This window comes from Leuciscus leuciscus (genome assembly GCF_965113295.1).
Source record: "Leuciscus leuciscus genome assembly, chromosome: 9".
Classification (NCBI taxonomy): domain Eukaryota; kingdom Metazoa; phylum Chordata; class Actinopteri; order Cypriniformes; family Leuciscidae; genus Leuciscus; species Leuciscus leuciscus.
Genome location: NC_138733.1, coordinates 6,072,480 through 6,329,051, shown reverse-complemented (window position 1 = coordinate 6,329,051; position 256,572 = coordinate 6,072,480). Strand labels below are relative to the sequence as shown.

Here is a 256,572-nt window from a genome sequence, read left to right as displayed (position 1 = left end):
GTTGGGCCAGAAAACACGTCGGTCATTAAAACGGACAAAAACGCTGAGTCATTTACACAGAGTAGGCCCCGTCAGACATTGAACATTTTAGATTAAGGGACATTCTACCAGAAACGTACATTTCCACTTTAAAAAATCTTGGGAAAAAATATATATTTTTCTTAAATCTGAACGTTGAGACATATGGAGGACATGTTAAACTATGAGAAACACATATCATCCCATCTCAGCATGTTTTTATGATTAAATAAAATACATTTTTATACGCATTTCACCCCTAAAATGTCAGGCCCTGTCACAGACAAATTTGTATATGTTAGAATGGTTTCCTAATGAATTTCTTTGATACAGATAGCATTTTCTTATTGATCACATGTCCCTGATTGTATCTAACATGGTTTTATAATTCCTTTAAGAAATATAAGTAACTTTTCGGTCAACTGTAGTACACAAAATCACAGAATACCCGCAGGCACTCATATAGTTGTAAAATAACTACCTTTACATAGGAGATTTTTATAAAAACATAGTAGTGGATATATACCCCCACCTTCATCTACACAGTTAAAGAGATTAATTAATTAATATTTCCTCAAATAGTACACTTTTATCATAATTTCCTGTGTGACAGGACTGACCATGGCGTGACAGGACTGACGGTACTGTGACAGGACTGACTTTATGGATTTTGATGATGCAGAAAAAGTTATGTTTTGTGTTCTTTATTTAAGTTTTGATTGGCATTTCTTTTTTAAATTATTATTATAATTTTAATGTTAAAGTAATATTAGACTATGGTAAAATTCAGCCAAGGACATACATAATATTGCCAAAAGTATTGGGACAGCCCTCCAAATAATTGAATTTAGGTGTTTAAATCACTTCCATGGCCACAGTTGTATAAAAATCAAGCACCTTGGCCTTCATTTTACTATTGCATGCGTTAAATACATAACATATGCAATAAATGTAATAAAAAAGAACAATAACATTAATTTGTAAGGCCGTGTCACACAGGAATGTGACAGGGCCTGATGTGACAGGGCCTGACGGTTGGCCATTGTAAACTGCCATTACTCAGCCTGCTAGCATGCTAGCATAAAAACTGTTAACATGCAAGCAAGGAATTTCAATAACCTTTTTAGACATGTTTTGGATTTAAAACATTTTCATTATTTTCTGGAATGTTTAACCGTGACAGGGCCTGACCCTTTAGCTCGTCTTCCTAAAAAAAAACATACAAAAACAAGCTTAAAATCATACAATTCAATGAAACAATTCAGCCTTAATCAATGTAAGCTTCACCTGGGTCAAATGATGTCACTTCCTCTGAGTGATTCCCTTAAAGGTGTATTTCACACATTTTATGTCGAGTTTTATGTAAACGTGACAGGACTGACCAAAACATGGGGACAGTTGTAAAATAGAATTTATTTGTAGAATTTATATATAATTTTATGTTTTTGATCAGTTGATGTGAATGATAACAGCTTAAACTTGTTATTGATGAGTTTTTTTTTTTTAAATAACAGTTTGTAGCATAACAAAACTATGAAAGCTGTAGCTCCAATTTGGCTGAGGACAAGGGCATGGACATGATTTGTAATTTTCAAAAGTGTTTTTAATAAAGAAAAAAATATCTGAGAACCTAATGAATGACATATTCCTTTACAGAACAACTCACAGAAATCAACTATGAGCCAGTTTTAGAAATTTTTGGATGAAATACTTTTTTATTCACTGTAACAATTCAAGGACAGATAATGTACGTTTCTGGTAGAATGTCCCTTAAAGTCGCACCGGTCACTGACACGGAGATAATTAACAACTGTGTTGTTACAACGTCAATGTTAAACATCAGAGTTGAAAGAAATGTATTAATTTTGGTCATTTTACGCAAAGTTAGTTAACACCTATAGGTTGTCGGAGAAAAGCTTTTTCTTGTCCATAATGCAAAAAAAAATTTAAATTAAAATTAAAATAAAAAAACCAAACAAACAAAAACATAAATAAAACAAGTTAAAGAATAAACACAAACCTTTCCATTTCTTTGATCACTTTTGTTCTTCCCTTTTTTCCTCTTGCTCCCTGCCAAACGCACGCACCAGTTTCACTGACAATTCGACGATCTCTGCAAAGGTGCGCGTCTTTTTTTATTTTCAAAATAAAAGTCCCGATATCAGAATGCAAAGCTTCAAACGAAAAAGTTAAAGGAATTGTTTGATCTGTTCACTTTCAATTGTAATTCTTTTCTTTCTTTTTTTTTTTTTTTTTTTAAATAAACATTGCTTAACATGAACTGATCATGAACTCCGCTTATACAGAATGTATTAATATTTGTTATTGTTAATTACAACAATTACTAATAATTTATTAGTAAAATATTGTTAAAAAAAATACACAAACCTTTCCAATCTTTTTACTCTCGTTTTTCTTCCGCCTTCACTTCCCTATTCACTGCCCAAAGGACCCCCAACCACCACCACCCACCTCCCAACACACACACAAACACACAAGCACAAAAAAGTCCCAGTTTCAGAATGCTACTCGCTAAAGCTAAAGGACAAATTGTTATATTTCTTTAGTTTACACACAACCCTAACCATAACAAACCATAACTATTTACAAATATTCAAAAAAATATATATATATTATATATGCGCGCGTGCGTGTGTATAAAAATATAACAAAAATAAGCTGTTTGGCGCAAACTCAAATTCTAATAAAAAATCCTATTAAAAAAGAAAAATATACTTTACGAAGAGGAAAAACACGCGCTTACGAGAAAAAAAATATACAAAGAACATTCTCACTGCTCTGCCATCAGGCGCTGCCTTTTTCTCTTAAACGAAACAAAGGTTCGGACAGAGACGGAGATTTCAGCGCAGCGCTTTACATAGCTGTTGTAGGCGGCGGAGTGGCTCAGGTCAGGGCTGAGGTCAATGAGGCCGACCTCCAGATTTGTCCACCTGCTGTTTGTGCTCGCCGGAACCGAGGTGGGTTCTATCCTCTCCACGAGCTGCTCCTCGACCTGTTCCTCTTCCTCCTGCACATCCAGGGGTTCCACTCTCTCCTCATGGGGAGGCGGACGGGCGGGTGTGCTGGGCACGTCTCGTGGCACAAACAGCTTATATGGTATGCTCTCATGAAACCTCCATACAGCGGGGTTCTGGATCAGTAGCAGCCGTGATAGGATGTGCAGATCCTGAAGGTGACGCTGGGACACCGGCATGGAGCGCTCGAGCTCTGCCATCTTACCAAAGGTGACAAAATCTTCATTTTGGATGAGCCCAATGCAGCTCAGGAAGTTCAGCGAGGTGATCGCCCTGTCCTTTGGCATCCCCTTTGGAAGACGCTCCACGCAGCGCTCCAGCCAGGGCATCCCGTGCTCGCGGTACCGCACAAGGTTGCGAGAGTACGACAGCCCGAGCTCATCTATCCTTGCGCAGATGTCTCCGAGGTAGGAGGCCGCGCGTCCGGCGGCCGACGGTATGTGTGCCGGCTGGTGGAGCTCCACGTAGTCTTTGTTATTCCACTTGGCCTTGAGGTGACGTTTTTCGTCCCAGTATTTTATATGCGGAAAGTACTTGTATGGGGCGAGGCCAAGGCCGAGGCAGTGGGCCGGGTCGTACCCCATCGCGGTCACCATTTGCACCGCGTGGCCGAACGTGAGGGGGTACCCGAAGGCTCTCCTGTCCGTCACCTCACGGGCGAACTCTGAGACCGACCGGCAGTCGACCAGCCGGCCGAAAGGAAGGGCCGGGCCTTTGAGGGACTGGCCGGGCAGGGGGGCGTCCCGCTGGTACAGGTCGCACAGGAGGATCCTCGCCATCTGCTCCCCGACGATCTGATGGCCCGCCGCCAGGCTGTCGGTCAGTGGGAACAGGCGGAGGACTCTGGCCTTCTGGACCTCGTCCTTGGTCCAGGTCTCCAAAGGGGGAGGAGACTCCCCGACGCTGGCGCTGCCTATGGGCCCGAGGCAGAGGAAGCCCCTCATCCTGGTGAGACTGTTCGGGCTGGTGGCGCTCACTCCTAGGGCCGGGCTGAACTGTCGCGTGGAGCGGCACAGCGGCCGGCCGAAGAATAGCTCCGAAGAATAGCGCCAGCTGTTCTCGTAGCCCCCCATGCCCCGTGCATGGTCCAGTAGGCCGTGGAGGGACCCGCTCAGGTAGCTGGCTACCGCGTGCACCACGTGCTGGAGGCCGACGCCGTCTTGCTGTCGGAAAGGCACAAGCATCGGCACCGTCTCCAGCAGGCGGTCGAGCATAGGCTCTGCGAAGAAATCGGAGGCCGGCATGACCTGGTAAGAACAATAATAATAATAATAATAAGCGTTATTTATAGCATCGTTGTAGCATCTCAATGCTTCACAGAATAGGAACAAGATACAAAATACAATTATACATGCAATGCGTTAATGAAAGTAGACAAAAATAAAATGCCTAATAAAACCATACTATCAACAGTATCGTATCTTTAACGGCATCAACAAATAAGCTTTAACCCTCAAGCCGTACTCACATTACAGCCCTTAATTCCGTGTTTGTGGACAAATGTGGGCAAAAAAAAGGGTCTCACGTGTGATCCAATTTTTATTTTATTTTTTTATAAAATGTTATATCACTATCTTCAATAATATAAAAAACTATCAATTTATGTTTGTTTTTTTGATGTTGTTTTTTTATTTCTTATTTTTGTGTTATTTATGAATTTATTTACCTCTAAAAGTACAACATTTTATATGTAAATTCTGCTTATTTTTATGTTAGTTTTAATATTTATTTAACTTGATTTAAAAATAAAATTAAAATCAACCCAGTAAGTTCAGAGAGCTAAAAGCTAAAGATGAAGTGACTTGAAGTGGCGGCACCTGGTGTCTAATGTTGGTATAAAATTAACAAAAAACAATAATATCAATAACCACTAGATGGCTGTAGTACTGAATGGCTGCATATAGGCTAAACTCTATGAACCACTGTATAAAACGAATTTGAGCTCTTAATTTTTTTACTTTATCACTAGTTAAAATTGTAATAAAAAAATTTAAAAAAATTATATATATATATATATATATATCTGTGTTAGGTGAGACTATACAAATATGCCAAAATATGCTTAGATAAATATGACCATGCTATATAAGAAAAAGACAAAGTATTAAATCATTTATTTCAAACCAAAAAAAACTCAAATTTCAATAACTCAAAATAATTGGTACCAAACGGGTAAGAATATACATAACAATAACCATGACTAGGTTTTTACACGATCAATAATTTAGGTAGCATATGCAGCAGAAACATTATGTTTAGAAGTATCAACAAACCTTGCAGTAGCACTTAGATCTGACTTTGAAGTGTGCCTGTGTGTGCCTGTGTGTGTGTGTGTGTGTGTGTGTGTGTGTGTGTGTGTGTGTGTGTGTGTGTGTGTGTGTGTGTGTGTGTGTGTGTGTGTGTGTGTGTGTGTGTGTGTGTGTGTGTGTGTGTGTGTGTGTGTGTGTGTGTGTGTGCAATTTAGTCTGTAAACCTAAGTATTTTCTGATTCAATCTCCGGAGCAGAAGGTGGCGGTAATGCTGGATGCCAACCGCCGTAAAATAGCAACAAGTCGAAGAAGAAGAAGTTCCCCATATAGAGAGGTTTCGTTTTGCCCTGGTGAACATCTCTGAGCGTTTCTGCCTGTGTTTTTGTCTTCCCGTGGATTACTCTTGGACTGTTTATTCTCTTCGTGATTATTTGCTGCCTGTCCTGGACTGTGTTCTATTGTGGACTGATTTATGTAAGTTTGCTGCCTGACCTTATGCCTGTTTTCGCATTACGAGCTGCTTTGTCTCTACTGTTGTGTTTGCTGGTGATTGACCCTGATTGTACGACCAAGATTACAATAAAGCTGCAAATGGATCCTTACTTTGCTGAAGCCTCTTACAATTAAGTGAAGTATTGAGTTTATATTATGGAAGTGGGCAAGTGCCATTAAACCGGGATAAGGTTATGCGTTTTTCTGCCAACAGTTTGATGTATTTGTGGATTTTTATTAACGCGCGTAAAAAATTGTAAAAAAAAAAAAAGAATCTCCACATCATTTTGGTGGATTGAGTCTGTGGAAATGCCGTTTAAATGGGTTTAGCTTTCATTTTGATGTTAATGTATGTTTATAGCCATATGTGTGACCTGTGTATTAGATGAATTGCAGTCACTGTTAGGGAGGACGGTAATTAACATGTCTTTTCTCATGCATCCTTCAGCTGAAAGACAGTGAATCTGAAGACGTGTGTGTGTGTGTGTGTGTGTGTGTGTTGATTGTCTGTCCTCTGTCAATAAACTGCAGATGTGGTGCATTTGTGTTGCTGGGTGAAATCTGCTATTTATTTACAAGACATTTTTTGACAACATTCACTGGTGTGTATTTTTGATTTGTATTAATGTTCAAAGACGAAACATTTAGCCTATACGCTGATTTCACGCAGCCGTTATTTTGAAATCGAAAGCGAGACTCCGGTCGGAAGAAAACCGGAAGTGTCGCCTTTAATCACAGGAGAGTCGTGAATGAACGCAGTGCTAAAGAAAGTGAAAAGAACGTGTGAGTAAATGAGGGAGAAAAGAAAGTTAAAGGAAAGTTGATAGATGGAAGTCGTAAGAAGATTGAAGGTTAAAAGAAGGTTGAAAGATTTAAGTCTTAAGGGAATCCTTTGAAGGAAAGATCTATAATAATATTTTTTTTTTTTTTTTTTTTAAGTACTGTATTTTATATTATTTTATTTTTCTAAACTGTTTTAATTATTCTTATTTCTTTTCATTATTTTAATTTCTTCTATGTAAAGCACTTTTAATTGCCATTGTGTATGAAATGTGCTATATAAATAAACTTGCCTTGCCTTGCCAATGCGATGGCGTATTGTTTGTAATGATGTTGTGTCAATTCTAAAACTGTATACATTTCTTTCATACTTTAGACTATATACAGTGAAATTCATTTATAAATAAAAACAATTTTTATATATATAATTCAGAAAGTAAAAAAAAGAAAAAAAAGAAGCAGGAATGAACTATATACACATCCTTTATTGGATATTAACATCCAATAGTGTAAATCGCGGCAGCAGCTTCAGGTTGGTAGTCCAAGGCATTGTTGTTTATCTTTACTTCCGGGGTTCTTCCCACCAGCCTCACTTTCGATTTCAAAATGGCGGCTGTGTGAAATCAGTGTATTATCTAAATGTTATTATGTTAAATTCTATAGTTACCTTTTACACACAACATCATTTTTAACGTTAAAAATAATGATGGATGATTTTATTTTATTTTTTTAATTATTTGATACCAATCATAAGAGCTGTGAAATATTAGCAAATAATCTAGGAATATAAATGCACTTATATCATAATCTTGACAGCAGTTGTCGTTCACATTTTGACCATTAACAAGAGGATTACAAAATTAACCTTTGGTACATCAAAAATATAATATTTGATAAACAGATCTCACTTGTTTTCTGTTATTAAATCAGGGTTCACTTAAAAATTCGCATTTATCCTCCTTGAACTCATTCTAACAACTTAATATTTTAATGTTTCAGACCAGATGGAGGTGAAAGAGCAAAGACAAGAACTGAAGTTAAAAGTGATGATGCTGTAGTTTGTTTCAGCCTGTTGACACCAATAAAATGATTTAATGTGCCAATTTACAGAAGATCTCAGACATCACCATAATGAATGAGCTGAAAACAGGGAACTTTTGGAGACAAAGAGGCTTTTCAGCAGCAGTTTAACATGATGACTCTGTACTTTTTAAATGCAGATTGGATTAAAACACAGTGATCACAGTTCACACCTGCAGTGAAGCCCCTCCCACAACAATTCACCAATAAATACTGGGAATATTCCCATCATCCTACAAGAGAAGGACAAACTCCAGGAGTAGCAGCTGAAATCTGTGTGACTGTTAAAGATGGAGTTTATTAAAGAGGAGATTGAAGACATGAGTGATCCAGAACCATCCAGAATAAAACACGAAGATACTGAGGAACAAATAGGTTGGTGTCCATTCTTGATTCTTCATTGTTGACTGCTTTGGTAGAAGTGAAATAATAAACAGTATATGGTTGATAAATTATAGAGAAATACATCCAAATGATCATAACCTTGTATATAGCAGTTGTCAAATTATGTTTTATTAACAAAGTTCGGGAGGAGCAGGTTCAGATAATTAACCAAATTATGCACAGCTGGAGATTAATCAGTAATCAACTCAATGACAGAGTATAAATTCACAGCAGACCTATCTCTGTTCATTGAAAGTTTGTCAGCATCCCTCCTCCACCCCATCTCCTCACTTCCAGTTCCATCTACACTTACCACCTGGGGGGAGTACTCTGGGTTCGGGCCTAACTCCGAGCTCGGAGCCCTCCCCCCGGACAGCACGCCAAATACGCATAAACTTATTGTACTAATTATATGTAGATGTGAACTCGTGAAACATATTTTTATTACATTAACAAGTGAATGACAGAACAAAAAGTGAAAGATCTGGGGCCTCATTTATAAACGTTGCGTACGCACAAAAGAAGGCGTACGCCGCTCTCTACGCAATAATTGGTATTTATAAAAAGCAAACTTGACGGGAAAATGTGCGGTCCTTCACGCAAGCTCTGACCCAGGCGTACGCACAAAAACGGGTGAAATGAGAAATGGTGACACCGTCGGCAGAGGGAAGAAACACGTGAAAGTGTGGACCGTTGTGTAAAAGAAATGGCAATACTGCCTCTCATAAATAACATGAAGACTTCACAAAGCAAGTCTTAAAATTAACAGCCTACACGAACACCCGTTTGATCGATCTGCAGTGTAAAACAAACAAAATCAAACGAAGATTACAACAGAAATGCAAATTAACACATATTTGCAAAAAGAAAAGTGAAATATGTTCTGCAATAACATTGGCATGTAATGAGTTAAGAGGGGTCCCCTTTCCCCCACTCGTGGCAGACACACTCTGGCGATGGAGCGCTAGATTCTTTTTTGCATCGACTTTGATGTCTGACCATTTCTTTTTTATTTCGGCCACGGTCGAGGTTGTGAGGCTGCAGCATTAACGGCGTCTGCAACCTTTTGCCACTCAAGTGCCTTTTTGGCATTAGTAATGTCCACACTGTGCCATCCAAACAACATTTTACTCCTCTTTTCCACCTCGCCAACGATAATTTCTACTTCACATTGAGTGAAGTTACGTTTCTTGGTTTTCCTCTCTGTGTTTGCCATGATTTCGCAATCGATGAATATTAACTTGTGGGCGTTTCACGGACTATTTATGGGCAACTATGGGCGTGACATGAAGCCGCAAAAGCTGCGCTACATTTAGAATTGATTGTGATTTATAAAGGGAAAACTGTGTAGGATGTGCGTGCGCACGTTTTTATAAATCCGAATATTTCTCTGCGTACGCACGTCCTATGTTTCATCCGTACGCCACTTCTGACGCAAATCCTACGCAAAGTATTATAAATGAGGCCCCTGATCTCTGTTGCTTTCTGCTATTAAATAAGGCTTCACTTGAACTGATTCTAACTGTATTTCTGTGTATTTTAGACCAGGTGAGAGTGAAAGAGCAAAGACAAGAACTGAATGAAGTGAAGGAGGAACATCGTAACTTTACAATTCAAAGAACAAAAGCAAAAAATACACACACCTGCACTCAGTGTGGAAAGAGCTTCACAGAGAATGGAAACCTTAAGAGACACATGAGAATTCACTCTGGAGAGAAACCGTATACATGCACTCAGTGTGGAAAGAGTTTCAGTCATAAAGGAACCCTTTACAAACACATGAGAATTCACACTGGAGAGAAACCGTATACATGCACTCAGTGTGGAAAGAGTTTTTCTCGTTCATCATCTCTCAAGTATCATCTGCGTATTCACTCTGGAGAAAAACCATTAAACTGTGATCAGTGTGGTAAATGTTTTATTTCATCATCAAATCTAAAAGATCACCTGATAGTTCATTCAGATGAGAGGCCTTATGTGTGTTCTCTCTGTGGAAAGAGTTTTTCAAGGTCGGACAGTTTTAAACAGCACAAGAAAACACACAATGAAGTGAGAGATTATATGTGCTCTGACTGTGGGAAGAGTTTTACTGCAGCTCAGCATCTGAAACAGCACCAAAGGATTCATACTGGAGAAAAACCTTACAAGTGCTCATATTGTGACAAGAGTTTCTCTCAGTCTGGATCTCTGAAATCACACGAGCGAATTCACACTGGAGAAAAGCCGTACGACTGTACTCAGTGTGGAAAGAGTTTCACCTATTCAAAGTATCTAGGGACTCATATTAAAAAGCATTGTTCTGTGTCACAGTGAGCAAATGTTTTGTTAGATTCACATAAAGTAAATGTGTAGTTAGTTAACTTATAAACTGGTTTTGCTGTAAAATGCCACAAGATTTGTGTTTTGTATGTTGGAGAACAAGAAAGAAAATAATTTTGATGGAACGCTTACTAAAGAAATCCCAAAATTTAAAGAAACCGGAAAGAAATGTAGAAAACAACAACAATCAATTATTAGTTAATATATGAAACAATTCTCTGAATTTGATAAGGTTTTTTTTTTTTTTTTAGTTACATAAAGCCTGTTATTTCATAAACAGATGTATATACAATAAAGTACATCTGTACAATAACAACAAATAAAATGACCATTACACTGACAATGTGTGATTTTGTGAGTAAAAGGTTTCTACAGATCCAATAATTAAAATAAACTGAGATTCAATCAAATGTATAGTGAAATAGTTTTTTGAAAGTTGTTTTTGAGTTGTAACTTTCTGACTTGTCATTTAGCTGTCATTGTCTCTAGTAAAACAGCCATATCACCCTGTAGCCCAAGACTGGTTGCCCACTGAAGCTAACGCCGCCTTCACACTGGCAGTTGAAATCAGCTCTGATACGGCTTCGAAACGACCAGAAGTCATTCATTTCCTATGGAGGTTCGCATGCGAATGGGTCCGAACAAGTGCGGTGCGGAAAAAATCTTGTCAGTTGGTCATCCGGATGCGTTAAAAAAATGGAACTCTTGCGAAAGGCTACGGACGGTTCCTATCCGACAATTCCAGCGGAAGTTAGCGTTGCCATGGTACTGATAAACAAACCTGAATTCTTACCTTTTAATAAAATAAATAATGATTTTATAACGATAAGTTGTCATGTCATTTTTTTTTTCATGATTTTCTAACGTTATTAGGGCAGTTAATACAATTATATTGTACATTCTGACACTGACAAAATCAACCGTTCTAATCTCTCCGCCATTTTTGTTCTACTCGCTTCCGAAGCTTTTCAACGGTGTAGTACGACGTCCACTGTCCGCGTGTTGCGTATTACGGAGCTGATTTCAACTGCCAGTGTGAAGGCGGTGTAAGCAGGACTGATCCTGGTTAGTAGCTAGATATAAGACTCCTGGGTGTGAGTGAGGCCAGCAGGGGGCGCTCACCCTGTGGTCTGTGTGGGTCCTAACGCCCCAGTAGAGTGATGGGGACACTATACTGTAACAAGCACTGTCCTTCAGATGTGACGTTAAACTAGGGCTGCACAATTAATCGAATTTCTAATCGCGATTATGATTATGGATGCCACGATTACGTAATCGTTCAAAGCCGCGATTACAAAAAAAAAAAAAAAAAAAAATCCACTCTGCGTGCATTTAGAGCATGTTATGAGAGGCGAATCACAACTAATTCAGAAAACCCAACACAATAGGAACTACCAGGCAGTGACGTACGTTGAAATAAAAAGTCTTTGACCTCAGAAAAACGGACGTTCCTGTCATGTCAGCCGTTATAGGGTAGCGCACACTCTTCAATTCCACGCGCAAATGCGGAGGCGCGCGCTGTGTATAAAGTGCAAAGGAAACTACGAGCATGCAACGTTGTTACGTTGTAAATTAGTAAGTCACGAATTAAAAGTAAAATACCAATAAGTCACGTTACTGGTACGTTGTGTGTTAGCTGAGAAGGATTTGCATGCAGGTATGATTTCATTCTATTCACCAGGAGCAGTTTCCATGTTTCATTAATAGTTCTTGTTAATATTGTGTGTTCACCATGGTAACTGTCGTTTCAATATTAACCCCAAAATGCCCCTTTATTTTCACTTTGTGTTATTTTTTATATTTTTAAATGACTGTGGTGGCTCATACCAACATTGTATTAACAAAAGCTAGTTTGGGACTGCTATTTAGCTTTAGCATAGGCCTAATGTTTATTTTTTTAGTAGTCTTTACTATTAGTCATATTCTTACAATTTATTTGTATGTTAAGTAAAGGGGGACAGTGTGTGTGTTCACAATTTTTAAGTAAACATGTATAATTATATATATATATATATATAAATATTCAATTTAAATTGTGATAATCGTAATTAATAATCGCAATTACAATTTCAAGGGAATAATCCGCAATTATGATTTTTGTCATAATCGTGCAGCCCTACGTTAAACCAAGGTCTTGACTCTTTGTGGTCATTAAAAAATCCCATGGCACTTCTCGTAAAGAGTAGGGGGTGTAACCTGTAGGGGTGTAACCATTCCACCCATTGGCCCTTGCCAATCATGGCCTCCTAATAATCCCCATCCACTGAATTGGCTCTATCACTCTCTCTCCTCTCCACCTATAGCTGGTGTGTGGTGAGCGCATTGGCGCCGCTGTACTGTGCCTGCCGTCGCATCATCCAAGTGGTGCTGCACACTGGTGGTGGATGAGGAGAGATCCCCTGATATGACTGTAAAGTGCTTTGGGTGTACAGTAGTACATTTGAAAGTGTTATATAAAAATAAATAAAAACAACAAAAACGTCCTGTGACCTGTTGCACAAAGCCGGTTTAATTTGCTAACAGGTAAAGTTTGAGATTAGTTTGCAAACTCTGACTTTTTCGGGCACAAGAAAGTGGATTGGTTTTTAGTTGTGATCATCATCATGGTAACTTACGCTACACGGCTAACCTGTCCTCCGGAGCAGGTTTTATTCTGGGTTAGAAATTGCAGACCAAAACTGGACCAATCAGTGCAGTGACATGTATCTGATACAATAAAGCCACTCCCCCTGTATCTCTCACTCCAAATCAAAGCAGTTTATAGTGTGAAACAAACTTTAGAGACCAAATTGTCCATCTTTTGCTGATATATATATATATATATATATATATATATATATATATATATATATATATATATATATATGAATTATAATTACTTTTGATTCATGTAATATATTCATATATTATAGCCTATTAATTGACAAGTAAAATTAAACTTTGCTTTTAAATTAATATAAATGTGGAGACCTGGACAAATGTTTGGGTTTCTAAATGTATAACTATCGTTTTCTTTTTAAATTAGAAGTGAATTTCATTATTTGTATTTGGGTCTGAAATGATACAGACATACGCAAACCAAGTGTTGATGGATTTTTTTTTTTTTCATGTTCCTATATGAGACATGTTTATAGAAGGGTTTTTCAAATGTGTGTGTAAATATTCCTGTGTTTATTTTCTCAAGAGAAAGGCTGCTTCCAAATCTTCAGTTCTCATTCTCCTGGATCTGTCTGCTGCCTTCGACGCTGTGAATCATCAGATCCTTCCGCCCACCATTTCATCAATGGGCATCACAGGTACTCCTCTCCAATAGTTTGAGTCCTATCTCACAGGTAGATCCTTCAGGGTCGCATGGAGACGCGAGGTATCCAAAGCACATCAACTGACCACAGGGGTTCCTCAGGGTTCAGTTCTTGGACCCCTCCTCTTCTCCATCTACACCACATCACTGGGACACATCATACAGGCACATGGTTTATCTTACCATTGCTATGCTGATGACACACAGCTCTTCCTCTCATTTCAACCAGATGATCCCACAGTAGCTGCACGGATCTCAAGCTGTCTGGCGGACATCTCAGCATGGATGAAGGAACATCACCTGCAGCCAAGGCCGCCTTAATGCACGGGCTTACCTGGGCTGAAGCCCAGGGGCCTCCCAAGTTCAGGGGCCTCCCATGTTCAGGTTTATGATGAGCTGAAAAGGTCATATTGTTTTAACTTGTCAGATTTTGTCGCTGTATGTCGCTAGTCGCTTGTGGACGTTGGTAGTGCTGTCGCTCTAATGTTATTGTTATGGTGCGTTCACACCAAACGCGAAAAGAGCGTCTGGCGCGAGTGATTTCAATGTTAAGTCTATGCAAAGACGCGTTTATGCGCGTCTAGAGGTCCCGCGGCGCGAATGAGGCGTTACGGTTCGTGTCCGCTCAGTGCCGCTAACGTCTCCGCTTTGGAGTGTCTGTTGCGAGTGTGTTTAATCGACGTTTTTTTCAACACACTGATGTATAATCATCAGCGATGCACGCGATTACATTTAGAAATAGACAAGCTTTGTTTCCAAATGTACCAAGCAATGATCCTTTCAATTTTATAAACTTTTATAAACCCAGCCAATATAATCACAATGAACACATCCAAAATAAAATCTTTAACATGTAGGCTATATAACAACTGCAAAGCGTCTAATTTGTAAACAAAATGATTTACGCACTAAATCCAGAATAAACTCACTGAGACTGTCGATAGTTTCTTTTCCGTGCATCATTTTATTATATCCATGTTTGTGGTTAGTTACTGTCAAATCATATAAAACAGTGAAATCGCCCTCGAACTCTTCTGTCTCTCCTGCACTCGAGACGGTGACGGGAGCTGAGCTCCACTGAAAGGCTTCTTTCCTATTGGTTGTCGCTCGCGAAAATCGCTTCTCATTTGCATAAAGTTGAAATTTAGTTGCTGTGTGTGGTTGTTAAATAAAGTGTCTTGTGTTTATGTGCTCAGTGATATGTTAATAACAATATTAAAATTAAAAACAATATATAAAAATTAAAAAAACTCACTGTTGTAGGTCTCGAAAGAAACTAATGCATTATGTGATGTAGATTACCTATTACACTTTTTTTAAAATGAGACTATTAATCGAGGGGATGGGGGGCCTACAAAACCTCTCAGCCCCGGGGCCTAACATTAGGTTAAGGCGGCTCTGCCTGCAGCTCAACCTGGCAAAGACTGAGCTTCTCGTCCTCCCTGCCAATCCATCTCTACAGCACGACTTCACTATCCAGCTAGATTCATCATCAATCACCCAATCAAGGTCGGTCAAAAATCTTAGAGTAATATTTGATGACCAGCTGACCTTCACAGACCAAATTACAAAGACAGCTCGATCATGCAGGTTTGCACTGCACAACATCAGGAAGATCAGGCCTTTCCTAACTGAGCATGCAACACAACTTCTCGTCCAGGCCCTGGTCATATCTAGGCTCGACAACTGCAATGCTCTTCTGGCTGGACTTCCATCATGTACAACTATGGGTGCATTTCCAGAGGGAGGCTGTGCCCCGGAGCCCAGAGAGGGGCGTGCAGGGGGACTGGCGCCGGTGAGCGGGGCTGAACCGGCGCTACACTTTCCAGCGCAGGAGGAGAGGAGAATTTCATCCCAGGAGGACTTACTACTGTGCGTGTGCCCTGTTCCAGTGGCAGGATTGTCCAGCCTTGACAGTGGAACATTGTCCAGCACCATGGAGATGCAAGCGCAGAAGGATTTGGGAAATCATTGTTATCCATATCGGAATGAAGGACAGATGCCTGATACATCTTTAAAAACAGTGAGTAAACATGAATCTTACCAGTTTTTTTCCACTGTGAACCATGCGAAAATTTTATGGGACAGCAAAAGTAAACCTAAGGGCATTTTTGGAGCGCATTTGAACATTAGGAGCCTGTTGCCAAAGCATGATGAGGTTAAATCACTGTTAATGGACTCAAATTTACACTTTTTAGGCCTGAGTGAAACATGGCTTCATAGGGGGATTCAAACTGGTTTAATCGATATCCCAGGTTATAAATGTTATAGAAATGACAGGAAAACTGGAAGAGGAGGAGGAGTGGCACTTTATTTAAGAGATTACATGACATGCACTGAAGTCACTTTTGATCATGAATTAAATATTGAATATATTTGTGTTGAAATCTCATTATCATCAAGTATGCATTTTAAAATTGTGGTTTTATATAATCCTCCCTCTTTTAAAGATGTATTTTATGATGAGTTGAGTAAATTGATGAAATTGGTGGCCCATAAGTCCGAAGTTATTGTACTAGGTGATTTTAATATAGATTGGTCTAATTCTGGTAAAAGGAACAAACTCAAAACCTTAATGACTAAATTTGATTTCACCCAAATAATTAAGGGTGCCACAAGGATCTCAAAATCCTCTAGGACACAAACAGACCTAATTTTTTCGAACAAGGATGATCGGATTTTGAAATCATATCATTTTCTAACTGGTTTGTCTGACCATAACATGATTCTCGTTGCCCGAAAATTATAAAACAAACGTCTGCTAAATATAAACAAAACACAGTCAAATATCCTGACCATTCTAAAGCGTGATTTTCCTGCTGTCGATAATGAATTAAATGCTCTTGACTGGAGCACAACTAAAATGATGTGCATAGTTGCTGTAAAGAGGTAATGAACAAGGTTGAAGGGATCATTTCTAAATTTCTTAAAAAGCAAAAGCATTTGAAAAAGAGAACACTACCCTGGATTAATAAGGAGTCTAAGAAACTAAAAGTCTAAGAAATCGAGTCACAAAAAATATAAGAAAAGCAAAAGCGGAGTATTACATTACAACAATAACAGAAGCCAAGGGAAGCCCTCTCATAATGTGGAAGCAAATAAATGATATTGTGAAACCGTCAGGCAAATCAAAGACCATCCATGAGTTTAGAAATGGAGGTAGGCAGATTAGGGACAGTACACAAATAGCTCTGGAATTTAAAACGTTTTTTGTTTCATCAGTGGAAGAACTGGTGCAACATGTTAATGCAGAACAGCAACTAAATTTCACTAAACATCAATCAATAAACCAATACTCTTCATTCTCACTTCAGCAGACCAATGAAGTAAAAGTGCTTGAAGCAATAAATTCAGTTAACAACAGCTATAGTAAGGATCTTTTTCACATAAACACAGTCTTTTTGAAACGAAATAAAAACATTTTTGTAAAGCAGGACACACTTGATCAATTTGTCTATTCAGAGCGGACAATTCCCCACACCTTGGAAACAGGCAAAAGTTATGCCATTATTTAAGTCAGGAACACCTGACCAGGCATGCAATTATCGGCCCATAAGTATCTTACCTGTATTCTCAAAGGTGTTAGAAAAAATTGTGTATGGTCAGCTTATGGCTTTTATACAATCAAATAATATTTTACACCCATTACAATTTGGCTTCCGTCCTCAATACTCCACCGAAACGGCAAACTGTTTCTTTGTGGAACAACTCAAACTTGCAATAGTATGGCGTTATTTTTATGTCAAAAGTTATGAGCGTGTAAGACATGCTCACGAGCACATTATGTTATTTCACACGCGCAAAAATGAACCTTCAGCTGGCATGATAAAAGTACTCGCGCACAAATTCAACAACCGAGAGGTGTACAGGTAGCTGCAAGCGAGCGTCTCATAGGTTAACTCTGCTTGTACAGTGGAATCCTGCTCGCGCGCAGCGGGCTTCTGCTCGCGGAGTGCTGTTTTGCTCGCGCAGTGGATTTCTGCTCGCTCAGCTGATTTCTGCTCCCTCGAGTCTACATGACTTTTGACAATTTGGGGGCGGAAACCAAGGAGGGCACTGACCCTCTTATGATTGGTCACTTTCATCGTAATCACACCCACAGGGACATCCTTGTACCTTGATTGACAGCTCTCATTACACGAAGCACGGAGTTGGGTTAAGTTACCACCGAAGAAGAGTGGGAATGAATTAGAATGAGTTTTCTAATATAAATAAAATGTCTCTGCACGTATAAAATGATGCGCAGATCATAGTTAAATCAATTACCATCGATGTATATATTTGCGAACGATGAAGCCTACGTTTTGTTAAGTAAGTTAACATTAACGTTACATATTTTTGAGCAACAAGTAACGTAACTAGCTAACGTTAGCCTATTCGTTCTGTAGCTAACGCCTTAGCCAACACTTGTGATGCTGATCGCCCGACACTCATTTTTAAAACTTTTAATCTTTAAAAACTGCATCTTAGACAACTAACGTTAGGCTAACTGAATCATAACATAATTGTTTTCACATGTAAAAGTGCTATTCTTATTGACGCTGATTTAATGCATTTGATTTTGCAGGCTAACATCCAATGCAGTAAAATACTGTTTTGAATGTTGGGTAACTTAGCCACATGTTCACATTGTCCCTTATTGTATTTTTGTGTGGATCCAGCTCATCTTGCCGTTTATAGATGTAAGAGAAAATGGCGGACGCAAAAGAGGAGGTGAACTATTTTCTAAAATGTTTATTACGTTAAAGTAGTTCATTTGTGGTGGTGTTTGTTTCAGTTACATTTCTTTATTTCTCCCCTTTCCTCTAGGACGATTTGCGCAATATGGCCGCACCTCAATTTGGTGGCCAGGCTGAGAGCTACATTGAATAATCCAACACCAAACGGTATGTATCATGAGTAACTATCTTTACTAGGTTGTGTTGCCATCTCTAGACAACATGTGTGGTTTGATTACATTATGTTGCTTTCCCTGTATACATATAACAATATATAAATACTGTTTGTGGAACAACTTATTGCATTCATCATGGAAGTGTTGCTGTCATCATCATACAGCTCACCTATTCATTTAGCCTATAACACAACAGAAGTTACATGATGTCAGTGAATTAATTATGTTGAATGAACAATGAAGTTCAGGGACAGTGCAATGCACAGTCAAGCTCAGGCAGGACACATCCCAGGAACCACAAGAGCACAATGCGGTGCGTGGACCTGCACAGGCACCTTCAGGGACTGCAGTTCAAAAGAATATGGCCAGGTTTGGATGTTGTTCAAAGGATGCATCTCAGCTGTTTTAACAACAGCCCTCTTCAGTTCCTCACACAGTTGTTTGACTGCTGATTCAAATTAATTTGAATTTCATCTACTCCTCTTTCTACAGGTGTTTCCCTGGACTATTTAAAGATAAGCAGAAGTGTAGGCCTCCTTCGCGATTGTCTAAAAAAAGGTCAGGCACCAAAACAACGGCAATCCAATTCTTTCTTCTGGACAGCCCAACAGAGAGAACCCCCAAACCATCTGATGAGCTAATGCTTTTACAAGCTGGGTTAGGAAGAAGGACTGTAAATGTTCCAGAGGATGCTTGCCATAATGCGGTATGTGGTATGACACTTAATGAAGTAAGAACTGAAATTTGCACAAAATATTATTGACCTATACTAAAACAGCATATCCAGTGAAAACAGTAGCCCCAATCTTAGCCACCAAAACCATATCATTTATTTTTGGAATGCTGCCAATAACTCTAATGAACAGATTTGTCTTGAGCTCATTGATTTGATAAATATTTGCTAATCTTACTCACACACTTTAAATTCATAGATTACACACATTCTTTCTGAGACGTATCCGAAGATGTCAGAACTGGAGGGTGCCTGGATGCTGCACAAAGCCATGGGTAAAAAGCAAGAGATTGAAGTTGACTTTTTTTCTCCAAGCAAAGGAAATTTATTGAATCTTTTTGTTTGTTATAAAGTTGTCATGTTTGAAAAGTATGATCCTTCCAACAAGGGGCAGAAAATAAATATTTGTTTAATATTTGAACTTAAACAGGAGGATCAGGTCAACGGAAACTCAACTTGTTGACACCTGAAGAGGAAGGATACACAGGGGCCAGCCTTGTGAAGAGCTGGGGAGGCAAGGGCTGTCTCTACATTATGCCCATCCAGAACACACTGGACATTTCTCCCCTACCCTTCACAGCTCTGGAGTTCCAGGCCATGCCGAAAGCCCGGTGTGTGTCATGCCAGGAGTATGTGCCTCTGCAGCTCCTCGGTCTCCATGTCAAGACATGTATCCAGTCTAAAGTCAAGGTTGAGGTATGGCTTGCTGATTTGAAACTATAACATTGATGTTCTTTCTCCTTATTTGATATACAGGTTGGTCATTGTGTCATTTCTTAAATTTCACAGCACCTATTGGATGGTGGGACCATTTTAAAAGTGTCCCTGTCAGCTTAACCCAAAATTGCTTCTGGCACTGTTGTTTATAGCTATTGTTTTTTTGTAAGTCATCAAGTCTTGATATTTAATTTTATAGACCCACTGTGATGATGACATTATCAACTTGGATGACATTATCAACTTGGATGACGAAGTGGTAAGCTATCAATACAAATGAAGAGATCATACATAGCATTTCATATTATTGAGCCATACATTTATGATTTTATTTCAAATATATCTGATGTGAATGACCCAGAAATGTTTTACAGGCAAATGGTGATGTGCAGCCATCACATTTGGAGAGTAAGGTGAGCAAATTGCTTCTGTTTCTTCTTAAGATTTAGGTTTTAAGAATTAACTAGTGAAATGTTTTACATGATCTGTTCTCATCAAAGAGCATGTTTACATCTGACCTCTGAAAGAGTACATCTGCATTTTTAATGGATATTTAACACTGTTATTTTTTATTTTCATAGGTTACTTGTCCATTGTGCAGTCAACTATTTACAAAAGACGACATCTATGTGCATGCAAGTGTCTGTGGGGACTGGGAGAGGTAAAAGCTTTTCTAAGTTTCTCCTTAGTATCTTACAAAGTTTGATGCATTTTGTATCCACTTGCTTAAAATGCTTAATCCCACTGTAGAGTCCCCTGACATCCTGATGTCACTTGAAAAGAAAGTTGACACATCCCGGTCATTCAACATCAATGTGACAAGAGAGGACCTGTTTCAAAGGGGGCTGAAACAGTGGGCCAGGCAAAAACAGGCCTCCCCAAAGAATCTCCTCAGGGTCTCCTTCATTGGAGAAAATGGAATAGACCAAGGCGCTCTTCGTAAAGAGTTCCTTACCGGAATGTGTGCCCCACCAAGGTCAACACACATGATGAAAAGCACATTTAAGAGATTATCAATGTGAATAATATCTTATACATATCTAATACATTTGACAAAAGCAGCTCTTTGTTCTTTACAGAAATGGTGTGTGGAATTGAAGCACGTTTTTTTGAAGGAGATGGGGAAAGGGGCAAAAACCCTAAATACAGTATCTGTGACTACCAGGACAACAGTTTCAAGTATGTGCCACAGTCTGTCATATAAAATATATGACTTTGTATTGTTTAATTAGGTAGTAAAAGTCCACTGCCATTTTGTTCAAAATAGCTTTTGTCTTTGTCACAAAAGGACGTGTGGGGAGATTTTTGCCACAAGTTTGGTGCAGGGCGGTCCTGCACCAAACTTCCTTACAAGATGGTGCTACCATTTCTTGTGCCATGGGGAGATGGACAAGGATGTTGGTGTACTCAAAGTCACTGATCAGGATATTAAAAATCTGATGACAGAGGTATTTAAACAGTGTAATTCATACATTTTTCCAAGTCAGGCATATAAAGTTATCAGACAATGTTTGTCTCTTTTTGCAAATATCAAGGTTGTGTCTCTACTTTCAGGTGGAAAATGCAGAAGGTGGAGAAAGGCTGATAGACTTATCAGATGCGATTGTGGCATGTGGCTACACTGGGCCAATAAATGTTGACCAAAAAAAGGCCATCACAGAGTAAGTTAACATAAACATAACACATAAATATTTGTCACAAAATGCTTTAGTGTTAACAATTTAACTTTATTTTAAGGTGTCCTTGTTACAGTGTAATTATATATTTAAGTACAGAGTAATATTAAGTAACTACATGTACTTACTATAGGAATAGGGTAGGATTAGGATTTGGTTGAGGGTTAGTTGCATGTAATTATGCATCATTTACTGTTATTACTACGGTAAGTACATGTAACGTATGTAACAAGGACACCGTAAAATAAAGTGTTACCTTATTTTCTTACTGTTTATTAGTGCCATCGCTTTGCATGCACTGGTGAGGCTGATCCCGATCTTGAGCCAGCTGCGTGAGGGATTGAGGCTCTACGGATTAGATGAGGTGTTAGCACAGCACACCCAGATGTGCCAGCAGCTCTTTGTCCCCGGCCATTTACAGGAAGTCAGTAACGTTGTGAATGAACAATTATTTTATTAGAACAGCCACTGTTAGAGACACTGATGACTTGCTCTTATGGCATATTCTGCATTTTTACTTTAAGCTGCCTTCAAATGTGTGTTCAAAGAGCTAAACGCTACAGGCCAAAACATAAAATGAATCTTTAATTTAAATCTGCAATCCTTACTGTTATACCGTGTTTAAGCATTTGATTTGCTTCCTTATTTTAGGTGAATGTAGACTTCCTTCTGCTTGCGCTATCTCCTGATTTCAGTGAGGAAGGGTCTGTGAGACGCCAGCGAGAGATGCGGATCATACATTTTCTGCAGGATTTCTTGCAAAAGTTGGAAGACAGAGGTAACACACTGCTTAGCACCTTTGGTAACACTTTACAATAAGGGTGCACTAATAAGCATTAATTCATGCTTAACTAATGCACAGATAATACTGAATTAATGTATTACTAATGATTATCTAAGCTATTCATTAATGATTGCCTCATTAGCAACTAATGAAGAGTCTGTCTGGTTAATATATTAGTTAATTTATCAATTGTTATTAATTAAATATGTAATTGTGGATTAATTCCATAATCACTTATTTTATTAACTAATAGTGTTCATTAATTTGTTAATTACCACAATGAGCCTAATATGCATTAATACATTATTAATTACAACATTAGTAGTGTGTCAATTACTACAATTACTAGATGATGAGTTAATAATGATGTGCCTCAATAAGTAAAGTCACAACATAATGATTGTTAGCTAATGATTAATTAATCATTAATTACCATCACTAGAGTTTATAAAAGCTGTTTATTAAACACTGGTTTCCAAAAACATTGTAGTAATTGACACACTACTAATTCTGTAATTAATAATGTATTAATGCATATTAGTTTACCTGTATTATCTGGAAGTTGAAATATAAGGCTTTGGCTCATTGTGGTAATTAACAAATTAATTAACACTATTAGTTAATAAAATAAGGTATTATGGAATTAATACACACTTACACATTTAATTAATAACAATTCATATATGAACTAATATATTAACCAGACAGACTCTTCATTAGTTGCTAATGAGGCAATCATTAGTGAATAGCTTAGATAATCATTAGTAATACATTAATTCAGTATTATCTGTGCATTAGTTAAGCATGAATTAATGCTTATTAGTGCACCCTTATTGTAAAGTGTTACCGCACCTTTTTCTATAATCCTTGTCCATCACTCTTACCATACTATCATACACTTGTTTTCCACCGGTTTCATTTTATTCTATTTTTATTAGTTACTCCCTCTTTAGGTTTATATTCGTATGTGTATTCTGTCAAACCCACGCTATGTATATGACGAATGCATTTGTACTAGTGGTGGGCCGTTATCGGCGTTAACGTGCTGCGTTAACGCGAGACTCTTATCGCGCGATAAAAAAAATATCGCCGTTAATCTATTCTCCAAGTTGGGTTGGGAGATGGCTCTATACTACACAAGCTATGATGACGCAATCTACCCGCGGCCGCGAGGTAAACCCGGCTGCAACGCATATTCGTCGTCATCTTAAGTAAACACGGCTGAAAGTGAAAGCTGGTGAAAAAGATCGGTGCAACATCCATTATTTGGACTTGGTTCGGGTTTAAGCCGTCCGACGAGCAGCAGCAAACTATATACAGAGTGTGTGGGGTAACAGTTCGGTAAGTTAACACACGACTAATCCGTTCTACCACCTCAAATTCAAAACGAAACATGATATCACTGAATACCAGCGCGCGCGTATTATTCCCATTCCAATATATCTTAGTGGTGTAGCACATAATCTCGATTTTAAGAATCGTTGTTGTGTTTCTTTTTAACTGAAAAGACATCAGTTAGACAATATTCTAATTTTAAATTTGGGGTTTCATAAGCTCCAAGCCATAATAAACATTAGACCTACTTAAGTCTCTGCAGCTAGTGTACTTAAATTTTATTTATCTGCAAAATTATGTTGTATACTTACAGTTTTGCACAATATATGTTCTCAAAACTACATACACCCTTTAAACAAAAATACATTTAGCAGTTGTTTAGCATGGGTCTGTGTAATCTGTTCTGAAATGGTTTTATTATAATATACTGTATATCGTTATCGCAAGAGGCTGCAATGTATATCACGATATAGATTTTAGGCCATATCGCCCATCCCTAATTGATAGCCTATAGTAGTTGATAATAACATAGGCTTACCTAATGTTGCCTACGGACGGTAACAGTACAGTAATAACCTTTTACAGTCTATGAGTAGAACAGCTTTCTCAAGCAGTTTGTGATGCATTTTGGAAACAGGAGATGAGCCCCTGGTCTAATGCGCCGCCTGGCTTGAGAAACCCGTTCTCAAAGACTTACTTTTATAGTCATTATTTGGGTAGCACACATATTCTGAATGCCTTCGGCAGAATTCAAATGAGCCATTTTAATCTAGATTAATCTAGATTAATTTCAAAATTAATCTAGATTAATCTAGATTAAAAAAAATTATCTATGCCCACCTCTAATTTGTACTAACAGAAATGTTGAAAATTACTTATTTGTATTTGTCTCTGAGAAGAAGCAGACAGCCAAGAAGAGGGCAGCCCTGAAGGTCAAAGTCACGTGGCAGCTGTGCACGGAACAAATGGTGGGGGGAAGCGCCTGTCAGTCCGGAGCTTCCTTCAGTGGGTCACAGGTCAGGCACATGTTCCACTGATCGAATCCAAGAGAGAGGCATTCAAGATAACTGTTAATTTTGATCATGACTGCGACTCCCGCTATGGGGCACATAGCCTTTGTTACCCCATTGTCAATGCTTGTGCTGTTGCCATTACATTTCCTACACGCCACTTAGCAACCTCCCAAGAGTTTGAAAACAACCTAACCGAGGCAATCTGTGGTGGTTACGAGTTCAGCAGACACTAAAGTAGCATTTTAAGGTCCTTGTTACTTGTTTTAGTTACTTGGTAACTTTGTTACCCTTTTTGTGCTTTGTTTCTATTTTCTACTGCGTACAAACAAGTGTACAACAAATGTGCTGCTCCTTTAAGAAAGCAGGTAGAAGAATTAGGCCTACTACACCATGCTGTTTGTCTCTTTAGACTTGCCGTAGTTCTCAATGCATGCAACAACCCTGAAGCACAGCTGAGCACTTTTCATCATCTTTTACACGTTTTGTCTTCATAACTCTGAAGAACTTATGTCTGTAAGTGATGGTTAAAGTTGCATTTTCATGACAACCTTAAGTAAAGACCGTTTGAATTACGTTTTTGTGTGAAAAGTGTTAAAAACGGTAAAGATGCTAATCGCGTTAGCCTGTCTATGGCGTTTTCCATGTTAAGTTAGCATTCATGCTAATCGCTATATAACCATGTGTGGTTAATGGGTAAATTTAGTGTGTTACTGTATTTTGTGCTTTTCAAAGTAGTATTTAATCCTGTGTTAATAAGAATTTAACCTATTCAAGTTTATTAATATGTACATTTGTATTTCTGTATTGCAGTTTCACAGTGCTTCTGATAAAACATCCTAAACGTCCTACTACTTCCTGGGTGTTTATTGAAGAACCTGTTAGCTGTCTGCCAAGCTAGAAGTCCTACCCAAATTTTAGTAAGGGCAGAACAGTGAAAAGACACTAATTCGACGGGTTACATCTGGAATGTGTTGCCACGTGGAAATGCACAGCAATCTTCAATAAAGCTGCCTTCACTATGGAAGATCTCGAGATACGATCCCAATGCTCTAACACTTCACGTAGCAGCCGGTCTTCTTCAGCAAGTGTTATAGCAGCCAGAGCACGTGCGAAGGCAGAGGCTGCTCGCACTCAAGCATCATTTGCTCAAAAAGAAGCAGACATGCTAAAAGCACAAGCATATATCGAGGAAGAACAACAGAAAGCTGCAGCTGTGGCTGCTAGGAAGAAAGCAGAGCTTGAAGCAAACCTCCACACTCTGCGACTAGAGAGTGCTGCTGCAGCTGCCAATGCTGAAGCTGAAGTTTTAGAGGCAGCTGCTGAGAACGAAGCAGGGGATCCTGATCGCATAAGCTTAAAGAGTGAATGCGTTGAGCAGAGTTTTGCAACGAATCCAAAATCTGATCACTCTCACCATGACTCGCAACCCCAAGAACCGGTGCCAACACCAACACGCCAGCTAGCAATGGAAGTTGGTGAGCCAGTTAAAAGATGCACGGAGAAGGGTACCACGCAGTCAAATGAAATCAGCGTCCACGAGTTTCAGGAATTACCCGCTCAATACACATTCATTCAAGAACAAGCTCCTTCGAGTTGCCACCATCAAAGTCCATATAAGTCCGCTCTGTACGACTTTGAGCGTCCATATCATTCATCTCCACTACGAGGAAGTTCTAGCCACAGAGATCACACACACATGGCTACACTATCAGGCAACCATGACCAACCTTCTCAGCCTTATTCAACATTTGCTTCCAGAGAGCCCGAGTCTGGTTCAGCAGCTATGTCAGACTTAGCCAAGTATTTGGTACGCCGCGAAATGGTGAGCTCAGGGCTACTAAAGTACGACGACCAACCAGAGAACTATAGGGCCTGGAAGGCATCCTTCTACAGCTCTATAGAGAGCCTACACCTAGCACCAAGAGAGGAGTTAGATCTCCTTTGCAAATGGCTGGGACCAAAATCTTCCGAGCAGGCAAGGAGGATAAGAGCGGTTCATATCCATGATGCAGCAGCGGGTGTGAATATGGTGTGGCAAAGGCTGGAGGACTGCTTTGGATCGCCAGAAGCCATAGAAAATGCTCTCTTCAGGAAAATAGAGGATTTTCCAAAAATCAGCAACAGAGACAATCAAAAGCTGAGAGAATTTGGAGACATTCTTTTGGAGATAGAGGCTGCCAGAGCAGATGGCTTCTTAACTGGGCTCAGTTACTTGGATACATCTCGTGGCATCACTCCAATTGTTCAGAAACTGCCATACTCCCTGCATGACAAGTGGGTCTCTCTAGCATCTCGTTACAAAGAAGCCTACAGAGCTCCATACCCACCATTCTCTATATTTGCAAAGTTTGTCTGTGACCAAGCCAAGATTCTGAACGACCCGAGTTTCGCATTACTTACTGGTCCAAGCATGAACAAAACTGAAAGACCCTTTAAACAAAACTTAAAAACACCTGTTTCTGTCAGGAGGACGGACGTCTCAGTAGACACTGACAACTATCAAGACAACTCGGGAGAAAAAGCACCGATCGACCTAGACAAGCAGTGTCCCCTACACCTCAAACCACATCCCCTGAGGAAGTGCCGTGGTTTCCGAAGCAAACCTTTGGATGAGAGAAAAACCTACCTTAGGGACAAGAACATCTGTTACAGGTGTTGTGCTTCATCCAGTCACCTAGCCAAGAACTGCGACAAAAACATTCAATGCAGAGAGTGCAATAGTGATAGTCACCCAACAGCACTTCATCCGGGACCAGCTCCGTGGACTTCTGGAGCCCCTGTAATGGCGAAAGATCAAGGCGGGGAGCAAAGGGAAGGAGCCTCTTTAGCTATCACATCCAAATGCACAGACATATGTGGGACTGCTTCCAGGTCAAGGTCATGTGCAAAAATCTGTCTTGTCAGTGTTTACCCAGTAGGCCATAGAGAAAGAGCCGTGAGAACCTACGCTGTTGTCGACGAACAGAGTAACAGATCTTTGGCAAGAAGTGAGTTTTTTGAGCTCTTTGACATCAAGGAAGGTTCAGCTTCATACACATTGAAGACATGCTCAGGAGTCATTGATACCATAGGGCGACGAGCTAACAACTTCGTCATGGAGTCTTTAGATGGTAAGACTCAGATCCCACTCCCATCTCTGATCGAATGTGATATGTTGCCGGATGATAGGTCAGAAATTCCCACGCCAGAGATCGCCAAACACTATTCTCATCTCAAAAGCGTTGTGGGCAAGATCCCTCCACTCGATCCCACAGCAGCCATCCTTATCCTACTCGGACGTGATGTACCAAGAGTGCATAAAGTCCGAGAGCAGTGCAACGGACCTCACAACGCACCCTATGCCCAACGTCTCGATCTGGGCTGGGTTATCATAGGAGAAGTGTGTTTGGGGTCAGCTCACAAACCAGACTCCATCAGTGTCTACAAGACTAACATACTGAGTAACGGCCGTCCATCTCTTTTTGATCCTTGTCCAAGTAAGCTTCACATCAAAGAGAAGGTGGATGTTCAAGTACTTCAACCCGGAGTTGCACATCTCGCAGATGTTGACAACCTGTTTAGTGAAACGGATTGTCTTGGTAAAGGAGTCTTCCAGCAAACGGCCCGGGATGACAAGCCTGCTATGTCTGTGGAAGATAAGATCTTTCTGGAAATCATGGACAAAAAGATGTTTATGGACGACTCAAACAGTTGGGTGGCTCCATTGCCTTTCAGAGAACCAAGGCGCAAACTTCCCAACAATAGAGTACAAGCAGAAAACCGTTTCAAGACACTACGCCGTAGGATGGAAAGAAGTCAGGAAATGAGAGAACACATGCTTGCATTCATGCAGAGAATCTTTGAATCAGGACATGCAGAACCAGCTCCCCTGCTCCCCCGAGACCAAGAACGCTGGTATTTGCCAATTTTTGGGGTTTACCATCCACGCAAGCCAGGTCAGATTCGAGCTGTATTCGACTCCAGTGCTAAGCATGATGGTATTTCCCTGAATGACATCCTTTTGAGCGGCCCTGATTTAAACAACTCGCTCCTTGGGGTACTTACTCGCTTCCGTAAAGAACCGGTTGCTGTAGTAGCAGACATAGAGCAGATGTTCTACTGCTTCAGGGTCTGCGAGGAGCATCGTGATTTCCTGCGGTTCCTCTGGTTTCAGAACAACGACCCTGCCAGAGAGGTTGCAGAGTACCGCATGACTGTCCATGTATTTGGAAATAGCCCCTCTCCAGCCGTTGCCATATATGGTTTAAGAAGAGCTGCTCTACAAGAGGAAGACGAATATGGCCTGGAGGCAAAACAGTTTGTCTTGAGAGATTTTTACGTGGATGACGGTTTGGCCTCATTTCCTACCAGTGACCTCGCCATTCATGTACTAAAAAAGACTAAAGAAATGTTAGCAGTTTCAAACATCCAACTACACAAAATAGCATCCAATCACAAGGCTGTGATGGAGGCATTCCCACCCGAAGAACGGGCTAAAGAGCTAAAGGGTTTAGCACTGGGGGTAGACCCTCTACCTGTGCAGAGAAGCTTAGGGCTCAACTGGAACCTTCAGAGTGACAGCTTCACTTTCTTCGTCTCCAGAGAAGAGAAACCATTTACGCGCAGGGGTGTTCTCTCAACAGTCAACAGTCTGTTCGACCCACTTGGTTTTGTGGCTCCAATAACAATACAAGGGAAGTCACTTGTCAGAGAACTTTCATCAGAGTATTGTGAATGGGATGCTCCATTGCCTGCCGAAAAAAAGACAAGGTGGAAGACCTGGAAAGATTCGCTCATTGCACTCGAGCAGCTTCAGATTCCACGGTCATACTTACCTGTTTCTTTGGTCTCTACACTATCCAGGGAACTATATGTCTTTTCTGATGCCTCTACCACAGCTATCTCTGCAGTAGCTTACATCAGAACAGTTGACAATCAGGGAAACATTCAGGTTGGATTCTGCATGGGGAAGTCCAAATTGGCTCCAAAACAGTGCCACACTGTACCACGTCTGGAGCTTTGTGCAGCCGTACTCGCGGTAGAGCTTGCAGACACGTTGGACATGAAGGTGCACACAGTTAAGTTCTACACAGATAGTAGAGTAGTGCTTGGTTATATATACAACACTAACAGAAGGTTTTACGTATATGTTGCCAACAGAGTAGCTCGCATCCGAAAGTCAACACGCTCCGATCAATGGCATTTTATCAACACAGGACACAATCCTGCAGATCACAGCAACAGAAAATGACTTTACTTCCAACTAGGCACCTACCCATGTTTAACGGTGAACCTCTGAACTTCAGACCATTTATGCAGGCATTTGAACACTGTATTGAGAAAAACACCAGCAATAGCCAAGACAGACTGTATTACCTTGAACAATACACCTCTGGCCAACCTAAGGAGCTGGTCAGAAGTTGCCTTCATATGGATGCAGATAGAGGGTATGCAGAGGCAAAACGGTTATTGGAACTTCATTTTGGAGATGAATTTAAAATTACTAATGCTTATATGGATAAAGCCTTAAATTGGAATAATATCCCATCAGACAATGGAGAAGCTCTGTACAGTTATGCTCTTTTCCTCCGTGGATGCTGTAATGTAATGCGTACCTTAAGGTACATGGATGAGCTGAACCTTCCATTAAACCTGAGGCTTCTAATCTCCAAGGTACCTTACAAAGTGAAAGAAAAATGGAGATCACATGCTTTTGACATCAGGGAACGAACAGGAGCAAGAGCCACATTTGACGATCTTGTCCTCTTCCTGGAAAGGCAGGCCAGGATTTTACAAGACCCAGTTTTTGGTAACCTCCAAGACAGCTCCTCAAACAGAAGGTCATCAAAAACAGCCGCTAACAGTAGCAAGCCAATGAGTTCCATGCAGAAGAGCAGAGGGAGCAGTTTCACCACAACAGTAGCAGTTGCGCCAAAGAACAACACAGAGAGCACAATGCAAGTATCCAATGTGCCCAAAAACAGTTCATAAAAACTCTGTCCTGCCTGTAATGGTGAGCATGAGATTGTGTCATGTCAAGAGCTGATGAAGAAGTCTCACAACGCACGAGTTGAGCTGCTAAAGACTAAAGGTGTCTGCTTTGGTTGTCTTGCTAAAGGACACATGAGTTTGACTTGCAAAAATAGACAAACCTGTTCAATTTGTTCAAAATTACATCCCACTATCTTGCATATACCTCAAAATGTAACGAAAGAGCAGAGTAATGCAGGTCCTTCAGACAAAAAGGCAGTGAGCAGCGGGTTGGTTTCACTGAAAACAGAAGCACTTGATTGCAGTGATAAACATTGTACACTTGCAATAATACCAGTTCAAGTCAAAATGAGTAATTCAAATCATGTAATTCAGACATACGCTTTCCTTGACCCAGGGAGTTCCGCAACCTTTTGCACAGAACAACTTAGGAGGAACTTGAATGCTAATGGGAAACATCAACAAATACTTCTGCGCACTATGGGGCAAAAGAAATCTGTTAACAGCCTGGTAGTCAAGGGTCTGGAAGTATGTAGCTTGGAAGGAAAGGAATTCATAAAATTGCCTGAAGTTTACACTCAGCTGGAAATTCCTGTCAACAGGGAACATATCCCCAGACGAGAAGATATTCGAAAATGGCCTTATCTTCAAGATGTTGATATTCCCAACATTAATGCTGGGATTGACCTTCTGATTGGGATTAATGCGCCCAAATTGATGGAACCTTGGAGAATTATCAATAGCCAGGGTAATGGACCCTTTGCTGTTAAAACACTGCTAGGTTGGGTGGTGAATGGACTTCTCCATACTGAGGATGCATGCATCAACAAGCAAGGTCAGAAATATGTTCATGCACATCGGATTTCTGTTGATAACCTGAGTGAACTTTTGATTCAGCAATACAATCATGATTTCCCAGAAAAAAGTTTTGAGGAAAAGAAGCAAATGTCGGTGGAAGACCACAAATTCATGCAGATAATGGACAGCTCTGTTGAAATAATGGATGGACATTATCAATTGCCTTTGCCATTCAAGAAGGATAATCCTATGATGCCAAACAACCGTCACATGGCAGAGCAACGAGCATTGTCTTTAAAAAGAAAGTTTCAAAAGAATAGTGACTTTCATAATGAGTATAAGGCATTTATGGAAAAGGTCCTATCATGCAGACATGCTGAACTTGTACCCCAAGACCAGTTGATGCAGGAAAATGGAAAAGTGTGGTATATTCCACACCATGGTGTGTTTCACCCAAAGAAGGGGAGCTTGCGTGTGGTATTTGACTGCTCTGCAGCTTATCAGGGTGCCTCACTGAACACTGAACTCATTCAAGGACCCAATCTTACAAACAGCTTAATTGGGGTCTTAGTCCGTTTTCGTCTTGACAACATTGCTATCATGGCTGATGTGGAGAAAATGTACTATCAAGTAAAGGTCCCATCTCATCATGTGAACTTCTTGCGCTTCCTTTGGTGGCCAAATGGGGACGTCAGTCAGCCACTGAAAGAGTACAGGATGATCGTTCATCTTTTTGGTGCAACATCATCAGCTAGCTGTGCAAGTTATGCTTTAAGGAGGACAGCTGAGGATAACAAGGGGTACTTCTCAGCTGATGCAACTAGCACAGTCAAGAACAACTTCTATGTAGATGATTTGTTGAAGGCGGTGGACACAGAGGGCCATGCCATTGGACTTTGTAAAGAGCTGAAATTACTCTGTGCAACTGGAGGCTTTAAGTTGACCAAATGGATTAGTAACAACAGAGCTGTATTGGCCTCCATTCCAGAGCCTGAGAGGGCCAAGGACATAAAGAATCTTGACCTTGACATAGAAGATTTGCCAGTTGAAAGAGCTCTCGGTGTGCAATGGTGTGTTAAGGAAGACACTTTCACATTCCAGGTGACCATAAAGGAGCGTCCATGCACCAGACGTGGGATTCTGTCCATGGTCAGTTCTATATATGACCCACTTGGATTCCTTGCACCTCTCACCTTTCCGGCAAAACACATCTTGCAAGAGTTATGCAAGCAGAACATTGGATGGGATGAAGAATTGCCAGAGGTTCACGCTCAAGCTTGGAAGCAATGGTGGCAAGATCTTCCAAGAGTGAGAGAGTTCAAGGTCAACCGATGCCTTGTACCAAACAACTTTGGAGATGTCAAAACGGCACAGATGCACCACTTCTGTGACGCGAGTGACCTGGGGTATGGAACAGTTACCTATCTTAGGCTGACTAGCAGCAACAAGGTCCACGTCACCTTTATAATGGGAAAGGCCCGAGTTGCTCCCTTAAAACTGATGACCACACCACGAATGGAGCTCACTGCTGCAGTTTTGGCCGTACGAATGGACAAGATGCTATCTGAGGAGTTGCATATGGAATTGGAAAAGTCTCTGTTTTGGACAGATAGCATGACTGTTCTAAGGTACATCCGGAATGAAAGCAGAAGATTCCTAACCTTTGTGGCAAACCGTGTTAATGTCATCAGAAGTGAGTCAGATGTCTCCCAATGGAAGTATATAGGCACAAAACTCAATCCCGCTGATTATGCCTCCCGAGGACTACATGTCAACACATTCTTGAAAAGAACAACATGGATCAGTGGCCCAGACTTTCTGAAGGAATCATCTCATTGCTGGCCAGAGCTTCCATCTGAACCTATTCTCTCTCAAGATGACCCTGAATTAAGAAAAGGAGTTGTCACTGTCAATGTTGCTGTGAAGGAAAACTGTGACGCCACTACTTACCTCATGAATTATTTTTCAACTTGGATGAGGCTCAAGAAAGCTGTGGCATGGTTTCTGAGGTTCAAGTCTGTTCTGTTGAAATTATTTAAGAATGGCAAGAAAGATCTAAACAGACATATCATGACCACAAGAAAAGGAAAACATGAAAAGACAGGTCCATATGTTCTGTCAATCAGTGATCTAGAGGATGCTGAGGTTGCAATCTTGCAGTTTTGCCAAAGGCAGGGATTCCCACAAGAAATAGCCTGTTTGCAGAAAGGCATGCAAAATGTAAACAGAAACAGCTCCATCTACAGGTTAGATCCTCTTCTGGCCAATGGCATCTTAAGGGTTGGTGGGCGTCTGAGTAAAATGGCAATGCCCACTGAGCGGAAACACCCTGCTATTCTCCCTAAGGACCATCACGTTTCCAAACTGTTACTTCAGCACATCCATCAAGAAGTTGGACACAGTGGAAGAAATTTCATGCTCTCCAAACTCAGACAAAGATATTGGATTCCTTGCGCCAACACTCTGGCCAGAAAGGTAGTTTTTGAATGCACCAGGTGCAGAAGAGTCAAGTTGAGTGCAGGTGAACAGAAAATGGCAGACTTGCCAGTTGACAGGTTGACCCCTGACCTTCCGCCCTTCACGCATGTAGGGGTTGATTATTTTGGGCCATTAGAGGTAAAACGAGGCCGCAGCATTGTAAAACGGTACGGCGTGATTTTCACATGTCTTACCAGCCGTGCTATACACTTGGAGGTTGCACATTCACTTGATACTGACTCTTGCATTCATGCATTCAGACGTTTCATTGCCAGAAGAGGACCAGTGTCTGAGTTGCGGTCAGATAATGGAACAAACTTTGTTGCAACTGAAAAGGAACTAAAAGAGTCCTTGAAATCTTGGAACATGCAACAAATTGAAAAAAGTCTGCTCCAAAAGGGAGTGAAATGGACATTTAACCCTCCCCATGGTGCCCATTATGGAGGGATATGGGAGAGGTTGATTCGCATGATCAAAACGACGGTACGGTCAGTCACCAGCCAACAGTATCTGGATGATGAAGGCCTTCAGACAGTAATGTGTGAGGTTGAGGCCATTCTCAATAGCCGTCCACTCACGACTGTTTCTGATAACCCAAATGACTTGGAGCCGTTAACACCTAATCATATACTGCAGCTTAAGGTGCAGCCTGTTCTACCTCCAGGTTTGTTCGTGAAAGAAGATCTTTACACCAGACATCGTTGGAGACAGATCCAGTACATTGCCGACTTATTTTGGAAACGCTGGGTCCGAGAATACCTCCCTCTTCTGCAAACACGGCAAAAATGGTCTCGTGTCAGACGCAACTTCTGTCCAGGAGACGTCGTGCTAGTAGCTGATAGCACAGCGCCAAGAGGATCATGGATGCTGGCTAGAGTCACTGAAGCCTTCCCTGACTCTAAAGGCTTGGTCCGCAGTGTACGGCTTCAAACCAAAACAAGCCAGCTTGAAAGACCTATCAGTAAGATCTGTTTGCTAGTAGAAGGCCAGCAATCTAAAGCTGAGTGAGACCTGAATGAACTTGCGCACGAGCACACACTGTCATACAGATACATACACTGAATCTTTGCACTCATTTATTCTTGTAAATAATGCATAATGAGTTTAAGGGAATAATATATGGCTCCTTGGAAAATTACATTTAGTTAGTTATAGCTTGCTTCCTGCAATAGCTATAAGGGGCCGGCTATGTAGGAGCCATTTTGAGTTTAATCTAAATTGTTGTGCTATTGGAGCACTAGTATATTTTGTTAGATTTAGGGTCCTTTATTTTATAGGGACTTTTAGTTTGACGGTCGGTGAGAATGTTTGTAGATAAAGATGGCCGCCTCTCACATTTCTAAAATAAAAGAAAGAACAAGGAAGCTGTTGGAATGTATTAAGCATACAGTTCTTTACATCGCTATTGAAACTCTATTGAATCTTTATTGGATCTCTATTGAATATTTGGACATTATTTTTTGATATTAAGTTGTGCCTTTTTTAACCACCATTTTTCAACCACTTACCAATCATTTGTTGGATTACTGGAGTCCATACTTTGTCTGCTACTACCAACCTACTTACCTGCCTGCTGCCTGCTTTGCTCTACTTACCTGCCCTGTTTACCTATCTGCTGGAATCCCGTCTCATCCACCTCAAAAAGGTACAATTTAAGTTTCACTGTGTTGGATAGCTTGTCAAAGAAGCTAAGCAATACGTCCCAGCTAAGAGTGGTCCGCCACTACACTTGCCGTAGTTCTCAATGCATGCAACAACCCTGAAGCACAGCTGAGCACTTTTCATCATCTTTTACACGTTTTGTCTTCATAACTCTGAAGAACTTATGTCTGTAAGTGATGGTTAAAGTTGCATTTTCATGACAACCTTAAGTAAAGACCGTTTGAATTACGTTTTTGTGTGAAAAGTGTTAAAAACGGTAAAGATGCTAATCGCGTTAGCCTGTCTATGGCGTTTTCCATGTTAAGTTAGCATTCATGCTAATCGCTATATAACCATGTGTGGTTAATGGGTAAATTTAGTGTGTTACTGTATTTTGTGCTTTTCAAAGTAGTATTTAATCCTGTGTTAATAAGAATTTAACCTATTCAAGTTTATTAATATGTACATTTGTATTTCTGTATTGCAGTTTCACAGTGCTTCTGATAAAACATCCTAAACGTCCTACTACTTCCTGGGTGTTTATTGAAGAACCTGTTAGCTGTCTGCCAAGCTAGAAGTCCTACCCAAATTTTAGTAAGGGCAGAACAACAAAGTTGTTCTATTGTTAAAAAGAATAAATCTAAAGATTTAACTGTGGTTGTTGTATATTTTATTTACATCACTTTCTGATCACAAAAACAAACATTAAACACCTGACAAAGCCTGAAGCACATATTCATGACATAGGAGGTAAAGGTCTCTAGTGTCAGTGTCTCCATTTTCTTCCACCAGCACCTGAAGCTCTACTAGCTGCTGTTCATTCAGTGGACACTCAAATTCAGGGACTACTATCACACCATCCACATCTTCTCCATAGTCAGCTGCAACATCCCAGTCAATGTCCGGCTCTTCAATATCCTGACAGTCGAACAAGACAGAAAAATACCGCTATCATTAGTCATCCCATGTTTACAGCATCTAATGTAATCTGTTCATCCCAATTGTTTGGCTTTTCAACATTAGCTGAAGATAAACATTTAGGGTTTTTATAACTATGCAACAAATTGATTTGATCGGGAGCTTAAATATTCGTATTGGTGTTAAACAGTACAAGTGTACCTAATGAAGAGGTTACTGAGTGCGTTTAACACACCTTAATGACTCTTACTACCATGCGGCACCCTATATAATAACTTTTTCTCCCACGTCAACAGGGTAGTATTTCAGCCATCTGAATGCAACATTCAATTATTTGGTGTACATCATAGCAAATTTGCTTACACAGAAGGCCAACACATGAAAAGACCCAATGAAATGAAATCTTACCTTCCTGGAGTAGCCGTCCACTGCACCAAAAAGTACAATGTTGTACCTGATGGGAACAAAATAAAGACCTACATTACCAGTTTCAACCTGGATTTTTATTGTAGAAATGTCATGGCAACATACTTATGCTTTGAGATCTATCAGTGTCTGCATCATTATATTTAACAAAATAAATAAATAATGAATAATCTGTACTGTACAGTACTGACCTGATAAGTTTGTGGTTAGTGTCGACATGCCACAGTGAAAGGGGCCCCCTGACAGAGTAAGTTCTTCGCACAATGCAGCCCAGTCCAGTCAGTCTAGAAAGAATCCTAGCGAGTCCACTCGATGCATTGATGCAGTAACTCTCCTCCACTGGACGTGGATTCCCATGGACTTTAGCCTCCCTTTGACCATCCGATAGCCTGCTGTGGGCATTTCATTTTTGATGCGTTGGACTGCATTATCAAGCTCCTGGTCAGTAGCATTGCTGTAGTTCTGTCTGGCAGAGAGACCAAACTCCCTCATCCGTCTGTTGACTGTACTGGCTGAAACGCACAGTAACTTTGCGATGCAGTCCACAGACAGATTTATCTCCAAAAGCTCAACAAGTCTCTCCTTCTCTAAATTGTACCTGGGACGCCCCATCTCTCCAGCTACAGTTTCAACAGTACTGCTGGTAACTTCAGCATTTTCAATGTGGTCCATGACCAGATGGAGGAAATCTCTTAAGGCCTGTACAATATCTGGGGGGACATTTACATGCCTTGACAGTGCTTCCCAGAGGTACAGCTCCTGCCGACATGCAAACTGTAAGAAGTCCAAGTCAAGAGGCGTTCTTGAAAGCGCGGACTCTAATTTAATGATCAACCTGGAAGTAATCTCACGTCTGACTATGTCCTGTTGAAGTGGAAAACAACATGAAATTAACACTGTACAATATCTGGGGGGACATTTACATGCCTTGACAGTGCTTCCCACACTGTAAAAAAGGATTTGAGGCTTTTGCTACCTCAACTAATTTTCATAAGTCAGTTCAACTAAAATGTTGAGTGTACTTAAGATATCAAGTTTCCTTGTGCCCAACTACTCCGTTTAATCAGAGTAGTTCAGGCAACATAGATTTCTTAGTTGTATGAGCGGCCCCTGCATGAATACGTAGGGAAACCCCACAGAGCGCCCCCCTACAACGCGTGCGACCTACGAGAAACTTCCATTTTGGATGGATCAAGAGTTCCTGAGGTAAGCTTGAACTTCTATCTTACTTGTTTTTATAAAAACACTTGTTAAATTAAGTGATTTATGAGCGTCAGCTGGTCCATTCAGAAAAAAAACCTCTGTGCCGTTGTCATGACAGTGCTATACAGAACAACGTTCCTCAGGACTTTTAGCTCAAAAATGTGCAGACTTGGAGAAATATTGATATATTCTCATAGATTCACATCATATTTCTATAGACAGGAATAATATTTATTGAATTTATACCCAAATGCGTCGATGTAATCATTATGAGCGCTTCTTACTGAGATGTGCTGTGTTTTCAATTCATACCAATAGCCTGAGGGCGCTATATGCACAAAAATACTCCATATATGGAACATGAAGAAGAGCCATAATCATGTGACCTTCAAGGACGTCACTGATAGCTGCTACACACAAAGCTAACACAGAGATCGCTGTAATATGCAGATACAGACGTTTTGAAAACAATAAACATAATTGCAATGATATGTGATTTGCCTGTGTTCTTCAAGCAATGCCAGGTATTTTTATAATATATTATATTTATAATGTATTGCTAATCGATATAGACTTTATCATTGTACATAATTCTATAAATATATTTTCTGTCTGATTTTTTTTTTATCTGAAGCCAAATTAGATCACAGAAGATTATTTAAAACACTCCACTTGCGTTATAAAGTACGTTTGTAGCACAAACATGGTTTTAATCTCATAAATGGTCGTGTATTGATGGTGTGCTAAGCTAACATGCTAGCTAGGCCCAAAATAAAGTAATTTGACATGATCTTGAAAAACATTTAACTAAATACAGAGTTTTAGACTTATCATTTTCAGATTTTAAATATAACATGGTCACACATATGGCTTTAGCTGCAGTGCATTTCTAGATTGCTCCAGGGCCCACTTCAATTTTATTTTCATGAATATGTTTAATAAAAACAAATTTCTAATAACTTTACAAAACTTTGAAGCTATTTAAAAAATGTTTTTTCATTATGACAATAATTAATTCTACATTTACAATAAACTACCAGGTGTCAGCTTTCAAATGAGATCATACTTGTGCTTTTAGTGCAAAGGGTTCATGAACTGTATCTGTTTCAGTTTGGGTATGTCATTTCTGGGGATTTTTCAAAAGTGGCGTTGCAGCTTAACAGGTTAACATGTCTTTTCTTATACATCATTCAGCTGAAAGACAGTGAATCTGAAGTTATGTGTGTTTATGTCTGTCCTCTGTCAATAAACTGCAGATGTGGTTAATTTAGGTGAAATCTGCTATATATTTAAAAGACAAATTTTTTGACAGCATTCACTGGTGTGTAATTTGATTTGTATAATGAAAGTTCAATGACAAAACATTTAGCCTATTATCTGAATAACCATGATTCTCTTGTTTAATTCTGTAGTTACCTTTTACACAAACATCCTTTACAATGTAAAAAAAAAAAAAAAAAAAAGGCTGATTTTATGATTTGTTTCAATTAGTTTAAATGCATGATAATCACTGACTGTTTTTTATTAGTTTATATATTGTTAGATACCAATCATAAGAGCTGTGAAAAATAAGCAAATAATCTAGGAATATATGGCATAAATGCACTTAGATCATAATCATGTACCGCAGTTACCTTTAACATTTTGACTATTAACCAGACGATGACAAAACTAACCTTTAGTATCATACATCACAAATCTGATATTTGATAGACAGATCTCACTCGTTTTATATTATCCAATCAGGGTTCACTTGAAAATTCACATTTATCCTCCTTGATAAGAACTGAAGTGAAATTTCAAATGTGAAGATTCTGTAGTTTGTTTTCAGCCTGTTGACACCAATAAAACGATTTAATGTGCCAATTTACAGAAGATCTCAGACATCACCATAATGAATGAGCTGAAAACAGGGAACTTTTGGTTTTTCAGTAGCAGTTTAACATGATGGCCCTGTACTTTTTAAATGCAGATTGGATAAAAACACAGTGATCACAGTTCACACCTGCAGTGAAGCCCCTCCCACAACAATTCACCAATAAATACTGGGAATATTCCCATCATCCTACAAGAGAAGGACAAACTCCAGGAGTAGCAGCTGAAATCTGTGTGACTGTTAAAGATGGAGTTTATTAAAGAGGAGATTGAAGACATGAGGGATCCAGAACCATCCAGAATAAAACATGAAGATACCGAGGAACAAACAGGTTGGTGTCCATTCTTGATTCTTCATTGTTGACTGTTGAGAAACATTAAGGTATTAAAGCTTCAGTTCAACAGATCTAGTTAATGGGAATAATGAGCATTATAATTATATTAACAGAGAAAATGCAACTCTACGATCATACATTTATTATAATCTGACGTCTGTTTGATTGTATTAACAAGGGAATGACAAAACTAACCTTTGGCACATTAAAGATCTTGTAAAAATCCCTGATCTCTTGTTTTCTGCTATTAAATCAGGGTTCAGTGAATTTCATTTATCCCCCTTCAACTGATTCTTACTACTTACTGTTTATTTTATTTTTTTAGATCAGGTGAAAGTGAAAGAGCAAAGACACAAACTATATGAAGTTGAGGAGGAACATTGCAACTTCGAAACTCAAAAGAGTTTCTCATTGATGGAAAATTGTAAACTGCAACAAAAAACACATAATGAAGTGAGAGATCATGAGTGTTTTGACTGTGGGAAGAGATTCACTAGAGCTGACTGTCTGATACGGCACCAAAGAATTCATACTGGAGAAAAACCTTACAAGTGCTCATATTGTGACCAGAGTTTCACTCAGCCTGGACCACTGAAAATACACGAGCGAGTTCATACTGGAGAGAAGCCGTATCACTGTACTCAGTGTGGGAAGAGTTTCAAAAGTAAAACTGAACTCAGTTATCATCTGCGCGTTCACACTGGAGAAAATCCATATAACTGTGATCTGTGTGGTAAAGATTATAAATTATTATCACATCTAAAAAGACACCAGATAATGCACACAAACGAGAGGCCTTATGCATGTTCATTTTGTGGAGAGACTTTTTCACGGCTGGAACATTGTAAACGGCACCAGAAAACACACACCAGTGAGAAAGATCATGTGTGTTTGGACTGTGGGAAGAGATTCACTAGAGCTGACCATCTGAAACAGCACCAAAGAATTCATACTGGAGAAAAACCTTACAAGTGCTCATCATGTGACAAGAGTTTCACTGAGTCTGCAACCCTGAGATCACACGAGCGAGTTCATACTGGAGAGATGCTGTACTACTGTACTGAGTGTGAGAAGAGTTTTAGTAATTCAAGAAGTCTTCTCACTCACATGAGGAAATATCATAAGTGGTCACAATGAGCAACATTTCATTTTCATGTCAAAAAACTAAAGTCAAGTAAATGGTGTGAGATGAACCAAAATATGGTGTTGCTCCCACAAGCACAATGTCATCCAGTTTAACTTTGTGAATTTGGTGAAATGCTTAGAAAAGAGTGGTGTTTGAAGCTTCAGAATAGTTTTTTACAGTATTAATAATTATTTGTATCTTTCCTACTTGCTAAAAATGGCAAAATCTGCTTGAATAAGACATATTCATGTAATTTACTTATTTACTAATGTGTATTGTGTTGATTGTAAAGAGTCGGTGACTGTAGTTAGAAAATAATAGACGCTGTAAAATTTTAAACAATTAAAAAACTGAAAAATAATGTTGATTGTTTTCCTGATTTAGAAATGGATTCATTTTAAATGCCATTAAAGCTGCTGCAGTTGCAAGTGTGTACAAAGATAAAGGATTTACAAGACAGACATGACAACATTCACTGGTGTGTAATTTGATTTGTATCATGAAAGTTCAATGACAAAACATCCAAATCACCAGATTCTCTTGTTTGATTATATATTTAATTTACACACACATATAAAAACACAAATATTATGGCTGACATATTTGTTCAAGAATTATTTCAATTAGTTTAAATGCATGAGGATCACTGGCTGTTTGGCTTAATATATTTTTAGATGCCAATCATAAGAGCTGTGAAAAATAAGCAAATAATCTAGGGAAATATGACAAATACACTTAGATCATAATCTTGTACAGCAGTTATCTTTAACGTTTTGACTGTATTGAATGACAGAACTAACATTTGGCTTGTCACAAATCAGATATTTAATAACCAGATACATGATCTCTTGTTTTCTGTTATTAAATCAGGGTTGAATTTTCACATTTATCCTCCTTAAACTGATTCTAACCACTTAATGTTTATTTCAAACCCGATGGATCAAATGTGATGATGCTGTAGTAATTGTTTCAGCCTGTTGACACCAATAAAATGATTTAATGTGCCAATTTACAGAAGATCTCAGACATCCCCATAATGAATGAGCTGAAAACCGGGAACTCTTGAAGACAAAGAGGTTTTCAGCAGCAGTTTAAAGGACAAGTTCGGTATTTTACACTTAAAGCCCTGTTTACAGATCGTATCTGATGAAATAGAACGGTTAAGATTAAAATTTGGACACATGCTCCTGTCCCGAGAATTGTCCCCCCCCCCCCCCCCCCCCCCCCCCGAATGAATTCACGTAGTGTAACAGCGCAGCGCAAGATTCACACCTGCAGTGAAGCCCCTCCCACAACAATTCACCAATAAATACTGGGAATATTCCCATCATCCTACAAGAGAAGGACAAACTCCAGGAGTAGCAGCTGAAATCTGTGTGACTGTTAAAGATGGAGTTTATTAAAGAGGAGATTGAAGACATGAGTGATCCAGAACCATCCAGAGTAAAACATGAAGATACTGAGGAACAAATAGGTTGGTGTCCATTCTTGATTCTTCATTGTTGACTGTTGAGAAACATTAAGGTATTAAAGCTTCAGTTCAACAGATAATTCTAATAACAGAGAAAATGCAACTCTGCGATCATAAATTTATTATAATCTGACGTCTGTTTGATTGTATTAACAAGGGAGTGACAAAACTAACCTTTGGCACATTAAAGATCTGGGCCCGTATTCATAAAGAATCTTAATGCAAAGAGTAGCTCCTAGTGACAAAATTCTAAGAAAATTCTTAGAAATGTGGCCGTTTACTCTTAAAATTAAAGAAAAAATCCTAGTAAAGAAAAGAGTGATTCAGAAAGCATCTTAACCCTTAAAAGAGGTCTTAAGGTCAAAATTGTTAGGAGCACGGACGAGGGACTTTTAAGAGGCTTAAGAGTTTCTTTAGCAGAGGAGAAAATGGCAGAAAGACGAAGAGGGAGAAGAAATGTGTTGCAGACAATGAATAACAGTGAGTTAATAAGATACTATAGATTAGATCGTGCAGGGATCATGTTTGTGACTGATCTTATTAGAGACACGCTAACATCTCCGATACAGCGCATATGCCATAGCGCCAGAAATGAAAGTAATCACTACATTATACGATATTTGGCAACTGGGAAAATTCCATGTTTGATACATTAAAACCAACATTCAAACCACCACTTAAATAGACATGCCAGCAATCAGTGTAATTGGAAGAGTGGAACAATTTTTATCATTCTAAGCCAAGCAAATACCTTATAGGAAATTAACAGCATGGTAAATAAAAATAAAAAGGATTTATATACACATATATAATGTGTGTGTGTGAGTGTGTGTGTGTGTGTGTGTGTGTGTGTGTGTGTGTGTGTGTGTGTGTGTGTGTGTGTGTGAAAACGGTCAAATAGGAAAAATTACGTATGTAATTTCAAAGTGAAGGCTTAGAATAGACCCTATACTTAAAATCACTTTTTTTTTTCCCTTCTTGGACAACCAACCAATCACAGTCGTCAAAAGATTGTGTCATACATAGCAACGGGGTCAACCCCGCCTCCTTACTAAGATGAAAGTTTTTGTCTTTTCCTTACTCAGAGTTGCTCTCAGATCGGTCCCGAATCGCTTTTAAGCTAAGACTCCTATGTAAAAGTTTTTAAGCTAAATTAAGAGTTTTCTGAGAGGATTCTTAGAATCTTTATGAATACGGGCCCCTGGGCCCGTATTCATAAAGAATCTTAATGCAAAGAGTAGCTCCTAGTGACAAAATTCTAAGAAATTTCCTAGAAATGTGGGCGTTTACTCTTAAAATGAAAGAAAAAAATCCTAGTAAAGAAAAAAGTAATTCAGAAAGCATCTTAACCCTTAAAAGAGGTCTTAAGGTCAAAATTGTTAGGAGCACGGACGAGGACTTTTAAGAGGCTTAAGAGTTTCTTTAGCAGAGGAGAAAATGGCAGAAAGACGAAGAGGGAGAAGAAATGTGTTGCTGACAATGTATAACAGTGAGTTAATAAGACACTATAGATTAGATCGTGCAGGGATCATGTTTGTGAATGATCTTATTAGAGACACGCTAACATCTCCGACACAGCACAGAAATGCCATAGCGCCAGAAATGAAAATAATCACTACATTACGATATTTGGCAACTGGGAAAATTCCATGTTTGATACATTAAAACCAACATTCAAACCACCACTTAAATAGACATGCCAGCAATCAGTGTAATTGGAAAGAGTGGAACAATTTGTATCATTCTAAGCCAATCAAATACCTTATAGGAAATTAACAGCATGGTAAATAAAAAAAAAAGGATTTATATACACATAATATAATGTGTGTGTGTGTGTGTGTGAGAATGGTCAAATAGGAAAAATTACGCATGTAATTTCAAAGTGAAGGCTTAGAATGGAACCTATTAATGGGTTTCATCAGGTCCCTTTCCACAGGTGTATAAAATCAAGCACCAAAGCTGTGTCCCAATGTGAAGACTGCATCCTTCGAAGGACTGAAGACTTCAAGGATGCAGCCTATGCGTCCTCCGAAGGACACACCATGTAGCCTTCATGGGATTTCCTAATTGCGCAACCAGGTGTTTCTGATCACCGCTCCTCAACGGTGCGAGAGGACAGCTGCCATCCTGATAATTCATTTGATATAGTCTAATTGAGTAAACAGCTATAGAGCCAGAATTGGCTATTGTCATTTTTATGTTTTATATTTTACTGGAGGACATGGTGAGGATGTTTCAGCCCCGGCGCTGCCGGAACATGTATTTTCGGTTTAGCCCGGTTTGAATATAAAACCTAATGAATATAAAAAAGTCCAGTATTTCTCGCGCTCGTCATCGGCAGCTGTCACCGGTCCGAGCGCTTCAGATGCGTCCTTTGATATGGGACGCAGCTGTAGTTAGCAACAATTTGTTAATTTAGTGACAACAGACCTACATTTTGTTACTTTAATTTTCGGAACTGCATATTTCATTAAATATTCACGTACAAATGTGAAGTAACCTACTGAAGTACCTTTTCTCCCTCACATATGATTTTACATTAAACTACACAAAAGTATATAATGTAACAACCTTGAAAATATTCAGAAGTAAAATGCAGTAGTAGCATAATATAAATACAAAACTATAATAAAAACCCTGACAAGGAGTTTTTTCCCCTGCAGAAAACATACCTCTAGTTTTACTCTTGATACTAAAAACTTGTTATTAAAAGTACTTTTTTCAGAAATTACTCTTTAAAAAAAAAAAAAAAAAAAACCCTCAGTGACATGGCAGCCATTGATTGAGTCAGCCCTGCAAACGTACTCGGTTACTAACGTAACCTCGGTTCTCTCTAGAAGAGGGAACGAGTACTGCGTAATATATCTTACGCTAGGGGAAAATCCTTTTCCGCGAGATATTGAAGCCAAAAATTATCCTTAATTTTTAATAATGCAAAACGCGTTGCGGCAGCATGCAGACATAGGCGAGACAGCTCCCGCGCCTATTGGCTGCTCTGCGGCAACTGCAGCAGCCTATCGAGCGAGGCCTGGCGTGACGCCAGACCCAATCAGGGTGCTTCGCGCCCGCTGCGTCACGTCCCGCCGAAACGGGCGTGGTCTAGGCCTATAAATACTATAAATACAAGGCCTTTCAAAGTCTTGAAAGACAGATGTTTCAGATCAATTGACTGTAAAGGCTCGAATGGTGCACCTTTCATGGCTTCCAGAACCGTAGAAAGGTCCCATACGGGGACTGAGGGGGGTCTGGGAGGATTCAGTCTCTTAGCTCCTCTGAGGAAGCGGATGACCAACTCGTTCCTTCCTATTGACTGACCAAGCGTTGTTCCTGAGAACGCTGCTATAGCCGCCACATAAACTTTGAGCGTGGAAGGGGCCCTGCCCTTATCCAACAGCTCTTGTAGGAAGGAAAGCACCTCCGTCACTCCACAGTCTGTGGGTGACACGCCACGGGCTGTGCACCAGCCCGAAAACACTGACCATTTCGAGGAGTAGAGCCGTCTCGTAGACGGAGCTCTAGCCTGCGTGATCGTGTTTAATACTCCTTTAGGGAGTCCAACATGTACCCGTTGATGGCCCAGACATGAAGGGACCACAATTCAGGGTGAGGATGCCAGATCGAGCCGTGGGCCTGAGAGAGGAGGTCTCTCCTCACTGGTACTGGCCACGGGACAGTGCTTGCTAACTGCATCACGACTGGGAACCAAGGTTGGTTTTCCCAGAACGGTGCCACCAGCAGTACTGAGCATCCTTCTTCCCTGATCCGTTCTATCACCTGAGGCAGGAGAGAGACGGGGGGAAAAGCATAAAGCGGGCGGCGGGGCCACACATGAGCCAGCGCGTTCCTGCTCTTGGAGAAAAATTCCGGACAGTGAGCGTTTTCTTGAGACGCGAACAGGTCTACTTCCGCTCTGCCGAATTTCTTCCACAGCAGTTGGACTGTCTGTGGGTGTAAAGACCATTCGCCTGCCGGAACATTGTTCCTGGACAGTCTGTCTGGTCCAATATTCAGGATCCCAGGCACGTGCGCTGCTCTGAGCGAGCGCAGGTTGCGCTGAGCCCATACCAGGAGGCGTTCTGCTAGCCTGTACAGGTTCCTGGACCTGAGGCCGCCCTGGCGATTTATGTAGGACACCACAGACACGTTGTCCGAGCGGACCAGGACGTGGCGTCCTTTTATTTGGGGACAAAAAACGCGTCAGCGCGTTGTCTACTGCCAGCATTTCGAGGCAGTTTATGTGCAGGAGCCTCTCCCGTTCCGACCACTGGCCGAAGAACGGTCTGCCCTCGAGCAGCGCTCCCCATCCCGAGGTGGACGCGTCCGTGGACACCACTTTCACCCTCGAGGAAGTCCCCAGGCTTACACCTGACTGGTACCAGTCGTTTGCTCTCCAAGGTTTCAGAGCTGTGACGCACTTCTGATTGACCTTGAGGCGAATCAAACCGGATGCCCACGCTTGGCGTGGGACTCGCGCTTTCAGCCAAAAATTGCAGCCGGCGCATGCGGAGCAGGCCCAGCTGGAGTACTGATGATGCTGCGGCCATGAGACCCAGCATCTTCTGAAATCTCTTGAGCGGGACAGACGCGCCGCAGCGGAACGAGTTCGCTGTGCGTTGAATGTCGACCGTGCGCTGTGGCATTAGTCGCGCTATCATGGACAGCGAGTCCAACTCTGTGCCCAGGAAAGATATCTTCTGACTGGGTGACAGAGAGCTCTTCGCCCAATTGACACTGAGACCCAAATTCTCGAGGTGATCGAGTAAAACGGTCGTGTGTTCTATGAGCACTGAGCGCGATTGCGCTAGAATCAGCCAATCGTCCAAATAGTTCAGTACTCGCACGCCTCTCATTCTGAGGAGTGCGAGCGCCGCATCCATGCACTTCGTAAATGTACAGGGTGCCATGGATAAGCCGAACGGCAGGACTGTGTACTGATATGCCTGGCCCTCGAAGGCGAATCTCAAATATCGCCTGTGACGTGACGCTATCTGTATTTGAAAATACGCGTCTTTCAGATCTATTGACACAAACCAATCTCCTTGGCGAACCTGCGCGAGGATTTGTCTGGTCGTGAGCATCCTGAACCGTCGCTTCACAAGCACTCTGTTCAGTTGCCTTAGATCTAGTATGGGTCTGAGACCCCCGTCTTTTTTCGGTACCAGGAAGTATCTGCTGTATAGCCCTCCTTCGCTCTGAACTTGAGAGAGAGGCTCTATGGCCCCTTTGTTCAATAGTTTCACCACTTCGGCTCGAAGTAAATGTGCTACTTCTGTTTTACCGTGGTCTCGACGCGCGCCGTATAGAGGCGAGGGCGTCGGCGAAACTGCAGCGAATAGCCTCTTTTTATAATGTTTAGCACCCACTTCGAAACCCCAGGCAGCTTTGCCCATGCATCTGCATGAATAGCTAGGGGTTGAATACGAAGCGTGCTCCGTTCGCTCAGCGATGGAGAGGCTTCGGTGTGCTGTAACACAAGCGTCGCGCTCGTGACATTTGAGGCAGGGGCGCGCTGATAACAGCGGGCAGATTACCCACGCTCGACTCCTCTGCGGCGGTCAACCGAGAGGGGGAGGGCTGGGCGAGTCCCGTAGGAACTGTCATGCCTGTGCGTGGATGTGGGCGCGGGATAGCGGGCACATTTACCACACCGAAAGCATTGATCGCTTGAGTGAAGCGAATGCACGTTGGTTTCGTTTTTACAGAAAACGTGAGACATGCATAACGTAGTGTTTGTGGGCACTGGGTAGTGGGCACATTTACCACGTTTGATGCGCAATCGATCTGAGTCGATTTATGTGCGCGAGCCCTGTGTGACGGGCTGTGCTTGTGTGTAGAGATGGGCACTGGGCAGTGGGCATTCTTTCTACACATAAAACACCATCGGCCGTGGCCGGGACACCAGAAAATTCACACTTATGGGATTTATCTGGGTAGCCGTAAAAGCGGCGTTTGTGTGCAGGCAAGCGTGCTGTGTCGCCGACTTGTTTACTGCAGAATACACTGGAACAGTCACATTTACTGGAACTGAACGAGCGAGAAGTTGCCATAGAAACAGAGAGCGTCAACATGCTGGCGTTTATTGCAGGCCTGCGTGCATTACAACAGGCTCGTTCACTGCAATACTGACATTTCCAGTCGCCTGAATTTCAGAGGGGAATGAGAAATGTATAGGAGATGGAGGTCGGTCCGTCCGCAGCGGGACCAGAAAACTCTCTTTTCTCCTTACGCCAGTGACGCACGGAACACCATAGAAACGGTTTTTGGGTGCAGGCGAGCGGGTTGTACAACGCGCTCGTTGGCTGCAAAATGCGCATCTGCAGTCGCCTTTCAGGGAACTGACAGAGCGAAGCATTGGCGGCATAAATTTAACTGCCGCTAGACCGGGATTCGAACACCGGTCTCTCGTGAGGAAAACCTATGATTCCGCCACTGAGCCACAGGGGGGAACACAAAGGCTTTCGGATGCACGAGCATATAAGAGCGTCAACATGTTTTCTTCGGCGTTTGCTTGCAGGCGCGCTTGTATTAAAACAAGCTCGTTTGCTGCAATATTGATATTTCCAGTCGCATGATCAGGGAACTGGGAAATATAGTCTCGGAGAAGGATGCCAGGTGAGTCCTCAGAGTCACCATAGGCAGTAACTAGCTCGCAGTGAGGGCAGTCGCCGTCAGCGAGCGCGAGAGCTGCGTGATCCTCAGGAAAAAGTCTTCAAAAAGACGCCCAGCTCTTTTAGTGCAATGAGAGTGTGTGTCGCGGCGGCGAGCACACACACACACATAAACACAGTAGCAGAGAAAGGATATAACGCCGGAAAGCGCAGCAGGAAGGCAAGGAAGGCGGCGCGGCCAGCGACTTCGGTGACTCGTCCCGCTGAAGGTGCTCTCTCTCAGACGGCGCGGCTTCTTCTCCAGCTCCAGCGATGCGTGTGCTTCGCTTGAAGGATGAAAAATCAGATAATAGCTGCCTGCGAGCGGTATTTATAGGCCTAGACCACGCCCGTTTCGGCGGGACGTGACGCAGCGGGCGCGAAGCACCCTGATTGGGTCTGGCGTCACGCCAGGCCTCGCTCGATAGGCTGCTGCAGTTGCCGCAGAGCAGCCAATAGGCGCGCGAGCTGTCTCGCCTATGTCTGCATGCTGCCGCAACGCGTTTTGCATTATTAAAAATTAAGGATAATTTTTGGCTTCAATATCTCGCGGAAAAGGATTTTCCCCTAGCGTAAGATATCTTACGCAGTACGAGAGACCTCTCGTAAGAGAACCTGTTGGTAGACAACTTAGTGGATAGTGGAAATATGCACTCAAACACTCTGGAGAGCGTCCCAGATGATGTCCCACCAGCAGAGAGGCCTTACCAGGGGCAGCCCATTCCAGTCCAGCAGCTCCAGGGTCTCCCTGCTCAGCTCAAGTCTACATCATTTTTTTCTTATTTTATATACTGTAAATGTTTGTTGATTTTGATATGTTTAACGTATGTTGTTAATAGTTGGAAAAAGTACTTTAATGTAGCCCATGGAACAAATGATTTTCATTTACCAATAAAAAAATAAAATAAAAAAAAGGTATACAAGAGTTTGTTTCATGTAGAAATTATGACTGTCAAAAAAATAAACAATGTCCAGAACAATTCATTCTCTTTTATTTACACATTTAAAGTTGCATAAAAATAATGTACAGGTTTTTTCTTTCCTTTTAAAAAATAAAAGTGAAAAAAGTTAAACAAGAATATGTAGAAAAAAATAATAATATATTTTTCAATCATTTTCTCAAGAAGAGAAAACAGCCTGTCCATCCTCTCCCTACTCTCCTCGCCTCTGCCTTCGTGCTGGTGCTGCTGGTGCTGGCTCCTCCTCACCGTGTGCCCTGAGGACAAACCAGGGCCAAGTTTCAGCAGTGGGTTTCCCACTCACACCCTCACCTGTCCCAGGACACTTGCAATCCTAAGGGCAGAGCAAATTAACCATGGCTTGTTAACAACAACAGCACAATGCATTTCAGCAAAGACGTGTGTATTAACTTTCTTACTTTGTATTTTTTTTTTCTCCTGAATTGCTCTAAAAAAGCTTAACACATGGGTGCAATCTAAGTGCATTGTTAACACTGCAAAATATGACACATCAAGACATGCATACAAAAAAATACTTAAGAAATCATATTTCTATATACTCAAATTTGGTTAAAACCACATAGCTTTCATGACAGCACTACAAAAACACATAGAAATGAAGCCTTATCAACTGCTTTTCTTATTGTTGTGGGCTTTATAGGGTGAGTGATATTTCTTATAATACACAAGTGAGATAGACTAGTGCAAATATTACAAACAGGTCGTTAAACTAATATTAGCACAAGTTTTGCCTCAAACTACCTGACAAATGAAGCCACGCAATGATGACGAAGGAGTTAAACAAGACGTATTTGAAGGAAGGAAGGAAGGAAGGAAGGAAGGAAGGAAGGAAGGAAGGAAGGAAGGAAGGAAGGAAGGAAGGAAGGAAGGAAGGAAGGAAGGAAGGAAGGAAGGAAGGAAGGAAGGAAGGAAGGAAGGACGGACGGGTCTAACGACAGTACTCAGAAGTGGTGTGATATTTACAAGGACTCCGTGACACATACTAAAACAGACAGGGTTATATACACAGGGAAATGACAATGCTAATGGGGAACAGGCTGAGTGCAATGATCAGTGATGGACAGCTGAGTGCAATGGAAAGACAAGGATCATGGGGGATGTAGTTCAAGAGTGTGATGGACACCGTGGGGAAGGAGGACATCTAGTGGTGACCCAAGGAACATAAACCAGACACTGTGACATTACATTACTTTAAATGAGTCCACCCCACAAGATTACTGTTATAAACATGAGCCTCGTCTGAAACGCAAAGGGGGAGGTGTTGCTGTAATTTATAGTAATATTTTCAAAACCACTAAGAAATCAAATTTTAAATATAATTATTTTGAAGTGTTAGTACTTAATGTAAAAATATATAGTATAAATGATAAATCACGCTTGAGATTTGTGCTGGCTACTGTATACAGGCCACCAGGGCACCATAAAGATTTTATCAAAGAATTTGCGGACTTTCTATCAGAATTAATATTGACTGCAGATAAAGTATAATTGTTGGTGATTTTAATATACACATCGATAATGAAAAATATGCATTGGGATTGGCATTTAAAGACATTCTTAACTCTATTGGAGTTAGACAACATGTGTCAGGACCCACTCATTGTCGTAATCATACTCTAGATCTAATATTATCACATGGAATGGATGTTGATGCCGTTGAAATTCTGCAGCAGAGCGATGACATCTCAGATCATTATCTAGTCTCGTGTAAACTTCATTTAGCCAAGGCTGCAAAGCCGACTCCGTGTTTCAAATATGTTAGACCTATCTAGACTTCTGCCACTAAAGATTGCTTTAACAATAATCTTCCTGATCAGTTTCATCATCTCAGCATCCCAGATAGCTTAGAAGAACTCGATATTGCAACAGAAACTTTTAACTCTCTCTTTTCCAGCACTTTAGACACAGTTGCTCCGTTGCGCTTAAAGAAGATTAAAGAAAATAGTCCAACGCCGTGGTACAATGAACACACTCGGCCCTTAAGAGAGCAGCCAGAAAAATGGAGCGCAACTGGAAGAAAACAAAACTAGAGGTATTTCGCATTTCATGGAAGGAGAGCTCGATTACTTACAGAGAGGCTTTAAAAAGCTGCTAGATCTGCTTATTTTTCAAACCTATTAGAAGAAAATAAACATAATCCTAGGTATTTATTTGAAACGGTGGCTTCAAGCACCAAAGTTTCAAAGCAACACAGCAGTAATGACTTTATGAACTTCTTCACTTATAAGATTGATAATATCAGGGAGAAAATTATAAAAATGCAACCGTCTACTACAGTATCGCATCAGGCAGTGCATTGTAGTCTCCCTGAGGGAAAATTTGATTCGTTCGTTGTTATAGAAGAGGAAGAATTGACTAAACTCGTTAAATCATCTAAATCTACAACATGTATGTTAGACCCTATACCGACTAAGTTACTGAAAGAAATACTTCCAGAGGTCATAGATCCTCTTCTTAATATCATTAATTCATCTTTGTCTCTACTCTCTAGGATACGTACCAAAAACCTTTAAGCTGGCTGTGATAAAACCGCTTGTTAAAAAAACGCAACTTGATCCTAGAATTAGTCAATTACAGGCCGATCTCGAATCTACCTTTTCTGTCAAAGATATTAGAAAAAGCAGTGTCTTCACAACTGTGTTCCTTTCTTTTTTTTTTTTTATCAACATTTTTTTATTTTAATTTTCATACACAACATAATACAATAAAAAAAAAAAAAAAAATTATAATAAAAAAAAAAAAAACATAGATAAATAAATGAATAAAATAATAAAATAAAGTAAATAAATAAAAATGAAACAACAGACACATACTCAACATCTCAATGTCCCATCATAAGGAGGGAGAAAGGGGAGGACAGAGAAAAAAGAAAAGGAAAGGAAAAGTAGTCACTCCTCCATACAGTCACGTATTCCAAAGAGAAAGCACTGCCAAGCATCCATGGTAGAAGGCTTGGCCCCATTGATTCGTGCTGTTGTATATTCACAAGACACTATTTGCAGGAGGCTACGGATCCAATATGTTTTCCCACACATATGTGGTGTAAACCAGTTTTGTATTATGGTCTTTTTAGCAGCTGTAAAACCAGCAAACAACATTTTTTTTTGCATCAAACTTATACAAAGACCAGAATCATCATTAAGAAGACATAAACATGGGTTAACTGACCAATCAATTTGCAGTAAGGATGATAAAACCAGGTTTACATGTGTCCATAGACTGAAAGTGATAGGACATTCCCAAAACATATGCAGAAAGGTACCTGATGATGTAGTATTACATATATGGCAGTTGAAATTCGATTGTAGCTTCATTTTGAATCTTTTGTAAGGAGTTATGTATGCTCTATGAATGACTTTGAAGTGAATAAGACGATGAGCCAGATTTTTAGATGTTAAACTGAGATTAGACCACACCCTCTCCCAGTCGACAGATAAATTAAAGTCAGATAATTCCTTGTTCCAAATAGTTTTAGCAGAAAGAGGTTTTATAGTGTAATCAAGAATCTTATTATGGGAAGCAGATGGCCGACCAGCAGATGGTGCAATCCAGTCCCGTATAGGATGAGAGGAAACAGGAGAGGACCAAGGAACGCCATATGCTTTGAGAGCAGAACGTAGTTGAAGAAAGACAAAATATGCAGATGCTGGTAGACAAAATTTGGTTCTTAATATCTGAAATGAACATAGGCCCTGGTTATCATAAATATCACCACATGTGTTTACACCCAAAGAAGACCAAGAAGGTTGGACAAAAGGGCGATTTCCGCACATAAAATTAAAGTTGTGCCATAAAGGTGTACTATTACAAAATTTGAAGGGTCCTCCTATCCGACGTTCGACCGTTTTCCAGATTTTAATAGAATTGGCCACAACCGGACCAAATTTATAATTATCCCCCTTTTTTCCTGTACCAGTAAATAAAATATCTTGTAGTCTATTTGGTTTAACCTTGTCAGCTTCAATCACTCTCCAAGAAACTGTAGATTGAGGATCAACCCAAGTATGAAGAGCCCTAAGCTGGAACGACCAATAATACAGTTCAAAATCTGGTACAGCCAGTCCTCCTGCGCTATTAGGATGTTGTAATGTGGTAAGTTTAATTCTGGGGCATTTATCATTCCAGACAAATTTAGTAATTATGGAGTTAATATCCTTAAAGTAACCTGGAGGGTAGAAAGCGGTAGCATAGAAAAAAAAAATTTAAATCGAGGTAACAAATTCATATTAACAGTGGAGATTCTTCCTTGGAGGGAAACGTTAAGATTCTTCCATCTTTGAATGTCATTCTTGACCTTAACTAAAATATTATTAAAATTGTCACTGGCAATCTTATGAATGTTTTTAAATATGGTAATGCCCAAATAAGTGAAAGATTCCTTAATAGGGATAAATGAGGGAAGAGAAGAATTAACTTTAACATTGTTAATTGGCATTAATGCAGATTTGCTCCAATTTATTTTATATCCTGATAGATTACTAAAATTATCAAATTCCTTAATTATACTAGAGACTGAGACATCAAAGTGGTCTAAGTATAGAATAATATCATCAGCGTATAACGAGATACTATGATTATGATCATGAATCTTAATCGATACTTCAGACTTCCTGATGGCTTGTGCTAAGGGTTCAAGAGAGAGACAAAACAATAAGGGGGAAAGTGGACAGCCCTGCCTCGTTCCCCGCTGTAAAGGGAATGGGGGGGAAATAATATTACCAGTTATGACTGATGCTGCAGGTGAGCGGTATAATGTCTTAATCATAGAAATAAAGTATTCACCGAAGCCGAAACATTGCAAGACTGTCCACATATAGTTCCATTCTAGCCTGTCAAAGGCTTTTTCTGCATCAAGTGAAAAGACCGCACAAGGGGTTGGGTGGGAGTCCGCAAAGTCAAGAATATGAAGGAGTCGACGCATATTATCAGATGCATTGCGCCCCTTGATGAAACCAGTTTGGTCCTCCTTGATCAGACTATGAATTACCTTCTCCATACGAGAAGCAATAACTTTAGCATACATTTTTAGATCACATGGGATAAGCGAAATCGGTCTGTAGCTGGAACAATCTAACGGATCTTTCCCTTTTTTAAGAAGCAATGAAATAAGTGAAGTTTTTTGATCTCTATGGAATACCCCATGTTCAATTGCGAAATTAAACGAATTAAGCATAAGTGTCCCTACCAAATCCCAAATTTCTAAATATAATTCCGGGGGGAGACCATCTAGGCCCGGCGATTTGCCCTTTTGAAGGCTTTTTAGAGAGACATAGAGTTCCTCCAAACTTAATGGGGCCTCCAAAGATTCTTTATCCAACTGTGAGACCCGAGGCAGTTCCAATTTATCTAAATATTGCTTACAAATTGGTTCATCAAAATCTGTTTCGGCTTTATACAGATTTGTGTAGAAACCTTTAAAAATATCATTAATTGCCACAGGGTTCGTGGTGACCTGATCATCCGATGATTTTATTGCGCTAATATATGCCTTAGACTCGCATTCTTTCAACCTAAGGGCCAATAAATGACTGGGTCTCTCTGATTCAAAATAATATTTTTGTCTAGTCCTGTGTAAAATAAATTCCGCCTTTGATTTTGAAAGCAAATCATATTCTTCTTTTAAAGAGGACAACTGTGCAGCCTGTAGCTCTGTAAAATGTTGTTTTTGTAGATTTTGTAATGATTGGATTTTATTTTCTAATTGTGTAAACTGGCGGGTTTTCACTTTGGCAAGAGTAGAAGAGAAAGATATACAGAAACCTCGTATGGCACACTTAGTCGCCTCCCACAGTTTCTGAGGATCCACATCAGAGGACATATTGATTTCAAGAAACTCCTTAATATGGTCTTTTAAAGAAGTAATGAAAGTCTGATTACTTAATAATGATACGTTAAAGCGCCATCTAGGGGACTTAGCTCTAACATCGGAAAGAGGAACACTGCACAACACAGCAGAATGATCAGATAATAAAATTGGTAATATAGAGATGGAGGAGTCAGACGAAATTAAAGATGGGCTGAGAAATATGTAGTCTATCCTAGAAAAAGTCTTGTGTCTATTAGAAAAAAAAGTGAAATCCTTAGATTTAATATTCTGAATTCTCCAAAGATCGATTACGTTAAGCTCATTGATAAATTTATTCAGTAATTTAGAAGATAGATTGGCTGTTGTATCAGATTGAGATTTATCTAAAGCAGGATTTATGACAGCATTAAAATCCCCACCCACCACTAAAGGGCAGTCAATCTGCTCAAGCAAAGTTTTGGAAATCTGTGACAGGAATGCACTGTCTGTCTCATTCGGACCATAAATAGAGACCAAAGCTACCCTATTATTATATATTTTGCATCGGATAAAAACAAATCTACCTTTCTCATCATTACCAAGGTGTTCAATTGTTAAATTTAACTTCCGGTTTACAAGGATAAGCACCCCTTTAGTTTTATTTTGAGCGCAGGAAAAAGCTGCCAGTTTGAAATACTTATTCTGGAAACGTGCCACGTCAGATTGCTTTAAATGTGTCTCTTGAATTAAGGCACAGGAAATAGATTTACGATGTAAATATTCTAGTACACGAGTTCGTTTAACAGCAGAGTTTAAACCATTCACATTAAGTGATAAAATATTTAAAGTATGCATTGAATATATAGCGTGTAAACGTTGATGTATATTATAGATGCCAAACCTCCTAGACGAGAAATCCCTTTAGAAATACGGTAAAATAAACAAAAGTATAAATGTCTGTTGTAAAAAGTAAAAACAACAACATAAAAACATGAACAACCGACAACCTTGAACAAGGAACAACTCAGACAGCACATTACCGAGAACATAGGTCTGACTAAGCAACATAAAATAGTGATGGTTCGTGACCGATCCACTCCAACGCGGGACATGTCTCCCAAAAAGCTCGTACTGCCAAAACACATTTTTTTATTAAACCAACTCTCCATTAGCCCCCTCCAAAAGAGAAAAAAGAGGAGTCAGTCTTGCCAGCAACGAGATCGTTGTACCGGATATAAAGAAACAATATCTCAGTAGTAGAGAGGAGAGAATATCAGTGAGAATACCAGCTTTTGTTGGTTTATACAGCGTCCATGTCCATTCTGCCCTCATCCACTCCTAAGCAGCTGGGACCATGTTCATCCCGGCCATCAAGCTCCTCCCTGCTGGGACAGGGAGCTAATGAAATCCTCCGCTTTCTGAGGGGCATCGAAGCTTTTCTGTTCCCCTTTGTGCCGTAGTTTAATTACGGCCGGATATATGAGGAAGGGTTGGAGGCCAAGCGCTGTCATCTTCTTCAAAACCGGACCAAATGCCTTTCTCCTGATCACTGTGGCTGGACTAAAGTCGGGAAAAAATAGCAGTGTGACGTTGTTTTGTGAGCATTTCACCGGATAAGCCTGCCGAGCACCCTTCAGGATATCTGATCTGTCATGCCATCTCAGTACACTGAAGATGAGAGTGCGCGGCCGATCGGAGCCCCTCCCTCCGTCATATACGCGGTGTGCCCGGTCAATCTCAATGTCACGGCCCTTCAGGGAAGGAATCCACTTGGGGATATTAACTCTAAGGAAACCAGCCGCGTCGGATCCCTCAGCCCCCTCTGGCAGCCCCACCAATCGTACGTTGTTCCTCCTGCACCTGTCCTCCATATCCGTCACCTTCTCTGTGAGTCGCTCAGTCTGATTTCTTAAGCCCGTGACTGTCCTTCTATCCTCACGTGCAGCTGCTTGAACAGAGTCAACGCGGTCACGTGTCTGCTTCGCCGCGGTATCTATGGCCTCAAACTCCTCTCTTAGCTCTTTAACAGACTTGTTGGTCGCTTGTATGTCTTCACGCAGTTCGCGTAACGCTGGAATCAAAACAGAGTCCATCGCGTCTCTTACTGCCGAATTCACAACCGAATTCAACGTGTTTTGCTGCTCTTTAAATGCTAGTTCGATGCGGCTAGCAATAGCATCGTCGAGGTCTTCTCTGGGGATGGCGGAATCTCTGAATTTTTTCTTAATTGGCGATTGCTGAATCTCTCTTTTCCGATCCCCTTTGTCTGCCTTAGCACTCATGACGGGTCCAATGCAGAGTGGTTCAAATTTTACTTACAGGATCATACAAAATATGGCAAAGTGAGCAGAGCGAAAGACTAAACCTGCATCGCCGTCGAAGGGTCACGTGATCCCCCCTGTGTTCCTTTCTTGAAAGAAATGATATCTGCGAAGATTTCCAGTCAGGATTTAGACCGTACCATAGTACTGAGACAGCTCTCATTAGAGTCACAAATGATTTGCTCTTATCATCCGATTGTGCTTGTGTCTCTCTATTAGTGTTACTCGATCTTAGTGCTGCATTTGACACTATCGACCACAACACTCTTTTAAATAGACTCGAAAATTATGTTGGCATTAGTGGAATTGCACTAGCATGGTTTAAATCATACTTATCTGACCGTTATCAGTTTGTAGCAGTAAATTAAGAGATGTCTCATCGATCACAAGTTCAGTATGGCGTACCACAAGGCTCAGTACTAGGACCGCTGCTGTTCACTCTGTACATGCTACCATTAGGAGATATCATTAGGAAACATGGCATTAGCTTTCACTAATATGCCGACGATACTCAGCTGTATATTTCTTCAAAACCTAACAAAACTTACCAATTCACAAAATTAACGGAATGCATAGCTGATATAAAAAATTGGATGACTCGTAATTTCCTACTACTTAATTCTGAAAAAACAGAGATTCTAATTATTGGACAAAAAACGTCCTCACGTAATAACCTAGAATACTGTCTAACACTTGATGGCTGCTCTGTCGAGTCTTCGTCGTCGGTTAGGAACCTGGGTGTGCTCTTTGAGACCAATCTTTCATTTGAAAGGCACGTGTCTAGTATCTGTAAAACTGCATTTTTCCATCTTAAAAATATATCTAAATTACGCCATATGCTCTCACTGACAAATGTGGAACAATTAGTTCATGCGTTCATGACCTCAAGGCTAGATTATTGTAATACTCTACTGGGTGGTTGCCCTGCACGCTTAATAAACAAACTACAGCTGGTCCAAAACGCAGCAGCTCGAGTTCTTACCAGAACCAGGAAGTATGACCATATTAGCCCGGTTCTAGCAAAACTGCACTGGCTGCCTATTAAACATTGCATCAATTAAAATATTGCTGATCACTTACAAAGCACTAAATGGTTTAGCTCCGCAGAACTTGAGCGAGCTCTTAACGCATTATAGTCCTTCACGTCTATTGCGATCTCAAAATTCCGGCCAGTTGATAATACCTAGAATATCAAAATCGACTGCTGGCGGTAGATCCTTCTCCTATTTAGCACAAAAACTTTGGAACAATCTTCCTAACATTGTCCGGGAAGCAGACACACTCTGTCAGTTCAAAGCTAGACTAAAGACACATCTCTTTGACCTAGCATTCACATAATACATTATAGACTTCTATAATTCAATGTTAGGCTGCATAGATTAGGTCAGCTGGAACTGGGAACACTTCCCATAAATCCTGATGTACTCGTTACATCATAAGAAGAATGGCATCTACGCTAATTTTAGTGTCTTTGTTTATCCCGAGGTTTTCCCGCAGCCTGCCGGATCCAGGCCGTATCCAGATCTGATGAAGGACCTTCGCCTGGACCCGATCCAACGCAGTGTTCGCGTATAAAGTCTATGTAGAGAGAATGGTGTCGTCTTAGCAGCCCCAAATTTAATAACAAATGATCGTTGCGACAGAAGCGAATCAATCAAAACTAACTTTAGCTGTAAAATAACTTTATTAAAGAACCGCTGTAAAGCCAAAACAATCTCTGTTACCTTAAATTATATGTTTATCTCTGTAAAGCTGCTTTGAAACAATCTACATTGTTAAAAGCGCTATATAAATGAAGATGACTTGACTTGACTTGACTGTATTGAATGACAGAACTAACCTTTGGCTCGTCAAAAATCGGATATTTAATAAACAGATACCTGATCTCTTGTTTTCTGTTATTAAATCAGGGTTGAATTTTCACATTTATCCTCCTTAACCCTCTGAGGTGAGTAACCCCAGAGTGCAGTCTGGACGATGGGGCGGGGCGACACTTTTAGGCAGGGCGACACATGTCGCTCCGCCCACACCCGATTTTATTGGTTTAATACAGCAATCTTATTGGCGTAGACGCTTGAGGCATGAGCATGCACATTCCTTTATGTACGAGTCTATGGTAGGAGTTTATGAATGATCTACGACAACGACGCTGTTTGGCCTTACTACAGAAATATTAAGTGATGATAACCATGGGAATTTCCGATTTCAGTAGCCTAATGATCAATTGGATAATATTTTGCTGAATTTACGAATCAAGTTAGATGAAGTTACTGTCAAAATGTATTCGTATAGCGCTCAATTCACATCGTCTCAAAGCAGCTTTACAAAAAATCATATTGTAAGCTTTAGGCTAATATTGAGCAGTTTTAGGGCTAGGCAATATCACGAAATATGTTGCTGATAAATTACTGTTTGAGATTTAGCCTAGATAGCCTACTCTTATATTTATTAATTTACCCTGCAGATAAGTCAGTGCCACTTTTAGTGAGCAATGATCATGACAGCATGAAATTACTGGCATAGCACAGGCTATCAATGGAGAGATAATTTCTATAGGCTGATATAGACAATATTTTTCCGCATGTCATGCAGGGCTCTGGAATTTCAAATCATTCGTAAATGCTTCTTCGTTTTTCCATTAGGATCAGTGAATAAACACAAACTCGGGATTTTACACAAAGGATGATAATTCACTGTATTTCAGTAAAACATCAGATAAATCCGAAAGTGTGTTTTATTTTTTTTAAAGCAAAACCACAGTGACAAATAAGACAATAATAGGCTAGCCTACCAAATAGTATACAAGCCCAGATCGATATAATAAATCTGTTTTAGTAAATACATATTTATTTATTTATTTTCACATTTCAGCACTACACGGTTTTAATTCTATTGTAGCCAACGCACAAAACCCAATGGCCTGATGTCACAGTAACAGATAGTCGAAGTAGCCTACGGTTGACACTTATAGAAAACATGAATCTTTAAAACTATAACATAGGGATTTAGCCTACAGAACCAACAGGCCCTCATTTTATTAACAAAGAAACGTGAGTTTGCCATTAAACATTTTATTTGCACTTTGCACGCATTGGACAACATCTCGTTAAAAAAATGACAACAAAAAACGGTCGTGCTTTAAAAATTAAAATCAGCTGCTTTTACATTCTTACAGTGAATTATCATCCTTTGCGTAAAATCCCGAGTTTGTAAAACATCTCCTTGAAGTAGGCTAGGCCTGCGTTCGTTTTTAAACAATAACTTCATCCATTCTGTTTCTTAAGTACAATAAAACATTAGCCAATAGATCTTAACTAAAATTACCATGGTAAATCGACAAGATAGACACATAGCCTACGATTAAAGTTAGCATTTAATATTTCTTTAATACGGCCAAATCATTCATAAAATCGTACTTAAAGGAATGCGCATGCTCAGACCTGAATCGTCTACACCAATAAGATTGCGGTATTATAAACCAATTAAATTGGGTGTGGGCGGAGCGACACGTGTCGCCCCGCCTAAAAGTGTCGCCCCGCCCCATCGTCCAGACTGCACTCTGGGGTACTACTCTGAGGTCGGCAAACGCGCCCCCGGGTTTTGCTGGATTTTCTTCACATTGTAGTACAATAAACTTAAATTACTCCGTCATTTATGGTTATACAGAAAAAAGAAATATAAAAAAAGAATCTGTGATATTTCTACTTTTGTATGTGTCCACTTACAATCAAATCAAAACATTGTGCTTTTGTAAAATAAAGAAAATAAACAGGGTGTGCGTTCTGCCTCTCCGTCGCGGTGAACTTTTTTTTTCTTGAGCACGTCTATAAACTGAAACAAAACTCAGCGAATACTTGTCACACATTTATGAGCCATACACCTTTATACACATTTAAGTGTGTACTTTTAAATGATCAGATTCAAACTGAAAACAAATATTCTCTGTTTAAGTAATTTGTATAAAACCAACAGGATGTCCAGTATCTCAAACGCTTGCTAATTACTTTTAATTCGACCACGCCCACTCGAGCAAAAGTGATTCACATGCAAATCTCCACATGCAACGCGAATGCCCTCGTTACCTCAAACAAAACACCAAAACACTTCACAAGTCTCTGCTTTTCGTCGAGTTTGGAAGACACGCTGTGAGCTTACATTGGATTTACATCAGAAGAAGAAGAACGCGATTTGAAGACAAGAAAGATTTAAGGTAAGAAATTCTTACTTATTAGTTTATGGTGTTGTTGCATAAACTTCACATTGCAGTTGAACTGTTGCTAGATATATGGTGAATATTATACTATTTAGACCTGTGTTTACTGTTAAATACTGTTTGTGGATATCTGCTCAAACATAGATATGTATAACCATAATGTTTAATATTTTGGAGCGCAATCGCGTTTGAATGTATCATATTTTGGAGCGCGATCGCCGTTTGAATGCATCATATTTTGGAGCGCGCGCGATCGCGTTTGAATGTATCATATTTTGGAGCGCGCTGTGGGTTTGAATGTATCATATTTTGGAGCGGGATCGCGTTTGAATGTATCATATTTTGGAGCGCGCTGTGGGTTTGAATGTATCATATTTTGGAGCGGGATCGCGTTTGAATGTATCATATTTTGGAGCGCGCTGTGGGTTTGAATGTATCATATTTTGGAGCGCGATCGCGTTTGAAATGAAAAATGCACCAAACATTAGGCTTTATGTTTTTTACTATTATCTCATTTCATATCATCATAACGAATGGAAACATTTGAAGTAACATAAGATAATCAATATATTTTTCTCTAGCATTGTTACTGAAATCTTTTGGAAGATTTATAGGCTACTATAGGTTATTGTTATAATTATTTTATGCAGTACTGCACATAGCAAGGCACAACAAACATGGTGTTCATTATGTTACATTATATTGTTGGAAACATTTGTGTGTGTGTGTGTGTGTGTGTATTCTGTGAATTTTAAAAAGCAATTTTTACCACAAAAATCTAAAATGTATTCCCAAAATCGTGCAGGCCTAGTTTCTCTTGATACCAGTATGTAGGGCTGTAGCTATCGATTATTTTAGTAATCGAGTATTCTACGGATTATTCCATCGATTAATCGAGTAATCGGATAAAGAATTGTGGTAATAAAAATAGATCCAAGTGAACAACAGCCTTTAAAATTACTTAAAGACAAATAGGTAACACTTTACAATATGGTTCATTAGTTACTAAGAATGAACAATATTTATTTCTACAGCATTTATTAATCTTAGTTCATGTTAATTTCAACATTTACTAATACATTATTAAAATTAAAGGTTGTATTTGTTAACATTAATGTAGTGAACTAACATGAACAAACAATGAACAGCTGTATTTGTATGAACAAATGTTAGCTATTGTTCATTGTTAGTTCATGTTGATTAATACATTAATGTTAACTAATGAGCCTTATTGTAGTGTTACCCAAATAATAAGCAATAATTATTGGTTCAAATAAAGTATGAAAAAAGTAATCAGATGGGTTTTATTGAACAACGCTGTTAAAATACACCATGTAAAATATATGATAACTAATAAACATAACATTTAATTCAAATGTCAACTTAATCTTTCATATTTGGTCACTTCTGTACGATAGAAATGCAACAGCTGCCGTCATTTCTTGAAAAGAACATGTGCACGTCAAAACATGCAAGCAGTGCAAGGGTTAAACTTTTATTTTGTAATCGCGATGAACAACAATTCGCACATGAGAATATATGCGATTGCGAATATATTTCTGAATATATTCAGAAACATACTTATGTATTCTCCTGTGTTGGCGAAGATTTATAAATGAGCTGCGTTACTAATCTTGTGAAACGGCGCAGACTGCGTGCAGATGAACGTTAAGCCACACAAACTCACAGCACGCAAAGATGGAGTTTGAGAAACCCGAGACGCTCCACGCATATAAATGATGATGACAGTTACTATGAAACACGCGTCCGGGGTTTTGCGTTCCCAAATGCACATTATTGGAAACTTAAACAAACAGAACATGCTGAGACTGAGTATGTGTGGAGCAGCGTTTACTGTGAACAGAGCTGAGGTACTTTTAACACAATCTGCACGCATGTAAATAATTAAACCGTCATGCTTCTCTGTGGGAGAAAAAAAACAGTGCATATATTTATTTAACTTAATCTTATCCTTTGTGATTTCACGATATCATGATGTAAACAGTTAAATATCGCGTAGCCTTAGAAAACTGTGTAATAATGCGGTTCATGTACTCTCGTCTGTGGAATGCGCCACTTCCGGTATTTTGCCGGTTACTCGACACGGGTAAATTGCAATCGAGGATTTTTTTAAATCGAGTACTCGACTTTAATCGAGGAATCGTTACAGCCCTACCAGTATGTTCACTTTTTTTCTTTTCTTTCAGGGACCAGATGCAACTGAGTCCTGCTGACTTCAACATTCACATGAGTCTCTGTACATGAACATGGTAAAGTGAAAATCAAACACCTTGGAAATGAAAGGTATGTACAATGTTTTTAGGAATGGCACAAAGGTCTCTGTCTTTGGATCATTGTTTTCAATGTGCTCTTTTGTCATTTGTTGTGTATTTTTGGATTATGTTGTGTTGTAAATAAATCCAAACAATCTAAAAGCCATTCTTTTTTAAATCTCCTCATTCTTTGTGCAAGGTTGCTCTGAATGACAGGGCCTGATCGCTCCTAATAGGGCCATTAGGGAGGGTCTTTGTCTTTCTCAGGTGTTGAAGGCTTACATATTCATGAGAATATGCATATGGCTTTCTCACACAAAACACGTCTTAGAAATTTTAAATCAATATATTGTCTTATCTGAATGAGCAGTCAGGGTGATTTTCACATAGTTTTGGAGCAAATATTCTAGGCTACGTGATACAATTTTCAAAAGTCTTGTGAAGAAATAATCAGTATGGGTTTCATGGCCTTATTTCAGTGATGATTTTTTTTTTGGTATTTTCACAAACCACGCATAAATGTAATTATCTCAAAACTACAAACTTTTACATACATGCTGCTGATATATTATTGTAGCAGAGTTTGTGCTAAATACAGTGTAATCAGACTTTAGCCATGAAAATGTCACAAGTAACATAAATAAGCACAAATGTCAGAGCATGTCAGAACACCCCCAGGGCCAGAAAACAGCTCAGACCTCAGAGGGTTAAACTGATTCTAACCACTTAATGTTTATTTCAAACCCGATGGATCAAAGGAGATGATGCTGTAGTTTGTTTCAGTCTGTTGACACCAATAAAACGAGCTTAATGTGCCAATTTACAGAAGATCTCAGACATCACCATAATGAATGAGCTGAAAACGGGGAACTTTTGGAGAGGAAGAGCTGCTCAGTTTAACATGATGGCCCTGTACTTTTTAAATGCAGATTGGATAAAAACACAGTGATCACAGTTCACACCTGCAGTGAAGCCCCTCCCACAACAATTCACAAATAAATACTGGGAATATTCCCATCATCCTACAAGAGAAGGACAAACTCCAGGAGTAGCAGCTGAAATCTGTGTGACTGTTAAAGATGGAGTTTATTAAAGAGGAGATTGAAGACATGAGTGATCCAGAACCATCCAGAATAAAACATGAAGATACTGAGGAACAAATAGGTTAGTGTCCATTATTGATTCTTCATTGTTGACACATCCAAATTATCATAACCTTGTATATAGCATAATGTATATAATATATTAAAAAGTGAATGACAGACCAGTGAAAGATCTGATCTCTTTTGCTTTCTGATATTAAATAAGGGTTCACTTGAACTGATTCTAACTGTATTTCTGTGTATTTTAGACCAGGTGAGAGTGAAAGAGCAAAGACAAGAACTGAATGAAGTGGAGGAGGAACATCGTAACTTTACAATTCAGAGAACAAAAGCCAAAAAGACGCACACCTGCACTCAGTGTGGAAAGAGTTTCACAGAGAAAGGAACCCTTAAAATACACATGAGAATTCACACTGGAGAGAAACCGTATACATGCACTCAGTGTGGAAAGAGTTTAAGAGATGCATCAGGTCTCAAGTATCATCTGCGTGTTCATTCTGGAGAAAGACCATTTAACTGTGATCAGTGTGGTAAAGATTTTACTTCATCATCAAATCTAAAACAACACCTGAAAGTTCATTCAGATGAGAGGCCTTATGTGTGTTCTCTCTGTGGAAAGAGTTTTTCAAGGCTGGACAGTTTTAAACAGCACCAGAAAACACACAATGAAGTGAGAGATTATATGTGCTTTGACTGTGGGAAGAGCTTTACTAGAGCTGAATATCTGAAACGGCACCAAAGAATTCATACTGGAGAAAAACCTTACAAGTGCTCATATTGTGACAAGAGTTTCACTCGGTCTGGATCTCTGAAATCACACGAGCGAGTTCATACTGGAGAGAAGCCGTACGACTGTACTCAGTGTGGGAAGAGTTTCACCCAATCACATAATCTAGTGAATCATATTAGAAAGCATTGTTCTGTGTCACAGTGAGCAAATGTTTTGTTGGATTCACATAAAGTAAATGTGTAGTTTCTTAACTAATAAACTAGTGTTGCTGTAAAATGCCACAATATTTGTGTTTTATATGTTGAGCCCCTTTCACACAGCGCTTTGAACCCGGGAAATTGCCGGCAAATTGCCAGAGCGCCTTCTGTGTGAACGCAAACACGACCCGGGATTTATGCCGGGATCGATGCCGGGTCGGGACCTAGTAACATTGCCGTGTTCAGTCCCGGAACGCGCGCTGTGTGAACAAAAGCCGTAATAATGCCGTGTCGTAGTGATGACGCTGAAGCGCGGGATCGTTCGCCAGCTGTGAAACGGTACGTAAAGCGCAATTTTATGATCGAATCAGAGAAACAAATGCACAAGCGTGGTTTCTCTCGAGAGAGAGATCGCAGCTCATAAGCAAACTTAAGACGCTGCTGAGATTACAAGTCACATCGATGTCACGTGTCTTTACGGCATTTTTACGGGTTGTGTGTGAACGCACTCTCTGATTCCGGAAAATCACTGGCAGTGTGAATGAACCAAAATCAAACGAACCCGGGTCAAATCCCGGGTCACTTTATCCGTGTATTTTCCGGAATCTCTGTGTGAAAGGGGCTTTGGAGAACAAGAAAGAAAATTATTTTGATGGAAAACTTACACAAAGAAATCCCAAAATTAAAAGAAACCAGAAAGACATGTAGAAAAACAACAACAACCAGTTATTAGTTATATGAAACAATTCCCTGAATTTGATCAGGGTTTTTTTTCCCCTTTTGTTTGTTTAGTTACATAAAGCCTGTTATTACATAAACAGATGTATATACAATAACGCACATCTGTACAATAACAACAAATAAAATTACCATTTCAATGACAATGTGTGATTTTGTGAGTAAAAGGTTTCTACAGATCCAATAATTAAAATAAACTGAGATTCAATCCAACATATAGTGAAATAGTTTTGTGAAAGTTGTTTTTTTGAGTTGTAACTTTCTGACTTGTCATTTAGCTGTCATTGTCTCTAGTAAAACACCCATATCAGCCTGTAGCCCAAGACTGGTTGCCCACTGAAGCTAAGCAGGGCTGAGCCTGGTTAGTACCTAGATATGAGACTCCTGGGAAAACCAGGTTGCTGCTGGAAGAGGTGTGAGTGAGGCCAGCAGGGGGCGCTCACCCTGTGGTCTGTGTGGGTCCTATAACGCCCCAGTAGAGTGATGGAGACACTATACTGTAACAAGCACTGTCCTTCAGATGAGACGTTAATCCGAGGTCTTGACTCTTTGTGGTCATTAAAAAATCCCATGGCACTTCTCGTAAAGAGTAGGGGTGTAACCTGTAGGGGTGTAACCATTCCACCCATTGGCCCTTGCCAATCATGGCCTCCTAATAATCCCCTATACTGTATAGCTGGTGTGTGGTGAGCGCATTGGCGCCGCTGTACTATGCCTGCCGTCGCATCATCCAAGTGTTGCTGCACACTGGTGGTGGATGAGGAGAGATCCCCTGATATGACTGTAAAGTGCTTTGGGTGTACAGTTGTACATTTGACAGTGTTATATAAAAATAAATCAAAACAACAACAACAAAAACGTCCTGTGGCCTGTTGCACAAAGCCGGCTTCAGTTGCTAACAGGTAAAGTTCGAGATTAGTTTGAGCAAACTGGCTTTTTAGGGCTCAAGAAAGTGGATTGGTTTTAGTTGTGTTCATCATCATCATAACTTACGCTACACGGCTAACCTGTCCTCCGGAGCAGGTTTTATTCTGGGTTAGAAATGCAGACCAAAACTGGACCAATCAGTGCAGTGACATGTATCTGATACAATAAAGCCACTCCCCCTGTATCTCTCACTCCAAATCAAAGCAGTTTATAGTGTGAAACAAACTTAGAGCAAATTGTCCATCTTTAATATATATATATATATATATATATAGCAGCAAAAGATGGACAATTTGCTCAAAAGTAATTATAATTCATATATATATGAATTATAATTACTTTTGATTCATGTAATATACTCATATATTATAGCCTATTAATTGAAAAGTAAAATATAAATGTGGAGACCTGGACAAATGTTTGGGTTTCTGAATGTATAACTGTCGTTTTCGAAGTGAATTTCATTATTTGTATTTGGGTCTGAAATGATACACACATCACACAAACGCAAAATGCGAGCGGGGAGTGGTAGCCAGTGCAGAGAGATGAACAGAGGAGTGACGTGGGCACTTTTGGGCTCATTGAAGACAAGACGAGCTGCAGCATTCTGAATCATTTGTAGAGGTTCAGTTGCACATGATGCACACTTGAAACTAGCTGCTAGGAGGCAATACTTAAGTGCAATTAAACTGCAATAATTTTCACACGCTGCTGTTAAAATCGAAACGTGTCTGAATAAAATTAAATTAAAAAGGTAAAAATGAAAAATAAGCAGAGAATCGAAGATAGGCTTACCTTGAGTCAAATAGAACACTGAATAACGGGAGAACTGGGTATTTCAGAAGAAACTACTTGCGCGCTCTTGCCGTCTCCACCAACTGACCGCTTGTCCAAGAATTATTATTGTCCAAGAATTATAATTGTTCAAGAATTATTTCAATTAGTTTAAATGCATGGGGATCACTGGCTGTTTGGCTTAGTTAAAGGTGCTCTATGCGATGTTGGGTGACGTCACTTCTTGTTGATGCTCAAAGTATTGTCAAACAAAACGGAGGCTAGATTGACCCTCCCTTCTCCTCATCCCGTCCCCCCACATCCCCACCCCCACCGCCAGGAGGATTATTATACCGGTAGCCACATGAATGCACTGCGCTATCTTTGAACATATCTCCGGCGAACGGCTTCTTCACGCAAAAGAAAAACTCTTCATGAAGTGCAGTGAAATTCAGCGACCTATGTGGCGTTTCCTGATGGATCGAGCGAGGTTGTTCGTTAAACTTCATTTTATACGTGCAATTCACACAAGCTCTAAGCGCATGCAAGACTGCTGCGAGTAGTCAAACTTTATTAATGAAACAGAAAATCAGAGGGAATCATTTCTTTAATGTTCTTTAATTTATTTATTTATTTATTTTTACCGGTTGGCCGGTCACACGGCTTTCATAGTTTTCAGTTACGTGACTGGTGCGGTGACCTGGAGTGTTTAATTTTTTTATTTAGTTTTATTCATATTCATATTTTGATTTTGAATTAGTTTTATTTTTAAACTTTCAGATTCAACCCATGTTCTGAAGCAGTGAAAAATAGAGGACACTGACAACGCGCTGACAGACAGGACCGAGCAGATAATATTTAATATGAAACAAAGTTATGATCTAATAAATAATAATGATGATAATAAAAACATTGTTATGATCTATGCTTTGGACAATGTTTTTTAATGTTATATTTTAATGTTCTATGTTTACTGTTTGTTTTTAAGTTTTTTTGGATTGTCTTATGTATGGATTGCTGAATCTCCTGTCTGCACAACAAATTTACCCTTGGGTACTAATAAAGACACCTTGGGCCCTATTTTAATGATCTGAAACGCAAGTGTCAAGCGCAAAGCGCAAGTAACTTTGTGGGCGGATCTCCGGCGCTGTTGCTATTATACCGGCGGGATAAATGCTTCTTGCGCCCGGCGCAAATCTAAAAGGGGTTGGTCTGAAGTAGCTTCATTATTCACAGGTGTGGTTTGGGCGTAACGTGAAATAAACCAATCAGAGCAACATCTCACATTCTCTTTAAGAGCAGACACACTTGTTCTAAAGCGGATTCCTATTATAATGGCGGATTTGCCAGACGCGCGCCTGGAGCGGTTCACAGTCGAGGAGACCGACGTTCTCGTCAGGGACATTGGGGATGGAGAAACCCACCCAAATTAACTTCGGTTAAACAGGCGTATGATAATTTGGGTAAATGTGTAAGTTAGATGTATGCTTTTATAATAAATTGTCTATCTATCTATCTATCTATCTATCTATCTATCTATCTATCTGTCTATCTGTCTGTCTATCTATCTATCTATCTATCGTAATAATGTATGATTTGCAAAAATGAAAACTGCTGCTTCTGTGTAGATGAGAGAATCAAAGTGCGCATTGTGCACACGCTACATTGATTATGGCCAAGCATGCGCCCTTAAAATAGCATATGAATAACATGCGCAACGCGCCACTGACTTTAAACTATTTTTTCCTGGTTAGTGGCGCAATTGTTTTCTAAACCTGCAAAATAGCATGAAGGAACGTTTGCGCCGGAACACGCCTCCTCTCTTTGCGCTGAACCGCCCCCGGGAGCGCAAGTGTATTTCTTAGTTAACCGACGTGCGTCTGTGGAGGGAAAAGTCCGCTTTGCGCGGGTGCAAAATAGGAATGATACATGCGTCGGTGTACAAAGTCAATTGCGCTGGGTGCAAGATAGGGCCCCTTGACCTTGACTTGACGTCCACTGCACTAGCCAGTGGAATAAGTCAGAGCAATTTTTCGTCTCTGTTATGGGGACAGTAACGGGGGCGGCCGCCACCAAGCAGACCATATCACATTGGGTCAGGGATGCTATTGCTTTTGCCTATGAGGCGCGCGGTCAAGTTCCGCCAACGGGTCTAAGGGCTCACTCCACCAGGGGGGTCGCCTCCTCTACTGCTCTGGCAAGGGCTGCCCCCCTGCAATTTGTTTGTGATGCGACAGGCTGGTCCTCTCCGCACACATTCATAAGATTTTATAGTTTGGATGTTCATGCCACTCCGGTCTCACATGTTCTCGAGCTAATCTCAAGCTAATGTCTAGGGCCTTCTTGCGTTCTTGTGAGCACACCTACACAACCGTAAGGGGTCCAGACACTTTCAAGCATGGCGTATTTTAGGTATTTTTTTTCCCAATGCGCTAAGCAGTGCAGCATCTCATTCCGCTTTTTCAGGGAACAGGGTTACAATCAAGTAGCCCGGATCGTTTTCTGTTATTAAATCAGGGTTCACTTGAAAATTCAAATTTATCCTCCTTGATAAGAACTGAAGTGAAATTTCAAATATGAAAATTCTGTAATTTGTTTTCAGCCTGTTGACACCAATATAACAATTTAATGTGCCAATTTAATGAAGATCTCAGACATCACCATAATGAATGAGCTGAAAACAGGGAACATTTGGAGACAAAGAGGTTTTTCAGCAGCAGTTTAACATGATGGCCCTGTACTTTTTAAATGCAGATTGGATAAAAACACAGTGATCACAGTTCACACCTGCAGTGAAGCCCCTCCCACAACAATTCACCAATAAATACTGGGAATATTCCCATCATCCTACAAGAGAAGGACAAACTCCAGGAGTAGCAGCTGAAATCTGTGTGACTGTTAAAGATGGAGTTTATTAAAGAGGAGATTGAAGACATGAGTGATCCAGAACCATCCAGAATAAAACATGAAGATACTGAGGAACAAATAGGTTAGTGTCCTTTCTTGATTCTTCATATTAAAGCTTCAGTTCAACAGATCTAGTTAATGGGAATTATGAGCATTATAATTATATTAACAGAGAAAATGCAACTCTACGATCATACATTTATTATAATCTGACGTCTGTTTGATTGTATTAACAAGGGAATGACAAAACTAACCTTTGGCACATTAAAGATCTGATACTTGATACTTGTAAAAATCCCTGATCTCTTGTTTTCTGCAATTAAATCAGGGTTCAGTTGAATTTTCACATTTATCCCCCTTCAACTGAATCTAATATGTTTATTTTAGACCAGATGGAGGTGGAGCAAAGACACAAACTATATGAAGTTGAGGAGGAACATTGCAATATCAAAACTCAAAAGAGTTTTTCATTGACGGAAAATTGTAAACAGCAACAAAAAACACATAATGAGGTGAGAGATCATGTGTGTTGTGACTGTGGGAAGACCTTTACTACATCTGGAAATCTGAATGTGCACCAGAGGATTCATACTGGAGAAAAACCTTACAAGTGCTCATATTGTGACAAGAGTTTCACTGAGTCTAGAAACCTGAAATCACACAAGCGAGTTCATACTGGAGAGAAGCCGTACGACTGTAATCAGTGTGAGAAGAGTTTCAAAAGTAAAACTGAACTCACTAATCATCTGCGTGTTCACACTGGAGAAAAGCCATATAACTGTGATCACTGTGGTAAAGATTTTAAATTATTATCACATCTAAAAAGACACCAGATAATGCACACAAAAGAGAGCCCTTGTGCATGTTCATTTTGTGGAGAGATTTTTTCACGGCTACAACATTGTAAACGGCACCAGAAAACACACACCGGTGAGAAAGATCATGTGTGTTTGGACTGTGGGAAGAGCTTTACTAGAGCTGACCATCTGAGACAGCACCAAATAATTCATACTGGAGAAAAACTTTACAAGTGCTCATCATGTGACAAGAGTTTCACTCAGTCTGGATCTCTGAAAGCACACGAGCGAGTTCATACTAGAGAGATGCTGTACTACTGTACTGAGTGTGAGAAGAGTTTTAGACATTCAAGAAGCCTTCTCAGGCACATGAGGAATTATCATAAGTGGTCACAATGAGCAACATTTCATTTTCATGTCAAATAAATAAAGTCAAGTAAATGGTGTGAGATGAACAAAATATGGTGTTGCTCCCAAAAGCACAATGTCATCTAGTTTAACTTTGTGAATTTGGTGAAATGCTTAGAAAAGAGTGGTGTTTGAAGCTTCAGAATAGTTTTTTACAGTATTAATAATTATTTGTATCTTTCCTACTTGCTAAAAATGGCAAAATCTGCTTGAATAAGACATATTCATGTAATTTACTTATTTACTAATGTTTACTATATTGTGTGGATTGTAAAGAGTCGGTGACTGTAGTTAGAAAATAATAGACGCTGTAAAATGTTAAACAATTAAAAAAACGGAAAAAAGTTGATTGTTTTCTTGATTTAGAAATGGATTCATTTTAAATGCCATTAAAGCTGCTGCAGTTGCAAGAGTTTACAAAGATAAAGGATTTACAAGACAGACATGACAACATTCACTGGTGTGTAATTTGATTTGTATCATGAAAGTTCAATGACAAAACATCCAAATCACCAGATTCTCTTGTTTGATTATATATTTAACTTACACACAACTTTTATTTAAATATAAAAACACAAATTTTATGGCTGACATATTTGTTCAAGAATTATTTCAATTAGTTTAAATGCATGATGATCACTGGCTGTTTGGCTTAGTTAAAGGCAGGGCTGGACTGGGGCAAAAAATCGGCCCGGGCATTTTGGCCCAGACTGGCCCACTATATGATCATAAACACCACCCATCTTTGCACGCCCTTAATTATATGCATACCAACTCCTATTCCTTAAAACCACAAATGCCATGTAATAAGTGAGTATAGGAACGAGTGAAAATTTGACATTTATTAATTAATACAGTTGAACTATACTCCACAGTGATGAATCCTAAAACAAGCTATAAGCTGCAATGGCATAGCAATACCAGTGTTTCTCACAGGATTTTTGGTAAAAATGTGGTGGGTGGACCTTGGTTCTTCTAGGGGGGTCCGGGGGCATGCCCCCCCGTGAGAAAATTTTGTGCATTTTAATGTTAAATTCATCAATCTGGTGCACTTTGAGAGTTCAAAATTAAAAGCTCCAACCCATATTCAGTGTGCAAATTAAACGAAAAATTCAAACCTCTTTTAGTTACAGTGTCTATTTACATTACACCTACTACATAATAATAGTTATAATATTAATCCAATGACAGTAATAGCCATATTTTGTAAATCAAATGCACTAAAAAATAAAGGAAACTTTCATAATTAGTTTGTTCCAATTTCTATACTTGAAAGAGATAAGCACATGATCTTTTATTTTGACGCAAACTGCATCAAGCTTTTATTTTGGCGGAAAACATGGTTTATAAACGCCTCTCATTAAATTTCTAGTGAATTGCGGTAATCGTCTTTCTTTATATACTGTCTATGTAATGCAATGTGGAAATAATCTGTAACTGGGTTATGGGTTCCTACTTCCTACACTCGATCATGACATAGCTTAAGTGTTTTGAAAGTAGTTCTGCTTACCGCAGGCTCTACACTTTCTCATCTCTCTCCTGATCCTCCTCACTATCATCATCATCACTGGAGCTGATGAAGGGCAGAAAACATATATTTTGACACATTTTACAGTGTCTGCTTTAAGCTTTGTTCTATTTTTTCACGCTATTTCTCTGCACAATCCTTGCGTTTCTTCTCCATCTCGCAGACTATTTTGACAGATACAACTGACACTGCTGCACGCTTGCTCACTCGTTTAAAGTTGTGATTGGGCCAGCCCAGTGTCAATCAAGAAAAGAACCAATGGGCCGCTGATCTACGTGTTTCATTGGCTGGTCTGTCAGAAAGAAAAAAAAACTAACACTGACTTTTTTGGACCACTGCATTACACCGGCACAAACCCAGCGCCGCCAATTAAGCAAAACAAAACAAAACGAATGGGCCGCCGATGTACACATTTTATGGGCCGTTAAAAAATTTTTAAAAAGAAAAGAAATAATAATAAAAATTATGTATGACTATGAGTATGAGATGTATCGGCCCAAAAAGCACGTCGGCCCACCGGGCAAATGCCCGGTATGCCCGATGGCCAGTCCAGCCCTGGTTAAAGGATTACTTCACTTTCAAATAAAAATTTCCTGATAACTTACTCCCCAGCTAGCAGGGAACGTTCTTAGAACTTTGGCTAACATTCCCTACAAGTTTGGTTAATGTTCTGAAGAAAACATTTGAATGTAATGTTTTACAAATATTTTAAGGATGTTTTCTCATTTAAAAAAATGTTCCTATAACGTTAAATGTAAACTAAGATATAACATTTTAACTGCAACATTCAAAGAATGTTTTGGAAACGTTTCTGAGGTAACAAGTTGTACAATGATCTCAATATAACATTGTTCCAATGTTTCATGATAACAAAAGAAGAACATTCTCTCTGTCACATTAGGAAAATGTTTTGAGGATATCATTGAGAGATGAGATGTTGAATGTTCTTTATAAAACGTTCTTCTAATGTGACGAGTTAACACAATTAGAACATTCTACTTGCAACATTTTGAGCATATTTTGGGAATGTTGTTAAAGTTAAAGTTTGTACAATGATCTCAAAATAACATTGTCCCAATGTTTCATGGAAACAAAAGAAGAACATTCTACTTGCAACATTTTGAGCATATTTGGGAATGTTGTTAAAGTTAAAGTTTGTACAATGATCTCAAACATTGTCCCAATGTTTCATGAAAACAAAAGAAGAACATTCTACTTGCAACATTTTGAGCATATTTGGGAATGTTGTTAAGGTTAAAGTTTGTACAATGATCTCAAAATAATATTGAAAATAATATTGTCAATGCTTCATGATAACAAAAGAACAACATTCTCTCTGTCACATTAGGAAAATGTTTTGAGGATATCACTGAGACCTGAGATGACGAGTTTTTTTTATTTTATAAAACGTTCTTGTAATGTGACGTATTAACAAAACTAGAACATTTTAAATGTAACATTTAGCAATCAAACTACACAATTATTATTAAATTGAGCTTGCTGGTCAGACAGCAGGCCAACAGGGTTCACGATGGAACATATGGGCCCGGTTTCACAGACATGGCTTAAGCCTAGTCCCAGACTAAACTGCCCACTTGAGCTGTCTTAACTCAAAGCGACTTGCACAGATATATATTAAAATAGTCAAAGATTTAGCCTGTTCTGGATTAAACAAAGCCGATTGCAAGAGGAAGGATTATAGCTAGTCTATGACTAAATTGAATCTTAAATTAATCCTTCAAAGAGGCAGGTTTAACTCCTGCTTAGTACTGTTTGTGAGGGAGCATGGAATATTTGGAATATCTAAATGAAAACCAACATGCACAACAGAGGCCAGCCAGAGTACTTGTGGATAGGAGTGATCCATTACATTACTTTGATGACACAGCTTTTCAAGACCGCTTTCGTATGTCCAAGGAAAATGCAGTGGAGATAATATCTTTGCTTGAGCCTAGACTTTCCTGTCTGTCTCTGAGAGGAAGGCCTTTACCCATTTCTCTCCAAGTTCTGCTCACACTGAGGTTTTTTGCGTCCGGGACCTTTCACCGTGAAACTGGTGATTTGTGTGGTGCCAGTGAAGCAACTGTGTGTAGAATAGTTCACAAAGTCAGCAGAGCCATTTGTGAACTGAGGAGTCTTTACATAAAGTTTCCTGATGCTGCTGACCAAGCCAAATATAAAGTGCAATTCTATGAATATGGGCACTTCCCAGGTGTCATTGGCTGTATAGATGGATGTCATGTTCCTGTCAAGTGTCCATCAACCCCTGATGCTGAGGAGTACAGGAACCGTAAGAACTGGTTTTCTATCAATGTTCAGGGTGTATGCACACCTAATTTAGAGTTTTCAAACATTGTTGCGCGCTGGAAAGGTTCAACTCACGATTCAAGGATTTTTGTCAACTCTTCATTATGTGCTCAGTTTCAGAGTGGACAGTATAGTGGACTTCTACTTGGTGACAGTGGATATGGTCAGAGTAACTTTTTATTCACTCCATACATAAATCCCACAACAGCTGAGCAGCAAAGATACAACAGAGCTCATATCCGAACAAGAGGCATGGTTGAACGCATGTTTGGAATATGGAAAAATCGATTCCAGTGTTTACGTAATACACTTCGCTTCAGGCCAAGGAGATGCTGCAAGGTCATCATTGCTACAGCGGTGCTGCACAACTACCTGAAGCAGCGCTGCTGTCCTGATCCTCCAATGGAAGATGACGATGAAGCAGATGTGCCCATGACTGAGGCAGCCAGTGACCAACGAGGACTTGCACACAGAGTTGCTTTCACATTGCAGCACTTCAGCTAGATGAGATGTATTTCAATATGGAATGTATTCATTATGCCTTATTTTGCCTTGATAATTTTTGTTCTGTACAAAATTAAAATAGTGTGCAGCAAAATTAAAAAAAATTACTAAACCAATACTGGTTGAAAATGTAGTTTGTGGTTGTTTAAATACACTCAGTCATGAATATCTAAATGACAAAAGGTTTATTTTTGTTTTTATTGTTTATACATCATATTGTTCACCATGGCTGGTAATCACAATTGCCTCCTTACTGTATCGTTTTTGGATCATACCTCTTTCTTCCAACTTCATATCCAATTCAACCTGTAGAATTCTCATTTTCATTTCATGTTCTTCCTTCAGATATTTAATTTTTTCCTCATGAAATTCTCTGGCTAACTTTTCATGGATGGTCATCTTGCTTGTTCTCTGCTGAAAGGTGGTGGCAGCATCTTTTCTCAGGGATGCAGGAGCAGATGTGGAAGGCACACACTCACTGTGCTCTGGCTTTTCCAACCCGTTCAGATTCCTTTCTTCTGTAGGGAAAAACAGAGGCACAAATAAATTCACATGATCCTTACAATGAAAGAAGAATAAAAATTGACAGAGTGGAATATATGTACCAAAGGAAGAAATCAATTTCTTTCTAATATACCATTTGTGCTCAGATCTTCATCTGAACTGTTCAAGTGATCATCATCTGGTATACCATCCAGAGGTTGCTGGTGCTGTATTATTCCAGACAGCAAGTCACTCAATTCATCAGTTTTGTCTTTATTTGGTGGTCCACCACCAGTAGTAAATCGCTGTCTTCTGATCTCTGCATTCTGTCGTTTTAAAGCCAGTTTAAGGTTCTTCCACAGAGTCTATACAGGCAAAAATCATTCATTATAAATTGTCCCAAAAATATGAATATGAGAAATGAGCAATGATAATAATGAAGAAATCTCACCTGAAGTTGTTGAATTGTTCTTGTGGTTGCATTTTCATTTGCATTAAATTCATTGCAAATTGCATTCCAAGCACTCCTTTTCTTTTGCTCACTAGCAGTAGTGTGGATTTTACTTTCAATCACTGGATGGTTGGTCAAAATTTGTTTCAGTAGTGTTTTTTCATACTCACTGAAGTTTTTGGAACGAATTTTGGAACTTAGTTAGTCTCAGACTAACTAAGCTTATTTTAAGCCACGTTCATGAAAGGTACTTAAATGCCCCAGTTTAACTAGTACACATTAAGGCCTACTCCTGGCTTATGCTAAGCCATGTCTGTGAAACCAGGCCCTGGGGCTCGTTCTTCGTACGTTGCTTATTACATCCGAGATCAAATGACACATCCAAGATGATATCATCGTGCTAATCATGATCTGGCTAACTCGGTTCTTCGAACACACCTGTTGTTTATGATTAGTATCGCTGGATTGAGTTATCTGAGATAACTGCGCGTTCATGCGCTGGCTTAAAAGGGGATATGTATCGATAGTAGAGACATTGATCAGCAACGCTGCTATTGGCTGTTCAGCGTGGCCAAAGGGCAGGCTCAGTTTTTCTCCTCAGCAGAGCAAGAACTAATAGTCGAAGTTTATTCGGAATTTTAATGTTTAATCAAAACGCCAGGGAACACCTCAAAGTCTGCAAAAGCCAGGAGAGAGGGTTGGCAAAAAGTAGCAGACAATTTAAATCCGTTAGAAGTGGCCATGTTAGATGTTTTTATCACTTATTAGCCTATATTTTTGTATTTTAATAATTGCATAATTACTTTGTTCACTGTAATGTCAGAGTCACCACTAGAACATGGAAACAAATAAAAGTGAAGTACAAAAATATTCTACATAATGGTAATTTTTAGTTATTATAGTCTCTTCTATAAAAGGAACTGTTAAATAAATGGTTGTCTCACTTGTCTGTTTATAAAAGCAACCAAGAAAAAGGCTGGAAAAAAAGAAAAGATCTTAGTAGTATAGTCATTTCAACTGTTAAATCTTGAGTAATGATGAATTGCTTTGACTTGTGAAAGTGAAAACTGATAAACTTATGTTAATGTAAAAAATATTTTGCCATGAGTTATTGATCACATGTTTCCCGAGTGTAGTTCATTGTAATGACATTGTGTTTTCCTCTTTTGTGCACTTTTACATAATACACCAACACTTGTATCTGTTCCCAAGAAAGTGGTGGCTGAAATATGTGCAGTAAGTGGACATTTTCTAACTTTCCAAAGGAAAGAAAGTATAAGACTTTGTAATGTCCATTTGTTTCCATTGCACTGGACAGTGAATAAACCCTCTCAGATAACTGTCATATGGAGGAACTAGCCTACCTGCAAGTGCATAAATAACTTTACTTAATTTATACTTGTGCTTTATGGCTGCAATATAAGTTGCAGGATTCCACATCTACAGAAAGGCCTACAGAAGAGTTTGCACAGACAGAGGAGACATAGGCCTACAGGTGGGCAGTGTATAGACAACTTTTCCTTTTTATTTGTTGCATGAGGCATGTGTCTAATATCTCTTGTTGCAGGCACTTGACCACTGGCTTTTCTTTACAAAGAACAATTGAAATAAAACTCAAGGAACTAAGCATATTTGTCTTTTATTAAACATTTAATGAAAAGTGTTTTTTTATTTTTTTATTTATTTTTTTATGTTGTGTAATATGGCACATGCAACAATGTCACAGGCCCTGTCAGGTGTGCAACCCTCAGACTTTTCAGACACTGAAATCGTCTCAGGTTACGTATGTAACCCTGGTTCCCTGAGAGGGAACGAGACGCTGCGTCGAGACGCGGTGGGAACGCTCTGCGTGATTGCGTCGTGAAGCACGTGTATAATCAGTCCAATGGAAAGACGAGACGTCATAGGCGGGTGACGTCATCGACCAGGAAGCTATAAAGCACCCCTGCGACAGACCGCGGCAGCTTCTGAAAGCCGAAGCAAGTCGATCACAGGCATGCAGGGAGTATGGCAAGGCGACGCAGCATCTCGTTCCCTCTCAGGGAACCAGGGTTACATACGTAACCTGAGACGTTCCCTTTCAAGGGAACTTCGAGCTGCGTCGAGACGCGGTGGGAACCCTATACCCACGACGCCATATGACAAATGCCTGTTCTGTATGAAGACCATGCGCATACTAGGAAACAAGCACCCTAGACCCTGGAGTGGAGCCTAGGTCCAAGTCATAAAATCTAACAAATGTATGCGGTGAGGACCTGCCTGCCGCATTACAGATGTCAGAGTGAAACTCCTGATAATAAAGCCTTAGAGGCAGCCATACTCCTGGTAGAATGGGCCGGGACAGCCAAAGGTGAAGGCTGTCCGGCCGCTTCATAAGCAAGTGAGATAGCCTCAACTACTCACTTGCTCATTATCTGTTTAGATGCAGGGCAACCTATCTTAGGTAACCTGAAGCAGACAAATAACTGCTCTTATATATATATGCCACAGGTTGCAGCTCTGTGGACATAAGCATCCAAGAGCCCGGACAGGGCAAAACAGATTAAGTTCTTCCTGATCTGGCTTGTATTAACCCTCTGAGGTCTGAGGGGTTTTTGGGGTCCTTGAGATGTTCTGACATGCCCTGACATTTGTGCTTTTTTCAGTTGCTTATAAACATATTAATGGCCAAAAAAAATTACACACTATTTAGCACAAACAGGGCTACCATAATATGTGAGCAACAAGAATGTACATGTCTGCATTTTTGAGAGAATAATGTTTATGCGTGGTTATTGAAAAAACTAAAAACTAAAGTTTCTGAAATAAGGCCATAAAACACATACTAAATATGTGCCAATAAGACTTTTGTCTAATAGATGTCATTGCCTAGTGTTTTTTCTTCAAAATGATGTGAAAATCATCCTGCCCTTATCATTCACATAACACAATACATTGATTTGAATTTTGCAAAGCACTTTCTGTTTGGAAAGGCAATATGCGGAGTGGGCGTCAACGATCATGCATATTTAGTGGTTCACACCTTAGGACAGTGGTTCCCAATCCTGGTCCTGGGGACCCACAGCTCTGCACAGTTTGTATGTCTCCTTTATCTGACACACCCAGTTCAGTTCAGAGCTCTTTCCTAACGAGATGATGATCTGAATCAGGTGTGTTAAATGAGGGAGACATGCAAACTGTGCAGAGCTGTGGGTCCCCAGGACCAGGATTGGGAACCACTGCCTTAGGAGACAATGGGGCCTGCATACTTAATGACCCTTTCATTCAGGTGAGTCACTGAGCCACAAGAATGCAAGAGCAACAGTTGGAAGCATCTCAATTATTTTTTATTTTTCCACATAGTGTGCTTGCAATTTGGCCTATAATATCCAAGGAAAACATGTCTAGTAATTGTGCAGTTAATTCTCATACTGTATTTTCAGTTTTGGAATATTTATCCTCTCCCCAAATTTGTCACTAATAAAACACAATAAAAATTATTTAAAGAAAAGGCTTATTACCTTATTACCTTTTAATAGTTTGTTTACATCTACCTTGTAAATATATTTTTTTATTAAAAAGGTTACAATTACAACAACAATTCAAGTGTAATCTTTCTTTGTAAAAACTAAAGTATACATTTTATCATACATATTTCAAAGTTAAGGATTTGATTGATTATTTGATTACTTTATTTTTGACAAAACATACTATATTTAACATGAGCAAATATTGGCAAACAAATATTGGCTTATTTGAGTTGGCAGATATTTTACAGTAAAAATGTATAATCTATCCAAAACTAATCAACGAAATGTTGTCTTTCATATGTCTGTAACATAGGTCTTTCGTTTTTATTATAAGAAATATAAATGTTAATTTGCAGTTTAATACGTTGCTTATACAAATACATTTTATTTCAACATTTCAGTCGATTTTTACTCAGTATAGCAATACAGTTTGCTAAAACCGAAACATTCATTCACAAACAGAAACGCCTGACTGTAACGTTGTTTTTATGAAATATTAGGGCATATAAATGTTAATTTTCAGTTTACTCATCTCAGTATAGCAATACAGTTTGCTAAAACATCATCATTCATTCACACAGAGACGCAATTTAAATTTAAACTGTCTTTTTGCGAGCTGTGATAAACAGCGCGCATCTCTGCGGCTGCCGTTCATTCATTCACAGAAACGCGATTAACTTGAGAAGGAAAAAAAACTTACTACATATTCGGATCCTCTCTCCTGCAATACCCGCACTCTGAGGTAGATTTTCCGTTATTATTATTCCTCACAGCGCTGCCAGATGGTGTAAACACGTAGGCTACAATGATATGATTAAACTTGTGTTTTCTCGAGCTGATATGGGGGCGTTCACAGGTTTGCCTCAGTAATTTGCGTTTGAATAGCGCGCGCTCTCCGTGGGCGGAGTCACATTACCTTTGAATGAGCTCTAATGAGCCTGACTGGAATCGCTCTCTTTTAACACAGATTTCACAAGATGAGAATATATTTTTTTTATATAAATTACCTCATTTTAAAGAAGAGAATTCAAGCTTCATGCCTGTGTGACTGTATGCCTGTTTGACTCAGTATTCGTTGAGTTATTGTTCATTTTCGGACGCGTTTCAGAATGGTCTTCACTGACAGAGAGAAGGCAGAACTCGCATCACGTTTATTTTTCTTTATTTGGCAAAAAGCACAACACTTTGTTTTTATTGTGAGTATACACAAAAATAATACACATTTAACAGAATCGATTGATGTATGAAACTTGCTTGTAATATCAAAGTCAACAGAGCAAAATTAATTTCTTTTGAACTGAACTGAAAAAAATCCAGCAAAACGCGTGGGCGCGTTTGTCGACCTCAGAGGGTTAAGGTGGAGGACAGAAGGCCTGCAGCACAAATGACCCACAAATTTAGTAGGAATACAACCTGGCAAGGGGTGAGGAAAGACTATCACCATACCAGGTGCAAATCCAAGTACGTGCAGGCCTCAGCCTCAAGTACCACGGAGAAGATGAAATAAGGATCTCTCCTCAGAGATAACCCAGCAAAGAAACATTCATTGCAGAAATCAAGTACTGTACCATAGGGCAGATAGCAAGATTCAGAAGGCATTCTCCGCACCAGGCAGAGAATAGTTTCCATTTCAATGCATATTCAGTCTTCTCGTGGAGGGAGCTCTAGACTGGAGTATGGTCTCCACAACCTCAGTCGAGAGACCTGAATCTATGAGCTGGGCCCCCTCAGAGGCCGAGCCCATAGTATCCATAACTCCGGAAGAGAGTAACTCCCGGGAGCAAAGATATCGGGAAATGCGTACAGGTGTAGCCTCAACCACACCTAATACGTTGCATCCAGTTCAAGCAGAGCTGGATGCATCAGGGAGAACCAAATGGGCAATGCGTTGTATAAACGATGCGAAAGGTAGACTTGAGTTTTGACCGAAGTTCTCCTAAAGGAGCTCCACCACCTTGGGGTGAAGTCCCCATTCCCCGGGCCTCAGACCCTGCCTCAACAGGATATCTGCTCTGATATACGAGACCATCAGTGTGTTGTCCGGAAGGACAAGCACATGGTGACCTCTCAGGTCTGGCAGGAAGTATTTGAGAGCTCGAAATATCGCCATCATTTCTAGCCGATTTATGTGGCAAGAACGTTGATGGTCCTGCAAAAGACCTTTCGCCGAGCGGCCACTCATGACCGCCCCCCATCCCGTGAGGGAAGCATCCGTCGAAAGCGTTACGCGTCGACAAGAAGCCCCCAGCACTGGGCCCTGGGCGAGGAACCAAGGTTTCCCCTCGGAGAAAACCCCTTGATCCTGAGCCACTGCAAAGGTCTCATGTACAAAAGGCCAAAAGTGATTACGTTGGACGCAGCTGCCATGAGCCCCAACAGTCTCTGAAACTGTTTCACAGTGAGTGACTGGCCTAGTTTTATCCCCTTTGCGGCTGTGAGAATCGCAGAAATACGTGCAGGAGACAGACGTGCTTGCATTATTGTCGAATCCCATAAAACACCCAGAAAAGTGGTCCTCTGAGCTGGGAGGAGCACACTCTTCTTGGCGTTGAGCCACAACCCCAACCTCTTTATGTGAGACAGAACGACATCTCGATGCCGAACCGCCAACTGCTCGGACTGAGCTAAAATCAACCAATCGTCGATAAAGTATAATATGCGAATGCCCTGGAGTCTCAGAGGAGCCAGAGCTGCATCCACGCATTTTGTAAAGATGCGGGGTGATAAACCTAGGCCGAAGGGAAGAACCCAATACTGGTATGCTTCGCCCCCGAAAGCAAACCTCAGGAACCTCCTGTGATATGAGGATGGATAGATAAGTAAGCGTCCTTCAAGTCTATTGTGACAAACCAGTCCTCGGACTGAATCTGTGACAATCATTTTAGCGTATAGCATACTTTGAACTTGAGATTCTGAAACCTGCTGTTTAATTGACGCAGGTCTAGAATAGGACGCAACCCCTCATCCTCTTTCGGAACAATGAAGTAACGGCTGTAAAACCCTGACTGTCTGCTGGGAGGAGAAAACCGTTCTATAGCTCCTTTTGCAGAAGTGTCAGTACTTCCTGCTCCATAACCAGAGCCTGCTCGGGGTCCACCACTGTGGGGAGGACCTCTAGAAATCTGTGCGGACGAGAACCGAACTGAATTCTGAAACCCTTTTCTAAAGTGTGCAGGACCCACTGAGAAATATATGGCAGTAGTTTCCACGCTGCCAGAAATTCTACTAGGAGAACCAGTCTCTCGAGACTGGCCTCTGGATTTGGTTGAACAGTCACTTTGGTGCCCTGAAGCGGCGAACCGGCAGGGAACAACCAAACTGACCGTTCTACGCCCCTCCTCGGAGGATCGTATGGGGACGCTGACACCTCAGTGCCCTGAACGGAGAACCGGCAGGGAACAACCGAACTGGCAGCGCTGCGACCCTCCTCAGAGAGTCGCACCCCAGAGGGTGCCGAGGAGAAACGATTTCTCAAAACCGTCCCTGCCCCGGGGAAACCTTCAGAAGCCTGATAGCCTCAGCGTCAGGACTTCTTGTCTAAGTTTTAATAGAGATAACGACAGTCCTCAGATCTTGCCTACCTCTAACTAGCTTTGTTCCGACGACCCTCCTCGGAGGATCGCTGGAAAAAAGCAGGCACCTCGGCGCCCTGAAATGGCGAACCGGCAGGGAGACCGAAATGACTGCTCTACGACCCTCCTCGGAGGATCGTTTGGGGACGCTGACACCTCGGTGTCCTGAAACGGCGAACCGGCAGAAAAACCGAACAGCCAGCGTTGCGACCCTCCTCAGAGAGTCGCACCCCAGAGGGCGCCGAGGAGAAACGATTTCTCAAAACCGTCCCTACCCCGGAGGGGACCACCCTCAGAAGCCTGCAGCCTCGGCGTCAGGGCTTCTTCCATTTTTAGCTATTTTAGAGATAAAACAGTCCTCAGATCTTGCATATCTCTAACTGGCTAGACTGTGACCGCCACCCAGGTCCCCATCGATTGTGGATGAGCCCGAATGGCGAATCTTTGTTTTACCGCACTCTATGCTGCGAGGAGCTTAAGTATGCTGAGACTGCTCCCGCCCAGCAGTCTCAGGAACGTTAGATCGGTGAGGAGGAAACCTTTGGAGCGCCACTGAAGTGTTTATTTCTTCGTTTTTTTGAAAGCGGAGCGTCCAGAAGAAAAGACATATTTTATCTTAATTTTTCTTTACATCAGAAAAATATAACACTCCGTGGCCACCAGCAGGAAACAACCGAACTGGCAGCGCTGCGACCCTCCTCAGAGAGTCGCCACCCAGAGGACGCCGAGGAGAAACGATTTCTCGAAACCGTCCCTCCCCGGTATAGTTTATCTGTTGCGCGACGCAATTCTCGAATAGCGTCAGTGCTGTTACATCCTCACATTCATCCATGCTTATATATTTTACCTACCAGTGCTGCCTAATAATATTTATCTATTATTTATGGTGGCTGGTGGGTAACGTCGGGGTTATTATGACACCAACACGGGAGAGAGATAGCTCGCAAGCGTCTCTTTAACCCGAGGCACTGTCATACCATGATACTTAATACCCATAACATTACTATAGTAAAAGTTTAGGGATAAAACACATAAACAGAAACCGGTTTATTCCACGATCTTGACACCTCAGTGTGGAGATAGGGAAAAAACGGCACTCCCCGACGAGGAGGCTGAGATATAGAGTTTTCCTTATACTTTCACTCTCATATATGTTCGGCTGGCCAGTAATATTTAACTTAGCAACAGCATTATATAAAACCTCCTTTTATAAGCTCCTCTTTATTCAACAGAGTTATGAGCTGACTTATTTATTTATTTATTGAAAACTCATAAACATCTGCCTTATTTTCTTTTATTTATTTATTTTTAAAACAAAAACACTAACGATACCAATTCCTCGGAACTGGAAATCGCAGCATGAGTGCCTCATCCCGGGGAGGAGAAACCGCAGAGCGTGCTTCTCCCCGAGAAAAGGCACGTGGATCGAACAGGTGTTTGTTAGAACCATTTGCGATCCCCAAGATGCGCGTCGACGCCGTGCCTCGGCAGCAGCGGGACCCGCGCCTCGGGGCGCGCGCACCGAACTGTCCTCCTCGAAGAACGGCCGGCGGGAGCGGAGCGTCCTCACGGACAGCTTCTCGCAATGCTCACAGTCAGCCCCCTCGAGAACTGACTGTTGGCATGCTCCACTCCCAAACAAGCAACACAAAGCTTAAGTGTGTGTCCGCACCCGTGATATAACGTGGGGAGGGAACAACACAACACTTGCTTGCTCTCTTTTGCCATAATAAATATATATATTGCAACTTGACAGACAACAATAAATATGACAAGGACAGAATACACAGATCGCTTGCTGAAGGCACAGAAAGCTGCCGCGGTCTGTCGCAGGGGTGCTTTATAGCTTCCTGGTCGATGACGTCACCCGCCTATGACGTCTCGTCTTTCCATTGGACTGATTATACACGTGCTTCACGACGCAATCACGCAGAGCGTTCCCACCGCGTCTCGACGCAGCTCGAAGTTCCCTTGAAAGGGAACTTCTATGGTACCAATCACGTTTAGAGAAGCCTGAGTGACATATACTGTAATCGGCATGGTCATGATGGCATGATCTTCATAAAAAATTATGATAGCCTAAAAAAAAAACTGCTTTAAAAAAAACTGCTTTACAACATTGGGTCTTAAGTGGCTTGGAAATGCCACAAAAAAACCTAAAACTGTTTTTTAAACCTAAAAGCGCCAGGTAAACTCCGAATGACACGACAGACAGCACTTTCCATCAAGTTCTCCGCATCTCCAATAGTGTAAAGGAAAGAGCCACTCGCAAATAATCTTAGGGCAATGCAAACAGTTTGTGCTGTAGTTAAAGCCAGACTCCGACAAGTCGAAAATAAATGTGCGTTTCCAACAAATTAATAATGTAAACGACAATCTCACGAGTCACGAAAAAATATATACATCTCAGAAAGTGCACTATCGCGCTGCGCTGGACTTCCCCATGGACTTCCCATATCAGCTCCGCTTATGAAGCCGCAGTCTAATCCTGTTTACATGAAATAAGCTTCTGCTCCCGAGCAGGTTCAAGTTTGCGCACCTGTTGCTATGACAGCAAGTCCAGGATGAGCGTCGAAGAACCAAACAATCCAAGATCATGCCAAATCGTCAACAATCAAATCCAGCTAACTGAGTTAGCGACGTACGAAGAACGGGCCCCTGGTGTGTTTAAGTCCTCCTGGGAAGTTTGTATTCATGAGATTTTACAATTTAAATATATAAATATTTTTTAAATGTTTTAAATGAATGAAGCCACTGTAAACTTTATCATCACATATTATATTGTTATATTATAATGCTATCATATTTTGTGCAGGCATTAGCTTACTTCATTGTCACTGCTGAATACCTATAGTGGTATTCCACAATGTTTCTCACTTACACACCCCTAACTCTTCAAGATCGGGGTTAAAGAAAATCCTGAGCTTCATATTCTCATCATTGTGGTGGCGTTCAACTTGTAGATACGATATTTATGACATGACTTGAATGCACCAATAGCTCTAGCTTAATTAGGGACAATCATAGACGTTGGAACAGGGGGGGCGGGGGGGTCGGCCGCCCCCCCACCACCCCTTTTCCCCACCCCTCTAGGGGTCAGCCAGCTGTTTTTTTCGTTGTTTTTGGTTTCCGTTTTATATATACAGAATCTGAATTAAATGTGTTTGATTTAAGCCTACATTTCAACATTTTGTGTCATAAAATTTCTTGTTTTTAAGCCTTTCGCACGTACGGTCACACCGTTGTGATCAGTCTAGGCTGGTCCCTGGAGCGTTTCACACCGGTGTGATCAGAACGGTCAGTGCATCACATGATCAACTGCTAAATTCAATTTAGCCAGAGACAGGCGCGCTCAGAGCTGTCATATATCACAACTTTTCAGTGTTTTCAACCACATACTGTTTATTTTAGGTTTCAGACATATAAATTCACATAAGTAGGCTACTAAAAAAACAATACATTTAGAATTTGTAAAATACACACTGATGTCTATGCATAGACATCAGTGTGTATTTTACAAATTCTAAATGTATTGTTTTCGGAGGTAATAATAATCCTTTCCATTATAATTCGACACGTTTTATTCATCAGATACACATTGTGTAAGTAACTTTAATGTTTACTCTATTCTTCTCCCAGTTCACCAGCCACTTACTTTTATGTATTTCGGGAGAAGTGGATGAATGTGAAATTTACACGTGTTGTAAATCCAACAGATCCGATTCTCTGAACTGCGTCTGCGGCACAAACTAACACGGCGGCGCCCATCGCGCATACAGCTCAACTAACGCGATCGTTATAAAGGTGTTTAAACAACAATACACTTCCACTTGCATATATTTGACAATCGGAATATCAGATATGTCATGCCATAGCTAACACATTTGTGAATATTCTGAATAAAAAAGGAAAAATGACATAAAAGCAGATCATCATTCATTCAGCGCTGTTGACTTTAGAGCGCTCCGTGGATAGACTGAAGGAGTGGTCCGTGGAGCTCGCTGAACTCCAGACACACATGGCCACGTTTTCTGCGCGTTTATGACCCTGCTCTGCGTAAATGCATTGCCTCTTTTGACGCGTTTTGACATAGATTTCATTGAAGGTAAATTGGAGCGGCCACACTGAGCTGTGCGTAACGCCCACAGACTTGAAGTGAACGAGACAGAGGCTGTCCGGTAGCCTACTGTCTGAAATGGTTAACTCTGTGGCGATGCATGTGCAAAACAGGTTTAACTAATCATAAAGTCCATCAGGATACATAACACAGGCTACTATAGCCCTACACTAACATCCCCCCCCCCCCCCCCCACCTCCCTCAAGAATCCCGCCCCCCCTCTCACAATATAGTTCCCACGTCCCTGGGGACAATCCATACAAACACTCTTTGCTAAAATACATTACAGACTGTCACAGTGAGAAGTTATTCGTCCTGTATCAACGCTAAAGGCCTAACCACTGCAGTCAACACCTTGGAGTATCCATGCTGTTAAATAAAAGTCTGTAGACAAGGGTTAGGGTTAGAGTTAGGGTTAACCTTAACCCTTAATTTCTAACCCAGACCCGGTTTCACAGAGTTTAGATTAAGCCAGGATTAGGCCTTAGTGCATTTAATTAGCTTTTAAAAATGTGCCTTAGAAAAAAGAAAAAATGAACATTACTGGTGTGCATCTTGAGACAAAACAATGGCACTGACATATTTTAAGATATGTCAGTACAAGTTGCTTTCAGGTAAAACAGCTCAAACGTGCATTTTAGTCTGGGACTACAGGCTTAAACCTTGCCTGTGAAACGCGGGGTATATGTTGCAACTTGTATAGAATTATGCCAATGTTAGCAAAGTGTTGCGTTGGACAGAGGATTAACCCTATACCAACAGGTTGTGTAACAGTGCCACACAGGGTGAAAAGCAAGTTGACATTATTAGGCATAAAAGTGTTTCTAAAGGAAAGGTCAATATTTTGTTAAAGTGCAAAAGGATCATTATGGGTCACATGGATGTAACTCTAATGTCAAAAATACTAAAATGTTGTGCACATCCCAAACACCCAGATTGGGCGCAGGTGCAGGACAACTAAATGATATAGACAAAATAAAGAAGTGTGAAGTCCGCACACTGAAAATTACTGCTCCAAAAGAGTTCAAGCAACGTTTCGACTCTCATGTCTTCATCAGGCTCAATCAACTCTAATGTCACCATGATACCAATCCATTAGTTTTTCATGTAGGTATAATTTTATATGAATACATATGCAATGTTTGCTCTGTTTAATATAAAATATGTTTGCTCTTTTAAATTGCTGTTTGGCAGAGAAGTGGTAAATATATGTTGTTATATGGTAGCCTATATATTATTTATGTTATTTATTATTATTATTTATATGTTATTGTAAGTTTAATTTTTAATCATGCACTGCAATGAAGACACCATTTAACCATTTGATTAAATATAACAGCCAGCTTACAAATACAACAAAATTAGCACATGTACATTTTTTCATATTCTTTCTTTTAAAACATGCCATCTTTTCCTGTAAATGCAATGTTACCACATTATTGGCTGTGTGTGTGTGTGTGTGTGTGTGTGTGTGTGTGTGTGTGCTGCTCGGGATCTTCAGTACTAGCCTCCTTCGGTTCTGTGGCTTTTACATTGTATTGGATCGGTTTACTGTAACAGTACGATTGTAACAGTACGTACTGTAACAGTACGATTTTGCATCGTACTGTTACATTTTTATTTTGAGCGAGTTGCGGGATGTAAATGGACTACGAATTTGAACAACATAGCCTACGTAACGGACATATTGCAATCTGCGGAAGGTAAATAACTTTATTTTATTTAATAATAAATTCTGCTACATCAAAATATAGTGTGTTAAATTGAGAATCTAATGTTAAATGCGATTAGAGCAATATTGATATGTCAATGTATTAGGCTAAGCATGTGTAAATATTGTCAGCTAGTTTTTGATAAAAAATAAAATAAAACTCAGCATAGGAGCTTTACAATGAGTGAACTGAGGACATTGTGTCTTTACAGAGAGGAACTCCAACCACACTATGCAAACTAGGCTTTTGAATATTGTTGACTGCAGGATATCAGCCTACCGATCCGTCAAAATGATGAGTCATCATAATATGTTTTTGAGCTGGTGAGTAAAATTTTGCAAGCTTTTGCAAATGTCTCTTTTAGTAATTAAATACAAATAGCTAATAATATTACGGTATGTGTGTGTTTCTCTCATTATCCAGGAATTTTTGGAATAAATATTATCCAGCCACACGATCTTCAGTTGCGGTGAGTATTGTCATAGTAAAATACACGTGAAATAGAGGCAGAACATGTAAACTCTGCTCAAAGGCACACTGGTCCAAACCCTCCAGACAATATTTTACCTGTCTTCTTGATATGAGTTGACGGGCCTAGCTGACCCAAACATAAATGTCCTTTCAAAATGAAATTATTTTCAAACCTGTATGAATTACTTCTGTGAAACACAAGAATGTTGTCAATAAAACAACACTGGAACCCATAACATTGGAACCCATTTTATGGAAAAAAACAAAACAGTGAAGGCATTTCTCAAGATATCTTGATTAAGGTTATACAAAATAAATTCATACAGTTTTGGAACAACATGGAGTAAATAACGAGAGAACTCTATTTTTTGGATGAGCTGTTCTTTTTAGAACATGTTCCCAGGGTCCTTTGCTAAATTAACCATGGTTTTTATTATAGTAAAGTGTAGAAACCATGTTTTTATGGTGGATTGATTACAATAATTTATTACCATTTACAGTGCTATGCATAAATTTAGACACCCATGCTAAAGTTGACAAAAAAATCATCTTTTGCTATTTTTTTGCTATTAACCTTTAAGGACACCAATTTTCTTTGTGAATGAATAATGTATCGTAAATAAATAAATGTTCTTCCTTAAAATACAGGGTGCATAAGTCTGGATACCCCTATGTTAAATTCCCATAGAGGCAGGCAGATTTTTATTTTTAAAGGCCAGTTACTTCATGGATCCGGGATACTATGCATCCTGATAAAGTTCCCTTGGCCTTTGGAATTAAAATAGCCCCACATCATCACATAGCCTTCACCACACCTAGAGATTGGCATGGTTTTACTTCAGTTAGCCTAATAGCTGGTTTGATTTGCATTGAGAGATGATCTTATAGAAAGTACTCCATGCCAGTCTCTAGGTGATGCATAGTATCCTGGATCCATGAAGTAACTGGCCTTTAAAAATAAAAATCTACCTGCCTCTATGGGAATTTAACATAGGGGTATCCAGACTTATGCACCCTGTATTTTAAGGAAGAACATTTATTTATTTACGATACATTATTCATTCACAAAGAAAATTGGTGTCCTTAATGGTTGGAGTTTTCATAATTTTTTTAATTAAGGCATTAAGTTCAATTTCCAAAAGATGATTTTTTATTCCTCTTTTTAGTCAACTTTGGCATGGGTGTCTAAACGTATGCATAGCACTGTAGTTAGTGTAGAGAAACCATGGTTAATGATAGTAAGGGTTCTCCAGATTTATATAACACTTAAGGAACATGGTCCTATGTCTCACAGATCATTAGTCCGTTAACACACATTAACACACTTTTTAAATTTTCTTAAGATCAAGCATTGGAACAATGTTTACGGAGCAGAACAGGCACCAACAGAGAAACAAGTCCATCACTAGTAAGTATCCACTGCAGTTTATAAAACCGTAGTCAATTTTAAAGGCACAATGCAATCCAAAATAAAAAAGATCTCTTTTTTTCTCCCTCGTGCCATCCCAGATGTATATCTGACTTTCTTTCCACAGAGATTTTTAGAAAAATTATCTATTATTGTAAGCCAATATAATGCAAGTGCATGCTCCAGAAACTATATACAGCCTACAAACAGCCTGATGTGTTGTTAATAAAGGCCTTCTGAAGTGAAGCGATGCATTTGTGTAAGAAAGAAATATATACATATTAAAAAATGTAGCGAGTAAAATAACTAGCTTCCGACAGACGGCCGTACGCATCGATTTACAACGAAAGAGTGAGAAACTGACCTGACGCACAACGTATTGAAGAACGCGGAAGCGCAGAGGACGGAGAAAAACTAAACACCAGGCATGAATTAGAAGTCTAAAATGAGAATTTTTAAAGAGAAATGTGGGAGGAGCTTGAATTTATTGCCTAGCCCTGTTTGTTTGAACCGCGAGAGCCGTCAAAGCTTACAATACTCCTACTCCGTACATCGACAAGAGTTACCCCTCTTTCACACCGCAAGCGTGAGCGGCGCACGAGCGGCGCTTCCGCGCAACTACATCGTCACTGCAGCAGCAGACTCTCGCAAGTATTCACACTGGAAGCGTAGCTAAGTACAGCGTCACAGCAGCGGCTGCGTGTTCGGCAGACAATAAAACCATTTCAAACAATGACAAGTTCTTTCAACATTTTTGTTTTTATACATTATAACTTGCAAAATATTTGTAATACCTGGAAGAGTTTGTTTTATCTAAAATCGTTGTTCATGGTCTACTTTACCGCCGTACGTATTTAAACATTTTGTTTTAATTCCTTTTAGAACGTGTTGTTTTTTGGGTCATAAAGCACTTTGTGCTTCTCGACCTCCTCGTGTCATCCATTGATACAGGTTGTGTTGCACATATACTCCTTCCTGCTCAGCTCAGCTACCGTTCGGACGCTCTTGCTTACTGCTCCGCGCTTTGCTCTATCGCTTTTATATTTTATCTTCTATATTTTTATAGTTTAGCTCCTTTTATCACCTAATTTTAACTTCAGCAAATCAGCACAGTGCTCAAACGACAAAGTTTGGATTACCACAAAAACGCAGAACTCTTCTACCCGACCAGCTTACATTCCGGGGAAAGGAAAACACAACTGCCTACAAGGATAAGAGAGAAAATGCCTCTTCTGGAATCTACTTGCTGCACTAACTGCCACAGACTTTTACAAAGGATTGCAGTTCTTGAAACAAAGTTATTTACGGGACCACCAAACCAGACGGAACACACAATAGAGCTTCGTCATGGACACCCTCAGCATATAGCCGGTGAGTCCCATGAAACTAGTGCTCCTCGACAGGTAGAGAAACAAGCCGATCGACTTACAAATCGATGGCACAAACAGGGAGCGAGACCCAAAGGCACTCGAGACATCAGATTGTCACGAGCCCCACATATTGCCGCAGTAGCATCCTCTACCCCAGATACAGCTCTGACAAGGATGGCAAACACTGGTCTCCCACCAACACCTATACATCTTGAGAACAGATTTGAAGTACTAATGAATGTAAATGAGGAATCCCCAAACGTGATGAATGTGATCGAACACAGACTGTATCAGCCAGTAGCTAACACTGATGCTAACTGGCGCTCAAGGTCGAGCAGACAGCGGCACTCAGCTCAGAGCACAGCCGAGCCCAGGACTCTGATAGTGGGAGACTCCATAATCAGAAACATTAGCAGCAGGGATACAACTACATGCTGCCTTTCACAAGCAACAACTTCTGATATAAACAGGGAACTTCAGAACATTCTGATGAAACATAAGACTGCAAATCGACTCATAATTCATGTGGGGAAGAATGATATTCATAAAGAGCAGTCAGAACTCCTTAAGAAGGATTTCAATGAACTTTTTGAAACACTTAAAAGACTGAAAGTTCAAACATTCATCAGTGGACCACTACCAGCAAGAGGAACAAACAGGTTTTCACGGCTGCTTGGGATTAATACATGGCTGCAAAAAACCTGCAATATAAAAGGAGTAAACTTCATTGACAACTTCAATCTTTTCTGGAGTCAGAGACAACTATTTCATCGGGATGGCCATCACCCAAACAAACTTGGTTCAAGAGTGTTAAAGGACAATATCGACTTCTCCCTCAATCATCCTTCTGCAGTGTATGTCAATCTGAACGACACACACACACCTGGAAACAGTATGAATGAACACGGGACTTCACTTCAGCAACAAGATGGACATGCGGTTGACATATCACACAAGGACAATGATAACACCACTGAGCCACAACAACCTCTGCTCACGGACACAATCTCAGCTGAGCCATGCCCACAGAGCTCACCACAGACAGACATATTAGAACTGCTCCAAGATTCAGCACCCAAGGACGACTTCCTGGAAAACAGCCAGGGAAGCCAGGACAGCATATCACAGCCTCCTATAACACCTGAGCAACAGCCCCTTTCACCAGATACTTTCTCACTCTCGCCAGCGACTCCACTCCTGTGCTTCTCACAGAAAATGGAAGAATTAGTGCATGCTGGAACCAGACTATCCCACTCTTTTGCTGCAAGCCCCCAGATACCAACCAAAAATCGTCAGGCACCTCAAACACCGAAGCCTGCGCGCCGAGCTCGCCCGCCCCCTCCTCCTGTGAGAGCTCTTCGGCCTCTTCGGCCAAAACGCCAGGGCCCACACCCTCCTCCATCTGCTCGAGGTGAACCAAAAACAACTGATACCAGCTCTCAGTGATGTGTTTTGGGTTCCTGTTATGATAACAGTAACTTTCTCAAATGTTTACAGAACAAGCGGGAACCCAGTGTGCCTGTATCTTTCTCTATTGCTGTTCTATTACAAGATAGAAAGTCTAAGGCCTTCAATAGCCGTACAGCAAACCCAACTAATCTGGTGCCTACTACATGTCAAACTAAGATTGCTGTGGGGACAAAAAGTAAGACTGTTAAGTTAGCACTTTTAAACATTCGCTCACTTAAAAATAAATCACTTCTAGTCAACGACTTAATAACCACAAACAACCTGGATTTTATGCTTCTAAATGAGACCTGGCTAGAAGACAGCTGCAGTGCAACAATCCTCAATGAAACATCCCCTCCTAACTTTACTTTTATGAGTGTCTGCAGAGCTGTAAAGAGAGGTGGGGGTCTAGCTGCTCTTTTTAAAGATATCTATCAATGTAAGCAAATATCATTTGGGAATTACCCGTCTTTCGAATATCTGGGTACTGTGTTAAAAGGTGCTCCTCGCATTTTACTTATCATTATTTACAGGCCTCCAAAATATTCTCCAGCCTTTGCTGAGGACTTTACAGAACTGTTATCAACAATTACCTCAGAGTTTGACTGTTTTGCCATTGCTGGAGATTTTAACATTCACATAGATAATGCAGAAAACAATATGACAAAAGAAATCAAAACTGTTTTAAAAACTTTTGATCTGACTCAGCATGTACATGGACCCACACACAATCATGGACACACTCTAGATTTACTTATCAGTAAGGGTCTAAACATTTCATCGATTTTTATAAAGGATGTAGCACTGTCTGATCATTTCTGTATTTTCTTTGATATATTGATCTCTCCTGCCACTGAAGCTGGATCTGTGTCTGTCAAGAAGAGATGCTTAAATGAGAACACTAGTGTACTATTTATGAAGGCTATATCCTTAACACCAAGCATATCTGCTGACTCTGTTGATTTTCTCCTTGATTCTTTTAACTCAAAAGTTAAAAATATAATTGATGATATTGCTCCTGTTAAAGTCAGGAAGAAGAGTGGCAGACAAAAAGCACCTTGGAGAAACTCAACAGCAGTGCAACATATGAAAAGACAATGCAGAAAAGCAGAGCGCATGTGGCGGAAGACAAAACTTGTAGTCCATTATAACATCTACAAAGACAGCCTGCATGCTTTCAATATGGAACTAGGCAAAGCTAGACAGACTTTCTTCTCAAATATTATAAACAGCAATTTAAACAACACACGCACTCTTTTTGCTACTGTAGAGAGACTGACAAACCCCCCAAGCCAGATTCCCAGTGAAATGCTCTCAAACAGCAAGTGCAGTGAGTTTGCTTCTTTCTTCTCTGAGAAAATCAATAATATCAGAAAGGTGATCAGCACATCCTTGAGTTGCACTGGGGTCAGACAGATCAGACCACCTGAGAAAGTAGTTACTATGTCTGACTTCAAAGAAATTGATGGCAAAATTTTGGAAGAAACCGTACAACACCTTAAAACATCAACATGCGCTCTTGACACACTTCCCACATCTTTCTTCAAAATTGTGCTAAACAGTTTAGAAGCAGATCTTCTAGAAGTGGTAAATGCCTCACTTCTCTCTGGGAGTTTTCCAAACTCCCTGAAAACTGCAGTTGTCAAGCCCCTCCTGAAAAAGAGCAATCTGGATAAGACCATATTAAGCAACTATAGACCGATCTCAAATCTTCCTTTCATAGGCAAGATCATTGAAAAAGTTGTCTTCAATCAGCTGAACAAATTCTTAAGCTCGAATGGATACTTTGACAATTTTCAATCTGGTTTCCGACCGCATCAGCGCTCATAAAGATAATAAACGATATTCGCTTAAATACTGATTCAGGAAAATTATCAGTGCTGGTACTACTCGACCTCAGTGCTGCATTTGACACTGTTGATCACAACATACTTCTTGACAGGCTGGAAAACTGGGTGGGGCTTTCTGGGATAGTCCTAAAATGGTTCAGGTCATACTTAGATGGGAGAGGTTATTATGTGAGTATAGGAGACCATAAGTCTGAGTGGACATCCATGACATGCGGAGTCCCTCAAGGCTCAATTCTTGCGCCACTCCTGTTCAACCTGTATATGCTCCCAATGAGCCAAATAATGAGAAATAACCAAATTGCTTACCACAGCTATGCAGACGACACACAGCTGTACTTAGCCCTATCGCCTAACGATTACAGCCCCATTGACTCCCTGTGCCGATGCATTGACGAAGTCAACAGTTGGATGTGTCAAAACTTTCTTCAATTAAACAAAGACAAAACTGAAGTTATTGCGTTTGGAAACAAAGATGAAGTTCTCAAGGTGAACGCATACCTTCACTCTAGGGGTAAAACAACTAAACATCAAGTCAGGAATCTTGGTGTGACACTAGAGTCAGACCTTAGTTTCAGTAGTCATGTCAAAGCAATAACTAAATCAGCATACTATCATCTGAAAAATATTGCAAGAATCAGATGCTTTGTTTCCAGACAAGACTTAGAGAAACTTGTGCATGCTTTCATCACCAGCAGGGTGGATTATTGTAATGGACTCCTCACTGGCCTTCCCAAAAAGACCATAAGACAGTTGCAGCTCATACAGAACGCTGCCGCCAGGATTCTGAGCAGAACCAGAAAATATGAACATATCACACCAGTCCTCAGGTCTTTACACTGGCTCCCAGTTAGATTTAGGATTGATTTTAAAGTATTATTACTGGTATATAAATCATTCAATGGCCTAGGACCTCAATACATTGCAGATATGCTCACTGAATATAAACCCAACAGATCACTCAGATCATTAGGATCATATCAGCTAGAAATACCAAGGGTTCATTCTAAACATGGTGAGTCTGCTTTTAGCTATTATGCCAGCCGCAGCTGGAACCAGCTTCCAGAAGAGATCAGATGTGCTCCTACTGTAGTCACATTCAAATCCAGACTCAAAACACTTCTGTTTAGCTGTGCATTTACTGAATGAGCACTGTGCCGCTGTTCGTCCGACTGTTTGTACTGTACTGTATTTTACTCTATTTTTCTAAACTGTTTTAATTATTCTTATTTCTTTTAATTATTTTAATTTCTCCTATGAAAGAAAGATCTATAATAAATATTCTTTTTTATTTTTTAAAAGTACTGTATTTTATTTTATTTTTTCTAAACTGTTTTAATTATTCTTATTTCTTTTCATTATTTTAATTTCTTCTATGTAAAGCACTTTGAATTGCCATTGTGTATGAAATGTGCTATATAAATAAACTTGCCTTGCCTTGCCTTGCCTTGCCATGTTTACTAGAGCCCATATAGCATAGTGTCTGTGTATTATATAATAAACTCAAATCAAGTTTATATCTTATTTTGTGGCTAGTTTGACTTTATTTTATTTTAAAATACTACCATACTTTTACCCAAAACGAATAATTAAAAAATGTAAATGGGTAAACATATTTGTTATACTTAATCAATATTTTCTGGCATAATTGTTAAAACACTAGACATTGGCATTGTTGTTAAAACTCTTGACATGCTTATTCTGTGCATTTTGAGCACGTTTTGTTTTAAATCACATTTATTTTGTCCATCAAAAGTGTGCTTTCACTTTAATTGAGCGTGAGCAGCACAGCAAAAAATAGACTGGGCGCCGAAACCCCCGCTGCACTGCTGTTCACGCGACGCTCCTGCTTGACGCTCACGCGCTGCTCCTGCTCCCGGTGTGAATGCAGTCATTGATTAACATGGACGCCGAAAAAAATACGCGCTGCTCACGCGCCGCTCACGCTTGCGGTGTGAAACCGGGGTAACTCTTTGGGCGTAATTTGACTTGCATATGGCTGTCTGCCGGAAGCTAGTTATTTAAGTCAATAAAATTATAAATATGGATATGTTTCTTATACGAACGCATCACTTCGCTTCACCTTTTGCCTTTATTAACCTCCCAGAGCCGTGTGGAGTACTTTTATCATGGATGGATGCATTTTTATGGACTTATCAAAAAAATCCCACAGGGAGCTATAGAATAAGAAATCTTTGAAGTCCACTTTTTTACTGTCTGTTTCCATCAGTGAAATTACAGTTGTTGTTTTTTTTTTTTTTTATTGTGAGGCAGGAACACACAATTGCAAGAAAATATCAGAATTGTGAGCTGACTTTTTTACTCCCCTCAGAATTCACCCTTCGAGGGAGTTTGATTGACAGGTATTTATTTTTTACATTTCTATTTAAAAAAAAAAATATTTTTAAAAAAAATTACACAAATTAAACGTTGAGACTTTGTTTCATATCAAAAGTAACCTGCTCTGTCTTGTTTCGGCGTTTAGACCGTTTGTTTCTTTGATCCGCAATGTAAGAGCGCCATGACTTGTTGGACATAGTAACAGTAACTAAAGGGGGCGGGTCTTTGCAAATTGCATTAACCATGGCTGCCTGTTAATTATCACTGGACTACTTCGCTCTCGCATCTCCCAAAAGTTTTTTTTTTTTTTTTTTTTCTTGATTCCATTTTAATGGTTTAATTAAATTGCTATAAACAATTATTTAAAATGTAATGATTTAAGCAAAACTTTCTTCAAAGGTTAAACCAAACTTTTATTTTGACGGATTGCCGTGTAGACCTTTGAGTCTCTCTGTGTTTTATGATATGATGATAGTTTTTCTCAAATGAAGCTAAAATGCTGCTGAAGTGACTCTCAGAGCGGCTGTACTGATGAAGTGCATTAATGTCCTCATATAGGCTGAAAACATCGCGAGCATCATGCGTGCCTCAGTGTGAGTGGTAAATGAAACAGCGCGTCTGTGCCATTCATTCACAGAGACACACAGAACATGCACGATTCCTATTTAAATGGTCTTTATGCGGTTTAATATTGACAGACACTGGTCTATATCGCGCTTTTATTGACCTACCGAAGTTTACTGACCTACTTTTCATCTAAAGGTGTAACTAAGTAACCAACGGAAGTGCGAGTACACTGCTTGGCGATTTTGAACGTTACGAAACCAGGAAATGAGATAAATGCCTATTGGACTTGATAACTTGCAATTGTAACTTTATATCTCACAATTCTGAGAAAAGATAGCAAAAAAAAAAAAAAAAAAAGCCAGAATTGCTTTTTTTTCTCAGATTTTCTAATTTATCCTGTGATCCTGACTTTCAAACAGCCAATTGCGAGTTTATATCTTGCACTTCTGAGGAAAAAAAGTTTGAATTGTGAGTCGCAATTACCTTTTTTAAAAATTGTATTCCATGGCGGAAACAAGCTTTCATATGCACAGACAGTAGCTCACGTTTAACGTGCAGATTGTGCGCGCACAGAAACCTACTGGAGCACAGAAAATTAGAAATTGTTCTATCGCCAGTGCATTCAAATGCAGTGCTACTTTATCTGTATCTGATTTAAAACAAGCAGAAATCTGTAAGAAATGTAACAATCCATAGACAATACAACTGATGAAAATGAGCTGTTACGTCAGAGCAAAAGCATCGTGGGCAGTGCTGTGACATGCTGCAGCTGTGCTCAAGGAGACCTGAGTTCAAGGTTCACACTTCAAGCCAAGTTTGTAGTTTTTCACATAATTTAGCCTCTAGTTGTGTTATTAACATGTATATAATGAATTAAGTATATGTTTTAAATTACAGAAACAAAATAGATACTCATAAGGTATCATATTTATACTTTTAAATAAATTAATATTTACATCATTTCTGATTAATAATTAGGCTGGCTAATTTTTTAAGTTTTCAAAGTCAATATTGCTTGTGATCTTAATATGTAATATTTGTATTCTTTCTGTTTACACTGTTGCATGATCTTCTTTTATAGGCTATGAGGAAAAACTCTACCATGCACACAGAGAATGGAGCTCAATTCTGCTAACTGGGAGAGCAGCTGAAAAACTAGAAGAGAAGAACAGTAGAACACCTATTAATGCAGATGACTATTATTTTTCTGCAAGAACCAAGACAAGCAAAGACAGCGCTCTGAGCAAACAGCAGTCGAGACGTGTGATTGCACATTGGACTTTACTGAGTTCTTCATGCAATGTTGGGCATCTACTGTACGCAGAACTTCTAATAATTTATGTGGATGCCATTAATAAACCTGTTAGATTTTTATGTTTTATTTTTGAGATTAATAAAATTGTATGTTTTAATAATGTTATAGCTAATCATTTTTTTTTATGTTTAAGAGAACATTTTGGGAACAAAAATAAAACCTCCCACTAAAAACTTTATAAGAATGTAAAGGGATAATGTTCTAAAAATGTTATGATTAAACCTTTATAGAAGGTCATCACAAAACATTTTTAGAGTGATCTTAGAGAAGATCTCCTAAAAGGTAGGATAACATTCTGGGAACTTAACTAAAACTACCCACTAAAAATGTTATAAGAACATTAGGAATAATGTTCCAACAATGTTATCATTAAAAAATGTTAGCGCGTTCTAATGTTATCTATACCTTTAAGAAGAACATTCTGGGAACTTAAATAAAACTACTCAATGAAAATGTTATAAGAACATTAGGGAATAATGTTTTAACAATGTTATCATTAAACATTTTTAGAATGTTTTTAGATAATGTTTTCCAACCTTTAGGAAAACATTCTGGGAACTTAAATAAAACTACCTGCTAAAAATGTTATAAGAACATTAGGGAATAATGTTTTAACAATGTTATCATTAAACATTTTTAGAATGTTTTTAGAGAATGTTTTCCTACCTTTTAGGAGAACATTATGGGAACTTAAATAAAACTACCCACTAAAAATGTTATAAGAACATTAGACTACAAAAATAACCTTTGGTACATCAAAAGTCTGATATTTGATAAGCAGATCTCACTTGTGTTCTATTATTAAATCAGGGTTCACTTGAAAATTCACATTTATCCTCCTTGAACTCGTTTTAACTACTAAATATTTTATAGGGCTGTAATCTCCCAGTTGATTAGTCGATTATTGGTCGATACGTTCTGTCTCAACCAAAATTCTGATTGGTCGATTTTTTGCCGTGTTCATTTCTTTAGCCCTATTTGCTAATGGGGGTGTTTTCAGAGCACCCCTGTTTCACAGGTAACAGTCTGTCTTCAGAACACCCCCCTTGTTTTCACTTCTTTTGGATTAGCCCAACCCACTGGAGAAGAGAGACAGATTGAAGAAAGTAGGCTACTAGAAGGTTTGCTGAATATTATTACTTGATCTGGTTTGTTTAATAAATATTTATTTTTTTATTAAAGTGGACGTGCCTTTTGTGTTTAAGAGTAAAAGCTTTAAGTTAATAGTCTATTCGTGTCTCAGCCGCGAAGCTGAGCTCCTATGTTCAGCCTCGGCTGAAATGATAGTGTCTGTCAGTTATTATAATACATAACACACAAAAAAACAATTGTCTAAATTATGTTGCATATTCCTCAATTTCTTGTGATGATATCACTAGTTGACAACATAGTACTATTTTCAGAAATCATAGGCTATGATATTGCGCAGGTGCACGTGATGCAACGCTGTCAGAGCCGACAGATTCGTGTCAGACTAATTTCAGTGCAAAATAATTAGGGTCAAAAACGATTTAATTTACTGCAAATAGCCTACTAGTTTATGTTTATTTATAATCAGAGGTGGGTAGTAACGAAGTACATTTACTTCGTTACATTTACTTGAGTATTTTTTTGGAAAAATTGTACTTTTAAGAGTAGATTTGAATGTGGGTACTATTACTTTTACTCGAGTACATTTCTAATGAAAAAACTGTACTTTTACTTCGTTACGTTGGGCGACGTCCTTCTCGTTACTTTATTTTAATGCAATATGTGTTGTTAAATGCGTAGTTTATTCCAAGCGCGCTGTATCTTTTTTTCTGGGCTTGAGCGATGCTCAATTCACAAATGAATCACTCTTTTGAGTCGATTCTGTTCAAAGACTTCATCAAACAAGTTGGCAGATCTGTCTAAATCGGTTCGCGAATCAGTTTGAATGATTCAGTTCCTGATTCTGTTCAGTTCCTGCACGCACTGAATCGTCTGAAGCGATTTCAATTCACACTCGACTCGGAGTCGTAACAGGAAGATTTAAGGACATCAAGAGCGTTGGATGAAGTGGCCGTGGACCTACAGTACAGTCAAGTGAGAGCAAATCTTCAAATGCATCATATATTTGCCAGCGATGAAGATCTTTATTAGTTGAACATCTTCGTAAGCTGTCTGTGAATGAATGATTCCACAGGACGATACATTCGATTTCATTTAACTCAGATAATACATTTTACAACCAAACAGATGCCATGATAGCACTACTAGAAAGGATGACATTACCCGTTTTTTGGACATAATACATTCATTTCTACATTAAATAAGCTACCATTGTCCACAGTTTATGAACACCCGCCATCCTGCGGTAGTTTGTGTGTATTGTTGCGCAGCGGCTTACGAACTCGACTTGAAAACGAATGCCTTTGCCTGCCGTACACACAGTTAACCAGTTTAAAGATGCTTGCAGAAATATACATTTGATTATATTTTGGAGAACAGACAGAAAAAGATCCGTCGATGTACTTGTGTTTGTTTTTTTGTGTTCAGATGTTCAGTAGCAGTCATGAGCGCGAGCACATGTGAAGAGTTTTAACTCTTTCTTCTCTGTGTCAATTACATGCCTTTGAATGCAACACTCTGCAGATTCACTTCATTTCGACATTGTCTAATAATACAAATGTAGTTGTATAAGTTACTATTATACAAACCAAAGGACAGGCAATGATTTTCGGGCTACAGATGGCAGAAATAATGTTTTTTGTTGCAAAGAGAGCCAATCTACTTAATCTACTTAATCTAAATAATATTATTTTATATATATATATGACGACTTCAGATGCAAAAGCCTCTAAGTACCATCTGAAATTTTCTTCTAAAAGAGCATTTTTATCAAGTTTGTATGTTTATGTTCAGTTATTTCACTTAAATGGCAATGAAAAGTACCTATTAATTGTCATTAAAAGTGAAATTACTGAACTTAAATATACAAGCTTGATAAAAATGCTTGTTTTAGAAGAAAGTTTCAGATGGCACTCAGAGGCTTTTGCATCTGAAGTCTTTATATATATATATATATATAGTATAAATATAAATGAATATATATATATATATATATATATAAAATAGAGGCCTATATGATCCGAAGTAAGTTACTCGCTACTTGAGTAGTTTTTTCATTGGATACTTTTTTACTCTTACTCAAGTAACTATTAAGATTATTACTTTTACTTTGAGTAAATATTTCTATAAGTACTTGTACTTTTACTTGAGTACAGTTTTTGGGTACTCTACCCACCTCTGTTTATAATTCATTTAGGCGGACAACAAGGCTACCAAGTACTGCGCACAGTGCGCTGCTAATTAATTTAAAGGGGTCATATGCCATTTTTGTACAAGCTAATATGATTCTTTAGGGTCTAAATTAAAAGTTTGTAATATACTTTAATTAAAAATTCTCATTAGTATTGTAAGAAAACACAAATTTTACCTGGTCAAAAACAGCTCTGTTTTCAGCACGCCGTTTAAGTGCATGGGTCTTTAAATGATAATGAGCTTTGCTGACCCCGCCCCTCTGTTCTGTGCGTACACGTTTGTAAATCAATAACACAATAACATAACTGTTACGAACCGCTCTGAGACACGAGGGTTAAGATCCAAATGCAGCTTTATTGTGGGTAATCCAGAGGCGTATCCAGTAAACCGGCAAAGGGTCAAAACACAGGTAGGCAGTCCAAACAAACCAACAAAGAAACACAAACAAAACAGGCAGGGACCAGAGGCAAAAGAGTAATCCAGGGAACAGGGCAAGAAATCCAAATAAACCAAAAGACTAGAAACCAGGGGAAACACTCAGAATTGCAGTGTAACACTTAAACAAGACTTCGCGGTGAGTGAATGAATGAACATGGTATAAATAGACTGAGACTAACAGGGTGATGGGACACAGGTGAATGTAATCAGTGATAATGAGGTACAGGTGACTGTGATGAGTGATCAGAGATGAGTCCGGGCAGTGAGTATGGGAAATGTAGTCTGAGAGTGAACGTGAGTGTCTGATGTGGAGTGCCCTCTGGTGGCTCTCAAGGGCACTCCAGCTGGTGACCGTTACAAAGCCCACCCTTTAAGGAGCGGATTCCAGACGCTCCTAAATTGTCCAGGAGGGTGGTGGAGCAGAGGCGGACCCGGGGGCGGGATGGAGGGCCAGGCCCATGGAGCAGAAGAGGACCTGGAGACTGGCGACGCAGGCAGTGCAGGTGACCAGGGCGGAGCAGGCAGTGCAGGCGACCCTTCAGGTGGCCAGGGCGGAGCAGACGACCCTTCAGGCGGCCAGGGAGGAGCAGACGACCAGGGCGGAGCAGACGACCAGGGCGGAGCAGACGACCAGGGCGGAGCAGACGACCAGGGCGGAGCAGACGACCAGGGCGGAGCAGACGATCCTTCAGGCGGCCAGGGCGGAGCAGACGGTCCATCGGGCGGCCACGGCGGAGACTTTCCCTCGGGCGGCCACGGCGGAGACGACCCCTCGGGCGGCCACGGCGGAGACGACCCCTCGGGCGGCCATGGCGGAGACGACCCCTCGGGCGGCCATGGCGGAGACGACCCCTCGGGCGGCCATGGCGGAGACGACCCCTCGGGCGGCCATGGCGGAGACGACCCCTCGGGCGGCCATGGCGCTGGAACAGACACCACCGGCTCAGGAGCAGACACCACCGGCTCAGGAGCAGACACCACCGGCTCAGGAGCAGGAACAGACACCACCGGCTCAGGAACAGGAACAGACACCACCGGCTCAGGAACAGACACCATTGGCTCATGAACAGATACGGACACTTGTTCAGGAATATAAACAAACACCAGCTTCAGCACAGTGTCCGGGGTTCCAACCGGACTGAAGGCTGCCATCTTGGTAGTGTGTGCAGCCCAGGCACGCCAGACAGCAACCAAATAAAAGGTGAAGACAGCCCTCTGGGCCGTGGCAGGGCTGACGGGTACAGCCTCCGGCACAGGAACAGTCTCTGGATCGGCAGACGTGACGTGGACAGTCTCTGGATCGGCAGACGTGACGTGGACAGTCTCTGGATCGGCAGACTTGCTGTGTCTCTTCCACGCATGCAATACCGCCACTGCGTAAAGGAGAAAGACAGCCCTCCTGGCCGTGGCAGGACTGATGGTGGGCAGCTCCGAGACAATCCTCTTGTCCGAAGACACAGGCGTGGAGTCGGCCATCTTGTCCGAAGACACAGGCGTGGAGTCGGCCATCTTGTCCGAAGACACAGGCGTGGAAGACATGGTGTACACAGTCTCTGGCTCTGGCTGGACAGGACTGACGTGAAGCTCTGGCTCTGGCTCGGCAGGACTGACGTGAAGCTCTGGCTCTGGCTCGGCAGGACTGACGTGAAGCTCTGGCTCTGGCTCGGCAGGACTGACGTGAAGCTCTGGCTCTGGCTCGGCAGGACTGACCTGACGTGAAGCTCTGGCTCGGCAGGACTGACCTGACGTGAAGCTCTGGCTCGGCAGGACTGACCTGACGTGAAGCTCTGGCTCTGGCTCGGCAGGACTGACGTGAAGCTCTGGCTCTGGCTCGGCAGGACTGACGTGAAGCTAATTGCCTCATCACCTGGCGTGTGGCAAAGTCTTCTGTTACGAACCGCTCTGAGACACAAGGGTTAAGATCCAAATGCAGCTTTATTGTGGGTAATCCAGAGGCGTATCCAGTAAACAGGCAAAGGGTCAAAACACAGGTAGGCAGTCCAAACAAACCAACAAAGAAACACAAACAAAACAGGCAGGGACCAGAGGCAAAAGAGTAATCCAGGGAACAGGGCAAGAAATCCAAATAAACCAAAAGACTAGAAACCAGGGAAAACGCTCAGAATTGCAGTGTAACACTTAAACAAGACTTCGCGGTGAGTGAATGAATGAACATGGTATAAATAGACTGAGACTAACAGGGTGATGGGACACAGGTGAATGTAATCAGTGATAATGAGGTACAGGTGACTGTGATGAGTGATCAGAGATGAGTCCGGGCAGTGAGTATGGGAAATGTAGTCTGAGAGTGAACGTGAGTGTCTGATGTGGAGTGCCCTCTGGTGGCTCTCAAGGGCACTCCAGCTGGTGACCATTACAATAACACGTTGTTCATTATAAACGTGGGATCAAGAATTATATTGAGAACTTTGTACATAGAAAACATGCCGTAATGTACCCTGAGTGTAAACAGCCGCATTCATCGTGAAGCGTGCAGCAGGCGATTTGCAAAGATTAATATAAAGATTAATATAAAGATTAATATAAAGGTTAATAAAACGTTACACTCACTTCTTCTTCTGGAGGTGCAGCAGGAACACGAATAGTTGGTACCGATCGTTTTTTCAGGAGCAGCTTCTTAGCAAAACCAGATTTATATTGACCTTGTTTATAAAGCAGTCTGGTGTGTGAAATGATTCGCACAAACAAAGCATTGACGTTGATCGTGGGGAATATTCCCTTCGAAATCAAAACACAGCCACTGCGTCTTCAGCGGTTCGGATTTAGGAACATCGAAATGACTGCTGTGTTCGTTATTACACCCAAGAACAGAACACCACAATCGCTTAGACGCCATTCTGCTCATAGACAGTGCTCCAGTATCAACAATGACCGTGCCAGTCCGCGCGGACTATGATTGACAGCTCGCTCACGAGCGAGGGCGGGTCTGTGTTGAAACGCTGCTGTCAATCAACAATCGTAGGAGGGGCGTCCGACCGTGTGACGGCTTGATTTGAGATGGGGGGAAAACATATAAGAAGATTTTTTTAAAAAACACTGGATGGATTTTTTATCATTTTATGATGGTTGTGTACAGGCACTGCCAACACACATTTCTACGGAGCCCGGGAAGTCACCTGTGGGAGAAAAAAAAACAATCCGTGGCGACAGTTTTGCAATCCGTCCGCTCAATTTATAAACCTTACTCACAAATTCTCAAACTGATCCCTCGGTTTAACAAATCGTGCCCACGGATTAACAAACCGTACCCACGAGTTTCTAATCCGTGCCCTCAGATTTGTAAACCGTGCATTCAGTTTTTGCAATCTGTACCCACGAATTCATAAACCGTGCCCACGCTTTCGCAATCCATTCCCACGTGTTTGTAAACTGTACTCACGGATTTGTGGCTCGCCCTCATTTTAGAAGAACACCAAGGAGGTACGTTGTTAACGAATCTTATATTGTTTTATTGTGTATTAAGTGGAATACATTTTGTCTTAACTGTGTCTGCATGTTTAAAGTGATTCTCAATTGTAGCGGGTATGGGGTGGGATATACGATTTAATATGAATGACGTGCATCAAAATATTATGTTTGTTTATTTGTGATAATCTTAGCACTTTATTATTATTGTCTAACCTGTATTATAACTGATATTTGACGAATTTCTTTGTTCCTTTTTTGTATGTTTTGGACAAAAACATCTTCTAAATATGTAGCCTAAAATGTAATAATAATTATTATTATTATTATTATTCGAGTTTATAACTATAAATAAGCTCACGTAATATTAAGCAAAAATTATGCAAAAAAAATGTGGCCTATTTTATCCAAACCTGTATAAGGTTAGGTAAAGCAGATGTAAACTAGCTATTAGCTAATTCTGGTGCAATTACTTTTAATTGTGCATTGTCCCTGTAAAAAGAAACAAGAAAAAAAAAGAAAAAAAAGAAAAGTAATAGCCTATAAAAATTGATAAATGATTTTATGACAAACATATTACTGTATTAACTAAGTGAACTCATTTATAGTTATACATTTTAATAATAATAATAATAATAATACTTATTATTATTACTATTAATACATTTCAGGCTACATATTTAGAAGATGCTTTTGTCCAAAAATTACAAAAAGGAACAAAGCCATTTGTTAAATATCAGTCATAATACAAGTTAGACAATAATAATGAAGTGCTAAGATATATGAAGTGCTATCACAAATAAACAAAAGATTTTGATGCACGTCATACATATTAAATCGTATGTTCCACCCCATACCCGCTACAATTGAGAATCACTTGAAGCATGCAGACGCAGTTAAGACAATTTGATGTATTACACTTAATACACAATAAAAATCATTAACCTGTATTATTACTGGCATTTGACTAATTGCTGTGTTCCTTTTTTGTAAGTCGTTTTGGATAAAGCATTTAGAAGCATCTTCTAAATATGTAGCCTAAATGTAATAATACTAATTATTATTATTATTCGAGTTTATTTTAAATTTTTATATAACAGTTTTGGAAATTTGTTTGTGTTATAATTCTTTTTTATATGAGAAGTCTTTTTTGATTATCCTATTATACTGAGGTTATACCCCCCCCCAAAAATGGACTTTAAAAGATACAAGTAAATTAGACCATTCAGTGTAGGGTTTATATAAATTGTACAGAATACTGCTTAATGACTCTCTCTCTCTCTCTCTCTCTCTCTCTCTCTCTCTCTCTCTACCCTTAGGCTTCCATCCAACTTTAGCTCATCATTTATTTCTTACCTATAGGATGGACAGATTTGGACTAATTCAACATTACTTTGACCTGGGTCTAAAGTATGAAGAAATCCTTCATATTTTAAGTGTTAAACACAGGATTATTATCAGCATGAAGACACTTAAAAAATTCTTAGGTAGAAATGGACTATTTCGCAGAAAAAATTATGATAACTTGTTTGATGTTATTCAGTTTGTTAGAGAAGAGCTCCAAGGCTCAAGAGCATTGCATGGATATAGATGGATGTACAGTAAATGCAAGGAAATGTCATGGTTCATGAATTCACTGACTCTTTCTCGCGCTGTGTTTGTGTGTGTGTGTGTGTGTGTGTGTGGGTGGGCGTCCCATATGAAAAAAACCTGCATGGTTCATATATGGCAACCATATATCTTCCTTACTTAAATCAGCCAGAATTACCTTCTGTGTTTCATATAAGGCCAATATATGTCATATACAAAATCAGACCGATTATGGCCCATTTCATACTAAATAGCACACATATAACTTATAGGGGATTTTTGCGTCATATATGAATACTGTTAAAAGACTTATATGAGTTTTACATGAAAAAAGTATGCAAATGTGTATGGTATTAGTAGAAATATATAAAATTCATATATAAATCATTTAAAGTTCTTATATTGAATCATATGCTATTCAAATTAAAGTCATATAGAATTTATACACATTTTGTGTCATTTGTTTATGTGTTTCATACAGATTTCATGTTTTGATGACCAACATCTGATTCACTTATATGCAGTTGGCAAATTTTTAAAGGGATACTCCACTTTAAAATGAGAATTTTGTCATCATATACTCACCCTCATGTTGTTTCAAACCTGTATGAATTTCTTTCTTCTGCTGAACAGAAAGGAAGATATTTAGAAGAATGTCAGTAACCAGACAGTTTCTGGGTCCCATTGACTTCCATAGTATATTTTTTTCCTAATATGGAAGTCAATGAGACCAGAAACTGTCTGGTTACTAACATTCTTCTAAATATCTTCCTTTCTGTTCAGCAGAAGAAAGAAATTCATACAGGTTTGAAACAACATGAGGGTGAATATATGATGACAAACCTTTATGAAGACTGTTAATTTTCCTACAGGATTTGAAAGAGCAGTTATAAAGCAATGACATTGTAAGACCGTGTATTTACATTATTTGTGAACTGTCTGGGCCTGTTGTTTGTGAACAAATCATAACATATTATTGCAAATGAACAAAGTTGAGTCAAATATGTTTCTAGAACAGTGATTAAAATTTTGAAAATTGGCTGGAATATGTTTTTGTATATGTGACATGAACTCTGGTGGTGATGCACTCTAAAAACTTTTGATATGATTTACTCAATTTTTTGGTTAAACATTTTTACACTTAGAATTGATTAGATTTGTAAGCAGTGAAATCAATTACATACACTGTATTAACTGAGTAAATGTAAGTGAAACAAATTAAATAGATCTGAGTAACTGCATTTGGTACATTAACAAATAAAATTGACTAGAAATAATTGGGGGGGAAACATTTAAAAACAAATATTTATGAGTAATATTAACTGTGTTTATATGCCAGTAATATTAACTTTTTTTATTTCCTCTAAACCTTTGTAAAAATATTCCATACAACCACCGGTATAACTACATGACATAGGCCTTTATTGTCAATGAGTAGCCTACAGCAATACAGCATATTTTATACTATTTTTAACACATATACAATATTGCCTACATTTAAACTAATGTAAGAAACATTTTCTAAGTAAAAATTAAACATTTAGGCCTAAACATTCAAGTGTAATCAACCGGTCTGTTATCCAGTATCCACCGGATCAGCGCTGGTTCCTATGCCGGAGATGGGCTCGCCTCTGCGGGGTAACCTCTAACTTTACACCGCCGTCCTGCGTCACTCACGGCCGAGAGATGCTGCGACGCGAATGACTCAATCACCTGCCAATAAACACACAGTGCACAGTTCTGAGGACAGTTTATCATCCAAATTAGTTATATTCATTATCTTTAGGAATATAGTCGTGTGTTTTTTTATGCAAGGCGTTACAATCACGCGAAAAGACAGGCGCGAGTCGACACTCGTTTAACTCGTGAGTAACATTGTGTCTCTGTATGTTCTTTCGCATTAAATAAAATTATTTGAAGCACATTAATGATTATACAGATAAAATAATACATACACACACCTGAATTTCACAGAGGAAATGCACCAATTCTGCGACGCTGAGAAGAGAAGAGGAGAACTGTGCTGGACTGGAGAGAGTTCATACAGCGCGCGCTCACTCAACCGTTGAGCTGTCGTCGTCAGGTCAGAGGGTGGGGGAGGGGTGCATTGTTTTAATTGAGTAAACTTAATCAATTTCTTATGCGTGTTAAATATTAATAATATTGATTTTATTTAAGTAATATTTGTGGTTCTTGAAACAGATCAGTTTAATTATCCATTCTCAAATATGGTGATGGAAATTTCACAAATATATTAGCTCAGTGTATTTTAAATAAATAATTGGTTAGTCAAATACTAAATTATTTTAGTGAAAAACTTCTTTTTATTAACTGTAAATTTCAGACAAAATTAATTGTTGGAGTTTTAGTCAATTATTTCGGTATGTTCAACTCAAACTATCAAGTAGCCTAAATGATATTCAGAGATTTTATTAAGTGAATAAAGTTAATTATTTCTGTGATATTTACTAAGCCACTGAATTATTTTTTTTTAGACTTTTTAGAATTTATTTTTTATTTTACCCATAAGAATCACTTCGACATTTAGGAAAGTTTTATGTTTGTAGGTTAAGAATAGAACTGCATGTTGTATACCATAGTAGTACTGTGATAAAGTTTAGAGAAATTGTCACAAATGAAAATGAAAACAGGTGATGCAGGATTTAAAATGAAAACTATTTATATGTGAAATATGCAACTGTATCTTGTAGAACACTCTAATAAATGTGTGCTTGTGTGTGTAGTTTAAATGTTGTGTTTCATCTAAGGCTGATTATACAGTATATACAGTAACCATGATTGACTACAGGCGTAGGGCTCAACCTAGGACAAGATAAGAACCAGCATGAGTGAAGTAAAGCCTTATACTGATTGGTAAACTGCACTGTGTTTTATACACGTCCATGCTGGACATTCATATTAAATTAGCATTATTTTCCTATGTTTTTACATCATGAAAATCTATATGGAATCTCTATGCTTCAGTTGTATGTAGGACATATATGACATAATATGATTAAAAATATACTAATATTATACAATTTATATATGTGGTTTTTGCAGCATATATGTCCCTTACAATATTCTGTTGGAACATATAAGAATCACGGGAGTTTTTAGCAAACCTTTTCCATATGGGGTGGTCGCTGATCAGCCGCTGATTGTCATCAGCGCCAGCTGATTCTGATCAGCGATCTCTATATAAGCTCATTGTCTTTCGTCTTGTGTTTGTCAGATTGTTGTGGGATTTTCCCCTGTGTAGTGAGTCTTCGTTGGTGTTCCTGATTCCCGGTGTGGTGTTCCTGTCGAGTTCGTTCTGCCTGTCGTCTTCCAAGGATCCTGTTTCGTCTCTTCACCCTGCGGACTCGTTTGGTGTTCCCGTCTACTTGTCGTTCAAGGATATCACCTCACCTGTTCACCACGGGATCCGGGTTGCCCATCTGCCATTCCTGCGCTACCAGGGACCATCGAACTGTGTGCTCAATATCTCTGTCTACGTGTGCATTCAATAAACCTTTATTCTTGCACTTGCATCTTCTGTTCTCATTTCACGTGACAGGAAAGAGGACTTCATGTGCGCAAAGAAGACATCCGCCTCATTCTGTCCACTCTTGACCCATTGGGCACCGAAATGCGAAGAAAAAGAAGACTGCACAGAAGAGCGTACTTTTCAAAAGGCCCCAACTTTCTATGGCATGTTGACTCTCATGACAAATTGAAGCCATTTGGCATTTGTATCAATGGGGCAATTGATGGATTTGCAAGAATACTATGGTTGAATGCATACTGCACAAGCAGTAACCCTAAAGTCATAGGGGGTTACTTCTTTGAGACAGTTAGAAGTCTTGGTGTCTGTCCTTGAATCCTGAGAGCAGATATGGGAACAGAAAACAGCACCATTAGATATGCAGCGGTACCTGCGACGTAGCAATGATGATCCACTGGCTGGAGAAAGAAGCTTTATCTATGGAAAAAGTACGGCCAACCAGTGAATTGAGAGCTGGTGGGGTATTCTTAGAAAAGAGTGTGTGGACCTTTGGCTTGAATATTTTCACCAAATTAAAGATGAAGGCAAATTTGATGGCAGCTGGTTGGACAAGAACCTTGTTTTATTCTGTTTCCTGGGCTTGATCCAGGTAAATAGTGAATTTCTCTCTCTCTCTCTCTCTCTCTCTCTCTCTCTCTCTCTCTCTCTCTCTCTCTCTCTCTCTCTCTCTCTCTCTCTCTCTCTCTCTCTCTCTCTCTCTCTCTCTCTCTCATATACACACACACACAATAGTGATTTAATAAACAATACTTTAAAACAAGGCTTCCCACTGTTTGTGACTTTTACAGGAAGATCTGGATTCCACCAAAGACACTTGGAACAGCAACCTGATTCGTCCTTCAAGGAACCGCCTTGTACACCACGGTCGACCAGATGTCATGTACACCCTACCTGAATTATATGACACAGAAGACTACATATGCCATGTATGGGTGGCAGACTGTGCCACCTGTGAAGATCAATGTATCCATCGCTCTGATGTTGCTTGTGATGAGGATGTCTTCACCCTGTGTGCACACATCATGGCCCAGCATGACCTCAGGCTTCCCAAGGATAGGTACACAGCATTTGATCTCTACCTTGCACTAAGACAAGAGCTTACTACAGTGTTAAATGTTGTGAGATAAATACATGCTGAGAAATCAATCAGTACTAAGAAAGTTATTATGGACTGTTCTTAAATTCTTTAATTATTAGAGTTACAGTAATTTCAGGGAACACCAGCCAATGTAGTCAGGTGATGGCTTTTATCTGTTTTTTTTCTTTCTATGTTATTCATCGGTTTCGTCTCTTTAATGTTATTGTTGTGATCTTGTATACTACATATTTAATTAAAAGATGACACAATTTCTTTTGTATCCTTCGTTTACTTTTTCAAACACTGTATTCAGTAGAACATATTTCATTAATAAACTTCTAACATTGTTGCTTTTGTAAACTTTGTAATAACAATTTTTCCTTTTTTTTTTTTAGAACAATGTAATAATTTTACATTGAAACACTGCTGTAACAACATTGGTGCATTTTATGACTCATTATATTGATGTGCAAGTATAAGACAACAACAAATAACAAATACTTTCAAGAAAGCTGCTGCTGCTGCACATACCGTCTGACCACCTTGCACAAACACAAAATTGAGAATAATATTAGATAAAGATAAGCCATGAATATAACAGACATTTATCCTTTTCGGTATCCTTACCTCTATGCAATATCCATCATCCACATGTTTGCATCGAGTACATTTTCAAACTCCTCTGCTAGCTCAAGGTATGAAGTGTAATTATTAGGAATGTCCAACACACATCCACAGGTGTGGGACTGGAGACTTCTTGTGAACAAACTGTTTGGCTGCACAAACCGGACTTGAATGAACTTTGTCACAAGGAGGTCAGCTCCTACCAAGAAACATAATTCGGTGAACAATTTAAAGTGTATACATAACATTCCTATACAATACAATACACAACTTCAGGACATTCAAAAGATTTTATACTAAACTACTTATTTATAAACTTAAGTATAACAAATAAGTATATAATTAGTGTCAGATCAATACCATGTAATATTCTAATGGATATAATGATAACAAAATATCTTAACTAATCAACCACCTGTGCAAAAACGCAGAAACTTCTTAAGCCGAACATCATTGGGGTTCTTGATGAACTTCAGATAATCCATGATCTGGCTTTCTCTGTTGTTCAATGTTTCATGTTTTAGTGTGGCTACAACTTTCCTAGCTGTTGGAGTAATGCTGATCATCACTTCATTCAGTCCTCCTGGTGGCAGTTTCAGTTTTTTCAACACTGGACTCCAACACTCTGCTATGTAAGCTGGATCTTGCACAATTTCGTTGTGTGCCACATCAAGTAAGATCTGCTTGCCATTTTTTTCAGTGATAACAAGTTTCACATTATGAGCTTCCAAGAATTCGACCCATTCTTCTCTTTCAGAGACAGATGTAAAGTCTCTAATTGCTTCTTCAACAAGCTGCTTTTCCTCTTGAGGAACTATCTCCAAAAATGCTGTAAAGAGCTCATCCTCATCAATTTCAAGTCCAAGGCAGTAACACAGAAAAGGTTTGACCAACACAATGGGAAAGTATTCAACAGTATTGTAACCAAGAACCATCACTTTAGCTACGTTTTCCCATTAGTCTTTCATATCGTGTCTGGTCATGGGTACCTTTAATGTGCTTCCTGCTGTACATTTCATGTAAAAAGTACCCCAGTACTCACTCAATGCATCTCTGAGAATTCCTCCATTGTCTTCTCCTTTCTCAGTGCTACCGTTTGGTAGGACCATCTCAATTTCTACAAGACAGTCATTGACAGATACTAAGCCATCTGTGAAAGCTGCATTGAGATCTTGGAATATGTTTCCCCTGCGGAGCCTTATCTTTGTGGTCTGTGGCTTATCTCGCACTATTTCAACAGGGTCCATTGGTAGAGTGTCATCCAGTACTGTCTTGCAAAACAGCATATCCAAACTGAATTTCTTCATCAACTGAAATTGAGCTGTGCATTACATTCATTATACCTGGTTCTATCAACACTATGCTGTCTTCTGACAAAAATTATGAATCAATGATGGAGCTGTTGTCCTCAGTTATGGCAACAGGTTCTTCATCACTTTCACATGTTACAGCAGAGGTAGAAGGGCCTTCAGTTACATACTCATCTACTCTTTGAATGTTTGCGCTTTCAGTTGTGTCTGTCCTCTTGCAAGACAGATACAGTCTCAGTATCTTTACCTTTCTCATTTCATATTGTTCACCTAATGTTGTTTGTGGATCTAGTTCTTCTTCTGTGAAGTCTCTCAATTTCATCTCAAATTAATTTATTCTTTAATTAAACATTTTCAACTAACCTTTTAATGAAATAAAAAGAAATGAATTAATCATTTATTATCCCTTTCATTATTTATTTTGATTTTAAGACCATCAGATGGTGCAATTTCACTTTGATTCCTGCTTTTCAAGCTTCCTTGTGGATATTATCATAAATTCAATTTCTGTCAGGACCACTATCGTCATATATGATAGTGGATAGGCGGTATGGTTCCGTTCTGGGCGAGAACTCCCTGCGCATCCATGCAGCCTAGCATGGATAAGAGCAGGGAGAGCAGCAATAACCCCCCAAAACACAACCATATGCCAATATCCCCCAAAACCAACTGACAGCGCAATCTGGATGCTTTATAGTTACGTGAGTGAGCCAGGGCAACAAGCATGTTGCCAATACCTGAAAAGCTTGAGCAACAGCATGTTACCAACAATACCGGAAAGCCTTAAGCAACAAGTATGTTACCCTTACCTGGATGACCTAAACGAGTATGTTGCCAATACCCGCATAAGCCATAGCAACAAGCATGTTGTCAATACCCGAAATGCTTAGCAGTAAACATGCATATTGCAATGAATGACATACCACCTGAAATGAAAAAGTGAAAATTGTGATATCAAAAATGTATCAGCTGCTGCTTGTTGTATATCCGCAGTCCAGTTCCAGTTTCGTTGAGTGACGACTGTAAATGACATCATGACCTTGTTATACTTGGATGTAGTTTACTTCTGTAGAAAACAAGAAAAAAAAAATTGTTTTTGTTATTTGATTTTTAACATCTCCCCACACTGGAGCAAGCAAGACGCATTGCAACAAGCGTGTTGCTGTAGCCAATTTAACCATTGTACGGAATCTATTGGGGGAAGCTTACACCCCTAGCAGCAGCAACAACTGATACAACAAGCATATTGTGTAAATCGCAGAACCATTGCTAAAACTGGTGTAATTTGGCAGGGGAAGCATACACCCTACAGCAATAGCTCAGACTAGCAGCAACAACTGGTACAAAAAGCATGTTGTATAATCACAGAACCACTGCTAACACTAGTTTAGTTTGGCAGGGGAAGCATACACCCTACAGCAATAGCTCAGACTAGCAGCAACCAAACTGATACAACTAGCATGTTGTATAACCATAGGACTAGTATTAAACCTAGTGTAGTCCGATCGGAGAAGCATACATCCTCTAGCTCGAGTCATATGCAGTGCGCAGCTAAGCTATGAATACAGTGTGCTTCCTCATTCATGAACATGATTCCTGCTCCCGTCCTACGGATTCCATCGGCTGTGGAGGTGAAGATGACGACTCCCATGATTTCACACTCCTTTACAGGACCATCAAACTATGGTGTTGTTAGTGTTGAATACCAGACCCCTGCGGTGAATGTACTGTGTACCAAGTATGTTACTGATATCTAGATAGCTTTAGCCACAAGCATGTGGTAACTTTAAAGCAGCACGTTGCAATAATCGAATAGAATAAAGAACAAGCATTTTCAAATACAACCAGATAAGCATAAAACAACTCTTGAGCACCATGGCATACACTGAGGACAGTATGCGCTATAGCAGAGTTGCTGAAAAGACAGCATATTGCTGATACCTGATAAGCTTAGCACAGCATGTGACACAATGACACCAGATATAAGCCTAAAACACGCCATGTTCCAAATAACGACTGGGCTAAATAACCTTAAAAGTTCAACAACCATGTTCCCAATAGCAACTAACAGCTTTTAATGCAAGCAGTTTTCAAATAGCCACTAGATAGGCCTAGCCTTAGAACAAGCAGTGTTTCAACTTTTTTTAATTTTTTTTTAATTTTTTTTTTTTTTACTTAATATAAGTTACACAGCTTAAATATAGAACCATGTTGAATGTCAGCCTATAAAAATGCAAGCTCTTAAAAATAAAAAAATATATAAGAATGCATTCAAATGCAAGCACGGTATACAATACACTGTAGCTTTAAGAACGAGGTGTTTCATCAAAAATTTCTTCATTTGTGTTCCAAAGATGAACGAAGGTCTTACGGGTTTGGAATGAAACGAGTGAGAAATTAATGACTGAATTTTCATTTTTGGGTGAACTAACCCTTTCAAGTTTGGTATTGTAACAGTACATGCTAAATCACTAAATACTTCATTATGTTCTTTAGACTACTAGTTCCAAACAAGAGGCTACAAAAGAAGTTGACGTTGGCCTTCTCATTGTTACTGAGGACGGCGGAAGCAGCCAAGCACTTCTGGCAAAGGGGATAGTCGTTATTGCTGTTGTGCTGGAAGAGAACATCATCATACGTGTGTAACGGTCACCAGCTGGCGTGCCCTTGAGAGCCACCAGAGGGCACTCCACATCTGACACTCACGTTCACTCTCAGACTACATTTCCCATACTCACTGCCCGGACTCATCTCTGATCACTCATCACAGTCACCTGTACCTCATCATCACTGATTGCATTCACCTGTGTCCCATCACCCTGTTAGTCTCAGTCTATTTATACCATGTTCATTCATTCACTCACCGCAAAGTCTTGTTTTAGTGTTACACTGCAATTCTGAGCATTCTCTTGGTTTCCTTGTCTCTTGGTTTCCTTGTCTCTTGGTTTCCTTGTCTCTTGGTTTCCTTGTCTCTTGGTTTCCTTGTCTCTTGGTTTCCTTGTCTCTTGGTTTCCTTGTCTCTTGGTTTCCTTGTCTCTTGGTTTCCTTGTCTCTTGGTTTCCTTGTCTCTTGGTTTCCTTGTCTCTTGGTTTCCTTGTCTCTTGGTTTCCTTGTCTCTTGGTTTCCTTGTCTCTTGGTTTCCTTGTCTCTTGGTTTCCTTGTCTCTTGGTTTTTGGATATCTTGCCCTGTTCCCTGGATTACTCTCTTGCCTCTGGTCCCTGCCTGTTTTGTTTGTTTGTTTGTTTGTTTGTTTCTTTCTTTTGTTGGACTGCCTTTCTGTGTATGAACCTTGCCTGTATCTTGGATTACGCCTCTGGATTGCCCTCAAATAAAGCTGCACTTGGATCTAAACCTTCGTGTCTTGGAACAGTCCGTAACAACGTGAGCTAGGAGATGTTGCCTTTTCCTCACTCATGGATCTTCTTTACTGTCTTGACATAGACTATCCCAAGTGACTGAACTTAAGTACACATTCAAGATGATACAAAAAGTTTTCATGGACATCGGTAGTGGTATCGGCATCGATTTTATTTCTATATTTACAGTTTTATGTACCAGAGTTTAAATTTTTTTAGATAAATGTTTATGTTTACAGAAACATTCATATGAAATGTCAATGTTTAGCTATGTGTTTTAATGGTAAGGTGTTTTATCATTAAGTACATTAAAAGATGTTGTCTGTTTTGAAATAAAATAAAATAGCATTCTGCATGTTCTTCTTTGCCAATGAATCATTTTTATGTAGTACTATTAGAAAACAGAAACTTAAGTTGTGTGGGCAAATTACGCAGTTCAGTCTGTTGAATGAACTTAACATTCCAACTAAAGTGAACTATTCTTGAAAAAGAAACCTGGCTGCCTTAAAAAAATAAGTTAATTCAACAAAATTAATAGTTGAAACAATTTTTATTTTGTTTGCACAACTAATAATTATAAATTGACTCAACAAGATGCTTAGTGTAAACAACTCAAGATAGCAGAAAAGTTTGTTGGTGTCACTCATTTTATGTTGTCTCAACTGGGATTCAGGTTTACACAACTTTTAATGTCTTGTTGGAGTAACTAAAAAACTAGTTCATTAAACTTAAATTAAAGTTGATCAGACTATTTTGTTGCCTTCACCTTTGTTACCCCAACGATTAATTCTAGGTTTAAGGAACTCAAATATATGTACAAACAACGGAATTTTCTTAGCTTACTTAACACAACATTTTAAGGCAGCCAGGTTACAAATAATTTTAAGTTGAATGAACTTGTTCGTTTTTACAGTGCAGAGGTACAGGCTCCTGCCGACATGCAAACTGTAAGAAGTCCAAGTCAAGAGGTGTTCTTGAAAGCGCTGTATGTTATAGTAACATACATGGTCACTAGTTCAACTAAAACACTTGCCATGAAAAGTTTGGGAACCACTGGCCATACTTTACGTTTTGTTTTACACATGCAGCACTGACTAAAACGCTAGTTTGCTGAGAGACACCTAACGTTAGCCCCTGCTGAGTTTGCTAGCTCGCTAGCCTAAAACTTGCTAGTTAAAGGAACACTCCGACTTTTTGGGACTTTAGCTTATTCACAGTATCCCCCAGAGTTAGATAAGTTCATACGGTAACGCTTTAGATTACAGCCCGGAAAGTACTGCGTAATTACACCGAAATTACAGCGTACCTTTCGGTAATTATAGTGTACTTATAAAGTACGTACATGTAATTATAAGGGAACAATTGATAATATTAGGGGAATAAAGGGGTAACAACCAGGAAAAGTACTGTGTAAGTACACAGAATTTACAGTGTACCTTTCGGTAATTATAGTGTACTTATAAAGTACGTACGTGTAATTATAAGGGAACAATTTATAATATTAGGGGAATAAAGGGTTAACAACCAGGAAAAGTACTGTGTAAGTACACCGAAATTACAGTGTACCTTTCGGTAATTATAGTGTACTTATAAAGTACGTATGTGTAATTATAAGTAGGGCTGAAACGATTAGTCGACATTGTCGACAACGTCGACAATAAAAAATTGTCGACAAATATCTTTGTTGTCGAGTAGTCGTTTGATCCCACGTGACCTAATGTAAGGACCTGCAATAGCGCGATTTGACCGCTACGGTGCTGTAGCGCTAGAGTGTAATGCAGCCGTTACAAATGCTATTGCGGTAGAAGAAAACACAGCGCGAATTATGACGGAGGGCAAACGAATCCGAACTAGCAAGGCGTGAAAGTTTAAAAAAACTTCAAACCAAGAATACTGTCGTGTGCAATACATGCTAGGTGGAACTTGCTTTTCACGGGAGCACAACATGCATGTTAAAAACACCCCGGCACAAGACGAGCCGGTGAGAGGTGAATGTTCTCCAGCTGGAGCTAAATAACTAATGTTAGCAGTAAATCTCTTTATTAGACAATGCAATACTACTAATAATAGCAATAATATTAATAATAATAATATAATTACAGTAATGTGGTGATTTATTTTTTCATAGAATAAAGCTTGATCGAGCTTAGGAGTCAGGGTTGTTTTTATTATTGTAACTCTATTAGGTAGGCTAACTGTTAACGTTATTACTGTCTCATCACCTGCCTTTATTTTGTTCCATATTCATGAAGACTTACGAAAGGAGATGTTATGAAGAATATCATGTCAGTTAATTTTTTATACTTTAAATTAAAAGGTGAATGGCAATGTCTCTGTCAGCTCAGCTCAATTGTCATGTCAGTTTTTTTAAAAATGTTATTCTTATAATAATTGTTTGCAGATTAAGTTTGTATGTAATGCAGCTAATAATTTTTATTTATTTTTTCTATTGAAAGAGAACAGAATATTTAACCAATGCTTAGAGAGCATTTGTGTGTGATTTGAGTTGGACAGAAATCTGGAAACTTAAAGAGAATGACCTGTTTAGTTGGCTCAAAGTTCATTAAAACAACCATTTCACAAGCTGAAGTGATGTTCTTTTTTTATATTATAGTTAGAATATGTATAACTCAGTGTTTTAACTAATTGAAAAGGCTGAATAATCGTTCCAAACTTAACTGATTAGCCGGCGAAATAATCGACGATTAGTCGATTAATCGTTCTAATAATCGTTAGATTAATCGATTATCAAAATAATCGTTTGTTGCAGCCCTAATTATAAGGGAACAATTTATAATATTAGGGGAATAAAGGGTTAACAACCAGGAAAAGTACTGCGTAAGTACACCGAATTTACAGTGTACCTTTCGGTAATTATAGTGTACTTATAAAGTACGTAGCCTATGTGTAATTATAAGGGAACAATTTATAATATTAGGGGAATAAAGGGTTAACAACCAGGAAAAGTACTGCGTAAGTACACCGAATTTACAGTGTACCTTTCGGTAATTATAGTGTACTTATAAAGTACGTAGCCTATGTGTAATTATAAGGGAACAATTTATAATATTTGGGGAATAAAGGGGTAACAACCAGGAAAAATACAAATAATATGCAGTATTTCATAACTAAGGGCTAACTATTTCAATATTACATGCTATGTATGACCTATATGCTAAAAACGTGGAAAATTACAAATGATTTATACAGTAAGTAATTCATAACTTCGGGCTAACTATTCAAATATTACATGATATGGCCTATAAGCTACATGCAAAACAACAATCTTATGTTTGAGAGCAATTTAGCGAGAACACACATTCACTGAATTGGCTCGATCACACTCCTCTCCACATATAGCTGGTGTGTGGTGATCGCACTGGCTTCGTAGTACCATGGCTGCCGTCGCATCATCCAAGTGGATTCTGCAAACTGTGGTGATTCAGAAGAGACCTCTGAAATGGTTGTAAAGTGCGCTGGGTCTTCATTCAATCATAATCATACAAAATATCTTTTTGGAATAATACATAGGTATTAAAATATATTTAGGACTAGGTATTTTTTTAACCACGGGGTACATATTCTATCATTTCATGATGCATGATGGAGATTACTGAACAACAAAACTTGAAATTCAGGGGAATGAGTTAATGAGTTTCTGCTATGGTTTTATTTAGAATTTTCAACATAGGTAACTTACCTTAAGAAATAAAAACAGGAGTACAGGATTTTGTTGGGTCATCAAGCAAAATTAAAAATAGGCAAGGCAACTATAGTGAAAACAAGGCAAGCAAAACTAGAACTATTTTCACAGTTACTGTGTAAATATACCATTGTTTTGTGTTGTTAAAGTGTAAGTCACACTTGTTACCCCCTTGTTTCACATAGTTACAGAGTAATTACAACATCTGCGGGCTGTAAATTAAAGTGGCACTTGTTACCCCCTTGTTTCACATAGTTACAGAGTAGTTACAACATCTGCGGGCTGTAAATTAAAGTGGCACTTGTTACCCCCTTGTTTCACGTAGTTACAGAGTAGTTACAACATCTGCGGGCTGTAAATTAAAGTGGCACTTGTTACCCCCTTGTTTCACGTAGTTACAGAGTAGTTACAATATCTGCGGGCTGTAAATTAAAGTGGCACTTGTTACCCCCTTGTTTCACATAGTTACAGAGTAGTTACAACATCTGCGGGCTGTAAATTAAAGTGGCACTTGTTACCCCCTTGTTTCACGTAGTTACAGAGTAATTACAACATCTGCGGGCTGTAAATTAAAGTGGCACTTGTTACCCCCTTGTTTCACGTAGTTACAGAGTAGTTACAACATCTGCGGGCTGTAAATTAAAGTGGCACTTGTTACCCCCTTGTTTCACATAGTTACAGAGTAGTTACAACATCTGCGGGCTGTAAATTAAAGTGGCACTTGTTACCCCCTTGTTTCACGTAGTTACAGAGTAGTTACAACATCTGCGGGCTGTAAATTAAAGTGGCACTTGTTACCCCCTTGTTTCACGTAGTTACAGAGTAGTTACAACATCTGCGGGCTGTAAATTAAAGTGGCACTTGTTACCCCCTTATTTCACGTAGTTACAGAGTAGTTACAACATCTGCGGGCTGTAAATTAAAGTGGCACTTGTTACCCCCTTGTTTCACGTAGTTACAGAGTAGTTACAACATCTGCGGGCTGTAAATTAAAGTGGCACTTGTTACCCCCTTATTTCACGTAGTTACAGAGTAGTTACAACATCTGCGGGCTGTAAATTAAAGTGGCACTTGGATTACTCTCTTGCCTCTGGTCCCTGCCTGTTTTGTTTGTTTGTTTGTTTGTTTGTTTCTTTCTTTCTTTTGTTGGACTGCCTTTCTGTGTATGAACCTTGCCTGTATCTTGGATTACGCCTCTGGATTGCCCTCAAATAAAGCTGCACTTGGATCTAAACCTTCGTGTCTTGGAACAGTCCGTAACAACGTGAGCTAGGAGATGTTGCCTTTTCCTCACTCATGGATCTTCTTTACTGTCTTGACATAGACTATCCCAAGTGACTGAACTTAAGTACACATTCAAGATGATACAAAAAGTTTTCATGGACATCGGTAGTGGTATCGGCATCGATTTTATTTCTATATTTACAGTTTTATGTACCAGAGTTTAAATTTTTTTAGATAAATGTTTATGTTTACAGAAACATTCATATGAAATGTCAATGTTTAGCTATGTGTTTTAATGGTAAGGTGTTTTATCATTAAGTACATTAAAAGATGTTGTCTGTTTTGAAATAAAATAAAATAGCATTCTGCATGTTCTTCTTTGCCAATGAATCATTTTTATGTAGTACTATTAGAAAACAGAAACTTAAGTTGTGTGGGCAAATTACGCAGTTCAGTCTGTTGAATGAACTTAACATTCCAACTAAAGTGAACTATTCTTGAAAAAGAAACCTGGCTGCCTTAAAAAAATAAGTTAATTCAACAAAATTAATAGTTGAAACAATTTTTATTTTGTTTGCACAACTAATAATTATAAATTGACTCAACAAGATGCTTAGTGTAAACAACTCAAGATAGCAGAAAAGTTTGTTGGTGTCACTCATTTTATGTTGTCTCAACTGGGATTCAGGTTTACACAACTTTTAATGTCTTGTTGGAGTAACTAAAAAACTAGTTCATTAAACTTAAATTAAAGTTGATCAGACTATTTTGTTGCCTTCACCTTTGTTACCCCAACGATTAATTCTAGGTTTAAGGAACTCAAATATATGTACAAACAACGGAATTTTCTTAGCTTACTTAACACAACATTTTAAGGCAGCCAGGTTACAAATAATTTTAAGTTGAATGAACTTGTTCGTTTTTACAGTGCAGAGGTACAGGCTCCTGCCGACATGCAAACTGTAAGAAGTCCAAGTCAAGAGGTGTTCTTGAAAGCGCTGTATGTTATAGTAACATACATGGTCACTAGTTCAACTAAAACACTTGCCATGAAAAGTTTGGGAACCACTGGCCATACTTTACGTTTTGTTTTACACATGCAGCACTGACTAAAACGCTAGTTTGCTGAGAGACACCTAACGTTAGCCCCTGCTGAGTTTGCTAGCTCGCTAGCCTAAAACTTGCTAGTTAAAGGAACACTCCGACTTTTTGGGACTTTAGCTTATTCACAGTATCCCCCAGAGTTAGATAAGTTCATACGGTAACGCTTTAGATTACAGCCCGGAAAGTACTGCGTAATTACACCGAAATTACAGCGTACCTTTCGGTAATTATAGTGTACTTATAAAGTACGTACATGTAATTATAAGGGAACAATTGATAATATTAGGGGAATAAAGGGGTAACAACCAGGAAAAGTACTGTGTAAGTACACAGAATTTACAGTGTACCTTTCGGTAATTATAGTGTACTTATAAAGTACGTACGTGTAATTATAAGGGAACAATTTATAATATTAGGGGAATAAAGGGTTAACAACCAGGAAAAGTACTGTGTAAGTACACCGAAATTACAGTGTACCTTTCGGTAATTATAGTGTACTTATAAAGTACGTATGTGTAATTATAAGTAGGGCTGAAACGATTAGTCGACATTGTCGACAACGTCGACAATAAAAAATTGTCGACAAATATCTTTGTTGTCGAGTAGTCGTTTGATCCCACGTGACCTAATGTAAGGACCTGCAATAGCGCGATTTGACCGCTACGGTGCTGTAGCGCTAGAGTGTAATGCAGCCGTTACAAATGCTATTGCGGTAGAAGAAAACACAGCGCGAATTATGACGGAGGGCAAACGAATCCGAACTAGCAAGGCGTGAAAGTTTAAAAAAACTTCAAACCAAGAATACTGTCGTGTGCAATACATGCTAGGTGGAACTTGCTTTTCACGGGAGCACAACATGCATGTTAAAAACACCCCGGCACAAGACGAGCCGGTGAGAGGTGAATGTTCTCCAGCTGGAGCTAAATAACTAATGTTAGCAGTAAATCTCTTTATTAGACAATGCAATACTACTAATAATAGCAATAATATTAATAATAATAATATAATTACAGTAATGTGGTGATTTATTTTTTCATAGAATAAAGCTTGATCGAGCTTAGGAGTCAGGGTTGTTTTTATTATTGTAACTCTATTAGGTAGGCTAACTGTTAACGTTATTACTGTCTCATCACCTGCCTTTATTTTGTTCCATATTCATGAAGACTTACGAAAGGAGATGTTATGAAGAATATCATGTCAGTTAATTTTTTATACTTTAAATTAAAAGGTGAATGGCAATGTCTCTGTCAGCTCAGCTCAATTGTCATGTCAGTTTTTTTAAAAATGTTATTCTTATAATAATTGTTTGCAGATTAAGTTTGTATGTAATGCAGCTAATAATTTTTATTTATTTTTTCTATTGAAAGAGAACAGAATATTTAACCAATGCTTAGAGAGCATTTGTGTGTGATTTGAGTTGGACAGAAATCTGGAAACTTAAAGAGAATGACCTGTTTAGTTGGCTCAAAGTTCATTAAAACAACCATTTCACAAGCTGAAGTGATGTTCTTTTTTTATATTATAGTTAGAATATGTATAACTCAGTGTTTTAACTAATTGAAAAGGCTGAATAATCGTTCCAAACTTAACTGATTAGCCGGCGAAATAATCGACGATTAGTCGATTAATCGTTCTAATAATCGTTAGATTAATCGATTATCAAAATAATCGTTTGTTGCAGCCCTAATTATAAGGGAACAATTTATAATATTAGGGGAATAAAGGGTTAACAACCAGGAAAAGTACTGCGTAAGTACACCGAATTTACAGTGTACCTTTCGGTAATTATAGTGTACTTATAAAGTACGTAGCCTATGTGTAATTATAAGGGAACAATTTATAATATTAGGGGAATAAAGGGTTAACAACCAGGAAAAGTACTGCGTAAGTACACCGAATTTACAGTGTACCTTTCGGTAATTATAGTGTACTTATAAAGTACGTAGCCTATGTGTAATTATAAGGGAACAATTTATAATATTTGGGGAATAAAGGGGTAACAACCAGGAAAAATACAAATAATATGCAGTATTTCATAACTAAGGGCTAACTATTTCAATATTACATGCTATGTATGACCTATATGCTAAAAACGTGGAAAATTACAAATGATTTATACAGTAAGTAATTCATAACTTCGGGCTAACTATTCAAATATTACATGATATGGCCTATAAGCTACATGCAAAACAACAATCTTATGTTTGAGAGCAATTTAGCGAGAACACACATTCACTGAATTGGCTCGATCACACTCCTCTCCACATATAGCTGGTGTGTGGTGATCGCACTGGCTTCGTAGTACCATGGCTGCCGTCGCATCATCCAAGTGGATTCTGCAAACTGTGGTGATTCAGAAGAGACCTCTGAAATGGTTGTAAAGTGCGCTGGGTCTTCATTCAATCATAATCATACAAAATATCTTTTTGGAATAATACATAGGTATTAAAATATATTTAGGACTAGGTATTTTTTTAACCACGGGGTACATATTCTATCATTTCATGATGCATGATGGAGATTACTGAACAACAAAACTTGAAATTCAGGGGAATGAGTTAATGAGTTTCTGCTATGGTTTTATTTAGAATTTTCAACATAGGTAACTTACCTTAAGAAATAAAAACAGGAGTACAGGATTTTGTTGGGTCATCAAGCAAAATTAAAAATAGGCAAGGCAACTATAGTGAAAACAAGGCAAGCAAAACTAGAACTATTTTCACAGTTACTGTGTAAATATACCATTGTTTTGTGTTGTTAAAGTGTAAGTCACACTTGTTACCCCCTTGTTTCACATAGTTACAGAGTAATTACAACATCTGCGGGCTGTAAATTAAAGTGGCACTTGTTACCCCCTTGTTTCACATAGTTACAGAGTAGTTACAACATCTGCGGGCTGTAAATTAAAGTGGCACTTGTTACCCCCTTGTTTCACGTAGTTACAGAGTAGTTACAACATCTGCGGGCTGTAAATTAAAGTGGCACTTGTTACCCCCTTGTTTCACGTAGTTACAGAGTAGTTACAATATCTGCGGGCTGTAAATTAAAGTGGCACTTGTTACCCCCTTGTTTCACATAGTTACAGAGTAGTTACAACATCTGCGGGCTGTAAATTAAAGTGGCACTTGTTACCCCCTTGTTTCACGTAGTTACAGAGTAATTACAACATCTGCGGGCTGTAAATTAAAGTGGCACTTGTTACCCCCTTGTTTCACGTAGTTACAGAGTAGTTACAACATCTGCGGGCTGTAAATTAAAGTGGCACTTGTTACCCCCTTGTTTCACATAGTTACAGAGTAGTTACAACATCTGCGGGCTGTAAATTAAAGTGGCACTTGTTACCCCCTTGTTTCACGTAGTTACAGAGTAGTTACAACATCTGCGGGCTGTAAATTAAAGTGGCACTTGTTACCCCCTTGTTTCACGTAGTTACAGAGTAGTTACAACATCTGCGGGCTGTAAATTAAAGTGGCACTTGTTACCCCCTTATTTCACGTAGTTACAGAGTAGTTACAACATCTGCGGGCTGTAAATTAAAGTGGCACTTGTTACCCCCTTGTTTCACGTAGTTACAGAGTAGTTACAACATCTGCGGGCTGTAAATTAAAGTGGCACTTGTTACCCCCTTATTTCACGTAGTTACAGAGTAGTTACAACATCTGCGGGCTGTAAATTAAAGTGGCACTTGTTACCCCCTTGTTTCACGTAGTTACAGAGTAGTTACAACATATGCGGGCTGTAAATTAAAGTGTCACTTGTTACACCCTTGTTTCACGTAGTTACAGAGTAGTTACAACATCTGCGGGCTGTAAATTAAAGTGGCACTTGTTACACCCTTGTTTTGTATAGTTTTAGGGTAAGTTTAATATTAAAGTAATGGTGCAGATAAACCTAACTTCAGCCAAAGTTATCAACAAAGAAATAAAATACAATTTTAAAAGCATAGTAGAAAGACCTTAATTTAACCCAAAACAAGTTTATTTAAAACAAAAATATTTATCCGAACAATTTTAAAAGAACAACAAGAAACTGTAAAAACAACAAATAACGAACGAACAATTCAACAAAAGAACATCAATTTAAGGATTAAGTATTTAATAAAACAATTAACGCCTACATTTATTTTTTAAAGGTAACAGCTTGTTTGCTGCCTTCATTTTTTAAATTTAAATTTTGAGCTGGGGGCAAGAAGAAAGGAATTGCTGCAAATATTTTCCATAAGACTGCAAGGTTGTCCCTGCAGTATAGGGAGGCACAGTCAGGGCTTCTCCCTCTGATGCTATTGCCACCTGTAATCACACAAGTAGAGAAATATATATATATATTTAGCAGAATGTCAAAAAACATTTTTATTGAACTTTAATGTTAAGTTCTCTCACGTGGATTGCACTAATCTGCCTTCAAAAATTTGATTTAAAAAGCCTAGTCTCTATATTAATCTGAAATACTGCATTAATTGAAAAATGTATTTAAAAAAAAAAAAAAAATGGGGGAGTTTCATTGTCAGGTGTCCCGTCACTTTTGACTGCAAAGAACACAAGTGTGACTCCCAAATGAGGAACAGGCAAGAATAGAAATTGATCAGCAAAAAATATATGTAAATTTCATCTGGACTTAAGTAAAACATATCCAAAGGAATATTTTAAATATTTGATGTAGTTTGTATTTTATGAGTTGTACATCCTAGGATATATTGCCCTATTAAGGTATTAAAAAGGCCAAAGTCATCAATATTCTTATGATTTATTTGATATATATGACAGGTCTAAGTGTCCTGAAATTTAGGCATATATATATATATATATATATATATATATATATATATATATATATATTATATTTTTTCACTGCTGAACAATTTTTCACATCTTCAGCCTCAGGGGTGGGCAACTCTAGCCCAGGGTTTAGCTCCATTTCTAAGCAATCATTTAATCTGATTTATGATACAACAATAATTTTCAAAGTAATCCTGAAGACTTTGGTAAGATTTTTCAGTTGTGTTTGATCAGGGTTGGACCCAAACTCTGCAGGACGGAGCAGGAATGGACAACCCTGTTCTACCGTAAAAGAAGCTGTGTGAAACGCTGCAAGAAAAGAATCTTGTTAAAAATGCAAAGATGTAATCAACTTAACATAATATATATATATATATATATATTTAAATATTACCATTTGCACAATTTTTAACTCATTGAGAAGGGGGACAGTGTACAGGCCAGGAGGGCCTACAAGGATCTTCTCTAAGTGTCCCGGCCCTGGAACGAGATTTCTACTGCCCCCAAAAACAATAGGGAAGCCTTTTAGCATAACACTATAATTCAACGAGTGTTTTGTGTACTTCGCTGTGTAACGTTATGTTCCATGATAATGAAAGGGAGAGAGAGAGAGTTTATGAATAAGACTTTAATGCACACTTCTTATACTGTGTTTATTCAGTTCTTAGTGATTTTCTGCAGTAAAACTAACGCTTCATCTTTTATGTGATGTACAATAAACTTAATTGAACTCATCAGTATATTTTGGTCATCATTCAGACGGGGTCTGCTACAGCAGGCTTGTATTAATAGTGGAGCAGATGGCATATAAGTTATAAAGGTAATTAAAATAAACATACCTGTTCTATCTCCATACAGCATATATTCTCTAGCTCTGTGGGCATTATTGTCCGACTCCGAGTCGAAATAAACACTGTTATACTGTGAGTTTCTGTTTTGTTATTATCATCTTTTCGTGAGATGATTGTTCTGGCTCTGAGCGTGAGCTGGTTAGGCTCCGCCCCCTGTGTGTGGAAACGCATCTCATTATCATTTAAAGGAGAAGCAATAGAACGGTGCGTTTTTCTCAGCCCCCCAAAAATGACAATTTAAACATGCTGTAAAAAATTATCTGTGAGGTATTTTGAGCTAAAACTTCACATACACACTCTGGGGACATCAGAGACTTATTTTACATCTTGTGAAGAGGGGCATAATTGGTGCCCTTTAAATCAAGATATCTCAAAAATTATCTGATCAAAAAATAAAAATTCTTTTTTTTTATACCGCATTAGTTTTTATTAAGTGTAACTAATATTAACATTGTAATAGTAGTAGCCTAAGTGGTCACACTAATACATGACAGCAAGCTGTGTAACAATAACAGAAGTTACAGAACGATTATGATTACATATTTACTGATACATACAACACAAAACAATGGTATATTTACACAGTAACTGTGAAAATAGTTCTAGTTTTGCTTGCCTTGTTTTCACCATAGTTTCCTTGCCTATTTTTAATTTTGCTTGATGACCCAACAAAATCCTGTATTCCTGTTTTTATTTCTTAAGGTAAGTAACCTATATTGAAAATTCTAAATAAAACCATAGCAGAAACTCATTAACTCATTCCCCTGAATTTCAAGTTTTGTTGTTCAGTAATCTCCATCATGCATCATGAAATGATAGAATATGTACCCCGTGGTTAAAAAAATACCTGGTCCTAAATATATTTTAGTCCTATGTATTATTCCAAAAAGATTTGGTGTATGATTATGATTGTTGTTTTGCATGTAGCTTATAGGCCATATCATGTAATATTTGAATAGTTAGCCCGAAGTTATGAATTACTTACTGTATAAATCATTTGTAATTTTCCACGTTTTTAGCATATAGGTCATACATAGCATGTAATATTGAAATAGTTAGCCCTTAGTTATGAAATACTGCATATTATTTGTATTTTTCCTGGTTGTTACCCCTTTATTCCCCAAATATTATAAATTGTTCCCTTATAATTACACATAGGCTAGGTACTTTATAAGTACACTATAATTACCGAAAGGTAAACTGTAAATTCGGTGTACTTACGCAGTATTTTTCCTGGTTGTTACCCCTTTATTCTCCAAATATTATAAATTGTTCCCTTAAAATTACACATACATACTTTATAAGTACACTATATTTACCGAAAGGTACACTGTAATTTCGGTGTACTTACACAGTACTTTTCCTGGTTGTTAACCCTTTATTCTCCAAATATTATAAATTGTTCCCTTAAAATTACACATACATACTTTATAAGTACACTATATTTACCGAAAGGTACACTGTAATTTCGGTGTACTTACGCAGTATTTTTCCTGGTTGTTACCCCTTTATTCTCCAAATATTATAAATTGTTCCCTTATAATTACACGTACGTACTTTATAAGTACACTATAATTACCGAAAGGTACGCTGTAATTTCGGCGTAATTACGCAGTACTTTCCGGGCTGTAATCTAAAGCGTTACCGTTCATACATACCTTTTTCATTTCTGTGCGTTCTGTAAGTGTTATTTGACGCACCCACCGCTAGCCTAGCTTAGCACAACGACTGGATGTAAATGGATAAGGTAGCATACTAATCCCAATAAGTGACAAAATAATGCAAACATTTTCCTATTTATGTGTTGTGATCTGTATAGTCACAGCGTGTACAAATAACAAGGCTATATGAGACAGAGACCATTTTTAATCGTATAAATACTGGGAACTATATTCTCACTAGGCGTAGGAGCACAGCTACTTGGGCAGAGTGATTAGCGCAGCACACGAGATGCCCTGTTGATGGTTCCGTAAACAAAACCAACGAACTCTCTGCTCCTCACCACAGGGCTACTGGGGGATACTGTGAATAAGCTAAAGTCCCAAAAAGTCGGAGTGTTCCTTTAAGGTTGATTAGCTTATGTCAGCTACTTACATGTTCCAAACAAATTTCAGATTAAATAGCTACATTGTCAAACACACAGCCCCCATCATATATCAATATCACTAACGCCTACATCTTCAGGTGTCGCCGCCATTCCGTCCACTGTGCAGTGTTAACTGAATGACTGAACTCCGTCAGATACTTTGACTCCGTGCTTCCTGTAATGAGAGCTGTCAATCAAGGTACAAGGATGTCCCTGTGGGTGTGATTACGATGAAAGTGACCAATCATAAGAGGGTCAGTGCCCTCCTCGGTTTCCGCCCCCAAATTGTCAAAAGTCATGTAGACTCGAGGGAGCAGAAATCAGCTGAGCGAGCAGAAATCCACTGCGCGAGCAAAACAGCACTCCGCGAGCAGAAGCCCACTGCGCGCGAGCAAGATTCCACTGTACAAGCAGAGTTAACCTATGAGAGTATGCCAGGCGCTCGCTTGCAGCTACCTGTACACCTCTCGGTTGTTGAATTTGTGCGCGAGTACTTTTATCATGCCAGCTGAAGGTTAATTTTTGCGCGTGTGAAATAACATAATGTGCTCGTGAGCATGTCTTACACGCTCATAACTTTTGACATAAAAATAACGCCATACAATAGATAGTGGAGAAATTGTTGGCGCCGTCTTCCTGGATCTCAAAAAGGCGTTTGATACGCTAAATCATGACATTCTTATCCACAAACTGTCCAATTTTAACTTCACAACATTAACTTTACAGTGGTTCAAATCATATCTTGAACTGAGAGATCAGTGTGTGGTGGTCAATAATGAAATCTCTACATTCTTAAAAATGAATACAGGAGTACCGCAAGGGTCCATTTTTACACTGTATATTAATGATCTGCCAGACTCATGTCCTACAGCAGGATTTCAGATGTATGCTGACGATGCTGTGGTTTATGTGCGAGGGAAAAGTGTGCATGCGGTTTCTGATGAACTGGCAAAATACCTGCAAATTGTGGCAGTGTGGTTTCAAAATGCAAGTCTGACATTGAATGTTAAAAAGACTATGTCTGTTTGCTTTGCCTCAAGATTCAAGTCCATATCAGAAGAACTAAATTTACGGATAAATGGGCATAAGATCCAGCAGGTCTCAGAGGTCAAATACCTGGGCCTTGTACTTGACTATTTGACAGTCATATTTAAAAAATCTGTCGTGTAGCCAAAGCAAATCTTTACACATTCAGACTTATCAGGGACTACCTACCATTTCATGCTGCTCACACTTTCATGCACGCCATGATCTTCTCACATATGAGTTACTGCATCTGCTCATGGTCACAGGCTACTGTTACTACAGTTAAGCCACTTCAAATGATCTATAACAGAGCGGTTAAAATCCTAGATAGGAAGCCCATTAGGTTACATCATTGTGTTAGTCTGAGGAATTAAAACTTTTTATCTTTTGCAAATTTCATAAAATTTTCTCTGTTGAAGATGATGCATAAATGTTTAAATCAGCAAGCCCCACAGGTCTTGAGTGAGTGCATAGTTGCTCTCAGGGCTGTGGGTTCAAGGACTAGAGGAGCTCAGAACGGGAACTGTCAGATCCCGAAATGTAATACTTCATTTGGACAATCAGCTTTCTCTGTACAAGGCACTAAAGCCTGGAATTGTTTACCCACTGAATTGAAAGGAGAGTCAAACTGGGTCCTTTTCAAACACAAACTTAAAGACTCTTTAATCAGAGGTCAGAAATGTGACCACTGATTGTCTGCTGCGTTTATATTGTGTTATACTGTATTATTATGTTTATTTTAACTATGTATTGTTTAATTTTATGTAAAGCCCCACTAGGGACTAACATTGAGAATTAGCTTCGGCTAAAATGTTGTAGTATGTAACATGAGCTTATGTAACATACTTGTCCCTATTCAAATAAACTTAAACTAAACTAAACTAAACTAAACTAAACTAAACTAAACCTCTACAAATGATTCAGAATGCCGCAGCTCGTTTTGTCTTCAACGAGCCCAAAAGGTCCCACGTCACTCCTCTGTTCATCTCTCTGCACTGGCTACCACTCGCTGCTCGCATCAAGTTCAAGGCATTGACCCAGTTGCAGTTTTTGGCATGGGCGAACCGGGCAGCTGCCCGGGGCAGCATTTTTTCATATCATATGGGGGCGCCACGAGCAGTAATTTTTATTTTATTTTATAACACACAATGAAGTGAGAGATTATATGTGCTTTGACTGTGGGAAGAGCTTTACTACAGCTGAGAATCTGAAAAAGCACCAAATAATTCATACTGGAGAAAAACCTTACAAGTGCTCATATTGTGACTAGAGTTTCACTCAGTCTGGATCTCTGAAATCACACGAGCGAGTTCATACTGGATGTACTGTTCTTAGTGTAGTTTATTTTTAGAGCCACTAGGTGGTGCTTGTCCATGTATGTTTTTGATGTTGTCAGAGAGAGTAACCTCTGACCTTAATTGCAGCCATCTTGTTTTACTCAGTTGATTCTGATAGTCACACGGTTAAAGCAGCTCAATCTCTTCATCATCTTTGCAATCATTTATAGAAGCTTTGTCTGTAAGTATTAATGTGTTTGATAGAAGCTTGTTTTTCATTTTTTGTTTGGAATTAGTACCAGTAATTTTAGGATCAAATTGATATTAAGAGAGACTTTTCAGTACGATGTTTCATGCATCTGGATTATTATTTGTGTATATTATGTCCAGTTATACCTTAAGCGAACTGTTACAATTATTAATGTACATTCTTTAGAAAAATATTTTTCCCTTTTTCTGTATTTCAGTTTTACTCTGTCCCACTTGCATTTGAAGTGGTGGTGTCAATAAAATCATGCTTCAGTTCAACTTTCTTGTGGAAGGAGTTATCTGTCTGCCTAGTTGAAGAAGGGGAACTCGAGGGCGGAATAGTAAAAAGACAATTAACGGTGATTGCTGCAACAGTGATTGGGATTTCAAGCTCTGCTTTCACCTCAGCATGTCATCAATAGAGAAACATAGTCTGAAAACCAGATCAGTGTCTTCACGGTCATCAAGACATTCAAGCAAGTCTGCAGCAAGCGTGGCTGCATTGGAGGCTCGTGCAAAGGCAGAAGCACCACTGACTAGAGCCACATATGCACAAAAAGAGATAGAAGTGAGAGTGAAGCAAGCTCAAGTAAAAGCTCAGCTTAGAGTAGAGGAAACTCGTTTAAAAGGCTACACTGAATGCTCTCCATCATGAAAGCGAAGCAGAAGCTGCTGCAGCTGAGGCATTAGTGTTTGAGGCAGCTGCAGACACTGGGGAAAGAGAGCAGCAATCTGAAAGCAAAGAGCGTCATTCTTCACATGATTCATTTCAAAGGACTAAGAAATATGTAGATCAGCATAGATATAATAAAGAGATGCAGATACCAATGCTTGCAGAAACCTCTGTGCCTAATACTGAACACAAGCCGCTAGCTCCATTCTGTGTTGATCAACCACAGCCCGATTCTTTCAATCAGAATAGTCATTTTCAGGCCTTGCCAGAGAGACAGCGTCCAACTCGCATTCTAACTCACACTGAGACACCTCTCAGCTGCCACACCATGCATACGCATGCTGAATCAGTCAAACATGCAGGCGGGAACATATCACAGTTTAATTTAGGGCTGAACGATTAATTGCATTTGCGATAATATCGCGATATGATGAAACGCGATTTTTAAACCGCAAAAGCTGCATTACACTCTGGTCACGTGACACGCGAGAGAAAAGCAGTCATCAGCATCAACTTGGCACGCTACGCATATAGGCCTGGCATACAGGAAAGAACAGTTTATGTTTGATTTATGTGATATTATGTTATAATATATATATATATATATATATATATATAATTAATATATAATGTATAATAATATATTCAGAGAATTTCAAAATCGAGTCTGAGCTTAGTTTTTAAACAGATGCGTGATGACGCTGCGTGTGCTTTAGAAACAGCCGTATTTTCTCTCTCTCTCTCTCTCTCTCTCTCTCTCTCTCTCTCTCTCTCTCTCACACACACACACACACACACACACACACATACACACACACACACGAAACCTTACGAAAAATAATCTTTCATAAATTTCGGAAAGGTTTAAGCGAATTACAAGGACATTCGCGGGCTTTATCGCACTGGTTGGCGCTTTGCTTGATGTTACTCTTGCAGTTCGCGGTCTCGCCCGCCGGAATTTTCCTCACAAATGCTTTACTAAGGCATTATTTATGTCTTTTGGAATGCAGTTGGCTTATATATTAAAAATATGAAAATCACTGAGAAGGCTGCTTTCAATTTAAAATACTCACGCGCGCTTTGTGTAGAGCGCTCGCACATGCGGCTGTGAGCGACTCATTGGTTAAATGTACTGGCATCTCAAAATGCTTTTATGACGCGAAATGAATGTAAACACGGTCAGTCATATCTTAAACCAACAGGACAAACCACATCTTATATTTCAAAAGGGATCTGTGCATTAGTGTGAATGCAGCTTATCGTATCTAAACTGAGAAGACAAATCACTCACAGCTCTTGAATGGAAAACGTTCAGACAGCCTACTTTTAAATAGGCTACTGAAAGCACTCTTTGTTTATTGCTTGTAATGTTTTTGTTTTTTTTGTTCCTCTTTATCTTTTATATTTTGAAGCTATATTTGTTTATATAGCCTATTTAAAATTCTTAACATGTTTTTTTAATAATTATTTTTATAAATACGTATAATTACACAAATAAAGATTTTAACTGTTATTAATAATATTAATTACGAAAAAAAGTAGATCATGAGGTGCCTAAAGATTCCCATCCCTACTATACAATGATTTATTGCTTGTCTTTGTCGAATAATACAGAAGATAAAGAACTTAAAAAGTAATCGGATATTAAATCGCAATCGCAATATTGGTTAAAAAAATCGCAATTAGATTATTTTCCAAAATCGTTCAGCCCTAGTTTAATTCCACATTGCATGATGCATCACCGCCAAGACACAACATTAAATTGACAAGCCACTCACCCTCACATCACAATGAGTCCCATACTGCTCACTCGAACGTATCTGAACATGCAAAGTTCCTGGCTCGCCGTGATCTTCTTACAGGTGGACTCTCAAGGTTCAATGATAAGCCTGAGAACTATTGGGCATGGAAGTCTAGCTTTTGCAATGCTATTGAAGGACTCAATCTTAAGCCTAGTGAAGAACTCGACCTGCTCATAAAGTGGCTTGGCCCTGATTCTACTGAGCATGCAAGACGCATTAGGTCGGTTCACATTAATTATCCAGACATAGGCCTCAGCATGGTCTGGAAACGGCTAGAGGAATGTTATGGCTCTGCAGAAGCCATGGAGGCAGCACTCTTCAAAAAACTTGAGCATTTCCCAAAGCTGTCTACCAAGGACCCTCAACGTCTCAGAGAGTTAGGAGACCTACTTCTTGAGTTACAGGCAGCCAAAGCTGAAGGTTATCTGCCTGGCTTGACCTTCCTGGATACTGCACGAGGCCTCAGCTCCGTTTTAGAAAAACTCCCATATAGCCTACAAGAGAAATGGATGTTGCAGGAAACTCGTTATAAGCAAGAGAATGGTGTCAGCTTTCCCCCCTTTTCATTCTTTTGTGATTTCATTCTTTGTGAGGCCCGCATGAGAAATGATCATAGCTTTAACATGGCAAAGGACTGCATATCACATCACTACTCATTCAACATTATCATAAACAGGTCGAACATCAGGGACGCATCTTCACTGAGGGTGCAGTGAGAGAAGCTGGTTTCTGGATCATAGGTGGTAAGAGACGAATCAGTAGTATGATCTTTCAATGTGTTCAGTGTCGCAGACTACAGGGAAAGATTTTGACTCAGAAGATATCTGACCTACCTCCTGAACGGCTCAGGATGGACCCTCCATTCTCCTTTGTAGGGTTGGATGTTTTCAGGCCTTGGATGGTCACCTCACATCGAACTAGAGGAGGACAAGCAAACTCCAAACGCTGGGCAGTGCTGTTTACATGTATGAGCACTAGGGCCATACATATCGAAGTCATAGAAATGATGGATAGCTCCAGCTTTATAAATGCTCTCCGCAGATTCTTCGCTGTTCGAGGTCCAGAAAAGCAGTTGCGGTCGGACAGTGGCACCAACTTTGTTGGAGCATGCAAGGAGTTAAAGATAGAGTCAGTCACAGAAGACAGAAACGTACAAGAGTATCTGAGTTACAATAGATGTACTTGGGTGTTCAACCCCCCTCACTCCTCTCACATGGGTGGAAGTTGGGAACGCATGATCGGAGTCTCAAGGCGAATCCTTGAATCCATACTTCAAGGTCTTGGACCATCAAAATTGTCCCATGAGGTTTTGACAACCTTCATGGCTGAAGTCAGAGCCATAGTAAATGCTCGTCCCCTGGCACCTGTATCTACAGATCCAGACGTTCCATTCATTCTGACCCCAGCAACTCTACTCACTCAAAAGACTTCTGTAGTTCCTTCTCCTTCTCGCACATTGTAATTCAATGTATAACCACCACTGCATTGACGCTTGCTTACAGATCTACCACAGGCTCAGCTCCTTCCTACTTTCACTCACTCTTACTAGTCTACATCCCTACCAGAAGCCTACGATCGGTCAATGAGTGACGGCTCGTGGTACCATCACAGAGAGCCAAAAAATTACTCTCCAGAACATTCTCATTCACGGTTCCATGCTGGTGGAATGATCTCCCCACCCTCATCCGGAATGCAGAATCCCTGACAACATTCAAAAGAATTCTGAAAACTCATCTCTTCCGTAAGCTCTTAACCTCATTAAAATATATATATTATAATAATAAAACTAAAACATATTTTCCTTTTCATTTAATCCTCCCTTGTCTGGTTTATGATACTCTAAGCCAGTGTTACTCATTGCGCGGCTCGCGAGCCTCATGCGGCTCGCCAAGCTTTAATTTGTGGCTCGCATGGCGGTAAATAATACGGTGATATGATAATGCATTCACTACAGATGTTTCATAAAAACATTAATAAAGTAGGGCTTTAACATAACCCTTTAAAAACTCAAAGTGTCAGCTCTATTACAAATAATTTCGATCGGATTGAAAGGGGTGGTTTATCGAGAGAACATGAAAAAACTTGATCGACTGAAAACCGAAACTGAAAGGACGACGTATGACGCGCTGAACGAGCTGTTCTCCTGATGAATAAAGTGTGTGAAGTGAAGTGAAGTGTGAAGTGAAGCAGGACAACGGCTCACCAGTCCTTGTTTCAGATTATCATACAGACGACTGGTTTTGGGCATTTCTACTGCATGATAAATACAAACAGCACGGCACAACGGTTCATATGTTCATATTCCGATTTGAATCTTTTGACTTATAAACACGCACATCAACCCGATCATTTATCACATCACGTTGTTTAGCGTTCATGTAAACTACAATACATTCAGATTCATCAATCGAAATGAATTCAGTCCGATTGAAACAAAAGTTGTGCATGTAAACATATCCAGTCTCTGCGGAGTTGCCCTGCATGTGCTCTTGGATGGTTAGATAGGCCTACAAGATTGGATAATGTAGAAAAAAAAATACTTAAGGTGATTCTGGGATGAATATTTTCTGGAAATCCTGCTTTTTTGTTTTTTTTCATTAAAGGAAATCATCTTGTCTCAGTTACAAATTTGACTGATACATCATAAATAATGGGGGGGGGGGGGGTTCACCCTTTTGTAGGCCTATTTATTGCATTGCATATTGTATGTTCAGGGGTGACAGATTGATAGGCAAACATGGTATTTATGACTGGATGTAACTTTTTATACTTTGCGGTAAAATGGCTCTCCTACTGACTTTGTCCTATCAGTGCGGCTCTCATGAAAAAAATAGTGAAGACCACTGCTCTAAGCAATGCCTGAACTTTGTATTTTGAGCACTTTTGCCTCTTCACGATGACTCGCTTATTTTAGTCCTTGAAGACTAAAAACGTTTTTTTTTGTATTATTTTTCTTTATTCATTTTCATAATAATTTCATAATGTATTATGTCAAGTCAGAGTATGTTGTACATACAGTATGTGCTGAGCAGAGATCTGGGATGAGCTATATTTTGCTTAGAGGTATGTGTGCAATGTAACATTCACTGAGCAGAGATGTTCCACTGATGCAAATATACCACAAATGGAAACACCAAGGATAGGTTCAAACAATATGTTTTGTTACCGTACAAGGAAGTTGTAAGTCGCTCAGTGATGCATATAAGCTCAATCTTACCGTACCACCGCAGAGAAACATAAAGGCATGATGGGGTGAGAGGAAGGAAACATAGAGATGATGGGGTGAGGGAGGACAAAACCAGAGAAACCATTAACAGCTAGCAAAATGGGGTGAGAGGATAGAGGAATGGGGAACAGAGAAATCTAGAATGAAGACCACCTCTCTTGTAGCCTTATTCTTATATGCCTCTTTCTCTCCTATGCTAACTGGTGTAGCTTCCGTGATTCAACCATAATGGGGGAAAGCATGATGAGTTTTAAATCTACAGTCCTCATTTGTAAGTCGTTTTGGATAAAGGAGTCTGCTAAATGACTAAATGTAAATGTAGTATGATCTGGGTGGAAAGGTGGAGTGTGGGATTGATCTGGGTAGAATATAGGTGGACGTGTGTGTTCAAACCAAGGAGGGTGGGCTTTGCTCTGGGAATGGCCTTAGGACAGGAAGTCTGCTGGCGAGGAACTGGGTGAACATGCTCATCATACGTAACTCGTGGGCTTGCTGGGCAGCCTGCAGTTTGAGTTGAAGCTCTGCGTCATCCGTCTGGCTGAGAGTACTGGCAATGTTCTGTGCAAACAGAAAATTGTGGATTCCATCTTGTTTTTCGGTTTTCTCCGTGTTGTAGATGAACCTGTAAAAAAAAAGAATTTCTTTGTTTAGAGGAAATTGTTTATGGACACACAATAAAACATAATGAAACCCTACCAGTTCCACCCTCCTGATGGTGTGCACCAGTTGCTTCTTTGATGGATGAGGTATGCCTATTGTCACTTAAAGGGGTCGAGTCACTGAATGAGGTCTCAGGAGAATCATGAGATGTATCATGAGGATCATCTGGATAAAAACAAATCCATTCTTGATACATAAAAGTAACAACTAGAACATCAGAGAATTGTGATATTTAATAGTTCTGTTTTGGATGTGTAATATGTGAATAAAGTATTTTCAATTTTGGATGTTTAATATGTTTAAAGCCTATTTTTTTATTAATTTTTTTGCAGTGTGTTCACAAATCAGAAATGTTATCTCTGTTTAACGTTTGGTATAACAATTGATATACAGGTGCTGGTCATAAAATTTGAATATCATCAAAAGTTGATATATTTCAAGAATTCAACTTAACAGGTGAAACTAATATATTATATAGACTCATTACATGCAAAGTGAGATATTTCAAGCCTTTATTTGTTATAATTTTGATGATTATGGCTTACAGTTTATGAAACCCACGAAATCAAAATCCCAGAAAATTAGAATATTACATGAAGTCACACAGTAATCACACAGTAATACCATGGTCATTGAACCAGGTTTTGGTTCTTTTGGCAGTGTGGGCAGGTGCAAATCCTGCTGGAAAATGAAGTCAGCATCTCCATAAAGCTTGTCTGCTGAAGGAAGCATGAAGTGCTCTGAAAATGTCCTGGTAGACGGCTGCGTTGAGTGGACAGCACAGTGGACCAACACCAGTCGATGACATGGCTCCCCAAACCAACACAGACTGTGGAAACTTCACACTGGACTTCAAGCATCTTGGATTGTGCGCCTCTCCATTCTTCCTCCAGACTCTGGGACCTTGGTTTCCAAATGAGATGCAAAATTTGCTCTCATCAGAAAAGAGGACTTTGGTCCACTGTGCTTTATTAAATCCAGAGTCAACGCAGCCGTCTACCAGGACATTTTCAGAGCACTTCATGCTTCCTTCATTTTCCAGCAGGATTTGCACCTGCCCACACTGCCAAAAGAACCAAAACCTGGTTCAATGACCATGGTATTACTATGTAATTACTGTGTGATTTCATGTAATATTCTAATTTTCTGGGATTTTGATTTCGTGGGTTGTATAAGCTGTAAGCCACAATCATCAAAATTATAACAAATAAAGGCTTGAAATATCTCACTTTGCATGTAATGAGTCTATATAATATATTCGTTTCATCTGTTAAGTTGAATTCTTGAAATAAATCAACTTTTTGATGATATTCAAATTTTATGACCAGCACCTGTATAACCTTAATATAGCCTTGTTTTTGGGTGAGGGGCACTAACATAAATGAGTACATCACATTTTCTCATCTGGCGACAAGACGACAACTTGCGAACATTAATGTGAGCATTAAAGTTCCTACCTGTAGGAATATCGGTGTCCTCCCCCATCCACTGACTCTTCTTTGCGGGAACTGTCCAGAACATTTATTGGTGTGACGCTGGACTTGTCCCCTAAAATGATATCCATTTGGTGGTAGAATGGGAATGTAATTCGCCCATTACCACTTTTATTATCGTGATCTTTCACCTCCTTGTACTTAGATTTAAGGAACTTCATTTTTCGCTGACACTGGAGCCCTGCTCCGCCATTGCAGCCGAAATATCCTCGAAAACGGATTTGTTTCTGTACGAGCCTTTAATTTTATCTTGAACTGACTCTTCTCCCCACAGGGTGAGAAGGCAGGTAACTTCAGCCGTCGACCACCACTGCCCTCCATGTTTCCGGAGTTGTTCTCATTTACCACCTCCACACATGAGAATAATATCATGTCATGAAAACCACGTAGAAGAACCAATTTGTCGCAGTTTTAATGATGTACAGAACGCAATGCTTCAGAAAATCCGATCTGCCTGTTTACAAGACAGTCGCATTGGCACATATCTGATTTATATCTGATTTATTTCCACATATGAATGAGGCCTGAAACCGATCTCAAAATATCTGAATGCATGCATTTTGTTCCTGTTTACACTATCATAGAACACATCCGATCTGTGTCACATATGAGCAAAAAATCTGAACTGGGTCTCATTTCACTGACAGTGTAAAAAAGGCCTTGGATCATAATCTTGTACAGCAGTTGTCATTCACATTTTGACTAGTAACAAGGACTAGTAACCTTTGGTACATCAAAAATATGACATTTGATAAACAGATCTCACTGTTTATCACTCACAGATCTCACTCACTTTCTGTTTTCTGTTATTAAATCAGGGTTCACTTGAAAATTCACATTTATCCTCCAGATCTCATTCTAACAACTTAATGTTTTAATATGTTTCAGACCCAGTGGAAGTGAAAGAGCTGAGGCAAGAACTGAAATTAAAGGTGATGATGCTGTAGTTTGTTTCAGCCTGTTGACACCAATAAAACAATGTAATGTGCCAATTTACAGAAGATCTCAGACATCACCATAATGAATGAGCTGAAAACAGAGAACTTTTGGAGACAAAGAGGCTTTTCAGCAGCAGTTTAACATGATGACTCTGTACTTTTTTAATGCAGATTGGATAAAAACACAGTGATCACAGTTCACACCTGCAGTGAAGCCCCTCCCACAACAATTCACCAATAAATACTGGGAATATTCCTATCATCCTACAAGAGAAGGACAAACTCCAGGAGTAGCAGCTGAAATCTGTGTGACTGTTAAAGATGGAGTTTATTAAAGAGGAGATTGAAGACATGAGGGATCCAGAACCATCCAGAATAAAACATGAACATACTGAGGAACAAATAGGTTGGTGTCCATTCTTGATTCTTCATTGTTGACTGCTTTGGTGGATGTGAATTAATAAGCAGTATATAGATGATAAATTATGGAGAAATTCATACAAATGATCATAACCTTGTATAGCAGTTGTCTAACATATTTTAACTGTATAAACAAGTGAATGACATAAAACTTTGCCACATAAAAGATCTGAAACCTGATCTCTGTTGCTTTTTGCTACTAAATTAAACTGTACTTCTGTGTATTTTAGACCTGGTGAGAGTGAATGAGCAAAGACAAGAACTGAATGAAGTGGAGGAGGAACATCGTTACTTTACAATTCAAAGAACAAAAGCCAAAAAGACGCACACCTGCACTCAGTGTGGAAAGAGTTTCACAGAGAAAGCAAACCTTAAAACACACATGAGAATTCACACCGGAGAGAAACCGTATACATGCACTCAGTGTGGAAAGAGTTTTTCTCTGTCTGGATCTCTGAAATCACATGAGCGAGTTCACACTGGAGAGAAACCGTTTACATGCACTCAGTGTGGAAAGAGTTTTTCTCAAGCATCAACTCTCAGTGTTCATCTGCGTATTCACTCTGGAGAGAAACCATTTAACTGTGATCAGTGTGGTAAAGATTTCATTTCATCAACACATCTAAAAGGTCATCTGAAAGTTCATTCAGATGAGAAGCCTTATGTGTGTTCTCTCTGTGGAAAGAGTTATTCACAGCCTGACAGTTTTCAAAAGCACAAGAAAACACATAATGAAGTGAGAGATCATGTGTGTTTGGACTGTGGAAAGAGCTTTACTACATCTAGTAAACTGAAACGGCACCAACGAATTCACACTGGAGAAAAACCTTACATATGCTCATATTGTCACAAGAGTTTCACTCAGTCTGGATCTTTGAGAGTACATGAGCAAGTTCACACTGGAGAGAAGCCGTACGAATGCACTCAGTGTGAGAAGAGTTTCTCACAGAAAGGAAACCTTAAGGCACACATGAGAATTCACACTGGAGAGAAACCATATCCATGCACTCAGTGTGAGAAGAGTTTCACATCTTCAGCCATACTCAAGTATCATCTGCACATTCACTCTGGAGAAAAGCCATTTAAATGTGTTCAGTGTGGTAAGGATTTTATTTCATCATCAAATCTAAAAGATCACCTAAAAGTTCATTCAGACGAGAGGCCTTATGTGTGTTCTCTCTGTGGAAAGAGTTTTTCAAGGCTGTACAGTTTTAAACAGCACAAGAAAGCACATAATGATCCATAATGATAATCTCTGAAATCACACAAGCAACTTTATACTGTAGAAAAACTGTACGACTGTATTCAGTGTGAGAAGAGTTTCACCCAATCAAATAATCTAGGGACTCATATTTAAAAAAAAAATTTTTTTTTACTTTTGTTTGTTTAGTTACATAAAGCCTGTTATTACATAAAAAGATGTATATACAATAAAGTACATCTGTACAATAACTCTGTACAATAACAACAAATAAAATGACCATTTCACTGACAAAGTGTGATTTTGTGACTAAAAGGTTTCTACAGATCCAATAATTAAAATAAACTGAGATTCAAGCAAACGTATAGTGAAATAGTTTTGTGGAAGTTGTTTTTGAGTTGTAACTTTCTGACTTGTCATTTAGTTTTCATTGTCTCTAGTAAAACACCCATATCACCCTGTAGCCCAAGACTGGTTGCCCACTGAAGCTAAGCAGGGCTGAGCCTGGTTAGTACCTAGATATGAGACTCCTGGGAAAACCAGGTTGCTGCTGGAAGAGGTGTGAATGAGGCCAGCAGGGGGCGCTCCCCCTGTGGTCTGTGTGGGTCCTAACGCCCCAGTAGAGTGATGGGGACACTATACTGTAACAAGCACTGTCCTTCGGATGAGACGTTAAACCAGGGTCTTGACTCTTTGTGGTCATTAAAAAATCCCATGGCAATAATATCAATAATATCCCAAAAACGTCCAAAAAGACTGTGAAAGTTCACCGAAGTCCAATATTTAAATCCGTAGAGCGTGTAATCCAAATGCCATCGGAGAACCTTAGCCGTGATAGTTTGTGATTGTCCAAATGATGCTCTCTGATGATGAGTGAATCACTCGCTAATCCTCTCATTAAAAACAAAAATATTGCTCGTCTCGGAAGAAAAGATGGTGAGAAAATGTCTCAGTTACATATGTAATCCTCGTTCCCTGAGTAGGGAACGGAGACGTTACGTCAATGACGACGAATGGGGTTTCGCTTAGAAAGCCTATCACCTTCAAGTATTTAAAACGAGCCAATGGCAAAGAAATGGGTCTGCGGAATTTGCATAGCATAACTCCGCCCCACCTCGTGGGTATATAAAGAAGTACGCCGGCAACATGCAGATATGTCTTCGCTGAGGAGCCGAGACTGAACTCAGGTGTTCCAGCGGTACAGCGGAAGTGGCAGGGAGAAGTAACGTCTCCGTCCGTAACCGAGACGTTCCCTTTCGTGGTCACTACGAGTTACGTCAGTGACGACGAATGGGGTTCCCAGTCTAATCACGCCACCTCGGCTGTCTTCCAGTGCCCTGCGTAAGACTGAGCCCCCTGTCGTGAGACTGGCACGGACGAAGGACTCCTACGTAACACAGGAATACCAAGGTCACTACCCAGTGAGACAACCTTTGCTTGGAGAGAGCCTTACCCTTCAGCTTCCCACCATAACAGACAAAGAGCTGGTCTGAGGTCCTGAAACACTGCGTTCTGTCTAAGTAAGCACGTACTGGACAGAGCAGTGCCAAGGCTGGGTCTGCCTCCTCCGAGGGCAGCGCTTGCAGGTTCACCACCTGGTCTCGAAAGGGTGTGGTGGGAACCATGGGCACATATCCAGGCCAGGGTCTCAGGATCACTTGAGAGTTAGCCGGCCCGAATTCCAGGCACGCTTCGTCAACCGAAAATGCCTGCAGGTCCCCAACCCTCTTGATGGAGGCCAATGCAACCAGGAGCGCTGTCTTAATTGACAGGAACTTAAGCTCCACTGATTGCAGAGGCTCAAAGGGAGCACTCTGCAGGGCAGTTAAAACCACTGAGAGGTCCCAAGAGGGAACGAGAGGAGGGCGAGGAGGATTCAGTCTCCTCGCTTCTTTCTGGAACCCGATGATCAGGTCGAGCTTTCCCAGAGATTTACCTTCAACTGCATCGTGATGTGCGGTAATAGCGGCAACATACACTTTCAGGGTGGAGGGAGACAGCCTTCGCTCCAACCCTTCTTGCAGAAAGGAAAGCACGACACTGATCGGGCATTTCGTGGGGTCTTCACGATGGGAAGAACACCAGTTGACGAAGAGGATCCACCAGCTGACGAACTCGGATCGTGCCGTGTTGCCATGCCCACCTCGGGACTCGATCGCGAAGCCAAAGCTGAAGCGGTCTCATATGAAGCAATCCGAGCGGCGTTACTGCGGCTGCGGATGCCATATGCCTCAGGAGCCTCTGAAACAGTTTCTTTGGAACCGCGCTCTTGCCCTTGAATTGACGAAGGCAAGTCAGCAGTGACTGAGCGCACGCACTCGTAAGCTGCGGGCACATGGCGACTGAGTCGATTTCCATACCGAGAAAAGAGATCCTCTGCACGGGGCAGAGTTTTCTCTTCTCCCAGTTGACCCGAAGGCCCAGACGAGCTAGGTGCCGGAGCACTAGGTCCCTGTGTTCGCAAACCTGGTCTCGAGAGTGAGCTAGGATCAGCCAGTCGTCGAGATAGTTCAGGATGCGAACCCCGTGTTCCCGTAGAGGAACAAGGGCTGCCTCGACGACCTTTGTGAAGACGCGGGGAGACAGGGCTAGCCCGAAAGGGAGAACCACGTACTGGTATGCCCGCCCCTGCAAACCGTAGGAACTGTGTGTCGAGGAAGAATGGAGACATGGAAGTAGGCGTCCTTCAGGTCGATCGCTGCAAAACAATCCTGCGGTCACACGCATTCGAAAATGCGTTTGGCCGTGAGCATTTCTTGAACGGCATCCTGTGAATGGAGCGGTTCAAGACGCGCAGGTCCAAGATTGGTCGTAACCCACCGGATTTCTTCGGTACAATGAAGTAGGGGCTGTAGAAGCCGGACTTCATTTCGGCTGGAGGGACAGTCTCGATCGCACCCTTCGCCAGTAGGGTGGCGACCTCCACTCTCATGACAGGGGCATTGCCACCGACTATAGTGAAGCGGACTCCCCTGAAGCGGGGAGGAGACCGCGCGAACTGAATCGCGTAGCCGAGCCTGATGGTCCTCACGACCCAGCGGGACAGTCTGGGACGCTCTAGCCAGGCTCCCAAGAACTGTGCCAGCGGGCTCATGCGGACCACAGACGTACCCTTGATGGTGCAGCGAGGCGGAATGACCGGCCCAGGCATGGGTGGCATGGTGGGCCGGTGCGGGGGCACGGTCATTAGCCACGTCCTGCCAGAGGATGCCAGGGAAGGACCAGCGTTCCATGGGGGCGTGCTCTGGCAGGGGTCTGGAGAAAGAGAGGAATGAGAGTGGCGAGGCAGGGTGGAGGCAGCAGCGGGCTGTCGGGGCAGGACATGTTTTAAAGCCTCAGTCTGTTTCTGGGCAGTCGAGAACTGCTGGGCAAAGTCCTCGACTGCCCCGCCGAAGAGGCCAGCCTGGGATATGGGGGTGTCGAGGAAACGGGAAATGCCTCCCGCATATCGGCCAGGTTTAGCCACAGGTGTCTCTCCTGGACCACACATGTTGACATCACCTGACCCAGGGAGCGTGTTGTCACCTTCGTCGCTCGGAGAGCAAGGTCGGTGGCGGCATGCAGCTCATCAAAGAGCCCTGGGTCAGTCCTCCCCTCATGCATGTCCCTGAGCATCCGGGCCTAATAGATCTGCAGAGTGGCCATGGCATGCAGTGAGGCAGCTGCCTGCCCCGTGGCTCTATAGGCCTTCGCCACGAGAGTGGAGGAGAACCTACAGGCTTTGGAGGGGTGCTTTGGGTCACCGCGGGAAGAAGCACTCTGCGGACACAGCTGCATCGCAACAGGGCGTTCAACCCGGGGAACCCCAGTGTACCCTTTGGCAGCAGCCTGATCGAGAGGAGGAAAGGCGGAGGAGGTCGCCGAGCGATCACGGGAAGACAGGGGAGTCTTCCAGGACCTCGTGACCTCCTCATGCACGTCCGGGAAGAAAAGTATTGGGTTAGGACGCTGACGGGGGTCAGCGGCTGCGCCCAAAAACCAATCGTCCAGCTCTGCGAGCGCACAGGGCCGGGTGGCGGGGACCACTCGAGCCCAATGATCGCGGCTGCCCGGGAAAGCATGGCCGTCAGCTCGGGATCAGACTCGGGCAATGCTGGCACGCCCGAAGGTGGCTCAATCGGGACACTCTCGGGTTGCGCTGCATGAGAGGGGGGTGTGGAGAGTGGAATAGTCAGCGCTTTGTTCCACACCATCATCCTCAGGTCACCCTGGCCACCAGCCGAAGTACCAGCTCTCGTGGAGCTCGTAGATCGGGGTGTGGATAAGGGGACTCTCCCTCTAACAAAATCATTGAGTCTCGACCGTAACAGCGTGATGGTCATGTTCCCGCAATGGGAACATGACTCATCCAGAAACGCTGCCTTAGCGTGGTCAACGCCCAGACACGCAAGACAGCGATTGTGCCCATCAGAGTCAGATATAATGCGACCACAACCAGAAGTGCACGGGCGTGGCATCTTTAAAAAGACGTGCAAGCTCTTTTGTGAAAGGAGAAATCTCCGCAGAGTGTTGAAGCGACCAGGGAGATGAACACGCAAACACTGGCAGATCACTGCACAGATCAGCAGGGAATGTGCACTCGCTGGAACTCGTGGTCACACCAACACCTGGAGAGAAGCTTGTCTCGAAGAGTGTAGAGATGAATCTCAGATTTGGCTTGTGGAGTGAAGTGAATAACTTGGCTCCGAAGCGAAAACATATCTGCATGTTGCCGGCGTTCTTCGTTATATACCCACGAGGTGGGGCGGAGTTACGCTATGCAAATTCCGCAGACCCATGGCATTTCATTGCCATTGGCTCGTTTTATATACTCGAAGGTGATAGGCTTTCTAAGCGAAACCCCATTCATCGTCACTGACGTAACTCATAGTGACCACGAAAGGGAACTGTTTCTCCCTTATTTCCTTATTTGCACGAACCAGTTCAAATTCTTCTGTCACTACAAGTGTGTGTAACCAATAAAGAAACAGAACAGAAATTATACATAAAAAACATAGGAAATTATACTGAAATATATAAACAGGAAATATCAGAATTGCCTCTCAAAGAAAGTTACAAAAATTATACTTTCAGTTATTACTTAAATCCACTCTAAGCAAACAATAATAATATACATATTATTGACATATAAAATTGGCTCTTCATTCACATTTATCCTCCTTGAACTCATTCTAACAACTTAATATGTTTTAATGTTTATTTCAGACCAGATGGAGGTGAAAGAGCAAAGACGAGAACTGAAGTTAAAGGTGATGATGCTGTAGATTGTTTCAGTCTGTTGACACCAATAAAATGAGCTTAATGTGCCAAATTACAGAAGATCTCAGACATCACCATAATGAATGAGCTGAAAACAGGGAACTTTGGAGACAAAGAGCTGCTCAGTTTAACATGATGGCCCTGTACTTTTTAAATGCAGATTGGATAAAAACACAGTGATCACAGTTCACACCTGCAGTGAAGCCCCTCCCTCAACAATTCACCAATAAATACTGGGAATATTCCCATAAGAGAAGGACAAACTCCAGGGGTAGCAGCTGAAATCTGTGTGACTGTTAAAGATGGAGTTTATTAAAGAGGAGATTGAAGACATGAGTGATCCAGAACCATCCAGAATAAAACATGAAGATACTGAGGAACAAATAGGTTGGTGTCCATTCTTGATTCTTCATTGTTGACTGCTTTGGTAGATGTGAATTAATAAGCAGTATATGGACGATAAATGATAAATACATCCAAATTATCATAACCTTGTATACAGCAGTTGTCAAAATTTTATTATATTAACAAATGAATGACAGAACAAACAGTGAAAGATCTGATCTCTGTTGCTTTCTGCTTTTAAATCAGGGTTCACTTGAACTGATTCTAACTATATTTCTGTGTATTTTAGACCAGGTGAGAGTGAAAGAGCAAAGACAAGAACTGAATGAAGTGGAGGAGGAACATCGTAACTTTACAATTCAAAGAACAAAAGCTAAAAAGACTCACACCTGCACTCAGTGTGGAAAGAGTTTCACAGAGAAAGGAAACCTTAACAGACACTTAAGAATTCACACTGGAGAGAAACCGTATACATGCACTCAGTGTGGAAAGAGTTTCAGAGATGCAACAGGTCTCAAGTATCATCTGCGTGTTCACTCTGGAGAGAAACCATTTAACTGTGATCAGTGTGGTAAAGATTTTATTTCATCATCAAAACTAAAAGATCACCTGAAAGTTCATTCAGATGAGAGGCCTTATGTGTGTTCTTTATGTGGAAAGAGTTTTTCAAGACTGTACAGTTTTAAACTGCACCAGAAAACACACAATGAAGTGAAAGATCATGTGTGTTTGGACTGTGGGAAGAGCTTTACTACAGCTGGTAATCTGAAACATCACCAAAGAATTCATACTGGATAAAAACCTTACAAGTGCTCATATTGTGACAAGAGTTTCTCTCAGTCTGGATCTCTGAAATCACATGAGCGAGTTCACACTGGAGAGAAGCCGTACTACTGTACTCAGTGTGAGAAGAGTTTCACCCAATCATGTAATCTATGGACTCATATTAGAAAGCATTGTTCTGTGTCACAGCGAGCAAATGTTTTGTTAGATTCACATTAAGTAAATGTGTAGTTAGTTAACTAAGAAACTACTTTTTCTGTGAAATGCCACAAGATTTGTGTTTTATACAGTACAGGTCAAAAGTTTGGAAACATCACTATTTTTTATGTTTTTGAAAGAAGTTTCTTCTGCTCATCAAGCCTGCATTTATTTGATCAAAAATACAGAAAAAAAAAGAAGTAATATTGTGATATATTATTACAATTTAAAATAATTGGTTTTCAATTTATTATACTTTAAATTATCATTTATTTCTGTGATGCAAAGCTGAATTTTCAGGATCATTACTCCAGTCTATCACATGTTCCTTTAGAAATCATTCTAATATAATGATTCATTATCAAAGTTGGAAACAGTTCTGCTGCTTAATATTTTTTCATAACCTGTGATACTTTTTTAGGATACTTTGATGAATAAAAAGTAAAAAAAAAAGAAAAAAAAAAGCAATTTTTTTAAAAATAGAAATCTTTTGTAACAGCAATATACACGACTGGTCAGTAATTTGGGGGCAGTAATTTTTTTTCTTTCTTTAAAAAAAAAAATCAATACTTTTATTCAGCAAGGATGTGTTAAATTGATAAAAAGTGATTGTAAAGAAGATTTATATTATTAGAAAATATTTTTTTTTATTTTGAATAAATGCAGTTCTTTTTAACCTTTTGTTCATCAAATATATTAGGCAGCAGAACTGTTTCCAACACTCATAATAAATCAGAATATTAGAATGATTTCTACAGGATCATGTGATAGACTGGATGTCACACGTGACACTGAAGACTGGAGTAATGATGCTGAAAATTCAGCTTTGCATCACAGGAATAAATTATTTTTTAAAGTATATTCAAATAGAAAACTATTATTTTAAGTTGTAATAATATTTCACAATCTTATTATTACTGTTTTTTTTTATTTTTTTTTATCCTTGATAAGCATTAGAGACTTCTTTCAAAAATATAAAAAAAACGTAATGTTTCCAAACTGTACTGTATGTTAGAGAATAAGACAAAAAATTATTGAAAATTATTTTGATTGAACACTTACTCAAAGAAATACCAAAATTAAAAGAGACTGGAAACAAATGTAGAAAAACAATAACAATCAGTTATTTGTTAATATATGAAACAATTCCCTGAATTTGATCAGGTTTTTTATTTTTATTTTTTACTTACATAAAGCTTGTTATTACATAAACAGATGTACAGTGGTGTGAAAAAGTGTTTGCCCCCTTGGTAAATATGATCAAATATGGCTGTAAAAAATAAATCTGCATTTTTAATTCTTTTGATATTTTATTTTAAAAATGTGCAAAAATTTAACCTTTTATTGAAGTAAAATAATTGAAAGTGGGGGGAAAATCACATTACGAAATAAATGTTTTTCTCCAAAACACGTTGGGAACAATTGTTTGCCCCCTTTTATTAAATACTTTTTGCAACCTCTTTTTTCCAAGATAACAGCTTGTTTTTGTTTCATCTGACCATAGAACCCCTCCCGTTTGAAGTTCCAGTAGTGTCAGTTACTTTTCAAATGTTCTATGGTCAGATGAAACAAAAACATTAGCTTTTTTGGCAGCAAACACTTAAGATGGGTTTGGTGCACACAGGGATAAAAAAGTACCCCATGTGTAAAATGAAATACTCTGCTGTATCTTTAATCCTGTGGGCCTAATTTTCTGCCAGAGGTCATGGACATCTTGTTCAGATACATGGCATCACGGATTCGATCAAATACCAACCGATAAAAAATCTAAACCTGACAGCCTGTTCTAGAAATCTTATAACGGAGAACAGGATGGAGAGATTCTGTATGGAGGAATGGTCTCTGATCTCTTGTCAGGTGTTCTCCAAACTCATTAGGCATTATAGGAGAAAACTCAGAGCTGTTATCTTGGAAAAAAGAGGTTGCAAAAAGTATTTAATAAAAGGGGGCAAACAATTGTTCCCAACGTGTTTTGGAGAAAAACATTTATTTCATAATGTGATTTTCCCCCCACTTTCAATTATTTTACTCCAATGAAAGGTTACATTTTTGCAGATTTTTTAAAATAAAATATCAAAAGGATTAAAAATGCAGATTTATTTTTTACAGCCGTATTTGATCATATTTACCAAGGGGGCAAACACTTTTTCACACCACTGTATATACAATAACGTATATCTGTACAATAACAACAAATAAAATGACCATTTCACTGACAATGTGTGATTTTGTGAGTAAAAGGTTTCTACAGATCCAATAATTAATATAAACTGTGAGATTCAGATAAAGCAAATTAAATAAACTTTAGCTCTGTGACGTTAGTTTTCTGGAAGTTGTTTTTGAGTTGTAACTTTCTGACTTGTCTTTTAGCTGTCAGTGTAAGGCAGTTCTTTGTCTCTAGTAAAGCAACAAAATTGTCCTGTGGCCTGTTGCACAAAGCCGGTTTCATTTGCTAACAGGTAAAGTTTGAGATTAGTTTGAGCAAAGTGGCTTTTTAGAGCTCAGCAAAGAGGATTGGGTTTTAGTTGTGTTCATCATCATGGTAAATTACGCTACACGGCTAAGCTGCTCCAGAGCATAGACAGTATAAGAAATGGACAGAGTCATCTCATTGGAACTCAATTGAGGCAAGTGAAGCCCATTTTCAGCGATTTTTTAGGACTTCCGTTTCTGACGCGCAGACTCAAACTGAGCTTGACGACGTAGATGCGACGTGAGCAACCCGTCTGTCTTCGGCCCTGTCCCAAATGGCACACTCCGGACTTGTGGACTTCCTCAGAGTCCACACTTTGGTGACGTCATGTAGTGCAGACCTATAGGGCCCTTGGCGCGAGTCCACGAGGGCGCATTGAGAGGTATTTTTGGGACAGACTCGCTCGGCATGCCGGAAATAACGGTCTGGTTGTTGTTGGACAGGAGAAATCACATTTTTGCGCTCCGACGTCTTATCTGCATGTCCACTACACAGCCTAATTTTACAGTTCTATATTTTGATATAATGCATATCACCTGGGCATTAGACAATAGATAAATCATGCTTATTTAAATGATGTATACAGTTGTACATAATAATACATAATGTTCCATTTGAACTAAGATTACAATTTTAAAACATAATTTAAATATATTTTTTTCAATTTACAGGTTTCAATATTCATACTATGTTTACATATGACTCAGTAAAGCCCTGCCATTCGGTTCTATTTATTTAATGAATCATAATGCGATCGTATTATTAAACACGCTATTATTATGTTTGAGACATCAACCACTGGTCGATGACCATAATGTTTGTATAAACTGTAGGTAACAACTGGTAAAATGTACATTTAGGTCATAAAAACAGTAATATTTTCTTCTCAGCCATGTCAACAATTATCCGTGAGTGAAATCTCCTCCCATCTGTTGTCTGATTGGCCTTTCGCAAGGATTCCTGGGTAGTTAAAGTGCGTGGAGCCTGCATCTATGCGGGCTTCGTGGAAGACCGCTTCAAGGGTACAAAGGGGGCGCTGCTGAGCACACTTCAGAGCGGTAAAATGCTGAATGGGACGGCCTACGGACTCGTAGACTCAGCGAGCACGCGCAATTCAATTCCACGAGACCGAAAGTCCGCATGAAGTGCGCCATTTGGGACAGGGTCTTCTAGTGGCTGTGGCAAAGAACAAACGGACAGGGAACTACGTCATGACGTTGAAAGGTCACGCCGGCGCCGGCAGAAGTACCGCCCCACTGTTTACAATGCGACAGTACGTAGGAGGATAGTTCAAATAGTATTGTTACTTCTGCCGGCGCCGGCGTGACCTTTCAACGTGATGACGTAGTTCCCTGTCCGTTTGTTGATCAGCTCAATCCGAATTATTGAAGGTAAAAAGTCTATAAATTATTATTTATTTTTTTTAAATGACCTATCGTTTCGCTAGATAACAACCTCTTCTTCAGCTGTGATCGCGTACAGCCCGTTTAAACACTTCAAAGACTTTTGAAATTGCATTGGTGAGAGGACGCTGGCGCACTGTAGCTGCCACTTATCCATCAGCATGTTAAATTGTTTATTTTAAGGTGCTGTTGACTGGTTTTATATCGGCTGATATCTGCTAATATGCGGCTTTGCTGGATTTTATTTGTTTTTATGCTTGCATTATTTGGTGTCTACGGCAAGATCCACTTCTACCTCCCGGACTGCACTATGATAAAATACTCTGCCACGGAACTTTTACAGCTTCGTCATTTTCTGCCCCCTGCCACTGGTGTTTCGGAAATACAACTGCGATCGCTACAACTTCTCCGACGGCCAAAGTACGTTCATCGTGGCTCCCGCCGGAATCTGCATTCAAGCGGAGCAGATACAAACACAGTTTGGTCTCAGAGGTGTCTGGATCGTAGCCATTTATCTTCGCGTCATGTCTGCTCTGCTAATTTCTCCTACCTCCAGAAGTCTACTCCATCCAGCTGTGGTGTCTGCCTTGACACAATCAGGTTTGCACATCTGAACACTCGCTCTATTAAAGCTGCCGTCGGCAACATTTTTTTGATCATATTCAGTGTAATCGACACTATAATCCGACAGAACAACATAAATAAGGTGGTTTTAGAAAAAAACCCGAGCTTCTAACTCCACCTGGAGCGTGTTATTTGTTTTGCAAAAATCCAGCGCTCCCGCTTCATCAGGTCCAATCAGCGCAGGGGGGTGTGAGATCTGACTGTCAATCACAGGTCGTGCACACGCCACAGATCCCCTCTCCCTCGCGCAGACGCGCACGTTACAATATCACATGCACACGACACGCCTGAAGTTCGCCTGGAGATTGCATGAAGCGTGATGGCGGAGAGAAAATCTACTAACAAGCTTCCAATTCCTCGGTTATTGCTATCTATGGATAGATTAGCCAGGGCAGCCTACCTCCGAGTCCATGGTGTTGATCGATGCTGAAGAGACGGACGCGTTCAAAGAAAATCAGGTACACACGCACAGTGACGCACTGACGAGCACGACCTCGATGGGAGGGTGCTCGCTGGTAGTGGGGAGGGGCATGAGAGTTGTAAACATTCAAAATTTTGGCTAATCGACCCAATCTGCCAGACTTGCCGACGGCAGCTTTAACAACAAAGCGGCTTCACTTTGTGACAATGGTTTGGACAAAAAACTTGACTTCTTCTGCCTCTGTGAAACGTGGCATCAGCCTAATGACTATCTCAATCTAAAAATGTGTACTCTGCCTGGCTACACTTATCTTGACCGGCCGCGGTGGCGGTCTTTCTGTCATTTATAGATCTGATGTTGCAGTAACTGAGGTTTCATTGCCTTGCTTTCCATCATTTGAATGCTTGGCTTTCAAGCTGACTGGTCTCTCACCAGTTCTTGTGTTGAATATCTACAGTCCTCCCAAACTTAACTCTGCATTTTTCTCTGAATTTACTGAGTGTTTGACACTTGCCAGTGCACTCTGTCCAGTTATTCTTTTAACTGGTGATCTAAATTTTCATGTTGACAATTTGGCTTGCAATAATGCTGTGTGCCTCATGGATGCACTTGAATGTTTTAACTTCACTCAGCATGTTGACTTTCCGACACACAAACACGGACATATATTAGATCTGGTCTGCACTTCAGGAGTATTTATTGAACAACTTGAGTGTACTGATGAATGTATAAGTGATCACAAGCTTCTCACGTTCAATCTGACTCCTCCTTCTTTGCAGACTGTGAAAGAATGTGTTATCTGTTTCAGGAAAATCAGTGATATTGATCTTGATCTCCTTAGTCATACTATGGGTGACTTACCAGTTGCGGCCTCTATCGACCAGTATAATGCTGCTCTTACATCTATTCTGGATAAGTTTGCTCCTCTGAAAAAACATGTTGTGTCTTTTAAGAGATCATCTCCCTGGTACACATCTGAGTTACGCAAATCGAAGGCGTTAGGCAGGCAGTTGGAGCGGAAATATAAAAAATCTGGTCTAACAGTTCATAGATTAATGTTTCATCAGCATCACATTTAGAGCCCTGCACGGGCCTCAAATCTAGGCCCGAGCCCGGCCCTGGCCCGAGACGCTCAGGCCCTAGCCCGACCCGTGTCCGACAGCTCATCAGAATTATCAGCCCGAGTCCGACCCGAGGCCGTTTTTTTTTTTATTTTATTTTTTTTTACAGCGGCAGCCTGCCCTATTTGCAGCCATTAAAATATGTCCGTTTTGTTCGTTATGTTTCTTTTCTTTTCATTTCTTTATTAAGTTAATTTAGACAAATGTTTGGAGCATAAAAAAAAAATAAAATAATAAATGACGACCAAGCAAGCCGAGCCAACAGCGAGTAAAACATGTTTGATCAATTTAGCCTCTCAAATCAACGCTAATACTTTACTTGGCTACAATAAAATCCATAGATATAAAACACTTCAAGCATATCACACAGACAGTTAGTTTAATGTTTATTTATTAAACCACAGTGAGTACAATTTTTTTGAAATACTGAGGCAGGCTCAGGCTGCTCGCAACAGCGCTCGCAAACGAAATGAGCAATAGCCAATCTAAACAAATTAAATTAAATAAATCAAAAACAAACTTGCAGGTTATCTTACCTAAAAAATGCACCACAGAACATGGCCATTCTTTTTTCCAGTAGTTTCCAACAGTTAAACGGAAATAAAGTCCAATCAAACGAAAAGTTAGAACAGTCTCTACAGAGCATCGTGGAGAAAAAGAATAGCATCCACAGTGGAAGATTTGAACCCAGTCCTCTCTTCTATCACTCTGCGATTTTTCTCTTAATATTCTCCATTATTTGCACATGAGGTGAATCGTTGGTTGCGCTGACGGGAAACCTTCTGTGTGTGTGTGCGTGCGTGCGTGTGTGGTGAAACGCAAATTATTGCTGTGGTCCTTTTTGACCCCGCCCCCCTCGGGTAACATTTGCGAGGGAGCGTGTATATAAGGCAAGCGGTACGGTAAAACGTACTCGGTTACTAACGTAACCTCGGTTCTCTCTAGAAGAGGGAACGAGTACTTGCGTAAGAAAATCTTACGCTAGGGGAAAACCTCTTTTCCTCGAGATATTGAAGCCAAAAATTATCCTTAATTTTGCAATAATGTAAAACGCATTGCAGCAGCATGCAGACATGGGCGAGACAGCTCGCGCGCCCATTGGCTGCTCTGCGGCAACTGCACCAGCCTATCGATAGAGGCTCCTCATGACGTCAGAACCAATGAGGGCGCTTCGCGCCCATTACGTCATGTCCCGCCGAAGTCGGGTGGGGCCAGGGCTATAAATACGGCCCAGAGAGGCTGGTTTGGTCAGTTTTTCATCGCTGAAGCGAATCAGAACATGACGCATGCACGGCAAGATACGCAAGTACTCGTTCCCTCTTCTAGAGAGAACCGAGGTTACGTTAGTAACCGAGTACGTTCTCTTACGAGAGGTCTCTCGTACTTGCGTAAGAAAATCTTACGCTAGGGGAACACAATGTAAAACGCCGTGCGTGCTTGAGACATAGCACTAAAGTCCCAGGGGCAGGTGCCCAGGGCTCATACAGTGCCTAATCACAAGGGACTCACAGGGAATCCGGGAAGAGGGGCTAGAATAGCATCATTCCTGTAATATAAAGCTCTGATAAGAGCATATTATATCAAGTGTTCCACACAGCCAGGGCGAACTTGGCCTGGACTGATAAATAAGGGGGACTTACACACTGCCCACAGAAGTATATAGGCGATCAGTGATCGACGCTCTAGCAGTTTCAGCATCCCGAGTCGATAGCATCGGGCGGGCAGTACTGAAAAATTAAACCGAGAGCAACTTAGCTTGTAAAGCGGGAACCTCGAGGTTATAAAACCTTATAAATGTAGACGGGGAGGCCCAGCCTGCCGCCATACAGATATCTTGCAAGGCAATCCCACTGGACCAAGCCCACGACGAGGCCATGCCTCTTGTGGAGTGCGCTTTGACACCTATCGGGCATTGCAGGCCCCTGGATGTGTAAGCTAGCGCAATAGCATCCACTGTCCATCTGGATAGACTCTGTTTTGACGCAGCTAGTCCCTTAGAACGTCCGCTGAACAAAACGAAGAGCTGCTCCGTCTGTCTGAAAACAGATGAGCGAGACACATATGCCCTTAACGCCCTGACCGGGCAAAGGAAGCCTGCGTCACCTTCCTCTTCAGATACCGGCAGGGCCGACAGGGAGATAACCTGTGCCCTAAACGGTGTATTGAGGGATTTTGGAACGTATCCGTGCTTTGGTTTGAGTATGACTCTCGAGTCATTAGGTCCAAACTCCATACACGTCGCGCTCACTGAGAGCGCTTGCAGATCCCCTATGCGCTTCACTGAAGCGAGAGCCAGAAGAAACACTGTTTTGAAAGACAAGAGTTTCAGGTCTATTGACTGTATTGGCTCGAATGGGGCACCTTTCATGGCTTCCAGAACCGTGGAGAGGTCCCAAACGGGAACTGAGGGAGGTCTGGGAGGGTTCAGCCTCTTAGCTCCTCTAAGGAAGCGAATGACCAGATCGTTCCTTCCTAGTGACTGGCCGAGCGGTGGTTCAGCGAACGCTGCTATGGCCGCCACATAAACTTTGAGCGTGGATGGGGTTCTACCCTTATCCAGCAGCTCTTGTAAAAAAGAGAGGATCTCCGTCACCCCACAGCATGAGGGCGGAGTACCACTTGCTGCACACCAGCTAGTGAACACAGACCATTTTGAGGCATAGAGCCGCCTCGTGGATGGGGCTCTAGCCTGTGTGATCGTGTTTAACACTCCCGCTGGGAGGTTAACGGGTACCCGTTGATGGCCCACACGTGCAGGGACCAACGCTCCGGGTAAGGATGCAAGATCGAGCCGTTCGCCTGTGTGAGGAGATCCCTCCTCACCGGTATCGGCCACGGGGTGGTACTCGTCAGCTGCATCAGGACTGGAAACCAGGCTTGGTTTGTCCAGAATGGGGCGACGAGCAGCACTGGGCATCCGCTCTCCCTGATTCGCTCTAACACCTGGGGTAGGAGCGTGACAGGGGGAAACGCATAGAGCGGGCAGCGGGGCCAGACGTGAGCCTGCTCTTGGAGAAAAATTCTTGGCAATGAGCGTGAGACGCAAATAGGTCTATTTTCGCTCTGCCAAACGTCTTCCACAGCAGTTCGACTGTCTGCGGGTGCAAAGACCATTCTCCTGCCGGAATATTGTTTCTGGACAGTCTGTCTGGCCCCACATTCAGAAGGCCGGGCACATGCGCTGCCCTGAGCGAGCGCAGATTGTGCTGAGCCCAGATCAGGAGGCGTTCCGTCAGCCTGTGAAGGATTCTGGATCTGATACCTCCCTGGTGATTTATGTAAGCCACCACTGACATGTTGTCCGAACGGACCAAGATGTGGTGTCTTTTTATATGGGGACAAAAACGCCTCAGCGCGTTGTCGACTGTCATCATTTCCAGGCAGTTTATATGCAGAAGCTTTTCCCGTTCCGACCACTGGCCGAATAACGGTCTGCCCTCGAGCAGCGCTCCCCATCCCGAGGTTGAGGCGTCCGTAGACACCACCTTCACACTCGAGGAAGTCCCCAGGCTTACACCTAACCGGTACCAGTCGGTCACTGTCCAAGGTTTCAGAGCTGCAACGCATTTCTGATCGACCTTGAGGAGCGCGAGACCGGAGGTCCAAGCTCTGCGCGGCGCGCGCGCTTTCAGCCAGTACTGCAGCGGGCGCATGCGAAGCAGACCCAGCTGAAGCACTGAGGATGCTGAAGCCATGAGACCCAGCATCCTCTGAAACTTTTTGAGCGGGACCAAAGCGTTGTGGCGAAAAATCTCTGTCATGCGCTGAATACTTAGTCTGCGCTGCGGCGACAGCTGTGCTGTCATAGACAGCGAGTCCAAATCTGTGCCCAGAAAGGATATTTTCTGACTGGGAGACAGCGAACTCTTCGTCCAATTGACTGTGAGACCCAAATTCTCGAGGTGATCGAGTAATACGGTCCTGTGTTCTATGAGCTCCGACTGTGATCGAGCTAGAACCAGCCAATCGTCCAGATAATTCAGCACTCGTATGCCTCGCAGCCTGAGGGGTGCGAGCGCTGCATCCATGCACATCGTGAATACGCGAGGTGCCAGGGATAGGCCAAATGGCAGGACTGTGTACTGATATGCCTGACCCTCGAAGGCGAATCTCAAAAATCGCCTGTGACGTGACGCTACTTGTATTTGGAAATAAGCGTCTTTCAGATCTATCGACATGAACCAGTCCCCTTGGCAAATTTGCGAGAGGATTTTCTAGGTCGTGAGCATTCTGAACCGTCGTTTCAGAAGTGCTTTGTTTAGCCGTCTTAGATCTAGAATGGGTCTGAGACCCTGTCTTTCTTGGGTACCAGAAAATATCTGCTGTACATGCCCCCTTCGCTCTGAGCTTGTGATAAGGGTTCTATAGCCCCTTTGCTCAGTAGCTTCGCTATTTCGGCTCGAAGTAGGTGTGCTACTTCCTTTTTCACCGTAGTTTCGATTCGCGCCGCTTTGCGTTGCGGGCGTCGATCGAACTGTAGCGAATAGCCTCTTTCTATAATGTTCAGCACCCACTCTGAGACCCCGGGGAGCTCTGCCCACGCTTTCGCGTGAGTGGCTAGGGGTGGAATGATATCTGGGCTCTGGCCGCGATCTAGTGGCGAGCGGAGAGCAACAGTGTGCTGTAACATGAGCGCCGCGTTTGCAGCGTGCGAGACTGGGGGCGCGCTGATCACAGCGAGCGGTCTGCCCGCGCTCAGTTCTCCTGCAGCTGTGTGCTGAGGGAGAGCGAGCGTGGTGAGCCCCGTGGGGTTTAATATGTCTGTGAGCGAATGAGGGCGCGGGACAATGGGCCCATGCATAACGCTGAGAACACCGTCTGTTTGTGCAGACTGTATGTGCGTTGGTTTCGTTTTTACAGAAACCGTGAGACATGTAGCGTGTAGTGTTTGCGGGCACTGGGGCGTGGGCACAATCACTACATTTGGTGCACAACCGACATGAGTCGGTTTTATTTGTGCGGGCCGTGTGTGGCGGGCCGTGTCTGTGTGTAGGAATGGGCACTGGGCAGTGGGCATGTTTACTACACTCATAACACCATCGGCCGTGGCCGGAATACCAGAAAATACACTCTTTTTGGGATTTATCTGGGTCGCCGTAAAAACGGCGTTTGTGTGCAGGCAAGCGGGCTGTACTGCCGACTTGTTTACTGCGAAATACGCTGGAACAGTCGCAATTACTGGAACTGAGCGAGCGAAAATTTTCGGTGGAAGTTCGGCCGCAGCGGGACTTGAACACCGTCGCTTCCGTAGGCTGGCTAGGAAGACTTAGAGGCCTCGGGCTTTACCTCAATCCTCGGCCGTGGCCCACGCGGCGGGGGGCGGCGGCCGGCGGAGCGAGAGCGCGGTCTCTGATCCTTGGGCTGACGGCGCTGTGGGGCGGCGGCAGCTGAGGGTTGCGGCTGAGAGCTGCGAGCAGACGGCTGTTTTGAGCGACCTGCTGTGGAGCTCGAGCGCTTGGGCAGGAAATGTTTCATGGCCTGCGATGTCTTTTGAACCTCGGCGAATCTGTCTGCGAAATCCTTGACAGAAGATCCGAAGAGGCCAGCGGGGGAGACGGGGGCGTCGAGAAAAGCAGAGCGCTCCGAATCCGACATCTCCGAGAGCGTTAGCCAGAGGTGTCTCTCAGCAACGGTGAGAGACGCCATGTTCCGCCCCATGGCCTGCGCGGCGGATTTAGTGGCGCGAAGGGCGAGATCCGTCGCGCTCCTCAAATCCGTGAGATTCACAGCTTCCGGTCCTTCCTCGTCCAATTTGCGGAGAAGGTTGGCTTGGAAGATCTGGAGCACGGCCATTGAATGAAGCGCCGAGACAGCCTGTCCGGCGGCGGTGTAAGCGCGACCGTGCAGGGCTGAGGTAGTACGGCAGGCTTTAGATGGCAGCGCCGTCTTAGCGCGCCGTCCAGCAGAGGGCGGGCAAAGATGGGCGGCTACCGCTTCCTCGACGGGAGGAAGAGAGTGGTACCCTTTGTCCTTAGCACCGTCGACTACGGAGAATGCTGCGGACACGGAAGCACGCACTCTGGCTGAAAAGGGGGCGCTCCAAGACTTAGCTACCTCTTCGTGAAGCTCAGGAAGGAAGGGAGCTGGTCTTGAAGGATTTGAAGCACGTTCCCTTTGTAGAAAACAGCCGTCCAGGCGGTTGAGTGCAGGCTGTTGGGGCGTCGACCACTCAAGGCCGAGGCTCTCGACGGCCTGCTCGAGCAGACGCATCAGCTCCGCCTCGATGCTAGCTCTTTTCCCAGAGGGCCGGTGAGAGGGTAGTGCGAGGTCCGCGGAGCTCGACCAGTCCTCACTGCCCGACGCCAGGATAGAGCAACTGTCGTCCTCCACTCGTAAAACTTCCTCATAGTTCTCAATGGCGGACGCGGCGGCAGACAGCGGCCGCTGACCGGCGGTGAGAGACTCGGGTGAAGCAGGCGGCGAAGCTGGCGGGCGCACCGGCGAGCTTTCGCGGGATGGAGGAGGTTCAGGGACCCGCTGAGCGCGGCGCTTTTTACGGCGCGGCAGCTAGCTCGGCGGGCGAAGGCGCGGGCGCAGCTTCGCGGAAGAATGCTCGGCGAGTCCGCAGAGTCACCATAGGCATTAATTCGCAGTGAGGGCAGCCGCCCTCGTCGAGCGCGATAGCTGCGTGATCCTCACCCAGGCAGGAAACACAGATGACGTGGTGGTCCCCGTCGCTGAGTGGAGCTCGGCAAGAGCCGCAGGAAGAACGAGGCATCTTGAAAAAGACGCTCGTGCTCTTTTAGAAGGAGAGAATGTGCGTGTCGCAGCGGCGAACACACACACACAGCAATGAAAGGATATAGTACGCCGGAAAGCGTCAGCAGAAACGGCGACTGAAGGCGGCGAGATGTCGACCAGCTGCTTCAGATGCACTAATCCCGCTGGGTGCTTGGCTCAGACGGCGTGGCTTCCTCTCGGGATCCAGCGATGCGAAGTCCGCTGAAGAGATGAAAAACTGACCAAACCAGCCTCTCTGGGCCGTATTTATAGCCCTGGCCCCACCCGACTTCGGCGGGACATGACGTAATGGGCGCGAAGCGCCCTCATTGGTTCTGACGTCATGAGGAGCCTCTATCGATAGGCTGGTGCAGTTGCCGCAGAGCAGCCAATGGGCGCGCGAGCTGTCTCGCCCATGTCTGCATGCTGCTGCAATGCGTTTTACATTATTGCAAAATTAAGGATAATTTTTGGCTTCAATATCTCGAGGAAAAGAGGTTTTCCCCTAGCGTAAGATTTTCTTACGCAAGTACGAGAGACCTCTCGTAAGAGAACGGGTATTGCGTCATACCTGGCGATCTCATTTCCGGCGTCTCGTTGCGCTGCACGAGGGGTATGTATGGGTGTTTTCTTCGTGGTTTTCCGTGTGGTAGATGCTAAAAGTCCTTTTTACATGTTTGTTATTTGCTAACAGTAATTTTGGTTGGGCTGGCGTTCGGTTGAGTGCCTGTTGCACCCATAGATGATCAACAACCGTTGCGTTGCCGTGGCGCTCCGCTGTATGTGCGAACTGCATGTGATACCTTTGTGGGTGAATTCCGCCGTCTGCATGTGATCAAATAGAGTGGTGGCTGCCGGATAGATGATGTGTTTTGCACGACTTGGTATGTATAACCTTATATTTCCCTTTGGCCCTCATAAAGGTTGTTACGAACCCATCAAATTATTTATGGATCGGCATAACATATAAAAGACCACAGAGATTCGATGACAGTGTAAATAAATAATTTTAATTAAGTGATACGCCTTAGCGTACGCAGAGCATGGTGGCAAAAATAAACATAACAAAAACAAAAGAAAACCCTGACCCACACTATTCTTCAAAGCGGATGAAACTTGCCTGCCTCCCGTTCAAAACAAAAGACAGAGTTTGTGTGAGTCTTCCGGGTCCTCTTTCTCCTGCTCTCCACTAATCTATACTAAATAATATGCAAAAACCCATCACCAATTACCACCAGCTGTAAAATAAATACAATAAACTAACAAACAATAATCCCATATCGGGATCGTGCTTGTGAAACCAACATTGAACCAAGCTCTAAACAAGTACAAAGGAAGCAGCAGGCCGAGCACGCGTCGGAGCTTGTGCTCCGCCTGCTACCAGGAGCAGATGGGAAGTGAGAGAGAGCTCCCGGTCTCCAGACTGGGCGTCTTTAAAGCAGTTGCCCCGCCCACAATCACAGCCGGCGGGACCTCACGTGATCTGTATAGGAAATTAAAAACAGATAGAAATAACCGCACTCAGCAGCAGGTAACCGTGGCCATTTAGCAACGTAACACCCCCACCCTTAAAGAAAATAAATTGTTGTTTAAATGACAATATAAAATATACAAACCATTAATGTTCAACAGAAAGAAAAAAAAACTGCTAAACTAAACAGAAAAAAAAATTAAGGTGCAATCAATACACATTTTTTTTAAGCACAATTTATTTACAATATTTTCCTTCAAGCACGGGACAATGCATCTGCAACTACATTGTCGCGTCCTCGGATGTGCCTAATCTGCAAGTTGTACCCTTGCAAAATCAAACTCCACCGGATTAAGCGCTGGTTAGAATTGCGCATGCGATCGAGAAAAACCAATGGGTTATGGTCGGTGTATACCACAACCGGACATGCGGCACCTCCGACATAGACCTCAAAGTGCTGAAAGGCAAGCACAAGAGCAAGGGCTTCCTTTTCTATGGTCGAATAAGCACGCTGATGTCGGTTAAACTTGCGCGAGAAGAAACAGACAGGATGTTCAAGACCCTCCTCGTCATGCTGCAAAAGAACAGCCCCCGCTCCAAGGTCGCTCGCATCAACAGCGAGGGAAAAAGGCCGGGAAAAGTCAGGAGCAGCCAACACAGGCGCAGTAGTCAGCAATGCTTTAACGGACTCGAAAGCCACTTGACTCCGTGAAGTCCAGTCGAAGGTCACTTTTGAACTGAGCAAATCAGTGAGGGGTGAGGCAAAAGCAGAGAAATTTTTGCAAAATGACCGGTAGTAACCTACCATGCCCAGAAAACGGCGGAGTTCGCGACGAGTGGTTGGAGGAGGATAATTCAAAATCGCCTCAACTTTTGACTGGACAGGACGCACCTGCCCACGGCCAACCACTTTACCCAAATACACCACGGTGGCCTGGCCAAACTCACATTTAGCTAGATTGATGGTTAAATTAGCTTCTGATAGCCTGCGAAACACAGTAGAAAGATGGGCCATATGCGAAGGCCAGGTGGCACTATAAATGACCAAATCGTCTAAATAGGCCTCGCAATTAGGCACACCATCAAGAACGCCGTTGATAAGCCTTTGAAAGGTGGCGGGAGCGTTCCGAAGGCCGAAGGCCATGGCGGTGTACTGTAGGAAGTGGTCGGGTGTCACAAAAGCTGAAATCTCTTTGGCACGGAATGTCAGCGGAACTTGCCAGTAACCCTTTAATAGGTCGATTTTACTGACAAATACCGCTGAGCCCAAACGATCAACACAATCGTCAATACGTGGTAATGGGTAACTATCAGGTTTTGTAACGGCATTCACCCTCCTAAAATCCGTGCAAAACCGCATGGAAGCATCACTTTTTGGCACCAGCAAACAAGGCGAACTCCATGGGCTATTACTAGCTTCTGCAATGCCATTTTTCAACATGAATTTTACCTCACTTTGAAACAACAACCTTTTATGTGGATTTGTACGATACCTCAGAATTCTTCATTCTTCCTTCAATAACCTCCATCGATGGAGTACGACCCTCATCTTCAAGGTGAGGACTCGCCACAACACCGTGTTGTACTGACAGAGACGCATTTTCTCCTTGTCCCACAACCGCCAGTGAAGAAACAACTTCAGCACCACGCGCCTTGGACAGCGCCGATTTAGTTGCGCAAGCATTTTCACGGACAGTGGAAGTGCAAGGCGGGGTAAGTTCCGAGATTGAATCTTCTCCTCGATCACAGTACAATTTTAATCGGTTAATGTGACACAGTGTGGTCTTTCTCCTTCGATCTGGAGTAGAGATGACATAATTCAAATCATTCATTCTACGAGCAACGCGATATGGTCCACTATAACGAGCATGTAAAGCGGAACCCATCCCCGGAATCAGCACAAGAACTTTATCACCAGGACTGAAACTTCGGGAAACAGCCTTCTGATCAAACCTCTGTTTCATTCTCTTCTGACAAAGACCTAAATTGTCTCTGGCCAACTGACATGCACGGCTGAGCCTATTACGCATGTTGGACACATAATCAGTCAAACTGGAACACTCTTTAGGCTCGGCGAGCCACGACTCTTTCAACAGCTTTAAAGGTCCACGAACCGTGTGTCCGAAAACCAGCTCTGAGGGGCTAAAACCCAAACTCTCCTGTACCACCTCGCGTACAGCAAAGAGAGTAAGCGGTACACCTTCATCCCAATCACGCTGGAACTCGAGGCAGAAACACTTAAGCATACTTTTCAAAGTTTGATGGAACCTCTCAAGTGCACCTTGAGTCTGTGGACGGTACGGGCTGGAGGTAACATGATGGACAGCGAGCTGACGCATAGCTTGCTCAAACGCACGGGACATAAAATTAGTACCGCGGTCGGTCTGAATGGTTTTCGGAAGGCCAAAAACAGAGAAGAAACCCATCAGGGCTTTAATAATGACAGGAGCTGTGATTTTACGGAGCGGTATGGCCTCTGGAAAACGAGTCAAGCTACACATTATGGTGAGTAACCACTGATTCCCAGATTTTGTTCGAGGCAATGGGCCAACACAGTCTAGTATAACGTGTTCAAACGGCTCAGACGTAACCGGAATCGGCTGTAAAGGCGCAGGCGGAATCACCTGGTTAGGTTTACCAGTGACCTGACATAGATGACATGTTCGGCAGTATCTCACGACATCCCTTTTAATACCTGGCCAGAAAAAATGGCGTAAAATCCTGTCAGTAGTCTTATTTACGCCAAGATGACCCGCGAAGTGATGGTCATGAGCTATACTCAAAACGTTATCACGAAAAGAAATTGGGACTACAATTTGAAAGAGAACTCTCCACTCATCTTGCGCTGAGGCCATAAGAGGTCTCCACTTGCGCATTAAGACACCATCTCGTAAAAAATAGCCGTGCGGCGAATGCTCAATGTCTTCTTCAGACATAGCTTCTGAAAGAAGAGAAGACAGAGATGGGTCAATTTTCTGTTCCTTGATAAGCTGCTCTCGACTCATAGATAAATTAGAAACATCAGAGGAAAACGACAGTGAAGCAGAATTCAAAGACAAATCACTATCGCTAGAGAGTGAAGGTCGAGCAATAAAAGTATCACTAAGATCAAGTTGATCCTCAATTTCATCTTTTTTTTCTTTCTTCGCCATCGCACGAGTAACCACGCTAGAGGTAAAAACCTCAGGGAAATTAATTGACAGGTCATCGGTACATGATTTTGGAAATGCATGAGACACTATTGGGCAAGGCAAAACTTTTCCACCACACAAATCGTTACCAAGCAGCACAGCTACATTTTCAACAGGCAGAGAAGGGCGTACGCCCACGATAACTTTGCCAGTGACCAATTCAGACATAAGAGAAATCTCATGCAGAGGGACATTAACATAACCCATTTCAAATCCACGTACAAGAATACTATCCCCAGTAAAAGTCTTCTCACTAAAAGGCAACACATCTTGTACGATAAAGCTCTGTGAAGCGCCAGTGTCACGCAGAATTTTTACAGGAATTTTTGAGCGTTCACCGGGCAAAGAGACAAAGCCATCCATTATAAAAGGCGCAAAACTGTGGTTATCAGTATCGTCCCTACTCACAGGCAAGTTCGAAACACACAACCCTACCTCTGATCTACCAGAAGCTGGTTGACTCGCTACCTTATTTTTACGTTTCAGAGAATAACACTCTGCCAGAACATGACCACGTTTCTTACAGTACGCGCAGGTCGGAGCTGTAACGTTAGACCCCGACGGACGCCAGTCTGAAGAGCGGCCAGAAACAGGCACGGTTTCTCTAGAAACCTTGGACACATTTGGATGACTAGAAACGTTTTGTGAAAATTTTAAATTAGAAGGAACACGCTTGTGTGTGAGTACATACTCATCCGCAAGTACAGCTGCACGAGCCGGAGTCAGATTCTGATGCTCACTAACATGGGTAGCGACTATTTGAGGAAGGCCGTTTTTAAAATCTTCAAGAATAATCAAATCACGAAGAGATTGAAAGGTTGTCACTTCTTGCGAGCTAAGCCAGCGATCAAATAGCATTTCTTTTTCTCTAACATACTCGACATGTGTAAGAGCTTCAGGTTTATGATAATTGCGAAATTTCTGTCGATACGCCTCAGGCACAAGAGCATAAATGCGCAAAACAGCATGTTTAACTTTCTCGTAATCTGCTGCGTCTTCCAGATTTAACGAGGAATAAGCTTCCTGCGCTTTCCCAGTAAAAACACACTGTAACGTCATGGTCCAAATTTCTTTGGGCCATTTAAATGTTGTTGCTACGCGCTCGAAATGTGCAAAAAACTTATCAACTTCGCTCTCATTAAAAGGTGGAACAAGGCGAATGTTACGAGTTATGTCAAATTGATCTTGCCTAACAGAAACACCAGCCTCACGAGCCTTCAGCTCGAGCTCTTTAATACGTAATGCTTGCGCAAACTCAAGATCTTTCAATCTAAACTCATGTTCTCTCTTCTCCCGTTCTCGTACTGTCTGTCTATCAGCCTCTAATCTAATTTTTTCGCGTTCCCATTCAATTTCCTTCTCTCTTAACTGTAAACGTTTTAACTCTAGTGCTGCTTTACTAGGTGAAGGTGGAGGTTCAATAGGAAAACGCTTACCCTCAGGCAATGTAGATGCATCCGGAGATACTTTCAAAAATACTCCAAGTTCTCGCAAACCTTCAAGAAGCCTATCCTGAAGTTCAGCCTTGGAAGGGTTACCACTCACCTCAAGTTTATAGTGGCCAGCAATTCTAACAAGGTCATCACGCGTAGCAGTTAAGAAAACCTCCTGTGAAGGAGCGAGAATAAAGGCATCTAAATTAAACATTGCGTTAAATAAGAATAGGTCCACCCTAAACGAAAAAAAAATTAAATACACTAAAGAAAAGTCACCGAAAATCCACGGCATAATTAACAAAAGGCGATCACAGCAAACTAATGCGCACTAACAGCGCGCAGTGCGACCACCACAGAAAAAGATTTTCACTAAGAGAAAATCGAACTTCTTCAAAAACGTCAAAAAAACAAAAACAAATATGGTTCAAAACCCGGCTAAACGAGCCCCCATTTATATGTTACGAACCCATCAAATTATTTATGGATCGGCATAACATATAAAAGACCACAGAGATTCGATGACAGTGTAAATAAATAATTTTAATTAAGTGATACGCCTTAGCGTACGCAGAGCATGGTGGCAAAAATAAACATAACAAAAACAAAAGAAAACCCTGACCCACACTATTCTTCAAAGCGGATGAAACTTGCCTGCCTCCCGTTCAAAACAAAAGACAGAGTTTGTGTGAGTCTTCCGGGTCCTCTTTCTCCTGCTCTCCACTAATCTATACTAAATAATATGCAAAAACCCATCACCAATTACCACCAGCTGTAAAATAAATACAATAAACTAACAAACAATAATCCCATATCGGGATCGTGCTTGTGAAACCAACATTGAACCAAGCTCTAAACAAGTACAAAGGAAGCAGCAGGCCGAGCACGCGTCGGAGCTTGTGCTCCGCCTGCTACCAGGAGCAGATGGGAAGTGAGAGAGAGCTCCCGGTCTCCAGACTGGGCGTCTTTAAAGCAGTTGCCCCGCCCACAATCACAGCCGGCGGGACCTCACGTGATCTGTATAGGAAATTAAAAACAGATAGAAATAACCGCACTCAGCAGCAGGTAACCGTGGCCATTTAGCAACGTAACAGGTAAATGGGGTTATAATTATTTTATGCGTTTTAGGAGTTGAAACCATTCTGTGAGTGGGCCTGTTTGGCTTCCAGTTTGTATCCTGCAACAACTTGATCCCAGCATGGCTTGCACCTTCAACACTGCTGTTTTGCTTTAATTCTGTGGTGGTTAATGATTTAGGTTGTATTTATTAATTGTTTAATTATTTTGTTTTCTCTTTTTGTGTTCTCATTTTTCTTTTATTTATTTCTGTCTTTAATATTCGTTTTGCTTTCGTTTAATGCATGTTTTGCATCCTTTAAGGTTGCATTGCATTCAGTAACGCTTGTTTTTCCTTTATTGTTTTCTTATATTCATTTGTTTTGTAATTATGGTGTTTTGTTTTGGCTTCATTCATTTTGCTTTATATTTGGTAACGCCGACTTGGTATTTAATAATCTGTCCTGTTATTTTGTTTTGTTGCAATCAGTAACGTTATTTTTCTTTTCTTGTTTTGGTTGTTTTCTTTGATTTGTTGCAAACAGTAGGGCTTGTTTGCAATTGGTCAGTGTTGCTCTTATTGATTTGTTTTGCCAAATTGATGTTTGGTTTACTGTAATTGATTATTGTTGTTTTTGTGTTTTTGTATTTTGTTGTTCGCTGACATTTCTTTTTGCTGTAACTTTTTTTTTTTTTCTTGTACTGGAGCTGGGGCCTGGAGAGGGCAGGCTGACCCTTCCCGTGTGGTTGTCTCACTGTTCACCAGAGTGGCGTGGAGTTGCCGTGAATCCTTTGGAGGGTGTGAGTGGTTTGGGGCACGTGTGTGGTTATTATCATTATTACTACGGGCATTCTTGAAGCCCGGTGTCAAGCCTGCCGCCCTAGTGGTGAGCCCCAGCTCTTTTGGTTGTGGTGTTTGTTTTTGTTTCTCTTCTCTTGTTTGTTTTGCAGCAGTTGGTGTTGCTTGCTGGGTGAAATCCTCTTGCTGTTACGTGTGATTCATTGAATGAGCCAAATTCTAATTACTTTTGTTTAATAAAGATGTACAAGTTTTATACAAGGTACCCATGCCTCTTGGTCATTTTCTGAGAACTTGAACCTGTGCCCCTTGGGCTTTTCCCAGAGTTAGTTCTGGGTGGCGTAGTCGTTACCTTTTTGGAATCAGTAATCTAGAAATTTAAGAGCTGCTGTGATCCCTCTAATTGCCACACGTGCGTGAGACTGTCATCAATCATAAGTCACGATTATGAAAGTTATGAGGTTATTAAATGTCTTTCTATGTTTGTTTTTCTATCGTCGACGTCAACTTCTCATATTTTTTTTAATTAATGTCTAAAAATATAAAAAGAAGGATAACCCAAAAAAGGCCCGAGGCCCGGCCCGCATGTGAACTATGACGTGAAAATTGGCCCGAAGCCCGGCCCTAGGGGCGTAAAAAAGTCGGGGCCCGTCGGGCTGAAATGCAGGGCTCTAATCAGATTGAGTATCAAAATGCTCTCAAAGCTGCAAAAGTGCCATATTATTCTACGATTATTAGTAGCAGCATATCTAATCCCCGTGTTCTGTTTAGAACAGTCAATAATCTAATTAAACCTCCTAGTGACTTTAACTGTTCCACCATTGAGCAGTGTAATGCATTTCTCAATTATTTTTCAATTAAAATTGAGAATATCTATAACGCTATTACCTGTGAGGATGCTCCTGAGCTTGTTGAGGTGCATCATCCTAATCTCTCTGGTCTTGTTTTTTCAAGTTTCAGTGCTGTTGACTTTGATTTGATTTCTAAACTTGTCTTGTCAATGACCTCTACTACTTGCATACTTGATCCACTCCCTACGACTGTTTTAAAAAATTGTCTGCCTGTCATTTTACCCCACATCACTACTATTGAAAATGCCTCACTCATTACAGGGAATGTCTCTTCTGCTCTAAAAATGGCTGCAGTTACGCCAGTTCTTAAAAAAGCTGGTAGTGATATCCACAGACATGTATAGAAAGGCTAGATGGCTCAAGGCGGAGTCAGCTGTGTCGTCACTTGGCGGCCATCTTAGGTCAGGAGACTGCGCTGCTGCTCCCTGCTGCTGTGGACGGAAGGTGAGTGACATACGCCAACTAAAATGTTCGTAACTTGCTGAATTCTTGACGGATTTACAAACGGTTTGGTTTATTACAAACCTTATTAACGTGGCTATGATTTGTGCTGATGCCGATGTTTATGTGTATAATTTTTCACAAGTATGCAGTTAAATAGCCGCATCCCTGACGTTTATGACACACCAAGCCGTTTGAAAATCGGTTGAAAATTGAGCAAAATATAGTTATTTCAGCACTACATGCACAATAGACTTTAATGTTATAACTGGACGAGCGGTCCTGTCCTAAGATGGCCGCCGTGTGACGTCGTCGGGTCCCATTGGCTCTCAGCGCCGGTAAGCTATCTAGCCTTTCTATACATGTCTATGGTGATATCACTGACATCTCAAATTATCGACCCATTTCTAATTTACCTTTCCTGGCAAAATTGCTTGAGCGTGTGGTTGTTGGGCAACTCCATACTCATCTCCGTACGAATAGCCTATTAGAAAGATTTCAATCCGGGTTTAGATCTGGACACAGTACAGAGACTGCTCTGGTCAGGGTTCTGAATGACCTCCTCGTTATAGCTGACTCTGGGACTTGTGGCATTTTGGTCATGTTAGACCTTACTGCTGCATTCGATACCATATGTCACAGTATATTATTGGACAGATTGCAAAAGTGGACCGGTCTGTCTGGAACGGTGTTAAACTGGTTTGAATCTTACCTCTCAGGTCGTTCACAATTTGTCTACCTGGGTTCAAACAGATCTCAGACTGTTTCTCTGTGTCAGGGTGTCCCTCAGGGGTCAGTCTTGGGTCCTACTTTATTTAGTGTTTATATGTTGCCTCTCGGGCAGATCATTCAGAGATATGGCCTGAGCTATAACTGCTATGCAGACGACACCCAGATTTATATCAGCTCTCAGCCTGATCTTAATTTTTCCTTTTCAAACCTGTCTGACTGTTTGCTGGAAATTAAAGGGTGGATGAAACTCAACTTGCTTAAACTAAACTGCTCCAAAACTGAAGTCTTATTAATTGGCACTCCTTTGAATGTCAGTATGTAAGGATTTTAGAATCTCAGTATACAACTCCCAATTGTCCCCTTCTGGCCAGGTTCGTAACTTGGGCGTTATTTTTGATGCCCAGCTAACTTTTAATTCTCATTTTAGAAACATAACAAAGGTTGCTTTTTTCCATCTGAGGAACATTGCGCGCATCAGACCGTTTTTCTCTAGGCCTGATGCAGAGAAGCTTATCCATGCCTTCATCACGTCAAGGCTTGATTATTGTAACTCTCTCTTTGCGGGTTCACCAGCAAACTCTATTAAGAGGTTGCAATATATACAGAACTCTGCCGCACGTGTTTTGACTCACACTTCATCACGCCATTACATTACACCTGTGCTCCAGCAACTGTATTGGCTTCCAGTTCAGTCACGTATTGATTTTAAAGTTCTGATTTTAACTTATAAAGCAGTACATGGGCTGGCTCCAGATTACATCTGTGATTTGGTTACTCCATCCATTCCTGCTCGCTCTCTCCGCTCTGCTGGCTCTCTCTCTCTGTTTCAGCCTCGTTGCAAATTAAAAACTATGGGGGGAAGGGCCTTTTCCTGTAATGCGCCAAAGTTATGGAATACATTACCTGTGTCTATCAGGGATGCTGCTTCTGTGGATTGTTTTAAGAGACTTAAGACATATCTTTTTAGTCAAGCTTTTAATTTATAAATTGTGTATTTTTTTATACTTGTTTTTTTTTTTTTTTTTTACTGCAATGTTTGATTGTTTGACTTTTGTTTTGTATGCTGTAGCGCTTTGAGAATGTGAAAGGCGCATTATAAATAAAATGTATTATTATTATTAATTATTATTATTATTATTGATTTGGACTTAAAAAACAATGGTAACCATAACCAATGAAGTCCATTGTTAGAAGAAAAATCCAGAAATGTTTTCCTCAAAAAACATAATTTCTCTCCCACTGAGGAAAGAAAGACATGGATATCTTGGATGGCATTGGGGTGAGGAAATTATTAGGAAATGTTCATTTTGAGGTGCAGGGTTAATGCAATGCATATATTTTTCAAGTAGTGCAATTCAACAAGCTTTTTTGTTTCAAAAACATGCCATTATTTTACTTCCATAAAGATGGACAATTTGGTCTCTAAAGTTTGTTTCACACTATAAACTGCTTTGATTTGGAGTGAGAGATACAGGGGGAGTGGCTTTATTGTATCAGATACATGTCACTGCACTGATTGGTCCAGTTTTGGTCTGCGATCTCTAACCCAGAATAAAACCTGCTCCGGAGCAGCTTAGCCGTGTAGCGTAAGTTACCATGATGATGAACACAACTAAAACCCAATCCTCTTTCCTGAGCCCTAAAAAGCCAGTTTGCTCAAACTAATGTCGAACTTTACCTGTTAGCAAATGAAGCCGGCTTTGTGCAACAGGCCACAGGACGATTTTATTGTTTTACTAGAGACAAAGAACTGCCTTACACTGACAGCTAAATGACAAGTCAGAAAGTTAGAACTCAAAACCAACTTCCACAAAACTAACGTCACAGATCTAAAGTTTATTTCACTATACGTCTGCTTTATCTGAATCTCACAGTTTATATAATTATTGGATCTGTAGAAACCTTTTACTTACAAAATCACACATTGTCAGTGAAATGGTCATTTTATTTGTTGTTACTGTACAGAGTTATTGTACAGATATATGTTATTATATGCATCTGTTTATGTAATAACAAACTTTATGTAACTAAAACAAAAGTAAAATAAAAAAACCTAATCAAATTCAGGGAACTGTTTCATATATTAACAAATAACAGATTGTTGTTGTTTTTCTACATTTGTTTCCAGTCTCTTTTAATTTTGGTATTTCTTTGAGTAAGCGTTCCATCAAAATCATTTTCAATAATTTTATTTCTTGTTCTCTAACATATAAAACACAAATCTTGCGGCATTTTACAGCAACACTAGTTCATTAGTTAACTAACTACACATTTACTTTATGTGAATCTAACAAAACATTTGCTCACTGTGACACAGAACAATGCTTTCTAATATGAGTCCATAGATTATGTGATTGGGTGAAACTCTTCTCACACTGAGTACAGTAGTACGGCTTCTCTCCAGTATGAACTCGCTCGTGTGATTTCAGGTTTCCAGACCGAGAGAAACTCTTGTCACAATATGAGCACTTGTAAGGTTTTTCTCCAGTATGAATTCTTTGGTGCTGTTTCAGATGCTCAGCTGTAGTAAAGCTCTTCCCACAGTCAAAGCACATATAATCTCTCACTTCATTGTGTGTTTTCTTGTGCAGTTTAAATCCTTCCAGCCTTGAAAAACTCTTTCCACAGAGAGAACATACATAAGGCTTCTCATCTGAATGAACTATCAGGTGATCTTTTAGTTTTGATAATGAAATAAAATCTTTACCACACTGATCACAGTTAAATGGTTTTTCTCCAGAGTGAGTACGCAGATGAACACTGAGATTTGATGCATGAGAAAAACTCTTTCCACACTGAGTACATGTATACGGTTTCTCTCCAGTGTGAATTCTCATGTGTGTGTTAAGGTTTCCTTTCTCTGTGAAACTCTTTCCACACTGAGTGCAGGTGTGCGTCTTTTTGGCTTTTGTTCTTTGAATTGTAAAGTTACGATGTTCCTCCTCCACTTCATTCAGTTCTTGTCTTTGCTCTTTCACTCTCACCTGGTCTAAAATACACAGAAATAAAGTTAGAATCAGTTCAAGTGAACCCTGATTTAATAGCAGAAAGCAACAGAGATCAGATCTTTCACTCTTTGTTGTCACTCACTTGTTAATATAGTAAAAATATGTTTGACAACTGCTATATACAAGGTTATGATCATTCAGATGCATTTCTCCATCATTTGTCATCCATATACTGTTTATTAATTCACATCCACCAAAGCAGTCAACAATGAAGAATCAAGAATGGACACCAACCTATTTGTTCCTCAGTATCTTCATGTTTTATTCTGGATGGTTCTGGATCACTCATGTCTTCAATCTCCTCTTTAATAAACTCCATCTTTAACAGTCACACAGATTTCAGCTGCTACTCCTGGAGTTTGTCCTTCTCTTGTAGGATGATGGGAATATTCCCAGTATTTATTGGTGAATTGTTGTGGGAGGGGCTTCACTGCAGGTGTGAACTGTGATCACTGTGTTTTTATCCAATCTGCATTTAAAAAGTACAGAGTCATCATGTTAAACTGCTGCTGAAAAGCCTCTTTGTCTCCAAAAGTTCCCTGTTTTCAGCTCATTCATTATGGTGATGTCTGAGATCTTCTGTAAATTGGCACATTAAACTCATTTTATTGGTGTCAACAGACTGAAACAAACTACAGCATCATTACCTTTAACTTCAGCTCTTGTCTTTGCTCTTTCACCTCCATCTGGTCTGAAACATTAAAACATTAAATTGTTAGAATGAGTTCAAGGAGGATAAATGTGAATTTTCAAGTGAACCCTGATTTAATAACAGAAAACAAGTGAGATCTGTTTATCAAATATTATATTTTTGATGTACCAAAGGTTAATTTTGTAATCCTCTTAATAGTCAAAATGTGAACGACAACTACTGTACAAGATTATGATCTAAGTGCATTTATATTCCTAAATTATTTGCCAATATTTCACAGCTCTTATGATTGGCATCAAATAATATAGCCTATTAAGCATAACTCATTAAAAAAAAATCATAAAATCAGCCATTATTATTTTTAACGTTGAAAATGATGTTGTGTAAAAGGTAACTATAGAATTAAACAAGAGAATCTGGTTATTCAGATAATAGGATAAATGTTTTGTCTTTGAACTTTCATTATACAAATCAAAATTACACAGTGAATGTTATCAAAAAATGTCTTCTAAATACACTGTAACAACAATGACTTTGTGTTGGGGAATTAATTGGCTCAAATTAGCGGTAATATTCATCAATGTGAATATGCATCTGTTGCTTCCATAAATTAATTTATTCAAAATAGGGAATAGGTCAAAACCTCGGCTTGTATCAGCGATTACACAATTACTTGTAATAATCACTGATAGAGACGGGTAGAATTTACTCAATTAGGGGGAAGTTGAGGTAGAAGTTGAAGAATGTTCATTTATCATGCAGACGGGCCGTCCGGCGGACAGAATGTATAATTTATGAACAGAAATCGGGCGTCTTTAACACTGATAGATAACACTTTCTTGTGGCCACAAAGAAGATAATTATCTTCGTGTTTTAGACAATTTTAGGTTTCTTTTAAGAATAAAACCAATCGTAGAGCTTATAAGGTAAAATCTGCACTCCTCAGGGACTCAGAATTTGAAACAAACAGGCAAACTTAATTCAAATGATTTAACAAAGTTTATTTAAACAAGCTAGCGATTACACAATTACTTTAAATCACGCAGGAGTAAAAATGCATAAACAAAACAGGCAATATAACGATCGTAATACAGAAATACAACAAAATAAAAAGGTTTGAGAGAGAGGAAGGGAGAGAGATTGAGAGAGAGAGAGAGAGAGAGAGAGAGAGAGAGAGAGAGAGAGAGAATCAGCGAGAGGAAACTAATAGTGGAGATAAGAATGATTTTAGGTGTGCGTGTGAGATGTTGAGAGGATAGCGTTTGTAAGGAGAGATGGGTTTGCCGGCGGCTCCGTGAGCATGTGGTAGTGTGTTTGTCTCGGCACACGTGGGTGAGAGTATGTGTGTGCGTGAATGTGTATGTTTGTGTGTGTGGAGGAGAATTTAGAGAGAGAGATAGAAACAGTTTTAGTCATTCACCACAAAACCCCAACGTTTCTTAGTAATATTTAGACAACTTTAAACAGCATTTCCTTCAGATGGCAAATTTAAAAGATCTACGTTACTCTGTTTGGAAGATCGGCCTTCTGTGTGTGTCCGTCTGTGTTGGGTAAAGGCAGAGCCATATAGAGAGAGAGTTGCGACAACGGAAGTTCAAAATTCTTAGTTGTCACGTGATTCGCGTAGACCTCAGATAGTTCCAGGAAGTGCTTCGGAATCAACTAGCATGCTTTAAAACACAAGTTTATTTGATTCAGATAATATGATCATATACAATCTTATTCTTTAAACGTCTTATCTTTTAAAACTGCATCACAAACGGTCTGTTCTACCGCGCTGCTGTTACTTCCGGGAACTATTGAAAGGCTCTACGAGCCGCCATTGCTGTAAAAAAAGCGTTCCATTGTAGTCAATGGAGTTGTCGCAACTCTCTCTATATGGCTCTGGGTAAAGGCACCTGGATCACGTGGTCACAGCGTTCTGGTTGCTATGGCGACTTGAAGCGAGCGAAGACTCAGCAAAGATTATCTTAGCCTTAAGTTGGTTTCGTGGGTTGGTTTCAGCAGACTATCAACTTAGGTAATAGTAGAATCCGTGTATCATTCGTTCAGTCGTTTTTTTATTTGATATTGAAAGTAGAAAAATGAGAAAACAGTTCCTTTTTCGATTTTTCATTTTTTCCCAAAAAACGAAAAACAAGAATTCAGCTTTAGTTTTCGTTTTTCGTTCTGAGGTAGCAAAATTAATAAACAGCTTGATATTCGATTTCTACACATGGGCGGGAATGAAACGCCCCTTTCCTTTGATTTGTCAGCCGAAGATCAAACTGTCCCGTCATCAGTTCTTCCTCAGTTCTGCACTGTTTTTTTTCAACCAGACTAACGAATGGCTCGAAACAACCCGTACTGGGGAATAGACTAGACAGGTCTTTCTTCTTTGTAGACCAGAGTTCTCAAGTGCCAGGGGTTTGCTATTTTCCGAACTGTAAAGTCACGTTTTTTTTTTTTTGTTTTTTTTTTTTATGTATCATGAACCACGCTGTGTTTTATTCCTAAGTGACTATATAATGCATTTTACTTAAAATAATCTAAATGTTGACTTTCAAAAGTAGGTGCGTCAGAAGGCTATTCACTCTATTTTGGTTAATTTTTGGTGTGCGCCAGAAAGATGTTCAAGTAGTTTGAGACGCAGCGCATCATGTTCTTTTCTTTATTTTTTAAAGGTCATTTGTAGTCATTTTGAATGTACACAAATAAAAATATAAATTTTACTGCTTCGAATGACAGAGTATTAAACGACAGAATATTAAGTTATTCCCCTGCTGAGCAACAAATCCAAGTGATGGCGCTGGCGCATTGCTCGATCACACAACATCTAGGCTATTATCAGTTCACTTCTGGCATTGCTAACTTGACATCGCAGCCTATTCATTATTAAAATAAAACACAGTCAACCAAATATATAAAAAATTATTCTGCTTAATTTAATTGGTCATTTGTACAATATAAAGGCTGTGCTGCACAGTCCTACTTGCTGTTATTCCAAACTCATTTCCCTTGCTGTGAAGATGATGATTTAGCATATACGTGTATATTGGGACTCGACTGAAGTACGAAGCCTTCTTTACATTACTAGTTAGCATCCAAATGTTACATTGCAAATACGGAAACCCAGCTAGCAAAGAGTCGTCTATTAGACGTTGAATAGACGTAAATCTTCAACGTCTAATTACGGTCCGCTGAAGGTTGAAAATGAAAATTGAAAAGACGTCAAATTTGTCCGACTTTTCAACATTGAAAACAGGTCAATGTTCAACATTTACTCGATGCCTATTGACAATGGTCAATTCTCAAGTCCCAACACATTACAGATTTACATTTACATTTGGCAGACGCTTTTATCCAAAGCAACTTACATTGCATTCAAGGTACACATTTTGTCAGTTCTTGCTTTCCCTGGGAAACGAACCCATGACCTTGGCGTTGCTAGCGCCAACACTCTACTGTTTGAGCTACAGGAAAGCTACATTAATATGCCATTAACCTGACATTAACATGCCAAATAACATTTTACATTTAAACAAATAAGAGCGAATAGCTTTATTATACTTAAAACAGCACATTTTAAATAAAATATAGTGCAATAAAACACAGATTTCACATTCCAAAAGCACATTCCAAGAGTCAACACAAAACACAACTTACAATACAAATGTTCACACTTTGCGACCTCCACCTCCAACTCTCCCGGGAGCATGTTTAAGTGTCTCAGCCATAGCAGCAGCTGATTTCAACTTCTGTGGCAGTTTTACTCCACTTCACTTTAATGGTGCATTACTGCCGCCAGCTGGGGTGTGGTAATTCTTTCCAAGTATGAATCCTCATTGCACGTACAGTTTTAATGTATTTTTTTATAACTTTGACAGAATATGTAAAACTCTTTAAATTTATTTGAGATAATAATGCACATGGTTTGGTAATTTGTTTTCTCCGTTGTTTTAGCATGTATAACAGACTATCCTAGCTGTCTTAGATTATCAGTTGAAAACACGTAGTCAAACAGTCTTAGTTGAAATCACGTCGTAAACCAGTCCAAGGCGGACCGACTTATTTTCAACCATATTTCAACGTTGAAAGACGGTAATTGTTTACTGGGAACCTTGGACCGAATGAGAGATGCGCGAAAGCAATGTCCGTACAGTTTCAGTTTCAATAAAGGACATAATAGGCTATTATTATAAGTTATTAGGTTAGGCTATATTTTTATTATACGGGCTACTTATTTTTCATTCTTGTTGTTTTCTGAATAGGCTACCATTCATTTAAAGATTTGACATAGGCTACAGTAAGGGGAAGTAAAATACGCATAGACATAGCCTATATGTTATTAATAGTGTTTATAATGTTAATGTTGTATTTTATTTACAGTCTTTTACACTATTTCTGAATAGGCTAATAATAAAATGCGTTTGTTTCCCTCTCAACATGACCGTGCGCTGCGCACAAGCGCACATCTTTGAGATATAAATTAATAAAGTTTAATAAAACACAAGGCCTACATCATAAAACTCAGAAGAGTATGTATTTTAATATCTCTGTTGTTCTCTGTTCTCCGGTTGTTAGATAGTCAGTCTGAATGACGTTCATGCGTTTACGTTAAAATAGGCCTATTATATAGTCAATGCATTATTCTTTTCTTTTTGTATTAGGCTAGTGTTAAAATATTTAATTTACAACTAATTATATTGATTTATATCTTCATTTATTATAAAAAAAATAAAATAATTACTGGGTGAGGCGACCATGGTAGGCTAACAGCCGTCATTTACCCTGCATACCCAGCTGATGCAAAGCGTAGGTGAATTTATATCTACACAGAAGAAAGCCCTGTCTAGTCTATTCCCCAGTACGGGTTGTGTCGAACCATTCGTTAGTCTGGTTGTTTGATGAAAAAAAGATTAAATGTATTTGCAATAAACGCGTTAAGAATCTGCACAACGGAGGACTCTTATTCTGCAGTGCAGAACTGAGGAAGATCTTCGGCTGACAAATCAGAGGAAAGGGGCGTATCATGTGTACCATGTGTAGAAATCGAATATTCAAGCTGTTTATAATTTTTTCTACCTCAGAACGAAAAACGAAAAATCAAGCTGAATTCATGTTTTTCGTTTTTTTGGAAAAAATGAAAAATCGAAAAAGGAACTGTTTTCTCATTTTTATACTTTCAATATTAAATAAAAAAACGACTGAACGAATGATACACGGATTTAGTAGCTCTAAGAAAAGACTTGGAAATAAAGGAAAATAAAAAGGAAAATAAAAGCGAGCGAAGCTTCCTTGAGGGAAGGAGGCGTGTCGTCTTTCTCTCTCTGGCGGACTGCACTGAGAGGAGAGGGGCGCGAAATTTTAAAGGGCTAAACTCACGCCTCCCTCACGTACGTGGGCCAATCGTCTTTAACAACGTATCGGGCCCACCTCCTGACGTTTTGAGGTCTATACGCCCCCTTTCCGCGGGGTTTTGAAACGATGAATTCGTCCATAACTTAATAACACTGGTATTTAATAAACAATGCATTCTCTGATATTTTGTGTTAAAGATTCAGCATCGTTGGGGTTTGTGGAACACGGCAATACCGCGAATGACAGTTCTAATATCTAAAATCAAGGAGGTACATAATTTCTTGTGATTGTGGGCACCATAGAGTGATTACAGGCCAATAAACTACATAGGCATAATATCTGGGACAGGAAATCATACACACATCAAGAAAATACATTTAAAATATTTTATACAAGGATTTTGGTCGCACGTGGTGGGGCCTGCGTGTGTTTCTGTGTGTGTGTGTGTGTGTGTGTGTGAATGTGTCTTGAAAGTTCACAACCGCACGCTGAACTCTTGTCCCCGGCGCTGCGGGGTGAGGGTTATGTGTGTGCGTTCGTTTGACTCCTTGAATTGATGTACTCAGCAGAGACCACATGTTTTGGCATCTGGTCTTACAACACTGTTTTATTGTTGTGAAGAGTTAATTAGTGTCTACGTGTAAATCAGTGTCCGAGAGACTCCCTGGGGGGGGGGTGCTTTCGGGATCGCTCTCATTGGTCAGCGTTAGGCTCTCCAGGTCATAAACAGACGGTCTTTGTTGATTTAGACGTAAGAGATCATGTAGAGAGAGAGAGTAATCAGTGATTTACACCATTTTTCGGCGCCATTTGGGCTGCACGTCTTGCGCAGAGCAATCTCAAGACAACAGAGGTGTCGTAAATGAGAGTGCTTTGGAATGTCAGAATAGCTTGAGTCAGAGCGAGACAGGGGTTTTTGTAGATTAAATTAAATTAATTAATTTAATTTAATCACCATGCAAACTGGTGATCTGCTCTCCGTTACAACACTGTTAGACTTTTCTGTAATTTCTACAGTTATTTACTTTAAATCCCCCAGTATTATACTGCTATTTCTCTTTACAGTAAATAACTGTGATTCCCATTGCATCATGGGAATTTTCTGTGACGTCTAACACCACATACAGAGACTTACTGTATTTTTTTTTATTTGCTGTATACTACTGTATTTGTCTAACACCACATACAGAGACTTACTGTATTTTTTAAATTTGCTGTATACTACTGTATTTGACATAACGTCCTCTCTGGCTGGCACCATTCCATCGTGCTTTTTATTTCCTAATTTTTGCCTTACACCGCGTGTCTACAACGCTATAATAGCCAGAGGCTGTCTATATTGGACACATTGAAGCGACCGGACCATTAATACAAAACGCAAACCTGTTTGTACCTTGTCAGAAATAGCGCGAGCGCTTGGACTCGGAGTACCGTAACGTTAGGTCAGAAATATAACGGCCGCGGCGCATCACTACACTGTCTGGGATTTGTCGTGTCGCGCCGGGGCATCCAGTGTAATATCAGTGGGGTCTGTCTTTTGTTGGATTGCGCCGTTCGTGTCTGGCCCGGGGAAGAGACGGAATTCACTTCACCGAGAGAGAGATCAGCAAGCAAGGTAAAAAAACAAAAAAACATTCTGTGTGTGTTGACAGGATTGTGCCAAGTTTAACCTATGTTACGTTAACCTAACGTTACTCGTCAACATTCTCGAGGTCGGACATCCAGGACTTTTACTCCCATAATGCACTGCGTGCGCATAGCAATGCGGCGAAGGGTAAAACAAACAAGCGCCTGCCATTAAGCAACACGAAGCGGAAGACAAACGAGCGCCGAGCTCTTTTCCTTTGGTTGCAAATCATGCCGAAAAACCGTTGTGTTGTTGGTTGCACCAACAACAGCGTAAAAAGGAGTGACCTCTCCTTTTATTTGATTCCTAGCGAGGCAACTGATCCAAAAAGTAGAGAGAAACATCAAACTGGAGTGTGACGTACGCAAAAGATCAACATGCATCTAGTTTGCACCTAACGTTAGCTCAATGACCAAACATGATCTGAATTTATTTTCGACACAACACTTGAAATTAAAAGCTAAAAAATTGCAATAAATTTTGTTTATTCAAACATATAGTCCGGAGGAAAAGCATAGCAAATGGTGTTTCTTGCTCTTATTCTAACGTTACACTGCAGTAACACAGTACCTGCAGATGCTGAGCTGTTAAAAAAATGAAAGGATTCCATATTGCAATGAGGTCGTTTACAACAATTGCTACTTGCACCTCGTGAAATAGAATGTTGTCCCCCATATAAAATACATGTTGATTTCGAATGACAAATTTGAAAAACTAGTAGGCTACTTGGGAGGTTAACTGCTACAAAAATGGTAATCCATGTCAAAATACAGATCTTGGAGGTACAAATTGAATCCATAAGGCTTGAGGATACATTAAATGTTTCTGAAAAGAACAGAATATTTTGCTAACAAATATTTTTTTAGCGACAGCTTTCTGTGGTACCTGGTCAATGCAGGCGCTAGGAGACTGTCTATATACTGATAAGACATTATGTAATAGAAGAAGAAGATCTGTATTCATATAACGTTAGCGCCTTTCACTGATATGTAACGTTAGCTAGTCACAAAGCGCTTTACATGAGTGTTTTATTACATTCACTTCTCACCACCGACATACATTCGCATACACATATATCATTCATTATAAATACAAAGTAGTCCGTTAGTATCCATAACTGACATAATCCACAGCAAAACTTCTGTGAATAGATACCTTTTTGATTTGCCTCGGGCTTTGCCTTCGGTTTGTTTTACCCTTCAAACATGGTTGCTATGCAGGTCACATGATTTGTGACGTAACGCCGACCTTGAGAATGGCGGGTAACGAACTTTACCACGGTAAACTGAGCTAACGTTTCATTTTACACACTTTGTTAGATTATTGAATTGTCGAGTTAAAATATGCCAACGAGCAACGCGTTTACATTAACAATAAATGTGAATAAACTACTGTGAAATTCTGTTTTGGTTGTAGATAATGTTGGCCTACTGATGAGAACCTTTATAGTTTTAGCATTAGTTTGCAAACTATAACATATTATAGTTTTTTTAATGGAATTTAATTTACTTCCATTTTTATATGTGCTTAAAGGCAACTGCAACAAAGCGCCAATTCGCGCCAGTGACGTCTAGCAAGATTCCAGAGGTAGGCCATTTGTGATATATTTTGAGATAAGTTTGCTGAAATGATTAGCAATATGTGAAAAGTGCTTTGGAGCCACTGGTGCAGACTAGGTAGCTTACATTATCTTATCAAATCTCTATAAAATTGGCTAACTTTATATCAAATAAGTGACCTTTGCATCATGTCTAACTTTATATTTATTACACAGCAAATGAACCAATCAGATGATGGACCATTGTCTTTGTTCAGTCTCACCAGATTAAATGTATCCAGGTAAGCACTGCAGTAAAACTCTCACTAATTCATTCATACCAAATCTAGCATTCTAAACAACTTTAGATTATATTTTTGCATTATTTTGATATTTTATTAGGCAGAAGACTCTACCATTGCAGTCCCACCTAACCAGGAAGGTCCTAATATCAGCGCACAGGTGGGTTAACTACTGTAGGAAGGAGAACGATCATCACACAGTGATTTCTTGCATGTGTCTTACGGTGTATTTGTCTCAAACAGGAACCCCTTCACTGCAGACAAGCTGAAATGGGCTAAAATCATCGATTTCAGTCTTTCTTTCTATGGATCTCAGCATTTTTGGACAGAATTTAGGATTTGTAAGTATTAAAATTTAATCTGGCATAATTTAATTTAGTTATTTTGTATGCTATTTATTGACAAAAGCTGTTTAAAAATATATATTCTTAAATTTTTGTGAAAATAATAATAAAAATTAACAAAAAAGGAGGTTAAAAATAATGTGACACTAATATTCTCTCTCTCTCTCTCTCTCTCTCTCTCTCTCATATAGTGTTGGAACCGGGATCTCCTCTGAAGGACTGAGTACATTAGTGTTTGTGGACACGCACACAGACCAGGGAACATTCTGATGTTGTCAGTCAAGTTCTGAACAGGAACCAATCTTTGGAGAAGTTCATTTATTCGCAAAGGTGGACAAAAACATTGTGTTGGCTTTTTAAAGATTATTTTGATGATGACTTTTACTCCTATGCTGTAGAAAAGATGGAGGAGTAGACAGTCGGACATTGATAATAATAAGAAATGTTTCTTGAGCATCAAAGAGACTTCTTTCAAAAACATTAAGACACTTAAATACTTCTTTTGGCCACCAGTGTACATGAATTCAACACATTTTTGGAAATAAGTGAAATTATTTTTAAGGTGGGGTTATGTGTCATGTATTGTGAAAAGAACTGTGTTTTGTCCTGTGTTGGACATTTCCTTTTTGACTGCTTAAAATATATATTTATATTCTGCAGTTTTATGAATGTAATGGTTGATATTTCATTATGATACTTGTAAGCTAAACAACCAATGACTCTAATGATGTTTTGTTTATGATTTTATGTATGTTTTTAAAAATGTGTGCAGTGAAGGACAGCACATAATGTGTTAATTTAACATGTTTACACATCTTTGTGCTAACCTTTCTGACATATTTACTTTCTTAAAATCATTAACACAATGATTGAGTTCAAATTAACACAAAAAAATGTTGTCCCTAAACTCACCCATTAATGTGTAAAAATTTCACACATCATTTCCAGCATTGGCATACTGTTTATTTTGTGATATATATGAAATGTTTTAAATAAAAAAATATATATTTTGTGATAACTTTGTCTAATTGGTTTGTATGTCAGTAGTACTTATGTAGGATAAAAATTAAATTAATCATATATCAAAATTGTGAAATCTAATTTATATTTAGTACAAATAAAAATAATTACAGTAGTGTACTGATTAGCTTCGTTTTTACAGTAATGCACTGTATTACACAATTACAGTACCATGTACTGTAAAACTGAAATATGGTTTGGTACTGTAACTCTTAATTACAGTAACTTACCACATCTGCAGTTTATTGACAGAGGACAGACAATCAACACACACACACACACACACACACACACACACACACACACACACACACACACACACACACACACACACACACACACACGTCTTCAGATTCACTGTCTTTCAGCTGAAGGATGTATGAGAAAAGACATGTTAATTACCGTCCTCCCTAACAGTAACTGCAATTCATCTAATACACAGGTCACACATATGGCTATAAACATACATTAACATCAAAATGAAAGTTAAACCCATTTAAACGACATTTCCACAGACTCAATCCACCAAAATGATATGTGGATTATTATTTTTAACGCGCGTTAATAAAAGTCCAAAAATACATTGAACAGTTGATAGAAAAACGCATACATAACCTTATTCCGGTTTTATGGCACTTCCAAAATATAAACTCAAAACTTCACTTAATTGTAACGAGGCTTCAGCAAAGTGAGGATCCATTTGCAGCTTTATTGTAATCTTGGTAGTGATGTGATGTTCGGCACAGAGGCTCCGAAGCTTGTATCATAAAAACAAAACATCACACATTGAAGCAGTGTATCGGAGCTTGATTCGTTTTGCCATAACCACGTGATCTGTGACGTCCGAAACTTCAGGCTTGTTTGACTTCATGCAGCTCTGCGCAGACCGATCGGTGGCTGACTTGAAGCAGTGCATGGCGGTTAGAAATTTTGTCCGACTTGATACAGCGCCGACGCCACGTGACTGTGACGTATGCCATCAAAGTACCGCGAGAGCGATTCGAGAGTAGCCGGAGAACTCAGCCAGCGCAGCTTCTCAAGAGCGGCTGCACTGGGCTGCAGGAGCTCTGATGATGACACAGCTGTTCGACGATGGGCCGGATTCACCGCATGACAATGATCACGTGTGTTTCGTGTTTATTCGAACCGAACACAGTTCCTCTAAGCTCACAAATCAGTTTTTTTTTTATAACAGTAAACACTCTTTTCATGTAGTTGCAATGTTATATTGTGTCATGTTTATCAAATTAAAACTGATTAAAAAACGTAGACTCCACTTCATTGATAGTAGCTTATGTTGAACTTTATTCTTGTATAAACAGACGCTGTATGAAGCAGTACATAAAGAATTGAATGAAAATGTCTCTGAAACATCTGTGTATTCGGCAAATATTGCATTTAATTCACTTCAGCTGTGGTAAAGTATGCAAACACCACGTGAGCGTTCACTACGGGAACCAGAAAGTGTCCGACTTCACGTCTACTCTCGCCTATCGGATACATCCAGCCGCAGCCGATGTCGAACACACCTTTTGTTTCCACACACAGTCACATGACTGCTTCGTATTCAGATTCAAAAATAGCGCGAACCCCTTGAGCAGGTTTCCAGTGTCATGCCCTTCGGTAGTAGTAAATTAAAAAAGAAATAGACTTAGTCCTCACACTGTTGAACAAGTCCTGTTCCTTAATAAAAAAACTTTTATTTATTAAATTACCCACAAAATAAAATGTCAGCTCCCCAGTTCACAAGCACTTTCACTACCCAGTTCACAAGCACTTCACCATTCCACACAATTTTCTTTTATTTTGATTATATATCCCTACATGAGCCTTGCCAATGAACTCGTAGGACTAGGACTGAGGCTAGAGTTTATGTGAATAAGGCTGCATTTGTAGATCAAACAGATTCATAAGAATTGTTTCTGTACAAATGAATTAGTCCCATTTATTACTTTTTTTTCATAAATAAATTCATACAGTTGTTTGTTCATACATTGTATAAGAACTACATCAACACTAACATATGAATTATGAAGATTAATTGTTGTTGCAGAGTAGCACCTCTGTCAACCTTTGTGAATTTTCAGTTCTGTAGGCGGACAAGTATGGACAGTGATTCCGGTGAGAGAATCAGGCACAAGAGAAGTATATCTTGGTCAAACGTCTCTTTAATAACTCTTGTCAGGCAGTAAGTGAAAAGCCACCAGAAAAGGAGATTCAGACAGATCAGGTAAAGGCAAAGGCGGAAGTCATAATATTGTCATAATATTGCCATACTTTCAGAAAGTAACATCAATCTGTTAACCTTTCCTGTAGTATTAAGGAAACATCCGTGTGATGCTGTCATAGACACTGGTAGCTCATATTCCCTGATTCAAGAATCCTTGTGGAGGAGATGGAAAGATGATGATGAGACCTGGAAATCCAGCAGAGGACTATCATTTGCTCTTGCCAATGGCCAAGTACAATGAGCAATAGGGGAAGTCAGTTGGGAATGTATATTGCAAGATAATACATACCCAGTGCGGCTGTTCATTATGAGGAATCAAGACCTATCATTTCCACTCATTCTTGGCCTTGATTTCCTTGTGTCAGTTGGCTTAAAACTTCACTTCAACAGTTCTTCTTATTCATTTCCTGGACAGGAGTCACCACAATCTTTTTCTTGCTATCTCCAACCTGCCAGCATTAACATTCACTGTTCATTATCAACTATACAAGTGTCAGAAAATACCATATCCATCCTCAAGGATTTGGTGAGTCAAGCCGATATTTCTCGCACTGAGAAGAGGCAACTGGAAGGTCTCTTACTGAACTGGCCCACTGATTGCACCGATGACCTAGGACAAACCTCCGTCATCAAACATTAGATTATGACTAGTGATTCCATCCCGGTACGGAAAAGACCATACCCTGTACCAATTAACAAACAAAAGTTCATTGATGAGGAGATTGAGTCGATGTTGAACAAGGGCATAATACGGCCGTCTACTTCACCATGGGCAGCTCCTATAGTCCTAGTACCAAAAAAAGATGGAAGTGTTCTTTTCTGTGTAGATTATCGATTGTTGAACACCAAAACCCCATTAGATGGATTCCCCATGCCTCAAATACAGGACATCTTGGAGTTGATGTACGGAGCCTCAGCATTCAGCACCTTAGATCTTAGGAGTGGATACTGGCAAGTTATGATGGATGACTGCAGCGTCCAGAAGACCGCTTTCATTACCAAAAATAATCAATATGAGTTAATTCGTCTTCCCTTCGGGCTGAAGAGTGCGGGAGCTACCTTCCAAAGACTGATGAACAGAATATTGAAGGATTTACTTGGTAAATGTTGCTTCGAGTATATTGATGACATTGTGGTGTATTCCAAAGACATCCAACAACATATCTAAGATCTTAAGGCGGTGTTCTGTGAAATGGAAGCAGGTGGCTTGACACTAAACCTTAAGAAGTGTAACCTCTGTAAAAAAATCACTGTCTTTTTTAGGACATGTGGTTTCTGAAGAAGGGATCAAAACAGAGGGGACCAAGGTGGAAGCCGTGAAGAACTTTCCCACACCAAGGAACTTAAAGGAAGTTCAACGCTTTCTCTGCCTTCCTGGATGGTATCATCGGTTCATTTCTCGATTTTCAGAGCTTGCTCGTCTTTTACATGCTCTCAAGCGGAAGACTGCGCCGTGGAATTGGACTGATGAGTGCCAAAATGCTTTTGAGGAACTGAAGGATGCTTTGCAAAAGGCCCCAGTTCTTGTACCGCCAGACCTTAGTTGACCATTTAACCCCTCTGGGGTCTGAGCTGTTTTCTGGCCCTGGAGGTGTTCTGACATGCTCTGACATTTGTGCTTATTTCTGTTACTTGTGACATTGTCATGGCTAAAGTCTTATTACACTGTATTTAGCACAAACTCTGCTACAATAATATATCAGCAGCATGTATGTAAAAGTTTGTAGTTTTGAGATAATGACATTTATGCGTGGTTTGTAAAAAAAAAAAAAATTGTCACTGAAATAAGGCCATGAAACCCATACTGTTTATTTCTTCACAAGACTTTTGAAAATTGTATCACGTAGCCTAGAATATTTGCTCCAAAACTATGTGAAAATCACCCTGACTGCTCATTCAGATAAGACAATATATTGATTTAAAATTTCTAAGACGTGTTTTGTGTGAGAAAGCTTTATGCGGGAGGTATGATCATCTCATTAATATGTATGAGTTTTCACACCTGAGAAAGACAAAGACACTCCCCTAACGGCCCTATTAGGAGCGATCAGGCCCTGTCATTCTGAACAACCTTGCACAAAGAATGAGGAGATTTAAAAAAGAATGGCTTTTAGATTGTTTGGATTTATTTACAAAACAACATAATCCAAAGATACACAACAAATGACAAAAGAGCACATTGAAAACAATGATCCAAAGACAGAGACCTTTGTGCCATTCCTAAAAACATTGTACATACCTTTAATTTCCAAGGTGTTTGATTTTCACTTTACCATGTTCATATACAGAGACTCATGTGAATGTTGAAGTTAGCAGGACTCAGTGGCATCTGGTCCCTGAAAGAAAAGAAAAAAGTGAACATACTGGTGTAGCAGGTTGATTGATAGTGGTGGTGTCAATCACACCCTTTGGACCAATCAGGACGTAACTGCATGCTATATGGGCAGAGGGTGAGCGCTTGTGTCACTACGGTTTTGTTGTCGGAGGCGCACTTTCGCTGTGGGTTCTCTCGTGTTCGTGGTGCAGTTGTGGTAATCGGACAGGTAATATAGCGTGGCTAACTTTCTCACTGCTTAGAGACCTTGTTAGTGTTGCGATGGGCATTACAGGTGCAATGTCTTTTGCAGTGTTTCTCCTGTCACAAACTCGATCTTTCCTGTAACAGAATCGGGTTGCATTGTGCTGCTGGTAGGTTGCATCTGTTTTCTCTTTAAATATTTGCATGACTGAGTTTAAAGTAATGGGCCGTTGTATTGTAGGCTTCGTGTAGCTGTACTAACGACACGATTGGTGCATATAGATGTGCAGCTCCCTGACGGGTATGTATGTATGCCAGTCGGCATTGCGTGTATGTTTAATTGTGTACTGTTATTGAATGTGATCTATGTACGTCAGGACGGTGAAGCGCTTGTTGGCGCCGGTATCTGCACGAGTCTCTTCCTTCCCGCCATGCTGCTGTTTTGTCTCTACGGAGTGTTTTGTCTCAATTGAGTTCTATTCAACAACGGACTGTTAACGGGGAAAGCTATATGAGCTCCCGCCGGGTTCTGAACGCCTCAACGCACTTTACAGCGTGGGACTCGTCGCGCAATTGGGCGTTCGACCAGTTTGTATTTCAGTGACAGTGACACAGACGATAAATTTGCCGTTCTGTGACCCGCCTGTGTTTATTAATGTGTGTGTGAGGTTCTTGTTGTTGGATTATGATTAAGTGACGTTTGATTAGTTTATATTTTCTTTTGGTTTAAGTGTTTATGAAGATTTTCTTTTTGTGTTTGTTTCCATTGATTTATGGTTTGATTTATGTTTTTTTGTTTGATTTTTGTCTTTATTAACTGAATAAGTGATGTTTGATTAGTTTATATTTCTTTTTTTGTCGTGTTTATAAATAAGATTTTCTTTTTGTGTTTGTTTTCATTGATTGATGGTTTGATTATTTCTTTATTAATTGAATGTTCTTCTTTTAGTGCTGAGTGCCGGAAGTGGTGGTGTCGGTGTCCTCGGTGGTGGTGTCTCCTCCTGTGTGCTGTGTTTTCCCTCTTCTGGTGTATTTTGAGTTTGGTTATTTTTGTGTGTGCATATGTGTGATCAGGGAATCCTTAACCCCTGAGATCCCAAACCTTTGACCCGTTTTCCTCCAGTGGTAAGGCCTCAGCACTCCCCTTTTCCTTTATTTTCTTTATTTAGTGTGAATGGTACTTTATATTTGATGTTCATTTTAATTATATAAATAAAATTATTGTTGTTTTACTGGAACTATGTCTCTGGCTTCGTGCATGAATCGAACCTGTGTGCTTTTTATAAACTTGGAGGTTTCATTACCAAACTAATTTAATTCTATTTCCCGGGGTGAAACTCCCTGGGTGGCGTAGTCAGTATCCTTAGTCCCACTCGCCACATCGGTATCAAGAGAAACTAGGCCTGCACGATTTTGGGAATACATTTTTGATTTTTCTGGTTAAAATTGCTTTTTAAAATTCACAGAATACACACACACACACAAATGTTTCCAACAATATATAATATAATGAACACCAGGTTTGTTGTGCCTTGTAGGCATAGGCTATGCGCAGTGCTGCATAAAATAATAATAACAATAACCTATAGCAGCCTATAAATCTTCCAAAAGATTTCAGTAACAACTACGCTAGAGAAAAATATATTGATTATCATATGTTACTTCAAATGTTTCCATTCGTTATGATGATATGAAATGAGATAATAGTAAAAACATAAAGCCTAATGTTTGGTGCTTTTTGCTTTTCAAACGCGATCGCGCTCCAAAATATTATACATTCAAACGCACAGCATGCTCCAAAATATGAAACATTATGGTTACCATATTATACATATCTACGTTTGAGCAGATATCCACAAACAGTATTTAACAGTAAACACGGGTCTGAATATTATAATATTCACCATATATCTAGCAACAGTTCAACTGCAATGTGAAGTTTATGCAACAATAACAAACTAATAAGTAAGAATTTCTTACCTTATGTAACCCTAGTACGGGTAAGTACACACTAGGTTAGTTTGAATGAATATACAATTACCCCTGATACAAATAATTCACCTTAAGAAAATTGAAATCACAACAACAAGGATTTGGCATAAAATGACAACTTGTATTAATTAAACAACAATTGAAATAAACGATTACAATAAACAAGTGTGTGGGTGCGTTATCAGTACGTGTATGACTTAATAAGTCATCAAGGATCACCAGTTCTGTCCACTCAAGTTCACGTTGCTGAGCTCAGATTAGTTCAAAAATGAAATTTCCTTTGCCTTTAAAATCAAAGGAATTTTCCTGGCAGATGAAATCCGTGGGTTGTAAGTTTATGTACAATCCTACCACATGCTGGAAGGCAAGGATCACACTGCACGATTGAAGATCACCTCAAGATCACCAAAATCAAGCTGGTTGGCTCGCCATCTTCCATCCGGAAGAGAGAAATCAAGGAAAACCAAAAACCTGGCCGAGATTCAATGAATGTTCTTTTGTTCCCGAAATCAACAAGAAATGAAAATTACAAATCTTCTGCACCTCTTTCTGAATGCATATACTCTTTTCTTCTACTCATAATCAAGTTTTAAACCCACTAATAATTTCGCTGAGTTTATGCAGCTTTTCTTAGCACTCTTCGCAATTATCAGCGTCTTTCACTGCATTCTCAAAAAACACGCACGAGCATAGCAGGGCGGAGCTTGAATATGTTCAACCAATCACAATTCCCTGCTCATGACCCCTCATCAATTGCTAGGCAGATTTACTCAATGCAGGTTATATTCAGCATAATATATGTAGGTATAATGCTAATGCAGTACAATTGGAGGAATAACATAAAATACAATAATATGACAATATGAATAATAATATAGGCTATTAACATTTGAAGTTATAAGAATTCCATTCCTATAAGACTTCTTATAGGGGTTAGGGGTTTCATCAACTAGTCGACTAGCCGACTAGTCGACTGTCACAACCACTAGTCGGCGCTGTCGGCCCTAATCGACTAGTCGGAAAACAAAATGGCGTCAGGCGCTGAGGTACCTATGCGTCCAAAACGGTCAAGGTCATGGAGTGCAGTGTCGCATTTGGTGCAATATAGATGGACACGCAAAACGGGACACATTCAGAATTAATAAACATTTAGTAAACTACAGAACAGCGCGAGTGGGAAATGGCGCACCTCACACGGGCAGGGCTACGAGAACGGACACTGCACTGGTGATATAAAACGCACACACACAGGTCTGTTAACTTAAGCATACTTTTAAGGTTGTCTAATATTTTTCTGACTAACAAATTACTGACACAGTAGGCTAAAGCTAGACACAAAATTTAAATAAAGAAAAAACGAAATTTAGGCTAAATAAAACAAATGAAATTTAAATAAAGAGAAAACGAAATTTAAATAAAGAAAAAACGAAATTTAAAAAAGAAAAACGAAATTTAAATAAAGAAAAAACGAAATTTAAATAAAGAAAAAACGAAATTTAAATAAAGAAAAAACGAAATTTAAAAAAGAAAAACGAAATTTAAATAAAGAAAAAACGAAATTTAAATAAAGAAAAACGAAATTAAGTTAAATTAAAAACGAGATTAATTTAAATTAAAAACGAGATTAATTTAGATTGATAATAACGGGTAAAAAGACTAATACATTTTGTTTCTATTATTCTATTTTCCACAATGTCAAAGCAACGCAGCTTAACCGAAAACACAAGCTCAGGCATGCACTTCGGTCCATACAAACTCCGCTGTTCTGCACTAGCGGTTCGAGCCGCGCCTGAATCGCGTGTCTCACGCAGGCAGTGTGCAAACGCCAACCTGTTAAGCTGAGACGCTCACGCCACGCAGCCAGTGTGTCGCAGGTGATACAAAAATATAGTGGTTCAGTATAACCTACATCAAACTTGTATCGGCCTATATGCTTAAATGATATTTGCTTAAAGATGCAATGAAAAATGCACAGTTAAAACTATATGCAAAAAATATGTCGTGATGTTGACAATGTTATTGTCTGAGGCTAGCCATGTGGCAATGCTTATCTGCAACGTTCGCTGATGCGCGTGGTGTGGCAGTTCATAACAAGAATGTTTTAATTACAAGAATGTTTTAAATGAATGCTGCTGTTTTTGTATTAACACAAGAATAACTGATGAATTTATTTATTATGTTATTTCTGAATTTCAAACATACATTTCCAATAATTCACCAGAACTCCTTCCTCTGTCTTCCTTAACAATGCTCAATGCGTTAATGCGTCAATTTAATGAATAAATAATTTAACGACTAGTCGACTAGTCGTCGACTGTTATGCAAAACTAGTCGACTAGCAAAAATCAGTAGTTGTGAAACCCCTAATAGGGGTTACACTTACTTCTTTCTTGTCTTCAAATCGCGTTCTTCTTCTGAGGTAAATCCAATGTAAGCTCACGGCGCGTCTTTCAAACTCGACGAAAAGCAGAGACTTGTGAAGTTTTTTGGTGTTTTGTTTTTGAGGTAGCGAGCGCGTTCGTGTTCCATGTGGAGATTTGCATGTGAATCTCTTTTGCGCGAGTGGGCGTGGTCAAAATAAAAATAATGAGCAAGCGTTTGAGATACTGGACATCTTGTTGGTTTTATACAAATTACTTAAACAGAGAATATTTGTTTTCAGTTTGAATCCGATCATTTAAAAGTACACACTTAAATGTGTATAAAGGTATATGGCTTAGAGTTCTCAACGGGTCGGGTCGGCCCGACAAACCCGACGGGACCCGCGGGTTCGGGCCGGGTTCGGGTCGAAAATATAAGCAAATGACTCGGGTCGGGTCGGACCTCGGGCTTAATCTTTTCCGCTCAGTAAAAAAAACAAAAACATTTATTAATCATCGCTGCTGTTCACCGTAAAGAAAGTCTGGCTGCTGCGTGCAACGTGCATCATGGAGGGGCGGGGGCAGACCTGACGCCGCTGCGTGCACGCCTTTAGCCTGGAGAAGAGGATGGAGTTGGTGAAAAGTAAACTTGCCGCAGGTGAATTCACCGTCGCTACTACAGCCTATTTATATATTTAAAGTTTATTGTTTCAGTTGTTTGTATTGTTAAAAGGCGTGAACATTAAAGGTTGATTTGAATTCGCGTCTGCTGGTCATGAATACGTGTATGAGAAAAAATAATAATTCCGACGCGGCGTCGGGCCGGGTTCGGGCAGATAATTCATGTTGATGTGTCGGGTTACATCGGGTCCGGGCTTTAAAAGCCACGGGCCGGGTCGGGTCGGGTTGTAATTTTCAGGCCCGTTGAGAACTCTAATATGGCTCATAAATGTGTGACAAGTATTCGCTGAGTTTTGTTTCAGTTTATAGACGTGCTCAAGAAAAAAAAGTTCACCGTGACGGAGAGGCAGAACGCACACCCTGTTTATTTTCTTTATTTTACAAAAGCACAATGTTTTGATTTGATTGTAAGTGGACACATACAAAAGTAGAAATATCACAGATTCTTTTTTTATATTTCTTTTTTCTGTATGACCATAAATTACGGAGTAATTTAAGTTTATTGTGCTACAATGTGAAGAAAATCCAGCAAAACGCGGGGGCGCGTTTGCCGACCCCAGAGGGTTAAAGTACAGACTGATGCAAGCAACATCAGTTTGGGGGCTGTTTTGACCCAAGAATCGGACCAAGGTGAACGTGTCATTGCATATGCATCACGGCTACTTCAGGGAGCAGAGAATTCATACTCCGTATCGGAGAAGGAATGTCTTGCTGTGGTGTGGGCAGTGGAAAAGTGGCAGAAGCATCTGGAAGGAAGACGATTCCAAATTATCACAGATCATGCAGCTCTTTTCTGGGTATTTTTACCATCCTCAACCTACTTCGAAACTCATGAGGTAGGCCATCCGACTTCAGGGACTTGACTTCACTGTGCAATACAGGAAAGGCCAGTGCAATGTTGTTCCCGACTCATTATCTCGTGCCTTACCTGAAGAGGAGCTCCCGAGTCCAATTGCAATATTTCGTGCACAGGATGTGGGTAAGGATTTGTCTGTGGACTGGGAAGAATTAGGAAGATCACAGAAGGTTGACCAAGCATTGCAGGATCTATGGGAAAAAGCAAAATATCCCCCACAAGACTTGGATCATATTCACTACGTTGTACAAAATCAGTTTTTGTTCCGATGCATTCCTGACTCGCTGAAAGGGAGCAGTTTGCAAGTGGTTATTCCCACAAACCTTCGTCAGAAATTCCTCGAATTCGCCCATGATAACCCACTGAGCGGACATTTGGGGCGTATGAAGACATTACGTTGGTTGCTCAATGTGGTATACTGGCCAGAAATTCGACGGGATGTTTGGAATTATTGCAAGCAGTGTCAGGTTTGCCAGAAGTATAAACCACGCATTCACAAGCTTTCTGGACAGCTACAGTCTACACCCATCAAAGAACCTGGATATATGTTGGGCTTGGATCTCATTGGGGCCTTTTCCTAAAAGCTCAAAATTGAATGAGTACTTGCTGGTTGTCGTGGATTATTGCAGTAAGTGGGTGGAGGTGTTCCCGTTACGGGTGTTCTAAGACTCACGTAATAGCAGACATTCTTGTCAAGGAAATTTTCACTCGCTGGGGAACTCCGACTTACCTTGTGTCAGATCGGGGACCCCAATTAACATCCCAACTACTTAACACCACATGCAAGCAGTGGGGAGTGGTTCAAAAACTCACCACAGCATATCACCCACAAACCAACTTGACAGAGAGAGTGAATCATACTCTCAAAACCATGATCGCCTCTTATGTCAAAGATAACCATCAGCATTGGGATAAGTGGGTTCATGAGTTTCGTTTTGCAATCAATTCCACGTGGCAAGAGAGAACTTCATACACTCCATCTGAAATTGCTATAGGACGTAAATTGAAAGGACCCATGGATCAGTTCCAATATTGACACCCAGATCCTGACCATTCTGCATACAATGTCATTGAGCGCCAACAATCCCTATTGAACATGGTGAAAGAAAATGTTGCAAGAGCCCAGGAAAAACAAAGGAAGAACTACAACCAGAAGAGACGACAAGAAACTTTTGAAGAGGGAGATCTGGTCTGGGTTCGTACTCATCCGGTGTCTCGGGAAGGGGCTGCGTTCATGGCAAAGTTTACCCCTAAGTGGCAAGGACCTGCAAAGGTAATCAGACAATACGCTGATTTCACACAGCCGTTATTTTGAAATCGAAAGCGAGGCTCCGGTGGGAAGAAAACCGGAAGTGTCGCCTTTAATCACAGGAGAGTCGTGAATGTGATAGCGTATTGTTGTGTTTAATGATGTTGTGTCAATTCTAAAAATGTACAAACATTTCTTTCATACTTTAGACTATATACAGTGAAATTCATTTAGAAATAAAATATTTTTTTTATATATAATTCAGAATGTAAAAAACGAAGCAGGAATGAACTATATACATATCCTATATTGGATATTAACATCCAATAGTGTAAATCGCGGCAGCAGCTTCAGGTTGGTAATCCAAGGCATTGTTGTTTATCTTTACTTCCGGGGTTCTTCCCACCGGAGCCTCACTTTCGATTTCAAAATGGCGGCTGTGTGAAATCAGCGTATTGAACAAAGTCAGTTATAAATTCGAAGTGTCAAGAGACCCCGTGCAAACTGAAACTTATCATGTAGAGAATTTGAAAAAGTTTTACGGTTATGTCTAACCTATCTCTAAAGGGCGGGGTGTGTAACAGTTCTGAAAGGCTGTTCCATTTCTTGTGCTGTAATTCTACTCCCCACCTCAAGGGGGATCTAGGGAGGTTTCTACAGGAAGGGCTATCCTTTTAAGAGAGACAAGTCAAGTCAAGTCAAGTTATCTTCATTTATATAGCGCTTTTAACAATGTAGATTGTTCCAAAGCGGCTTTACAGAGATACAAGGATAGTTTAACCCTAAAACCGTATTCTGGACAAATGTGGGCAAAATAATGTTGATTTATTTTTTTAAAATACTTCCCTTGATCTGAGCGGTACAAGACTTGGCCACTTTTCCTAAGTTTGCCTCCTGAACACACACAATTTTTTTTGACTCAATTCTACAATGTTAAGTGGGTGAAAAAAAAAAAAATCGTTAATCTTGTATTTGGGTCAAAAATGGGCACCCATAGAAATGAATGGGAAAAAGTGAAAGTGAAAGTGAAAGTGACAGTGAAGGTGAAAGTGAAAGTAATGTAATTTAGAGCAAAAACTGTAATTTAGAGCATTCTTCTTGTTTTTTTGTAAAAAATAAATCAATAGATCCAATACAATGCATATCTAACATACACACAAATGAAGGGCTGATCCTGTACAACATTCTCATCATGCCAAAAACTCACACTCAAAAAAATAAGCATAATTTACATAGAAAATATGGTACTTTTTGAAGTAAATAAATTCAAAAATACCCCCAAAATAAAAAAAACACACCATAAATGGATAGACAAAATTTTATCGAAGACAGTGATATAACATTTATAATAAATAAAAAATAGGGTCACATCTGAGTCCTCTGTGCCCACATTTGTCCACAATTACAGAATTAAGGGCTATAAAGTGAATACAGTTTGAGGGCTACAGTAACAGAGATTGTTTTGGCTTTATAGCAGTTCTTGAATAAAGTTATTTTCCAGCTAAAGTTCATTTGATTGATTCACTTCCGTCGCAACGATCATTAGTTATTAACTTAGGGGCCGCTAACACAACACCGTTTTAACAGGAAACTCTACACAGACTTTAAACGCGAAACCTGTGAGAACTCTGATGGTGTGCACATGCGTATTACGAGTTCAGTCTATTGGTATGCGCGTTTGAATATATGTGCGCAGGTTTGTAATTCCCTACAAACCAAGCCTTAAAAAACTACTTGTCAGGCCTTAACATTTTGATAAAGAATTTTATCACTTTGGGGTAGATTCCCGAACCGAATTTTCCCGACAACGCTTTATCTGTAGAGTGGTAAAGGGATCCTCCATAAGGAGAAACTAGTTGGCACTTTAGCACCTCACTATGACATGTTTAGAGAGGTACTGTCATGGCTTTGAGTTTTCGCTCAACTGAGCCAGATGCAAGAAACCCTATTATGAGGAACCTTATTGGTTCTACAGCTCAATGTAAGTTGTGTATATTTTGTAATTCTATGTTTATTATGTGTCAATTACATATTTTGATTTTTGTTTGCCTGTTTGTTCAGAGGGTTCTCTTTTGGCTTCATTCAATATGGACACTTCATCTGGACTATGTTGTGCTCTTATTCTACACCTTTGTTGATTACCTGGACTGGTGCTTGGTTATGGTTTGAAACACTTTATTGTTGGACTTCTACTCCTGGATTTCTATTGAACTTTTGGATTATTGGAAACACTCGCCTTCTACCTGAACTACTTGTGGTGTGGTGAGGAATTGACTTTATTTCTGCCTGAACTGAAATGTTCTAACATAATGAAATTATGATCTCCCTTTTCTTTGTAGAAAAATGTAATGATTTTCTGACAATATTGCTGTTGTGTGTGTGTGTGTGTGTATATACAGTATATATATATATGTATATATATATATATATATATATATATATATATATATATATATATATATATATATAGTATGTGACATAAACTAGAATGTTGCAAGTTAGCTTTAAAGCCACTCCTCCTTATATGTTCATACAAGTATTTGTTGCTTTAGCAGCTAAAGGGATTAATTTTTTTGTATTTAATAATTTAGGGAACAGACCCAGTCTCTATATGATGATATTTAGGTGAGTCTCTTTATGGTGGGATTTATCAGACCTCAGTGACGTGAGACAGACAACGGTCGGTTTAGCCAGTCTGTATGCTTCCTGACCTGAGCCCCAGATTGTCATGTTTGAGCTCTAAGACTATGTGCCATATTACTAGAGAGAAGAGCAGCACCATCCCAGGAGGATGGATACAATCTCTTCTCAACAGGTCAGTTCTGCCCCAAAAACTTTTCCAAATGTCTATGAACGACGTGACGTCGAGAGTGACCAACTGAAAGGGAACACGTTTAAAAATATGAATGCATGTATAATATTTATATTAATTTAAAGTTAATTTTACATGTCAATTAATATGTTATAATAACTATATGCATTTCATGAATCAAAAGTAATTATAAGTCATATAATACAAATCTAATAAGTAATTAGCAGCAAAAGATGGACAATTTGGTCTCTAGAGTTTGTTTCACACTATAAACTGCTTTGATTTGGAGTGAGAGATACAGGGGGAGTGGCTTTATTGTATCAGATACATGTCACTGCACTGATTGGTCCAGTTTTGGTCTGCGATCTCTAACCCAGAATAAAACCTGCTCTGGAGCAGCTTAGCCGTGTAGCGTAAGTTACCATGATGATGAACACAACTAAAACCCAATCCACTTTGCTCAAACTAATCTCGACAATAATAAAAAACTGATCAACTTCAGGGAATTGTTTCATATATTAACAAATAACTGATTGTTGTTGTTTTTCTACATATGTTTCCAGTCTCTTTTAATTTTGGTATTTCTTTGAGTAAGCGTTCTATCAAAATAATTTTCTTTCTTGTTCTCTAACATATAAAACACAAATCAAGTGGCATTTCACAGAAACACTAGTTTATTAGTTAACTAACTACACATTTACTTTATGCGAATCTAACAAAACATTTGCTCGCTGTAACACAGAACAATGCTTTCTAATATGAGTCCATAGATTACATGATTGGGTGAAACTCTTCCCACACCGAGTGCAGTCGTACGGCTTCTCTCCAGTATGAACTCGCTCGTGTGATTTCAGAGATCCAGACAGAGTGAAACTCGTGTCACAGTATGAGCACTTGTAAGGTTTTTCTCCAGTATGAATTCTTTGGTGCCGTTTCAGATGCTCAGCTGCAGTAAAGCTCTTCCCACAGTCAAAGCACATATAATCTCTCACTTCATTGTGTGTTTTCTGGTGCAGTTTAAAACTGTACAGCCGTGAAAAACTCTTTCCACAGAGAGAACACACATAAGGCCTCTCGTCTGAATGAAGTTTCAGGTGTTGTTTTAGATTTGATAATGAAATAAAATCTTTACCACACTGATCACAGTTAAATGTTTTTTCTCCAGAGTGAGTACGCAGATGAACACTGAGATTTGATGCATGAGAAAAACTCCTTCCACACTGAGTGCATGTATACGGTTTCTCTCCAGTGTGAATTCTCATGTGTGTGTTAAGGTTTCCTTTCTCTGTGAAACTCTTTCCACACTGAGTGCAGGTGTGCGTCTTTTTGGCTTTTGTTCTTTGAATTGTAAAGTTACGATGTTCCTCCTCCACTTCATTCAGTTCTTGTCTTTGCTCTTTCACTCTCACCTGGTCTAAAATACACAGAAATAAAGTTAGAATCAGTTCAAGTGAACCCTTATTTAATAGCAGAAAGCAACAGAGATCAGATCTTTCACTTTTTGTTCTGTCATTCACTTGTTAATATAGTAAAAATATGTTTGACAACTGCTATATACAAGGTCATGATCATGTGGATGTATTTCTCTATCATTTATCATCCATATTCTGCTTATTAATTCACATCTACCAAAGCAGTCAACAATGAAGAATCAAGAATGGACACCAACCTATTTGTTCCTCAGTATCTTCGTGTTTTATTCTGGATGGTTCTGGATCACTCATGTCTTCAATCTCCTCTTTAATAAACTCCATCTTTAACAGTCACACAGATTTCAGCTGCTACTCCTGGAGTTTGTCCTTCTCTTGTAGGATGATGGGAATATTCCCAGTATTTATTGGTGAATTGTTGTGGGAGGGGCTTCACTGCAGGTGTGAACTGTGATCACTGTTTTTATTCAGTCTGCATTTAAAAAGTACAGGGTCATCATGTTAAACTGCTGCTGAAAAGCCTCTTTGTCTCCAAAAGTTCCCTGTTTTCAGCTCATTCATTATGGTGATGTCTGAGATCTTCTGTAAATTGGCACATTAAGCTCATTTTATTGGTGTCAACAGACTGAAACAAACTACAGCATCATCACCTTTAACTTCAGTTCTTGTCTTTGCTCTTTCACCTCCATCTGGTCTGAAACATTAAAACATTAAGTTGTTAGAACGAGTTCAAGGAGGATAAATGTGAATTTTCAAGTGAACCCTGATTTAATAACAGAAAACATGTGAGATCTGTTTATCAAATATTATATTTTTGATGTACCAAAGGTTAATTTTGTAATCCTATTGTTAATAGTCAAAATGTGAACGACAACTGCTGTCAAGATTATGATATAAGTGCATTTATATTCCTAGATTATTTGCTAATATTTCACAGCTCGATTTTTGATGCATGATTGGCATCTAATAATATAGCCTATTACGCATTTTAACTAATTAAAAAAAAAAATCATAAAATCAGCCATCATTATTTTTAACGTTGAAAATGATGTTGTGTAAAAGGTAACTATAGAATTAAACAAGAGAATCTGGTTATTCAGATAATAGGATAAATGTTTTGTCTGATAGAAAAACGCATACATAACCGTATCCCGGTTTTATGGCACTTCCATAATATAAACTAAATACTTCACTTAATTGTAACGAGGCTTCAGCAAAGTGAGGATCCATTTGCAGCTTTATTGTAATCTTGGTCGCACAATCAGGGTCAATCACCAGCAAACACAACAGTAGAGACAAAGCAACTCGTAATGCGAAAACAGGCATAAGGTCAGGCCAGTGCCATAGAGAGAGAGAGTTGCGACACTCCCATAGACCTCCGTTGTAAATAATGGCGGCGCTTTTAACCGCCTACTTCCGGGATATGAAGATCGGAATAGTTCCAAACACTGTCATGTGGGCGTTGGACACCATTCACTTACATTGCTGCGCGTCGAGTTGTTCCAGAGTTAAGTTGCCGAAATATCGACCTCTTTTGAATTGTCAACTGTCTATATTGTATCAGAGGCCCTTTGCGATGCTTATACTGGTCTTCATTTGTACATGCACAGCGTAATTATTTATATTTTATGTTGGTTGTTTCAACCAATTTTCAAGCACTGCCTGCTAGCTAACGTTAGTTAGCTAGCGCGACTTCGTCAGCTAAGAGTTCGGTAATGAATCGCTACCACCTTTATAGCAACTTTTATTTAATTAAATTTTTTGGGATATACTAACTTTTCATTATGTTATTATTGTCTTGAGTGAAGCGGCTTGTGAGAACAATGCTGGACCTTTAGGATTGTTATGGCCATCACCAGTCCTGTCTGTTTCATGGATCACCTGCCCCTGGTTTTTGTTTTTCTTGTTCACACACACAAGCACACATTTTTGTTGTCTGTCATTGTTTAATAAAAAATATTTTATTTGAAAACCTTCATTTGTATCAGCCATGCTTAAATTCGTTTTTAATCTGTTATAGTTTTGATAATGTGTATGGCCTTAATCTTAAAATAATATTCTTAGTCTTAACATGATCATGTTTCACGTTGTGGTCCTGGGGGTGGCCACTTTCATCAGAAGAAGTGAGCTAGCTTCTAAGCGAATTCTGAACGGACCGCCACGGCAGACCTCTTGCGTGATCATGAAGGTAGGCTAATGGCTGAATCAAAATTTATAAGCAAAATCACGGGAATCAATAGCCTAATACAGCCCAGTTGTGCTAAAATAAATATCATGAGACGTCCATCATCAGATGAATGATATGGAAAAGTTAAGTTAGAGCCGCTAAAGCCAGTGCTACTACCCATGCGAACATGAACACTAAGCTTTTCCCTCCAAAAATATAGCCTAAAACTTGTCTCCAAATGCAAAACTGACATTAACAAAATGCAATAATGCAATAACAGCTGAAAAAGTACTTGGGTGTGTGTTTTATTTTATATTTACCGTTCAATAATGCAATCGCTGCTGTCTGCCCCATAGAAGAACATGACAGCCAGCGTACGTTTTGGAACTATTGGGGCTTACATGAACCACGTGACAGCCATAGCGGCGACATCAAAGAGTGTCGCAACTCTCTCTCTCTATGGCTCTGGGTCAGGCAGCAAACTTACATAAATCAGTCCCCAATAGAACACAGTCCAGGACAGGCAGCAAAGAATCACGAAGAGAATAAACAGTCCAAGAGTAATCCACGGGAAGACAAAAACACAGGCAGAAACGCTCAGAGATGTTCACCAGGGCAAAACAAAACCTCTCTATATGAGGAACTTCTTCTTCTTCGACTTGTTGCTATTTTGCAGCTTATCGGCCCATTACCGCCACCTTCTGCTCTGGAGTGTGAATCAGAAAATAGGTTCACAGACTAAATCACACACGCGCGCGCGCACACACACACACACACACACACACACACACATTTGATTATTTTATTTGGAATGACCAATACTGATTAAAACAACACAGCATCCAAATATTCACAAAGAACCTGTTTTGTTTCACCTGACAATACAAAAACTGCTAATAGTCACAACCACATGAATTAATAAATAAATAGGCTATGCATGTTAAGGATAGAGGTGACATCGACTTCTCCACACATGCAGACTGCCCATGCTGACACAGAACAGTATCTGGCTATTTGCTTAGAGGTCTTTTTACTTAGTTCAGCAATTTGCAAGCCTCTGATGCATAGTCTGTGCACATGTCCTATTAGGAGGATCAGTTTTGTGCTGTAACCACACACTGCTAAAGCATTTGTTAATGACGGGTATTTTAAAATGTTCTCAAAAAAAAAAAAAAAATCCATGTAAGCATCAAAACAACAACCCACTTCCAGAATCAGAATGTTTTTAGAGAGTTCATTGACAACTACAATGTCTGGAGTATTTGGGTATTCTCCGAGAACACTTCTTAGAGAGTTTATGTTATCATTCAGATTTGGAAACCAGCCAGTTTGAACAGTCTTATTTGTGTATATTGCACTTTGTTCAGACACTTTGCGCAGTTCTTTATGTGCGCTGTAGATTCCATTGTTTTATCGCTGAATTGTGTAACGCAGAGTGTGAGACTGTATGATCCGTGCACTGCAGGCATGCAAGTGTGGCCAGACGGTTACCAGCAAGACAGGAGTCTGCCTAAACTAAGAAAATAATTCTTAGTATATCTTTTGGTTGTCGACTACGCCACCTAGGGGACTTGCACCCTAAGAATTTACTACAAGCCACCGGCTTTTATCTATTCAAAGCACACAGGTTCGTTGTCAGCGAGTAACTGGGCAGAATCATGGGTTCTACAAAAAGACACTTTATTCAACAAACTTCAGACGCGCTATAAAACCACCCCTCAACGGAGCATTATACAAAACACTCAATTCCAAGTGGACACACAAGAATTGACAAAAAAAAAAGAAATGAATCAAAAAGCTGAAAATGTCAATAAACAGCAACGGCAAAACACCAAAAGAAAAACAAAATAACACATAAATTCCACACACATTCATCAACACGACCACACAGGGCTGAAGGACATCTACTTTGGGCACCCCCGGCTGGAAGTGACCTACAAAGAAAGCAAAACAAGCTCAAGCTCACTCAATACTCATACCCCACCACACCGGTGAAAATACAGCACTCTCAAGTGAACGGGAGACCCCACTACCACAGCCCCAGGACACCCATGTAAGTGGCCCTCAGCTCCTGCATGGAAATACAAAAAAAAAAAGCAATAAACAATACAGTGAACAACTTCACACCACTGACAAAATAATACGAGACAAAAATAAATTGGGTCAAGATGGAACAGTCAGCTGGACTTCCATGCCCCAAAACCCAGCATCCCCAATAATATTAACAAACTCAAACAAAAAGGAAAATAATAAATCACAATACTTAATCTGCAAACACAGGAAAACAATCACACAACAAAAAGAAAGCAAAATGAGTCAAAATATTCAATAAGTCAATTCAATCACGAACACAAATAACAACAAAACTAAGAATCCATGAAAAAAAGAAAGAAACTAGAGAACAATCTGAATCACCATTGCACTTTTAGACAAACAAACACAAACCAGGTTGACTGGAAACAAAAAGAGAAGAAAACAAAATCATAAAATCCGAGCGAGACAACAGCGCCGACCGGCCACTCGCGCTACTGCCAAATATTGCAGCACGTCATGCCCAGCCTATCCAATACAAAGATATCAAGAGTCAGAATATGGTCAAATCAATCCTAAGGGAAGAAATACTCAATACATTCTGAGGATGACGGTTTTCATTACATAGGTGAACTGCAGCTGGTGCACAGACGCCACTAAACGGCAACACCACAGAACGCTGCAATGATACACACTATAAACGCACATACACCAACCCCGAACCCATGTGAACGCCACTCACCTGAATAAACAACCTGCCAACCCCAACCTATGCTCCTGTATCAAGTGGTCCAACTAATTTGCATGCTACGTTCCAATCTATACCAGCGCCAACAAAGAATATTTAATAGTCATAACACAAGCAAACAGATCAAATGCAAACACCTACACATACCTTTTCTCCTGCAGCACGTCAAGCCGAAATGACGACACAGATTAGGGCGGGTGTTACAACCGATCGCGTCACCCAACTGGCGCAGCCCATTTAAATACGCGCTTCCTAATTTGACATAACCAATGGGTGATCTCTACCTCACCCACACACTACACAAGTTTACCTTGAAGGCGCAGGTTAACCCAATAATCGCGCTGTTGTGCTTGAAAATATTGGAGAATTTCATACCTGCACATCCGGCTGTTCAGCTTCTTACTGGTTCCAGTGTGATGTATTGTCGCCTCAGCACGCACGTTTAGATCCATAATCTGCCCCTCGCTGATATTGACCTGCTCCCCGCCTATCGGGCCAATCCGAACGTACTCCAAATCCTGTAGCCCTGGTATCCAGCTTTCCGCTAGGTTTCTTTCTAAAGCCGAGGAACCCTGGTTCTCCATCTGCAGTATAGGGGACCTTGCGTTTGCTTAGATCCAGCTGCAGTGAGTGCCAGGCCACTTCTCGAACTGTAAGGTCGTCGTTATTCAGCATGTGCAGTAGCTGCTTGATTCTGGTAGCTGTATATATCCATTCAATGTTGGGAATCCCCAGTCCCCCCTCTGATTTGCTTAAAAAGAGAATACTTCTTGTTGTGTGTGTATTGAGACTTAACCATTTTCTTATTGTTCAGCTCATTCAGATGCTTTTTAGCAATGTGGACATTGGCGAACAGATGTTGGATTTTGGATAGAGCTATATCCCGAACTGCCTGGAGTTTCATGCAGGTCGGTAGGGGACACTGGTCTATCGAGTATAGTCTGCTAGAGTATTCCTTACAGATATCGCTCACTTGCTCTTGCCATTCTCCTGCAACATTAAACATGTGTCCTAAATAATTGTAAGATTCGTGTCTTGAATAGACTCTGATTGTGCTCCCAGCGATTGTGAATGATGGAGGCTGATCATACTTGGCTCTGTACCATCTATTGCCACCGCTGCGTCGTTCATAAAACACCGCACATTTGTTGTTCTTAACTTCAAGTCCAGACCATTGCAGAAAGCAATCGATACATGACAGCATGTTGTTAATGACGTTCTCCTCACTTGATACTATGAGGACATCGTCAGCAAAGGCCTGAACTGGGTTTGGCGATGTAATACCAGGCGGGGCAAGGAGGCATAACCATTTCAGCCAGTGGTTTAGAGCCACTATGAAATTCACAGCGCTCCAGGGACACCCCGTCTTAATCCCAACTTCAAGTTTAACCGGTTTCCTTAGTTGTTGTCCACAAATCACTTGTAGAAAAGAATTGTCGTATACATTCTTGATTATATGTATATACTGTTCCTGCAGTTTTATTTCCTCAAGGGAATGAAGCATTACGCTATGAGGTAAAGAAAAAAAAAGCATCTCGAAAATCAAGGAACACCGCATAGAAACGGGAGGATTCATGTTTAAAATCATCAATGGCAGTCTTCAAACAGAATACGTGCTCATTCATTCCTTGCCTCTCTATGTATGCTTTTTGTTTTGTTGTGAATGTAACGGGATTAGGTGATTGACAGCAGCGTTAGCCTATCAGCAAGTAGTATCTTCCATTTAAAGCCTGATTTGCTGTTACCTGGGATGCGTCACATCCGATTTCCCCGTTTGTTTGCTCGTGTTGACGGTGGTTGTAGGTAAGCGTGCTATGTTTTAATAGGTGATAATTTTGGGAATTGTTGGTATGCATAACCTGAAATCGTTTGTATGTTAAAGGTATAGCGGAGGATTTTCCCGAATTTTAGAAAAGAACCGCCCTCTCCACTTTTTGAAAACACTCTACCTGCTCCCGAGAGGGAACACCTATTAAACGCTAGCATCGCTAATCATAGCTTACATTAACTTTTACTAGCAGTGATTTTAAATGGATTTCTCCAAATAGCATGCCAAACTTTACCTGTCGAGTAGAAACTTCGCGAAGCCCAACCTGTGCTTTTAGCGCATGCCAGCGTGTGGAATATTCTCCTAAAAAACTGGTCTTGTTTCTTTCTTCAGAGGCCTTTCTCTTCTTGGCATACAATTCGTAGACACTTTTTCTCTTGCGACCCTCAGACATTTTGAAAAAACCCGGTGAGAACGGCGAGCTTCAATGAATGGCTGAAACCATAGCTCACCACACATATACACCTTAAAGTGTGCATGCGCAGAAAGGACGAGCACGTTCGACGGCCTTATATAAACATATCACCAGAATGATTGACAATTAGGAGGACCAATAGTCTTGATGATCCACCTGGAAAAAGAAAATCCTCCACTATACCTTTAATCATAGTGCAGCTTTATGCTTTGGTGCTGGTGCCTTTTTTCGTACTGCTTAGTGGATTTGATGACCGTTTGCCTCTCAGGTATGTTTAAGAGCTCGTTATATAGGGCTGGTATGGTTGTGTGGGCTTAACATTTCTTTTTGCGTACTAAATAGGCATGATTCCCATTGTGTTATCGGTGGGTATGACTGTGACCAATCCGTGTCTATAAAGCGTGCTATCTGGCGTGATATCCTGATGGTAAGTGTTTAAACGCAACTATAATTGGGAGTGGGGATAGTATTATGATTGGTAACTTTTTTTGTGTGTGTGTTCGCTATAGGATTCTCCTAGGAGAGGCGGGAGGGACAGAGGCGGATGTGAAGGTGTGGATTGGAAAGGCAAGGGCAGCTTTCCACCAGCTGAAGAAGATCTGGGGATCCTCTGAGCTGCCTAGGAACACCAAGATCAGGATCTTTAACTCCATGATAAAGCCTGTTCTACTGTTCGGTGCAGAGACCTGGAGAACAACAGTCACTACCATGAAGAAAATCCAGTCCTGTATTAACACCTGTCTCAGACGAATCCTAAAGGTACACTGGCTGAACACCATCAGTAACCTGGAGCTGTGGCAGCGAACAGGACAGCAGCCTATTGAGGAAGAGATCCTCCAGAGATGCTGGAGATGGGTTGGCCACACCCTTCGCAAGCCTGCATCAAGCACAGTAAGACATGCCCTCTTTTGGAACCCACAAGGAAAAAGAAAGAGAGGCAGGCCAAGGAACAGCTGGCGCCGCGACCTGGATGCAGATGTGAAGAGGTCTGGCCACACATGGGGACAGTTAGAGAAGTTGGCCCAGGACCGGGACGACTGGAGAGCCCTTGTTCGTGGCCTATGCCCAAAGTTGGGCGGTAGGCGTAAGTATAGGATTCTCCCTCTCGTTCTATGCCATGATTGTTTGCTGCTGTCTTCGCCCTGTTAACGTGCTGCGGTTTATACAGCCGCGCTGACGCGATCATCACCATAAATAAAAGGGGACTGCTCGTTTGGTTCTTATCGTGGCGTTTTAGTGCCCTGCTTCATGTTTCTGGCTTGTGTGGGAGGATTATTCAGCTCCTTCTGCTTGTAGGGGAGCTAAGCTGCCCTCTGTTTCTTTTTTTTTTATTTAAACCTTTTTTTGTGTGTTTTCTGTTACTTCTAATTCTGTGGAAGTACAGTTTGTTTGGTTGAATTGATTTGCTTTTTCTTTTTGTTTTCATCTTTATTATTGTAAAACCAATTAACTGCTCATAGCTTGGGATGCATGTGATCAACCATCTATTAGTGTAACTCTATTTGTGTGTGATCATCTACTGAATTCAAGTTGTTTTGTAGTACGCTACAACTATTTGATTCTTTTGTTTTTTTTCTACTAATGTCTGTTTGTTATTGACATTCATTCATTTCTATAGTATCTTATTCTTATTTGTTTATTGCAGGAGCTGGGGTCCCACGGTTGGATTGCTCTTCCTCCTTGTGGTGGTGGTTCTTCTTTATCGTGTGCGGTGTACACTTTGAGTGCTTGATAGTGTGATTAGACTGCACGGGTGTGCGTGTGTGTGGACGTGTGCCTTGTAAAACCGAACTCCACATTGATTCCTGCTGTTGGGAGCCTCAGCCCTGCCAGTACTATTTAGTTTTTGTTTTACATATACACATAACTGATATATACCAAGTTGGGTTGTATATGTTTTTCTTTTTCTTTTGTTTGAACTGGGGTTTCAGTGTCTTTCTTGTTGTTTTTTTAGTGTCCAACATTTTAAATCATTTTTGTATTAATAAACATTTGTATTTTTGTCTCTTGTCTAATTCTATGAGGGAACCGAACCTGTGTGCTTTGCTCAATGTTTGAGTATTTTTGGTGGCGTAGTCGGACTTTCTTATTAGTAAACAACTTGGGCTTGTGTCTCAAATTGCACCGCCCCACCACATCAATGTTCCTGATTCCACCAGCCAGGGTAAAATTCGGCCTAAAATACACTTCATAAATACAGTGGTGTGATATAGTGGGGAGCAGCGATATATCCCTCCAGGTGGAAGGGTCCTCTGGAATGTTGTTCTTTTTGGTGCTCCTATAGATAATAGCCCCCTTCCAGGAATCGGGGACTTTCTGATTGATTAGACAGACATTAAAAATCGGAGTGAGGGCCACTATTGAGAATGGTTTGGTCGCTTTGAGCACTTCATTAGTCACACCGTCTGCACCACATGCTTTGTTCGGGAGGCTGCAGAGAACTCTAGAGAAATCTTACCACTTCTTAAAGCAGCTTTGGTCGCGAACTTCAAGGTTGAGACCAAGCATATTGTGAGTAGTCCTGATATTAAGGACTTCATTCTGCGTTTTCGCCGGCAACTACGACGGGTGTAGATGTTAATTTTATTAGTGCAGCATGACAGCGTGGGAACCTACCGCCGCCATCACACACGCATGCGCATTGCACACACACACACACACACACACACACACACACACACACACACACACACACACACACACACACACACACACACACACACACACACACACACAAAAAACTCATCCCAGTTCATCTGCACAATAATAACAATAATAATAATTCTAATAATGACAAAAGCAATAATAATAATTTTTGATATCAAGAATTACATTTTTTATATCAACAATTTACTTGTTGATGTCTGTAATTGTATTCAAGAATCAAGAATAGACATTTCAGCTAGTGACAATTGAATTATTTATATCAAAAGTTATATTTCTACTAGTAAGAAATCAATTCTTGATATCAACAATTGATTTTGAATGGCAGCCTGGTGACATTTCACTAGTGAAAATACAATTACAGACATCAACATTAAATTGTTGATATCAGAAATTTAATTATTGGTATTTAAAAATGTAATTCTTGATATCAAAAAATATTATTGTTGTCATTATTAGAATTATTATTATTGTAATTATTGTGCAGAAGGATTGGGATGAGTAGTGTGTGTGTGTGTGTGTGTGTGTGTGTGTGTGTGTGTGTGTGTGTGTGTGTGTGTGTGTGTGTGTGTGTGTGTGTGTGTGTGATTTAGTCTGTAAACCTATTTTCTGATTCACACTCCGGAGCAGAAGGTGGCGGTAATGCACCGATAAACTGGATGCCAACCGCCGTAAAATAGCAACAAGTCGAAGAAGAAGAAGTTCCTCATTGAGAGGTTTTGTTTTGCCCTGGTGAACATCTCTGAGCGTTTCTGCCTGTGTTTTTGTCTTCCCGTGGATTACTCTTGGACTGTTTATTCTCTTCGTGATTCTTTGCTGCCTGTCCTGGACTGTGTTCTATTGGGGACTGATTTATGTAAGTTTGCTGCCTGACCTTATGCCTGTTTTCGGATTACGAGTTGCTTTGTCTCTACTGTTGTGTTTGCTGGTGATTGACCCTGATTGTACGACCAAGATTACAATAAAGCTGCAAATGGATCCTCACTTTGATGAAGCCTCGTTACAATTAAGTGAAGTATTTAGTTTATATTATGGAAGTGCCATAAAACCGGAATAAGGTTATGTATGCGTTTTTCTATCAACAGTTTGATGTATTTTTGGACTTTTATTAACGCACGTAAAAAAAAAAAAAATCTCAACATATAATTTGTGGATTGAGTCTGTGGAAATGCCGTTTAAATGGGTTTAACTTTCATTTTGATGTTAATGTATGTTTATAGCCATATGTGTGACCTGTGTATTAGATGAATCGCAGTTACTGTTAGGGAGGACGGTAATTAACATGTCTTTTCTCATGCATCCTTCAGCTGAAAGACAGTGAATCTGAAGACGTGTGTGTGTGTGTGTGTGTGTGTGTGTGTGTGTGTGTGTGTGTGTGTGTGTGTGTGTGTGGATTGTCTGTCCTCTGTCAATAAACTACAGATGTTGTTTATTTGTGTTGCTGGGTCAAATCTGTTTTATATTTACAAGACATTTTTACTAGGTAAAGTTGGTTTTATATTCGCACATTCGCAGACTTCCGCGTTCAATAACTCGTGAACTAAACGTTGTTGCTACAGAAAACACCTATCTCATATAACTACCGATAAAACACCAGAAGCTACAACATAATTTTCCTCAAAACGATCTTTCCTTCGCACTGGACAAAATACATTGATCTCTATGCGCAGGCTGCTAAGAAGGGACCATCTACAAAGTGCAAACCCGAAGGAAAGCTCGTTATGAGGAAGATTTAAATATTAAAACAATGTTATTTGTGTAGTAACAATATTCAGCTCACGAGAGATATTGAACGCGTAACGAATATAAAATCAACTTTACCCAAGTTGCAGACTTGATCATGTAGGACCTTCAGTGCCACATACGTGGAAAGCACCATGAACATAGTCAAGTAAAAAAATAAAAATAATAATTTTTGCCACCCAGGGTAAAAATAGTTTCAGGTTTGATATTTGCTGCGTATATTCACCTAGACTGCTTTAGTGTACTTTTGTGTAGGCTACTGTACATACAGTACGCAAATATGTTTTATGTAAAAGTTACAGTAATTCATCAAAGGGATTTTTTTTCATGTTCCGAAGGTTGTAGTATGATCCTACTGACCAGACTGACTTACTACATGTGAAATTTTGACAATACCTCCCTTACTGTACGTTCAGTATAAAAATATATATATAAAAAAAAAAAAAAATACAGCAATTCACCTAAAGTATTTTTTCCTGTTCCAAAGGCTGTAGTGCTTTCCTACAGACCAGACTGACTTACTACAGGTGAAATTTTGACAATACCTCCCTTACTGTACAATTATCAAATAAATTTATGTAATAAACATTATTACATGTGTTTAGGTTTATGTAATAAACTGTAATTCACCTATAGGTTTATATTTATATATATATATATATATATATATATATATATATATATATATATATATATATACATATATAAAAAAATATATGTCTATAAAAAATATATGTATATATATATGTCAATGGTTGTACTACTTTCCTAGTGATCAGACTGACTTACTACAGGTGGAATTTTGACAATACCTCCTTTACTGTACGTACAATAAACAAGTAAGTTCAAGAAACAATTACAGTAATTCCCCTAAAGTATTTTTTCTGTTCCAAAGGCTGTAGTGCTTTCCTAGTGACCACACTGACTTACTACAGGTGGAATTTTGACAATACCTCCCTTACTGTACAATTATCAAATATATTTATGTAATAAACATATTATTGCATGTGTTTATTACATATGTTTAAATAATAATCTGTAATTCACCTATAGTGTTTTTTTATATATTCCAAAGGTTGTAGTGCTTTCATAGTGATCAGACTGACTTACTACATGTTAAATACTGCCAATACCTACCTTACTGTAAGTATAGTATAAACATATTATTATTATTAAAAAGTTACTGTAATTTCTCCTTTTTTCATGTTCCAAAGGTTATAGCATGTTCCCAGTGATCACTCAATTAACTTTGATAAATGTATTAGGTAAAAGTATGTATTAAAACTGCTGTTCCTTGTACAACACAATTCTTTCATTGATTAAAAAAATGCAGATATTTTAGGTTAATCATATTTTCAATGTTATAAATAACCAACACTAGGGCTGGGCGATAAAACGATAACGATAATTATCGCGATATAATTTTTCTCGATAAAACGATATCAAGAGTTCGATAAATGTTCATTAATGTTTATGCGCCAAAAGCGGAACGAAACTCATTTGAACCGCGCGCCACACGGACCATTTATCTGCTCGGCTCAAAGTCCAAACGGCAGCCAAAGCCCGTCTACTGCCGCAGCGCAGCGCGAGCTCACTAGAGCCGATGCGTTTACTCTGATCGGTCTCGGTCACGAGATCCAGTGAGAAGCACTTGAGTTCAGAGAGGAACACAAATGTCTCAGTTAGGCCTGTCACGATAACAAATTTTGCTGGACGATAAATTGTCCAAGAAATTATTGCGATAAACGATAATATTGTCGTTCTGAGACCTTTTTCATCTAATATAATGATAATGGCATAATAATGCAGGTACACCTTTTCGAAGATCTATAAACTTTTATTTCTGAAGAATATTAAACATTGAAAACGGAAAACACTTTAAATATCCACAAAAAATGAACAAAACAACCAAAAACAATAAAAGCAATGGACTCTCAGTGTCTGTTAACAAAAAAATTCACTTGAATAAATACCAAAAACAATAAATAAAATGGATGTAAACAAAATTGCACTTCAAAAAATATTAAACATTAGGCTTAGACATAAATGGTGATACATTCCATAACAGGCAAAACTGCCGGTTAGGACATTTGTAAACAAATAAAAAAAAGCCTCAACAGGCCATATCACACTATTTTGCACTGTCCTCCTGTTACTTTGTCGACTAAACGCCCGAGTGATTGTGTACTGTCGGGAAGACAGAGACGCACTTTATTGCGTGTATATGCTACGCACTGAGCAACATGACATCATGACTTTGCGTAAACATACACGCCACTTTCAAGTCAAGTGGCGTGTTATTTATAAACATTTTGAGCTATCCGCGTGTATGTCCACGCCGAAACGAACCGTCATCTTTGCGTGTATGTCTACGCCGTTAAACGTCAGAGTGATTCCGCGTGTATGTGTACGCCGTTAAATGTCCGAGCGAAACTGAGCAAAATGTATATCTACATCTGGGGAGCAATATTTTTTTTCCTAGGATGGTAGGGGAACACTCATAAATGGTATTAACCCCAGTGACGGGTAGGTTTAGAGACGCTGTTGGGGTAGGTCATATATATTTATATATACAGTAATGTAACGTTAAGTCACCGGCGTTGATAAACACGCTGAAAATCGATTATGCGTGTTGATAACACGCCAAAAATGGAAATACGAATTGGCGTGTCATACATACGCCATTTCATGAGATCAGTCTGCACTGAAAATACTTGGTTAGGATTAGGGGTGAGGAGTGCGTGCGTATTACACGCCATAAAGTACGTATCATATGCACGCAAACACTATTTTTGCCGTATAAATGGCACGAGAAATAACATTCGTGGTATAGATACGCATTTTCATGAGATCGGGCTCCAGCTGTCGCGTTTGGCTTTGAAACCAATTCCATCTTTTTCCTCTTTTTTCCCTCCAACTCACAACTAGCATCTTCTCTCTCTCCCGGCAGTCGCCGCAAGCAGTCCCGCCGGCGCTTTCCCATACAAAGACCATGTGACTGACAATCACCGCCTCCCCACACAAAGACCATGCAACTGGCAAGAGAGTTCACTCCTCCTATACGCTAAGGAACCGAGAGTGGTCATACAGTCTCTTTGGTAGAGAGAGAGAGAGACACGAGGAAAACAAACAAGCATGCAAATGGAATTATCGCGGCCGGAAAAATTATCGAGCTCATTTTTTTTTATCGTGCGAGTAATTGATTTATTGACTATCGCGACAGGCCTACGTGTAGTAAGTCAGTCTGGTCACTAGGAAAGCACTACAGCCTTTGGATAATAAAAAATCCCTTTGGTGAATTAATGTAATTTGATTCTAAAAATATTTGTGTACTGTATATCATTATAATGCACTTTTTATTGTTGCTAAAGGACAATCAATAGCATGAGAACACATAATGTGAGAGATATTCGCTGGTAACAACCCAAGTAAGCCATACATACAGAAACAAAGAACAAGAAACAAACAAAAATAAGTTCAGAAATTAAGTTATGTGTAATAATGTGAAATGACACAGGGAAAAAGTATTGAACACATGAAGAAAGGGAGGCGCAAAAAGGCATGGAAAGCCAATACAACTGCTGAAAACTTACAGTAATTAAAAAGCAATCCAGCCCCCTGTCAGTGGAAATTAATAACAGCTGGTTCAGTCCCAAATGATGGCCTACAAAAAGGTCTCATTGCCAAGGTGTCACACAAGACACATCTCATGATGGTTAAGAGCAAAGAGCTGTCTCAAGACCTTCGTAAGCTAATTGTTGCAAAACATAATGATGGCATTGGTTATAGGCGCCATTCTAAGCTTCTGAATGGTCCAGTGAGCACTTTTGGGGCCATAATACGGAAGTGGAAAGACAATAATTTCACCATAAATTTGCCTCGACCAGGTGCTCCTCGCAAGATTTCTGATAGAGGAGTGAAAGAATAATCAGAAGAGTTGTCCAAGAGCCAACACCAAGTTGTATGGTGTTTTTAGGGTAATGTGCACTGCCATTTCTCCTCCAAATATGGTGTGTATTATGGCATCCAAACAGTTCAGTTTTGCTCTCATGTGACCACACTATATTCTCCCAGTATTTCACTGGCTTTTCCAAATGTTGTGCAGCAAACTTTAAATGAGCTTCAACATGCTTTTTCTTCAGTAATGGAGTCTTGCGTGGTGAGCGTGCGTACAGGCCATGGCGGTGGACTGCATTACTTACTGTTTTCTTTGAGACAACAGTACCTGCTATCTGTAGGTCTTTTTGAAGCTCTCCACAAGTGATCCTTGGCTCTTGGACAACTCTTCTGATTATTCTTTTCACTCCTCTATCAGAAATCTTGCGAGGAACACTGGTCGAGGCAAATTTATGGTGAAATTATTGTCTTTCCACTTCCGTATTATGGCCCCAAAAGTGCTCACTGGACCATTCAGAAGCTTAGAATGACGCCTATAACCAATGCCATCATTATGTTTTGCAACAATTAGCTTACGAAGGTCTTGAGTCAGCTCTTTGCTTTTACCCATCATGAGATGTGTCTTGTGTGACACCTTGGCAATGAGACCTTTTTGTAGGCCATCATTTGGGACTGAACCAGCTGTTATTAATTTCCACTGACAGGGGGCTGGATTGCTTTTTAATTACTGTAAGTTTTTAGCAGTTGTCTTGGCTTTCCATTCCTTTTTGCACCTCCCTTTCTTCATGTGTTCAATACTTTTTCCCTGTGTCATTTCACATTATTAGACATAACTTAATTTCTGAACTTATTTTTGTTTGTTTCTTGTTCTTTGTTTCTGTATGTATGGCTTACTTGGGTTGTTACCAACATCTGGTAAAAATTTCATGTCAATAGCACCTTTGGAAATATTTACTGAGAAAAATGATGACGTGGTCAATACTTGTTTCCCCCGCTGTATTTACATGTCAAACATTTTTTGACAACATTCACTGATGTGTAATTTTGATTTGTATAATGAAAGTTCAAAGACAAAACATTTAGCCTATTATCTTGTTTAATTCTATTTACCTTTTACACAAAACATCCTTTACAATGTAAGAAAAAAAAATCATAGCTGATTTTATGAATTGTTTCAATTTGTTCAAATGCATGATGATCACTGGCTGTTTGGCTTAATTTTTATATATATATATATATATATGTATATGTATGTTGGATACTATAAGAGCTGTAAAAAATTATGGAATACATGACATAAATGCACTTATATCATAATCTTGTACTGCAGTTGCCATTCACATTTTGACTATTTACAAGAGGATTACAAAATGTACCTTTGGTACATCACAGATATGATATTTGATAAGTTTGTTTCTGTTATTAAATCAGGGTTCACTTGAAAATTCACATTTATCCTCCAGAACTCATTCTAACAACTTAATGTTTTAATATGTTTCAGACCAGATGGAGGTGAAAGAGCAAAGACAAGAACTGAAGTTAAAGGTAATGATGCTGTAGTTTGTTTCAGCCTGTTGACACCAATAAAATGAGCTTAATGTGCCAATTTACAGAAGATCTCAGACATCACCATAATGAATGAGCTGAAAACAGGGAACTTTTGGAGACGAGGCTTTTCAGCAGCAGTTTAACATGATGACTCTGTACTTTTTAAATTCAGATTGGATAAAAACACAGTGATCACAGTTCACACCTGCAGTGAAGCCCCTCCCACAATAATTCACCAATAAATACTGGGAATATTCCCATCATCCTACAAGAGAAGGACAAACTCCAGGAGTAGCAGCTGAAATCTGTGTGACTGTTAAAGATGGAGTTTATTAAAGAGGAGATTGAAGACATGAGTGATCCAGAACCATCCAGAATAAAACATGAAGATACTGAGGAACAAATAGGTTGGTGTCCATTCTTGATTCTTCATTGTTGACTGCTTTGGTAGATGCTAATTAATAAGCAGTATATGGATGAGAAATGATGGAGAAATGCACCCAAATGATCATAACCTTGTATATAGCAGTTGTCAAACATATTTTAATATATTAATAAGTGAATGATAGACCAGTGAAAGATCTGATCTCTGTTGCTTTCTGCTATTAAATAAGGGTTCACTTGAACTGATTCTAACTTTATTTCTGTGTATTTTAGACCAGGTGAGAGTGAAAGAGCAAAGACAAGAACTGAATGAAGTGGAGGAGGAACATCATAACTTTACAATTCAAAGAACAAAAGCCAAAAAGACGCACACCTGCACTCAGTGTGGAAAGAGTTTCTCACAGAAAGGACACCTTAAGACACACATGAGAATTCACTCTGGAGAGAAACCGTATACATGCACTCAGTGTGGAAAGGATTTCAGATATCCAACAGGTCTCAGTGTTCATCTGCTCTGTCACTCTGGAGAAAAACCATTTAACTGTGATCAGTGTGGTAAAGATTTTATTTCTTCATCAAATCTAAAAACACACCTGAAAGTTCATTCAGATGAGAGGCCTTATGTGTGTTCTCTCTGTGGAAAGAGTTTTTCAAGGCTGTACAGTTTTAAACAGCACCAGAAAACACACAATGAAGTGAGAGATCATGTGTGTTGTGACTGTGGGAAGAGCTTTACTACATCTGGTCATCTGAAACGGCACCAAAGAATTCATACTGGAGAAAAACCTTACAAGTGCTCATACTGTGGCAAGAGTTTCACTCTGTCTGGAAACCTGAAATTACACGAGCGAGTTCATACTGGAGAGAAGCTGTACGACTGTACTCAGTGTGAGAAGAGTTTCACACAGAAAGGAGACCTTAAGACACACATGAGAATTCATACTGGAGAAAAACCTTACAAGTGCTCATACTGTGACAAGAGTTTCACTCAGTCTGAACACCTGAAATCACACGAGCGAGTTCATACTGGAGAGAAGCCGTATCACTGTACTCAGTGTGAGAAGAGTTTCACCCAATCACATAATCTAGTGACTCATATTAGAAAGCATTGTTCTGTGTCACAGCGAGCAAATGTTTTGTAGATTCACAAAGTAAATGTGTAGTTTAACTAATAAACTAATATTGCTGTAAAATGCCACAATGATTTGTGTTTTAGATGTTAGAGAACAAGAAAGAAAATTAAAAATTATTTTGATTGAATGGTCAAAATTAAAAGAGACTGGAAACAAATGTAGAAAAACAACAGCAATCAGTTTTTTTTTTTTTTTTTTTTTACATAAAGCCTGTTATTACATAAACATATGTATATACAATTATGCACATCTGTACAATAACTCTGTACAATAACAACAAAATGACCATTTCACTGACAATGTGTGATTTTGTGAGTAAAAGGTTCCTACAGATCCAATAATTAAAATAAACAGATTCAGATAAAGCAAACATATAGTGAAATAAACTTTAATTCTTTAAAGTTTTCCTGTAGCTCAAACAGTAGAGCGCTGGCACTTGTAACGCCAAAGTCATGGTTTGATTCACAGGGAAAGCAAGAACTGATAAGAATGTAAATGTGAAATGCAATGTAAGTCGCTTTGGATAAAAGCATCTGCCAAATGCATACATGTATTTCTGTGACGTTAGTTTTGTCATTTAGCTGTCAGTGTAAGGCAGTTCTTTGTCTCTAGTAAAACAACAAAACGTCCTGTGGCCTGTTGCACAAAGCCGGTTTCATTTGCTAACAGGTAAAGTTCGAGATTAGTTTGAGCAAACTGGCTTTTAGGGCTCAGGAAAGTGGATTGGTTTAGGTTGTGTTCATCATCATGGTAACTTACGCTACACTGCTAAGCTGCTCCAGAGCAGGTTTTATTCTGGGTTAGAGATCGCAGACCAAAACTGGACCAATCAGTGCAGTGACATGTATCTGATACAATAAAGCCACTCCCCCTGTATCTCTCACTCCAAATCAAAGCAGTTTATAGTGTGAAACAAACTTTAGAGACCAAATTGTCCATCTTTTGCTGCTAATTATTTATTATATTTATGTTATAAGAATAATAATTACTTTTAATTCATGTAATATATTCATATAGTTATTATAATATATGAATTGACAAGTAATATTAAACTTTACTTTTAAATTAATATAAATATTACACATGCATTCATATATAATGCTTTTAAACGTGTTTACATTTTACATTTATTCATTTAGCAGACTCTTTTATCCAAAGCGACTTACAAATGAGAACAATAGAAGCAGTTAAACTAACAGTAGGACAACAGCATGCAAGTGCTATGACCCTTCTCAGTTTAATCTAATGCAGAACCTTTTTTTTTTTGTTGTTGTTTTTTTTTTTTTTTTATAGAATAGAATAGTAGAGAAAGTGTTAGTATTACTGGATCAAGTGCTGTCGAAAAAGGAGCGTCTTCAGCTGTTTCTTAAGCAGTGGGGTTACACGAGCCTGCTTAAATTCTGTGGGAAAGGTACCAGTGTGAAGAGAGGTGTTTCTGATGTGTGTGAGTGCGGGTACAACCGAGGATGAAATGGCTTGAAGTAGGTTAGTGGGAATAGGATCAAGCGGACAGGTGGTAGGGTGATTGAAAGGAGGAGATTGGAGACTTCTGCCTCTGAGAGTAGAGAGAAGGAGGGTAGAGAGTGTGTGTCAGTTTGTGGATTGGTAAATTGGTCGCTGATGGAGGTTGTTTTATTTATAAAGAATGTAGCAAAATCATCAGCTGTTAGTGTTGATGAAGGAGGAGGAGGAGGAGTGTTGATGAAGGAGGAGGAGGAGGAGGGTTGAGAAGAGAGGAGAAGGTTTTGAAAAGCATGCGAGAGTCTGAAGAATTGTTCATTTTGCTGTGATAGTAAGTCATTTTAGCAGTAGAGATATTAGCAGAGAAGGAAGAGAGGAGGGACTGATAAAGACCAAGGTCAGTAGGATCTTTCGATTTGCGCCACTTCCTCTCTGCACCCCTGAGTTTCGAACGATGTTCACGGAGAACATCAGATAACCAGGGGGCAGAAGGTGTGGCGTGGGCTGGCCTGGAGGAAAGGGGGCAGAAGTTGTCCAAGCAGGATGTTAAAGTGGAGAAAAGATTATCAGTTGCACTGTTAGTATCTAGTGTTGAAAGCTGATCAGGTGGAGGAAGTGTGGATGAGACCAGAGAGGATAGACGAGAGGGTGAGAGTGAGCGTAGATTTCACCGAAAGGTGACCTGTGGAGGAGTGTGTGTTCTGTGGCAGGTTGATGTTGAGAGGGAGGAGGAAGTGATCTGAGGTGTGCTGTGGAGTGACCAGTGTATGGTCAGTGGAGCAGTAGCGTGTGTAGAGAAGGTCCAATTTATTACCTGATTTGTGAGTAGCCGCAGTAGATACTCACTTGAGGTCGAATGAGGCAAGCAGAGTGTGGAAATCAGCAGCCTGAGGTTTTTCTAGGTGGATGTTGAAGTCTCCAAGAACTATGAGAAGAGTACCATCCTCAGGGAAGGATGAGAGTAGCACATCAAGCTCTTCCAAGAAACTGCCGAGCTGCCCTGGGGGACGATATACAACTACAAAATGGATTTTAATAGGGCTAGTGATAGTAATTGAATGTGATTCAAATGAGCTGTTGTCACACAGAGGTGGTAAATTATCAAATTTCCAATCGTTAGAGATGAGCAGACCAGTACCACCACCCCTACCAGTCAGGCGAGGGGTGTGTGAGAAAGTGAATTTAGTGGAGAGGGCAGCCGGTGTGGCAGTGTCCTCTGGTCTGATCCAGGCCTCAGTCAGGGCCAGTAGACTGAGACCCAAATGACTAGAAATAGATGTAATGAAATCAGCTTTGTTTACAGGGGACTGGCAATTCCAGAGACCCATAGGAAAAGAGAATATAGTACTAGAAGACACCGGAAAAGTACGCAGGTTGTTAGGATTGGACTGCCTCTGACGTGTGACATTTGATTTACGCGTGTTAGTAAAAGTAGGGATTTGAAAACACAGTGTAAGAGGGGTCACAAACAGACAGATCAGATGAAAAGTTGTGTAGAAGAGAAAGGAGAAAACAAGAAAATGAATACTCAATTGCCTTGTCGGTGTCCTTGCTCGGTGGAGTCGCACAGGTAGAGTCGTTGGTCTTTACACTCTTCGGTCTTCACATGAGGCTGCCGCGACCGGTGCACTAACCTGTCATTGGTTACTGAAGACTTGGGTCTAACCATTTCTGTGAGCTTAGGGGGGTGTACCATTCATAGACTAGACTACCACCATTTAACATGCTATAGATAAGATTATTCAGCCTATTTTTATTTATAATTTTTTTTGTATTATTTTTTTTTTTGTATAACCTATAGAAATAATATATTTAAATTGCAGTTTTATGAACATTTTGATAAAAATAAAATTGCCTTGTTTTTCTCCATTCATGCCTTTTTGTACATAAACACATTAGTGGACATTCTAGCTTTAACATCAAAGCATTAACATTTGTGTGGGGAAATCAGTTACAGTGGAGGTGAGCAATCAATGCAGGTATAAGATACAGACCATTGAAATCAATATCTGTCTTTGGAAAACAATGTGAGCTTTTGTTGTGCCGTACAGCTATCACAAGCAGGTGGCGCTTATTGAAACATTTTTGTTCAGAGACTGGACACTCATCAGACAAACAGTAATTAAGTACACAGGTGATATTAACAATTTAAATGAATTTAAATACTTAAATTATTTAAATATGGTATTTAAGACTTTATATATAAATATTTTCAGGATTTGAATGAGAGTTTGTGCTCAGGACAGGTATTAGAACTTGATTTGGCTTTCCTGACTGCAGAAGTATTCTACTGTACTAAAGTAGGCCACCCTGATAATTGGTATTAAAGCAATTTATCTGTAAAAATTATGAGGCAATTTTTTTAAAGCACTTTTATAACATTTAAGTAAACATATAAACATAAAAATAATAGGTAGCTGATTATGTTTTTGTTTTGTTTTTTAGAACCACACACAGTTTATATCTGCAAGTAATCTGGATTGTTACTGAGAAGCCTATTGTACACTTCATAACAGCTAGAATTAATTTTACGGCTGCTTTTGTGACAGTTTATATGCTTGTTTAGCAATCTGGCTTACTGAAAGTATTAAAAGACTATAGGAGAAGACTAATTGTACTGCACACTCCTCAAGGACCTATACCATGAAGGTAGCTGAACAAACTCAGGGTTAAAAGATTAGTTTTGAGCTGACATAACCAAACCAAAGCAATCAGGCTTTGTTGATGCCATGAAGCAGCTCATGAACTTTCTCTGTCAACTTTGATCTTGAAGCTGAACCAAACCTGACACTGAGGGAGGACTTGAAATGATGACCTGGAATGGTTTCCTGAGGCTGCAAGAACATCAAAAATGGTTTCCTGTGGCTGTATTACAGAAACAGCTTCAGTCAGAGTAATATTTTGTCTCTTTAGTAAACACTGTCAATTTGGAACCCATTTAAAACACTGAACTTGTCAGATCATAACCCTTTAAGGGCTTAAAGGGATAGTTCACCCATTTACTCACCCTTATGGTTTTCCAAACTTCCATGAGTTTCTTTCTTGTGGAACTTCCATAGCATGGAAAAAATACTATGGATGCCAATGCGGACCAGCAACTGTTTGGTTACCAATATTGTTCAAAATATCTTTTGTGTTCATCAGTAGAAAGAGGCTCATGCATGTTTGAAACAACATGAGGGTGAATAAATGAAGACAGAATTTTAAATTTTGGGTGAACTATCCCTTTAAGATAGGACGTTTCTGTAATTTGGGCCCCGTGAAGCATCTTGGTGGCACCTGCTCGCCATAGCAATACATTTAATTAAATAAAAAAGTATATATAAAAAAAGTTCATTACAATTGCATTGATCAAGAACCACATCTGTACACTTTTCCCCAACCAAATGTTAGCTTTTAATATTAGAAAACTTGAGGTGTGGTGAATGGTGTTACAGCTAGAATGCTACTAATGTGCAAAAGGGGGCAATCTTATCTTGGTAAAAAAATTACATAAAAAAGCATAAAATTGCATTCTAGATATTTTATTTGGCCTACACAAGAACACGATGAAAATAGAAAAAAAGAAATAGGAGAATATTTAATTGTGGTAGCAGTAGAATACTTCTGCAGTCAGGGAAGCCAAATCAAGTTCTTATACCTGTCCTGACCTGAGCACAAGCTCTCATTTTAATCCTGAAATGCCTAAATACTTTATATATAAAGTCTTAAATACCATATTTAAATAATTTAAGTATTTAAATTCATTTAAATTGTTAATATCACCTGTGTACTTAATTACTGTTTGTCTGATGAGTGCCCAGTCTCTGAACAAAAATGTTTCAATAAGCGCCACCTGCTTGTGATAGCTGTACGGCACAACAAAAGCTCACAATTTTTTTTTATAAAAAATAGGCTGAATAAGCTGATCTACAGCATGTTAAATGGTGGTAGTCTAGTCTATGAACGGTACACCCCCCCCCCCCCCCAGCACACAGAAATGGTTAGACCCAAGTCTTCAGCAGCCAATGGCACTGACCCGTTAAATTTTGTTTTATTTTTAACATGCTGATTTGTCACGCGCAAACAACACGTATTTCATGCGTATTTGACGCGTATTTAATGCATGAAATACGCGTGAAATACGTGTATTTCATGCGTATTTCATGCGTTAAATACGCGTCAAATACGGGGTGGTAGTGGCGCAGTGGATAAGACACATGCCTTTGGTGTGAGAGACCCGGGTTCGAATCCACTGTTAGACACCAATGTGTCCCTGAGCAAGACACTTAACCCCTAGTTGCTCCAGAGGCGTGCGACCTCTGACATATATAGCAATTGTAAGTCGCTTTGGATAAAAAGCGTCAGCTAAATGAATAAATGTAAATGTAAATGTAAAATGTGTTAAAATTCACGTGTTTTTGGCCCTAGTGGCTTTCCATACAAGAGCGCGCTAGTGGTTTTATCTGAATACTCAGTTCTCCTGTTATTCAGTGTTCTATTTGACTCAAGGTAAGTCTATCTTCGATTCTCTGCTTATCTTTCATTTTTAACTTCACACAAATCTGTATTTTATTTAGACGCATTGCTACATTAAATAACAGCCGCGTGTGAAAATTATTGCAGTTTAATTGCACTTAAGTATTGGCTCTTAGCAGCTAGTTTCGATTTGGCCCATTTTCGCTTTATTTACTTAATTACTGGGCCGAGACAGTTGTCCTCACTCAAGCGGTAAAAGCATTATATCTATGTAATTTGCGCACTGTCGCGGAAGCGTCAGCAGAAGCGTTCAGCTCTCGTGTTCAGCCTCCTCGTGTGAAGACCGACTCGGGTAAAGACCATCGACTCTACCTGTGCGACTCGGGTAAAGACCATCGACTGACTCGGGTAAAGACCATCGACTGACTCGGGTAAAGACCATCGACTCTACCTGTGCGACTCCACCGAACACCAGAAAGGCACTTAAGTATCTCCTTCTCCCTTTCCTTTCCCACTTTTATCTTATTTTCACCTTACGCAACATGTGCTTTCAATACATTCCTGTTATCTCTCGGCAAAGCCCTTTCATCACGCGCAAAAGGCAGCGCAATACTGCAAATCTGCGTCCCATTCTCTCATCCTCACACACACCTCTCTCTCTTTCCGTGGGTCTATGGAATTGTCAGTCGGCAGTCAATAAAGCTGACTTTATTCCAGCCTTTGCATCTCATTCTACTCTTAGTATCTTGGGATTGACTGAGACCTGGATTCGTCCAGAAGACTCAGCAACCCCCGCTGCATTTCTCTTTCTCTCACTCCCCTCGCCAGTCTGGGAGGGGTGGGGGTACAGGGCTTCTCATTTCTAACAATTGGAAATACTCAGAGCTCTCTTCTCTATGCAACAACAACTCATTTGAAAATCATGCTATTACACTTACAAATCCCAATAAGATCCATATTGTAGTCATTTATCACCCCCCAGGTCAGCTGGATAACTTTGTAGAGGAGCTGGATGTGCTGCTGTCCTCATTCCCTGAGGACGGCACCCCACTTGTAGTCTTTGGTGACTTCAACATTCATCTTGAAAAGCCACATGCAACAGACTTTATCTCTCTCCTAGCCTCTTTCAATCTCAAACGGCTCATCACTACAGGTACTCACAAATCAGGCAACCAACTGGACCTGGTTTACACACGCAACTGCATCACAGACAACATTTTGGTGAGACCTCTCCATGTTCCAGATCATTTCCTCATAACTTTCAGTCTACAACTCTCTACCCCTGAGTATGTATAAATCTCTCCTCTCTTTCTTTTCTGTTGATGTTCGTGCTGCAAAAACTTCATACTTCCACAACAAGATCAACAGCTCGTCCAACACACGATCACTCTTCAAGACATTCAACTCTCTCCTCTGTCCACCTCCACCACCACCCGCCTCCTCCTTAACTGCTGACGATTTTGCTAACTTCTTCACCAACAAAACAACAACTATCAGCAGTCAGTTCTCAGCTCCACACACACAGGAACCCAGACCGACCCCTTCCACAGCCAATAACCCTCCCCCTCCTTCTCTCCGCTAACCGAGGAAGAAGTATCTACACTTCTCCTCTCCAGTCATCCTACCACCTACCCTCTAGACCCCATCCCCTCACACCTTCTACAAGCCATCTCTCCCACACTTCTACCAGCACTCACACACATCATCAACTCATCCCTCCATACTGGCACTTTCCCTACTGCATTCAAGCAGACTCGGGTAACACCACTGCTTAAAAAAACAATACTAAACACATAATTTGTAGAGAATTACAGACATATCTCTCTCCTACCATTCATTGCGAAAACACTTAAAAAGAGCTGTTTTCAACCAAGTAACATCTTTCTTGTCTCTGAACAACCAGCTGGATGTCAACGAATCCGGCTTCAAGAAAGGGCATTCAACTGAGACTGCATTACTGTCGGTCACAGAAGCCCTACGGATCGCAAAAGCTGCTTCCAAATCCTCAGTTCTCATTCCCCTGGATCTGTCTGCGGTCTTCAACACTGTGAATCATCAGATCCTTCTGTCCACCCTCTCATCACTGGGCATCACAGGAACTTCACTCCAATGGTTTGAGTCCTATCTCACAGGTAGGTCCTTCAGGGTCGCATGGAGAGGTGAGGTATCCAGAGCACATCAACTGACCACTGGGGTTCCTCAGGGTTCAGTTCTTGGTCCCCTCCTCTTCTCCATCTACACCACATCACTGGGACACATTATACAGGCACATGGTTTCTCCTACCACTGCTATGCTGATGACACACAGCACTTCCTTTCATTTCAACCAGATGATCCCACAGTAGCTGCATGGATCTCAAGCTGTCTGGCGGACATCTCGACATGGATGAATGAACATCACCTGCAGCTCAACCTGGCAAAGACTGAGCTTCTCGTCCTCCCTGCCAATCCATCTCTGCAGCACGACTTCACTATCCAGCTAGATTCATCATCAATCACCCCATCAAGGTCTGTCAGAAATCTTGGACTAACATTTGATGACCAGCTGACCTTCACAGACCACATTTCAAAGACAGCTCGATCATGCAGGTTTGCACTGCACAACATCAGGAAGATCAGGCCTTTCCTAACTGAGCATGCAACACAACGTCTCGTCCCTGGTCATCTCTAGGCTTGACTACTGCAATGCTCTTCTGGCTGGACTTCCATCATGTGCAACTAAACCTCTACAAATGATTCAGAACGCTGCAGCTCGTCTTGTCTTCAATGAGCCCAAGAGGGCCCACGTCACTTCTCTGTTAATCTCTATGCACTGGCTACCTCTCGCTGCTCGCATCAAGTTCAAGGCATTGACGCTTGCTTACAGATCGATCACAGGCTCAGCTCCCTCCTACTTTCATCACTCCTACGAATCTACATCCCTGCCAGAAGCCTACGATCGGTCAACGAGCGACGTCTCGTGGTTCCATCACAGAGAGCCACAAAATCACTTTCTAGAACATTCTCATTCACAGTTCCATGCTGGTGGAATGCTCTCCCCACCGTCATCCGGAATGCAGAATCCCTGACAACAGTCAGAAGACAGCTGAAAACCCATCTCTTCTGTGTGCACTTGACCTCATAAAAAAAATATAAAAAAAATAATTTTCCTTTTCCTTTAAATCCTCACTTATCGGCCGATGCTACTCTGAATAATGCCTGAACTTCGTATTTTGAGCACTTCTTGCGTGGTTTTTGCCTCTTCACTATGACTCGCTTAACTTAGTCCTAATTTGTAAGTCGCTTTGGACAAAAGCGTCTGCTAAATGACTAAATGTAAATGATAAATCGCATCATAAAGAGACTCTTTCACCTAAATATCATCATATAGAGACTTGGTCTGTTCCCTAAATTATTAAATACCAAAAAATGTAATCCCTTTAGCTAAAACAACATGACAATCTGGGGCTCAGGTCAGGAAGCAGACAGACTGGCTAAACATCACAGAAGTCAGATCTCAGCAAGAAATTTTGCGTTTAAAAGATGTCAAACACAGCCCAGGCATCTAGGCTAAAACAATGTGAAATTTGGGCTGTCATGAAAAATTAATGAACATCCAACCATAGCCCATGAATAGACTATAGTCATCAATGCATAGAACATGTCAAGGAACTTAAACAAACACCTTGTAATCACTGTTGACTTTGCTTGATGGAATATCATACACCTCGTTATTTTGTTAAGTTATTTAGTTATAAAGTTATTTTGGCAAAAACAATATGTAACCAAACTCAAGGTTATTTTGGCTAGAAGTGGCTCCCAAATTCATTTAAGGGTAACATTTGTATTGATGTTCAACAAATAAAAAAACATATATAATTCAGATAAACAAATGACAAAGCTTGGGTTGCTGAATATTCAGGCGCTTTTTTCAAAAGCACTTATTGTAAATGATATGATTAGAGATCATAATCTAGATGTGCTGTGTTTGACAGAAGCCTGACTAAGACCAGATGATTACATTATTGAATGAGTCATCTACAACTGCAGCATACATTTTATTTTTGTAACACAAAAGATTTTATTTAATAATTTAAAACCTTAAGAGACACATGATAATTCACACAGGAGAGAAACCATATCCATGCACTCAGTGTGGAAAGTTGGTTTCAAACCCCAGGGCCTAGCAGGCCGTGAGCACTGTTGGCCATGCTTTCATGCTCCCAAAAGGGAGACTGCAAAACTGCAAACTTACCATCACTGAAAGGGCAACCATCAACTCTTGGCATTCTCGGCACTTCAGGATGCCGTGCCGTCCAGCGCGCCCTCAGCAGGCCAGGGCAGCAGGCTTCGACTCACAACAGCCATGTGCTCGAAGCCACCATGCAAGCTCCGACCCACAACAGCGTCGAAACCACCATGCCAGTCATCCTCATCTTCTCTATCAAGCAGAGAAGAAAACAATGGCAACTTGCACCAGTGACTTTTGACACTCACAGACCCATCATTGAGCTCCAATTTCAACCACTTCAAGAATTGTATCCACTGCAACTGACCATGCAAGTATCAATTTAATGAGGTGCTCTGAAATATGCTGATGGAAATAAGGCTTTTCATACTGAAATAGATATTTTCCATAGTTCTATTACCTGCTTCCGGTTCCATAACACTCACCACTTTACCCATGCATGTATGTATGGATGAATGTATGTTTGTTTGTTTGTTTGTTTAGTTTAGTTATGTTTGTGATTTAGTTAATAAAACTTGTGCACAATTATGCATTTGGTTTCTGATTCTCTGCTTGCATACAAAGTCCCTTTTTCGATCTTGATCTTGTTACATGCTCTAAGCACTGTAAATGCTAAGGAATAATTTTTCAGTGACCATGAAAGATACACTTTTCTTAGAATAAATGAATAATCAGAGTTCGTTGGAACTGATTAATTGATTGTAATATTAATTTGGCTTACCTCAAAGTTAATCTAATTAACTGACCCAAATATTAATAATTAATCATAATTGGTTATTATGGATTGTTATTAATATTTCCCCTTTGAGCTAATATTGTTACAGTGTGTTAAAAGGGAAGGATTTGCATGCAGGAATGATGTTCATTCTATTCATCCATATGTTTCATTAATAGTTCATGTTAGTATTGTGTATTTACAGTTGTTTCTGTTTCCCCAAAATGCCACTTAACATTATTTCACTTTGTGTTATTTTGTACACTTTATTTTTGGCGACTCTACAAATTTTTTTGTATCAACAAAAACTACACTGTAAAAAATGACATGATCAATAAGTCGACAACATATGATTTTACATCAACTCATCAAAATAAGTTATTTCTGTATACTTTGTTATACAAGAATCACCAAATTTTTAAGTCAGTTTATCAGTCAGGGGTGTGTTTCCCGTACAACGACATAACTCGCTGCTTTACTACCACAGTACGATACATCATTGAAGAAATCCACTAGCTAGTCACGACTGTTTCCTGAAACTGTTTGAGATCGAATTAGTGCTAGAAGTTTTGCTATAAATTTCGGACATGGCATCTGCGATTCAATCATATCATAGGCTCGTTCTTACATAGTAGAGCACGTTCACACATCCTTCAAAAATGCCACTTTGACAAACTAAAAGACGTAAATTACATTTGCATATATTCTAAATAAAATATATAGATTGTACTGAATGTCAGCTTGCTTATTTGACTCAAGATAAGGATTTATTAAAGGGATTGTTCAGAGTAAAATAAACTTATAGGGTCCTTTGCACCATGACTTTGAGCCAAACACCCCCCAGAAGCCTTTTTTTCCCTTGGTTGAACCTTATTAAAGTTAGAGCTTATTTAGAGAAATCAGCCGGATGGCTTAGTGCAGGCGCTAATGGATCCTATGATGTATCTCGTAAATTACCCCGCTTATAATGCCCAGAATGGTACCAACTCTACAGTAAATCTCTCATAAAAACGAGGCATTGGAAAGTTTTTAAGTTCATCAGGAGTTTATTTAAATAACACTTGCCTGATGGCTCATGCTACTGCTAACCCGCATGTCAATTGGGAAAAGCACATAAAAGTCCTGGCAGAAAGTTGTTTAAAAGAACAGTAGTCTAAGACGACAGGAGGAAACTATGCTTACAAGGTTGAGAATAGGGCACACAAGATTAAATGCTGCCTTAAGTTAATAGGAAAACACCAGACTGGATTATGCATTCATTGTGGAGAAGTGGGAAATGTAAAACATATACTCTTGATGAGTAGACACACTCTGAAAAAAGGAAAGAACTAGAGAGGGAAATGGAAAATGGAGTGAGTTTAAAAAACCTATTGAGTTTGCCTGGCACACAATCTATAATTCAGGATGTTTTGATCTTTATGAAAGAAACTCAGGATTTAGGTTTTATTATCTTATTTTTTTTATGTTGTTTATTTTTAGTGTAGTAACATATATAAAATGACATCCCAATGAGTTCACACCTCAATCCAGAAGATGGCGGTAATGCACTTTGTTTGCAAACTGCCAATAAAAAAAACACAGATGAAGAAGTAGTTCCTCATTGAAGTTTTAGCCGTTTCTCAATACCAAGTACGCAAAGTTCGGACTTGAGTCCTTGGTAGTTCGGACTTGACAAGTTCGACTCAGGAGAACGAACTCCCGAGGACAGGAGGACGCAAGTCCGATAATTCTGCAAATGGAACATCGGCGTACTTGATAGCGTCACTCAGCTCGCTCTGGCTACTGGCTAATGAAAGCTATGAAACTTCACTTTGCCCTCAGCTTAACGTTTTGCCAGGGAACAAATGATAGATTAATGAGACAAATAAAATAAATAAATAAATAAATCGCCCGTTAGATATACACAAGACGATTTATATATCATGTTAAACCACTAGACTAGAGACATCCGAGCCAGCGGCAAACGTCAGCAGCACTAGCTGAGGAAAGGATGTTCTCGGCGGGGTACATGAGCGCCGAGCGTCCGATTGCCTGGTTCTCACAACTCTGAAAACGTCAGATCAAATTTTCAAATAGGCGCTATCTTTAGAAATAAACCAAAGATTTGAGCTTTAAACAACTACATTCTCGCCTGAAAAACTCTTAAAACTACATTTCGTGACACGATTACAGCAGTATTTTTAAATTAAGCGGGGTTTCTCCTCTGCTATTGACGTTTGCTGTTTGGTGTGAGATGCATTGTGGGATACCTGGCTGTCTCAAGTCCGCACAAGTCACCTCTCGATGCATCCTCGGTAAAAGGGGCGGATCAAGAACACATCCGGGGATTTGAACTGGACTTGGCTAGATGTGAACTTTGAATTGGAACAGTACTTGGGCAGCGACTGATGACGTTTCACAAGTCCACAAGTACACAAGTACAGACAAGAACGCATATTGAGAAACGGCTTTTGTTTTGCCCTGGTGAACATCTCTGAGCGTTTCTGCCTGTGTTTTTGTCTTCCCGTGGATTACTCTTGGACTGTTTATTCTCTTCGTGATTCTTTGCTGCCTGCCCTGGACTGTTTTCTAGTGTGGACTGATTTTATTGTGGACTGATTTATGTAAGTTTGCTGCCTGACTTTATGCCTGTTTTCGGATTACGAGTTGCTTTGTCTCTACTGTTGTGTTTGCTGGTTTGAGTAAAAAAAAAAAAAAAAAAAAATCATTTTGATGGATTGAGTCTGTGGAAATTTCGTTTAAATGGGTTTAGCTTTCATTTTTATATTAATATGTTTTTATAGCAATATCTGTTTCCTGTGTTTTAGATGAATTGCAGTTACTGTTAGGGAGGACGGTAATTATGACTTTTCTCTCATGCATCCTTCAGCTGAAAGACAGTGAATCTGAACATGTTTATTGTCTTTAGGGGCTTCACAATATTGGGAAAAATTACATTGCATTATTTTATCTTTCTGCGATAGCCTATATATTGCGATATGAAAACAATTTCACCAGATGACTTGAATAGGTCTATTTGGAAAGAATGAATCATTCTAGAATGACTGGGCTGATTTTTTAATTAAGTAAATCAGCATAGAAAGTAATAAACAAATTACAAGCATATAAATACAATAGAACAAAGATATAGATGAAAAACATTTTCAGGTAAATCTAACTGTATTTGGGTACAGAGTCAGACATTGAATAATCAAATGTAAATGGACCAGTGACAAATAAGGTTCTCTTACGAGAGGTCTCTCGTACTGCGTAAGTATCTTACGCTAGGGGAAAATCCCTTTTCCGCGAGATATTGAAGGCAAAAAATTTTCCTTAATTTTGTATTATTGTAAAACGCGTTGCGGCAGCATACAGACATAGGCAAGACGGCTCGTGTGCCTATTGGCTGTTCTGCGGCAACTGCAGCAGCCTATCGAGCGAGGCCTAGCGTGACGTCAGACCCAATGATGGTGCTTCGCGCCCACTGCGTCACGTCCTGCCGAAACGGGCGTGGCTTAGGCCTATAAATACAGCTCGCAGGCAGCTGATATCTGATTTTTCATCTCTTCAGCGAAGAACACGCATCGCTGGATCCGGAGAGAAGCCGCGCCGTCTGAGGAAGCACTTGCAGCGGGACGAGTCGTCACTGAAGTCGCTGGCCGCGCCGCCTTCAATCGCCTTCCTGCTGCTCTATCCGGCGCCTATATCCTTTACACTCTCTGTTGTGTGTGTGTTCGCCGCCACTGTCTAAAAGAGCTTGCGTCTTTTTAAAGATGCCTTCCTGCGGCTCGTGCAGAGCCACACTCAGCGATGGGGACCGCCACGTTATCTGCGTTTCCTGCCTGGGTGAGGATCATGCAGCTCTCGCGCTCGCTGACGGCGGCTGCCATCACTGCAAGCTACTGCCTATGGCGACTCTGAGGACTCGCCTGGCATATTTCACTGAGACTGCACCTCCGCCCGCTGTAGTGCCGCGCCGTAAAAAGCGCCGTGCTCAGCGGGTCCCGAAACCTTCCCCCACCCATCAAAGCTCGCCGGTTCGCCTGCCAGCTTCACCGGCTTCGTCAGTGTCTCTTCCTGACGGACAGCGGCCGCCGTCTGCCGCCGCTTCCGTCGATGACGCTGATGAAAAAGCCGCATTGGGGGAGGATGATTCCTGTTCTCTCCTGGCATCGGGCAGTGTGGATTGGGCGAGCTCTGTGGATTTCGTGCCCTCTGTCCGCGCATCGTCAGGCAAAAGAGCTAGCATCGAGTCAGAGCTGATGCGCATACTCGCACAGGCCGCGGCGAGCCTCGGCCTCGAGTGGTCTATGCCTGAGCAGCCTGCTCACAACCGGCTGGATGGATATTTTCTTCCCGGGGAGCGCGCTTCGCCTGCATCCAGACCAGCGCCCTTTCTTCCTGAGTAACACGAAGAAGTCGCTAAGTCTTGGAACGCCCCCTTCTCAGCTAGAATGCGCTCTTCTGTTTCGCTAGCATTCTCCGCTGTTGACGATGCTAAAAACAGAGGTTACCATTCGCTGCCGCCGGTCGAAGATGCGATAGCAGCCCACCTTTGCCCGCCCTCCGCTGGACGGCGCGCTAAGCTGGCTCTGCCTTCAAAAGCTTGCCGCATGACGTCAACCCTGCTCGGTCGCGCTTTCTCCGCCGCTGGGCAGGCTGCGTCAGCGCTGCATACTATGGCCACACTAGCTGACGCGTTTTTGTCCCCAAATACGAGGACACCACGTCCTAGTCCGTTCGGACAACATGTCAGTGGTGTCCTACATAAATCGCCAGGGCGGCCTCAGGTCCCGAAACCTGCACAGGCTGACAGAACGCCTCCTGGTGTGGGCTCAGCGCAACCTGCTCTCGCTGAGAGCAGCGCATGTGCCAGGGCTCCTAAACGTAGGACCGGACAGACTGTCCAGAAACAATGTTCCGACAGGCGAGTGGTCTCTACACCCACAGACGTCCAGCTGCTGTGGAAGAAATTCGGCAGAGCGGAAGTAGACCTGTTCGCGTCTCAAGAAAACGCTCACTGTCTGGAATTTTTCTCCAAGAGCAGGGACGCGCTGGCTCATGTATGGCCCCGCCGCCCGCTCTATGCCTTTCCTCCAGTCTCTCTCCTGCCTCAGGTGATAGAGCGGATCAGGGAAGAAGGATGCTCAGTGCTACTCGTAGCGCCGTTCTGGAAAAAACAACCCTGGTTCCCAGTTCTGATGCAGCTAGCGAGCACTGCCCCATGGCCAGTGCCAGTGAGGAGGGACCTCCTCTCTCAGGCAAAGGGCTCGATTTGGCATCCGCGCCCAGAGCTGTGGTCCCTTCATGTTTGGGCCATCAACGGGTACCTGCTGACCTCCCAAGCGGAGTGTTAAACACGATCACGCAGGCTAGAGCTCCGTCTACGCGACGTCTCTATTCCTAGAAATGGTCAGTGTTCTCCAGCTGGTGCACAGCTCGTGGCTTGTCGCCCCCAGACTGTGGGGTGACGGAGGTTCTCTCCTTCCTACAAGAGCTGTTGGACAAGGGCAGGTCCCCTTCCACGCTCAAAGTTTATGTGGCGGCCATAGCAGCGTTCTCAAAAACAACGCTTGGTCAGTCAATAGGAAGGAACGATTTAGTCATCCGCTTCCTTAGAGGAGCTAAGAGACTAAATCCTCCCAGACCTCCCTCAGTCCCGTATGGGACCTTTCTGTGGTACTGGAGGCCATGAAAGGTGACCCATTCAAGCCTTTACAGACGATTGATCTTAAACACCTGTCTTTCAAGACAGTGTTTCTTCTGGCTCTCACTTCGGTGAAGCGCATAAGGGACTTACACGCGCTCTCAGTAAGCGGAGTTTGGGCCTAATGACTCAAGAGTTATACTCAAACCTATTCGGAAGCACGGTTATGTTTCAAAATCCCTCAACACACCGTTTAGGGCGCAGGTCATTTCCCTGTCAGCCCTACCGGTCTCTGACGAGGAAGGAGACGTGAGCTTCCTTTGTCCAGTCAGGGCATTAAGAGCTTATGTGTCTCGCTCATCTGTCTTCAGACAGACGGAGCAGCTCTTCATTTCGTTCAGCGGACGTTCCAAGGGACTAGCCGCGTCGAAACAGAGCCTATCCAGATGGATAGTTGACGCCATTGTGCTGGCGTACACTTCCAAGGGTATGCAGTGCCCGTTGGGTGTCAGAGCGCACTCCACGAGAAGCATGGCTTCGTCGTGGGCCTGGTCAAGTGGGATTGCCTTGCAAGATATATGTATGGCGGCAGGCTGGGCCTCCCCGTCTACATTTTTGAGGTTTTATAACCTAGAGGTTCCCGCCTTACAGGCCAGGCTGTTGTCGGTCTAAATATACCAGTACTGTCTGTTCTGATGCTATCGGTTCAGAATACTGTGTCTGCTGAGCACTGCTCGATGAGCAATGCTCGCTGATCGACCGCAAAATGCTTATGGGTAAATAAATAAGACCCACAATTTTCCATCAGCTCAGGCCGTACTCCGCCCTGTCTGTATGATGTAATTTGCGTCTAAGGGACGCTGCTGTATGGGTCGTTCCGCCCCTCCCTCTTCCCGGACTCCCTGTGAGTTCCCCTGGTGATTATGCACTATATGAACCCCGGGCTTTCGCCCTTGGGTCTTTGGTGTCAGATCCCAGCACGCACGGCGTTTTACATTGGGTCCCCTAGCGTAAGATACTTACGCAGTACGAGAGACCTCTCGTAAGAGAACGTACTCGGTTACTAACGTAACCTCGGTTCTCTCTAGAAGAGGGAACGAGTACTGCGTATCTTGCTGTGCATGCACACGCTCTGGTTAGCTTCGGTGATGAAAAACCAGATATCAGCTGCCTGCGAGCTGTATTTATAGGCCTAAGCCACGCCCGTTTCGGCGGGACGTGACGCAGCGGGTGCGAAGCACCCTCATTGGGTCTGACGTCACGCTAGGCCTTGCTCGATAGGCTGCTGCAGTTGCCGCAGAACAGCCAATAGGCACGCGAGCCGTCTTGCCTATGTCTGTATGCTGCCGCAACGCGTTTTACAATAATACAAAATTAAGGATAATTTTTTGGCTTCAATATCTCACGGAAAAGGGATTTTCCCCTAGCGTAAGATACTTACGCAGTACTCGTTCCCTCTTCTAGAGAGAACCGAGGTTACGTTAGTAACCGAGTACGTTTTCAACTGATAAAAAATCAAATAGGTTAAAACTGCACATCAAAGTAGTTATTATCTTTATGGGGATTTTTTTTACTTATTACTAAAATCTCAATTTTAAACAATGTATTTTAAGCGGTTTAACTGAGAATCATGTGACGACACCAGTCAAAATGTCATACGGGATAACGTTAATGCATTTTCAAAATATTATGATATTAAAAGTTTTCAAATCAATAATAGCCTACTTAATGAATATATAAAGTGATGCAGTAAACAATATTTAGAGCTAAAAAAAAAATAAAAAAAATGCACAACTATTTTTTCTCATTATATTGTGATTTCTTCAACCATGACCCTACTTGTTCAAGTTCTTTACCCACATTTTAACACTGCAATGTGATTTAAAATGCAAAATGTCTGAAAATGTTTTACAGGACTTGGTATCATGTTATTATTGTTTCCTCAACTCCAAAAAAACTCCCAAAAAAACAGCGTTATCCCTCCTGACATAAATTGTTACTTGGTATGACACCATACGAGTTAACACATGAATTGTCATTTTTACAACACTTACACATAATAATGTTCATAACATAATCATAACAGAACATAATCATAACAGAAGTACCTTGAATCACTAAATTTCATTAAATGAACACTACATTTTTTTATAGACATTGTCTAAAATAACTGAAGCATTTAGAATAAAACGACAACCAATGGAATTTTGCATGCAGATCTCATTGCACCTCATCTCATTAAACCTTCTCCAATCTTGGTTGCACAGTTGAGCACTGCGATTAGAGTATGGCCATGGCCTGTTCTTAAAGGGGCGGATTCCCCAATATGACAGGTTGGACAATAATTAAATGTAATTGTAATTGAATATTATTATGAATTTTTGCTAATATTCAACTAAACAATGTTAATGATATGTTAATATAACAATTTGAATGAAAATTATACAAAGTGAAGCTGAAAACTGTATATGAATATAGTGTCAAACACGTCATCCAAGATAACGGACGACATTATGGGCAGTTACAGAAAATAACTGTTATCCTATATGACACAATTTTTATCCGGTATGACAAAACGTACTCGGTTACTAACGTAACCTCGGTTCTCTCTAGAAGAGGGAACGAGTACTGCGTAATATATCTTACGCTAGGGGAAAATCCTTTTTCCGCGAGATATTGAAGCCAAAAATTATCCTTAATTTTGTAATAATGCAAAACGCGTTGCGGCAGCACGCAGACATAGGCGAGGCAGCTCGCGCGCCTATTGGCTGCTCTGCGGCAACTGCAGCAGCCTATCGAGCGAGGCCTGGCGTGACGCCAGACCCAATCAGGGCACTTCGCGCCCGCTGCGTCACGTCCCGCCGAAATGGGCGTGGTCTAGGCCTATAAATACCGCTCGCAGGCAGCTATTATCTGTTTTTTTTATAATCGAAGCAACCAGAGCGTGTGCATGCACGGCAAGATACGCAGTACTCGTTCCCTCTTCTAGAGAGAACCGAGGTTACGTTAGTAACCGAGTACGTTCTCTTACGAGAGGTCTCTCGTACTGCGTAAGATATCTTACGCTAGGGGACCCAATGCAAAACGCCGTGCATGTTGAGATCTGACACCAACGACCCAGGGGCGAGAGCCCGGGGTACATATAGTGCACAATCACTCAGGGAACTCACAGGGAGTCCGGGAAGAGGGAGGGGCGGAGCCGCACTCTTCCATATATGGCAGCGTCGCTTAGACGCGAATTTCATCATACAGACAGGGCGGGGTACGGCCTGAACTGATGGAGAAAATATGGGTCTTACACAGTTTGCCCAGGCACATTTTGTGCTACTGCTTTTCACTGTCGATCATCGAGCTGTGCTCAGTAGACGCAGCATTCTGAGCTGATAGCATCAGGTCAGATAATACTGGTTAACTTAGACCGACAGCAGCCTGGCCTGCAGGGCGGGAACCTCTAGGTTATAAAACCTTATAAATGTAGACGGGGAGGCCCAGCCTGCCGCCGTACAAATATCTTGCAAGGCAATCCCACTCGACCAGGCCCACGAAGAGGCCATGCCTCTCGTGGAGTGCGCTCTGACGCCCAACGGGCACTGCATGCCCTTGGAAGCGTATGCCAGCGCTATAGCGTCAACTATCCATCTGGATAGGCTCTGTTTCGACGCGGCTAGTCCCTTAGAACGCCCGCTAAACGAAACAAAGAGCTGCTCCGTCTGTCTGAAAGCAGACGAGCGAGACACGTAAGCTCGTAATGCCCTGACTGGGCAAAGGAGGCCCGCGTCTCTTTCCTCATCAGGGACCGGTAGGGCTGACAGGGAGATAACCTGCGCCCTAAACAGTGTGTTGAGTGACTTTGGAACATAACCGTGCTAAGGGTTTGAGTATAACTTTCGAGTCATTAGGCCCAAACTCCATGCACGTCGCGCTCACAGAGAGCGCGTGTAAGTCCCCTATGCGCTTCACTGAAGCGAGAGCCAGCAGGAACACCGTCTTGAAAGACAGATGTTTCAAATCAATTGACTGTAAAGGCTCGAATGGTGCACCTTTCATGGCTTCCAGAACCGTAGAAAGGTCCCATACAGGGACTGCGGGAGGTCTGGGAGGATTCAGTCTCTTAGCCCCTCTAAGGAAGCGGATGACTAAATCGTTCCTTCCTATTGACTGACCAAGCGTTGTTCCTGAGAACGCTGCTATAGCCGCCACATAAACTTTGAGCGTGGATGGGGCCCTGCCCTTGTCCAACAGCTCTTGTAGGAAGGAAAGCACCTCCGTCACTCCACAGTCTGTGGGTGACACGCCACGGGCTGTGCACCAGCCCGAAAACACTGACCATTTCGAGGAGTAGAGCCGTCTCGTAGACGGAGCTCTAGCCTGCGTGATCGTGTTTAATACTCCTTTAGGGAGTCCAACATGTACCCGTTGATGGCCCAGACATGAAGGGACCATAATTCCGGGTGAGGATGCCAGATCGAACCGTGGGCCTGTGAGAGGAGGTCTCTCCTCACTGGTACTGGCCACGGGGCAGTACTTGCTAACTGCATCACGATTGGGAACCAAGGTTGGTTTTCCCAGAACGGTGCTACCAGCAGTACTGAGCATCCTTCTTCCCTGATCCGCTCTATCACCTGAGGCAGGAGAGAGACGGGGGGAAAAGCATAGAGCGGGCGGCGGGGCCACACATGGGCCAGCGCGTCCCTGCTCTTTGAGAAAAATTCCGGACAGTGAGCGTTTTCTTGAGACGCAAACAGGTCTATTTCCGCTCTGCCGAATTTCTTCCATTCGCCTGCCGGGACATTGTTCCTGGACAGTCTGTCTGGCCCTATATTCAGGAGCCCTGGCACGTGCGCTGCTCTGAGCGAGCGCAGGTTGCGCTGAGCCCACACCAGGAGGCGTTCCACTAGCCTGTACAGGTTCCTGGACCTGAGGCCGCCCTGGCGATTTATGTAGGACACCACAGACATGTTGTCCGAACGGACCAGGACGTGGCGTCCTTTTATTTGGGGACAAAAACGCGTCAGCGCGTTGTCCACTGCCAGCATTTCGAGGCAGTTTATGTGTAGGAGCTTCTCCCGTTCCGACCACTGGCCGAAGAACGGTTTGCCCTCGAACAGTGCTCCCCATCCCGAGGTGGACGCGTCCGTGGACACCACTTTCACCCTCGAGGAAGTTCCCAGGCTTACACCTGACTGGTACCAGTCGTTCGCTCTCCAAGGTTTCAGAGCTGTGACGCACTGCTGATTGACCCTGAGGGGAAGCAAACCGGGTGCCCACGCTCGTCGTGGGACTCGCGCTTTCAGCCAAAACTGCAGCGGGCGCATGCGGAGCAGGCCCAGCTGGAGTACTGATGATGCTGAGGCCATGAGACCTAGCATCTTCTGAAATCTCTTGAGCGGGACAGACGCGCCGCAGCGGAACGACTTCGCTGTGCGTTGAATGTCTACTGTGCGCTGTGGTGATAGCCGCGCTATCATGGACAGCGAGTCCAATTCTGAGCCCAGGAAAGATATCTTCTGACTGGGTGACAGAGAGCTCTTCGCCCAATTGACACTGAGACCCAAATTCTCGAGGTGATCGAGTAAAACGGTCGTGTGTTCTATGAGCACTGAGCGAGATTGCGCTAGAATCAGCCAATCATCCAAATAGTTCAGTACTCGCATGCCTCTCATTCTGAGGGGTGCGAGCGCCGCGTCCATGCACTTCGTAAACGTACGGGGTGCCAGGGACAAACCGAACGGCAGGACTGTGTACTGATATGCCTGGCCCTCGAAGGCGAATCTCAAATATCGCCTGTGACGTGACGCTATCTGTATTTGAAAATACGCGTCTTTCAGATCTATTGACACAAACCAATCTCCTTGGCGAATCTGCACGAGGATTTGTCTGGTCGTGAGCATCCTGAACTGTCGCTTCACAAGCACTATGTTCAGTTGCCTCAGATCTAGTATGGGTCTGAGACCCCCGTCTTTTTTCGGTACCAGGAAGTATCTGCTGTATAGCCCTCCTTCGCTCTGAACTTGAGAGAGAGGCTCTATGGCCTCTTTGTTCAATAGTTTCGCCACTTTGGCTCGAAGTAAATGTGCTACTTCTGCTTTTACCGTGGTCTCGACGCGCGCCGCATAGCGGCGAGGGCGTCGGCGAAACTGTTGCGAATAGCCTCTTTTTATAATATCCAGCACCCACTTCAAAACCCCGGGCAGCTTTGCCCATGCGTCTGGCCTGTGCAAGTACTCGCATGAGCTCCGTCTCGATGGACGCTCTCTTGCCTGACGAAGTGCGGGCAGGGGCGCGGGATCCTCAGAGCCCGCCCAATCCTCACTGCCTGACGCCAGGATAGAGCAGGAATCATCCTCTCCCAGCAGGGCTTCCTCGTCAGCGATGTCGACGGAAGCGGCGGCAGGCGGCAGCCCGTGGCGGAAAGCGGGGCGTCGATGAACGCGGTGCGCTCGGACTCGGCCATTTCCGAGAGCGTCAGCCAGAGATGTCTCTCGGTCACAGTGAGAGAAGCCATATTCCGTCCAATGGCCTGCGCTGCAGACTTAGTAGCACGGAGAGCGAGGTCCGTGGCACTCCTTAAATCCGGCACGCAGATCGCGTCAGGTCCTTCCTCATCCAGCTTACGGAGGAGATCGGCCTGGAAGATCTGAAGCGTAGCCATGGTGTGCAGCGCTGACGCAGCTTGCCCGGCGGCGGCGAAAGCGCGGCGGAGCAGGCTTGACGTCGTGCGGCAAGCTTTAGAGGGTAGGGCCAGCTTAGCGCGCCGTCCAGCGGAGGGCGGACATAAGTGGGCCGCTATCGCGTCTTCGACCGGCGGCAGCGAAAAGTATCCCCTGTTCTTGGCATCGTCAACTGCAGAGAATGCCAAAGAAACAGCAGGACGCACTCTACCTGTTCCAGGACTTAGCGACTTCTTCGTGTAGCTCAGGAAGAAAAGGCGCTGGTCTGGACGCAGGCGAAGCGCGCTCCCCAGGCAGGAAAAAGCCATCCAGCCGGTTGTGAGCGGGCTGCTCGGGCGAAGACCACTCGAGGCCGAGGCTCGCCGCGGCCTGTGCGAGTACTCGCATGAGCTCCGTCTCGATGGACGCTCTCTTGCCTGACGAAGTGCGGGCAGGGGGCGCGGGATCCTCAGAGCCCGCCCAATCCTCACTGCCTGACGCCAGGATAGAGCAGGAATCATCCTCTCCCAGCAGGGCTTCCTCGTCAGCGATGTCGACGGAAGCGGCGGCAGACGGCGGCCGCTGTCCGTCAGGCAGAGAGGCTGACGAAGCCGGGGAAGCAAGCGGGCGAACCGGCGAGCTTTGGCGGCTGGGGGAAGGTTCCGGGACCCGCTGGGCACGGCACTTTTTACGGCGCGACGCCGCAGCGGGCGGGGGAGCAGTCTCGGCGAAGAAGGCCAGGCGAGTCCTCAGAGTCGCCATAGTCATCAGCTCGCAGTGAGGGCAGCCGCCGTCAGCGAGCGCGAGAACTGCATGTTCATCACCCAGGCAGGAAACGCAAACCACGTGGCGGTCCCCGTCGCTGAGTGTGGCTCTGCACGAGCCGCAGGAAGGCATCTTGAAAAAGACGCTAGCTCTTTTAGAATGTATGTCGCAGCGGCGACACACACACACAAACAGAGTACAGGTAGAGGTAAAGGATATAAGCGCCGGAAAGCGCAGCAGGAAGGCAGGAAGGCGGCGCGGCCAGCGACTTCAGTGACTCGTCCCGCTGAAGGTGCTCTCTCTCAGACGGCGCGGCTTCTTCTCCAGCTCCAGCGATGCGTGCTTCGCTTGAAGGATGAAAAATCAGATAATAGCTGCCTGCGAGCGGTATTTATAGGCCTAGACCACGCCCATTTTGGCGGGACGTGACGCAGCGGGCGCGAAGTGCCCTGATTGGGTCTGGCGTCACGCCAGGCCTCGCTCGATAGGCTGCTGCAGTTGCCGCAGAGCAGCCAATAGGTGCGCGAGCTGCCTCGCCTATGTCTGCGTGCTGCCGCAACGTGTTTTGCATTATTACAAAATTAAGGATAATTTTTGGCTTCAATATCTCGCGGAAAAAGGATTTTCCCCTAGCGTAAGATATCTTACGCAGTACGAGAGACCTCTCGTAAGAGAACTCAGTTTAAATCTTAATCAGGCAGTATTTTTGGCTACCTATAGAAATCTGCAACCTTTACCTTCAACTTCCAAATATGTAAATTCATGCTAAATAAACATATTTACATATAATCCACATTATGTTAGTTTAGTGTTATCCCATATGACACAGGATTTTACTACTTTGGGCCCTATTTTAACGATCTGAAACGCAAGTGTCAAGCGCAAAGCGCAAGTAACTTTGTGGGCGGATCTCCGGCGCTGTTGCTATTTTACCGGCGGGATAAATGCCTCTTGCACCCGGCGCAAATCTAAAAGGGGTTGGTCTGAAGTAGCTTCATTATTCATAGGTATGGTTTGGGCGTAACGTGAAATAAACCAATCAGAGCGACATCTCACATTCCCTTTAAGGCAAGGCAAGGCAAGGCAAGTTTATTTATATAGCTCATTTCATACACAATGGCAATTCAAAGTGCTTTACATAGAAGAAATTAAAATAATAAAAAGAAATAAGAATAATTAAAACAGTTTAGAAAAATAAAATGAAATACAGTACAGTACAGTCGGACGAACAGTGGCACAGTGCTCATTCAGTAAATGCATAGCTAAACAAAAGTGTTTTGAGTCTGGATTTGAATGTGACCACTGTAGGAGCACATCTGATCTCTTCTGGAAGCTGTCTCCAGCATAATAGCTAAAAGCAGACTCACCATGCTTAGAGTGAACCCTTGGTATTTCTAGCTGATATGATCCTAATGATCTGAGTGATCTGTTGGGTTTATATTCAGTGAGCATATCTGCAATGTATTGAGGTCCTAGGCCATTGAATGATTTATATACCAGTAATAATACTTTAAAATCAATCCTAAATCTAACTGGGAGCCAGTGTAGAGACCTGAGGACTGGTGTGATATGTTCATATTTTCTGGTTCTGCTCAGAATCCTAGCGGCAGCGTTCTGTATGAGCTGCAACTGTCTTATGGTCTTTTTGGAAAGGCCAGTGAGGAGACCATTACAATAATCTACCCTGCTGGTGATGAAAGCATGCACAAGTTTCTCTAAGTCTTGTCTGGAAACAAAGCATCTAATTCTTGCAATATTTTTTAGATGATAGTATGCTGATTTAGTTATTGCTTTGACATGACTACTGAAACTAAGGTCTGACTCTAGTGTCACACCAAGATTCCTGACTTGATTTTTAGTTGTTTAACCCCTGGAGTGAAGGTATGCGTTCACCTTGAGAACTTCATCTTTGTTTCCAAATGCAATGACTTCAGTTTTATCTTTGTTTAACTGAAGAAAGTTTTGGCACATCCAACTGTTGACTTCATCAATGCATTGGCACAGGGAGTCAATTGGGCTGTAATCGTTAGGCGATAGGGCTAAGTACAGCTGTGTATCGTCTGCATAGCTGTGGTAAGCAATTTGGTTCTTTCTCATTATTTGGCTCATTGGGAGCATATACAGGTTGAACAGGAGTGGCGCAAGAATTGAGCCTTGAGGGACTCCGCATGTCATGGATGTCCACTCAGACTTATGGTCTCCTATACTCACATAATAACCTCTCTCATCTAAGTATGACCTGAACCATTTTAGGACTATCCCAGAAAGCCCCACCCAGTTTTCCAGCCTGTCAAGAAGTATGTTATGATCGACAGTGTCAAATGCAGCACTGAGGTCGAGTAGTACCAGCACTGATAATTTGTCTGAATCAGTATTTAAGCGAATATCGTTTATTATCTTTATGAGCGCTGTCTCTGTGCTGTGATGCGGTCGGAAACCAGATTGAAAATTGTCAAAGTATCCATTCGAGCTTAAGAATTTGTTCAGCTGATTGAAGACAACTTTTTCTATGATCTTGCCTATGAAAGGAAGATTTGAGATCGGTCTATAGTTGCTTAATATGGTCTTATCCAGATTGTTCTTTTTCAGGAGGGGCTTGACAACTGCAGTTTTCAGGGAGTTTGGAAAACTCCCAGAGAGAAGTGAGGCATTTACCACTTCTAGAAGATCTGCTTCTAAACTGTTTAGCACACTTTTAAAAAAAGATGTGGGAAGTGTGTCAAGAGCGCATGTTGATGTTTTAAGGTGCTGTACGGTTTCTACCAAAATTTTGCCATCAATTTTATTGAAATCAGACAAAGTTACTACTTTTTCAGGTGGTCTGATCTGTCTGACCCCAGCGCAACTCAATGATGTGCTGATCACCTTTCTGATATTATTGATTTTGTCAGAGAAGAAGGAAGCAAACTCACTGCACTTGCTGTTTGAGAGCATTTCACTGGGAATCTGGCTTGGGGGGTTTGTCAGTCTCTCTACAGTAGCAAAAAGAGTGCGTGTGTTGTTTAAATTGCAGTTTATAATATTTGAGAAGAAAGTCTGTCTAGCTTTGCCTAGTTCCATATTGAAAGCATGAAGGCTGTCTTTGTAGATGTTATAATGGACTACAAGCTTTGTCTTCCGCCACATGCGCTCTGCTTTTCTGCATTGTCTTTTCATATTTTGCACTGCTGTTGAGTTTCTCCAAGGTGCTTTTTGTCTGCCACTCTTCTTCCTGACTTTCACAGGAGCAATATCATCAATTGCACTTTTAACTTTTGATTTAAAAGAATCAAGGAGAAAATCAACAGAGTCAGCAGATATGCTTGGTGTTAAGGATATAGCCTTCATAAATAGTACACTAGTGTTCTCATTTAAGCATCTCTTCTTGACAGACACAGATCTAGCTTCAGTGGCAGGAGAGATCAATATATCAAAGAAAATACAGAAATGATCAGACAGTGCTACATCCTTAATAACAATCGATGAAATGTTTAGACCCTTACTGATAAGTAAATCTAGAGTGTGTCCATGATTGTGTGTGGGTCCATGTACATGCTGAGTCAGATCAAAAGTTTTTAAAACAGTTTTGATTTCTTTTGCCATATTGTTTTCTGCATTATCTATGTGAATGTTAAAATCTCCAGCAATGGCAAAAAAGTCAAGCTCTGAGGTAATTGTTGATAACAGTTCTGTAAATTCCTCAGCAAAGGCTGGAGAATATTTTGGAGGCCTGTAAATAATGATGAGTAAAATGCGTGGAGCACCTTTTAATACAATACCCAGATATTCGAAAGACGAGTAGTTCCCAAATGATATTTGCTTACATTGATAAATATCTTTAAAAAGAGCAGCTAGACCCCCACCTCTCTTAACAGCTCTGCAGACACTCATAAAAGTAAAGTCAGGAGGGGATGTTTCATTGAGGATTGTTGCACTGCAGCTGTCTTCTAGCCAGGTTTCATTTAGAAGCATAAAATCCAGGTTGTTTGTGGTTATTAAGTCATTGACTAGAAGTGATTTATTTTTAAGTGAGCGGATGTTTAAAATTGCTAACTTAACAGTCTTACTTTTTTTCCCTACACCAATCTTAGTTAGACGTGCAATAGGCATCAGATTAGTTGAGTTTGCTGTACGGCTATTGAAGGCCTTAGACTTTCTATCTTGTAATAGAACAGCAATAGAGAAAGATACAGGCACACTGGGTTCCCGCTTGTTCTGTAAACATTTGAGAAAGTTACTGTTATCAAAGCGGGGACCCGACATACATCACTGAGAGCTGGTATCAGTTGTTTTTGGTTGACCTCGAGCAGATGGAGGAGGGTGTGGGCCCTGGCGTTGTGGCAGAGGCCGAAGAGCTCTCACAGAAGGAGGGGGAGGGCGAGCTGGGCCTGCAGGCTTTGGTGGTAGCGGTGCCCGACGTTTTTTGGTTGATATCTGGGGGCTTGCAGCAAAAGAGTGTGATAGTCTGGTTCCAGCATGCACTAGTTCTTCCATTTTCTGTGAGAAGCACAGAAGTGGAGTTGGTGGCGAGAGGGAGAAGGTGTCTGGTGAAAGGGGCTGTTGCTCTGGTGTTATAGGAGGCTGTGATATGCTGTCCTGGCTTCCCTGGCTGTTTTCCAGGAAGTCGTCCTTGGGTGCTGAATCTTGGAGCAGTTCTAATATGTCTGTCTGTGGTGAGCTCTGTGGGCAGGGCTCAGCTGAGATTGTGTCCGTGAGCAGAGGTTGTTGTGGCTCAGTGGTGTTATCATTGTCCTTGTGTGATATGTCAACATCATGTCCATTCTGAAGTGAAGTCCTGTGGTCATTCATACTGTGTCCAGGTGTGTGTGTGCCGTTCTGATTGAGTGGATTGGCACACACTGCAGAAGGATGATTGAGGGAGAAGTAGATATGGTCCTTTAACACTCTTGAACCAAGTTTGTCTGGGTGATGGCCATCCCGATGAAATAGTTGTCTCTGACTCCAGAAGAGATTGAAGTTGTCAATGAAGTTTACTCCTTTTATATTGCAGGTTTTTTGCATCCATGTATTAATCCCAAGCAACCGTGAAAACCTGTTTGTCCCTCTTGCTGGGAGTGGTCCACTGATGAATGTCTGAACTTTCAGTTTTTTAAGTGTTTCAAAAAGTTCATTGAAATCCTTCTTAAGGAGTTCTGACTGCTCTTTATGAATGTCATTCTTCCCCACATGAATGATGAGTCGATTTGCAGTCTTATGTTTCATTAGAATGTTCTGAAGTTCCCTGTTTATATCAGAAGTTGTTGCTTGTGGAAGGCAGCATGTAGTTGTATCCCTGCTGCTAATGTTTCTGATTATGGAGTCCCCCACTATCAGAGTCCTGGGCTCGGCTGTGTTCTGAGCTGAGTGCCGCTGTCTGCTCGACCTTGAGCGCCAGTTAGCATCAGTGTTAGCTACTGGCTGATACAGTCTGTGTGCGATCACATTCATCACGTTTGGGGGTTCCTCATTTACATTCATTAGTACTTCAAATCTGTTCTCAAGATGTATAGGTGTTGGTAGGAGACCAATCTTTGCAATCTTTGTCAGAGCTGTATCTGGGGTAGAGGATGCTACTGCGGTAATATGTGAGGCTCGTGACAATCTGATGTCTCGAGTGCCTTTGGGTCTCGCTCCCTGTTTGTGCCATCGATTTGTAAGTCGATCGGCTTGTTTCTCTACCTGTCGAGGAGCACTAGTTTCATGGGACTCACCGGCTATATGCTGAGGGTGTCCCTGACGAAGCTCTGTTGTGTGTTCCGTCTGGTTTGGTGGTCCCGTAAATAACTTTGTTTCAAGAACTGCAATCCTTTGTAAAAGTCTGTGGCAGTTAGTGCAGCAAGTAGATTCCAGAAGAGGCATTTTCTCTCTTAACCTTGTAGGCAGTTGTGTTTTCCTTTCCCCGGAATGTAAGCTGGTCGGGTAGAAGAATTCAGCGTTTTTTTAAGTAATCCAGACTTTGTCGTTTGAGCACTGTGCTGATTTGAAGTTAAAGTTAGGTGATAAAAGGAGCTAAAATGATAAAAGTATAGAAGATAAAATATAAAAGCGATAGAGCAAAGCGCGGAGCAGTAAGCAAGAGCGTCCGAACAGTAGCTGAGCAGGAAGTAGCAGTGTAGCAGTTTAAGAGCAGGCACGCTTGTTCTAAAGCGGATTCCTATTATAACGGCGGATTTGCCAGGCGCGCGCCAGGAGCGGTTCACAGCCGAGGAGACCGACATTCTCGTCAGGTACATTGGGGATGGAGAAACCCACCCAAATTAACTTCGGTTAAACAGGCGTATGATAATTTGGGTAAATGTGTAAGTTAGATGTATGCTTTTATAATAAATTGTCTGTCTGTCTGTCTGTCTGTCTGTCTGTCTATCTATCTATCTATCTATCGTAATAATGTATGATTTTCAAAAATGAAAACTGCTGCTTCTGTGTAGATGAGAGAATCAAAGTGTATGCGCGTTGTGCACACGCTACATTGATTATAGCCAAGCATGCGCCCTTAAAATAGCATATGAATAACATGCGCAACGCGCCACTGACTTTAAACAATTTTTTCCTGGTTAGTGGCGCAATTGTTTTCTAAACCTGCAAAATAGCATGAAGGAACGTTAGCGCCGGAACACGCCTCCTCTTTGCGCTGAACCGCCCCCGGGAGCGCAAGTGTATTTCTTAGTTAACCGACGTGCTTCTGTGGAGGG

At 40.6% G+C, this 256,572-nt stretch overlaps 5 protein-coding genes and 4 long non-coding RNA genes across 14 annotated transcripts; 7 read left to right on the top strand and 2 right to left on the bottom strand.

The window, feature by feature from the left end:
- The first annotated feature begins 15,067 nt into the window (after positions 1-15,067).
- LOC309506404 (uncharacterized protein) lies at positions 15,068-20,315 on the top strand. 4 transcript variants are annotated; one of them, XR_014208718.1, is made up of 6 exons: positions 15,068-15,681; positions 18,320-18,371; positions 18,468-18,544; positions 19,045-19,258; positions 19,485-19,981; positions 20,202-20,315. XR_014208718.1 is itself a non-coding variant. In XM_082180328.1 (5 exons), the coding sequence occupies exons 1-5, from the start codon at positions 18,914-18,916 to the stop codon at positions 20,280-20,282; spliced, it is 645 nt and encodes a 214-aa protein (XP_082036454.1). In that variant the 5' UTR covers positions 18,832-18,913; the 3' UTR covers positions 20,283-20,315. The 4 variants fall into 4 exon arrangements, 2 of the variants coding, with proteins under 2 accessions (XP_082036454.1, XP_082036455.1); XR_014208719.1 differs by lacking the exon at positions 15,068-15,681 and adding an exon at positions 17,389-17,969 and having other exon boundaries at positions 18,226-18,371; XM_082180328.1 differs by lacking the exons at positions 15,068-15,681; positions 18,320-18,371; positions 18,468-18,544 and adding an exon at positions 18,832-18,921 and having other exon boundaries at positions 19,485-19,560; positions 19,716-19,981.
- A 467-nt stretch (positions 20,316-20,782) lies between these two features.
- LOC309506362 (G2/M phase-specific E3 ubiquitin-protein ligase-like) lies at positions 20,783-36,354 on the top strand. The gene is made up of 7 exons (XM_082180250.1): positions 20,783-21,181; positions 21,291-21,450; positions 21,557-21,663; positions 21,958-22,102; positions 22,330-22,456; positions 24,697-25,152; positions 36,312-36,354. The coding sequence occupies exons 1-6, from the start codon at positions 21,084-21,086 to the stop codon at positions 25,041-25,043; spliced, it is 984 nt and encodes a 327-aa protein (XP_082036376.1). The 5' UTR covers positions 20,783-21,083; the 3' UTR covers positions 25,044-25,152; positions 36,312-36,354.
- A 2,295-nt stretch (positions 36,355-38,649) lies between these two features.
- On the top strand, positions 38,650-190,939 carry LOC309506429 (uncharacterized protein). Of its 2 annotated transcripts, XM_082180374.1 has the most exons (6): positions 38,650-38,768; positions 189,643-189,696; positions 189,884-189,948; positions 190,049-190,108; positions 190,192-190,289; positions 190,484-190,939. In XM_082180374.1, exons 1-6 carry the CDS (start codon positions 38,730-38,732, stop codon positions 190,513-190,515), a joined length of 348 nt encoding a protein of 115 aa, XP_082036500.1. In that variant the 5' UTR covers positions 38,650-38,729; the 3' UTR covers positions 190,516-190,939. The 2 variants fall into 2 exon arrangements, 1 of the variants encoding a protein (XP_082036500.1); XR_014208733.1 differs by lacking the exon at positions 38,650-38,768 and having other exon boundaries at positions 189,637-189,696; positions 190,049-190,112.
- On the top strand, positions 76,936-78,700 carry LOC309506353 (putative nuclease HARBI1). Its single transcript, XM_082180237.1, has one exon. The coding sequence runs from the start codon at positions 77,165-77,167 to the stop codon at positions 78,188-78,190; it is 1,026 nt and encodes a 341-aa protein (XP_082036363.1). The 5' UTR covers positions 76,936-77,164; the 3' UTR covers positions 78,191-78,700.
- Positions 91,921-102,734, top strand: LOC309506469. Of its 2 annotated transcripts, XR_014208774.1 has the most exons (6): positions 91,921-92,025; positions 92,246-92,357; positions 92,458-92,503; positions 93,849-93,913; positions 100,850-100,942; positions 102,568-102,734. It is a non-coding gene; the product is annotated as an uncharacterized lncRNA (long non-coding RNA). The 2 variants fall into 2 exon arrangements; XR_014208775.1 differs by lacking the exon at positions 91,921-92,025 and having other exon boundaries at positions 92,175-92,357; positions 100,912-100,942; positions 102,568-102,733.
- LOC309506520 lies at positions 143,707-145,883 on the bottom strand. Its single transcript, XR_014208830.1, has 3 exons — positions 145,567-145,883; positions 144,146-144,274; positions 143,707-144,071 (listed from the first exon to the last, which is right to left on the bottom strand). It is a non-coding gene; the product is annotated as an uncharacterized lncRNA (long non-coding RNA).
- Positions 146,210-148,290, top strand: LOC309505775 (uncharacterized protein; the record flags this gene model as incomplete). Its single annotated transcript, XM_082179234.1, has 2 exons — positions 146,210-146,231; positions 147,191-148,290. The coding sequence occupies 2 exons, from the start codon at positions 146,210-146,212 to the stop codon at positions 148,204-148,206; spliced, it is 1,038 nt and encodes a 345-aa protein (XP_082035360.1). The 3' UTR covers positions 148,207-148,290.
- LOC309506483 lies at positions 179,500-210,272 on the bottom strand. The gene is made up of 5 exons (XR_014208794.1): positions 210,095-210,272; positions 208,091-208,134; positions 207,680-207,912; positions 206,487-207,424; positions 179,500-179,535 (listed from the first exon to the last, which is right to left on the bottom strand). It is a non-coding gene; the product is annotated as an uncharacterized lncRNA (long non-coding RNA).
- Positions 203,859-205,523, top strand: LOC309505383. The gene is made up of 3 exons (XR_014208416.1): positions 203,859-203,972; positions 204,639-205,179; positions 205,260-205,523. It is a non-coding gene; the product is annotated as an uncharacterized lncRNA (long non-coding RNA).
- Positions 210,273-256,572: the final 46,300 nt, after the last annotated feature.

Bases quoted from the DNA above. Each gene is read 5' to 3' on its own strand.
- LOC309506404 (XM_082180328.1), top strand. The intron at 19,561-19,715 runs GTAAAAAGCAAG...GAACTTAAACAG, and splicing joins GATGCTGCACAAAGCCATGG to GAGGATCAGGTCAACGGAAA. The intron at 19,982-20,201 runs GTATGGCTTGCT...TTAATTTTATAG, and splicing joins AGTCTAAAGTCAAGGTTGAG to ACCCACTGTGATGATGACAT.
- LOC309506362 (XM_082180250.1), top strand. From the start codon at position 21,084: ATGGTGTGTGGAATTGAAGCACGTTTTTTTGAAGGAGATGGGGAAAGG. The intron at 21,182-21,290 runs GTATGTGCCACA...TTGTCACAAAAG, and splicing joins TACCAGGACAACAGTTTCAA to GACGTGTGGGGAGATTTTTG. The intron at 21,664-21,957 runs GTAAGTTAACAT...ACTGTTTATTAG, and splicing joins CAAAAAAAGGCCATCACAGA to TGCCATCGCTTTGCATGCAC.
- LOC309506429 (XM_082180374.1), top strand. From the start codon at position 38,730: ATGATATGTGATTTGCCTGTGTTCTTCAAGCAATGCCAG. The intron at 38,769-189,642 runs GTATTTTTATAA...ATGTGCTTAAAG, and splicing joins TGTTCTTCAAGCAATGCCAG to GCAACTGCAACAAAGCGCCA. The intron at 190,290-190,483 runs GTAAGTATTAAA...TCTCTCATATAG, and splicing joins TTGGACAGAATTTAGGATTT to TGTTGGAACCGGGATCTCCT.
- LOC309506353 (XM_082180237.1), top strand. From the start codon at position 77,165: ATGGAATATTTGGAATATCTAAATGAAAACCAACATGCACAACAGAGG.